Source organism: Pantherophis guttatus, chromosome 5, assembly GCF_059756535.1.
Source record: "Pantherophis guttatus breed Tessera chromosome 5, ASM5975653v1, whole genome shotgun sequence".
Taxonomy (NCBI): Eukaryota; Metazoa; Chordata; class Lepidosauria; order Squamata; family Colubridae; genus Pantherophis; species Pantherophis guttatus.
In genome coordinates, this window is record NC_142067.1 from 116,706,225 (window position 1) to 116,994,582 (window position 288,358).

Genomic DNA, 288,358 nt, shown 5'->3' on the forward strand with positions numbered 1-288,358 from the left:
GCGGAACCCCTCCTGCTCCCCATGCCCCACACATGCACACGTGACTCCCCTGTGCTCCCCCCATGCCCCATTTTGGGCCTAGTAGGCTCCCTGCACTTATAACCCATAATCAGTGGTGGGTTCCTCCCGGTTCGGTCTGGTTCGGCCGAGCCGGTAGCGGTGACGATATGACGCCACCGAACCAATTCTCCCCCCTCCCCGCCCTCCCACCCACCCACCCACCCACCCACCCACGTTATTCTTACCTTTTATTTGGCCCCATCCCCAATCTATTGCTGCCTCCTGAGTCCCAGCTGATGACTAGAGGGAAAAAAATTGTTTAAACTCTTGCCGTGGGGCTTCAAAGGGCCATCCTACAGCTGATCAGTGTTAAAAGCAAACTAATGAGTCAGGTCGTAAGTGCGAGGACTGGTCGTAAGTACGAGGACCTTCCAGAAATGACTGACCAGCTAGCCACGTCCACCTAGTCACATGACCTCCAAGCCACACTCACAAAATAAGCCACGCCCACAGAACCGGTAGTAAAAATATTTAGAACCCACCCCTGCCCATAATGTAATGCGCACGCGACCCACACACACACCCCGCCCACCCACACATGCACATGTGACCTCCCGTGCATGCACGGCAGAGACCCAAAAATCAGTTGGCAGGCAGAGGCGGGTGCCAGTGGTAGGTTGCCCCCGGTTCAGACCGGTTCGCAAGAACCGTTAGTAAAACTGGCAGGAGGCTCCGCCCACTGACCCCGATGTCATCAGGAAGCTTCTGTGCATGCGCGCACAGCTCCATTGCTAATTGGTAGTAAAGGTAAGTAAAACCCACCCCTGGCGCGCGCGCATGTATGGTGGAGCTGAGCTGGGCTGACGGCTCGCGTGCCCGCAGAGAGGACTTTGGGTGCCACCTGTGGCACACATGCCATAGGTTCGCCATCACGGCCTAGGATAACCTAGGACAAGCTAAAATGTGCCAGAGAAACTACATGAGTAAAGAATCCGAGTTCATCCTCTCCTCTTTGTAAGTTCAAATACAGCAGGAAATCAATGTTAAGAGCTTATAAGGATTTCTTTTCAAAGTTATTTTTTTTTTAAATGTTGGATCTAATGACACAAGAATTGGGTTTTTATGTGTAACCATTAAATAATCGTAATGCCCGGTTAATGGACTAATGAGTCAGTGACAAGCTATATAAGCTTCCAGTGAACCTCAGCTTTTCGGTGACTTCTCTAATGAAAGATCCATACGAGGTCCGTCTATTGCCACGAGAGAGATAGCAGGAAAGTCGCCTAATCAATTGTGATGGTAAATCAATTGATCTGTAACCCTGTTTTCATAGAGTGAAAAAGATACAGGAGGGAGGGTTTTACGACCATCTCATTTTTTTTTTCCAGCTGGGAAAAAAAATAAAATAAAACAATCCATGAATAAAAGAGACAGCACGGTATTCGGAACGGGGGAGAAAAAATGTTCCCTGTATTATTGTAATTCAAAAGATAACGGAGAATCCGATTATCCGCTTTATAGAAATGTCCGTTACTTTGATCATTTCCAAGAGATTTGAAGCCACAAAGGTTTAAAAATGTAAAACACACAAAGGAGCTGCAAGCAATTTGCTCTCACACCTGAATATATAGGATTACGATGAAAAACAGGTATGTCGCTGCCATCTGCAGTAGCTCATCGATGAAGGCTTGGAAAATAGTTCCAATATACTCCCTTAGGATAGAGGTGGGCAAATGTGGCCCTTTTACAACCTGTGGACTTCAACTCCCAGAATTCCTGAGACGGCTGTCTCAGGAATTCTGGGAGTTGAAGTCCACAGGTTGTAAAAGGGCCACATTTGCCCACCCCTGCCTTAGGAGAATAATGAACTCAAGATTATACAGGCAGTGCTTGAGTTACTACCACAACTGAGCCCAAATTTTCTATTTTGCGACATTTCTTGCCACCGTTGTTAAGGGAATCACTGCCACTTGATAAGTTAGTAACCTGGTTTTTAACTACCTTTTGCTTGTCAAAAGGTCACAGAAGGTGATCCCGTGACCTCGGGAAACAGCAGCGGTCATGAGTGTGAATCAGTTGCTGAGCGTGGGAATTTTGATCCTGCGATCATGGGAATGCTGCAAAGGTCGTGAAAAAACGGTCATAAGTCACTTTTTTTCCAGTGCCATTATAACTTTGAAGGGTCACTAAATGAATTGTTGTAAGTCTAGGACTACCTGTAGTGAAAGCTTCTCTTCCCCAAAGAGTGAGGAACCCATGCAGTGGTGAAATCTTCTCCAGTTTGCCACTGGTTCACTGCCCATGCATGCACAGTGTGTGCCAAACGCATGCTTTGCATGGAAAAGGGAGGTTTGGTAAGGTAAGTAGAACAGCGAGGAGGGAGGAACAGCTGTGCCACGTGATTTAGATTCACTACAAAGCAGGATTTCCTGCTTTCCAGTGATTTTAAATCGTGCAGGACAGCTGTCCGACTCCGCTGCCAGCTCCGCAGGCTGCTGGCAGACCATAACAGAGACAATATCAAAGACACACTACAACAGCATCAGATAACAATAGTTGAGGCCAGTGGTGGGATTCAACCAGTGTAACAACCGGTTCTCTGAACATGTGCTCCGCATGCACGCAGTGCGTTTGAATTCAGCTCTAAAATTTACCTTCTACTGCAGCCCCGGTGAGTAAAACAGCTGATGCACAGCAATCCTCTCTGCGGCACCGATCAGCTGGGCTTCAAACAAAGGAAATAAGGATAAATAAAGCGCAGGGGCAGGCGGGCGGGCCCAGCTGATCGTCGGAGCTACCGGTTCGCCCGAACCGGTAGAATCCCACCCTGGTTGAGGCTGCCCGAAGTGCAAGAACCAGAACTTTGTATCTCCCTTGACACCAAAAGAGGAGGAGGAGGAGGAGGGAGGAGGAGGAGGAAGAGGAGGAGATCCTTCTCATAATCTGCTCAAAAGTAAGTTCTGCACTGATAGGGTTTTTTTTCCTAACTTGAACACTGTATCCAGGCTTTTTTTAATGAGTTGTCAACACTGAATCAGGACTCTGTAAAAAGTAAAGTTTTGGGTAAAGTTTTCTCCCTTAGTTACAGAGGAAAATATCTTGAGCAGCAGCTCTGACAATGGGCCTTCCTTACCATCTTCCTTTCCTCCCTTTGAGTTTGCCTGCCCATGAGGTTCAAGAGAAAATGTTAATCTCATGCATGGGGGAATTGGGGGCTCATCAGTTATTGATGACCAAGCAGAACACAAAGATAGCCCGCTACCTCCCAACAGACCAAGTTGCAAGCAAATTGCCCTCTGATTTGTATTCTCAGCTTTGCAACCATTCTGGGGGAAATCAAAGAGAGAGAGAGAGTCTGCAGGCAGGTTCCCGACATCAGTCATAAGTTCTAAATCCAATCTAGTTTGTGTGCTGTAACTTTATGGGTGATCCAGAACCTAGGCAGAAGGAAACAGATTAAGGAAGTTTAATTCTGCTATAAATTACAGGGTGATAAATACAGTGTCCCACGGTGTGGGGTTGGGGGGAGAGAAAGCAGTGGCTTAATCAGGATGGCATCCCGAATGACCTCTGACAAGAGAAGTACAATGTATATACTATCCATGATTTTTTCTTTGCCATATCTGGTTCTCCTGCACAATCTTGGGGAAAGACATACCGTAAACATTTTGGGGGAGGGGGGCTGTTATGCCAGAAGGAAGAATAACAATATGAAGGTTTGCTCTAACAGTGAAGCTAAAAGTCTGTAGAGATTCTCAGTTATCCAGGTCATGGCATTATCCGGTTAACCTAATTTTGCGAAGCTTCTTCTCTGGTAACATTGTATTGCTAACTAGGGAATACAAAACCTTTGCCAGACCAGTTCTCGAATACAGCTCATCTGCCTGAAATCCACACTGTATATCGGACATTGATACGATTGAGCGGGTCCAGAGGTATTTCACGAGAAGAGGTATTCCACTCCTCTACTCACAATAGAATCCCTTATGCCACCAGGCTTGAAATTTTGGGCTTGGACAATCTGGAACTGTGCCACCTGTGGTCTGATCTAAGCATAGTATACACATTTGTCTGCAACAACGTCTTACCTGTCAATGACTTCTTCAGCTTCAACCCCAATAATACATGGACAAGTAATCTATACAAACTCAAGATAAACTGCTCCAAACTCAATTGCAGAAAATACGACTTCAGCAACAGAGTGGTCAATGCCTGGAATGCTCTACCCGACTCCATTATTACATTCTCAAACCCTCACAGCTTCAACCTTAAACTGTCTACTGTGGACCTCACCCCATTCCTAAGAGGTCCATAAAGAGGGTGTGCCAGTGGTGGGATTCAAATTTTTTTTACTACTGGTTATGTGTTCGTGGCTTGTTGGGCGTGGCATAGCTTGGTGGGAATGGCTTGTGGAAGTGGCAGGGGAAGGATACTGTAAAATCTCCATTCCCTCCCCACTCCAGGGGAAGGTTACTGCAAAATCCCCATTTCCTCCCGATCAGCTGGGACTCGGGAGTCAGAGAATAGATGGGGGTGGGGCCAGTCAGAGGTGGTATTTACCAGTTCTCCAAACTACTCAGAATTTCCGCTACCGGTTCTCCAGAACTGGTCAGAACCTGCTGAAACCCACCTCTGGGACGTGCCTACACCAGCGTGCCTACTGTCCCTGTCCTACTGTCCCCATTTATTTGTATTCATTTCCTTCATTCATGTCCATGTTCATTTTTATACCTGCTATCTTGTACATGTTTGACAAACTAATAAAATAAATACATAAATAAATGGTTGTCCCAAAGTTGCTTTTTCAGGAGACAACTGGATTTTCTTGTTTTTTCTTTGAAGACGGCTCGCTTCTCATTTCATTGAAGGAATGAAATTGTGGCCAAGGAGAGGTAGAATGTTGTACATTTAGAAGCCATTGGCAAGCAAGAGCTAGAGAAATGCCTTTCAACAGTCAAGACCAAAAATTCAACGAACTGCCTTGAAAGAAGCAGCCAGCTTTATGGACTCAGTTCAAGTTCAAATCTTATTGTCACCACAAACAGAAGAACGTATCAAATCTAGTCTCGTGGGCTGGTTAATTTTTCCCATCGCCCTTTTACTAACCTATACAAGTAGGGAATTTTTTTGAGACTTAAAAGTTGGTCAACAAAGAAGGATTACCACTCCCTTCCCTCTGTTTTTGTTTCTATTAATATTTTGACAATTAGACTGTATTTTTTTTATAATTGATGCAAAGTCTCTCTTGAGAATTATTATCACATGTTTCTCCCATTTTTACAATGCTTGTCCTTGATATCTTTGGGTATTTTGATTTCTTTTAATATGTTGCATAAACCTCTCCTTAAAAGCTCTCTTCTGGTGCGCCCATAATTTCTGGAGAGAAGCTGTTTCACTGACTAATGGTCCTCACTGTCTTAGTTCTAAAATAGCCTCATTCAGTCGATCAGAAAATGTAATAAGCCTTGACCAATTCAAGGGAAAAGTCTCATTTTTTTTAAAAAAAATGTTAATTGCTTTTCATATTGTAATTCATTCATTGAATAAAAGCCATTGGCCAAGTTCAATGAATTACATTTCTTCCTTTTCTGGTCAAGTTAATGTAGCTCTCCCATTAGTTTCAATGGGATCTACATCTGGTTAGCTCACTTTGATTTCTCTGTAATATAACTACCATTAAAACGATAACTTTCCTTTATTCTGAGTATCATCCAAAGGCAGTAGATGTATACAATCTCACACTTAGTTACCCATTATCTTGAAAGGAAGTGGGGTTGAATGAAGGGATTACAACAGATTAGGGATCAATGATGGAAACAATCGACTTCATAGCAGCATGTTTGTTTGTTTGTTTGCCATATCAATGTTGGATAGATAACACTGAGCAGAGTAGAAAGATTCTTACTCTAGAAGAAAGGAAGGAAGGAAGGAAGGAAGGAAGGAAGGAAGGAAGGAAGGAAGGAAGGAAGGAAGGAAGGATCGATTACATCCAGGTGTCATGCAGTGAACTCTGGATAGATGCTGAAAACAAAGCAGATACTACCTAGATACTAGTTTAGCTAGGCTATTTTAGACACACACACACATGTATATATACACATATTCACATACATAGACACACATACATATCGGGGTGGGTTGGGGTTTGAGGGTTTTTTATTGGCTTACAAGAAAGGTCCACCAGTGAGGTTTTAAATTATTCTTCCTACCCCAAAATAAGACATCCCCTGATAATAAACCCAATCGGGCTTTTGAGCATATGGCAATAAGGCCAAGCACTTATTTCAGGGTTCAAAAAAATATAAGACAGGGTCTTATTTTCGGGGAAACATGGTAATTCATAACACATTTCTTCCGAGGACTGACAGACGGAGAAAACAAACAAGGAACGGGCTCTAGCTTTTCTGGAAGATTGATTCTGGATCCCCCCCCCCCAAAAAGCACAATTTGTTTTAACTGGTTGTGTATCATGTGTGAATGCAACCATAATAATATTAGGGAATAATTTAAAGTATTTTAGAAGATATTCTTCTCTAAACATCTGAGACCAGTTTGCTGCATTATTTAAATCATGCAATTTTATTCACATGCGCAGATGAAGAATGTGTCTGAATCAGCTCTGTTACCTTAATATTCAGGATTTGTCCAATTGTATTTTTATGCTCCTATATTGAATTAAGCAGGAATTGACCACATATACATTATAAACAACCGTTCCTTTCAGAATTATTTGTAATTCTTCAGACAAGTGATGGGGTGGAATTCAAAACAAAGATGCTTGCTTATATTGGCTTTGATTAAAGAAAAAAAATACAAATACTTTTATTTCTACATGGAAACTGCTTTTAGACTTTGTGTCTGAGGTGGGGAAAAAAATGAAACTTTGATTTTGGGTTTCACCGATTAGATAGATTTGTTGCTATAGAAATGGCTAGTTTAAACTATTATGTAAAAGTAAAAAATTGAGGTTTTATATGAATGTCTTATTCTACTGCACTGAAGGGAGTTGGAAATCAATGCCTTTTCTTTCTTTCCCCCCTTTTCTTTCCCCCCCTTTTCTCTTCCCTTTTTCCTTCCTTATTTCCCCCCCACCATTATTTACTTTTGTATTTTCTTTGTATGCTATTCTACCGTTTCCCCTAAAATAAGACATCCCCTGATAATAAGCCCAATCAAGCTTTTGAGCACATGGCAATAAGGTCAAGTGCTTATTTCGGGGTTCAAAAAAATATAAGGGTCTTATTTTCGGGGAAACACGGTATAAACTAATCATATTGTAATTAAAAAAAGATGCTTGCTTAGATCAATATAAGTGCACAAGTAAGGCCTTAAAATGCTAACACTGGTCCAACATGAAAGAAATAACTTCTCAATTAACCTGGATAACAAGATTGTAAAATGTCAGACAGCGTTTCTTTTTATGATGAAGGCTAAATTGCTTTTTATCAAGACACGAGTAACTTGGTATCACCTGACTGGATGTGGAGAGAGGCAAGAATACGCTACTCAGATCATTTTGCCATACTCCCCTTCCAATGAGCAGTCAGTGAGGGATGGGTCTGTGAAGGAGGATTTCATAAAAGAGGCTATTCAGATTGCAGATACAAGCATCTTTGAAAACCAGCCAAAGGAGCTGCTGCTTGCTGGCTACAGGTAGTTAGGTACCAATATGTTTACCTTTGGATACTGCAGGTGGAGTTATTACCTCTGTTTGGAATTGCCATTGCTCACACTGTGTTTGTTGAAGGTGAATGACAACTACAAAGTGGGGACAATCCTGAGGGTCTCGGCTTGCTCATTTATTATAAGCCATGATGGAGGAGCTCACATTTCATTAAAGCTACGCAAAACACAATGTTCCAAAGCTTAATCTCTTATTAATACAAGTATTCCTTGTGTTTAAGATGACTGAACAGGCAATCATAATAGATGGGCTGTTTGATTGTAGCTGTTAAGTTGGTTGGCTCATATCCAACTTCTGGAGGCAGGACGCTTTATCCAGTGATGGGTTTCAAATTTTTTTACTACCGGTTCTGTGGGCGTGGCTTGGTGGGCATGGCTTGGTGGGCATGGTAGGGAAAGGATACTGTAAAATCTCCATTCCCTCTCCAATCCAGGGGAAGGTTACTGCAAAATCCCCATTTCCTCCTGATCAGCTGGGATTTGGGAGGCAGAGAATAGATGGGGGAGGGGCCAGTCAGAATTTTTACTACCGGTTCTCCGGACTACTCAAAATTTCCGCTACCGGTTTTCCAGAACTGGTCAGAACCTGCTGAAGCCCACCTCTGGCTTTATCCAAGTTGGGTATAAGGGTAAGAGAGAAGACAATAGACATGATTTGCTAGTTGTAGCTACAAATCTTACTGACGATTGTGCAGACAGAATCTGCTTCAGGGAAGTGAAGTACCAAGAGCCTTGGTAGTACAGTGGTTTAAAGCACCCTGTTATTAACACAGCTGCCTGCAATTATTGCAGGTTCGAATCTTACCAGGCTCAAGGTTGACTCAACCTTCCATCCTTTCTAAGGTAGGTGAAATGAGGACCCAGTTTGTGGGGGCAATAAGCTGACTTTGTATAAATATACAAAAGTATGAAGGCTATTGCTTAACGCATTGTAAGCCGCCCAGAGTCTCCGGAGAAGGGTGGCATATAAATCAAATTTTTTTTTAAAAAAGTCTCCAATTCTGAAGGATGGGTCTACCAACATTTGTCACCTATGAGACTGCTATATTCAGAAACAATTGATTTGAATTTCGGGTGCTGAGAACAAGCATCTTGGTTTGAGATTTGAGGAATTCTTACCTTCTTCAGATTTTTCTATGGCATCCGGTTGACCATCCATCCATGAAATTTCATGCTTGACTAATTGGTCTATCTAAGCCTAATTCTTATGATTGTAGATTTTATGACTCCTGCTGCCTGCTCTGGTACCCATTAGTTTTTAATCTGTAACTGGCAGTCTGTTTCAAACAAGGCAACATCAGAGGTATCCAGAGTTTATCCATGGAATCAACCTATTTATATTAGTCAGGAAACCACGGATTGTTAAGAAAATGCTTCAGCAACTCAAACTATAGGGCAATCATTCATTCAGTAGCTTTCTAAAAGAAATTGTTTCTGACGTGAGATGGGTGTTTTACTGTGCATCTGAGTACTCATTGGATAGTTATTACTGGGCTACATGCTGACTGGCTTAGGAAAGGAAAGGATGTGTGATGTGTGATGATCAGTTAGTGTTGGTGCAAACTTCACAGGTTTAACCCAACAGTCTTTTCCTTAAAATGATAGAGAGTTTGAGTACCATTTGGGATCATGTTTAATGATGCTTCTCTACTTGAAATTCCTGCCATTCCCAATGATTAAAGTGAGTGGGCTTTTCTAATGTGCATCTCTGTTAAATGAAATGCAATCCCATAAAATAGGTTTACCTGGCATATTGCTATTCTTCCAGTGCCAAACACACACACACACACACACACATACACACACACACACACACACACACACACATGAGCATTCCACCAGCAGCTCGTTTCTTTAGCAACACTTGTACAGATTTTTGTAGGCTGATATATCATTGGGTTGTAAGGTAAAGGTACAAGGGTCATCTCTGTTTCTTGGCCAAGGGAGTGAGCATCATCCAAAGACAATTTCTATGATCATGTGGTCAGCATGACTATATGCAGAGGTGCACGGAACGCTGTTACCTTCCCACCGAAGTGGTACCTATTAATCTACTCACATTTGCAGGCTTTCAAACTGCTAGGTGGGCTATTGGGTTTTATATTCATAGGAATCAAAGCACTTCATTGAATGTGGATTCTGTTGTAAATAATATAACCAATTATATGATCTTGTCCAATTGGTTTCTGCTTTTTAACTAAAAACTCAATAGCTCTCTAACCAACTGGATGAAGCTTCCTCAGCTTCTGGCCAGGTGATGACAGACGTTGATGTCCAACATATAAGTATATAACCAGACTGGGAAATCTAGTCTAAGATGCCTTCTCATTCCCCTCCAGCACCTCTTACCTTTTTGAGCCACCTTTCTTTATTATAGCTCCCCATCTCAATTATTTGTGTGTTGGCACAGGAAATAGTAATAACAATAGCACCTACATTTATTTACCGCTTCATAGTGCTTTACAGCACTCGCTGAGCAGTTTACAGAGTCAGCATATTGCCCCCAACAATCTGGGCCCTCATTTTACTGACCTCGGAAAGATGGAAGGCTGAGTCAACCTTGAGCCGGTCAGGATCGAACTCCTGGCAGTGGGCAGAATTAACCTGCAATGCTGCATTCTAACCACTGTGCCACCACACAGCCATCAATCTTCCAAACCTTGGGGTATATGAATACACTGGAGTAAATTAAGACGCCAGTAAATTTTCTTTGTAATAATTTCCGTTGCTGAAATCGTGGGATGACTTTGGATCACAGAAGTCACTCTCAATATTGCTCACAGTAGCTACTGTGTGAACAGAATGAAAGGAGTTATTGTATGCAGCCTCTTAATCTTCAAGAGGAAAGGCTGGAAGTTAATGAAAGAACAGAGCAAAAAATGAACAACATTTTCAGGTAATCAAAGAAGCTATTTCTGGATTTACTGGCCCTTTATTGGAATGAATATTGCTGACCATACTGTTCCATTTAAAAAACAAAACTCATCTTGAAATGGCCTTTTCACCTCTTGACATTCAAGGGTAACTTATTTCAGGAATCTTTATGACATAATATAACCTTTTTTTAAAAAAAAAAACCAATCAAACATGACTTGTTCAAGCTGAAATTTACATTATCTTAATTTGCAATAAGGTGCAATCGAGTTTTCATAATTTCTTGATACACTGTTTGATTTTAAACTAATGCACCTGCTCTGCCAAGAAAGACGGATATTTATGAAAATAAAGTTGCTTGCATAGCTTATTGGTATATTTCGGTTAAAAGGAGGATGACCCTAAAGTTTCTTATGGCCAAACGTTCACATAAAGTTCAGCTTCTCCAACCAATTTAACAATCAACTTCTCAGAAGGACCAAGACATATTTTCTAATTGAGGATTTGATCATTTCTGGGCAAACTTCCCAGAGAGAGCTTCAATGGCTTCTAGGACTTCATGGCTGCTAGGACTTCCGAACATCTGCAGAGAGATCAAATAACAAGTTTGAGGGAATTATTGTCAGCACCAGCTGGTATCTCTTTACTATACTCATCTGTTTTTAGGCAGCCGGCTGTAGTTTCTAAACCATTGCTTGATCCATCCTGCCATCTACTGACTATATTCTAGAAGGACAGGAGTTTTCTCCTTGGGTTACAAAGAAACAAAAACAAAGCAATAATATATATATGTATATTATAATATATATTATTTTCAACTTCTACCCTCAAAAAGACGCTATAGGGCACTGCACACCAAAACAACTAGACACAAGGACAGTTTTTTCCCAAATGCCATCACTCTGCTTAACAACTAATTCCCATAACACTGTCAAATAATTTACTAACACTGTATTGCTATTATTCTTCTCTTCCATACTGGTATGTATCTCTTCCCACTTATTACTATAACCATGTTGCTTGTATCTTTCAATTATATTGTTTTTATTTGTTTCCTAGTACGATTTGATAGCTTATTAGTAACCTTGACTATCACTAACTGTTGTATCTTTTTATTCTTGATGAATGTATTTTATTCTCCTTATGTACACTGAGAGCATATGCACCTAAGACAAATCCCTTGTGTTTCCAGTCACAATTGGTCAATAAAGAATTCTATTCTGTAAGTTTAAATACTATTAAATTATATTATTAAAAATAAATATATTTACTTTGATAAATCTCAAGCTACATATAATAGGCAGCCCTTCTTACCTAAAAGTAATCCATTTGCTGCTTTTTTTCTGGCAAACCCCTTCCTTTCTTCTGACTGCACCACTGCATTTTGATTAGCTACCAGTTTGATGTAGAAACCACATAAAGGTAGAATTAACTCTCTTAAAAAAAAATATCTATCTCCTCCAAAAACTGGGAGGGGGTGGGAGAGAAAAATATTGCTATCTCCACTATCATTCCTTGATTGTCCTCAAACCCAGATATTGCCTAAATAGGGAGAGACAAAATTAAAATGTTTCAATCAAGATTTGCAGGGAGCCAAATGTTTCTCCTCCTGGGATAATCTATGGAACTAATAAGTTCACAGACGTTTTACTAACAACAAAGGTATGCATTTTGAAGGCCAATCACAACATATATCTGTAAAAGCCAGATGATCAGGAAGACTGAAAGAAAGAAAAAATAATATATGAATTGTAGGGTTGGAATAGCTTGGCCAGTAAAATGAATTATTTTAATTTATTATTAGATGAAATAAAACCTGATCCTTATTCTAAATAGGGACGCGGTGGCTCAGTGACTAAGATGCTGAGCTTGTTGATCAAAAGGTCGGCAGTTCAGTGGTTCGAATCCCTAGTGCCGCGTAACAGGGTGAGCTCCCATTACTTGTCCCAGCTTCTGCCAACCTAGCAGTTTGAAAGCATGTAAAAAGTGCAAGTAGAAAAATAGGGACCACCTTTGGTGGGAAGGTAACAGCGTTCTGTGCGCCTATGGCGTTTAGTCATGCCAGCCACATGACCACGGAGACGTCTTCGGACAGCGCTGGCTCTTCAGTTTTGAAACAGAGATGAGCACTGCCCCCTAGAGTTGGGAATGACTAGCACATATGTGCGAGGGGAACCTTTACCTTTACCTATTTGAAATATTAATAATGAAACTAAAACTTAGGCGTTTGGGATACATACAATGATAAGTGTCATCAGGAAAAATCTTGATGTTTGGGAAAATCAAGAGCAAGAGAAAAAGAGGGCAAGAGGAAACAAGATGGCTTGATAATATGACAAAAGCATGTACTTTTGAGCCTTGGTGGTGCATATGAGCCTTGGTGGTGCAGTCGACTAAACTGCTGTTAAAGTAGCACTTAGCTACCAGTTGCCTGCAATTACTGCGAGTTCAAATCTCACCAGGCTCAAGGTTGACTCAACCTTCCATCCTTCCGAGGTAGGTAAAATGAGGACCCAGATTGTGGGGGCAATAAGCTGACTTTGTATTAAAAAGAACACCGCTTAGGGGTCCCACGAAAGCCCTACTAAGCAGGTATATACAAAAGTATGAAGGCTATTGCTTAACGCATTGTAAGCCACCCTGAGTCTCCGGAGAAGGGTGGCATATAAATCGAACCAATAAATAAAAAACTTGGTTGGTTGCCTTGAGGTTTATGCTTGGGATTGGGTCCTAAAATTGGTCTCCCTCCCTCTCTCCAGTTTTAGTTTAAAGATCTTCAAATAAGGCAAAGCCAGTTGGTTTCCAAAAATGTTCTTCATGGTTCTTGTAAGAGGTAGCCCCATCCCCTGCCAGAACCCAACCCCCCAATACAGGTATTGTAGACTGTACTCTAAGAATCCAAAGTTCTCTCCACAGCACAATCCCTTAAGCCAGTGGTTCAAATTAAGTTCTGTGTCAGTGTATGAAGAGTTAATAGCTGTAAGCTGATGAGAAGTTGTAAGCAGAGGCAACTGGAAGCTGGAATGAGGTAGCAGAGCTACTGCCACTTTAAGAAGGGGGGTAAGAAGCTGCCTATATAAGGGAAGCCATTAGTGGGTTTTTCCTCTCCTCATGCATTCTACTTCCTGTTCTCTCGTTATGTATTTCAATTGCTCTCTGTGTATCAGTAGCTGTATGATAAGGTATTTAACCACTTATAAGTCTGTAAATATTTAACTGTAGATAAAACCACTGTTATTTATATAAAAGGCTCTGTGTGCTGTGTACTGTGTTTTGCTCTTGGGTTTATCTCATACTACTAGTTATGCTGCCAAAACTCTTGACATTCTACATTCCCTCATTGGATGCCTACCTTTGATTGGGGGTACAGAGGAAACCACCAGCCGTGTCCCCATCTCTTTGGCTTTCAAGCCTAGCTGCTCATAAGTCTCTTGATATTGTTTTTCAGGCTCTCTGTCGTATTATTCGTCCCACTAAAAGAGAAGGCATAATATGTGGACTTTATTTTAGTAAGTCTCTCACTACGTCTTTGATCTTTGCTCCTGGGAAACAAGACAGCAAACCTCCTTAGATAAGATTGTCCAGTCTACAAATTGTTGGTACTTTCCCTGAGCAATAAGTATCCTATCACCAACATAGGCTGCTGTTGTTTTATTTCCTTGAGGAAGTCTGATCTACTTTTTTTTTCTTGCACTGGTACACTTGATGATATCACTTCTCCAGTTGTCTGCATGCTTTCTTCTTCCAAAGGGAGGTTATGAAATTGATTATTTAGCTCCAATGGGGCTGGACTGGACTGGGTTTTTTTTTCCTTCTATGAGTGACATGTCACCAAAGGTCCATTTTCTCAGTTATTTGTTCCTTGTTGTGTTAAGTTTGATTGCAGTTTGCTTCCCTTTAATTGGGGTTTCTTTTTTGTTGTTTTGAGTCTCAGAAACTTATCACTAGACTCTTAAGTTTTAATTCAGCTGTTTCAATTAGTTTACATTTGGTACAGATATCACTGGGCTCTTCCACAGAATGCATTCACAGCACCTACTCTGCACGATGTTTTAAAAAGTGTAATTAATTTTTGAAAACTATTTTCCTTTTTTTAAATGAAAAATGATAAAAATAGAAGTTAAAAATGATATAATTCAAAAACCTAACCTTTTTCATTTTAAAAATTTAAAATTAGGTGGTTTTTTTTTTAAAAAATGAAGATTTTATGAAAGGTTTCAATCTCTTGAGGTTAATGCTGAAATAATACTTATTACAGCGTCTCTTGTGGCTAGTGTTGAAATTCCTTTACTTCTCCCACGCTGCCACTATTCACTTACTTACTCTGGTAAGGTCTACAACAGGGGTCTCCAATCTTGGCAACTTTAAGCCTGGAGGACTTCAACTTCCAGAATTCCTCAGCCAGCAAAGCTGGCTAGGGAATTCTGGAAGTTGAAATCCACCAGGCTTAAAGTTGCCAAGGTTGGAGACCCCTGGTCTACAGTATATCAGCAAAAGATGTCACTCTGGAAAGAACACTAGTGGAGCAAAAATAATTAGAAGGAAAAGTGAGAATAAGGAACCGATTCAAAATTTTCCCCTGTCAGTACTTTCTTTAGGCCTTTAGGTCCTCCCTCTCCATTTTATTGGGGTTCTACATATATGTAGTGGATTGAGATCATGCAATTATTTAAGAAATTAGGATTTAAGTGACTTTAAAGTATCTCCCTTCCTCTCTGTATATATCAGCAAAGTATGTAATCCCCATGAATGCAGATGAGGAAATGAAAAGAAGGAAATGAAATGGCATTGGAAAAGAATGATAATTCTGCTCATTGAGAAAGGCAAAACATCTTTATTCTCATTCATTTATATCCCACCCTTATTATTTTTACAAATAATTCAAGGTAGCTAACATATCCAACACATCTGCCTCCTCTTTCTTCCCCCCCCCACCATCCTATGAGGTGGGTTGGGCTGAGAGAGAATGATTGGTCCAAATCACCCAGCTTGCTTTCATGGCTAAGGTAGGACTTGAACTCATGGCCCGTTTCTTTTCCAGTTTGGTGCCTTAACCACTAGACCAAACTGGCTCTAACACAGCGATTAGTTGGGTAATCTAACATCAAGCCAATGAGGCAGTGCAATACAGGTAGTCCTCAACTTACGACCACAACTGAACCCAACATTTCCACTGAGTTTTGCCCCATTTTGCAACCTTTCTTGCCACAGTTGTACAGTGAATCACGGCAGCTGATAAGTTAGCAACCTGGTTGTTAAGCGAATCTGGCTTCCCCGTCGACTTGGCTTGCTTGTCCGAAGGTCGCAAAAGGGGATCGCGTGACTTTGGGACATGGCATGGCAATGGTCATAAGTATGAACCATTTTGCCAAGTGGCTGAATTTTGATCACATGACCACAGGGATGCTTGCAAAGGTCGTAATTGTGAAAAAAGTCATAACTCTGAAAAAGCCGTAAGTCACTTTTTTCTGTGTGCCGTTGTAGCTTTGGATGGTCAACGAAACAAACTGTTGTGAGTCAAGGACACACACACACAAAACACACCCCAACTGCACAGGAAGGATCAACCTAGAGCTACCTAGTAGCAGTAGTAAATTTGGAATCATAGACTGACCTGCAGACTGGCCAGGCTCACAGCTTCTCTTAGTTATTCCATCACACCGAATGCCTCTGGTCTTTACGCGCTAACAAAGAGACTCAATCCTCGGTGGGTTTTGCTGGGCGAGTGTAATGGAGGACTACAGCCGCTCCAATAAAGATAAAACCGGGTTAGAGAAAAGTAGAGGTTCCCCGTGGTTTTCGCCCCTCCAGGAACCAAAGCCAAGCAGACTTCCTGGGGAGTTGTATAGCTCCAGCTCGGTGAAAGAGCTAGTAAGAATTAAGACCACCTGTTCAGTCCAAATCCAGAAATCTTCAAAAGAGCCTCCAGTGCGAAACCCCCTGGAAGAGAATCCCTCCGGATCGGGGGGAGGGGGTGGATCTCTTTGAAGGCAGGCCCTTCTTAAGAGTTGCCCCTCTCTCCTCCCTTTGGCAGAGAAGCCAATACACCACCTTCCTTTCTTCTCTCCTACTGTGCCTGGAAGCTGATTAAATACAGAAAAAGAAAAAGAAAAAAACTATCGGACAGAAATCAGAGTCAGCTCAAGTTGTATGCTTTCCATTAGAGAGAGGCGTGCTTTCTCATTCAGAGGTGCCTCTAACCGACAGAATGTATTCACATGAGTGTATAAGTGGAATTCTATGCAAACCGGAATGACTTAAACCACAAAAACACGGCAAAAGAAGGTTTCTCCTCTATACCTAGGAAAGCTTCGGTTAAATCAATCAGCTCTAACATTCTAATATGTTGGACTACAATCCCATCATCCCCAGGAAGCGTCCTCGGGCTGCAGATTGAATGCAATGGCCTCTACCACAGCTAAAGGTTATCAAGTCAGGGAAAGGCTGGATGACACAATCCATCTCTGCTCTGAAAAGAAGAGGGTGGTAATAATGTTCTGACTTAAGGCTGGGTGCACATCCGGTTGTTCTAGGTCTTATTGAACATGAGATACAAGTAGTTGGTCTATCTCAAGTTGTGATAGCAGCTTCCTCTTCACTATGCTGAAGTGCTGGGTAACTGCAGTAGCTGTCTGCAGGCTGGATGCTGATTTTCTGTTCATCCATAGTTCTCACATATGCTTCATATATCCCCTCTCATTAGCTCTGCTGTTGTAGTAGCATTCCATCAGTTCAAGGATCTCTTATTTTGTCCATTTTATCCATCCATCCACTATCATCTCTCTCTCTCTCTCTCTCTCTCTCTCTCTCTCTCTCTCTCTCATCTATCTATCCATCCATCATCCATCATCTATCTATCATCTATCTATCTATCTATCTATCTATCTATCTATCTATCTATCTATCTATCTATCTATCTATCTATCTATCTATCTATCTATCTTCTACTCTGTTTTCCCCAAAATAAGACATCCCCTGATAATAAGCCCAATTGGGCTTTTGAGCACATGGCAATAAGGCCAAGCGCTTATTTCAGGGTTCAAAAAAAATATAAAACAGGTGTTATTTTTGGGGAAACACGGTATCTATCTACCTATCTACCTACCTACCTACCCTACCCACCGACCCACCCATCATCAATCCATCCATCTTTCTTAGAGGTAATATATTATGTATATTTATAATATACAATATATATTTTACATTGGTCTATTTATTATTAATTTATACATACGCAAATATATATTACAATTGAATGTATATTTAATACAATATATATGTTATAAATACATTTAACCTCATTAAAGAAATAGCTATTTCTTTAAATTGTAAATCTATTGCATGTCAGCTCAAACAAAAATATTGTTAAATAAAATAAAAATTAAATAAAAACACGTTGGCCTCATCATATTTGGGAGAGGAGGAAATGACTGGGTGACAAGATACTTTAAATGGGATCTATTGAAATCTAATACAGAAACGCGCAATAGGATAATGTGCTGCCATACCCCCAAATCCCTGAATTCAGACGCTGGGGAAACATCATGAAGCCAACAGCTGCACTGAATCGCAGCCCTTGAAGTGACTCCTAACCCCGCTCCCTACCCTAACTCTGACCTGGATCCCAAAAACCCCTGAAGGTGCCCGCCCGCTTCCCGCCTGTAAGAGGAGCCCGAGAGCCTTTTTAGGACCGCCGAAGCCTGCCGAAAGAACCCTGAAGTGTATGATGCAGGCAAATAGAGTTTATCTCTACGTTCCCCCATTTGACTCGTCGTTTTCCTAAAGCTAGAATGCAAAGAGACCGGTCTCGCAACCTCGGGTGGCGCTGCTACCACCGGTTCGCAGCCGCATCCTTAAGAGAAACAATGAAAGGCCCAGAACATATGGGCGATGAGCAAATGAGTGGACGGGAAGGAACGGGGTGGGGAAAAGCGAGGCGGCTCCCTTGCTAACTAGGTAATTAAGGAAGAATGGTGCGTTTGTATCTACCGTAGACTTCAGGGATTACTTCCACCCAGGCTGCTCAGTCAGGAAATGAGGGGCTGGGCTGGCTCACCTGCCCCATTGCCAGGCTTCTTTTCCTCCTATTTGCCGCCGTGCTATTCGGACCATTGCGCGGAACTAATGTTAAGGAAGAATCTCCGAAGGGTAGAGGTGGAAAAGAGGGACGCCAAGAGGATCTTTTTCCAAAGGGAGTAAAGGGGGAGGGGGACTGCTGCAGAGAAAGGACAGGAAGTCGGCCATGTTGGGAAGGTCGTTGAAAGAGAGGTGTGGGGGGGAAGGGGACTGCCAAAGCGGACGGACAGGAAGTCGGCCATGCTGGGAAGGTCCACAGGCAAGGGATTGGATAGAAAGAAGCCAGTGGTCATGCAGAAAAGACTAAGGGAAGCCGCTCCCTCCTAAAAAGGAGCATAGAGTGCAGGTGGTTTTGCTGTTACTCTGTACAGGTAGTCCCCGACTTGCAACAGTTCGTTTAAGGACCGCTCAAAGTTACAAAGGCACTGAAAAAAGTGACTTACGGCCGTTTTTCACAGTTACGCCCTCCCGGCATTCCCATGATCATGTGATCAAAATTCCGACGCTTGGCCACTGGTTCATATTTATGACCGTCGCTGTGTGCCAAGGTCACGCGATCCCCCTTTTGTGTGATGATCTGACCAGCAAAGTCCATGGGGGAAAAGGCGGATTCACTGAGCAACCAGGGGACTAACTTATCAATGGCGGTGATTCACTTAACAACCGTGGCAAGAAAGGTTGTAAAATGGGGCAAAACTCACTTCACAAATGTCTTCACTTAACAACAGAAAGTTTGGGCTCAAGTGGGATCGTAAGTCAAGGACTACCTGTATTGCCACTCAGAATAACAAGATGAGTTTTGGCTGTTTCCATCTGCTAATTTTTTTTTTTGGAGGTGGGGCTGGAATTTCCTATCAAAATATGAACATACAAGCTGTCATAGTCCTGGAAAAAAAGAAAAAGCCCAGAGATAAAATCTTCTGTATTTTGACTAAAAGTAGTCAATTAGTGCTTTCTAGGGAATTTGGGCTATCACTGCTTAAGGTGTGTTTGCTTCCAACCTATCATCAGAAGGACCTGCATGGGTCTCCTGCAGCAGAGACTCCCACAAGCAACCTCTCTTCTTATCTAGGAAGGTTAAGTCAGGTTATTCCAGTGGTAATGAGGTTAGAAATTATGTACTTTGCCCTTTCACCTGGAACCCGCACTGCATATCAAGACATTAATATAATTGAACGAGTAGAGAGATATTTCATGAGAAGAGTCCTCCACTCCTCTGCTTGCAGCAAAATACCTTATAATACCAGACTTGAAATTTTGGGCTTAGACAATTTAGAACTTCGTCCTCTTCAGTCCAACCTAAGCGTAGGATATAAAATTATCTGTTACGTTGTCCTACCTGTCAATGACTACTTCAGCTTCAACCGCAATAATACATGAGCACACAATAGATACAAACTCAAGGTAAACCACTCCAAACTCAATTGCAGAAAATACTTCAGGAACAGAGTGGTCAATGCTTGGAATGCACTACCTAATTCTGTGATTTTTTCCTCAAACCCCCAAAACTTTAACCTTAGACCAGGGGTCAGCAACCTGCGGCTCTGGAGCCGCATGTGGCTCTTTCACCCCTCTGCTGTGGCTCCCTGTCACTCAAAATATGCATCACAACCGCCAATGTGTGACACCCGCCGGCACGCAATTCATTGAGCTTTTCAACCCCTGGTAGGCCAACTACGAATAAATCCAAGAAAAGAAAAGTTTCAGAAGAAAACAGAACGTTTAATTCAACTACATGTTAGTTTTGTGGCCACTCAAAAAATAGTCAGGCACAGAAAGGGTTTTGTGGCTCCCGGTGTTTTCTTTCCTGTGGGAAACAGGTCCAAATGGCTGTTTGGGTGTTTAAGGTTGCAGACCCCTGCCTTAGACTGTGTACTGTAGACCTCACCCCATTCCTAAGAGGTCTTTAAGGGGCGTGCATAAGCGCACCAGCATGCCTACCATCCCTGTCCGAATGTTCCCTTTTATTCGTATCCATTCCATGTAATCATAATCATGTTTATACTTGTGTCTGTTATCTAATACATGCTTGACGAAAATAAATAAATAAAATAAAAATAAAACATATGACACCATCATACCTGCACTCGTCATACTCACTGCCCCGATGAGGTCTGGCCGAAAAACCCCCAACATGACAGTTCAATTTGGAGGAGTGTCTTTATGCCTAGTGAACTTGTCTGCTTTTTAGTCTTTCTCCCTAGAAATCCTAGGCAAATTGCATGGAAGCCCCATTGAAAGTAGAAAAGTCATCCAGGGTTAGGGTTAGGGCCCCATGAGGTCTGCCATCATCACAGTTTCATTTTGAGATCCAATTTTAAAGAGCTCTAATTCTAACCCAGTGGTGAAATCCAATTTTTTTTACTACCGGTTCTGTGGGCGTGGCTTGGTGGGCGTGGCATGGCGTGGCTTGGTGGGCATGGCAGGGGAAGTATACTGCAAAGTCTCCATTCCCACCCCACTCCAGGGGAAGGATACTGCAAAATCCCCATTCCCTCCCCACTCTGGGACCAGCCAGAGGTAGTATTTGCCAGTTCTCCAAACTGCTCAAAATTTCCACTACCGATTCTTCAGAACCTGTCAGAACCTACTGGATTTCACCCCAGTTCTCTATATAGGGTGCCCCATGTGCTCTATATAGGGTGCCTTTGAAAATCACCCTAAAGTTATACAGGTCACCCTCGACTTACGACCGCAGCTGAGCCCAAAATTTCTGTTGCTAAGTGAGACATTTGATAAGTGAGTTCTGCCCCATTTCAAGACCTTTCTTTCAGAGTTGTTAATCACTGCAATTGCTAAATTACTAATCCGGTGGTTAAGCAAATCTGGCTTCCCCACTGACTGTGCTTGTCTGAAGATCGCAAAAGGGGATCACATGACCCACGGGCAGTGCAACCGTCATAAATGAACCAGTTGCCAACATCTGAATTTTGATCACGTGATCATGGGGGTACTGTAATGATTGTGTATGTGAAAAATGATCATAAATCATTTTATTACCACTGTAGTTACCACTGTATCTTCAAATGTTCACTTGACTGTGGTAAGTCCAGAATGCGGCATGCAAAAATGTTGGGTGTCACTCAGTTTGCCCACAGCCCCGTTGCACAAACTGCACAGGCTCATAATTTCTGAGTGCAATTTAAGGCACTGGTTATCACCTTCAAAGCCCTACATGGTAGGAGGTCAGATTATTTGCAGGATTGCCTCTCCGAACGGATCTGCCCCATCCATTGGATAGAATGGACAGAATAGACATGGTCCATACCCCTTCCTTGAAATATCTCTAGATGACATTTTCCGTGATGGCTCCTATTCTGTGGAACACTCTTTGTCTTCCGTGAGATCCGGCAGGCCCCCAGCCTTCCGGAATGCCCAAAATATGTGATTCTAGCTATATGCATTGTGTTAAGTGATGAGACCCTGAGGAAGGTTGCTGAAGCATTCCAGTAAAATGACTAGGCATTGGGTTGTTGTGGCTTTTATGGTTTTATTGTTGTGAGCTGCCCAGAGGTGTGCTCTACACCAGGGGTCTCCAACCTTGGCAACTTTAAGATTTGTGGACTTCAATTCCCAGAATCCCTCAGCCAGCTCAGAGGAATTCTGAGAGTTGAAGTCCACAAATCTTAAAGTTGCCAGGGTTGGAGACCTCTGCTCTAAACCACCTATACAAATATTTTAAATGAATAAACAATACACCCCAATCCTTCTTCAGTACTGGTCGATACTGGCCTTTGTCCCTCATTTCCCAAAACCATAAAGGGTGAGGGGCCAGATGCCTAATGTTGCACATCTTCGGGAAGGGAAGGTCCACAGGTTGTTTTTTGTTTTTATTGCTGTTATCTACTCCCCCTTTCTTTCCTTTAACCCCCAATTATCTGGAACACACAACACAGCTGGTTTGGTCTGAGATGCCTGTGGCAATTCAGTTTGCATTTTGCATTTTGGGTTTTGGATATGCATGGACAATATGGTTCTAGTGATCGATCCTGGAAATGAAGGAATATATAACAACACTGACCTATATTTAAAAAAAAGTTTCCCCAAAAGAACATATTCATTGCCTCTTGCTTTTATACTAAACACTTATTTTTAAGAAGCTAGCACAAAGAAATTTGACTGAAGAGATTTAGTTATTAATAAAATTATATTTTCTTCTCAGAAACACATTAAACAGATGCTGGGCTTAAATAAAGTATTTGACAAACAACCATAGGAATTCCAGTAGAGGAAAAATATTAAATTTACAGGGAATATTGCACTTAGAAAAAACCTGTGTAAGCAGCAGTTACTAAAATAGATCCCTCTCTCTAAAAATGGCTGGAAATGCACTAATAAGGCTGTATCACTTTCACCTATTTGAAATGCCACAATCCCAACAATTTTTATAATAGAATGAAACAAATTCTATAGATCTCCTTCCAACCTGGTCTTTTTCAATTAGAAAGTTAACTATTACTAAATTCGGATTCCCCAAAGTATACCAAACTCTAGATGCCAAATAATTGGTTCTGTGATCATTCAACATATCAGGTGAGGAGTAACTGTTATGTTGGATTACTGGTTTTAACAATAAATCTGACACCTTCACTCTCTAAAAATGGCTGGAAATGGCTGGACCACTTCTGCATATTTGCAATGCCATAATCCCAACCATTTTTATAATAGAATGAAACAAATTTTACAGCTCTCCTTTCCAACCTGGCCTTTTTCAATCAGAGTTAACTATTACTAAACTCATATTCCTTAAAAGTGCACCAAAGCGGCTTTAGGTTAACAGTATATATTACGTGTGATTATGGACTGTATGCCAAATAATCGGCTGTGTGATCATTCAACATGTCAGGTGAGGAGCAAGTGTTATGTCAGATCAAGACGCTGCTCTTAATAAAGCTGACACTTACCCTTCACTCTAAAAATGGCTGGGAATTCTGTAACAAGGCTGTACCACTTCTGCACATTTGCACTGCCATCATGCCAACCATTCTTATAATAGAATGGAACAAATTCTACAGTTCTCCTTCCAACCTGGCCTTTTTCAATCAGAGTTAACTATTACTAAACATTCTCCCAAAGGTGCACCAAACCGACTATGTCAAGATTATATATTATATGTGATTATTTCCAATACATGCCAAATAATTGGCTCTGTCATCATTCAACATGTCAGGTGAGGAGCAACTGTTATGTCACTGATCTTAAACAAAAAAGGTGAGAGTTACCTGTAACTGAGGGGCTTGTTTTGAGGAGGGGGAGGCAGTGGCAACATCATTTCCATGGCTCCAGGGCCAAGTATGGGGGAAAGGGCTGGTTAGGGCAGGGGGGGACCTCCATGTAATCAGGTTGCTCTTGAGCAGCTCTTCAACCCCATCTCTGTGGCTTCTGGAAGACACCAGAAGGGGTGGTGGCTGTTGCAGCCACAAGCAAAACGTACAGGTAAGTCCTCCACTTACAACACCCTGTTTAGTGACCATTCAAAGTTACAATGGCAGTGAAAAATGTGACTTACGACGGTTTTTCACACTTAAAAATCTGTTACAGCATCCCTGCGGTCAAGTGATCCAAATCCAGGCGTGTGGCCACCGACTCATGTTTACGACGGTTGCAGCGTCTGGGGGGGTCACCCAATCAGGGGTGAAATCCAGCAGGTTCTGACAGGTTCTGGAGAACCGGTAGCAGAAATTTTGAGCAGTTCGGAGAACCGGCAAATACCACCTCTGGCTGGCCCCCGAGTGGGGTGGGAATGGGAATTTTGCAAAATCCTTCCCCCAGGAGTGGAGTGGGAATGGAGGTTTTGCAGTATCCTTCTCCTGCCACGCCCACCAAGCCACGTCCACAGAACCGGTAGTCAAAAAATTTGGATTTTACCACTGCACTCAATCCTTTTTTCGCAACCAATCAAATCAAGCTGGGAAGAGCCAGATTCACTTAACAACCGTGCTAATAACTTATTAACCCCAGCTGTTCATTTTAGAAACATTTGAAATGTGGATTTACAGACGTGGCGGTTCCGTAGAAGCTGGGTTTAACAAAATCACAAATGAGGAGGTGATAGATAAGCTGCCTGGGAAAAAAACTGAAGGCAAATGAGGTCCAGACAGAAGAACATCGAGGCTTCAAAATCTTAGGGACTGTCAAAAGCTGCATTGGTCAAGACACCCACATCAAACATGAGAGGGCCCACAAGAGAAGAAATGCCAAATCCAACTTGGTGATCCACTTAACAGATTCATACAATCACACAAACGCTCAGTGTGTGGAAAAGTTTCTGTAGTTTTTCCGTGTTTCATAAACACACGAAAATCCATCGGTGAAGAATATCTTTAGACGGCCAGGGTTGGTCTTCAGAATGACGTAACGTGCAGTTTCAGAGGGACGATATTAGCAGACAAATCGAGAGTCGAACACAAAAGGGGCATTTGGTGGTTTTTAAAAAATAGGGACACATTAAAATGTTTTTAAAACGGGGAAAAAAAAGAAATCTTAAGGGACCCGCTTTGGATATAACTCAGCAGCACTTTTTCATGCGGCTGTTGACAAAAAATAGGATCGCCAACATGATCGCCAACGTCCGATGACGGATACGGCACAAGAAGTTCATTTAACCACCGTGGCAAGAAAGGTCGTAAAACGGGGCAACAAAAGAAATTCATTTAACCACCGTGGCAAGAAAGGTCGTAAAACGGGGCAAGAAAAGAAGTTCATTTAACCACCGTGGCAAGAAAGGTTGTAAAACGGGGCAACAAAAGAAATTCATTTAACCACCGTGGCAAGAAAGGTCGTAAAACGGGGCAAGAAAAGAAATTCATTTAACCACCGTGGCAAGAAAGGTCGTAAAACGGGGCAACAAAAGAAATTCATTTAACCACCGTGGCAAAAAAGGTTGTAAAACGGGGCAAGAAAAGAAATTCATTTAACCACCGTGGCAAGAAAGGTCGTAAAACTGGGCAACAAAAGAAGTTCATTTAACCACCGTGGCAAGAAAGGTCGTAAAACGGGGCAACAAAAGAAATTCATTTAACCACCGTGGCAAGAAAGGTCGTAAAACGGGGCAACAAAAGAAGTTCATTTAACCACCGTGGCAAGAAAGGTCGTAAAACTGGGCAACAAAAGAAATTCATTTAACCACCGTGGCAAGAAAGGTTGTAAAACTGGGCAACAAAAGAAATTCATTTAACCACCGTGGCAAGAAAGGTCGTAAAACTGGGCAACAAAAGAAATTCATTTAACCACCGTGGCAAGAAAGGTCGTAAAACTGGGCAACAAAAGAAGTTCATTTAACCACCGTGGCAAGAAAGGTTGTAAAACTGGGCAACAAAAGAAATTCATTTAACCACCGTGGCAAGAAAGGTCGTAAAACTGGGCAACAAAAGAAGTTCATTTAACCACCGTGGCAAGAAAGGTCGTAAAACTGGGCAACAAAAGAAATTCATTTAACCACCGTGGCAAGAAAGGTCGTAAAACTGGGCAACAAAAGAAGTTCATTTAACCACCGTGGCAAGAAAGGTTGTAAAACTGGGCAACAAAAGAAATTCATTTAACCACCGTGGCAAGAAAGGTCGTAAAACTGGGCAACAAAAGAAGTTCATTTAACCACCGTGGCAAGAAAGGTTGTAAAACGGGGCAACAAAAGAAATTAATTTAACCACCGTGGCAAGAAAGGTTGTAAAACGGGGCAAGAAAAGACGTTCATTTAACCACCGTGGCAAGAAAGGTCGTAAAACGGGGCAAAACCTTTTTAACACACGTCTCAACGACAGAAATTTTGGACCTCGTTGCGGTCGTAAATCGAGGATTACCCGATATTTTATTCTTTTTCCCCCCACCCCCGCCCTAAAATGCAACAGGAACCCCACCAGGCCTGGCTCGAAGGAGACCGGGCTGCTTAAGGAAAGACCTGCTCGACGGGGCTCAGTTCCCACCGGGGTTTTCCACGGCGGGCTCCGAGAGGCTCCGGACGGACCCAGGTCCGGCAGAAGAGCCGCTCGCCTCGTCTGCAACCCGGGGCCGGGCGTCGCGAAGAAGACGGGACTCCTTTTCTGCAAAGGGCCCCGAGACTCGCCCGGGAAAGAGAGAGAGAGAGAGAGAGAGAGAGAGAAGAGCCGGCGGGACCAAAGGCCTCTCACGGCCCTTACCGAAGCTCCGCGGCCTCGGCAGCCATGGCAACCGCCGCGCCCCGCCCACCGGAGGTCACGTGGTCGGGAAGGCGCCCTCCCCGCGCAGCCGCAGAGCCGCCGACTCCTCCCCCCGCTGACGGGCCGCGGCTGCCTGTCATCGCCGCCGGCGCGGGGCCTTCCGGGCGGTGGCCGAGCGAAGACGGGGGCCGGGCCGGGCCGGGCCGGGCGGAGCGCCTGAGCGAAAGCGGCCATGGGTCCCGGAGAAGGCGCGGCCGCTGCCGCTGCGGCGGCGGCGTCAGGGCCTCCGGGCCGCGAGCAACTGCTGCTGCTGTCGGGCGCGGCGCTGGCGGAACGCTACCGGCGCATCTACACCGCGGCGGCGCTGAGCGAGCGAGAGCAGGCCGCGCACCTGGCCGGCAGGTAAGGCTGAGGGTGGTCGGGACGGGAGAGAGAGGGAGAGGGAGAGGAGCCGGGCGAAGGAAGCGCCGTTGGGCTGCCCCGCCTCGCCTCGCCACCCGGTGGCTCCCAGGGTCCCGGTGCCAGCCGTGCAGCCCGAGAAGCGTCTGCCGGGGAAAGGGGTTCTTTTGGCCGGCACGCCCCATGGAGACGCTCCCCGAGGATGGCCGCCGCGGCTGAGGCTGAGGCCTCCCTGACCGGGCTGTTTTTTGCCTTCTACGGGGTCGCAGGTCTTCCACGTGGGGCCGAATTGCCCTGGGATAGAAAGGCCTCTGACGACCCCTCCCCCTCCACGTCCTCCCCCTCCTCTGCTTCTCCCCCCTCCTCCCCCCCTCCACCTTCTCCTCTTTCTCTTCCTCCCCTCCTTTCCTCTCCTCCCCTCTCCCTCTTTCTCGCCCTTCTCTCCTCCTCCCCTCCTTTCCTCCCCCTCTTCTTTCTCTTCCTCCCCCTCCCCTCCTTCTCCCCCTTCTCCTTTCCTCTCCTGCCCTCCTCCTCCCCTCCTGCCCTCCCCTCCTTTTCTCTCCTCCCCCTCCCCTCCTTTCCTCCCCCTCCTCTTTCTCTTCCTCCTTCTCCCCCTTCTCCTCTCCTCTCCTGCCCTCCTTCTCCCCTCCTGCCCTCCCCTCCTTTTCTCTCCTCCCCCTCCCCTCCTTTCCTCCCCCTCCTCTTTCTCTTCCTCCCCCTCCCCTCCTTCTCCCCCTTCTCCTCTCCTGTCCTCCCCTCCTTCTCTCCCTTCTGTCCTTCTCTCCTGATCCCCTCCCCTCCTTTCCTCTCCTCCCCCTCCCTCTCTTTTTCCCCCTTTTCCCCCTCCTGCCCTCCCCTTCTCCTCCCCTTCTTTCCTCTCCTCCCTCTCCCCCTCCTCCTCTTTCTCTTCCTCCCTTCCCCTCCTTCTCCCCCTTCTCCCTTTCTCCTCCTCTCCCCTCCACCTCCTCCTCCTCCTTACTCCCTCCAACCCCTCAGCCTCCCACCCCTTCTCTCCTCTCCCTACCGTCCCCTCCTTTCCTCTTCTCCCCCTCCCTCTCTTTTTACCCTTTTCTCCCCTCTTGACCTCCCTTCTTCCTCCCCTCCTTTCCTGTCCTCCCTCTCCCACTCCTCCTCCTTCTCTTCCTCCCCTTCCCCTCCTTCTCCTCCTCCTCCCTTTCTCCTCTCCCTCCACCTCCTCCTCCTCACCCCCTCCAACCCCTCAGCCTCCCACCCCTTCTCTCCTCTCCTCTCCCTCCCCTGTTTTCGGCCTCCTTCTTTTTCTTATGGGCATCCGGGGCAGAGAGGAGCATCCCTCAGTGGTGGTAGAGGTAGGAGAAGGCCAAGGGCAGCAAGTTGGCATCTCTATGAGCTTTTCTTGGCCCATCTGAGACTATCCTGCGAGAATTACGCAGCTGTCTCTTCACCTGCGCTGCTGCTGCTGCATCTCATTCCTATTCCCCTCCCTCCGTTGAGGTGCTGTTTGGGTATCCCAAGCTCTTGCCTTTCCTGGGTAGGTTTATAGTTTCTGTGGGGAACACCTTTGCTGTCCTATTTACCGACCACATTTTGAATTGGGATGGAAAGGCAGGTGGATAAATGTACGGGGACGTTCTTGTGAATTGCTCTGTAGCACTGATGAGGTTACCTAATTTGTGTAAGGAAACAGCTGCAAGAAAAAAACCAAGTTCAGAGAGCACCAAGGACCCCTAATTGCTCTTGCTCTCTCTACTATTACTTTACGATGTCCTCTTCTGCGGAATAGATGCGATAGCTGAGTTGTCGAAAGTAGTAAGCTTCGTTCTTTAAATTTTGACTGCTGCACAAAGAAAAGGTGATAGCGTCATCCTGATGCGATTTCTTTCTTTCTTTTTTTCCCCTCTGCTAGGAGCTTACTATTCAGACTCTTAGTAGCCATTTCGTGCTTATGATTTAAGCTTGGGGGAATAGCATTGCACCTTGACTTGTCTGTTTACATGATGAAGATATGCAAGAGAGGCATTATTTGTCTGGCTAAGTTGCATGCTCCCAAATTAGCTGTGTCATCATATTGAGGGGTTTAGTATGGCAAGTGGATTATGTTATGAATGATGATGATGAGTGGCAAGCCATCCAAATGGAATAAAATAAATAAATATATATCATAATCTAAAATTGCAAAACCATATAAAATGTATGCCTAAAGGATTAATATACCAGTTGTTTGTTAGTGCAGAAACGTGGGTGCTTTCTTAACTTGATTTTCTTTAGAATCATTTTGCATTTGTCAGCAATTACTTTTTATTATGTTTCAAAAGATGCTTACTTGAAAACGTTTTTACTTTGTTATTCGGTTGAAAAATTCTCCTACTATGATTTATCGATTAGTAAAAAGGCAGTGATGAATTTTTTTTTTCTTCAAATGTTGAAGACAGATATCTTCAGATGCTGGGACCAGCAACATATCATGGAGAATTAGCATATTTTAATCACAATTACTTTAGAGAGATCTTTAAAGTGGTTTTGAGTGGCTGTTTGATGATGGACTTCTGTATGCTATTGTGAATTTATGAGAGTTGATGACCTGTAAGGGCAACAAATAAATAATATGCATTGGCTGCTTGAAGTATATATGGTTGTAAATTCTGAGAGATTTGCTGATCAAAGTAATTCAAACCATTTGTAATTATGTTAATGGAGTCTTTTTTTTTGTAAGGATCTAAGCAATTAAAGTGTAAACATTTCTCGGAGGTGACTGTATTTTGTCTTCTGGGTTATCAATGACCTCACCCACATTGTAGAAAAGGGAGCAGGGCAGCATTTTAACTTGTAAGTGACATTGGGCGAAGTATTTTCTACTTGATATTTGATATCTTTCATTCAGAATTGATGTTCATCCTTCACATCCAATAATTTAGTCTCACAGTCTTGTTGAACAGATGTGTAGAAAAAAAGTAGGGAATCAGTATGGGATTTTGGAGACAGGATTTCTGTGCATTTTATATATATCTTGGTACTTCCTTTATCCATGAAAGTATTAAGGTAGGACATCTTTGATCTTCTTGGGGCCCCTTGCCACTCATGTCCCACTTCTAGAAGGAATATTCATGCAGATATTCTGGTCCTGTGATATTTTGTATTCTCTTTTCCTGGCTCTGAGAAGTCAATTACACTCAAGTTGACCCTATCTATTTCAAATAAAAGATATACTGGCCTTTCTTTACAGCAATTCTAAGCATAATTTATGCAAAGTGAGCCTCACTAAATTCAGGGATGTTCCCAAGTAAGAACACGAGGGGTTGCAGCATCTGATTGCAGATCTATTTCTATCAGATTTAGCTTTTTAAGAAGCATGCTTTGTAAATAATATACATGTATATTGCAGAATAATTTCAGGGACTAGTTTATGGCAGGCCCACCTGGGTTTACGCTTAGCATCAATTTCTCTTCCACAGGAACTGCTCTATTACAGGGGTGGGGGTGGGGGAATCTTCTAACATCTTAAAGTTATAATGAATGAATACAGGCATACAATTAATTTAAGAAACAATACGTATTCAATAATCCAGATTTTAAACTATCCAGATTTTACTCCCAATCCATTTTAAAAATGCTTCTGAAAGACTAGTTACACATATCTCAATGCAGTGAATTGTTTTATAAGGAAATATTGAACCTAAATATTACTAGTACTATAGATATTTCCATATGTTCTGGTTTCATTTGGGATGGCTGAGTCTATAAAGAGCTAACAAGTATAGTTATCTGGGCTTTAATCAACCCCCTCCCCCTCGATATATAATTTTGAAAATTACTTCTATAGACTTTATCGGTGTGTTCTTTGGAAGGAATTCTTTTTAGTAAAAATTTATGCAAGTAGAAGAATTTACAGAGGTGCTTTGTTTAAATATAGAACAGAGCATTTTAATGGTTTACATCATTGTGATTGCTAATAAGGGACAAACACTGTCATGTTAAATGACATGAAATGTACATTCTTCATCCCACACACAGTTAGAACCAGATAAGAAAAGAAGGAAATTGAATTGACACCTGAAATATTTCTCCGGGGAATAGTAAAGAGGAATTATGGAAAGAAAAAGATTTATTTAATTATACATATCACCACTGCTGCTAGACTGGCATACGCACAATACTGGAAAGAGAAAGATCTGCCAACAGAAGAACATATAATTAGGAAAATACTGGAGTGCGCAGAGATGAGCAAACTAACACATGAAATAAATGAGGATGAAAACTCAGATTACTATACTGTTTGGGGAAGGTGGTATGAATGGATGAACGATAATATAAAAAAAAGGAGAAAAAGATTTGCCTAATAAAAGGAATAAGTAGCTTAAGAAATACCAGGTGCATATCTTGTGTATATGTATATATGTATAAACACTGCACTTCCGATGTAAATAGAAATGATATTTAATGTATTTCATAAACTTAATAAAATATTTTTTTTAAAAAAAGAAGGAAAGAGAAATATCTTTTGCCTCATCTCTTGTTACCTTCTGTGAGTTAAGAAACTTCTGATTTGGGGAATGCTCCCTGCATAAATTAGCACTGAGAGATCTCTTCTTTATAGCTGTGAAAGAGAACTGGCTGTTTATCCATTTTTGAATATTTGTCTCCTGCCTTTCCTCTTAAGAGCCTGCAGAGACTGTCCTCCTTGCTTTCCCCTTGCTACTGTTTTAGCATCTCACTGGTGAGAAAGAGCTCTGGTAGTCCACCAGCTGAGCTCTATGGCTGGCTGTGGATTTGAGCAGAGTGGCTCTCTGGCCTGTACTCCCAAGGAAGTCACCAGGGCTTCTTCAATATCAGAAAGAAAGAATAAGAACAGTGGGTAGAAAAGGCAATGTTTTCCTGAATTGGAAATTGGAATGACAAAGTTCTAAAGGAATTGCTGAAATGCTTATTTATAATATGAATTGTGAAGATGGGGTGTGAACTCTCCTCTCCCATGGCACCTGCCTATTAAAGATGGGAAATGAATGTAAAGTATTTTCCCTGGCAAAGAGGGCTGTCCCTTCCTTTTGATTTCTAACAAGGTTCTGGTCCTTGAGGTTTCTGAGGAGACCTCTGGCGGCTTCAGAAGTTGTCAGGAGAATGAAATTCATGGAAAAGATGGCACAGGGAGTTTATTATTTATTAAATTTTTATCCCACTTTTAGAAATTCACCCAAGGCAGCAAACCTGCATAATATTCCTCCCTCCCCTCCTATTTTCTAACTTTCTATTTCCTGAATAGCTTTTAAACCTATTCAGGAAGTGTTTCTACAGTTTTAAGCAGAAGGCATCTCTATAGCATGAGCTAAGTGTGACTTAATCTCCAGGGTCTTTTGTGAGTTTTGCACAGAAGGGTGTTTTCTGCCACCCTAGCAGGCTCATAACAGAAGTGCCATTTAGCTCAGCTGTGGACCATGGATTCTCCCCCAGCCAGCATCAGGCTGTTTTGAAGATACTCTCTTAGAGGAATTTGCAACCCATCCTTCAGATTTATTTTTTTTTAAAAAAGAACAACTTCAGCTGCCTTCCGCCACTTCAGTTTCCCTCTTCCTTAATTCATCTGAAGGTTTGAAAAATCTGAAACGGTTTTTGTGATGTAAGAATGACCTTGAGGGACAGGAGAAGAGAGTTTAGTTTATTGTCATTGCACATGGTACAACGAAATTAAATGCCATCTTCAGGGTACATTATAACTATAAAAATAAAAACACAAACATGCATCCTTTACATTCTATATAATTGAAATTGAAAACCCGATATTGCACTATACCGTAGAATTCAATATGATTATGGCCCTGGGATAGAACTGTTTTTCAGCCTATTAATCTTTGTTTTTATTATCCTGTACCGTCTGCCAGATGGTAATAGTTCAAAAAAGGGTGCCCAGGATGAGATGGATCTTTAAGAATGTTTTGAACTTTCTTAAGGCAGCGGGAGCCATAAAGCTCTTCCAAAGAGGGGAGAGGACAACCAATGATCCTCTGGGCAATGATGTTGACCCTCTGCAGCACTTGTTGACCCTCTGGAGCGCTGTCCTGTCTGCCACTGTGCAACTGGCAAATCATACACAGGTGCAGTAAGTTAAAATACTCTCTGGTGCAGTGGTAGAAGGTCATCAGCAGTTTTTCATTCAGTTGTTTCCTGAGAAGTCTCAGGTAGTATAATCTCTGCTGGGCCCTTTTGACCAGTGCTGAAATGTGAGTGCCCCAGGTCAGGTCCTCTTTTAAGAGAAGAGAGGAAGTGATCAGACAAGGGGAGGAGGGGGGAACCCCCAGTACCTTAACAGTCGAAGGAAAGAAACCTAGGAAGGACTTGCCCTGATTGATCTTAAAAATGGCGGCAGAAAGTTTATACTTCCAGACTTGTGAAGATTCTGCTAATGAAGTAGATTTATCTCACCAAATTATTTGCATTTCTTGTCTGGTTTACCCAGGAAGGCTGACCAAATGGATGTGCAAATTGCACCTGGCCATTTAAGCTGTGTTTGTACCCTGTTTTCCCCAAAATAAGACATCCCCTGATAATAAGCCCAATCGGGCTTTTGAGCGCATGGCAATAAGGCCAAGTGCTTATTTCAGAGTTCAAAAAAAATATAAGACAGGGTCTTATTTTCAGGGAAACACGGTAAAAAAATATATATCGATAGAAACAGAGCCTTTGTTAAGAGCAGAGACTTTCAGTGGGCAACTTGGTGAATTATCCAGAGCATCCTTTTGTCGTCCCCACCCCCGCCCCTTTATACTTCCCAAAGGAAAGGGAATAACTAGATCCTGCCCTGAGAGGGGTAATCCTTAAAATACAATCTCTCTGCTTGTCCCACCCACCCACCCCACATCACGTTTTTAGCACGTCTGTAGAGCAAGAAGGAACCAGAGATTGTCCCAGCTCATCTTCTGGATGCCTTCTGCAAATAGCAGCAACGGCTCTCACTAGCATCTTCCTATACCCTCTGAAAGAAAGAACTGCTCCTGTTGCGTTGCCTTAAGGCAAGGTATCCTTTCAATCCTTTCACTTTTTTAAAAAAAAATGAAAACTGAATACTTGCCTCAGGCCCCCTCAGAATCACCTATATTTGCAAGAATGCTGGTTAGCCTGATTGGATTTTTTTTTTTTTTTATAATAAAAATGTGAATGGCTATAACTGAGTTAAAGTGGGTCTGGGTAAACAGGTATTGTGAAAGTGTTTCCCTTCATCTAACATTATCTAGCACAGGAAAAATCTCCTCTACCTGGTATGCATAATTGTTGTTGCTGCTCAGTAGCTACCCTGTTTTCCCCAAAATAAGACATCCCCTGATAATAAGCCCAATCAGGCTTTTGAGCTCATAGCAATAAGGCCAAGCGCTTATTTCAGGGTTGAAAAAAATATAAGACAGGGTCTTATTTTCGGGAAAACACGGTAAGTTGTGACTCTGACTCTTCACAGCCTTTTGTGGACCACAACATTCCAGGCCTTCCTGTCCTCTCCTGCCTCCCGGAGTTTGTCCAAATTCATGTCCATTGAGTTGATAACCCTCTCTAACCGTCCCATCCTCTGTCCTCCCCTTCTCCTTTTGCCTTCCATCTTTCCCAACCTCAGGCTCTTCTCCAGCGAGTCCTCTTTTGGTGGCCAAAGTATTTGAGCTTCGGCTTCAGTATCTCTCTTTCAGAGAACAGTTCAGGGTTGATTTCCTGTAGGATTGAGTATTATTTTTTTTCCTCATTTTTTCTTCTTCTTTCACCAACCATTTTTCCATCCATTTTCTTTTATATAATTCGCCGATTGGACTTTTATTTTTCCTCTCGCTTTGAAAATAGTCGACCTATTGACAACCCGGTAACACTAAGAGTTGAGGGTATTGTCTGTCTCGGCTGCCTTTGAGTGGTTATGCGCGTTTCCGTCAGTTCGGTGCAGACACTATTGTTGGAAAACTGGAAAATGGATTTAGTTGATGGTTGAAAGTCTCCTAATAACATGACAAAAGGCATGATGAAGCAAACAGTTAGAACAATTAATCAGAGGAACAACTTGCCTCCAGAAGTTGTGAATGCTCCAATACTGGAAGTTTTTAAGAAGATGTTGGATGACCATTTGTCTGAAGTGGTGTAGGGTTTCCTGCCTAAGCAGGGGGTTGGACTAGAAGACCTCCAAGGTCCCTTCCAACTCTGTTATTCTATTCTATTCTATTCTATTCTATTCTATTCTATTCTATTCTATTCTATTCTATTCTATTCTATTCTATTCTATTCTATTCTATTCTATTCTATTCTACTCTACTCTACTCTACTCTACTCTACTCTACTCTACTCTACTCTACTCTAACTCTATTCAAACAGAGCCTGACTAGGTAGCTCAGTGGCTAAGACACTGAGCTTGTCAATCAGAAAGGTCGGCAGTTCAGCGGTTCGAATCCCTAGTACAAGTCTCCTGCATGAGCAGAGGGTTGGACTAAATGACCTCCAAGGTACCTTCCAATTCTGTTACTGTTAGAGCCTCTCTGATGAAAGCAGTGGCCCTTGGGAGGGGAATTTCTTACCAGATAAGCTCCAGAAGGACAATCCCAAAGGTGCTTTTTCAAGAGGCAACTGGACTTTCTGGTTTTTCTTTGAAGACATTTCACTTCTCATCCATGAAGCTTCTTCAGCTCCGGATGACTGAGAATATCCATAGACCTCCAGAAGGACACTTGGTCCCTTCTTCTGAATTCATGAACTTGAAGTTAGTTTTCTGGAAGGTGAGGTTAAGTGAAAGCCAGCCTCTTTGGGAAGATGGACTGTTGGCTGTGCTCAATAAAACACCAATTCCATCTTGGCCTGGATCTAGACACAAAGATAACATTGTTGGGGGATAAACCCACCTTCCTAAGGATCCTTGGTGGCATTATAAAGCCAGACCTTGGTTTTTCATGGTTCTGCCTTCCTATAAATGGGCTCCAGAAGGGAAGTTCTTTGGGAAGAAGAAAACTGGATTCCATGTATTCAGGTTTCTCCGTATGGGGACAATTTAAGATAAGAGATGCTTTAAAGCAGGGATCCTCAAACTTTTTAAACAGGGTCGATTCAGATTACTGGAGGAGGAGCGGATTGGCTGAGTGGGCATGGCTAGGTAGTCATGTGACTGGGTGGGCGTAGCTAGGTGGTCAAATGACTGGGTGGTCGTGGCCAATTTAACAGTCCAGTTTTTTGCCTTCCTCCTTCCTAAGCTCCTGTTTAAATTGTTTTCAAAGACTTTTAATTTAAAGCAGTACTTTACAAGCCCAGAGCTGCTTTTCGAGGCTGCACCAGCGAGATCACCCCTCAGCTGGCCTTCCAGCTGGCTTGCTGGAAGATACGGCCCGCGGCAAGGGATGGGGCTTAATCACACCACTCCGCGGGCCGGATACTTTGCATTGGCAGGCCGTATCTGGCCCATGGGCCGTAGTTTGAGGATGCCTGCTTTAGAGACATTTTTGGGCCACAAACTAGGGATTTGAAATTCATTAACAAAATGCTTATGCTAAGCCAATACCATCTGTTAAGGCACAAACATAAAAAGGTACAAGGTGTTTTAGAGATGGGACATAACTCAGTATTCATGGTACATCAATTAGGAGAATCTATACCATTTCAGACAAATTCAATTTCAAAAAGTTGGCCAGACCAGGATAAAACTTGATGTTTGTACTATAGTGACTAATCAGAGTTAAGTGCGGTTTAATGATAGGAGTTAAAGAAGGAAGAAAAAACAATAAGAGATGAAGCACAGCAAATTGCAAACAAACAAACAAAACAAAAATGAATTTTTAAAAATACAAAAGTAAATTCAAGGTTATAAAAGTATAAAAATGCAGAGTTACCTAAATGATAAATAAATACAATTTATTCTTATAAAACAGCCAGCTAAGATTCCAAAATGCTGAATTTGTGGTTGTTAAAACACTGAGCTGGTTAAGACCTAATGTTAGAGGGAAACAGTAACATATAAGGGAATGAAGTGGCTATGATTCTGCTTATGAGGTCTCAACAGTGGGAAGTTGTATGCTACACTTACTGTACAGTTCTTGTGTCCATTGAAAGTGCAGTAGTTGTGAGCATTTCATGATATTTCTGGATGGGTTTAGGATCTGCTAAGAGGTGAAACACAAGTTTTCTAAAGTACAGTGGCAAAAGATCTTTGCACCATCTGAAAAAAAATATATTAGAGGAGACTGCACACTTCTTTAGACTTCCATCAACAAGCAAACAGAGATAAGCGCCTTTAAATCAGCATTCTGGGTTACCATCATTGTATGATTTCTCAAGGATGCCAAAAATGAAATCCTAAGAAACTTTCAACAAATGGATTTAATCTGCTGAAGGCCATCAACTTTCCAGAATGGTGACGTGAGGCAGAGGTAATTTTATTTTAGCGTACAGTACAATGTCAAGGCGATTATCTCTGGAGAAAAGGCCAAGGGCATAAGGGATCTAATCATACTCCCAGGGATATAGGGGAAAAAATGACTGTATCATAGAATCCTGGATCAGACTCCTTGCTTTGTTATGGAAGAATTAAGGTATATGTGAATTGGGCCCTGGATTTAGGAATCGGTTGGAGATGGAGAGCTTTAAATTTGGTTCGTGACAACAGTGGACTCTGGAGGCCATTAAATCCAATGTGTAAATCTTGTGTGATGCTTTTCAACTGAAATAATGTGTATTTACCTTTTTTTTTAACAGGTGTAAAAAACTTCTGAGCAAGAAAAAGCTAAAACGGAAGCAGAAAAGTAAATTGAAAATGAGAGCACGGAACAAGGTACATTCTTTTGTTTTCTCTTTGTTTTTTTCCTATTCATATTTCAGGAAGGAATTAAAAAGAATATTAATCATTTGACAAAATCCGAATTAACAGTATTTGCTACACTTCACGTTAGAATTATGTAATTCCTAATGTAGCAGTTCCCAATTTTTTCCTTTATGTGAATCATAAAGATTTATAGATAACATGTGATTCCTGAAAGGGTAACAGCCTCTTGCCTATGGCCTTTGTGCTCCCTGTGGATCTCCCCCTCTTTGGCATTTAAAACATCTGAAAGTGAAAATACAAGTTACATATTTAATAGCGGAGATATCGTAATCACAAATACACTTGAGAGGGAGTGGGCAGAGAGAAAAAAAGACTGAAACATCAAAGAAACACTGATCCTCACAAGAGTTTGAGGTCCCTACAGTACCTCACAGAATCTTGAGAGTTTTTAAAAATCTTTTTGAAAGTAGCAGTTTCTTGGGACCCTCACCAGCAATAGCACTTAGACTAATATAGATGGGATGGGATGGGATGGGATAAGATGGGATGGCATGGCATGGCATGGCATAGCATGGCATGGCATGGCATGGCATGGCATGACCTTTATTGTCATTTTTTACTGTGAGCACACAGACACACATTAAACATGAAATTCTGTTGCCTGCTTTCAAAAGAAAGTATATATCAACCCATATACATAAATAACACACATATACACATGCTGTAAACCTTTCCTTCCTTCCTTCCTTCCTTCCTTCCTTCCTTCCTTCCTTCCTTCCTTCCTTCCTTCCTTCCTTCCTATCTACCTACCTACCTACCTACCTACCTACCTACCTATCTACCTACCTATCACTACCCCCCCCACACACACATTAATCACTTTCCATAGAGAAAGAGGAAACTTGAGAGTTCACAAGTATACCGCTCCATAGTACTTTGCAGCCCCGTCTAAGTGGTCTACAGAGTCAGCTTTTGCCCCCAACAATCTTGAGTCCTCATTTTACCGACCTCGGAAGGATGGAAGGACGAGTCAATCTTGCGCCAGTCAGGATCGAACTCCAGTCTATGGACAGAGTTTGCCTGCAATACTGCCTTCTAACCACTGTGCCGCCAGAGCTCCTAAATGTGCTTAGAGGCCCCCCCTGAAGAATCTCCCACGCTTCTAATGTTCCAAGAGTTTCATCCTAGAATGTGTGATACAATCCACAAGGTCAAGGCAGGCTGATTCCAAGTGTTCTGGAACTGAGTCTGAATGTGATGAAGTCTGTTGGGGAGCAGGAGAAGAGTGGAGGTATTCTCCCTTTCAAGGAGTGGAGACATTAAATAATCCATTAAAAGGAGTGCTGTGTGGCCATTTATGCTCAGAAAGGGGTGAGGGTCCGAGTAGATAACCCCTGGGACAAGCTAGGATGACATTTACTAGGCTGAGAACGATAGTTGTTGCCTCCTGATTTAAATAAAAATACCCAAATGTGACTTTTTAAAAAAATCTTCTTTACTACATACAGTAGAATCTCTGGTCACGGCCATAATTCGTTCCATAACTTTGGTCGCAACCCGATTTGGTCATGACCCAAACCTAATTTCCCCATTGGGTTGTATGTAAATACGATCAATCTGTTCCAGACCCCTAAAATATTTTTTAAAAAGATTTTTAAGCACAAAAATAGTTAATTATGCCATAGAACTCACAGGGTAATATTAAAATCCTTTAATAACTCAGAGAAAACCTTGAACAACAGAGAAAACTGTTCAAAAATTTTGGGAATTTTTTGGTTAGAACCCGATTTGATCGTGGTCAGAAGCGTCCGTTCCATTTTTCAGAATGGTTTTTCCTTTTGCCAAGTACCTGGCCCAGGAGAGGGGAACCCCTTGTATCATTGATGATTCTGCCCTTTGTAGAATGGTGGACCGAATGACGCACAGTTGCTGGCACTTTCATTTGAGAGCTACTTGTGCTGATGGTTTAAGGGACTTCTCACAGAATCCCACCAGTGCTGGGATTCAAATATTTTTACTACCAGTTCTGTGGGCGTAGCTTGGTGGGCATGGCATGGCTTGGTGAGCGTGGATTGATGGGCGTGGCAGGGGAAGGATACTATAAAATCTCCATTCCCACTCCACTCTAGGGGAAGGTTACTGCAAAATCCCCATTTCCTCCCTATCAGCTGGGACGCGGGAGGCACAGAATAGATAGGGGCGGGGGCCGGTCAGAGGTGGTATTTACCGGTTCTCCGAGCTACTCAAAATTTCCGCTAACGGTTCTCCAGAATTGGTCAGAACCTGCTGAAAGCCACCTCTGGATCGCACCAAGAGCAATGCTGGATTTTAAAGAATTATTTTTGTGTTGAGAACATTTGTACTTTGAGCATTGCCACCCTGGGCATTGAAAATACTCCTGCTTTCTTGCTTTTCTTTGAATTGGAAAGGAAAATTGAGCCCAACTTATCCGTTATATTAATGTAGGGAGGAGAATAAGCTTTTGACAAATGCTTCTGTAATGGTAAGATGCAGATTTCTTTCCAGTTGATTGCAAGAAAAAAAAAAATCTCTTGTTTCATCAGAGTGAAAGTCTTGATAGTATGGTATCCATACCAGATATCAAACTTCACAGCAACCCTTCGGCTTTCAACGTGTACTGCAACGTGCGGCATTGTGTTTTGGAATGGCAAAAAAAGGAAACCTCCACGGCCTTGGCCTCCAAAAATACGGTGCAGAGCGGGGATTCGGACAGCGATGAGGAGGAAGAAGCCAAAGAGCCTCCTGTGAAGCTTCCAAAGGTAAGGGACCTCAGGCAGGTCCGAGGCGTTCTGGTCTTGGAAAACGTTCTGCAGGACAGAACTCCAAAGCGTTTCTGGCTAAGGGGAACTTCCTGCTTTCTGTTTTTAGATAATAGAAGTTGGATTATGTGAAGTGTTCGAACTGATTAAAGAGACAAGGTTTTCTCACCCGTCTCTCTGTCTGAGAAGTTTGCAGGCTCTTCTCAATGTCCTTCAAGGCCAGCAGCCAGAAGGTCTCCAGTCAGAACCTCCTGAAGTTCTAGGTAAGGTCTCCTACATTCGCTCAAGGTCAGTAAGATAAGGGAGTGACTAGCTAAGTCATGCCTAAAACCTATCTGGCTTTAGTACTGTATTCCTGTTTGAGGCCGGAGCTCCTCTCTCAAAGCCCCTTGCTGATACAAACCTGGCCTTTTGCTCTTTTGAGAATTCTGTCAAATTATTTGCAAGGATAAACACAGTTTGTGAACAGATACAGGTAATCCTCGACTTGTGACCACAATTGAGCCCAACATTTCTGTTGCTAAGCGAGACAGCTGTTAAGGGAGCTTTGCCCCATTTTGCAACTCAATTGTTAAGTGAATCACTGCAGTTGTTAAATTAGTAACACGGTTGTTTATTTTTTATTTTATTATTTTTTTTAATTTGATTTATATGCCGCCCTTCTCCGGAGACTCAGGGCGGCTCACAATGCGTTAAGCAATAGCCTTCATACTTTTGTATATTTTTATACAAAGTCAGCTTATTGCCCCCACAAACTGGGTCCTCATTTCACCTACCTTAGAAAGGATGGAAGGCTGAGTCAACCTTGAGCCTGGTGAGATTTGAACCAGCAGTAATTGCAGGCAGCTGTGTTAATAACAGGGTGCTTAGACCACTGTACCATCAAGGCTCTGTTTAGTTGAATCCAGCTTCCCCGTTAACTTTGCTTGTTGGAAGGTCTCAAAAGGGGATCACATGACCCCGGGACACCTGCAACCGTCCTAAGTACATGCCAGTTGCCAAGCGTCTGAATTTTGATCATGTGACTAATGGGGATGTTGGAATGGTCGTAAAGGTGAAAAACACTCATAGGTCATCCCAAATATGCTTTTTCAAGAGGCAACTGGACTTTCTGGTTTTTCCTTGAAGATGTTTTGCTTCTCATTCCAAGATGCTTCTTCAGCTCTGACTGAATGGAGGGGAATGGAAGGATTTATACTCCTTGCAGACAGCTGGCCATTTGCATTCTTTTCAGAGAGTCGTTGAAGCCAGTTGGAGGTTTGTCTGTGTCCCGCAAATAACCAGCTGTCTTCAAGGAGTATAAAATCCTTCCATTCTGCTCCATCCAGTCAGAGCTGAAGAGGCTTCTTGGATGAGAAGCGAAACGTCTTCAAAGAAAAAAAACAAGAAAGTCCAGTTGCCTCTTGAAAAAATCACCTTTGGGACAACCATGACTTGGAGGACTGAGAATCTCCATAGACATTTCGCTCATTTCACTTTTATCAGTGCCGTTTTAACTTTGAACGGGCACTAAATGAACTGTTGTAAGTCGAGGATTACCTGTATATAAAAGTTTTTCATGGGTTGCAGTTGCTACTTGACACAACCAAAAGAGCAAGCAACTGCAGTGCAGCCTGTGCTGTGAGGTGCTGGCTTATATGTGAGGTCAGCAATATCTCCTGCCTGTGATTGCCAATGGAGTATCATCTCTTTCTTAGTGGATGGTTTTCTAGATGGGACTGGAATGACTGAAGAATGGCCTCTAGTTGGAGCTTTTACTTATTATTATTATTATTATTATTATTATTATTATTATTATTATTATTATTATTATTATTATTATTTCAATTTATATACCGCCCTTCTCCTATTGGACTCAGGGTGGTGCACAGCCAAGGATAAAAAACATACCAATACAAAATTTAAAATCAATTAAAAGAATTATACAGCTTTGGCCCACAATTTAAAACAATCCAATTAAAACCCAATTTACACTTAAAAAGCTAAAAAACTAAAAAGAGCTAAAAAAAGGGGGGGGGTGTTTCACACCAGCCCCGCTTGATGGAAAAGAAAAGTTTTTAGGGCACGGCGAAAGGCCTGGAGATCCGATATCCTTCCTATCTCCGGGGGCAAATCGTTCCAGAGGGCAGGTGCTGCCACAGAGAAGGCCCTCCCCATGGGGGTCACCAGCCGACATTGCCTGGCTGACGGCACCCTGAGGAGTCCCTCTCTGTGGGAGCGTACTGGTCGGTGGGAGGTTATCGGCGGCCTATCTCCACGAGTAGCTTAATAATAATAATAATAATAATTTTATTTCTATACCGCCCTTCTCCCGAAGGACTCAGAGCGGTGTACAGCCAATTTAAAAACACAAGACACAACAATAATTAAAAATTAAAATAATTAAATAGATTTGGCCAATTTAAAACCCCAAAAATTAAAATACCCCAATTTAAAATTATTATATTGAAGTTATTATTTGTAAAAGGAACCTCAGTCCTTCCATCCGTTCACGGATATTAGGCCACAGCAACATTGGAGCATGCAAATCCCTTTCCTTGTGTTGCTGTGTGGCTGCATGCTTCTATCACCCCTACTGTGTGTGTGTGTGTAAGTGACCTTTTCTTCTGTCTGCAGAGTCCCTGTTCCAGCTCCTGCTAGAAATCACGGTTCGGAGCACTGGGATGAATGACAGCCCCGGCCAGTCGCTGACTGCCCTTTCCTGTGCTTGCCTCTTCAGTCTTGTGGCTGCCTGGGGAGAGACCGGACGGACGCTTCAGGCCATCTCCGCTATCCTGACCAACAACGGGAGTCATGCTTGTCAGACCATCCAGGTCTTGTATTCCGCCTCATTCATGTGCACGAATGTGTTTTCCAAGTCTAAAAATTCTGGAGGCGACAAGTAGTTTTCTAAAGATTGCATCAGAAATACAGAGAGGGAGGGAGAGAGGGAGGGAGGGAGGGAGAGAGAGAAGGAAAACAGCGACCTATTTGGATTTGCCATTTTCGTGAATTTGACTTCTTTTTTAAAATCTTGCTAACATCTCGTTTGTAAATAATTAGGAATAAAAAAACTCCAAAGTCTAAATCGGTGTTTAAGAAGTGTTACTAGTATTTTTGTGCTGAACTCTGCTAGTCTAAAGCCATAGGAAAATATAGCTAGTCCCAGGTGCTGAGGACAGCTCCTTTGTAACTAAGAACATTTGTAAAGCAATTTGGTGAAACTAGGAGATAAAAGGGGTGAGGTTGAGCAACCCTGAAGCAGGTTCCAAACCTGTGTTCCATTTGATTGTCATTGATCCCAAATTTCACCCAATTTAATCACACGAACTGGGAAGAAGAAATGTTTGGTATACAGATAGTCCTTATTTAGCAACTGCCTCAGTTCGTGATTGTTCACAAATGCAATTGTAGTAAACATTAGACTCTTGGCCGGTGTTTCTGCACAAAAGAATTTATCTGAATGAGAGGGCATTTTTTTCTCCTCCCACCCCCCCCCCTTTCTCTCTCTCAATCAAGTGGTTCATTTGGCCATCGCTCTGGAACGGATTGCAGTTGCTAAAGGAGGACTACCTGGAACATGTTTAGGAATGAATATATGAACTTAAAAACAAAAATTTGCGAAAGGAGGAAAAATCTAGGAACCCATCTAACGTTAATTCATTCCAAAGAAAAGGTTGTTGCAGTTATAGCAGATAGTTTTGAATGATCAGGTCACCATTTTTTTTTTCTTGTATTGATTGAGTCGCTTTGCAAGGAGATCTACTGATTTTTGATTTTTTTCTCGCCTCTTTCATATTTTTAGTTTATTTATGTATTAATACTATAAGAAACAAAAATGCAAAAGAAAATAGTAGGAAAGATAGGGGAGGGAAAAGGGAAAGGGAAAAGTGTAGGGAAAAGGGGAAAAAGAAAGAAAAGGAGAAACTCCCTTTGGTGCAGTAGAATAAAATAATAACATCAAATCTTAACTTTTTAAACTTTTACATAATAGCCATTTCTGTAACAGCAAACCTATCTAATTGGTAAAACCTCAAATCAAAGTTTCATTTTTTTCTCCACCTCAAGCATAAAGTCCAGAAGCGGTTTCCAAGTAGAAACAAAAGTAGTTATATTTTTGTCTTTAATCAAAGCAGTCAGTTTGGCCAGCTGTACTAACTCTATCAACTTCTGCAGCATTCATCCATTGTGGGAGATTCTTGAACGAGAATCAAAATCTGTTGTTACCTATTGCTTCTTCCCCCCAGCTGCCCTCCCCCACTGACCCATCCACTTTCCATTTTCACTTTTGGTGGTTTAAAGTTTCTAACGATAAGCAATAATTTGGGGTTATTGCTGTTTTTCTCCCTTAGGTGCCAGCTATCTTAAATTCCCTTCAGAGGAGCGTGCAGGCGGTTTTGGTCGGCAAAATACAGATCCAGGATTGGTTCAGCAGCGGAATTAAGAAAGCCGCCCTGATGCACAAATGGTCCTTGAAGGACATTTCAGTCGATGAAGATGATCCGACTCTCCTCCAGAGCGACGGCTACTTCTTGTATCTATTGTGCAAAGATGGATTGTACAAAATTGGCTCTGGATACAGTGGAACTGTCAGGGTAATGTATCCTCCGAGATAAAAGCTTACGTAAGATATTTTAAAATGCCTGAAGCTGAACCCTGAAGCTGGCCTGACTGAGGCCATTTTGAGACTTCAGCGCTGACAGAAAAGAGGATGTGATTTTATGAACAGCAAATCGGATGAGGTGGTAAAAAAAAATCATGGAAAGATTTCCAGTCAGTTTTTCTTGTATTTTACTTTTTTGGTTTTGAAAAAAAAAAAAAAGGCAATTTCAAGAAACTTACGATAGTTTTTACTGCGTTACAGGGCCATATATACAATTCTACATCTCGCATCAAAAACAGAAAAGAGAAGAAATCATGGTTGGGTTATGCTCAGGTAAGAAAAAGATTGAAAGTCTGTGGAGGTTTGTTCCTGTCGTGTTGGCCTGCCTGCTGCACAAAAACATCCCTGCCTAAGTTCTCCATCCCTAAATTGATGGTGGAACCCGAGTGCCGTTGAGTAAGGGATGGCTCAGGAGTTCAGGTCCAATGTGGTGACCATGGTTGTCGCCCGAGTTCAGTAGCTGAAACCTTAAACCATACCGAAGATCACCCACAAGATAAGATTTTGAATTTGGGGAAGTTGAAACGTGATCTGGGTGTGGAGGACACGCACAGAATGCTATCTGACTCCTTGCTGGCTTATCAGTGCTGTGCCCTCCCATAAGAAGTTAGATGGTTTTAGATCAGTCTTCTCAATGCGGCCAGTTGATCTAACAGATCTCAGAAGGAGCGTGGTGTTTTTCCAGAGGATCTGATGGGTGATTCAGCTGAAGCCTTGGACTCACGACAAAGTCTTTTAGACCAGATTGCTGTCACTAAGGATCAATCCCAGAGAAGGTCCTTGGTTGTCCGAATAACTTGAGGATATGAAATGCCAGAAAAGATGCCAGCGTACCATCAGAGGAAGTTGAAGGCTGAATCTGATCAAACATAAGTAGGAGCTCGGTTGGGGTTAAACTGGTAACACAAGCGACAGCATGGAGACATTTTTACCACACTTAACTGCTCCTGCTGCTGGCAGTCTTGCAGCCCCGATATCCTGTCAATCAGATGTCATTATGAAGTTCTCGTTGTACTCGTTGCTTTCAAGAGATTTGAGATTCTTGGCGATAATTTTAAAGTTTATGCTGTCATCCGTTAAATATGGCATGCAATTATGTTTGTCCCTTTTCCTCCTGTTGGCAAATGGAGCTGCAGAACAGAAAACTCCAGTCAAAGGTGAAAGGGCGTTTGGTCTGTCCCTCAGATTGTCATTCTGAAAGTTTGTGATTTGGTGTTTTTCAGGGCTATTTGTTATATCGGGATATAAACAATCACAGCAGGACGGCCATACGGATAAATCCTGAATCTTTGGAACAAGATGGAATAGTAACACTGCCAGGTATGCACAACAGTGTCTTGACTCTAACAATATTTTCTAACAAATCTATTTTCCAAAGCACCAGAGGATAGGACAAGAAGCAATGGATGGAAACTAACCAAGGAGAGAAGCAAGCTGGAAGTAAGGAGAAAGTTCCTAACAGTGAGGACAATTAACCAGTGGAACAACTTGCCTCCAGAAGTTGTGGGTGCTCCATCACTGGAGGTTTTTAAGAAGAGACTGGGCAGCCACTTGTCTGAAATGGTGTAGGGTCTCCTGCTTGACCAGGGGGCTGGACTAGAAGACCTTCAAGGTCCCTTCCAGCTTTAGTCTGAATGATTTGAAATATCTTTATCCTAAAGATTAACAAACGGCATCAGATACAATTTAGTAGAAATCACAGAGTCACAGGTTGTCCCTTCATCAAGGATTGGTTCAGTGTTTCAGAACCTTAGGTAAACACCAATTGATACATTCCAATAGCTGCCACCAGACCTCTCTTCTGAAAGTCTTCAATGTATTTTCCCCCAAATTTTGAATCCATCTCTGTTTGTTGAGCGTTGGAAAATGAAGTATTTTATATGAAATGACCTAGCAATTATTTTTTCTCTCTCCAGACTGTCAGATGGAAGGGCAAAACATCCTTTTTACTGATGGAGAATACATTAATCAGATTGCAGCTTCTAGAGATGTAAGTTAAAATTCCCTCTTGATTTTTTTTTTAAATTTTATTTTGGGGTTAAAGGGCTGGGCAGCAGATATTAAATATTCAGATAGCTAGCCTTAACCCTGTCTTTATTGTAGATATTCTTGCCAGCTTGAAAAATATATTTCCAGATTATTTCATGCAGAATAGCATAAATTAAATGATGTAGGACGGTGTTGCTATGTCAACTATAATTTACACCAAGCAATCAGTCAGAAAAAAAAACAGGGGCAGCATTAGCTTCCTTGCCATTGAGATTTATACAATATGGATATTTTTTCATCAGCTGAAATCATGTTAGCTTGGTTGCCTGTGGAATGTTAGAATGTTTTAAAAGTTGACATGCTTGGAAATTAGGCAGTGATGCCTACTACTAGTATACTGGTAATGATTTGAATCTAATTTTCAATTGTAGTTGCAAGTTACTTTAAAGAGCTGGTTCATGTGGCACCAAAATATCAACTCACATTTGACACACTTCGATTTAAACGTTGCTCCCTTTGTTCTCTGCTCCGTTGCTTTCTGCCTAATATGTAGGAGACGACCAGGTGGAGGCCGAAGGTGGGGTCAAATGTGTCAGCAGTTTAGAGCAGCGGTCCCCAATCTTTGCAGCTTTGTGGCCCGGCTTGGGGGGGCGCGGAGAGGGGAACCAGGCCACATGAGTGATGGGCTGGTACATGTGAGCGCATGCAGCTCCATTTACTCGAGAGAAGAGAAGCCTTTGGGGCACAGTTTTGCACTCCTTCAGGCTTCTGCACGCCAAAAGCCTTTGCAAAGGAACAGAAGGCCTGAAGCAGCACGAGACTGGTCTCCCGAAGCCAAAACACTCCTGAGCAGGCAGCCTCGCTGAATCAGCAAAGCTGAGCAGGGCACGCTCGTCCCACTCAGCCTTCGCTCTCACCGCTCCGCTTTCGGAGCAGCCCTGTGGCCTGCTTGGGTTGGGGAGAGGAATCGGGCTGCGCGAGCGGCAGGGCGACATGCACGTGTGTGCAGCTCCACTCTCACAACAGAGAAGAAAAGCCTTTGGGGTGTTGCTTGTGCGAGTGGAACTATGCGCGTGCATTGTCCCGCCTCTCAGACGGCTCAGTTCCAAATAGGCCTATGGCCTGGTAGTGGGTCATGGCCTGGGGGTTGGGGACCTCTGGTTTAGAGTGGCTATGTTCTGACCAAGGCTTCCTGAGACAGTAACAATCACATGCTTAGTCCCAAAACCCCTCTTTTTATTTCGACAGCTGTGAATTATGTTCATTCACAGGCCGTAATGAGTCCTAAGGAGTTTGTAAACAGTCCAACAGAAGTCTGCCACAGTCTTCGGGATAAGGCTTTTATCTCCCTTGAAACGCTGCCAAGTACCTAATTGCCAATTAGCTTTGCAAGGCCAAACGGAGCACAAAGTCAAAACAGAGCTTCGGTGTTTAAATCGACCAGAACGAACAAAATTGCTTCCTGCAAAGGCTCATGTCCCTTCGCTCCACCTTTATGTTTTATGGGAGGGGAGAATCATCTCCAAGCCCTACTCCCAAGTTGTCCCTTTTGTCGTAACTGTTCTTGCCTTCTGGCAGCTCTGCGCATGCATGCACTGGGAACAGGCTCCCTCTGTTCCTCTGCCTCACTGATGTCAGGCTCTAGAGGCTCCGGAGTCAGCACATAACTCCCAGATGGCCCTGGCCCCATCTGTGCCTCCGATGCAGAGCCCTTGTCCGAACCTTCCCCAGATTCCAGGACTGGCCCAGGTTCCTCCCCAGCCGCTTCACTGTCCGACTCTGCTGCCAGCTGTGCAGGCCGCTGGAGGACCAGAACAGGCTATGCTCCTATAAGAGACTAAATCTGGCCTCCCGGGAATTCTGTACACTCATATTTAGCGCCAATTTGACTTGACTGTAGCTCAGGCAGGGGTATTCCAATTGATTATTGGAAGTGCTGCTATATTTGCTACTCTGGTTACTTTCCCGAAAGTGAGGTGTTAATAAATACTGAAAACAGTGGAAACTGTTTTCACAAACAAAGAGTAACAGGGGTACACTATTGTTTCTCTGTACCTTTCAGTTTGGAATTTTTAACTCAAATATGCAAGCCGAACTATAACAATAGCAAGCTCTTTGCATAACATCAATACAGTGTGCACAGTATTTGTGAACTATAATTATTTTATCCCATGAACTTTAGGCATCGCGTTGCACTGAGTGTGTCTAAATTAATATGAAAATGATTCCTTTGAAGAGTGTTGGTTTTTTCCAAGTATTTACATGTTACTCCAAAGAATCATTGTCTTGCATAAGTCTTTTTAAGTGAGATACAGTGTGGAAGAAGGAGGACTATTGATCTGGTATATTATGTGTTGTAGGACGGCTTCGTAGTTCGGATATTTGCAACCAGTACAGAACCTGCCTTACAACAAGAACTTCAGCTAAAGCTTGCCAGAAAATGCTTACACGCGTGTGGGATCTCGTTGTTTGATCTGGAAAAAGATTTGCACATTATTAGTAAGGGAATGATTTTTCTGTACAATATTTTGCCTGTTTGTAGAGCATCCCTGAAAATCAAATGTAAGAAGTGAGCAAACTCAGCAGGTAATTTGCTCGGTAGATAGGGAAAAAAGGGAACAATTGATTGACCTTCTTGTTCCCAAGAAGAGCCTTCCGATTGGCACCACCAGTGAGCAGGGTTGGTGGCCTTAGGTAGCCAGAGTCTGATGTCATGCACCCCGATTGCCAGGGAATTAAAAATCTCTCTCTCTCTCTCTCCCTCTCTCTCCCTCCCTCCCTCCCTCCCTCCCTCCCTCCCTCCCTCCTCTCTCTCTCTCTTTATCCATCTATCTTGCCTGCCTATCATCTAACTCATCTATCATATATATATATATCTGTCATATATATATTTATATATATGCTTTCTTCTCTTATCATAGGTTTAAAAAGTATGTATTTTTCTTCAGCCAGGTATCTTCCTACGTAAATTTTTAGTATATATATAATCTGTCATCTCTCTCTTGTCTGTCTGTCTATATCTACCTACCTACCTACCTACCTACCATCTATTATCTCTCTCTGCCTGCCTGACTATCATCTAACTATCATCTGTCTGTCTGTCTGTCTGTCTGTCTGTCTGTCTGTCTGTCTGTCTGTCTATCTATCTATCTATCTATCTATCTATCTATCTATCTATCTATCTATCTATCTATCTATCATCTACCTACCTACCTACCTATCTACCTACCTACCTATATCAGAAACTATTAAAGTTCCAGAAGGAGATTATAACAAAATGGGGCAGTTCATACTTGCAGTAAACATTAGTTTCCTAAAATAGAAAACAAACCCAAGAGCTGCATATTTTAAAACACAGCAGTGCATTCAGCCCATTTTTGTCCTGGAGCATATGCACTTTATGTAAAAATGAAATAAAATGGGAAATGGACATGTTGCGATGCAAAAAACAGATCTTTAGAAATTGCACAGTTGTTAATGGTACTGATTTTTCCACTGTTTACCATCCATTGATTATTTTTATGGGCTTCTGTTTTCCTGGTAGAATGTAATTAATCTCATAAGGAAAGTGTAGTGAGCCATGTAAAAATCTTGCTGCTCATAGATTTTTCAGACTTTCTGCTGTGGCTTAATTAGAATTTACCATAATGTTACACTTGCAATATTGGCATCCTAAAATGTTAGTAATAGAAATTTTCTTTTTTTCCCCCCTCTAATTTTCAAGTTTAAGCCTTATAAATGTTTACTATTTACAATCATATCACATAAATATTGTTACACTAAATTCTGCCCTGAAATAGAGCAGTGTATCAAGATTTAGGAAGTTATAATAAAAGGGGAAAAATAATTTACTATCTTTGTGTTTAAATGCTTCCGGCATAGTATTGCATCTAAATTGGATGCTGAAATGACTTTAATTATTGATGTTTTTGTCCTAGGTACAGGGTTTGACGAAGAGTCAGCTGTTCTTGGCGCTGGAAGAGAATTTGCACTAATGAGAACTGCTAGTGGGAAGGTATTGAAAAACATTTTAGACAGAGAATTAGACATAATACTAGTACCGAACGGTTTCCTTTGGGTTGTGATTTGACATGAAATGTTCATTTCTGGTGCCACACTAAAGGGACAAAAATCAGACCAATAGGCAGGTAGTCCTTGACTTATGACCACAATTGGGCCCAACATTTTAGTTGCTAAGCAAGGTGGCGTTGAAGTGAGTTTTGATTCATTTTTATGACTTTTTTGCTACTGTTGAGTGAATTGTGGCCATTAAGTGCAGCTGGCTTCCCCCATTGACTCTGCTTGTCAGAAGCCAGCTGGACAGTCTTCGACTTAATAACCACAATTGAGCCCAGGATTTATGTTGCTAAGTGAGACATTTGTTAAGTGAGTTTTGTCTCATTTTACGACTTTTCTTGCCACATTTGTTAATTGAATCACTGCCGTTTTTAAGTTAGCAACCCGGTTGTGAAGTGAATCAGGCTTCCCCATTGATGTTGCTTCTCAGAAGGACAAAAAAAGGGATCACGTGACATTGCAACCATCATAAAAGTACATGCCAGTTGCCAGTTGTAAATAAAATATGCCTTTGTGAGAAATCTGTGTAATATATAAACTGGGAGGAAAAAAAAACTAAGGTAAACTGATTTGAGGATAAGGGTCAAAGGATTAAAATTAGATAAAATGTTGTTTTATAAAATATAATAAAAATGGAGTATTGAATTGAAACTAAGAATAAATGATGATAAAATTGTAAGGTGAACACTTAACAAGAGGTTAGAATATTGTAAAAATTATTTTGATATGACTTGTATAAGATATAAGGTAAAGAAGAATAAAGATATGTTTAGAATTGTTATGCAGATGTAAAAACGAGTGAAAGTGAATTTGAAACTAATTTTGGATACATATAATGGATTTATATAGATGAAAATAAAAAATTGAGGTAAAATTAGTTTTTTCTTAAGTTTTGAATTTCTTTTTTATCTTCTTTTTTTTCTTTTTTTGTTTGTTTATAAAAGATGTAATGGAAATTGTGAATTGAGCCTGTGAAAGGAATGTAAGCGTGGTAACCATCTATGACCGGATCGAGATTTTTGCTCTTGAAAGTTATGTTTTTATGTTTAAATTTGAAAAAATAAATAAAAAATATTTACAAAAAAAAAAAAAGTACATGCCAGTTGCCAAGCATCCAAATTTTTGATCATGGGAAGGCTGCAGTACAGTAGCCATGTTAGAGTTTGCAGCAATCCAACCAGCACACAAGTAAATACCGTGTTTCCCCAAAAATAAGACCCTGTCTTATTTTTTGAACCCTGAAATAAGCGCTTGGCCTTATTGCCATGTGCTCAAAAGCCTGATTGGGCTTATTATCAGGGGATGTCTTATTTTGGGGAAAACAGGTTAATTCAGCAGTGTTCATTTATATAAGACAGTTCTTTATATACAATACCCATGCAGCAGAAGCCAGAACCAGAACTCAGAAGACAGAAACACAGACACTATATAATACAGAGGCAATAATGCAAGGACAGACCAACTCTTTTATACATAACAGTCAAGCTAAGCCACGCCCAGGCTCCAAAGTGTCTGAGTCACCAAACAGTCCCCATTGGCTGACCAGTTGCCATGTCTAATCCAATTCATGACCTCTTATACACTGACAAGTCATAAGTGTGAAAAATGATCATAAACTCCCCCTTTTCAGCACTGTTTCAACTTGGAAACTAAACCAACCGAATGGTTGTAAATCAAGGACCCACCTGTAAATCAAAGCAAAGTCTGTTTTGAAAAACCGATCAGCCTCTCTGTATCCCAGTGTGATTCTTTGGTCTTCCCTCTCCCACCTCTTTCCCCAGATTTATTACACTGGCAAATACCAGAGCCTTGGAATCAAGCAAGGAGGACCTTCGGCAGGGAAATGGGTGGAGCTGCCCATCACCAAGTCTCCAAAGATTGTTCAGTTCTCAGTAGGGCACGACGGCTCCCATGCTTTACTTGTGGCTGAAGATGGCAGCGTATTTTTCACAGGCTCGGCTAGTAAAGGGGAAGATGGAGAATCAAGTACGTTGGAGGAGGGGTCCTCGTAGTGGGAATTGGGGCATGGTCTCTGTGTGAATTACTGTGCAAATGCTGCCTATTTTAAATGAAAATGAAGGTAGCAGAAATATATAGACATATATATATATATTTATATATATTATGTACATAAAGCATGAATAAAGGATGCTGTCAGACGCCAGTTACTTCTCCTGTGAATGTTTTTTTTTTCCTATCAACTCCCCCTCTAATTTTAAGAAAATTCTACTTGGCTCAAATGGACATGGAATGGAGTAATGCTAGATTGTGCAGGCATTTGTTTATTTGAATTTTGCACTAGTGATGAATGCACAAATTACTCATTCTGCAGTGCAGATAACGTACATATATTATAGGTTCTCCTGCTTGAACGGGGCTGGACTAGAAGACCTCCAAGGTCCCTTCCAGCTTCTATTCTATTCTATTCTATTCTATTCTATTCTATTCTATTCTATTCTATTCTATTCTATTCTATTCTATTCTATTCTACCCTACCCTACCCTACCCTACCCTACCCTACCCTACCCTACTCTAATTCTGTTCTATTCTATTCTATTCTATTCTATTCTATTCTATTCTATTCTATTCTATTCTATTCTATTCTATTCTATTCTATTCTATTCTAGCCTAGCCTAGCCTAGCCTAGCCTAGCCTACTCTACTCTACTCTACTCTACTCTACTCTATTCTATTCTACATTGCTATAGATCCATTTTCTTGTTTACATAAGCAAAGAGACAGGCTGTGCACAGCTTCCTTTAGTTTGGAACCTTTTCAACTGTCTTGATGTTTAATTGGGGTATCCTGATCAGATATCCCTGCTTTATGACTTTTTAAAAAAGGATCCATGTTGCTCAACCTCACTACTTCCATTCTTTTGATTTTGAACAAAAATGGACAGATATGCCAGTGAAAAAGGTGTCAGAGATATCTAGCACTTTGTTTATTTTTTACTTGTTCTGGCCATAGTGTTACTTAATACCTAGAAGCGGTCACAAGTTCAGATCCGCTGCTGTTGGATAAATGTGCTTATTTTTGTGATAAAACGTACCGGCTGTAATGTTGTTACTTTTCTCTTTAAAGCCAAAAGCAGGCGGCAATCTAAACCTTATAAGCCAAAAAAAATCATCAAAATGGAAGGAAAGATTGTAGTGTACACCGCGTGCAATAATGGAAGTAGTTCAGTCGTTTCCAAAGACGGAGAACTCTACATGTTTGGGAAAGATGCTATTTATTCCGATAATACAAGTAAGTTGGAATTTTTTGCTGTCTTAAAGCACGTACCAGTAATATGATGGACATGGCAAAAAGAAAACAGTCAACCTGTGACATTGGCCATTCAAGCAGATGTTCAGAAGTTGGGGTTGGAATGCTCTCTGCAGTTACTTTTCACTAGATACCCTGTAAGCGTTTGTACTGTTGCTTTTTACTTGCTTTGGTAACGAGAATAAATAATTACAGTGGTTAAAGAGACTGAGCTTGTCAGTTGGAATGGTGTTCAAGACCCAAGCGCTGCACAATGGGGTGAGCTCCCGTTCCTTGCCTCATCTCCTGCCCACCTAGCAGTTTGAAAACATACAGATGCGAGTAGATAAATAGGTACCACTTTGGTGGGAAGGTAACAGCGTTCTGTGCGCCTTGGCGTATAGTTATGCTGGCTATATGACCATGGAAATGTCTTTGGACAGTGCTGGCTCTCTTGGCTAAGAAATTGAGATAAGCACCTCCCCCTACTAGAGTTGGTCATGACAAGACAGGGGAAATCTTTATCTTTACTTTTATTCTGCTAAAATAATCCAAAACCAACACAGTGGAAATTTTCCTACTAGAACCATATAAAATGCTACAAAATGTGCTGTCCTCTTAAGGTAGCTTTTAATACTAGCACTTGTCAACTTTCTAATCTGTGATGTCAGTAACTTTACACCGTTAGGAACTATATATGTGGGTTCTGTAGAATAGAAATAGAAATAGAAATGGGAATGGGAATGGGAATGGGAATGGAATGGAATGGAATGGAATGGAATGGAATGGAATGGAATGGAATGGAATGGAATGGAATGGAATGGAATGGAATGGAATGGAATGGAATAGAATAGAAAACAGAGTTGGAAGGGACCTTGGAGGTCTTCTAGTCCAACCCCCCGCTTAGGCAGGAAACCCTACACCATTTCAGACAGATGGTTATCCAACATCTTCTTAAAAACTTCCAGTGTTGGAGCATTTACAACTTCTGGAGACAAGTTGTTCCACTGATTAATTGTTCTAACTGTCAGGAAATTTCTTCATAGTTCTAAAATGCTTCTTGATTAGTTTCCACCCATTGCTTATTGTTCTACCCTGAGGTGCTTTGGAGGATAGTTTGACTCCCTCTTCTTTGTGGCAACCCATGAGATATTGGAACACTGCTATCATGTCTCCCCTAATCCTTCTTTTCATGAAACTAGACATACCCAGGTCCTGCAACCGTTCTTCATATGTTTTAGCCTCCAGTCCCCTAATCATCTTTGTTGTTCTTCTCTGCACTCTTTCTAGAGTCTCAACATCTTTTTATATTGTGGGGACCAAAGCTGGATGCAATATTCCAAGTGTGGCCTTACCAAGGCATTATAAAGTTGCATTAACACTTCACGTGATCTTGATTCTGTCCCTCTGTTTATGCAGCCTAGAACTGTAGAATTAGGAAAAAATATTTTTGACTCTTCCAATGTGTGTATTCATTTTACAGGTTTAATAACTGACTTGAAAGGCCACTTCGCCACACAAGTCGCCATGGGCAAAGCTCACACATGCGTGCTAATGAAGAATGGAGAGGTTTGGACCTTTGGGGTGAATAACAAAGGCCAGTGTGGGCGAGACACCGGCGCCATGAGCCATGGGGGAAAAGGTCAGTGCTGCCTCCATTTTTCTTCTTCTCTGCCTTGTGGCGTTAATGGTAAAGAAGGATTGTGTCCCAAATTGTTTAATGATTTTGCTTTTTAACAGATCTCTAGTTAATGCATATCTATTTCCTTTTCTGTAGTGTACTTGCAGATATTAATGCAGTTGAGAATATAATGCAGAGCCCCTCCTGGAGATGCAGTGCCAAATTTCTGGTTTACTAGGATAGTATAGGGGAGGGGAGGGGAGGATAGGGGAGGGGAGGAGGAGATGGAGATGGAGAAGGAGAAGGAGAAGGAGAAGGAGAAGGAGGAGAGGATTAGGAATAATGGAAATAATAGAAATAGAATAGTGATTAGACACACAAGGAATTTGTCTCCTGTGCAGAAGTTCTCAATGTAATGTGATGTGCAAATCACACTCCCTGAGCCTGCTAAATCCAGAATGAGTCCTTTTATGACCTTGGTTTAGAAATGTACCAATTAGATAAATTGTATTTGTTGCAATTTGGGTTTAGATCAAGGTTTAACACAGTGAATTGTTGGAAGAAGCCACATTTTCCTACATTTTTACGTGAAAGGAGACTTATTTTGGTTGAACATGAAATCTCAGATGTTGAGGTTTTGGGCTCTGGGAGAAGATTGCTCCCTTTAGGTCTATTCCAGTGAGCATAGATGATTTTCTGCATCTGCTAAAATGGAATGCACTGTTTTTGAACAGTCTGGTTGGACGGAATCTAGTTGTGTCTTTCTTCTCTTGAGAAGGTTTTGGCGTTGAGAACATGGCCACAGCCATGGATGAAGACTTAGAAGAGGAGCTGGACGAGAAAGAGGAGAAATCCATGATGTGCCTGCCAGGAATGCACAAATGGAAATTGGAGCAGTGCATGGTGTGCACCGTGTGTGGGGACTGCACGGGCTACGGAGCCAGTTGTGTTAGCAGCGGCCGACCTGACCGGGTGCCAGGAGGGTAAGTAGAGGCAGAGGCGATTGCGACTACAGGGGCACCTTCTCTTTTTGGTCCTCCTCTTTGTGGCACCCATCAATCCCTTGAACAAATATTTGGAAGAGGTATCTGCCAAATAATTTCAGATGTTTTTATATGTCTATAGAGATTCTCAATCATCCAGGTCATGGTTGTTTTGAAGGTGCTTTTCCAAAAAGCAGTTGGACTTCCTTGGTTTTTTTTCTTTGAAAAAAAAATGTTTCATTCAGTTCTGAAGAAGCTTCTAATCCAGAACTGAAGAAGCTTCTTGGTTGAGAAGTGACATGTTTTTTTAAGGAAAACAAAACAAGAAAATCCAGTTGCCTTTTAGAAAAGCACCTTTTTGCTGGGGCTGCTGGCACTCCTAATAAAGGAATCATTGATTTAAATATAGAAGGTTTGTCGTGTTTGAGGAGCTGGGTCAGAACATGAGCCTATCTTGTGGTTGAAGAATATTTTATAAGTAATCTTTGAAATTTCTCCTATGTTACTTTATAACAATTCATAATTATTCTTGGTTATAAATGGCTCATTTAGTGGTTGTTTTCCTTTTCTACAACAGATGGAAGTTTACATGACGAACTGTCATGCATAGATGGATTAATCAAAATTAATGATCTTTCCCAGAGACAGGGCATGTGCCCAAAAGCTTTATGGACCCTACTTCAACTAAGTAGGGATGGATATTTTTAGAATAGGATATAATTAATTCAGGCAACCATTAATGTTCTTAATTGCAGAGTTATAAGCTCTTCCCAGAACCTGAGTGAGAAATCCATACTTGGATTCAAACGCAGCATCGATGTTCAGTGGTTTTGGAGCCTGTTCAGGAAAAAAACCAGACCTAGTAGATTAATTGAATATCCAGTGAAATGAAATAGAACTTCAAGGTGATTAACTCCAATGTGCTTTCCAAAATTAAGCCATCGGGAAAGGGGCACCATTCTACCGTGTGCTCAGCCTGTCCAGGAGGAGATTTATCTGACCTTGGGGTGCAGAAGATGGCACAGGAACATTAACTTAGAGAGTTAGGACTCTACAGAACATCAGCCATTTCTGAAGGCAACAGGGAAGCCTGGCAGAATTAGGCTAGTGACACATTGCTTTGGCAAGCTTTTGGGGCTTGGTTACATAATAAAGTAAAGAGCTTCAGCGTCTGAAGAAGCAATATTGTGAGGTTTGGGTTTTTTTGGTTGATGTTTTTTTGGGAGAGGCGCGGTGGTTCAGTGGCTTAAAAGACACTGGAGAAGGTTTGCACTTCAGCGGTTCGAGTCCATCACCCCTTGATGGAGTGAGCTCCCATCACTTGCCTCAGCTCCTTCCAACCTAGCTGTTCAAAGGCATGTCAATGCAAGTAGATAAATAGGTACCCCTTCGGTGGGAAGGTAACGGCAATCTGTGTTTTACTGCACCCTCTTTGCTGTGGTGTGTTGTCATGCTGGCCACATGGCCACGGGAAACCTCTTGGACAATACTTGCTCAGTGACCTAGAAGCAGAGATGAGCATACCCCCTAAATCAGTTATGACTAGTGGAGTAAAACGCACAAGGACTCCTTTACCTTCTTCACCTTTGTTCTTCTGGACCAGGCAATTCATAGATGTGACAAATTGTGCAGTTGGGGGGAGAGAGTTCTTCGAATGGATGCTTGATGGAGCTCAGATCCATTATGGCCATGATGGGGTTTTCTCCGATCCCCTAAGCTGCTGTTTTCCGCTTTCCTTTGATCTCTGCCCAGCTCATAGTAGAAACGAGGCCTTTTGCTCCTGCAGGATCTGTGGCTGTGGCTCGGGGGAGTCCGGCTGTGCTGTGTGTGGCTGTTGCAAAGCCTGTGCCAGAGAGCTGGATGGGCAGGAAGCCCGGCAACGGGGAATCCTCGATGCGGTCAAAGAGATGATCCCGCTGGACCTCTTGCTGGGTAAGCAAGCTCAACTGGGAAAACCATCCAAGCGGCGAAAAACTTTTGGTTGTTCCAAAAAGATTTTCCTAGGAAAAATGAAACCTTGCCTTCCTTACACCATTTACTTCATCAGTCAAAAAATTTTTATGTCATCCTCCCCCCGTTAGTAAAGTATAAAAATACAATGCTCCAAAATTATCTCTCATAAAAGATCTTTGGATTCTCTTGGGTTCCCTGTTTGGTAATCTTACTTTTACTCACTAAGATACCAGAGGAAGATGTTAAGAAATATGAAATATATATATAAATAAATTAAATCAATGGGACTTTCATCAATTCACTCTTTGGAGATCCCCTGGATGCCAAGATGAGGCCATCCCAATTTGACTGCAAAACAGCCGGATGCAATTTCCCTCAGCAATTGAGGGGAAAGAGAAAAATGGACGGGTGGATCCCTTCTACAGCATTTTGTTCTAAATGCTCCAAATATACTTTTCTTCAAGTAATAATTTCACATTTTTACTGTAAAGCAGTGTGATGCCTAACTAGGTAAAGGAAAAGCACCCCTTCAGATCTAGTCCTAGCTCACCCCTTTATTTGAACAGGCCCTGCCCCATCTTTTAGTTAGGGTTGAGTATTTTATATTCTTTATTGTGTATAGGTTTTATAATATTTTATCTTTTTAATACTGTAAACCGCCCAGAGTTACCTTGTAAGATGGGCAGTTAAAAAATGAAATGAAATGGTAAGGTAAGGTAAGATATTAAAAAAATTAAAATAATATATAAAAAATAAAATAATATAAAATAACATAATAAAAAATAATAAAATAAATAAATAAAATAAAATATAAAAAATAAAATAAAATAAAATAAAATAATAAAATAAAATAAAATAAAAAAATAATAAAATAATAATAAAATAAAATAAAATAAAATAAAATAAAATAAAATAAAATAATAAAATAAAATAAAATAAAATAAAATAAAATAAAATAATAAAATAAAATAAAATAAAATAAAATAAAATAAAATAAAATAAAATAATAAAATAAAATAATAAAATAAAATAAAATAATAAAATAAAATAAAATAAAATAAAATAAAATAATAAAATTAAAATAAAATAAAATAAAATAAAATAAAATAAAATAAAATATTAAACTGAGGGGCACCTACTGTGTTTCCCCGAAAATAAGACCTTGTCTTATATTTTTTGAACCCTGAAATAAGCGCTTGGCCTTATTTTTGGGGGAGGTCTTATTATTTTGGGGCGTGTGGAGCAAGACGGGGCTCCTCTTGCCGTCTTACCTGATTTCCAGCTTTGTATCCCTAACCCTAACCAGAGGAAATGGCGGGGACCGGTTGTGCATGCGTTTAAATATTTTCGGGGAGGGCTTAATTTCGGGGGAAGGCTTATTTTCGGGCGAGGGCTTATTTTCCGGGAAACACGATATGTGAGAAGGGGGAGGGTGCTACCATACACCGCACTGTTTCCCAAAAGTTTTCCTTCATGATCCAGATCCATCTATCAGAAAGCCGTTATTTAAATGTCCCCATGGTGATTGGGCAATAGGTCCCAGCGGTCTTTACCCAAAGAAAAATCCCTTTTACCTAATTTGGGGTAATTTAACCAGGTGTGGGAAACACAAGTATAGTGTACGTTATGGATTTCCCTTTTCCTGATGCAGCTGTTCCTGTGCCCGGCGTTAACCTTGAGGAACATCTCCAACTGAGACAAGAAGAGAAAAGGCAGCGCGTGAATAGAAGGCACAGACTGGAGGAAGGGAGAGGTTAGACATTGGGGTTCCTTTCCTTTCACTCCCTTACTCCACCCCAATTTTGTATTATTAGATTTTATGTGTATCCTTTGAGGAACAATGGGAAAGAACAGAAAGAATACGTTGATGAAATTTGCCCCAAAGATGATAATGGAATATTGATCCATTGAATTTTTGTTTCAACTGTATTCGGGTTTTAATTCACCCAGGCAACCTTTGAAATAAAATTGTGATTTTTTTAAAAAAAATCTTATTCTTTATCTTCATTTTTTTCTTGTTTTGAAATACCCTTTTTAAGAAAAATATGAATTACAAAAATAACACGGTCTGAAAAATAAATGGTGATGATTTTCCACAATTATTTGTAGTGCTCCTCAGTCCATTTTGTAGCAAATTTTAGAGCTTATTCTTGTCATTCGGGTAATCAAATAAATTTTTGAAGAAATGTCTTTACTGTTTTGTTAAAACAATGTCTTAAATTCTGCTAAAAACTTTTAAGCGTTGTTTACTTGAAGAGAAACCAGGACTTCTGTGATTTGTTATTGTTTGCATTGAGTATTATATATGTATACCTAATGTTAAAATATATTTGGCAGGGTAAAAAGGCTAGGATAAAATTGAAACTGTTGCAAGATGCTAGAATAAGAGGAGGTTTTGGTTTGCCTGATTGGGAATTATATTACCAAGCAACAAATTTGATGTGGATTAAAGAATGGATAATGTTAAGAAATACTAGATTGTTGATTTTAGAAGGACATAACTTGTTGTTGGGCTGGCACGCTTTTTTATGGTACAAGGGCACAAAAACACGGGGGTATTTTAGAAGACATATACGAGAGTTTTTGCTATTAAGTTGGGAGAAGATTAAAAGACAACATTATTTAAAAATTCCAGTCTGGGTATCTACTAAAACTCAAATTCATATTCTGATTTGTCATTGTAATCTGATAAATCCGAGGTGCAGTTATTTTTCATGTTTAACAATGACAGCATCCAAGTACTCTATTGCCTGTTTCTTCTAGTTAGGATATTAGGATTTGCCTCTTCTTACCATGTGATTTGATGCTACAGAGTGTGAAGCTCATTGAGAGACAAGAATGGGAGATTCTCATGTCTTACATTTGTAGATGGAAGCGGAGATAGGAGTGAGAAAGATGCCAGCAAAATCACCACCTACCCTCCAGGGACCGTCCACTTCGATTGCGATCTTCGAGCAATACAAGTTAGCTGTGGATTTCATCACTCGGGTACAGCCTTTCTATCGCATCGATTTAGGAATTTAATTTTTTTCCCCCTGTATTTTGTCATAGAAGAATTTGAAACCTGGTGGGGATCACACAAGTATGCAAGTCTTTGGGTCTACATGTGTGAAAAAAGGGTGTCTTGCATATGAGCCTAGAGTCGTGAGTAGCCCCAGAGTCCAAATGGCCAGAACCTGGGTATCACCTCCCATAGGAGACAATTTTATCCACTTGAGTATATTTATATATCAGGGACTCAGGCCACTCTTTGCAGTGATGAATTCATGATGTGAAGCTTGGTTAATGAGGATATTCATCGATTTCCCATTTTATTCCCTAGTTGTTCTAATGGAGAACGGAGATGTTTACACATTTGGATATGGTCAGCATGGTCAGCTTGGGCACGGAGATGTGAATTCTCGGTATGTCAGTCTTTCACTATACATATGGAAATTTTAATGGTGGGGGGAGGGGGGAATTGCATTGGTTTATTTTATTTGCAGAATAAGACCTTTAAGATTTCGGTGCTGTCTCATTGTTCTGTTTATGGATTGTCATTAAGACTCCCTTTTTACGATCCTGAAATCTCCTAATTCGGGATAGAGTTGGGGCGACTAGATGGAGCTGAGCATTTACTGGCTGGATGCCCTTCCTGACGCCTATAGGGAGTTTGTAGCAAATACTTTCTGCCATTGCCTGGGATTGAACTCTCAACCTCCCGAGTGGAAGGCGAGCGTGTTCACCTCTAGACCACTGTGCCACTCTGTTTCTGGATTATCATTACTTCCTATTAATTTGTTAGGAACGCACTGCTAGAATCTGATGGTCTGGTCATGATCTTTACAATATCATCTTCATCACTGTTATTACCACAGATATTTTACCTTTTATACAAGTTGCCAATTTAGAGCCACAATTGGGACTCAATTTCAGTTGCTAAGTGATGCCCTTAAGCGAGTCATTACGTTGACCAGATCATCCGTTTCCCATTTGGAAACCTGGTATTCCTAGTCATTCCCCATCCCAGCTCTTCAAGATCTGGTCCCACTTACCATTTTGGAGGTCAACTCAGATCCACCAGGAGTGGACACCTGCTTAATGGAGCAGATCAAGGAAAAACATTTAAGCTGTTCAAATATTGAATGTGGTCCATTCACTTTTTGCATAGTTTAAGTGCTTTCCTTGTCCTGCTCCCCAAATCCAAGAGGTCGTTAGTTATTCTAATTGTGTCATTTCAGATTTGACTAGTTTCCTGTTGTGCATTGGTACACAAGAATGGATGAATTTACAGTTGCTTTTTTTTTTTTTTTTTAATTAAGGGGGTGTCCCACTCTAGTGCAAGCATTACCAGGACCCTGCACCCAGGTCAGCGCAGGCAGCAACCACACAGCTGTTCTGTTGATGGATGGACAAGTTTTTACCTTTGGAAGTTTCTCTGTAAGCACTTTTCCTTAAAATGACTTTCCTTGTCCAAACCAGTCGCTTAATGCAGAATGTTTCTCTATCTTTTGAGAAACTTGTTGACACTGGGGTGGGACAATGTTAAATTTAAGGTTGTTGTTAATGTTTAAAATTGGAGGGATTCAAGACATAATTTTTCAATTAAAAATGAGTCCCCAACCCGTTATCGGCCAAATTCAGATTCATCGAATCTAATCAGTGGTGGATTTCAAAATTTTTTACTACCGGTTCTGTGGATGTGGCTTGGTGGGTGTGGCATGGCTTAGTGGGCGTGGCAGGGGAAGGATACAGTAAAATCTCCATTCTCACCCCACTCCAGGGGAAGGATACAGTAAAATCTTCATTCCCACCCCACTCCAGGGGAAGGATACAGTAAAATCTCTATTCCCACCCCACTCCAGGGGATGGTTACTGCAAAATCCCCATTTCCTCCCGATCAACTGGGACTCGAGAGGCAGAGAATAAATAGGGGCGAGACCAGTCAGAATTTTTACTACCGGTTCTTCGAACTACTCAAAATTTCCACGATTGGTTCTCCAGAACTGGTCAGAACCTGCTGAAACCCACCTCTGAGTCTAATCCTTAACAATCCCTAATCAATTCATATAAGCATGAATTGTGTTGTGGCCCGCCATCCGCCAGCGGAGCTGGTGGCAGACTTGGACGATGAGGAGGTTGGGGAAGAACTTGGGCCAGTTCTGGAGTCTGAGGAAGGTTCTGATGGATGCTCTGTGTCAGACGCAGCGATAGAGCCAGGGCTGTCCAACATTTCCCAGCCACCGGAGAGGCAGCTGCCTTTGGAGGCTGATATGAGTGAGGAGGAAGAACAGCTAGGGACTCTTCCAGATGCACATATGAGCAGAGCTGTTAGGAGGGGTGAACAACGGAGGACAAGGAGTCAACTCGGGAAGCAAAGTACACATGGATGCTGAATGGCCTCTCCCTGGTTGGGGAATAAATAGAAGGAAAGGAGAGTGGTTGCATAGGAGACAACAGTTCGTATTTCTAAAGATTTTGCTCATTGTGTTTCGTGTCACAAAGACTGCTTGCCAGAACTTAATTTGCAGCCTTTGGACTAGGAGCTCAAGGCCTTGCAATTATTGTAAGGAACTGATAAGGTTTGTTACTACAGTTAACTCCTTGAAGGACTCTTGCCTTGACTTTCGGTGGGTGAATGCCATTAACTCACAAGAAGTAAATAAAGAGGCTTCTTTGGGGACAAGGAGTCTGTTTCTTGCTTCTGCTAAGGCAGAAGCAAATTACAATTGAATACTAATAATTAATACTATAGGCTCTCAGGTTATTTGTCATAGGAGGTCCATTGATATTCATACTGCCGAAGCTAAAGCACATACGGTTAATGGAGGTTTTTAATGAAACATTTGCAAGGGCCACAGCTGACAAATCTGAGAATTGGTCTTCAACACTTGAGCGCCTTATAATGCTTAATTTTCTACTCTTTTTTTCCTTTCCAATTTGCCCTTTCAGAAAGGGCAGCTTGGCAGACCCATTCTGGACATTCCTTACTGGAACGCAAAGCCAGCAGCAGTGCCTAACGTGGGCTCCAAGTATGGACGCAAGGCAACCTGGGTTGGAGCCAGCGGGGATCAGACTTTCCTTCGGATTGACGAAGCTCTTATCAACTCTCACGTGCTTGCAACCTCGGAGATTTTTGCCAGCCGGCATATCATAGGCAAGAGGCTTGTTAGCTGCTGTAGCTCAGGGAAACCATTCATTTCTAGCTGATGCGTTGACTCCCTCAAAGCCAAGAAGAAGGGATTTCTTCTCTCAAATTGGGGAGCCTGGTGTGGTGGTGGTGGGGGGAGGAGTGATGCATGGGAAGGAAGGACCAGGGTTGCCTTGCAAAGCTGCAGCAGCACTTAAAAGTGAGCTGGGAGTGGGAAGTGCAGATGGACCTGGCAGAGGGGCCAATGAAAGGAGGAAATCTTTCGTTTGCTGCCCTCTCTTCAAGGTTATGGGGCACAGTCTTGTTGCCCTTGCCACATTGTCTGTGTGGGAGAGTCTATAGAGGTGATGGCTAACCTTTTTGTCATCATGTGCCAGGAGGGAGGGGACTGGGGGGGGTCGCACGCCTGCGTGCCCACACTCATAAGTCTATGCGCCCGCCCCTGCGCATGTGCGTGCAATCCCCCATTCCCGCCCACTCCTGGCACGTGATGGCTCAGTAGGTCCATTTTTCTCTCTCACTTGGCTCCAAAGCCTTTCTAGGAGTCTGGGGAGTGCAAAAACGGCCTTCCCCACCCACCCGGAGGTCCTCCAGAGGACAGAAATGGCCTGTTTGCCAACTTCCGGTGGGACCGGAAGGCCTGTTTTTTGCTGTCCCCAGCCTCCAGAACCTCTCTAGGAATCTGGGGAGGGCGAAAACCGTCTTCCCCATCCTCCCTGGAGGCCAAAAACGGCCTGTTTGCCAACTTCCTAGAGAGGCTCTGGAGGCTGGGGACAGCAAAAAACGGGCCTTCCCCACCCCCCAAGGCCCTCCAGTGTCAGGAAACAGCCTATTTCGCACCTGAGCTGAGCTTGCGTGCCCACTGATACGGCTACGCGTGCCACAGGTTCGCCATCACAGGTTTATAGCAATGACTCCTCATGCAGATAGATGGATATTTCTGTAAAATGGGAGTTTCAATAGATGGAGATCTCCATCACAAAAATTTGACTATCTGTGGAGAAGGGAGAGGAAAGGGGGGGAGAGGAGGGGAGGGGAGAGGAGAGGAGAGAGAGAGGAGGGGAGAGGAGAAGGGAGAGATGAGAGGAGAAGGGAGAGGGGAGGGGAGAAGAGAGGAGAAGGGAGAGAAGAGAGGAGAGGCACACACTGAATTTATATTAGGCAGGCCTAACTTTTGACGTGCAATAATTTTAATCAGGGTAACCAGTTGATGTAATGGTCAGAGGCACTAGGAAATCAGGACCATGAGTTCCAATCTTTCTTTAGAAACAAAGCCAGCTGGGTGACCTTGGCTGGTCCTTCTGGCTCAGTCCAAGAAGGAGGCCAGAACAAGCCGCTTCTGAAAAACGTTGCAAAGAAAATTACAGGGTCTGGTCCAGGCAGTTAATTCAAAGGCCGCACATACACACTCTTAACACACAAAACCCCTAATTAATTAAGATTGCTACTTATGGAGGGTAGTGGGGGTGTTAGCCTTGTCTTTTGTTGGAATGTGGTTTGTGTCAGTGTGTGCAGGCTGAGTGGCCAAGAGGAGAATATAAGAATATGTGTGTGTGCCTATCGTAACCTTTTTTCCCCTCTTTTAATTATCTTTGGGATGGGGGAAGCTTCTTAAATTCAGCTCAGGTAAATGCAGTGAATATTATTCTTAATATGACTTGGTCATTTAAGAGACCAAGGAATAAACGGCTAAATATCTGACTTTCACTTATGTGTTTCTTAGGCTTGATTCCAGCTTCCATATCGGAGCCCCCTCCATTCAAGTGTCTTTTGATAAACAAAGTTGACGGAAGTTGTAAGACGTTTAATGATTCTGAACAGGAGGACCTTCAGGGCTTTGGCGTGTGTCTAGATCCTGTTTATGATGTCATTTGGCGGTAAGTATTGGCAGGGGTGAGGGACACGGTGGCTTAGTGGCTAAGACGCTGAGCTTGTTGAAAGGTCAGCAGTTCAGCGGTTCGAATCCCTAGTGCTGCGTAACGGGGTGAACTCCCATTACTTGTCCCAGCTTCTGCCAACCTAGCAGTTCGAAAGCATGTAAAAAATGCAAGTAGAAAAATAGGGAGCACCTTTGGTGGGAAGGTAACAGCGTTCCGTACGCCTTTGGCGTTTAGTCATGCAGGCCACATGACCATGTCTCCATGACTAAACGCCAAAGGCGTACGGAACACTGTTACCTTCCCACCAAAGGTGCTCCCTATTTTTCTACTTGCATTTTTGGCGCTGGCTCTTCGGCTTTGAAACGGAAATGAGCACCGCCCCCTAGAGTCAAGAACGACTAGCACATATGTGTGAGGGGAACCTTTACCTTTACCTATTGGCAGGGGTAGAAATAAAATACTACAGGGCAGGAGAAGAACTTTTCAAAAGCGAGTTTAGTGAATCTGAGACCAATGCATCCTGCTTTGGAATAATGAATCTTTCCTTTCCTTTTTTTTTTTTATTAACAGCAATCCTTAACCAGCATTTATAAGGAGATAACATCAGCGTATTTGACCTTGAAATGTTTCTTGCTTAAAGAAAAGGGAATATGGATGAGCTCATAGGGTAACAAGAAAGGGTGCATGATGAAGGAGAAAAGTGCAGAAAGGCACGGAGAATGAGAAAAATTGGAAAAACGAAGGGGGAAGGGAGAATCCTTCACTAAGGGTGTTGTGGTCTGCCAGCAGCCTGCGGATCTGGCAGTGGAGTCAGACAGTGAGGAGGTTGGGGAGGAACCTGGGCCAGTCCTGGAGTCTGGGGAAGGCCCGGACGAGGGCTCTGCGTCGGAGGCAGAGATGGGGCCAGGGCCATCTGGGAGTTATGCGCGGACTCCGGAGCCTCCAGAGTCGGAAATCAGGGAGGCAGAGCAACAGGAGGAGCTGTTCCTAGTGCACGCACGCACAGAGCTGCCAGAAAGCAAGAACAGTTAAAACTAAAGGGACGACTCGGGAGTAAAGCCTGGAGATGATTGGCTCCTCCCATAAGGCTTAAAAGAGGAGCAAAGGCACATGGGCACTTTGCAGGAAAGCAACGTTGTTAATTCTGTTCCCAGTCGGCATCACTGTTTGATTCTAGATTCTGTGTGGCTTTGCCAAGTAGGTCTTTGGCAGAGTGCCAAGGGAGATAAAGGTTGGTGATTATCCCGAAGGACTTCTTCTGAAGGACTTTTTGCAACTAATTGGAATGTAATTCACAGCTGTTGCAATAAAAGAGGTTTTTGGGACTACTTGTGTGTTTTAATCACCCAGGAAGCCTAGGTCACAACAAAGGGGGATAACAAACCAGAACTGTAATTGTGTAACTGTAGTTGTGGGTAGAAAGCCTGCTCTGTATATGTGAATGTGAAAAGTTAAAAGGAGGTTGTCTATGCTAGAAGAGGTGGCATTTGAAAATCATGCCTCTCATGCCATGAAAATCATGCCATGAAAAAAGAGGTGGCAAATCACGGGAGAATTTAGAATTTTAGCTGTTCTGTTGGCCTTGTTCTATTCATTCCTGCTGCAGATATTCCCTAGCAATATTCTCTCCCTAAATCTAGAAGATGCACAAATGGGGGTAGGGCTCATCTGTAGTTTGCACAATAGCCTCACTCCTTCTCGTTCTTTTGCCAGTAAATCACGTTTACAGGTAGTCCTCAACTTACAACCACAATTGAGCTCAACATTTTTGTTGCTAAGCGAGACATTTGTTAAGTGAGCGCGTGGCCCCATTTTACAACCTTTCTTACCACAGTTGTTAAAGGGAATCACTGCAGTAGCTAAATCAGTAACGTGGTTGTTAAGTGAATCTGGTTTTCCCATTGACGTTGCTTGTCAGAAGGCTTGCAAAAGAGGATCATGTGATCCCAGGACTGTCATTAATGTGAGTCAATTGCCAAGCATCTGAATTTTAATGGTGTGACCAGAGGGATGCTGCAATGGTTTTAGGTGTGAAAAACGGCCGTGTCCCTTTTTTCAGTGTCGTAACTTCGAACGGTCACTAAATGAACTGTTGTAAGTCAAGGACTCACCTGTATTTCTTTGTTAGGTTTATATCCTGCCTTTCGTGCAGGATCTTGAGTTCAGTAGGGTTTATTTTCTGATACACACACTTCAGATGGCAGCCTTTATGTTGAGATGGAGCCAGTGCCAGCTGGAGGGTATGTGGCACCCCTAGGACACAATGACTGATGATGCCTCTTCCTGCCAATGCAAAGATTTGCATTTTTAGAATGATTTGGAAGGAAGGGCGACATTGCTGCCCCCTCAGCTTTGGCACCCCTAGGGCACTGCCTACTCAGCCTTAATCTAAAGCCAGCCTTCCTGAAGTTACCCATTTTTTTTAATATAACTTTTTATTATTTCTTATAAAAACAAATAAACATTTAGCACATCTGTCGCCCCCTCCCTGTGACATCTTGGTATTATCTTCGGTCATTCTTGTTCCAAAAAAGGAAATTTCTTCTATCTTGAGCTTAGTAATATCTCCTTACTAAAACAAAATTCTGCCTATTGAATTTTTAAATATAATCATAAAACTTTTATCTTTTATATCTCTTTTCCAACCAATGATAAAAACAGTTCCATATCCTATAATACTCTATCTTGTCCCTATCTTTAATCATCAAAGTCAATCTATTCATTTCTGCACAATCCGTAATTTTTTTTATCACCTCCTCTTCCAAAGGTGTTTTCTCTGCTTTCCAGTTTTGAGCATAAACAATTCTTGCAGCTGTTATTACATGTATAATCAAAAAGGTATTTTCCTTACTAATCTTTTCTGGAAGAATACCCAATAGGAACAGCTCTGGTTTAAATTCAATACGTCACTGTATCATCTCTTCCAACCATGTTTTAATTTTATTCCAATAATTTTTTGCTTCTGGACATGTCCACCACATATGATAATAAGATCCTGGTAGCTGATGACATTGTCAACATTTAGCTGATTTGTCTTTGAACATTTTTGCTAACCTCTCTGGCGGCATATGCCATCTATAAAACATTTTATATTGGTTTTCCATGTATGCAGTGGACATCGTTAATTTATAGTTCCTTTCCCACATTTGTTGTAAAGTAAGTCTTTGAAGTTATACATTTTATACATTTAGTAGAATTTGTATTGTTGGAGAGATAGAATGCTTGTCTTCATTTTCTCGTAATTTTCTAGAATAAGACCCATTCTGCCTGTCCATTGCAGGATGAGGAACATGAAGTTGCAACCTCTAATCTGAAATTCATTTCTTTGAGTTTATCAAGCCGCGGTAATAGTAACATCTTGAAAAGTATTGAATCTTATTATTTTTATCAGGTTTCGACCAAATACAAGAGAATTGTGGAGTTACAACTCCGTTGTGGCCGATTCCAGACTTCCCTCCGCTCCGGACACACAGTCCCGTTGCAGCATTCTCAGTCCAGAACTGGCTCTTCCAACAGGATCCAAAGCTCTTACCACAAGATCACACGCAGCTTTGCACATGCTCGGTATGAATGATCCACCTCAAATAACTAGCAAAATAGCAAACATTGCGAGAATAGCTTTATTAACTGTAAGAACGATACAGATAGCCCTCTTTTAGTGACCACAATTGGAACCATCGACTCTGTTGCTAAACGGTGTGGTTGCTAACGCTATCTGGTAAAATCACATGATTGGACCTGTGCTTCTGATTTTACTTCAGCTGTCTTGTTCCCCCAGCCTTTGGCATGCCATTTCCTCTGCTGCTTTAATTAGCAATTTAATGTTTGTATTTATGTTTTATTTTTATTGCAAAGGAAATGATTATAAGAAAGTAAGCAGGGACACAGTGGGAATGCACATCGAAAGAATGTGCTGACACCTGTTTGTGTAGCTTGCTATCACATTTCTTTTGATGGCTATTCCCTATATGGTATGCTTGCTTACTCTCTTGTAATCCCTTCCTCTCCAATCTCTCTGCTTTGCAAGGGACACAGGAGGGATTGTCAAAAGAGCTACGGTAGCTTGTTTAAACTCTCCACTCAGCAAGTCAGGGGAAAACGAAAGAAAAAGTGTCAGGTACAGGACAACACATACTAATCGACTGTAATGCCAAACACATGACTCAGAGAGACAGATGCTGTGAAAGTTATAAATGCACACCTTAGTTGCAAAGTTATTTTTTTCAGCACCATCATAATTGTCACTGCACAAGATAGTCAGTGTGGTCAACTTTTTTTTTTTTTTTTTTATGCTTTTAGAGTTGAAGTCTTGGTACATACATTCAAGGGCTGTGCTGTCAGATAGATATTAAATGTCTTAATAAATATAAGTCACCCAAGCATGTTGACCTGGAGAAATTCTAATCCCACAGTTATAGCTGTACAGTTTTATACAGCACAAATAATTTGAAAAGTGTTTTATTCCTTTTGGTATTTTTTTAAATAGCCAGATTTACTGCCTTGCATGCCAGGTGCTCCCCAACTCACGTCTGAACGATTACGCTTTGTTAACCTGTTCACGCTGCTCCATTTGGATGGATGTGATCTAACTGTATTCACTCTTTTCCTTTATGTCTAAAGGTTGCCTTGACACTTTGGCAGCCATGCAGGACTTAAAAATGGGCGTGATGAACACAGAAGAGGAGAGTCACGCGGTAATGAAAGTCTACTCCAAGGAAGACTACAGTATCGTCAACAGATTTGAAAGTAACCCTCGCTTTCTCAGCTGCTGATCCTTTCCCCTCCTTCCCTCTTGCCAGGATGTCCCTGTGGATGGTTGAGTGACCACTTGCTTTTCTTTCTTTCTTAGGTCATGGAGGAGGGTGGGGTTACTCAGCCCACTCCGTGGAAGCCATTCGCTTTTGCGCGGATACTGATCTTTTGCTTGGTGGCCTGGGCCTTTTTGGTGGCAGGGGAGAGTACACCGCTAAGATAAAGGTAGGCAAAGGAGCTTTGTTCAAATCTGAATTTGGAACATAGCATGGCTTTGATCAGGCAGGCCTTGAAATACCAGGGGAGAATGAAGGTTGCTTTCGTGCAAATAATATGAAAATAAATGTGTAACTAATAAGAAACATGCAATTCACATTTGATTTTTCTCAGATATTCTTCTCCTCTGTTCCTTCAAATATATATAAATATATATATATATATATATATATATATATATATATATATATATATATATATATATATATATATATATATATATATATATATATATATATATATATATATATATATATATATTACTATACCTTGTCATAGTATCTACAATATTATTTACATAATTAATGTCTTTGGATATTTGCAACTTATAATATCTATGAGTTGTAAATATGTACAAACCCCTTTCATCCTGGAAATAAACTGGATATAGGATATTGCTATAGGATATTGCATGCCAAAACAGCTAGACATTTTTTTTCCCTGCGTGCTATCGTTCTGATGAACATAAAATTCCCACAGACTGTTTTATAGCTAGGGATATTTACCCACATAGTATAGTTACTATTATCTTTTCTATTATCTTCTCTTACTGTATCATTATGATTATTATTATTCTGTTGTTTTATATGTACACTGAGAGCTTCTGCACAGGAGACAAATTCCTTGTGTGTCTTATCATACTTGGCCAATAAAGAATTCTGTTCTGTTCTACTCCGTTCCATTCCATTTTCAATTCCATTCCATTGTAATGGTGGCCTTTATTATTCTTATAAAACATGTAGTGTTATCTAAAATTGGGGGTGTTAAAATAACTGAACCAATATAAACCCCTAAATTTTTATTGGTTAAAATAATTTTTTAGTTTCTAAAATCATCACAGTGAATTTTTGGCAAGGCTAGCATATCAGGCTTCAACAAAACTGTAAACCCTGTAGATATTGCAGTGATGAAGATAAACTGAACAGTGTGCCATTTATTTCATCCAACGCTCTCAAAACTTTGAATTTTGTATTGCATAATAAATACTCAGGCTGCATATCCTCCCCATTGTGTTATGTGCTAATTGTCTGGATCTGTTGAAAAGAGTTGCACAAGAATATTTGTCCTGAACTCAATGAAAACTCTAGGAACAATAGAGTTTGGGGTGTGCTGACTTTAGAAAATACCAAACAGGGTGTTTGATTTGAAGTTTCAGAGTGGCTAAATTTAGTTCCGAAATTGGAACATATTCCCAGAAGACATGAGTGTATTTGATGCTTATAAGATTGAAAGTGACCGTTTTATTTACCTCTCAGCCTTTACCTACCCGAAGTTGCCTTGGGCTTCTGAAGTGGTAGCCGTTGCCTTCAGTAATAGCCCATCCTCACTTGCTCAGTGTCTCTGAGAAAAGTTCTGCGTCGGGTTCCGATGAGGAACTGTTTGCGGCGCATAGCCAGGCATTCCAGCTGAGGTATTACGGTGAATAACGACAGGGCCTCAGAGGGACCCCGGCTGGCGTTACCGCACAGCCAGGGCCGAGCCTCCGGGCTCCACCTCCTTGCGGTAACGAGACGGTAGCCGAGAAATTGAAGGAGCGAGGGTGGTTGGCGACGCCTGGATTATCACCCACGCTGCCCGAGGTTACCTCGGGGGTGTGTGTTGATGATGGGCTGGGCGCCCCCCCCCCATCTATCTGTGGCCTCTCTTGGGGATTGGACCCCTCAAGACACCGTCAGGCTCCTCCTCCAAAAGGGCCCTTGTCCAAAATGGCATCACTGACCTCTTTCAGGGTCGGCGAGGGTATCCGTCTGCCATAGGGGGAAACCCCGGAGGAGCCCAGGTGGGCACCCTGTATTCAGCATGGGGCGGATACCCTAAAAAAATTTAAAAAAAATAAATAAAAAGAAAAGTTCTGAGTCAGGGCTTTTATTCTCAGGCTGCTTCCTTGGCACCTGCTGAATCCTGCCCAATTAGATGTTGCCCAACATCTCTGCTCTCACCAGGGTGAGAGGGTAAGAAGAGAGCGACCTCCCAGTCCAGCCAGAAGATAAAACTGTTGAAGGTTTCTCTGTTTTTTTTAGCTCTTTGAGTTGGGGCCAGACGGAGGTGACCATGAGACGGATGGGGACCTCCTTGCTGAAACGGATGTCCTGGCGTACGATTGTGCCGCGAGGTGAGTAGAATTTTCAAAAATGAATCTCTTCTCTTAACCAGAGTACCAGAAATAATAACACATATATCTTAACAAATAAACCAGTTTATATTCCTTTTCTTTAAATGTCACTTCCAGAGTCATGTCTCAGGAGATGGGCAGCTATATAAACTTGATAAATTAAAAAAGCCCTGCAGCCCAGAGCAACAATCAAATGAAGTTGAATTAAATAGATGCCTTGTAGGCCTTTGCTATATCAGATGCCAATTTTGCTTGACGTTTTCTCAGGGAAAAGTACGCCATGATGTTTGACGAACCTGTCCTCCTGCAAGCCAGCTGGTGGTATGTCGCCTGGGCACGGGTTTCTGGCCCCAGCAGCGACTGCGGCTCCCATGGACAAGCCTCCATTACTACGGATGATGGGTAAGTCACCTTCCCTGTCCCCTTGGCGCCTCTGAAACGGAGGGAGCATCCCCGGCCTCTAAATCTGTTTTCCTCTTGCAGGATTGTCTTCCAGTTTAAAAGTTCAAAGAAATCAAATAATGGCACAGACGTGAATGCAGGACAGATCCCTCAACTCTTGTACAGGTAATGCTATATATATATATATTCCTTCTTTAAGACCTTTGAACCGAAAGCGTAATGTAACATTCAACAATGTGGGTTGTATGTTTTTGTAGCAACACTTTCGTATTTTAATTGGAGTTTTCTGGATCTATAAATTGTTCTCCATAATGAATATATACAGTAATTATTAGCCAATATAATTTTGTTCTTTTATGGCTATAGGCAGCTGCTGCTGCTGCTGCTGCTGCTGCTGCTGCTGCTGCTGCTGCTGCTGCTGCTCCTCCTCCTCCTCCTCCTCCTCCTCCTCCTCCTCCTCCTCCTCCTCCTCCTCCTCCTCCTCCTCCTCCTCCTCCTCCTCCTCCTCCTCCTCCTCCTCCTCCTCCTCCTCCTCCTCTTCTTCTTCTTCTTCTTCTTCTTCTTCTTCTTCTTCTTCTTCTTCTTCTTCTTCTTCTTCTTCTTCTTCTTCTTCTTCTTCTTCTTCTTCTTCTTCTTCTTCTTCTTCTTCTTCTTCTTCTTCTTCTTCTTCCTCCTCCTCCTCCTTCCTCCTTCCTCCTTCCTCCTTCCTCCTCTCTCCTCCTCCCTGTCCTTCTTCAAGGCAATCAGGGTGTTTGAACAGATACATTTTTCTCTTGCAATTTTTGAGCTGCTACTTCTGAGAAACAACAGCTGGCCATGCATCCTTGGGGACCTAAATGCAGCTCATTGATCAGAAACCATGTCCTGCAACAACCAATGTGGACCATGAGGTTGTATATCCCTCATACCTGCTTGTCAACGTTATTTCTTCTTTTTGCTTTCCCTTCTAGGCTGCCAACGAGTGACGGAAGCGCATCCAAAGGCAAACAGCAAACTAGCGAGCCGGTGCATATTTTAAAGCGATCGTTTGCAAGAACCGTTTCTGTGGTGAGTTGGCTAGTAAAGAATAGTCTGCTGCAAGGGTGAAATGCTCCCAGTTTGGACTGGATCACCCAATCCGGTAGCGATGGAGGCGGGTGGTTCGGAGAACCGGTAGCAAAAATCACTGCCCCCCCCCATTGCCCAGCTGAGCCGCGCAATCATCAGAGGCTTTTTTTTAATTTTTAAAAGCATTTTTTCTACAACCTCTTCAGCCGAATACACACACACACACACACACACACACACACACACACACACACACACACACACCCCTGGCCTTTTTGTAAAGAAGAAATGTGTATTCATTCTTAAGGAACCTTATTTATGTCCATGGCATTTTATCCCTGCAGTGACTGAAGAAACACAGCAGGTGAACATGGAATTTATTATCCTTTATCTTGCATATAAATTTGCTCATGATACCTAGAAGGCAGGAGTTTAGGAGGGTTTTGGCCACAGTTTCTGTGCCGTGATTATTCTGCAGCATTAATTCCCTTTGTCCAAAGAGAGCAATGGCATATTTCTCATCGTCTTCTCATTTTGACCTTCTGGGGAAACATTTTATGGCTCCCTCGTTCCTAGGCACCCTGGTAACCCTCAGGATTAGGCAAATCCTTTTTAGAAAAACAATGAGAGGTGAAATTCTGGAAAGCTAAATTCCGCACGCATATCCATTTTCTAAGTTGTATCAGTTTAGCAAGGAAAATCAATGATGGAGGAGGAAGAGGCGGAGGCGGCATCTGCCATTCTGGTGTTTCTTCAAAGCTGGGTTAAAAGCACTCCTGAATTTGTTATGGTTGGACTGAAGTCCAACGTAAAAATATTTTCATGAGGGCGAGGGGGTAAGGAAGAAGCTTCCTGACCATCACCTTCAGCCTTTCCAAAGAATGTGTCAGCTTTTCTGTCCCATCCTCCGGTTCCTAAACGGGTGTTTAGTTGAAGGAATTGAAGATGGGCAACAGCAGTTGGGTTTTATCATCTTTTAAGGTTTTGTTGCCCAGAAAGCATATGTTCTCTGGAACGTTACTATATGCCGTACTTTTTGGAATATAAGACGCACTTCCACCCCCCTTAAAAGAGGGTGGAAATGTTGGTGTTATGCACCGAATACAGCCATTTTTGGCCTCCTGAAACCCTACCCCGCATGTCCCATTTTCGCCAAAAACAGGCCCGTTTTTTGCAAAAATGGGGCCTGCAGAGGGTTTGGGAGGCCTGCAGAGTGCTCCTGGTGGCTGGGGAGAGCAAAAACGCTAAGCATGGGGGGTTTGGGAAACCAAAAATGGGCCCGCTTTTCACAAAAATGGGGATATTTTTGCCCGCCCCAGACCCCAGGAGCACTCTGCAGGCCTCCCAAACCCTCTGCAGGCTCCGTTTTTGCAAAAAACGAGATGTGCAGACGGTTTGGGATGCCTGCAGAGTGCTCCTAGGGGCCGGGAAGGGCAAAAACTTTTTTTTTCTTGTTTACCTCTTTGAAATCTTGGTGCGTCTTATACTCTGGTACCTCTTATAGTCCAAAAAATATGGTATTTCTTTCCTCGGGATCTTGTATTGCCCAGTTTGAGAGCCTCAGGTGAATGAATATTCCTTGTTGAGTCCTGTTTGCTATCCTTATGTTTCCTTTGGAACAGGAGTGCTTTGAGTCGCTGCTGAGCATTCTTCACTGGAGCTGGACAACCTTAGTTTTAGGAGTGGAGGAACTTCGAGGTCTGAAGGGGTTCCAGTACACAGCCACCCTTCTGGATTTGGAAAGGCTGCGATTCGTCGGCACTTGCTGCTTGAGGTTACTGCGTGTCTACACCTGTGAAATTTACCCCGTTTCAGGTAAGATGCTTTTTTTTTTTTTTTACCTATTTCAAGTGCACTTGCTGCCTAATGATACAGGGATCTCTCTCTTTTTTTTTTTTTTTAGTAAAACCGAGTTCATGGTGGAATAATTCTACTTCACCTTAGCCAGCCAGGAGGTGAAAAGGGCTACCGTGTTTCCCCAAAAATAAGACCCTGTCTTATATGTGTTTGAACCCTAAAATAAGCGCTTGGCCTTATTGCCATGTGCTCCAAAGCCCGATTGGGCTTATTATCAGGGTCTTGTCTTATTTTAGGAGAAACAGAGTACTAGCATAGTCTACACATAGTCTTTCCTCTCCTTCATTTGTGGCAAAGGCAAAGAAACCAGGACATTCTCTATGAAATAAATATGGCTGTTGGTTTTGTACTGTGGCGAATAAGCCAGGACAGGGGTGTCAAACTGGATTTCTTCGAGGGCTGGATCAGCATTCTAGTTCTCCTCCATGGACCGGCCAGACGGGGGATGGGGGCGAGACGGGACAGACGCCTCCTGCAGCACCTACCAGCCAAAGCGGGGCCAGTCCTTTGCTATTTCCAGGCCAGCCCCTTGGACGAGATTTAAGCATCCCATGGGCCTTGAGTTGGACACCCCAAGCTAGGATATTGAACCTAGCTTAGAAGTTGATTTAATGCATAGTCTTACTATGTTTGGCTTCCTTTTTTGGAGAAAGGGGAAAGCTTTGATTAATAGAAGGTAATTGTCTCTTTGAGGTCCTCGAAGAGGACACACGGCCCAAAAGACTCATTGTCCTTCTGGGTTAGTTACCTTCAGGTGTATCCTTGTCCAGACAATTTTATTTTTCATATGAGTTATCACTAAACCTTTTGACTACCAATAAAAGAGAATGTTTGTAGCTCAGGGTTGAAATGAGGGGTCCTTCGTGCTCTCTGAGCTTGGTTGGTATCTTGCAGATGTTTCATTACCCAAACTAGTGGACCGAAGGGTTTGACGTCCATATGTAGTGACTAATAAAGGAGAATATTTGTAGCTCAAGGTTGAAAGCACTGATAACGTTACCTAGTTTGGGTCATGAAATGTCGGAAAGAAAACAGCCAAGCTCGGAGAGCACCAAGGACCCCTCAAACCTCTTGACTGCATTCCTAGTGTCACTTTTGCTACCGCTCTTTGCAGCCACCACTAAAGCTGTCGTTGAAGAAAGCAGCAGGCTCGCAGACTGCATTGGGAAGACGAGAACCCTGCTGAGAAAAATCTTGTCGGAAGGAGTTGACCATTGCATGATCAAGCTGGACAATGACCCTCAAGGCTACCTCACTCAGCCCCTGAGCCTGCTGGAAGCTGCTCTCCAGGAATGCCATAATACCTTCACGGCCTGCTTTCACTCTTTCTATCCCACTCCGGCCTTGCAGTGGGCTTGCCTCTGTGATTTACTCAACTGCTTGGATCAGGTACTAAAAATCCCTTCTTTTAGCTTTTGAAGAGATGCTCTGGAAAGCTCTACCTATTTTCCAAAACCTCTGAATAGCATTCTTTCATTAAATTGGCCCCAAATAGGCAGATTTCTCCAGTTGATGCCTTCTCTGTGCAGGGCAGGGCATTGACTGAAACAGAAGACGTTGCTGTTCTCAGTTCCTGTTGCTCCTTCATTCTTCAAAGGGCCGAGTTTCCATTTTTACAAAGGTCAATAACTCTTAATGAGGCAGAAGGGACAGAGAAAGAAAAGGAGTCTCTCTCCACCTCCTTTTCCTCCAATGGTGCTTTCTTCTTAGTGTTTCTTCTCCGTTGCTTCTCCTAGCACCATTTGTGTTCCAGTGCCACCTTCAGCTTGCCTCTTGTCCCTCTTATTCATCCCTTCTTCTTCTTACCATCCCTCCCTGGACAAAATAACAAATTAACAGAGCTGGGATGGACCTTGGAGGTCTCCTGGTCCAACCCTCTGCTCAAGCAGGGAATGCTATTCCATTTCAGACAAGTGGCTATCCAGTCTCTTCTTAAAAACCTCCAGTGTTGGAGCTCCCACGACTTCTGGAGGAAAGCCATTCCACCAATTAATTGTTCTCACTGTCAGAACATGTTGCTTTCTCCATTTTGCCACGAGCTTTCCTAAGTTGTGTTGACACAGCTGTGCGAGAGACCGCAGAGCAGAATTCCTCCTGTCTGCAGCCAGAAACCCCTCATTTTGTTCCAACCTGCTCCTTTTCCAGGATATCCAGGAAGCCAACTTCAAGACTTCAAGCAGCAGGCTGCTGGCAGCTGTGATGTCAGCGCTGTGCCACACTTCTGTGAAGCTCACCTCTATCTTCCCTATTGCTTACGATGGAGAAGCCTTGCTGTGTTCGGGAATAAAACAAGCCAGTACTGAGAATGACTCCGCGCTGGCCCATCGTTTTCCTCTTCTGGTGGCGCACATGGAAAAACTAAGTCAGGTATGTCTCTGCTACAGAAATGCTTTGGCAGGGCCAACACAAGTCACAGTAAATCCTCACAATTGTTAACAGCATTAGTGTGTAGGAGATGAGGCTGAGCCCGAGGGAGGGGTCAAATGCGTCATCAGTCTGGAGTCCTTTCATGGCCGCAACAGATCTCAGTCCATCCCGTCTTGAATTCCATTGACTCTTAACCAGTGGTGAAATCCAAATTTTTTTGCTACCGGTTCTGTGGGCATGGCTTGGTGGGCGTGGTGTGGCTTGGTGGCAAGGGAAGGATACTGTAAGAGCTCCATTCCCACCCCACTCCAGGGGAAGGATACTGCAAAATCTCCATTCCCTCCCCACTACTGGGGGAAGGATATTGCAAAATCTCCATTCCCTCCCCACTCTGGGGCCAGCCAGAGGTGGTATTTGCCAGTTCTCCAAACTGCTCAAAATGTCCGCTACCGGTTCTCCAGAACCTGTCAGAACCTGCTGGATTTTACACCTGCTTTTAACTACCGCCAATTTGTTTTTGACTGTTAGATTCTTGTTGCGAGAGCTAGCATGCAACAAACCAGTATTCATTTGAACTGGCTTGACTTCCTGATTTTCCTATGCTTGACATTTAGCTAATTTTTTTTTTTTTCATAAAAGGGAAGAACTCTTTAACTGTAATTAATGTTTTCCCTCAAGAATAGTTGGGCCTTTGTTTTCATTGATTCAGAGCACAACAGCAGTGGGGAAGGAGTGCTGTATATCCATTCATGCTTTATGTCCTGCACAAATGCTGCATTAATAAAAATATTAATTCATTGATATCAATTTTCCTCTGGAGTTTGACAGATAATTTTCTGACCTGTTCATCGTAGCAACTAGGGCACCTGTTAGACTCTACAGAAACTCTGACCAAGCCAAGCAGCGAAATCCAGAACAAATGTTCCAGTTTACCTGTGTCCTAAAACCTCACAGTTTAGAGTTTGACGTCTGAATTCAGTCCAGAATTGTGTTACATTATGGATCATTTTAGCAGAAATGCTGGAAGGGACTTTGGAGGTCTTCTAGTCCAACCCCCTGGGATAACCCAGGCTGCTGCAGAAATTATGTCTTCAGCTAACGGTTGAAAATTGTCTTCTTTCCTTTTCCTCAACCAGCAATATACCAGCAAAGTCAAAAGAAAGAAGCTGCTTTCACCATTTTGCTGATTGAAATACATCTTCTTCAGCAAGGATCTAGTAATCAATCTGGAGAGGACTATACTTTCTGAGGCATTTTATCATCTTACAAGCCCATTTACCAAGTTACAAGCATTTTATCAGGTTACAAGCCCAGGTTACAGGTCCATCACAACAGAGACCTACTGACACCAGAAATAACAGCTTAAAATTCAGTAACAGTATAACAGAGTTGGAAGGGACTTGGAGGTCTTCTCGTCCAACCCGCTGCTCAAGCAGGAAATCCTATAGCCGTGATGGCGAACCTATGGCACGCGTGGCCATATCGGTGGGCACGCGAGCTCAGCTCAAGCGCGCATGCGTGCGCCAGCCACTTGATTTTCCGGACTTTTGTGCCCATTGGAAGTTGGCAAACAGGCCATTTCCAGTCTCCAGAGGACCAGTGGGGGGTGGGGAAGGCCATTTTCATCCTCCCCAGGCTCCTAGAAAGGCTCTGGAGTCTGGGGAGAGCAAAAAAAGGGCCTTTTGGTCCCACCGGAAGTTGGCAAATGGGCCATTTCCAGACTCCGGACGGCCTCTGGGGGGGGGGAATGCTGTTTTTGCCCTCCCCAGGCTCCAAGAAAGGCTCTGGAGCCTGGGGAGAGAGAAAAACGGGCCTACCGGGCCATCACGTGCCTGAAGCGGGGGGAGGGGGACGAATGCGCAGCGCGGGGTGCATAGAATTATGGGTGTAGGCATGTATGCGCGTGACTCCCCCTTCCCCCCGCTTCCTGGCACGCGATGGCAAAAAGGTTAGCCATCACTGCCCTATAGCATTTCAAACAAATGGTTGTCCAGTCCCTTCTTAAAAGCCTCCAGTGTTGGAACACCCACATGATGTGGAGGGAAGCCATTCCACTGATTGATCCTTTTAACTGTCAGGAAATTTCTCCTTAGTTCTTGGTTGCTTTTCTCCTTGATTAGTTTTTAAGTGCGCATCTTTGGTTCTGCAGAGTGAGGAGAACATCTCTGGAATGACAAGTTTTCGCGAGGTCCTTGAGAAGATGTTGGTGATTGTAGTTTTACCTGTGAGAAATAGCCTGAGACGTGAAAATGAGCTGTTCTCTGCACATCTGGTTTCCAATACCTGTGGATTGCTTGCGAGTATTGTGAGCGAGCTCACAGCTTCTGCACTGGGATCTGAGGTAATAAGAGTCACCAACTCTAACCTAAACTTTTTGTTCACTTTTAGTCATTTATTTGTGAAATTTATTTGCTGCCTATCTCATTGTGGGGCTAATGTAGGCTTACAACAATAAAAACAGAAAAATGAAACAAAATGTAAACATGAGAGTAGTGAAGTAATGGAACAATAGAATAAACAATGAATTATTTTCTCCTTGGTTACATTAAAAGGAAATAAATTCCATGCTCTTCCCCCTCTGTTGTTCATGAAATTTATTGAGAGGATGGCTACAAACACTTGTAAGCCTAATTCCAGCGTACTGTTTTTCCTCATGGTCTGCTAAAAGGACTTCAGGGAAACCCTATATTCCTACATTCAGTTCAGATAATCATTTTCCGATGATGATTTTACTATGGTTTATTTTATTCCAGAAATAAAACGCTTCAGCTTTGGCTGCATTTTGCCAGGGCATTTTAAATTGAGGGATTATCAGTTTCTAAGGATATTTTTGCAGAGAGGTTTAATCAGGTGGTTCACAGATGAACAGACTAGGAAAAAAAAATGTCTGTGTAACTTCTTTCATTGTCATGTCAGAAGCCTAAACTTACCTCAAATCCTTTGTAGTCAAATTTCGTCTTAATGTTGACTTTCTTCTCTCCAGGCCGATGGACTCGGCTCCCTGCATTCTGTCAAGTCCAGCCCAAATCGATTTACAAAAACCAGTCAGGGCAGGAGCTGGAACACTGGAAACGGCTCTCCGGACGCCATCTGTTTCTCCGTGGACAAACCGGGAGTCATTGTGGTCGGGTTTTCGGTTTACGGAGGAGGAGGGATCCATGAATACGAACTGGAAGTCCTAGTGGACGATGTACGTATGAACCACACAGAGAGAAACAATCCAACCTTTTTCTGTGAAAACCTCATTCAGTACCAGCTTGATGTTGCTTTTGCTCTTCAAACACATATACACAGTCATTCCTTCATTCTTTCTCTGGAATCACAATTTGTACGTCTCCTTATATGTGGAGACGTGCACTCTGCACTTCTTAGTGTGCAGAGGTATGCTAGCCTGACATGTTTATACTTGGACGCTATGGGGTACATTGGGTGAGGAACAAAACTAGACTTGATGAGTGTCTATGGAGATTCTCAGTCATCCAGGTCATGGTTGTCCTGAAGGTGCTTTTTTTCAAGAGGCAACTGGACTTTCTGGTTTTTCTTCGAAGGCATTTTGCTTCTCATCCAAGAAGCTTCTTCAGCTCTGACTGGATGATGGGGAATGGAAGGATTTATGCTCCTTGCAGACAGCTGGTCATTTGCATCCTTTTAGAGGGTTGTTAAAGTCACCTGGAGGTTTATCTGTGTCATCAGGGTCACCTGAGTGATGCAAATGGGTGTGGAGCCTCACCGACATCATCTGTCTCCAGTCTACAACACGGTCCTTTCAGCAGTTCCAAGAAGGCTCCACACCCATTTGCATTATTGTGAAGGCACAGACAAACCTCCAAGTGGCTTCAACGGCCCTCTAAAAGAATGCAAATGACCAGCTGTCTGCAAGGAGTATAAATCCTTCTATTCCCCACCATCCAGTCAGAGCTGAAGAAGCTTCTTGGATGAGAAGCGAAACATCTTCAAAGAAAAACCAGAAACCAAGAGGCAGTTGCCTCTTGAAAAAAGCACCTTTGGGATAGACTTGATGAGTTTTCAGTAAGATGAAAAGGTTAAGACTTTAGACAGTGTTTAGAATTCGGGCATGCTTTTTCTTCCCTCTAGTGTTCTTTGCTGGGAATCAGGGCCATCTTCCTTCCATATAAACAGGATAAAGAAAGGATGCCTTTCTGTGTGCACAGGTGTGTGTGCAGGAAGGAGAGGAAAAAAATCGTTCATCCCTAGGAGTGTTTTTAACACCTGCATTGAATTTATTCTGTCGTGGATTTGTGTGGGAGCCATGACACTTTAAGCTAGGTTTTTTTTAAAAAAAATAGCTTGTAGGATAGAAGTTCTGACTTTTATACTGTTAATTTTTATTATTGTTATTAACGCTATAGCTGCATTAAAATGATCTTTTAAATTTAGAGTGATCATACAGGAGATTCAACTCATTCCCATAGATGGACATCTCTAGAATTAGTTAAAGGAACATACACCACAGACGATTCTCCGAGCGAGATGGCGGAAATTAAACTTGACAAAGTCGTTCCTCTGAAGGTAAATGCAGTAATATATTTTCCTGTAGAAAATCCAAAATCTCTTGAAAACCAACACTTCTAACAACCTAGCAAGTTAATTCCTGGCTTTACTTCTGATCAGCCAAGGCAGCTGTGGGAAACTTCATTCCTTTAGGGCAGTACTGTTCTTTCTTTAAGTTGTTTAGGGTGTGGGGAATGTGATAACCCAGGGCACGGCACAGAGATAACACAAACAGCTGGCAGTTCAAACCGCCTCTTTATTGCTCCAAAGCTCCCCAAACGCTCCCACGTTTCTGGCAAGTCCCAGAGCAGATTGAGAACAAACCCCCACACAAACCTCAAGCAGCCTCTGGCTGCAATTAGTCCATCCCTGCCCTGTCTGCACCAAGGCTTTACGGCAATAAATCCCAAATGTATTTGGCAAAACAAGAGCCAAGCAAGGAATTCAGGGAGCAAAAGATCCAGATAATTAGTCCAGAATGCCAACAAAGAATGCAAGGACTCTTGGAAGGTTCAAACGTTGGCACACAACACTTCAGGAACTCAATGTTTGTTCCCGACAAATGCCCCTCCACACAGCCTCTCCTTAAGTCTCATTCCCCAGGTGTGCCCGGTGAAACTGAGTGGGACACTCTCCTCACACGTGGCCTCCTCCGTTTGCACTGATCACGCCTTCTCTGCACTCTCTGAGCCCTTGCATCAGGAGGGGGTGGTTCTTGCTCCTCCTCTGAGCTTTGTGTGTCCTCCCTGCCTGCAGACCTTGCTAATTCTGAACAGTCTTGCCTGGACTGACTCTGCCCTTCCCCAGTTTCCTCCAAGGCCAATGAAGCTGCCCTCTCACTTGCTGTCAGTTCTTGTTCCAGCTCATCTTCCTCCGCAAATTCAGATGCAGACGGGGGCATGACAGGGAATGTGGCTGGCAGCATAAGGAGGAAATGGATACAGTGGGCCAAAATTAATGCTCCACCTTTTGGTTTAGAGAATTATGCAAAATAGATGTGTTAAATGTCCCAGGGATTTGTCTACCTATTTTAAGCATTATATAGTTTCAGACAACTCTACAAGTCTTCATGACCGAAAATCCTCCCCATGCTTTGCTTTGCTTTGCTTTGCTTTGCTTTGCTTTGCTTTGCTTTGCTTTGCTTTGCTTTGCTTTGCTTCGCTTCGCTTCGCTTCGCTTCGCTTCGCTTCCCTTCCCTTCCCTTCCCTTCCCTTCCCTTCCGTTTCCTTCCCTTCCCCTTCCCTTCCGTTTCCTTCCCTTCCCCTCCCCTTCTTTCTTTCCCTTCCCTTCCGTCCCCTCCCCTCCCCTCCCCTTCCCTTCCATTTCCTTCCCTTCCCCTCCCCTTCTTTCTTTCCCTTCCGTCCCCTCCCCTCCCCTCCCCTTCCCTTCCATTTCCTTCCCTTCCCCTCCCCTTCTTTCTTTCCCTTCCCTTCCCTTCCCTTCCGTTTCCTTTCATTCCCTTCCGTTTCCGTTTATATAGCGCCCCAAGTACAGGAGCGAGGCCAGATTTTTAAAGCATTATAGAAGGCTAACAGGGTTGGGCCCATTCTAATCTCCGAAAGGAGGATGTTCCACAGAACGGGGGCCACTGCAGAAAAAGCTCTCTACATAACTTTATTCCAATAGAATAGCAGAAAACATGTAATTCAAAGATTAGTATGACTCATGATATATCGATTAATAAGGGTGTTTCAGCAAGAATACTACTGTAACGACTGACATTTAAAAACAGCCCCTTTTCATATTTTAAAAATGTGAATGCTATCTTTAAAACTCAGCTGTGCTAAAATAGATGAAAAAGGTTACCTCAGTTCACTCTGGCTTAATGTTTGAAGGAGAACGTGAAGTACGCTGTCCGTCTGAGAAATTATGGGAGTCGCACAGCAAACGGAGATGGAGGCATGACCACTGTCCAGTGTCCGGATGGCGTGACGTTCACTTTCAGCACTTGCAGTTTGAGCAGCAACGGCACCAATCAGACCCGGGGCCAAATTCCACAGATCCTTTATTATAGGTACCCATGAAAAATGAGTTTTGCTGGGTGTTATCTTTAAACACAACGAAGATGCATGTGTTTAAATGAATGTGGTGTTGCGCTAGTCATTTGTAGGAAAGTATACTTTATTTACTTATTCGATTTTGAAGCCACCGGACTCCCAAAAGGCTATGGGTAACATTTAAAAGAATGCATAGTAAGTAGAGTCACATGAAGATTTGAAGCCAAAAAAAAAAAAAAAAATCTTGAAAAAAGGGAAATACATCAGCATATTCTTTTTTTTTTTAATTTTATTTTACATATACAATATTTCACCCTGTGCTATACATAAGAAAGGAAGATTTGGTTCTTCGGATATATCCTCATGATCGCCAAAATCCACGTTCTCGGGGTACAGGTGCCAAAGCATCCAATTTTCCCAGCGCATAGTCCACGAATGGTTTCCAAATTTTCCAGAAAATATCTTCTTTATAGTCACCATTTCTAATTTTAATATCACATGTCATTTTATTGTTTAAAGCTAATTTCCACATTTCACAATACCATTCTTCTATTCTCATCAGCATATTCTTTTGTACTGCCTGCGGTGGTGCAGTGGCCTAGAGGTGAAGACACTTGCCTCCCATTTGGAAGGTTGAGAGTTCAATCCTAGGCAACAGCAGATGTTTCTCTCTCTAGGCGCAAAGAGAAAATATCTGCTGTGAACTCCGGGTAGGCATCAGGAAGGGCATCCAGACAATAAATGCTCAGCTCCATTCAGTTACCCCGACTCCACCTTGAAGCAAGGGATTACATGGTCATTAAAAGAAAAATATATATATATTGCGCTGTCTAAACCATGTTTTGATGAGGGTTGTGTGCCTACACCTACGTCTATTACGGTACTGGTTTTGTTTTAAGACTTCTCTGACTGACTTTTTTCCATTTTCCAGAAGCGAGTATGATGGAGATTTGCAATCGCAGCTCTTAAATAAGGCCAACGAAGAAGATAAGAATTGTAGCCGAGCACTTTCTGTTGTGAGCGCGGTGGTCCGAGCGGCGAAAGATCTCTTGCACAGAGCTCTTGCTGTAGATGGTAAGATGTTTTAAATTCCCTAATGAATTTGTTCAGTCCCTTAATCTGCTTCCACCATCTAGGCAGCAAAAAACAAAAAAAAGAGCAGCCACAGCAAGAGGCATTTCCCTTGACTTCCTTTGTAGTAGAGTGGGTCAGAGTTTTTTGCTTGGATGTTTTCCATGTGGAGATCTACAAAACAATAGGAGCTTAGCTTTGTCATCGCCAACGATCAGTTAATGATCTCTGAAATAGTCAGGGAAACAAGAGGCACCGAGTGTATATTTTGTCTGAAGGTGGAGAAAGGAAACAGATGGAAATAACCAGAGTTGTAAAGGTCTTTGGAGATTCTCAGTCATCCGGGTCATGATTGTCCCAAAGGTGCTTTTTCAAAAGGCAACTGGACTTCCTTTGTTTTGCTTGAAGACAATTCGCTTCTCATCCAAGAAGCATCTTCAGTTCAGTTCAATTCAATTCAGAATTGAAGTTCAGAACTGAAGACGCTTCTTGGATGGGAAGCGAAATGTCTTCAAGGAAAAAGGAAGTCCAGGTGAAAAAGCACCCTTGGGGCAACCATGACCTGGACCCAGACAGCCAGTATTGGACTGCCCCAGCAACCAGGCTGCAGCTGTTGCTTCGGTGGGGCATGGTGGACTCAGTGGGCAAGTGCAGGGAATGAGAAGCCGGATAATCTCTGTATTAACGAAGCTCCAATAAAGGGGAATATTTGTAGCTCAGGGTTGAAATGAGGGATCCTTGGTGCTCTCTAAGCTTGGTGGTTTTCTTGCAGACGTTTCATTACCCAAACTAGGTCACTCATTAGTTCTAGTGTATCATCAGAGCATCATCGGTGATAATGAAACATCTGCAAGAAAATAACCAAGCTCAGAGAGCATGAAGGATCCCGCATTATTGAAGGTGAAGGTAAAGTTTCAATGAGACAGTGCAGGGCAGTGGTGAAATCTAAAATTTGTTACTACCGGTTCTGTGGGTGTGGCTTGGTGGTGGTGGGTGTAATGTGACTGGGTGGGCGTGGCCATTTTTTTTTTTTTAACTTTTAAAACCATTTTTTTTCTACAACCTCTTCGGCGAAGAGGTTGTAAAAAAATGCTTTCAAAAGGCTCTGACGATCCCAGCTGAGTTGCCTGATCGGCAGAGGGTTTTTTAAAAACTCAGCTGGGATCGTCAGAGGCATTTAAAAGAAAAAAAAAGGGGGGGGTTCTTTTAAAAGCCTTTGATGATCCCAGCTAAGCTGCGCAGTCATCAGAGGCTTTTTTTTTTTAACTTTTAAAAGCAATTTTTCGGCCGAAGAGGTTGTAGAAAAAATGCTTTTAAAAGTAAAAAAAAGCCTCAGATGATTGTGCGGCTCAGCTGGGCGTGGGGGGGGGGCGGCAGGCAGGGATTTTTGCTACCGGTTCTCCGAACCACCCGCCACCCTCCCTACCAGATCAGGTGATCCGGTCCGAACCGGGAGCATTTCACCCCTGGTGCAGGGTCTTAACTATTTCAGGGGGTTATGTGTTCCTTAATACTTGAACCACTTTTTTATTTGTAGCTGAGGACATCCCTGAGCTGCTAAGTTCTTCCAGCCTCTTTTCTATGCTCCTTCCTCTGATGATAGCCCACATAGAACCTGTCGCAGCAGCTATTCCCAAGGTACGTTCGAACAATTCGTAGGCCTTTTAAAGACCATGGGATGAACCTAGGTTATGACATTATGTTTACTTAGCAGATATCTGTTTTTCACATTCCAGAAAATCAGAAATTGCTCATCCCTTAAATACTTAGCAGATACCTGGTTTTCACATTCCAGAAAGTCAGAAATTGCTCATCCCTTAAATACTTAGCAGATACCTGGTTTTCACATTCCAGAAAGTCAGAAATTGCTCATTCCTTAAATTCAAGAATATCTGTCATGATTTTTGTCCCTTCACAAGTCCTTGCCTTTATATTACAATTATACTTGAAAGCTTCCAAACTACAACCCAGTCGATGCCTCTGTTTAAGTGGCTACAAGCTTGGAGCCATAAAACTGGCATTGTTAACTTTTTAAATGGATTGTTAGACTTTCAATATCAAGAATCAAGGCTTTCCATGTTTCAACACAAACTCTTAGATTCAGCCTAACCTGAGAACCTATTTTTTAGGTCCAGGACTCAAATCTATGATCTATAATAATACTATAATCTACATTTACAATCGTATGAATCTGTAATAATAACAATCAGGAAAAGAAATTGGATCTTTCAAAATATGTTGGTGTTGATGCCACCTGACTTAAAAATTGCTTTCCTTATTTACAGTGAGCCTTTAAGTAGATCGAGCTAAATGAGAATACTGGACTGACATCTTTCAAAGAAGATTGAGTTTTTTTCAGTTTTTTATTTATAGCAATAAGCATTTAGATTTATGTACATTTATTAGATATATGTACATTTAGATTTATGTACATAGATTTAGGACGCAGTGGCTCAGTGGCTAAGATGCTGAGCTTGTTGATCGAAAGGTCGGCAGTTCAGTGGTTTGAACCCCTAGTGCCGCGTAATGGGGTGAGCTCCCGTTACTTGTCCCAGCTTCTGCCAACCTAGCAGTTCGAAAGCAGAAAAAATGCAAGTAGAAAAATAGGGGCCACCTTTGGTGGGAAGGTAACAGCGTTCCATGTGCCTTTGGCATTTAGTCATCCCAGCCACATGACCACGAAGACGTCTTTGGACAGCACTGGCTCTTCGGCTTTGAAACGAAAATGAGCACCGTCCCCTAGAGTCGGGAACGACTAGTACATATGTCCGAGGGGAACCTTTACCTTTACAGCCCCATAGTGCTTTACAGCACCCTGTGGGCAGTTTACAATGTCGTCATTGTTTGCCTATTGCCCCCAACAATCTGGGTCTTCATTTTACTGACCTCGGAAGGATAGAAGGCTGAGTCAACCTTAAACCCCATCAGGATTGAACTCTAGGCTGTGAGCAGAGTTTGCCTGCAATCCTGCACTTTAACCATTGTACCACCAGGGGTGCAGCTATTTACGGTTCCTGTTTGATAATCCTAGGTGACTCCCAACAAGACCAATAAAAGAAACCTATCCTTGGTGCAAAGGAGCATCCCTCTTCCTGCCATGGTGCCATAACTTTACTCAGCTCACATGCCTCCATCTGCCTTTTGTCACCCCACAGGTAGCCGTGGAGGTTTTTGGCCTGGTTCAGCAGCTGCTTCCATCCGTCGCGGTGCTGAACCAGAAGTACACCCCTCTGGCCTTCAATCCCAATCAGTCCACTGACAGCACCACTGGCAACCAGCCTGAGCAAGGACTTTCTGCATGTACGACCTCTAACCACTATGCTGTCATTGAGAGCGAACATCCGTACAAGCCAGCGTGCGTCACCCACTACAAGGTGAGCTTCTCGTAATCCCCATCATTGGGGCATTGGGTGGTTTTCCTGGGTCTTTTAATTTGCTGGGTAAGTCAGTTCAGGTCATGGAGGCCTGGAGCAGTTCAAGAAAACGTCGACGGCAGGCAGCCTAACAGCATAACTCAGTACACTAAGCAAGGGCAACGTAGATCTGCATGAGGAATCGTGCTCTGAATGCATGTATCGTCCAGCCAGTTGTCATTTATTTATTTTATTATTTTGTTTTTCAAATTTGTATACCGCCCTTCTCCTTTCGGACTCAGGGCGGTGAACAGCCAAAATAAAAACATTTGTACACAAAAGTTAAAATAATTATTAAAACTAATTAAATGAAATTTGGCCCATAATTTAAAACATATCAATAAAAATCAGTATCAGACGTTAAAACCAACATTTACACTGGCATCCTTGGTTTACCTGGGAAATTGAAATGAAATAATAGAAAGGATGGTTAGAGCAGAAGAGCAGGAACATATAAGAAGAGCCTGCAACATGATGATATGGGCAACATAGTTTTTTTTTTTTTTAAATCTATATTTAGATTTAAAAAAGGTTAAAATACACCAGATTTAAAAAATGAACAAACAGAAAGGTAAGAAACAACAAACAAAACATTAAAAAGTAAAAGGTGCGTTAAAGAAAAAGGCTAACACATATACACATATTGTCCACTCTAGTTGAATGCTGATTAATATATTACAATAGTATTAAGTTCCCACCCCATGCGAAACAGGAATTTGAAACTACTAACTCTGTTTACAAGTTGTTAACCTGCCATATACTATATTAATAACAAATTAGTTAACAGGAAAAACAAGACAAGATTAAAATTCCAAATCCCTCTGTTAACAAACTGTTATTATAATCAACTCGTAGAAAATTTACAACGGCTTCTTAACTATTTCAAACCATCCGCAAAATTAATCTTGATTGATCGTGGATCAAATATCCATGTTTCTTTCTTAATACCGTCTGTTATCAATTGTTATCTGATTAACCATAAACCATATATCTAAAGTCAATTTTCTTACTCCTGACTGGAGCAAGATATGGATAGATTGAGACAATGTTTAGGGTGAACTGGTCCCTTTGTGCATCGGTGAGCAGCAAAAGCTTCTCTTCAGCTAGCTTTAATTATTTGAGTTGATATCATTCTTCTGACCAAACCACTCAAATTCTGTAAGGGCAGGATTAATGGGATGTTTGGAGTACAGAAAATCCTCGAGTTATGACCACAATTGAGCACAAAATTTATGTTATTAAGTGAGACATTTATTAAGTGAGTTTTATGACCTTTCTAGCCACAGTTGTTAAGTGAATCATTGCAGTTGGAACACGTTAAGTTAGCAACACCTTTGTTAAGTGAATTTGGCTTCCCCATTGCCTTTGCTTGTTAGAAGGTTGCAAGAGCTGGAGATGTGATTGCCTAGATGCCACATATTATCATATGTGGTGGACTTGTAAGAAAGTGAAGGCTTTTTGGATAAAAATTTGGTGGGTTATGCAAAATGTTCTGAAGAAAAAAATTCAGTTCTCTCCACAATTGTTTCTATTGGGTATTGTTAAGGGTTTTACATTGGGTGAAGTAAAGTTGATATTGTATATGATAACAGCAGCGAGATTACTGATAGGTCAATATTGGAAAAATGATGCTATGCCCACTATTGAAGAATGGACTTTGAAGATGGCTGGTTTTGCAGAGATGGCGAAGATTTCAGCATATCTAAAAGATCGGACACAAGAGACTTTTGTATGGGAGTGGAAAAAGTGGATAGATTATGTGCAGAATAAATATCAAACTAGGAAATATCAGATAGCTTTTAATTGAATGTATTATATAGTGATAGAATTATTGGATTGTGAAAATGAGAAGAATATATAGTGGGTGGAGGGGTTCAAGTTTCATAAAACATGTTTATGATTTGGATTATACTCTGTGGAAGTCCGGAGGGGGAGGGGAGGGTTAGGGGGGGTTAGGGAGGGTTAGGGGGGTGAAATTGGGGAGAAAATGTATTTGTAAAACTTTTTCAATTAAAAAAAAAAAGAAGGTTGCAAGAGCTGTTCACATGACTTCAGGATACTGCAACTGTCATAAATATGAACCAGTTGCCAAGCATCCGAATTTTGATCACGTGACCACAAGGATGCTGCCATGGTGTGAAAAATGGTCATAAGTCACTTTTTCCAGTGCTATTGTAACTTTGAATGATCACGAAACAAACTGTTGTTAAGTCGAAAACCACCTGTAGTGTTTTGGTGTCTAGAGTTTAGGTAACAATGGCTTTGCATTGGTTCAGCCAAAGCGCTACCAACGATTGGATGGCTATCAACAGCTCCTTGGGCAAAAGCAACTTGCGAAAACAATTTGCTTGATTATATAGAAATCATTCTGTGTCATGAGATTAAAATAGGGAAAAACATATCTTTATATTACTCATCCAGATGTTTTAAATTAGAGCCGGGCCAGACCAGGGCAGTAAACATAACTGATGGCTGTGAACATAAACATGGAGGACTCTGATTTTCTCCATAGTGGGTCTGTCTGCATGACTCACAGATTCAATGTCCCCAAAGAGTCCAACATGTTGTGATGGATGTGCCGTGCCCAACAGGGCATGGCACAGAGATAACACAAACAGTTGGCAGTTCAAACTGCCCCTTTATTGCTCCAAATTTCCCCAAACGCTCCCCCGTTTCTGGCAAGTCCCAGAGCAGAGTGATAACAAACCCCCACACAAACCTCAAGCAGCCTCTGGCTGCAATTAGTCCAGCCCAGCACTGTCTGCACCAAGGATGCACAGCAATAAATCCAAATTCATTTGGCAAATCAAGGAGTTCAGGAAGCAAAAGATCCAGGTAATTAGTCCAGAACGCCAGAAGGAATGCAAGGACTCTTGGAAAGTTCAAACGTCAGCACGCAACACTTCAGGAACTCGGCGTTTGTTCCCAACAAATTCCCCTCCCCACAGCGTCTCATTCCCCAGGTGTGCCTTGTGAAGATGGGTGGGGCACTCTTCTCCTGAGTAGCCTGCTCAGTCTGCACTGTTCACACCTTCTCTCCACTCTCCGAGTCCTTGGATCAGGAGGGGGTGGTCCTTGCTCCTCGCCTGAGTGCCGTCTCTCATATTCATCCTGCCTCTGTTCCTCCCTCGCTACAATCTGTCCTAATTCTGAAAGTCCCTGGCCTTCCCCATTTTCTTCCGAAGACAATGAAGCCGCCTGCAGATTCAGGCTCTGATGGGGGCATGACACATGTATTTGGGCCAGGACTCCTAGGATGTGATAATCAGGCATGCAACCTGAGGCTGGTTAAGCAGATTTCAATTTCATCAGTCGTGGTGGCAGCAGAAAAGTTCTTTGTACTTCCCTCTTTTGTTTTGTTTTGTTTATAGGTGACTTTTCCCGAATGTGTCAGGTGGATCTCGATAGAGTTTGATGGCCAGTGTGGAACGGCTCAGTCGGAAGATGTTCTTCGTTTGCTCATTCCTGCGCGAGTCATCCAGTTTTCAGGATTTGGACCCAAGCAGGCATCTGTCCATGAAAACCTTAACTCATGGATAGAACTGAAGAAGTTTTCTGGCTCGTCAGGTTGGCCCACAATGGTGTTAGTGCTACCAGGTAATTCTCATTTTTAAACGTGTAGTTAAGAATGGCTGGGGGGGGGAGGAGGAGGGGAAAGTCACATAGACGAATTTGAGAAAGTTCTTTTTGATTTCAGCCAGATGAAAAGAACAACTTTATTAATGTGAAGAAGTTTTAGTGTGTTGGGTGCTATTAAATTATTTTTTTTGCGGTTTTTTTTTTCATTTGGACATTTTTAAATCTAGGTCTTACAAATCAGCCGGTCTATTCTTCTGTTAATGGCTCAGTAGAGCCTACAACCTACAAGTGAGTGGTGTGGCCTAGAGGTGGAGCTCTCGCCTCACAGTCAGGAGGCTGTGAGTTCGATCCTACCCTGTTTCCCCCAAAATAAGACATCCCCTGATAATAAGCCCAATCGGGCTTTTGAGCGCATGGCAATAAGGCCAAGCGCTTATTTCAGGGTTCAAAAAAATATAAGACAGGATCTTATTTTCAGGGAAACGTAGGTAGGTAGATAGGTAGGCAGGCAGGCAGACAGACAGACCGATAGATGATAGGTAGGTAGGTGAAACACAGTAGGTAGTGGCAGATATTTCTCTCTCTGGGCACAATGAGAATTTATCTGCTGAACAAAACTCCACATTGGCAACAGGGAGGGTATCCGGCCCCATGCTCCACCCCGCAAAGGATTATGGGGTCGTTAAAAGAAGATGATGATATTGGTGACCTACAAATGAATTTTGGGGAAAAAAAAAAAAGACTCACACTTGCAAGCTTAATTCTGAGCATTAATCACAAACTCTTTTCCATTCAGTTGTAAGCAGCTTAGTTGCTCAGTTTTATTTTGTTGCTAAATATGCTGTTTCCCTTCTAGGCAATGAAGCCCTCTTCTCACTGGAAACTGCATCGGATTACGTAAAGGATGAAAAGTCTTCTTTTTATGGCTTCAAGTGTTTTGCCATAGGATATGAATTTAGTCCTGGACCTGAGGAAGTAAGTACTGACGTTGTTAGAAAACGGGCAGGGGGGGGAAAGGCTTCTGGAGACGGGAGCTCCAAGAGAGACTACAGATGGTGCTTTAGTAACTTGGGGACACATCCTTTCAGAGGTTTGCAAGTCAGTGCCAGCATTTTGAAAGAAAACAGAGGCCTACTGTACGAAAGAGGACCAACCATCCTGGCCGTCTTTTGTGTGAGTTACAGGCTTTCACCAAGAGTTATTACCTGTCTCTTTTATTTGTTTCAAGGGTATCGTTCAGCTTGAGAAAGAACTGGCCAATCTAGGAGGCGCCTGCGCTGCAGCTCTAATGAAAAAGGACCTGGCCCTTCCTATTGGTAGGTGATCTGTTAGGGAACTGTTGGGGGGATTTGGCACAGTGCTTGGGGAGTAAGTAAGGCTAGAGCTGGGCCAGGATTTTAATGGAGCCCCATGTCCCTAAAGTTGCTATGTGGGTGAGGAGATTTTGCAGGGATCTTGACCAGGGATGGGCTTCAAAAATTTTAGCAAGTGGTTCTCTGCCCAGTTGCTCGGGGGGGCGTGACCATGGTGGGCGTGGCCTAGTTGGCCTCCTGCTCCATGGGGAGGGGGCATTTTTTCCCTCACAGGGCTCCGGAGGGTTTTCTTGAGCCTCCAGGAGGGGGAAAAATGACGTCCCCAGGCTCTGGAGGCCCTTCTGGCCTTCCCGAACTTCCGGTAGGCCTGTTTTTCGCCCTCCCCGAGCCTCCGTGTGTGCCCTGAGCTTACCTGAATCCAAAACGGGCCGTTTGGGGACTCCTGGGAGGGGAGGGGCAGGGTGGGAGGGGCCAGCCAGGAATGGGATTTAGGGGTTCTCCGAACTGCAAAGAATCATAGCCAGAGATTCTCCCGAACCCCTGCGAACCCCCAGCAGCCCACCCCTGGTCTTAACTTGCTTCTTTTAATTGATTTTGATTGATGGGTTCATCCTGGTTTGCTGCCCAGAATTCCATCAGTGAGATGAGCAACCATATAAATTGATTAAACAATAAATTCTAAAAAAAAAAATTATTAGGAGCTTAGGGAAAGAGTCTGTATCCTTTTGGAATATATCTTGATTGTGTGCCATTATTTTCTATTTATGAATAGGCAATGAATTGGAGGAAGATCTTGAGATGCTGGAAGAGGCGGCCCTGCAGGTAGACCAGATTGGCCTTTCCCCCTTGGGTCGTGGGACTTCTGGTGTCTATTTATCTTTCCAGACACCATTCATACAAACAATTGTCTGTTCCTTTTAGATTCAGCCTTGTATTTTTCTGTTATGCACACAAAGAGAATTTCTGGATACTGTGAAGTGATTGACCCTACCAGGGTTTGTGAGGGTGGCTGCATGAAGGTTATGGTCGCTTCTTTGTGGAAGATCTCAAGGATGTAGCAACAGCAATAGGGCTTAGACTTATATACCGCTTCACGGTTTGCAGACTCAGCCTATCTCCCCCACTCCCAAACAATCTGGGTCCTCGTTTGACCGACCTCGGAAGGATGGACGTCTGAGTCAACTTTGAGCCTAGTCAGGATCGAACTGCCGGCAGTTGGCAGAATCAGCCTGCAATATAGCAATAGCACTTAGACTTATATACCACTTTACAGTGCTTTACAGCTCTCTCTAAGCGGTTTACAGAGTCAGCATATTGCCCCCAACAATCTGGCTCCTCATTTTACCCACTTTGGAAGGAAACCTTGAGCCGGTGAGATTTGAACTGCCAAATGGCAGTCAGACGGCAGTCAGCAGAAGTAGCCTGCAGTACTGCACTCTAACTACTGCGCCCCCATGGCTCATTCTGACCACTGCACCGCGCCCCCCCCCAACCTCCCCTCCCCACAAACACCCCTTCTGCTCCCTTCACATCGTTTTGGAGGCCCTTTAAGGCCATTTCCAGACATCAGTAAAGGATTTTAGAGTGCTTCCCCATGAAGAGTTGGCGTTAAAATCATGCCCGTGGTGAAGTCGGTGCAGTAGATTTCGTAACATTTATTTATTTTTTAAAGTATGACACCACTCTCAATAATTGCAGCAGCTTGGTTTCTTAAGAAGTAAAATACGGGGGATCTCACCAATAGTTCTATTTACTGTTGAAGTAATCTTGTTATCAGCGTTCCAGAACAACCCAACTCCAATCAAAAACTCCAAGACAGGCATTATCTCAAAACTTCCCTTTATTAGAGTAGGTATACTGGCACATCTGGGAAAATCTGAGAGTTCTGGGTTTTCTCCTCAGTAAATCAAAACCCCAAATCTAACCCCTGCACCGCTCAGTCCATCACCTGGCCCAATCGCCATCCGTCCCAATTCGAGCCACCACCGCAACCGGTGCTGCGGTGCTCCTGCATCTGCTTCTCATCCAGATGCAGGAGCACCATGACCTTGACCGAAGGGAAGAATGCTATTATGCTATCCATGCTTAGGGCCAGGGTACTTATGGGACCGCCTTCTGCCACCAATAGCCTCCCACCGGCCGGTTCGCTCCCACAGAGAGGGCCTCCTCAGGGTGCCGTCGGCCAGACAATGCCGGCTGGCGACCCCCAGGAGGAGAGCCTTCTCTGTGGTGGCACCTACCCTATGGAACAATCTACCCCCAGAGATACGAGTGATCTCCGACCTCCGGATCTTTCGTCGGGCCCTAAAAACTTATTTTTTTCAGTTAGCCGGTCTGTCTTGATTTTAGGGTTAGTTTAAATTTTAATATTGATTTTAATTGACAAGTTTTAAATTATGGGCCAAATTTATAAATTATTTTAACTTTATTTTAAACTGTGATGTTTGTATAGATGTTTTTATCTTGACTGTTCACTGCCCTGAGTCCGAAAGGAGAAGGGCGGTATAGAAATTTGAATAATATGTCTTAACTACAATCCCTCCACTAAATCCCCCCCTCCTACTTTCCCAAGCGCAAGAAGTGGCAGCGTGGAAGCTTCCGTGTTAATAAGGCTTCCAAAGCTGACACTTGTTAAGAAAGGCAAGGGTGGAAGGCTGCTTTCAGTAGGTAACATGGCTTTTTTTTGTCTCTGCCAGGTTTGTAAATCTCACTCGGGCATCCTGGGCAAAGGGCTAGCCTTGTCTCACTCCCCGACTATCTTGGAAGCGCTTGAAGGAACTCTGCCCTTGCAAGTTCAGAGCAACGAGCAATCCTTTCTGGAGGACTTTATCTCCTGTGTGCCAGGCTCCAGCGGTGGGAGACTTGCCAGGTACTGCAAGAGCTCGGTTATATTCACAGCCATCCCTCTCTTACGATGCCTTTATGTTGAATTAAGGTGAACCCTCTAGAGGGTGGGAGGGTCTCTCCTTCCTAGTCTCGGAATAAACAGAGCTGGAAGGGACCTTAGAGGTCTTCTAGTCCAACCCCATTGCTCCGGCGGGAAACCCTATAAACCATTGCAGACAAATGGTTGTCCGATCTCTTCTTAAAAACTTCCAATGTTGGAGCATTCAACAACGTCCAATTAATGGAACACCCACAACTTCTGGAGAATAGCCTGACTCCCTCTTCTTTGTGGCAGCCCCTGAGATATCGGAACGCTGCTATCATGTCACCCCTAGTCCTTCTTTTCATTAAACTAGGTCAGGGGTCAGCAACCCGCGACTCTGAAGCGGCATGTGGCTCTTTTATCCCTCTGCTGTGGTTCCCTGTCACTGGTCGGCTCCACAATTGAGAGGGTTTTCGGTTAGGACAGGTAGAGGAAAAAGAATGCCGCACTAAGGAGGAGACTCTATGGTGGGGGAACCGACTTCCAGTCAGCAGAAAAAAAAGGATTCCATGCTAGGAAGAGACTCTATGGTAGGGGAACCAGACTTCTGGTCGGCAGAGAAAAAAAGATGCCAAGCTAGGAGGAGACTCTATGGTGTGGGAACCGGACTTCCGGTTGGCTCCAGAATTGAATGGGGGCTTCCGGTTAGGACCTTTGTGGCTCTTTGAGTGTTTAAGGTTGCCAACCCCTAAACTAGACCTACTCGATTCCATCAACCCAGTAGTGGGTTTCAAACCCCATTGCTACTGGTTCGCTCGTGGCTGCATGCATGCTCGCGTGTGCCGCTTCTTCGCATGCTCCGAAACATCTGGGCGGGTAGGCGGAGCCTCCCGCAACTACCAGTTCGCCCAATCCGCGGCGAACCAGTAGCAACCCACCACGGCATCAACCGTTCTTTATATGTGTTAGCCTCCAGTCTCCCCTAATCAACTCATGCCTTAGCTGTGTGGATTGGGTGTGGCCTAAGACTTAAGTATGTTGGAAGCTTTTAAGAAATGGAGATCAGAACCAGTGATTTGGAAAGAAATTACTGTTTAAAATGGCAGAAACACTGACTAAAACAGCAAAGGTCTGCAACAAACCGTTTTACTGCAAAAGAAAAAAAAAGTTACTGTATCTTGCTGAGCTAGAAATTATGTGTTCTTTGTGACGAAGGGGTTTGATTTCCATTTTGTAATGGGCCATTTCAAAAAAAAAGAAAAGAAGAAGTGCATGGTGTGGCTCAGTAGTTAAGATGCTGGGCTTGTCGGCTGGAAAGCTGACAGCCGAGGTTCGAGACCTGAGTGCCACGCAACTGGCGAGCTCCCAACCCTCGCTCCAGCTCCTGCCAACCTAGCAGTTCGAAAGCATGCAAATGCGAGTAGATAAATAGGTACCACTTCGGAGGGAAGGTAGCAGCATTACATGAGCCTCGGCATATAGTCTTGTTGACCACATAACTGTAGAAGCGTCTTCAGACAACGCTGGCTCAATGGCCTTGAAAAGGAGATGAGCAACACCCCTTAGAGTTAATAACAACTAACAGAGTAAAATCCATAAGGATCCCTTTTACTGTGTCGTTGTACTCTTCCTCTTTGGAGTCTGCGGAGACAGGAATTTGAAAGGAATGCTAAACGGTCTTCTCCTTAGGTGGCTGCAACCAGATTCCTATGCAGATCCCCAGAAAACATCCTTGATCCTCAACAAAGACGACATCCGCTGTGGCTGGCCAACAATTGTCACTGTGCAAACCAAGGACCAATACGGCGAAGTGGTTCATGTGCCTAACATGAAGGTAGTTGGCTTATACAAACGACAAAGGGACTTTCCAGCTTAAGGCCCTCTCAGGAACGCAGCTGACAAATCTCTCCTGCAGGGAAACGGGATTACATCTATAATTTTGTAAAACAGTTGCTAGTTTGAGACTGGCCTCCCTGTTTCAGAACTTGGAGCATTGCTGGGATTTAGAAGCAGTTAATATTTCAGCTGCATGATTCACAGCCATTTAGGGGTAATCTAGAGTGCTTAAGAAGCTCAGGATTTGTGGCTTACTTAGAATAACTTTATTGTCACTTTGAATGTGCACTAATCGGCATACTGTATTTTTCGGAATATAAGACGCACCGGAGTATAAGACTTACCTTAGTTTTTGGGGAGGAAAATAAGAAAAAAGCTGATTGGTGGGTGGATCGGCCTCCCGGAATATCCCCAATCAGCTGTTCCCAGGGGTGAATTTTAGCAACAGGTTTGTTGGTTGTGAGCTCTGTGCCTTGCTTTTTTTTCTGCCTCTGAAAGCCTCTGAAACAGAGCTTCAGCAAAAAACCTCTGAAGCTCTGTTTGGGGGCTTTTTTTCTGAAGCTTGCTTTCTGATGCTTTTTTCAGCCTCTGAAACCTCTGTTTGAGAAGCTGGGTGGGGCTACATTCGGAGTATAAGACGCACCCAGATTTTCACCCTCTTTTTTGGGGGGAAAAGGTGCGTCTTATACTCCGAAAAATACCATACATTAAAATGAAATTTTGTTGCATACAGCTCTCAAAGGGTCACCACCTCCAATATACACTACATAATATACACTACATACATTAAGGAAACACTTCATTGCCCATGCCCCTATAAATGGGAAAAAACGATTTAAGCCCCCTGTGGATTTAAGCCCCATGGCATGGGGTCCATGCTTTTCAGAGATTTTCTGCATTCACTTTCCTGCCACTGGCTTTTCTTTCTGACAGGTCATCCTAGAAAGTCGAAGCTGTGAAAAGTCTGGCTCAAACAAAGGCTTTTTAGCCTTGGCTACAAACAGAGAACAACAATTAGCGCATTTTTTTTCGAGTATAAGACACACCTTTCCCCCCCTTAAAAGAGGTTGAAAATTTGAGACCGTCTTATACACCGAATGTAGCCCCGCCCAGCCTCTGAAACGGAGGTTTCAGAGGCTGAAAAAAAGCCTCTTAAAGGGAGATTTCAGAGGCTGAAAAAAAAGCCTCTTAAAAAGGGAGGTTTCAGAGGCTGAAAAAAAGCTTCTTAAAGGGAGGTTTCAGAGGTTGAAAAAAAAAAGCAAGGCACAGAGCTCACAACCACCGAACCTGTTGCTAAAATTCACCTCTGGGAACAACTGATTGGGGGTATTCCAGGAGGCCGATCCACCCGCCAATCAGCTTTTTTTCTTATTTTCCTCCCCAAAAACTAAGGTGCGTCTTATACTCCGGTGCGTCTTATACTCCGAAAAATACAGTACATTTGTAAACATTTTAGGGTGATTTGAAAAGGTAGCTTGAAGACCAGAATGTATTTGTACAATCCCTTATCTGGAGTTTAGAATTACTTGCTGTTTTTATGGTGGCCGCCATCTCTCTTTTCATAATGAAATTTCCAGGTGGAAGTCAAAGCAATCCCAGTTTCCCAGAAGAAAACTTCTCTGCAACAGGAGCAGGCTAAGAAAACCCAGAGGGCCCCAGGCAGTCCTGCGGGGGCCACTGCTTCTGGACCGGAACTGACCTTTGGGGGACTCCCTTCCCCCAAGCTGGAAGCATCCTATGAGCCTATGATTGTCAAAGAAGCACGCTACATTTCTATAACAATGATGAAGGTAGGCAGCACCGTTTAGGCCACAATAATTTGAAATACAGAAAGGGGGACTTCCAGAGGTGTACAGGTAGTCCTTGACTTATGACTTCGATTGAGCCCCATATTTCCGTTGCTAAATAAGAGACAGACGTTAAGTGAGTTTTGCCCTGTTTTATGAACATTTTTTTTTTGGCCACAGTTGCTAAGTGAATCACCACAGTTGTTTAGTGAGTAACATCGTTAAGTGAATCCGGCTTCCCCATAGACCTTGCTTGTCAGAAGGTCTCCAAACAGGATCACCTGACTCCAGGAGACTGCAACCGTCATAAATATGAGTCAGTTGCCAAATGTCCGAATTTTGATCATGTGACAGTGGGGATGATGCAACGGTTATAAATGTGAAAAACGGTCATAAGTCACTTTTTTGAGTGCTGTTGTAACTTCAGTCACGAAGCAAACTGTACATCAACATGATTCTGTCCCTCCCTCCCTCCCTCTCTCCCTACCTCTCCCTCTCTCTCTCTCTTTCTGTCCCTGTCTCTCTCCCTCCCTCTCTCTCCCTCCCTCCCTCTCTCTTTCTCTCCCTCCCTCTCCCTTTCTCTCTCTCCCTCTCTCTCTCTCTTTCTCTCTTTCCCTACCTCTCCCCCTCTCTCTGTGTCTCTCTCTCTCCCTCCCTCTTTCCCTCCCTCTCTCTCCCTCTTTCTCTCTTGTCTTTCTGTCTAAGTGCTTATATAAAAATCAGCCTAGATTCAAAATTATGCTGCTGACTTACTAGTCCTCTTTGAGCAAGTGCATGTAAAATTGAATTCTTTGCTTCCATCCATCCATCCTCTACTGCTTTCCACGTCTTTTAGTTTAGGCCGTTTCTTGAGCCTCTTCAGTGGTTGATAAGGGGTACGAGAAAGACTTGCCCCCTCACAAACAGATTAGTACAAATGTACAGGCTAAATACAGGCAGCTGTCTCCCTATGGGAAGAGAGCAAGTTGAGATTGCCTCGTAGGGGGTCATACCAGTTTGGGGGAGGTCTAAGAAGCCAAAGTGGCTGTTATTCCAAGTTACTAACACCACAGTAGAAGTTTGACCCGCTTGTTTCCTTTTTAGGTATATGAAAATTATTCTTTTGAGGAGTTACGTTTTGCTTCACCAACACCTAAGAGGTAACAGTTTTGTATGATATTTAAACCTAAAGAAAGTTGTGTGTTATCCATTATCTACTGTATTTTTCGGAGTATAAGACACTCCGGACTATAAGACGCACCTACCTTTTTTGGGGAGGAAAGCAAGATATCCTCTAGTGCAAGAATATGGTAAATAGTATGAAATTTTACCAGTTTGGAACTGTTTTTTTCTTTGCATAGATTGGTATTGTAATCAGAATCAGTAAGTTATTCAGCAAGCAATCTGTGAGATGTAAAGCTTTTTTCCCCTCTCTTTATTTTCCTCCAGGTAACATTTTAAATAAGTTAGTGAAATGCTTTTTAAATTCCAGCTAATTGTTGATTCTAGACAGAAATTTTACAACAAAAGGACACAAAGAAGAAAATAAGACTTATAAAACACTCAAAATAACTCTGCCTCTGCCTCCCAGCAAAGCAAACAGTCTGCTTTAGTTTCGTTTTCAGCACAGCTTGATTAGCACAAGAAAAAAAAAAAATTGCCTGCTTGCAGGAGGCCCGGGCAGCAATAGGCAATGGCAAATCCCTGCAGCCTGAGACAGCTGAGGGTCGGGACGCCGATCCAACAATCAACTGCTTGTGCTAATCAAGCTGTGCTGAAGCTGAAACGGGCTGTTTGCTGTAAGGAGGTAAATTGCTGGGAGGCAGAGGCCAAAGGGTGGGGGGCGGCAGGTGGGCAGGGTTACATTCTGTGTATAAGACACACCCAAATTTTCACCCTCTTTTAGGGGGGGGAAAGTGGATCTTATACTCTGAAAAATACGGTAGTTATCAGAATTGTTTTCATATTTCTACATTATCCTTGTCAGAGGATGTTAGTAACTATTCTACCTAAAAGATCTCCAGGTAACAGTTCCAGGGAAAGTAGAATGAATGAATGAATGAATGAATGAATGAATGAATGAATGAATGAATGAATGAATGAATGAAAGAATGAAAGAATGAATTCAAGCAAGCAAGTAAGAGGAAAAAAGAAATAAAACATAGCTACCCTTTAATGTATGGGAAATATATATTTAAGGTGTTCAGTCTCTGGGTTTCTCTATATGAATTGTTAAGTTTGTGTGACTGTTTGCAGTGATTCTAGTTCAATGATTCTGTATATAAAACAGTGTTTTATCAGACTATGTGGTGCCTTACCTTGAATAAGGATTCACCTATCGGATTAGTTTACGTTTACTCCTACAGATTAGTAGCCATTAGACTTCCCCATTGTGTGTAGATTTCCCCCAGCTAACAAAACCCTGGCTGAGAATTTTAGGAAGAAAGTACACACCTGGAGGATATCCAGATGTGGGAAGGCAAAGAAAGATGGGAGCAAGTTGAGATACACAAAATGTTCGGATGATGTTGACAAGTGAAATAATGAGGATAAAGAAGGCTCTGTTTAATTACTCTTAATTTTTGATTCCTGAAAAATAATGAAATTGTGCTGGATTTTCTTAGCACTCACAAGACCTGAATTAGTGAAGGTGAAATTTTGATGATGTGTCGTGATTCCCATATTCTTTCTTTTTTTCCTAGACCAAGTGAGAACATGTTGATAAGAGTGAACAACGATGGTACTTACTGTGCTAACTGGACGCCAGGAGCAGTTGGTCTGTACACCATACATGTTACCATTGATGGCATTGAAATAGGTATATTTGAATAGAAATTTGTCCTCTTTATAACATCCTAGTATTATTCGATTATAGCTGCATGCCAAAACTTGGATAGAGAAACTCTTGTTTTCGTAAACATGAGAGAGGGCCAAGCTTTGGAGAAAAGCCTATGCTGAGTTTCTGAACTTTCTGTCTCAAATAGAAAAGCAAACAGAATTGCTGAGAAGCAGGCATAGCAACTACAGTGGTACCTTAGTAGTCATCGTTAATTGGTTACGGGAAGTGTGATGAGTACCAAAAAAAAATTTCCCATAAGAAAAAATGTAGCATGTCACAAGGCAGCTGTCACCAACAAGTTCTACCTTGTGAATTGAGTGCCGAACAAATGATTATGAGTACTGGGTCAAAAATTTTCATGTCAAAATGCACTGAGTACCAGATTTGATGAGTTTTATAGCAGCTGAGTACCGAGGTACCACTGTAGTTGCCCTGATTATGAGGAAGACATATTGACCAAGTCCCTTCCTTTACCGGAGTGAATTTCCTCAGCCCCACCCAGGTGGTCTGTCTCTGTATGTTCAGAGGGCAGCTCAGACTTCTGTAGGTTCATAGCCAAACTGCTAACACCAAAGTTGTTTGCTTCAAATGACGACTAAGCTGGTGGTTCAGCTTTGCATGTTTCCCCTGACCGGTTTTGAGAATTTGTGGTTATCAATCAGCCTCTGAAATTCTGGGTCAGGAAAATGAAGACATTCTTCCATGTTGTATTCTGCTGCACAGAATGACTCCTGAAAAGAAACTGAGGCACCTTGTAAAAGTCGTAAAGTTCACCATTTCCTGAACTCATTTGCAGCAGGTTCTGTGATGGAGAGTGCAGTCTCAAGAAGACAAATGTTTTCAAATATCGATTTCTTAAGAAAATGGAGTGAATCTAGAGCCAGGTGTCACATGATTCTTTCATACTCAAATCATTTTTCCAGGGTTTCCGCCCCCCGCCCCTGTATTTACACGAGCAGCAATTTTCATTTGCCCACGCTAGAGTCGTTTCAGTGTAATTCTGTGTGGCCCAGCATGGGAAGGTAAAATTACTCACTACAGTTTGCTTTTCTATCCTTCTTACATCACAGTGATTTCCTTCACTTGCAGATGCTGGTTTAGAAGTTAAAGTCAAAGATCCTCCAAAAGGGATGATCCCACCAGGAACCCAGCTGATAAAACCAAAAGCTGAACCTTTGCCAAACAAGGTATATGAAGGACAACGATTTGACACCTTCTACCCCCAATTCCCTCTTTAAAGGATGCCTGTTCAGTGGTCAGAATGCCAAGTAGAAGAGCCTTAGTCCCATCCTGTGGGTTTTGAAGGCTGTCCATCCTCAAGTGCCCTGCCCAAAGAGCCACAACCCTTCAAGCAATTGCAGTACCAGCTACATGGATCCTTGGTTGACTTCCAAGGCACTTCTGTCCTATGCCTGCAAGCTGAAGAAAAGCTATTCAAGAAGAACAGAAGAAAATGAAGTATCTTCCAGACCTGTGGGATGATGTCTAGGCATTTGGTGTTTTTGCTTTGTGCCCATGTGCTTTGATCTGATCTGAAGGGTCCTTGGTGCTCTCTGAGCTGGGTTGTTTTCTTGCAGATGTTTCATTAATCAAACTAGGTCTGATTAGGTCACATTATCATCATATGATCCCTTGGGAGACAGGAAGGCACATTTTTACTTCTGCAGTTTGTACAAATGTTGAAACAGCCTTTATATCTTGGTCGTGAGTTTTAATATGGTGCTACAATTTTCCCATAATATCTTACGGGGTATCAGCCATCTCTGATCTTTCCACTCACTCCAGGCAAATACATTTTCCTAGTTCTTCATCAGAATAAATGCACACTCATTGGTTACTTAGGGAATCTATGCCTGCTCTAGATAGGCTCCTCCATAAAGGAGCCCATTGAAATTGGTCTTTGAATGTCCCGTTCGTTATTTCTCTGTTATCTTTGTGGTCCACACATATTGAACAATGCCCTCTGACAGACTCCATGCTGGAATCTTCTAAAGTAATTTCTAGGGAAGTTTCAAGCAGGGATCACAACTCTGCTGTGCGTAAGCCAGAAGTCTTCAACATATTCCATTTTAAAGAGGGATTTAACCCCTGACCCAATGTAGGAGCCGCCACTCCTCTCCTCTCCTCTCCTCTCCTCTCCTCTCCTCTCCTCTCCTCTCCTCTCCTCTCCTCTCCTCTCCTCTCCTCTCCTCTCCTCTCTCTCCTCTCTCCTCTCTAATCATTAGAACTACAAATTATAAGTTCATTTTTTTTCCTGTTTTGCACAAAAAGTCCACATGGGGGTTTCCAATCAATGAATGTAAATGTCCTGAAGATGCTTTTTTCAAGAGGCAACTGGGCTTTCTTGTTTTTCTTTGAAGACGTTTCGCTTCTGATCAAGAAGCTTCAAGGATGAGAAGCAAAATGTTTTCAAAGAAAAACCAGAAAGTCCAGTTGCCTCTTGAAAAAGCTCCTTTGGGACAACCATGACCTGGATGACTGAGAATCTCCATAAGACAATGAATGTAGATACTGTCTTTTCTCTGATCAAAGAAGTCACTTCGGCCATCTCAGCAAGTTCCATCATCTTCACCCATTCCTCTATTCGTGGATAAAGTCAAACCTTTCCATCTTTGTGTATAGAATAATCTTGCAGCAGTTATCACATACAAAAACCAATGATTTTCAAAATTCACCCAATTCAAATTTAAGTATAATTTATAATAGCAAAGAAGGGTACTATATACTTTAGCTTCACTCTCACCAGTGTTTATATAGAATAAACATTTATACTTAATTAATTTTGCTTGCATATTTACAACAGGTATTTTTAATTAGATCTCTATTCTCTGTGGTATCCAAAAAGAGACAAATTGATTGGACATTCTTAGTGGACATTTTGAGCAGCTATTAAGAGAAATAGTTGTTGAACTATGCAGTTTTTACCCCCCGAAATCGGTTCTGTGTTACATGGCTGGTGTCAAGAGCTGTGTTTGTTTAGGTTTCAGGGCCCTTATTCTCCCTGTGCTTTTTCCAGGTTCGCAAATTTGTGGCCAAGGACAGTGCTGGCTTGCGAATCCGTAGCCACCCGTCTCTTCAGAGTGAACAGATTGGCTTAGTTAAAGTCAATGGATCCATTACTTTTATTGATGAGGTAACCTCTAAGATCCTTTGAAGATGACTGTAATGAAGGCTGGTTGCCTTTGGCATCCATGGCCATCATCCCAAATCTCCTTTGAGTAATCCTACCCCCAAGTACTAAGATCTGGATGGATGGCCCTCAAAGTGTTCTGACCTAGACTTCCTGAGACAGTAAAAAGCATACAATTAGTCCCAAAAAACCTATTTTTATTTCAACGGCTATGAATTCTGTTCATTCACAGCCCGTAATGAGTCACAAATATTTTGTAGAGTCCGACAGAAGTCTGCCACAGTCCTTTGGGATAAGGCTGATTAAGCAGCCACCTTTATCTCCCTTGACACGCGCCAAAGACCTAATTGGCAATTAGCTTTGCAAAGCCACACGGAGCACAGAATCAAAACGGAGCTTCAGAATTTAAACCAACCAGCATGAACAAAGTTGCTTCCTGCAAAGGCTCACCTGCCTTTGCTCCTCCTTTATGTCTTGTGGGAGGGGCAATCATCTCCAAGCCCTACTCCCAAGTTGTCCCTTTTGTTTTAACTGTTCTTGCCTTCTGGCAGCTCTAGGCATGCGCGCACTGGGAACAGGCTCCCCCTGTTCCTCTGCCTCGCTGACGTCTGACTCTGGAGGCTCCAGAGGCAGCACATAACTCCCAGATGGCCCTGTCCCCATCTCTGCCTCTGACGCAGAGCCCTTGTCTGAGCCTTCCCCAGACTCCAGGACTGGCCCATGTTCCTCCCCAGACTCCTCACTATCCGACTCTGCTACCAGCTCCGCAGGCTGACGGCGGATCACAACACAAAGCCATCCAAGACTTTTGATTTTGCCACAGATCATACAGCAAAATACAGCAACATCTTGGAGATGCTTGAACATAAATAACTCAGGCTGTGTTATTATTTTTTTTATTTTTTATTTATTTATTTTTATATGCCGCCCTTCTCCGGAGACTCAGGCGGCTTACAATGCGTTAAGCAATAGCCTTCATACTTTTGTATATTTTATACAAAGTCAGCTTATTGCCCCCACAGACCGGGTCCTCATTTTACTTACCTTAGAAAGGATGGAAGGCTGAGTCAACCTTGAGCCTGCCACACACAAATTAACCAGCCACATTGCTTTAAATTCTTCTGAGGCACTACTTATTTATTTATTTATTTATTTTTGGAACAAACTAAGGTAGAGATTTTTGTTTAACTAAATGTGATGTTCCAAAGTTTCTATTAATCATTCAAACATACTCAGTTCTGCTTTGTGTCAGCTACAGTTTTGGGAGGAAAAAATACACAGTAAATTTGAAAGATTAATAGCTAATTTTGTACAGCCAACTTTTCCCTTTAAAATGCATACTCCTTTTAAATAATTTCTTCTAAGACTGGGCTAGATCTGGTTTCCAGTATCTCTTTTAATCTTGAAGTTTCCAGTCATCCTTGCATGGTGAATACTGATTTTAACCTCTCATTAGTGTAATTCAGACATTTGGTGGCAATGCATTACTGTTTTCAAAAATAGGAAATATGCTGATCTGTGACAGAATAAAGATTTGTTTGATTGATTGATTCATTGAAATGGAAAAGTACCTGCTATTTCAAAACAAGGTTTCATATCATAATTGCTACGTAATAATTTAGATTTCAAACATTTTTATTGCATCCGGAAATTTAACCTCTTTCCTGAATGTTTTAAAAACTTGTTTGGATTTAAAAAAAAAAAAAAGTTCAAAGCTGAGCTCTTGGGTGTTACGATATTTTTATTTCTGTACCAAATTTATATGGCTGCCCATCTCATGAAAAGTGTCGCCCAAGAGTCGATTAAAACAATAAATACATAAAAATAATAATTGCAAAAATGTAATATATACTTATTTCTTCAGCCATATTCTTAAAACTTAAAATTTTGATCCATTTTTTTTTTAATACAAGTCTTTTATCTTGGGTTCTTCTTCACAGATCCACAATGACGATGGAGTGTGGTTACGACTGAACGAGGAGACGATAAGGAAATACGTTCCAAATCTGAATGGTTATAGCGAAGCCTGGTGCCTTTCTTTTAATCAGCATCTTGGCAAGAGTCTGTTGGTTCCCGTTGATGTAAGTAAATAGCATCCCTGAAGAAACCGTAATGCCTAGGGTCCCCCCTATCAATTGGCACCTTCCATCCATTTCATATGAAAAGTAATTAAGACTTAGAACAGTTGAATATAGAAAAAAAATAAAGAGTTCCTGCAATTAATTCTGCATCACTCTAAGGATGCAGGAGCTAGCGATAAATTTTTGCCTTGTGTTCATTAGGGCTACGGTGTGATCTGCATCATACATTTGATCAACCCAATTCTGCTTAGCTGGGCAGGGAGATGGGTTCCAAGAGAGTGGACAGCATTGAAAATAGTTATTGCTTTTCTTAGTTGACTGCTAGACTCAAGTTTTCTTTAAAGCAATGAGGTATTGTGAGCCTTGGTGGCTCAGTGGTTAAAGTGCAGTACTGCAGGCTACTTCTGCTGACTGCCAGCTTGCCTGCAATTTGGCAGTTCGAATCTCACCAGGCTCAAGGTTGACTCAGCCTTCCATCCTTCTGAGGTGGGTCAAATGAGGACCTAGATTGTTGGGAGTAATATGCTGGCTCTATAAACCGTTTAGAGGGGGCTGTAAAGCACTGTGAAGCAGTATATAAGTCTATGTGCTATTGCTATTTTAATTTAATAAGCAGAAGTGAGAAACATAGGGGATATCTCCAGATCCCTTAGGGTTTTTTTCCCCAGAATTTAAAAGAATGTGGTGCTGAGACCAATGGACTGATGTACAAGGTAGCTGGATGCCTCTAAGGCCGAAGGGCTTGCAATTAATATAAAGCTAGTTAGAGATTTTTGTGTTGTAGCCTGGTAGGGCTTGCTTGAAGCATCCAAACAGGGCGTGGAGAAGTTGTTTGCCGGAGCTTGATTGGAGGGACGGAGCACGAATTTTAATACTGCAAATGCACCCACAAGGAATGAAAAAGAGTTGGTTTTTCAGGACTGTTCTCCCCTATATTGAATAGAGAGAAGCAGGACTCCTTTTCGGGAGAAAGGGGGGCAGATGATAAGACCGATGGGAACAAGGCTCCAGAAATGCACATTGCTTAATCGGATTCATTTTCAGAATCAGGTTTTCAGTTATTTTGGTCCTCCTTTTTTTCCCCATTTGTATTTTATCATTTTTGTGGACCTCTTAAAACAGGAAGTTCCCTTCAGGTGGTGGGAAATGCCAGGTTTCCAAGGTTTTTTTTTTGGGGGGGGGGGAGAAAGGTGTTAAAGGCCCCAAGAAAGGAATCGGGCACAAAGAGGGCTTCCTTCTTATTTTTAACTCAGAAAACCTGGTACGGGGTTGACTTTGAAACCGGTGATTGAATCGAGAAAATATATGCATTCTGCAGCTGGGTTTTGTAAAAGTATATAAAATACTTATTTTTTATATATATATATTTATAATTAAGGTACGCATGGGTTTGTTTGATTTTTGTTTGGTTTTGGTTTTTTTTTAGCAAATAAGTTCTAATGAATGCTATGATAACTTAGAAGGTGTGATTCTGCAGGTTGGCAGTTTTGAAGACTAATATGATTAAAAGCTCATTTCTGAGATGCTAAGAGAATGTGCAACTGAAAAGTTATAAAATTCTAGAGTTTGGTCGACACTTGGATTCTGTTTTGTTTTCGTTATTTTTTTTCCCCCATGAAAATTAAAAATGGCAGGCAAATATTTAAAAAGGCTGAGTGTTCTGACCTGGGAGCCCTGCTTAGAAAAGTTGCTATGCTAATATTGAGCAAACAGACACATTCATTTTGAATATTCAATTGCCTGGCTGACACGCTAGGCACTTCCTCACTTAATATACCATTTTCATCTTTTTCTGTGCAAAATCCATCGATCACGAATATTCGTTTAAATCTGCAGTGCAACCTCTTATTCAGTTTAAATAATCTGTTTGTTTTTTTTTTGGTTTTTTAAAATGTAGACAATTTTTTTTCTAATAAGTCCGTTTTTGATGTGGACCAACGTAGCTTCCCTCCGTTTCACTGTCCCCTCCGAGCAAAGACGGACTTTGAAACCTCTGTGACCTCTTTGCCTTGTTTTCACTTTGGTGTCATTGGAAAACATTTCTGCAGCTCTGTGTTTTCCTACAGTGTGGCAAACAGCATAAAAAAATAGTTTTATTCCCTTCAAAATACAGCAGATAATATCATCAAAATCGGCAAGCATATGCATCATCAGGCAGTAAAATGCATAAAAAAAACCTCATCTTGGGTGGGTTTTATCTATCTCATCCCCTTCATTTGAAAACAGACATTTCCCGTTACAAATCGGTGGCTGAATCTCCACTTCCAGTTTTTAATCCCAGGCCTCGTGCAATAAACTATTCACAAAGTGGCAGACTGACTTTTCATATCACTTTCATCTGATCTGTCATAAATCTGGTCCTCTCCTTCAACAAGGGGAAGTCCTCCTGCACCAAAAGCAGGCAGCTGCCTGAAGGGCTTTTCCTGTTCGGTGAATGGCATGACACACTACGTTAGCCTTTAGGAGAGCGGGCAGCCTAAACCGTTAGTTTTACCAGAGGTTTTCCTCCTGCGGGGTACATTGAGGAAAGTACTTGGCTAACAAAAGTTCCATTTTTTGAAAAACAAACGAAGAAAGAGCATGGTTATAAAGATGCAGAAATAGAGAAACAAAAACAAAAACAAAAAAACCAAAACAGGAAATTGTATTTGTCTCTTGATTTCTTGTGCTGTTGTTGAACGTTGTTGAATTGATACCTGTCTGTCTTAAACTTTACATAGAGTATCTTTAATGCTAGCCAAGGAGACAGGGATTTGGACTTGTATCCGTGGACTTCTAAACCTTTTCCCCCTCAGGTGAGCCTTCTGAAACTTTCTGAACTTCTGTCTTCCACTGTAATTGAGGCAAAGAATGAGACATCTATCTGCGGGATGTCAAACTCTTTTGTCCTTAGGAATCCCCTTCGGTTGGACAACTGCTGAGGACAGAATCACGCGGTGCATGCTTACGCTTAGCTTAGCTTGGTTAGGTTCTTGTACCTTTGTCCTGAAGGAATTGAGATGCACCCCAGAACATTGGGTTGGATTTCTGGATGGGCCTTCAAAGATCAAAAGTAAAGAACAGCGTTACACTTCTTCTTTTAGTAACCAAGTCAGCTCCCGTTGGAATTCTGTAGGAGGTCCTTGTTTGGTGCCAGATTCCCAGCTATTGCCTGCACCACCCATAGCTCCCCTGTCCTTTCCAGATTCTGCATCATAGAGTTGTGTTTTTAGCCTTCTGCTAGTCTGTTTTTTTTTTCAGAATGATGGATGAGTGTTTGCTTTATTCATAGCAGATGTTTCGGCACTGAAGTAATTCAGGAAAAACGGCCGGTTCATGTCCTGTTTGATAAGGAATCACAAAGATGTGGGCTTTTTTTTCCCCAAGAGGCAGCTGGACTTTCTTGATTCTCTTTGAAAACATTTTGCTTCTCATCCTAGAAGCTTCTTGATGAGGAGCTAAACGTCTTCAAAGAAAAACCAGAAAGTCCAGTTGCCTCTTGGGGAAAAAAAAAGCATCTTTGGGGCAACCGTGACCTGGATGACTGAGAACCTCCATAGACGTTTGATAAGGAAATTAACACGTGTGATCGTCTTTTAGAGTGGACCTTAGTTGCGGCAGCTTATAAGAGAGTAGAGCTGAAAACTACAAGGGCATTATTAACAGGTTGTTCTGGTTTTTTTTTGTTTTTTGTTTTGTTGTGTTCCAAAATTTTCAGGAGTCTAGATCTAATGCAGAGGACTTTTTCAAAGACCCCAACTCACCCTGTCCTCAGGAAGCAGTCATGCAGGAGCCCGATGCGCCATTCCTTCGTGGTGGGCCTGGACTGTATAAGGTAGTGAAGACTGGTCCATCAGGTCACAACGTCCGAAGCTGTCCCAACCTTAGAGGTATCCCCATTGGAATGTTAGTTCTGGGAAACAGAGTCAAGGCAGTGGGCGAGGTAGGACTCCTGGAACTTCCCTTCTTACCTTCATAGATACTGGCTTGCAAATCAGCAAAAACTGCTCTCCTTCTCGGGCTTTGCTTTTCCTCCTTGGGTTGCCAAGGGTTAACTTTTGTAGATTGTTGTCTACAATTAATTCATCTGCTGTTTTTCTCATGTATTTCTTTTTTTTAGAATAGAGTTAATTCATAAAAACAAACGAAACAGCAAGTTGTTCTCTTGCAAAACTTCGCTAATGAATTACTGTTGGGGGTGCCACAACAATTATCTGACTTCTTGGAATCAATGCCCACTTTTGCATGCTTAGGTCTTCTTCTCTTGCAACGGGTGTGAGGATGTAGTGTGTCATGCTATTTTTCCCCCTCAAAGAGCATCCAGGACGTATAATAGCACTTTGGGACTGTGGAATACCTAGGGATCTCTTTTCAGGCTTTCTCTGTTTCGAGCTTTCAAAAAAATGAAATGAAATGAAATCAGAACTGCCACAGAACTTTCTAAATTACCCGATTCTTCTTATTTTTCTTCTTCTGAACCTACTTCAGTGTAATTTGTTCAAAATACTAATCTCAAGCTTTCTGTAGATGCATGCCATTTTTTTAAAATTATTCTTTATTCTTTGGAAATTAACTGGGAAAACATGCCTGTGTGTTGCTTTTTTCTGACTGGAAAAGAAGGCTCTTTTTTCATGCGTGGAATCATGTTGCTGCCTCTCATGACCCAGAGCAAGAAGCGAAATTAAATCCTGACCTCCTTCCTATGTCTGTGCACGCCAGGTGACCAATTCGGAAGGGACCTGGGTGCGGATGGACAAGAACAGCATGGTCGAATTCTGTGAAAGCGACGAAGGGGAAGCCTGGTCTTTGGCTAGAGACAGAGGCGGAAACCAGTATCTGCGTCACGAAGATGGCAAGTGCCACCATTTTTTTTCCAAAGCTGTCTCCTTCATGGGCTTTAGAGCTAAGCACACAACACCAAGAGGAGACCAGATTCTGTCTGTCTGTCTGTCTGTCTATATTTGTTTGTTTGTTTATTTATTGAATTTATATTGCTGTCTATTCGCACATGGCGATTCAAGGCGGCTTACAGAATATAAAATCCCATATAAAAACAATAACATTAATAAAAGAAGAGTCATATAATAAATTAATATATTAACAACTATTTTATTACAACAAGGCTCTGTGTGTGTGTGTGTCTCTCTGTGTGTTTGTGGGTGGCATACACACATGCACGTGTCTAACATTACAGGTAGTCCTCAACTTAACCCAGAGGTCTTCAAACTTGGTAGCTTTAAGACTTGTGGACTTCAACTCCCAGAATTCTCCAGCCAGCATAGCTGCCAAGTTTGAAGACCTTTGACTTAACCATTCATTTAATGACTGTTCAAATTACAAGGGCACTGAGAAAAGTGACCTAGGACTGTTTTTCACAGTTACAAACATTACAGCCATCCCCATGGTCACATGATGAAAATTCAGATGCTTGGCAACTAGTTCATATTGATGACAGTTGCAATTTCCTTTTAGCGACCTTATGCCAAGCAAAGTCAATTGGGAAGCCAGGTTCACTTTATATCCGTGTTACTCATTTCACAACTGCAAGGATTGACTTAACAACGGGGGCAAGGAAGGTCATAATCATAAAACAGGACAAAACTCACTCAACAGCTGTCTCGCTTAGCAACAGAAACTTCAGGCTCAGTTGTGAGTCGTACGCTGGGGACTACCTGTACTGAAATGGTTTCAGAGTGTGCTGCTACGCCTTCAGTTAGGAGGAGCAAGATTCCACCCCTTTTGGTTTTTGGGGGGAACAGCCAACAAAAGAGGACTTGAATTTAGTTCTGAATGGCAGCTCAGTTTGAAAGAAAAAAGGAAGGAAGGAAGGAAGGAAGAGAGAGAGAGAGAGAGAGAAAGAAAGAAGAAAAAGAAAGAAAGAAAAGAAAAAGAAAGGAGAGAAGAAAGGAAGGAAGGAAAAGATAGATAGATAGATAGATAGATAGATAGATAGATAGATAGATAGATAGATAGATAGATAGATAGATAGATAGATAGATAGATAGATAGATGGATGGGAGCTGAAGTCCACAAGTCTTAAAGTTGCCAAGGTTGGAGACCCCTGGCATAAAGTATTATTATAAGTTTGATGCTAGCATTCCCTGCTGACACACATGATCAGTTCGTTCTAAACCAGGCTTGGGATATTATTATTATTATTATTATTATTATTATTATTATTATTATTATTATTATTATTATTATTTTCTTTCGGGTTTTTGGCTTATTTCTTTGTTTAAACAGAGCAAGTTCTTGTCGATCAGAATGGCCAAACTCCCCCACCAAGTCCTTTCTCGCTGCAAACTTTCCACAGAGGGACAGCCTGCAGTAATGACCAAGGATTTGACTACGGACTTGGAAACCACAAAGGTAAAAACCCTGCCCCAGGATATTTCCTTTGCGCCTACTTTCGATTAGCGAGCGGTCTTTCTTGCGGGCTTGTGGCTGCATTAATGCACCCTCTGCGTTTTTAAAATAAGAGAAGAAATTTGTGAGGATGATGACGATGAATAGGTCACACCTCTAGCTGGCCACGGTTGATCCTGAAAGATGAGCAACAACACTGGAACTGGTTAGTATTCAGATGGAAGGCTATTATGAGAAGTCAGGGCTGTAGATTAGAACTAGAAATAAGCCCCTTCTAGAACATTGCGCTGAATCCCACCTGAAGGTGTCCCATGAGTTAGTAGGAACTGAGCTTGACCGTAAGAAGAGTTTTAGCCTTCTTTGAAAAACATGTTTATTCAGATGGATCTATAGTTGTAAAATAATGGACCATAATTCAAATCTGCCCTCAACTATAGAGTAATTCTGGGCTGGTTTCTTTGTCACCTCAACCCATTGCACAGGATTATTGTAATAGGGAAAACCTACAGGAGGAAGTATTTTGTGTTCTGCCTCAGCTTCTTTAGGAAAGATCAAATATTGATTTAAGCAATGTGAAAATAAATAAATAGCCTTGACTCCAATGGTTCAGTCAAAATAAAAGACCACTCTTTACTCTTTCTTGGAGTGGCATCAACAAGAAAGTCATATAAAACATTAAGCATTTATCTGTTCCCCTTCCTTCCTTCCTTCCTTCCTTCCTTCCTTCCTTCCTTCCTTCCTTCCTTCCTTCCTTCCTTCCTTCCTTCCTTCCTTCCTTTCTTTTTTTTTTCTTTCTTTCTTTCTTTCTTTCTTTCTTTCTTTCTTTCTTCTGTCATCTGCCTGCCTGCCCCTCTCCCTCCTTCTCTCTCTCTCTCTCTCCCTCCCTCCCTCCCTCTCGATTCCCTGCCACATTAATTCATAATATCTTTTTTTAAAAAAATTATTGGACCGATCCAGGGTATTTTTGCACTGGGTGTCCATTAATGTTATATATCTTCTTGATTCATTTTGTTTTCTTGCCTAGTTGGGGTTCTGTATAGCACCAAAACATGAAAATCCTTTCAGTAGTTGTGTTCTTGGTCTTATTGCACCTAAATATACTGAAAAATGGATGTGGTTACATACCATTTGAAAGGGATGATCCTCATCCCATCATTATAGTGACCCAAGAAATTCTTGGAAGAAGAACTGGCACATTGCATTGAAAAAGCAGTTTATATCCTTCCCTGGCCTTTCCTTACAGACAAAATAATTTTGCAAATCTGCTTGAAATCTGTTTCTGATTCCTCACAATGCAAACATTCAGCCCTCTTCTTATCTCCTTTAGTCCAGCAGAAAGATGAGGCTTAGAATATGCACTCCATTTTTGGAACTTGCAGACCCAGGACCATGGGTGGGCTGCTGGGGGCTCGCAGGGGTTTGGGAGAACCTCTAGCTAAGATTCTGTGCAGTCAGCCACTCCTGGCTGGCCCCGCCCATCTCACCCCACCCCTCCCAGGAGTCCCTATGTGGCCCGTTTTGGATGCAGGTAAGTGCAGGGTGTGCGCAGATGCTCGCGGAGGGCGAAAAATGGGCCTAGGTCTTCAGAGGGCCTCTGGAGCCTGGGGAGGCCGTTTTCGCTCTCCTGAAGGCTCGAGGAAAGCCTCTGGAGCCCGGGAAGGACAAAAATGCCCCCCCACCCACCATGGTGCAAGAGGCCGACTAGGCCATGCCCATCATGGCCACCCCCACCCAGCAACCAGGCAGAGAACCTTGCTAAAATTTTTGAAGCTCACCCCTGCCCAAGATCGCTGCTTTAGATGATCAAAAAGATACAGATGTCCAGGCCTAAAAGAAGTGAAAGAAGACAAGAAGATAGATTTCTTAGAACCTTTTCAGAGATCAAACCAGCTCTCTTGATTTCACTCATTTTCTCCTCCCTATCTCACCAGCATCGGGAGAGGGTTCGGATAGGTTAGGGAGACTCCTGGCTGAGGTCTTCCCAAATTACTCATTTCTGTTTTGAGGCAAAACTAGCACACCTGTTTTCCTTGTTTTCAGTGTTAGGACAAGAACATTTCTCTCCACATGAATGAGCTTCTGAAGACAGCAGCATTGCATGACTCCCCTGTTTCTAGTTTTAGATAGTGAATTGAGTATCTGTTGCTAAAGCAGACTTTCCCTTGTTGGGGTCCTTGGTGTGCTCTCTGAGCTTGATTGTTTTCTTGCAAACGTTTCCTTACCAAACGAAGTAACATCATCAGTGCCTTTGGCTAAAATTCCACCTTGGCAATGTTCAGAATTGCAATGAAGGACGGGTAGCTTTCGCAGGGATAATCATTAATCATTCTTATCATGGATTAAGTTCCTTCTATCTAGATCACATCAAATGATAGTGGTAACTTGTTCTCCAAATTTATCCATTCAAGTGAGATTTCAAACTCATACTAATTGGATTAATTAAGGGTTCTCATTTTTTTTCTAGCCATTAAGATTCTCCTTATGTCTTTTAGGCATTCATCTCTTGAAAGTAGCTGAGTTAATCCACCTAATAATTCAGATAGCATTTCTTCAGCCTACACAAGGAAGTGTCATTTCACAAATAGGCTGCTGGGCACTGATTTTGGCACCTTCTTATAATTGATCTTCTAAGAAGGAGATAATTTTTCATTAGGCAATTTTTTTTACATGTTGATAGGAGATCTCCTGGAGAAGTTTATTGAATTTGCAAGATTATTGCTTGGCTATCATTCCAAGGGGAAGGTGATTTTGATGTATTGCAATGTTATTGGAAGTCTCTTTATCCACTGGATTAAATGTTTGGACATATTATTTTCTTTAGTGTACATTTAAGTATTTTTAGAGAAGGTGAATGGGACCTATCAGGAATCTCCCGATGATGAAGTAAGATTTGAATAAGAATTAAGATTTACCAAGATGAAGGCAATTTGCATACCTCCAGAAACCCTTTTTAAACCCAATTTACGTCGGATTGAAAATTAAGAAACAAAAAGGATTCTTAACAGAAATATGCCAAATGCCAAATCGGCATTAAAGTAATTAAAATTTCTTCCAGTAATAAAATAATTTAGTATAATTGGTGAAGTCACCCATAGGTGCATAGAAAATTATCTTGCCCCAGCCTTCTGCAACAAGAAGATTCTACCTCCTTGGTGGAAAAGGGTTACCTTGTGGTCACTTTTGGAAATTTGAATGAGGTGATATTAAAATTATCTTTGAAATATGCAGTTCCAGGATAGGCTGGCTGCATGTGAGACCCTGAAGGTCTGCAGTGGGAAAGTTGAAAAATTCAGAGGACTTACTGCAGGTGAACAGATTCCTTCTTGCTTGACATTCAATTCTGATTGCAGATTTTATCCATGGAATTTGTCCCAAAGGTGTTTTTTCTCCAAAAGGCAATTAGACTTTCTTGGTATTTTCTTTGAAAATGTTTAGCTTTGCATCCAAAAAGCTTCTTCAGTTCTTCAGCCGTCTCTTGCACTTCAGTTCTTCAGAACTAAAGCAGCTTCTTAGATGAGAAGTGAAACATTTTCAAAGGAAGCACCAAGAAAGTTGCCTTTTTTTAGAGGGGAAAAAAACCATTATCGGGACAACTGTGACCTGGATGATTGAAAATCTCCATAGACATATATTCATGGAATTGTTACCAAAAATTGGTACTGTTTATTTTAAAAAAAACGTTAGTTGATATTAGCAAACGTAGAGCACTCTCAATGAGTCCATTTAGGCAAGTTCAAAATATTTAAAATCAAATGGGGCAGATTTTTAAGATGCTTTGCCCTCAGAATGATCAATAGTCTTCAGAAATCTTAATTTCTGAGGAGAAACTCATGAAAGTTATAGAAAAAATATCCTGCTAATAATACATTTGAAACTGATCACAGCTGTTCAGGATCCTCAGCTGCACAAAAGGGTGGCACTCTCAGTCATTTGCATATCTCAGGATCTGCCTGAAATGTGAGTATTAAACCATGATTGCCATACCATAACACTCATGGCAGTAGCATAGGAGGTTCATACCACCCTCCTCCTCCTCCTCCAGATATTCTCCAGGGACAACCTAGGAGCCATCAGGAGAGTAGGCAGCAGCCTGATGAGATGGAGCAGGGTGGAATGGAGTAGGTTGGGGTATTCTTCAGAATAGGAACTACCATTGTCTCTGCTTAATGTATTCTAAATAAATTTATGTTTGTTTTTTCTTCCTCCCATTGGCTATTTGTTTTTTGATTTCCAAAGTCTTTGTTCAAATACTCGTAGGATTTGGGCTCATTTCCAGGTCAGGCTGCAATCTTGTTCTTAACTTATAAAAGGAAGACTATTGGAAAAAAAATGTTTGATGGAACACGCTTCTAATAATCTCTGTATGCTTTGGTTTTTTGCAAATATATTTGGTCAAAACTGCTCGCAATTCCACCAAATATTTGTTAACCACTGCGTCATCTTGTACTATATGCCTTGTGAGCAGAATAGTTCTTAATTACAAGATGGCGGGTCGGACCAGGCCTCACTGGTCTCAAATGAACGCTTTATTTTTGCCCTTTTTGAAGGTAACAGGTTGTAGTTCTAACTGTTTTGCCCACTGCAGGTGACCAACTGAGCGCCCTATTGAATTCCATTCAGTCACGGCCTAGTCTCCCAGCTCCTTCCATCTTTGATCAAGCTGCAAATCCTCCCTCTTCCCTAATCCACAGCCCATTTGTGTTTGGACAGTCCCTTCCCTTCCAGCAGCCTCAGCCACAGCTTCAGAGTAAGTCTGTCAGCCTTTCCTGCCTCATCTGTCCGTTTCGAAGCTGCACCATTGCTATCACCACCTCAGTTGCCTCTCTGCTGCTTATCACCTTCACCTTTCTTTTACCGCTATGTCGACTTTCCATCCCATGGAACCAAATGTGAGGTTTACCTATAATTAGTAGCGATTGTCGCCCTGGCCTTTTTTTAATGATCTTTGGTATGGATAGTACACTTACAGGAGTATTTGTAAAAAGAAAATATCTGAGTTTAATTCAGTGAAAGAATTCTCAAATTATATAATATTTGCAAGAATTGAAATTTCTCGTAAGTATTGTTACATCTTGAACTTTGTTGTACGGGTTTGTTGCAGTTATTACCAAGCTGTGGTTTTAAACGGAAGCATTGATGAATGAAGGCAATACTTTGATATCAAAGCATTGATTTCAGAGATGATGACTAATTGATTTTTTTCCCTTACTTTCTTCATAATTTTGTGGGAGTTTCACTAAATTCTGTAAGATCTTTTCTTCATATAAGTTGAAAATTGATATTATTTTTGTTTTCCAGTCTGTTCCGTAATAGAATTCCATAAAAGTTGTTTGTTAAGCTTATTGGGATTAATGCTGATAAATTGAGTTAATGCTCAAGCTGTCTGTTCCACTCATTTTTCTATATGAATAGAAAGGAATTCAGTCCTGATCCTTCAGGGTAAGACTACTGTACATTAAAACTTTGATTTTTGCCTGTTTTCAAAGAGTTCTTAATCTTCTCTGTAAACAGAACATGTGGTATAATTCTTGATGCTTTTTCATCTTTAATTGGGAGCACCAGAAATTTGACAGTTCTGGCCAATCCTTAAACAAGATAGCCTTCTTCCACTGAAGGTGACAAACAAAAAGCTTCAGAATAAGAAATGCTTAAGTAAACATTTAAACTTACCAATTGGGTTCAGCCTTGAGAACAGCACGGCCGTTTTTAAATAGTCCACAAGGAATCTATGTACATTCTTCCTTCCAAATTTTTTCTCGTGTCGGTTTCTAATGTTGTGCCTAAAGAAAACCACAGATGACATCCCTTTGAAGATCAAGCACCTGCAGATATCAATAGAAGTGCTATTGGGTTTGCTGTTGAGACCAAGTAGTTAGAATTCTCCTCTTCTTGACTCATAAAGATTCCCAAGTCTATTGCTTATTACCCATTATTTCTAGAGACTTTGGCCAGCTCCACTGGGTGGAAATAAACCTCAGGAAGCATTTTCAAAGTGATAACACAGGAGAGAGAATCCACAGGTAAGAGAAAGTAGAGGATAATGTTTGGCTATGTGGATCCTTTCTGTCCACTTTGGCTTCATCAGAGAGGGATGACTCCTGTCACATCAGGGATGTGACAGGAGTCTTTAGGTTTAGGTCTTTAGATTCCTCAGTAGATAATTCAAAAACAATCCTCAGCCAAAAAAATAATAATAGTGCATTTGCAATTAATAAGCCAGCTAACATTTGGGGGAATCAAGGACCCTCTACTGACTATCTTGATATAGATTAGACTTTGTTGTTGACAAGTGCATGGATCAGTCGACTTGAAATCTTAATTAATGCCCAGAGCAGAATGTTATTTTTTTTCCCCCCTCTTCTCTTCAAAAGCTCTATTTGGAAAGGATAGTTGTTCCTCTTCTTGAAATACAACACAGAGACACTGCAGTGGATTTTAATTATTGTGTATCTGAAATCTTGCACAAGTAGATATCAAGTAGAAACTTTAAATATCTTCAAATCTGCGCTCAATTTTCTTTTATTAGAGTTATAGGTGGAAATGAAAGTGAATTGTGATGATAGAGTTTTGTGAGCATTTCTGACAAGACGATACAGCTTTAGAAGAGAAAGGAAATAGAAAGGAAAGGAAAACATTTCAGCTTAAGAGATCTTGCTCCCTATTTCTTATTTCCTCTTCTTTACTTTTGGCCCTCAAACTTATATAACTTATATAAACTTATATAGCTTTTGTGAACTGTTGCATTGATGGGAATACCCAATCCGAGTGATGGATAGCTCATGTAATAGCCAAATTATTGATCACATTGCAAGAAACAGTCGTAGTTTGGTAGAGGCCTAGTGAGCACATAAAAAATGCAAGTAGAAAAATAGGGACCACCTTTGGTGGGAAGGTTACACTATTCCGCGCGCCTTTGGCATTTAGTCCTGCCGACCACATGACCACGGAGACGTCTTCGGACAGCGCTGGCTCTTCGGCTTTGAAACGGAGATGAGCACCGCCCCCTAGAGTCAGGAACGACTAGCACATATGTGCGAGGGGAACCTTTACCTTTACCTTACTTTTTTAGTCCTTTTTCCCTGTATTCTTGCACAGCCAAAAGCTAAGTTATAAGATACGTTAAATATGTCTTTGCATGTGGTTCTGTAAAAAAGATATGGGTTTTAGAAACGTAGCTGAAAATGAATGGGATCAGGGGAAGCACAGAAATCCTTTTCTGTCTAAGAAAATTTTTCCACTGTCACTTTAAGTGGGAGAAAATGCAACACCAGCTCTTAAATTGCTGGCTGGCTCTGCCCCTTACCGCCCCGTCCCTTCCAGGAGTCCCCATGCACCCCATTTTGGCTCACAGGTAGGTTCTGTGGGCGTGGCTTATTTTGTGGGTGTGGCTTGGAGGTCATGTGACTAGGTGGGCGTGGCTAGCTGGTCAGTCATTTCTGGAAGGTCCTCGCACTTATGACCAGTCCTCGCACTTACGATCCGACTCATTTGTTTGCTTTTAACACTGATCAGCTGTAGGACGGCCCTTTGAAGCCCCGCGGCAAGAGTTTAAACAGTTTTTTTCCCTCTAGTCATCAGCTGGGACTCAGGAGGCAGCAATAGATTGGGGGTGGGACCAAATAAAAGGTAAGAAGAACGTGGGTGGGTGGGAGGGCGGGAGGGCAGGGGTGGGAGAACCGGTTCGGTGACGTCATATTGTCACCGCTACCGGCTTGGCTGAACCGGACCGAACCGGGAGGAACCCACCACTGCCTCCTAGGCTCAAAATGGGGCACAGGGGGGGGGCGCATCACCCTGCGGCCTGTTTTTGCTCCCAGAGGGATGCAGGAGGCTGAATGCTGCCTGTCACATCCCTTGGCCACACCCACCATGGCCACGCCCATCCAGCCGGTCTTTAGGGCATAGAACCAGTTGTTAAATTATTTGAATCCCACCACTTCCTGAATCTCTTGTGGAAACCCAAAGTCTTAGTTCCCTTGCCTGTTCTGTTTCTGTTCCATTAGCAGAGATGAGCTGTTTTCTTTCTGGAGGTCCTCTTTCTCTTTGCCCAGGTTCAAAAGAGCAGATGATTGTCATACAATTAATGTTTTGCATGTTTAATTGGTTTTTCTTACTCTGTAAGACAACAGCGTTCCTACCTAAAGACAAGACAGAAAATATTCAGAATAATGCTGGGCTATATGGTCTTTCCCAGAGTTGACCAATAAAAGGACGCAGGGAAAGTAGTGTAAAAGTCTGCATTATGTACGCAGCCATTGCTAAAGACTCCTGAAATATTTGCTGCTCTTCTAAGAATCCAGCTTGGTTTTCCATAATGCCCTGTTGAGATCAAAGATCACCACAATGTAAAAAAAGATGTGGAGGCTCTAGAAAGAGTGTAGAAAAGAACCACAGAGATGATTAGGGGACTGGAAGCTAAAATATATAAAGAATGGTTGCTGGAATTGGGTATGTCTAGTTTGATGAAAAGAAGGACTAGGGCAGTATTCCGATATGTCAGGGGCTGTCACAAAGAAGAGGGAGTCAAGCTATTCTCCAAAGCACCTGAGGGTAGGACAAGAAGCAATGGGGGAAAACTAATCAAGGAGAGAAGCAACCTAGAACTAAGGAAACATTTCCTGACAGATCAGTTAACCAGTGGAACAACTTGCCTCCAGAAGTTGTGAATGCTCTTAACGCTGGAAGTTTTTAAGAAGAGATTGGACAACCGTTTTTCTGAAATGGTATAGCGTTTCCTGTCTGAGCAGGGGGTTGGACTAGAAGACCTCCAAGGTCCCTTCCAACTCTGTTATTCTAAATTCTAAATTTATTACTTGAGACTTCTAGAACAGTGAATGAAAGTGTGTTGGATTTTGGTCCCAGAAAAAAAAAAAAATGTCCGGCTCTGGTTTTGCTGTGCTTTGCTTTGCTTTGCTGGTTTTATCTTGGCTTTTCTTTTCCCCGTTCAATCTGTGCTCCTTCTGTGCCACTGTCTTCCCCTCTAGAAACTCCACCCCGCGGCCTTGCTTGTCGTGAGCGCATTGACCAAAGTAGCGATGCTCCCGTGCCTGCCTCCGCTCTCTCATCTCTTTCATACAAGCTCCAGGGTGGGTATGCATGCTGCTGGAGACGCTTGCGCAGAAGGGCTGCTCTGTCCTGGGATGCGAGGGTCTCTCCTGCCAGTCCATCTCATTCCATTCAGCTCCAAAAGGTTTCTGGGTCAGCTCAGGGTTGGCTTGGCTGACATGTCAGACTGTGGCTTCTGCTGTAAAGGAGAGGTTTTCCAACTAGCAGCAGCACGCGCCTCTACGATTTTAACGCCCAAACACAATAGGCAGCACACCTGTGCAAGCTCAAAGGATGTGAAGAAACACTTCTTGTTTAGTTTTGTCCCAAAGGTGATTTTTTAAAGAGGCAACTGGACTTTCTTGTTTTTCTTTGAAGACGTTTTACTTCTCATCCAAGAAGCTTCTTCAGCTCTGACTGGATGGAGGGGAATGGAAGGGTTTATACTCCTTGCAGACAGCTGGTCATTTGCAGGACACAGACGAACCTCCAAGTGGCCTCAACGACTCTCTAAAAAGAATGCAAATGACCAGCTGTCTGCAAGGAGTATAAATCCTTCCGTTCCCCTCCATCCAGTCAGAGCTGAAGAAGCTCCTTGGATGAGAAGCGAAACGTCTTCAAAGAAAAATAGGAAAGTCCAGTTGCCTCTTGAAAAAAGCACCTTTGGGACAACCATGACCTGGATGACTGAGAATCTCCATAGACGTTTCTTGTCTAGTTGTGTCCCACCTTGAATGGACATGATAACATTCCAAATGGTTTGCGATGCCCTCTTAGCCTTCGCTCCAAATGGATCCAGGCACTCTCTCTTTCCAGTCTGATTTAATTGCTCAGTACAGCTGCTTAACAGGGCGGGGTTAAAAAGAGAACCGTCTTTCCCTACTTGATAACATGCTTCCTTTAATTTTGAATGGTACAATGTCCTTTTTCAAATCATTTTGAATGTGGATGACTGGCAACGAAGTCATCGTTTAATAAGTTAAGAAACGCTTCATAATATCGGCACCGAATAGCGTAACTCTTGTAAATCTTTTGGGCAATTCCTGCTTTGATATATTATGTAGGTCACTACTGAATGAAAAAAAAAAAAAACCTTGAAATAACTGTTTTTATCTTTTCAGCATCTTGTTTTTCTTACGTTTATTAAAATATGCATAGAGACATCTTTTAGCTATGCTTCCCAAAGGTGCCTTTATTTTAAAAAGCAACTGGACTTTCTGATTTATCTTTTAAGATGTTTTACTTCTCATCAGTGGTGAAGTGTAAAATTTGTTACTACCGGTTCTGTGGCGTGGCTTGGGGGGGTGGTGGGGGTGGTAATATGACTGAGTGGGCGTGGCCAACTTTTTTTTTTTTTTTTAACTTTTAAAACCATTTTTTCTACAACCTCTTCGGCTGAAGAGGTTGTAAAAAAATGCTTTTAAAGCCTGATGATCCCAGCTGACTTGCCTGATCGGCAGAGGCTTTCTTTTTTTTTTTAAAAGCCTCTGACGATCCCAGCTGAGCCGTGCAATCATCAGAGATTTTTTTTTTAACTTTTAAAAGCATTTTTTCGGCCAAAGAGGTTGTAGAAAAAAATGCTCTTTAAAAAAAAAAAAAAAAGCATCTGATGATTGCGCGGCTCAGCTGGGCATGGGGGGGGGCAGGGATTTTTGCTACCGGTTGTCTGAACCACCCGCCTCCATCGCTACCGGATCAGGCGATCCGGTCCGAACCGGGAGCATTTCACCCCTGCTTCTCATCCAAGAAGCTAGAACTGAAGAAGTTTCTTGGATGAGAAGCAAAATGTCTTAAAGAAAAATCAGAAAGTCCACTTGCCTTTAAAATAAAAGCCCCTTAGGAACAACCACGACTTGGATGAATGAGAAGTTCCATAGACTTTTAACTTTTTCCTGAACATTGTGGAATGTTTTTTATCTGATGCCTAAAAAAGTGATCTTGCATTGGATTCCAAAGTAAGCTGAAAGATCCGTGGAGCTTCCAGTTGAGCTATTTTCTTACCCCCCCCCCTTTTTTTTTTTTTTCCTCAATAGTTCTGCAAGTCTTCTCAATTCTTTGGGTCAGATTCTCTGAAACAGCAAGTCAAGGGGACCCAAGAGAATCCATGTCAGGATCTAAAGCCTAGTTCCAGACAGACATCCTTCCTCTCCTCTCAATATGCACAGTGGTGTCCCTGCTATAAGAAACCACCCCCAATTCTTAACCATAACTGGGTTCATCCTGGCTTTTAGAGAAGGACACTTCCCTTTCCTGCCCTGGAGTGGGTAGCCGGTGTTGTTAAGATGTGAGCAAGCTGGTCATCAGAGGTTTCCTAGATCCAGATGAGTCTCTTGCAAATACCATAGAAAGGGACTTCCGATCCCCTCTTGATCTCCCAATCCTATTGCTATGATCTCTTCTGCCACCATGTAATTCTAGAACAGTTACTGGTACTAAGAAGCAGTTTTTGAGGGACAGAAGCTCAAAATTTGCACAACTGAGTTTCACTCTGGGCTCTGACCGTAAAACTATGTTTTAGTCAACACTTTTCTCTCTTCCCTATAGTACTGGAAACTTCTCTGTAGCAGTTGTGTTGGTTTTCTGGTGGCAGCGAGAACACTGAGAAATGAATTTCTATGACGGGTCAATGTGGTAAGGTTTGTCTCACTAATCTTTCCTTTTTAACCCAATTATAACATTTTATTGTACAGGTGACAGGCTGAATTTCACTGCAGCTGCTAGATCAGTTTCTCCGGCAGGGAAAGCGGACGTGGCCTTAAAATACCGGGGGGAAAGCAGGACCCCTAAATCGGATGGGCGTTGGAGCCACACCGTGGCCGACCAGAAGAAGCCTAGGAACACAGAGAGCCTATCGGCCAGCGAGTCTCTAATGCTGAAATCGGATACTGCCAAGCTGAGGTCCGATTCCCACAGCAGATCATTGTCCCCAAATCACAACACGCTTCAGACCTTAAGATCTGAGGGGAGGACGGCGCCTTCCCTTCGGGCAGAGTCCCCGGGCCCAGGAACTCGGGCCCCTTCTCCAAAGACAGCCCCATCGGGGAAATCCTGCACATCTGGTGCTGGTTCTCGGCGGTCGTCCTCTCCTCATGAGAAGCCCCTTCCTCAGAAACCCTCAACCCCAGTGAAGACGAAGCTCGACCCTCCTCGGGAGAGGTCTAAATCGGATTCTTACACACTGGACCCGGATACTCTTCGTAAAAAGAAGGTGCCTCTCACCGAACCCATACGGGGAAGATCCACTTCGCCGAAGCCCAAAATTGCGCCCAAGGAAGGGAGATCAGGGAGCGACACAGAAAACAGAGCCCCTTCCCCTCACGTGGTGCAAGAAAACCTTCACAGCGAAGTCGTTGAGGTCTGCACATCCAGCACGCTGAAAACGAGCAGCGTGACCAACACCTTATGCGAGGACAGCAACTCTGACTGTAGCAGCCTGGAGGAAGGCTTGAACAAAGTTCATTTCAGCATAGGGAAGGCCCCTCTGAGAGAGGAGCAGGACACGAGGGCATCTCCCAAAGCGGGCCGGAAGTGCGCCAACCGGCATGCCAGGCCCAAAAAGGAGAGGTCAGTCTGCCTATTTAAAGGGGAAGGAGCCCGGTCGGTAGAGCCAGCCAAACCAGCTATGTCTCCTTCAGTCGCCGAATGTGCCAGGACCGTCTTTGCATCCTTCCTGTGGCACGAAGGCATCGTCCACGACGCGATGGCCTGCTCCTCGTTTCTGAAGTTCAACCCCGAGCTTTCCAAAGAGCACGCGCCCATCCGGAGCAATCTCAGCCAAGCGCCAGCCGAAGAGAAAGAAACCAAGCTGAAGAACCGTCACTCGCTGGAAATATCCTCCGCCCTCAACATGTTCAACATATCTCCTCACGGGCCTGACATCTCCAAAATGGGGAGCATCAATAAGAACAAGGTCTTGTCGATGCTGAAAGAGCCGCCTCTTCACGAACGCTGCGAGGATGGGAAGTCGGAAGCGGCCCCCTTCGATAGCTCCGGCCACCCGCCGTTAAAGACCAAGTCGCCTCTGCCATTAACGCTGCAGCACCTGGTCGCTTTTTGGGAAGACATTTCTCTGGCAACCATCAAGGCGGCTTCCCAGAACATGATCTTCCCAAGCCCTGGATCCTGTGCGGTGTTGAAGAAAAAAGAAAGCGAGAAAGAGAACAAGAAATCCAAAAAGGAGAAGAAGAAGAAAGAGAAGGCGGAGGCCAGACCCAGGGGAAATCTCTTTGGGGAAATGGCTCAGCTTGCTGGGGAGCGTCCGGAGAAAGACACCATATGTGAATTGTGTGGGGAGTCCCACCCGTATCCGGTGACTTATCACATGAGACAAGCACATCCAGGTAAGAGGGCCTCCAGGCAAAAACGAGGGAGGCAGTCAGATTTTTCTCACATTTTCTCACGCCTGCTATGGTCATGTATAAGGTAGTCCTCAACTTGCAACCACAATTGAGCTCAACGAGACAGTTGTTGAGTGAGTTTTGCCCACATTTTAGGTCCTTTCTTGCCCCAATTCACTTGATCAAGTGAATCGATGCAGTTGTTAAGTTAGTAACGTGGCTGATAAGTAAATCTGACTTCCCCCGTTGACTTTGCTTACCAGAAGTTCGTAAAAAGGGGATTGCATGACTCTGGGATGCTCCAACCATCATAAATACGAGTCAGTGGCCAAGCCTCTGAATTTCTGACCATGTAACCATTGGAGATGCTGCAATGGTCGTAAATGTGAAAAATGGTCATAGGTCACATTTTTCAGTGCCCTTGTAACTTCAAATGGTCACTAAATGGACCGTTGTAAGTCGAGGACTACCTGTATAGAGTAGGGAAGGGGGTGCCCACGGTTGTGTTGTCAGTTCACCATAAAGCCTTGCCTTGCCTTGCCTTGCCTTGCCTTGAGCCATCCCTGGCCTTTTCCTCTTGCATTAGACCCAGGCTGAAGAGAGAGCAGACATCAACCCAAAGGGATTTTGTGGTTTTTTTCTTTTTTTTAAAATTTGATTTATATGCCGCCCTTCTCCGAAGACTCAGGGCGGCTTACAATGCGTTAAGCAATAGCCTTCATCCTTTTGTATATTTATACAAAGTCAGCTTATTGCCCCTACAAACTGGGTCCTCAATTTACCTACCTTAGAAAGGATGGAAGGCTGAGTCAACCTTGAGCCTGGTGAGGTTCGAATTTACAGTAATTGCAGACAGCTGGTGTTAATCACAATGCTATCAGTCTGCTGAGCCACCAGTTTTGATTGTACCCTTGCTTTGCTTCGTCATTCAACAAATCTATCATTGTCGCCAAGACAGAAATTGGCCGATTTGTGTCGATTGAATCCCTTACATACCTCATCTTGGATCAGAAATGAAAATATTCGCTAGATAGGACAATTGATTAATGGTTTCGCTTTCTTCTGGATCCAGAATGCACCCAATTATAGTACTGGAAGTTTTAATGGGGTTGAAACATCACCCTTCACTCCCTTTGTTAAGAAAGGGACATCTGTTTCAGGGATAGTTCTTGGAGAATGGTTCAATCCAGCTTTCTTGCACCGAGGTGACTGAGCACCAGAGAGTATCATCTTGTGAATGCTTGATTGAGGAATGGCTTTGTTAAGATCTTTCTCTCTACGTCTAAGGTGACCTTCTGTGCTTTCAGGTTGTGGCCGGTACGCAGACGGACAAGGCTACAACAGCATCGGACACTTTTGCGGAGGATGGGCCGGGAACTGTGGCGATGGTGGCGTAGGAGGAAGCACGTGGTACCTTGTCTGTGATCGGTGCCGGGAAAAATACCTCCGTGAAAAGCAGGCAGCAGCGAGAGAAAAGGTAGATAGATCTCCTCTGTTTCTTCCAAGCCAGTTGGGTCCTGCTGGGAGATCTTCTAAGGATTGTGGCTCAAATCCAGAATTCCCCCCACCCCAATCCCTGGAGGCCCAGGTCCTTAGAAAGAGGACCTTTGGCCAAGAACCACTTTCACAGGGTCACAAGACAAGCAGATCCCTTGTCTTCCTTTCCCAGAGAGGGAAGATCTCAGCACACAAGACATGTAGACTATTACTTTTGAGCACTGAAGGTGTTCTGACCTAGACTTCCCCAGCCGCACGAAGCCGAGTCCTCATCCCGATAAACCCTTTTTATTTAATTTACAGTGAATTCCTCTCCAGCAAAGTCTTTCCTCTCCCACAATCTTTCAAGATAGTTCACAATTACTGACCTTTATCAGGCTTGGAGAGTGGCCAGGCCGGTATCTTTCAGACGCTGCAATACTTGGCAAGAATGCAGGAATGAACTAATTGAATGAACTCCTGCGAACACCTCTCCCCTTTCGCTTCTCTTTTATTCCCTATGGGAGGGGACCTTCATCGTCCACCTGTGGCCTTACTCCCAAGTCGACCCTTGTTCCTTAGCTGTTTCCTTCATCTGGCAACTCTGCGCATGTGCACCCTGGGAACAGGATCCAGCTGTTTGTCTGCCTCACTGATGTCTGACTCCGAAGGCAGCTGATACCGGTCATACGGCCCTGGCTCACTCTCTGCCTCCAACGCAGAGCTCTCATCAGAGCCTTCCCCAGACTCCAGGAATGGCCCATGTTTCTCCCCAACCTCCTCACTGACCGAATCTGCTGCCAGCTCCGCTGGCCACTGGCGGGCCACAACAGAAGGCCTGCTTTGGGCTCTGATCTCAGATCAGCCAGTCTCAACTTATTTCTTTATAGGTCAAACAGTCGAGGAGGAAGCCGACCCAGGTGAAGACCCCCCGTGCCTTGCCCACCATGGAAGCCCACCAAGTGATCAAAGGGAACGCCCTGTTCTTGCTGGCCTTGAGCAGCGCCGCTGAACCCTCGATTTTGTGCTACCACCCATCCAAGCCGTTCCAGTCCCAGCTTCCCAGCGTCAAGGAAGGCATTTCTGAGGATTTTCCTGTGAAAATGCCTTGCCTCTATCTTCAGACATTAGCCAGGTAAGAGCAATGGAGCCTGTTTTTTATGTCCATGTTTATGAGACTCACTAAATCTGATTGGAAAGACGTTCCCCCTTGAGCTGATCTCGACTCCGGGTGCTACATGTACACAGCCATGCGGTTTATGGATACCACTCTAGGATGACCTTCCCATACTCTCATCAACACCTCTGTCTCACAGGAAGGTTTTGCATTCCCAATGTTCTGACCCAGCTCCCCAAACATGACAAACCCTCTGTAGTTGAAGCAATAATTCTTTTATTAGGAGCGCCAGCAGCCCCAGCAAAAAGTTTCTCTTTCACCGCCGGTTACCAAGTTTGTCTGGCAAGGGAGATGAATAGTTGTCTTCCACATCTATTCATTTCTGCCCCCTGCCTTTTATCCCCAGAGTTAGGGTGGGGCTTCGCTAACAGCGGTGGCTCTTCTGTGCCAAGGATCCACCCACGGATTTCCACTGCTCTCCTCTCCTCTGCCTTCTGCGCATCTGCGCGTCAGGCACTGGACCCAGCTGTTCCTCCTCTTCCTCATCAGCCACCTCTAGATCTGGGTGCTGTTGACTCTCCATTTGAGGGCTGACGGATGGCCGGGGTACTGTCTCTATCTCTGAAAGCTCCATTCCCTCTCCCCCCTCGGAGCTCTCAGGTTGCCTTGATGCTGACCCTGACTCCCATGTCACCTCATTTGATTCGGCTGCTGGAGGGGTCAGCAGCTGAGAGGCCACAACACCCAATGGCTATAATCACTTTGATTTTACCAATGTGCATTATTATTATTTTTTGGGGTCAGGCATCATCACGAAAACTTTGTGGGCTATCAAGACGACAACCTCTTTCAAGATGAGATGAGGTATTTGCGTTCAACTTCAGTGCCTGCACCTTATATATCTGTTACTCCGGATGCCAGTCCTAATGTATTTGAGGAGCCAGAAAGCAACATGAAATCCATGCCACCAAGGTAATCCATTCTGATATTAATGTATGCTGATCTACTACTAAGAGCCGTGGTGGCGTGGTGATTAGAATGCAGTACTGCAGGCTAACTCTGCCAACTGCCAGCAGTTCGATGCTGACCAGCTGAAGGCTGACTCGGCCTTCCGAAGTTGGTAAAATAAGGACGCAGATTATTGGGGGCAGTATGCTGACTCTGTAAAACCGCTTAGAGAGGGCTGTAAAGCATTGTGAAGTGATATATAAGTCTAAGTGCTATTGCTATTGCTAAATGCCGCCATATTTATTTGAAAGGAAGGCAAACTGAGCTGAACAGGATTCAGGCTTGAGTTTGTGCACTAATTGTCATCGTGCCAATTTTCAACCAGAATATTTTATTAAAAGAGTAATAATTCAGTGCCTGATCGTGGAAAAGGACTCATGTAATCCTAAATAAAGCCTTTGGTTGTGTCCATCTGGATGACTTTTAAGTTCTGCTTTAAAATACTCAAATGCACACTAGGCGAGCAAAACCCAACGCAGTACTTTTCTAAAGGAAGAGACTGGACATTGATTGTGGGAATATGGATGCCTAATTATCCACTGGAATATGAATATGAATGAATATGAATCTGTTGTGGCCCGCCAGCGGCCAGCAGAGCTGGCTGCAGATTCAGACAGTGAGGAGGTTGGGGAGGAATGTGGGCCAGTTCTGGAGTCTGGGGAAGGCTCGGACGATGGCTCTGAGTCAGAGGCAGAGAGGGGGCCAAGGCCATCTGGTAGTTCTTTGCTGCCTCCGGAGTCTCCGGAGTATGACATCAGTGAGGCAGAAGAACAGCGTGAGCCTGTTCCCAGTGTGTGCATGCGCAGAGCTGCCAGGAGACAGGAACAATTAAGGAAACAGGGTCGACTTGGGAGTAAGGCTTGGAGATGATTGGCCCCTCCCATAAGACATAAAAGAGAAGCGAACGGGATGTGAGCTTTTGCAGGAAGCAATTAGTTCATCTGGCTGATTCAAGATTTAAAAATTCTGTTTGTGAGTCTGTGCCAAGTTTGGCCTTGCCCTGGGTCTGGAAATTAGCTCTCTGGCAGCGTTCCACGTGAGATAAGTGGGTGTTGATAACCTTCCTCTGAAAGACTGTTTATCAAGCCCTGTGGACTATAAATGAAAGTAATTTACAGCTGTATGAATTAAAGAGATTTGCCGGGACTAAGTTTGTGTTGTTTAATTTTTAAGGAAGCCTAAGTCAGAACAGAATCCATTGGAATATGAATTTTCCATCCATAATGGATGGAAAATTATCTGCCTAATTACCTAATGGTTATTACCTAATTCTTCCTTCTAAGTATCTGATTGTAGTTTGTCATTATAATTACATATTCTCTGAGAACAGAGAACATTCCTAAGGAACATCTGAAAGCAGCTCTTGTATATGTATACTGTACATGTTTGTGTGTATATGGAGTGCCAAAGTGGCTTGAAAATTAAAATCGCTTCTGCTCTTCTTCCAGTTTAGAGACCAGTCCTATTACAGATACAGACCTTGCAAAGCGTACCGTTTTCCAAAGATCCTATTCCGTCGTTGCATCAGAATACGACAAGCCTCACTCCATTCTGCCTGCCCGGGTCAAGGCCATCCCCAGAAGGAGAGTTAACAGCGGAGATGCAGGTGAGGAAGTAAACATCTTTCCCTTGGGGAATTGGTGTGGAACACTTGAGCTGTGTTCATCTCCATCTCAGTCTTGGAACGGGCCCACACTGCTGTGCTTCCATACCCAGAACAGTTCATACCCACAAAGCAGGGGTGAAATGCTCCCGGTTTGGACCGGATCGCCTAATCCAGTAGCGATGGCAGCGGGTGGTTCGGAGAACCAGTAGCAAAAATCCCTGCCCCCCCGCCCCATGCCCAGCTGAGCTGCGCGATCATCAGAGGTTTTTTTTTACTTTTAAAAGCAATGCTTTTTTAAAAAAAGATTGCATGCCAAAGCTGATCACACACACACCCCTCGTGCGCTGTTCTACTTACCGCATGCCTCCTTTTGGCATATACTGCATGTGCGCACCTTGCATTTGGTGCGTGGTGCGCACTGCGTATGCGTAGCCAGCGAACCGGTAGTAAACCGGTTCAGATTTCACCACTGCCACAAAGTTCCAGATGTGCCCTTAGGGATAGCCTCCCACACACACAGCCCTGTAGAGGATGAACTGATTCCTTCTCCTCCTCTCCATGTTTTGCACTCCTCACTTCTTCCCTTACCTGCGAGCAGGCAGCAGTGCCAGGGAGGGGTTTCATTAGTCCCTAGGAAGAAGGCGAGAATATCCCAAGTGATCCCAAGGAAGTAGAACGCTGCTTTTCATGGCAGCGGCCATCGGTGCTGCTACACAGCCTCTGTGCTACAGATGTTGTGGGTGTTCTGCTTTCCACCTTGGAGGCATTCGCACAACTGTGGGAGCCGATAGGCAGGCTGCAGCCAGATCAGAGGCAGCCTTTCCCCCAAAACCCCTTCAGAGAAGAGCCAGAAACCCTGAGAATCTGCAAAGAATCTTCCTCTCAGAGTCCGGATCCAGTGCCTTATATGAGTACCCATTAAGGCCAGTTTCCCCAAAGCAATTTATATATGGCTGGTACCTTGCAAATCATTCAGTGTTTGGCATGATTCACATGCAGCGTAATACCCAACGTGAGAAACGGGTCAGTGTTAATAGCATCTGAGTTCTTAAGCACTGAAAACCAAGACATTGGTTTGATTATAGAGGCAGCCATTGGCATTCCCAAGAGGCAGAGAACCAGGGGTGGGCCTCAGATCCTTTAGCAACGAGTTCGCTGCCCTATTGTCGGGTGTGTGTGGCCATGTTGTGCGTAGCCTAGTTGGCCGCCTGGACCACAGCGGGGTGGGTGTGTTTTTGCCCTCCCCAGGCTCTGGAGGCTTTCCTTGAGCCTCCTGGAAGGCAAAAACGGCCTCCCCCAGGCTCTGGAGGCCCTCTGAAGGCCAGAAATGGGCCCGTTTCTGGACTTCCGTTACTTCCGGTAGGCCCGTTTTTCACCCTCCCCAGGCTCTGGAGGCTTTCCTCGAGCCTCCGGGAGGGCAAAAATATATTCCCCCAGGCTCCGGAAGCCGGAAACAGGCCTGTTTCTGGACTTCCAGATAGGCCTGTTTTTTGCCCTCCCAGACCCTCTGCGCGGCCCCTGCACTTACCTAGAATGATGAACAGGCTGCATGGAGACTCCTGAGAGGGGTGGGGTGGGCGTAGCCAGCCAAGGGTGGCACTTGGGGGTTCTCCGAACCCCAGTGATCCTTGGCTGGAGGATCGCCCGAACCCTGCCGAACCCCCAGGAGCCCACCCTTGCAGAGAACAGTGTGACAGATAACATGGGCAATGTTTCTATTTTGATACTAGTTTGATGCTGACCATCCGAAAGCTATTCCTCTAATGTTTCCGTCTGTTTCTGCCTTCAAATAGAAGTGGGCTCCTCTCTCCTGAGACATCCATCTCCTGAACTCTCTCGGTTAATCTCCGCCCACAGCTCTCTTTCCAGAGGAGAGAGAAACTTCCAGTGGCCCGTTCTGGCATTTGTAATTCAGCATCATGATTTGGAAGGACTCGAAATAGCCATGAAACAAGCTTTAAGGAAATCAGCTTGCCGGGTGTTTGCTATGGAGGTAAATTAATACGAATCGCCTTGCTGGTAAATGATGCACCAACAGGACTTCTGCTTATAAAAAGCATGAGCTGTTTTACTGCTCGTGGTTCACCCCAAAAGCATTGGGGAAATTTGTTCCCTTTTTAGCTTGTTGATTCTCTCTTTGAGGGTCCTCATATTTGGTAGGCGCTTGTCTTGCTCTAATGAATTGAACAGGGTTTATTTTCCAGAAGTCTGGCATTTTCTCTTCTTGTTTTCCTAGGCTTTTAACTGGCTTCTCTGCAACGTCATACAAACCACGTCCCTCCATGACATTCTTTGGCATTTTGTGGCCTCTCTTACTCCAGCCCCGGTAGAGGTTGAGGAAGAAGAAGATGAGGAAAACAAAGCCAACAAAGAAACCATTGAACAAGTAAATCAAAGGGATTGCATCAGTGGCGAAATCCAAATTATTTTACTACCAGTTCTGTGGGTATGGCGTGGTGGGCGTGGTGTGGCTTGGAGGGTGTGGCAGGGGGAGGATACTGCAAAATCTCCATTCCCACCACACTCCAGGGGAAGGATACTGCAAAATCCCCATTCCCTTCCCACTTCTGAGGGAAGGATATTGCAAAATCTCCATTCCCACCCCACTCTGGGGCCAGCCAGAGGTGGTATTTGCCGGTTCTCCGAACTGCTCAAAAATTCCACGGCCGGTTCTCCAGAACCTGTCAGAACCTGCTGGATTTCACCCCTGGATTGCATGGAATAGTTGTATCAAGGTAGGGGTGAAAAAATACCTTGTTTGGTGTTTTTTTTTTTTTTATAGTAATCTATGGATCACACACAGTTCCTTTGTGGTGACTATTTCAGAGGCTAGTTTGTAACACAAAGAGAAAGTGTGCTGTGTGGGTGCATAGACACAGCAGCTTTGCCAGGGTGCAAATATGCCAGTCAACGTTCCTTACTCTCTTTGTGAGAAATTAGATTTTTCTCTTAAATCAGGGCTTCTGTCGCTTCTTTGACAGATGGCGGCCTTTTTCAGGCCAGAGAGGATTCCAGAGAGAACCTTTTTGAGTTTATTTCAGAAATAGAGGTCCCATTTACAATGGCTTAAATGAGTCATTGCATAAAATAGCTAGGAAAATGGACTGGCACATTGCCACATTTTTTTTAAAAAAGAGGTGGTAGGTTTAGCAAGATGGCTGTATTGAAACAGTAACGAAGGCATGTCTTGAGAGAAATCGTGAAATGCAATGTTTTTCCCTCAGGTTTTTTAAAAAAGGATGGATCTTTTTGAGAATGGTGACTCAGAATCATCATTATAGATTCTTAGCTTTTCTTCAGCCTGTTTCCGTTACGCTAGAAAACCTTTAAAGTAGGTCCTTCATTTAAACAATTAAGGTTTGAATTGTTTTTGCTCCGCATGCTGCTTTTGTAGGTTATTTAAGGTTTGGATTTGTCTTATTTAGCTTGCTATTCTTTGATACGGATCTTACTGCTTTATGACAGCTGTGTGTGTGTGAGAGAGAAGACTTCTTGGGAAAACCGCACTGTGGAACAGCGTGAAATAACTAACTCAATGCTACTTGTGTTTGATGCGCAGGAAAAGGACACGCGGGTTTGCGAGCATCCGTTGTCGGATATTGTGATCGCTGGAGAAGCCGCACATCCGCTCCCTCACACTTTTCACCGTCTGCTCCAGACCATCTCTGACCTGATGATGTTGCTGCCAAGTGGAAGTTCATTACAGCAGATGGCTCTGAGGTGAGCTGACCCGGGTGCAGGCAGGCTCCAGGGACTCTAGAAAACACTTTTAGGGCAGAGGCAAAATTTCACCAGGAAAACATGGCTGCGGTGATGATGGTAGCCGGGCTTTTGACTGTGGGTCTCCCTGGTCTTTTGTGTGCTGGCTCTCACATCTCTCAAAGTTGGCCTTGGTGACACGGCAGGCTGGGGATGGGTTACTTTGGAAGGCTCCTTCTGGGGCCCAGCCCTCATTTGGAGAACACATAAGTATTCTGACAGCACTGCCTGGTCGTTCCGTTTGACCCCTTTGGAATCCATTGCTGGAAGTTTACTGGTGGGAAGAGGGTCCGAGAGCTGCTTGGAAGAGCATCTCTACCCCCCCTTCTACCTTCTACAAATTCTCCCAGGTGTGCTATCAGAATTTGTTATCCCTTTGGCTGAATTTCAGCAGTGCTCTTCCAGACTTACTATTTTATTTTACTTTACTTTACTTTACTTTACTTTACTTTACTTTACTTTACTTTACTTTACTTTACTTTACTTTACTTTACTTTACTTTACTTTACTTTACTTTACTTTACTTTACTTTTACTTTTACTTTTACTTTTACTTTTACTTTTACTTTTACTTTTACTTTTTTATTTTACTTCTTTATTTTACTTTACTTTATTTTATTTTTTATTTTATTTTATTTTATTATTATTATTATTATTTTACTTTATTTTATCTATTTTCCTTTGCTTTACTGTATTGGTAGTCCTCGACTTACGGCCACAATTGAGCCCAAAATTTATGTCGCTAAGTGAAACATTTGTTAAGTGAGTTTGCCCCATATTACCACCTTTTTTGCCACCAGTTGTTAAGTGAATCACTGCGTTTGTTCAATTAATCAAACTGTTGTTAGGTGAATCTGGCTCCCCCCACCCATTGACTTTCCTTGTCAAAAGGTCACAAAAGGTGATCACGTGATCCCAGGACACTGCAACTGTCATAAATATGAGTCAATTGCCAAGTATCTGAACATTGACCACAGGATCACGGGGATGTTACAACGTCCGTAAGTGTGATCGCTGGTCATAAGTCTCTTTTTCACAGTGCCATTGTAACTTCGAATGCTCACTAAACGAACTGTTGTAAGTCAAGAACTACCTGTATTTTAATTAATTATAATTTTATTTTATTTATCATTTTATTTATTTGGACCCCGTGTCACTTTTGGGGACAATTTGGTTAGCAGCTGAACAGTTTGCTCCCAACAGGCCACCTTATTTTATTCCCACTCGTTAGAAGAGGGAAAACATTGGGGAAAAAACTGAGGATTTTGCTACTCACACGTCTACTTGCAATCTGAACAGAATATGGGCAACTCAGGGTTGAATTCTTCTTGGGTGCTTGGCAGTCTCTTAACTCACTTTTCTTCCTGCAGACATTTCAGTGTGGAGGGGTTAGTATAAGAATGGGTTCTCTGTTAAGGATATTGTTGTGTTAACCAACCAGCAGAGTAAGTGCACAGAGAAACGGTACTGAGAGCAATGAATACAATACATACAAACTGGTTTAACAAAGCTTTTACTTTGTAGCGAAAAACAATTGCATAGTCTTTTACTCAATCCAAGTCTTTAGCCATTCAAATCAGTCTGAAGTTACAGATATCTTCTTACCAAACAGCAGTAGGTAATAAACAGCAATTCAATGCTGGTAACAAATCACGATGGTAGCATATCCATCCATGTCTTGCAGCAAATCAAGCAATGATGAGAGCAGGTCCAACAATGACTATAGCTCGGCTTCCTTCTTATATACAGTTTACACTAGTAATTATCCACTTAAGATAAGTGAAGTCAGCAATGCAATGACTCAACAGTACAATTATGATTATTGCAGTCAGCATTCAGTCAGCAGTCATTAGTCATTACAATGACTCAGCAGTACAATTACTCAGCATTACATTTAAATTTATAGAACACATATTGCTTGGACAACTGTTAGACTTACACCATATCCTAACATCCTTAGATGTAAAACGTGTAGGATCATGTGAGTTTAACATGCAACACCATAGAGTTTGCTCCTAGCAGAGGCCTCTTTGCCCTTTCCAAATGATTTTGGAGGCTGCCATTGATAGACAGTGTGGGTAGTTCAAGGTTGAATACTTGGGTGCTTAGTGATCTCTGAACTCACTTCTCTTCCTGCAGATGTTTCATTATGGACAGGTTAGTATAAGAGTATGTTCTCCTTATGTGTAGAAGCACGTGAACTTAACAAGCAGCACCATAGAGTTTGCTCCTAGCAGAGGCCTCTTTGGCTTTTCCAAATGTTCTTGAGAGGCTGCCATGGTGAGCTCAGGGTTGAATTCTTGGGTGCCAGGTGGTCACTGAACTCACTTCTCTTCCTGCAGACGTTTCAGTGCCAGGTAAGCTCATCAGTGCAAGGTGGATAGGTGGGAGCTAATCTACCAATCTGGATGTTGGTATTGGCTCTTCTTTGATTGCTCTTGTATAACTGGTGCTGGTTTCTGATGATTTGGGCTCTGTTTAATTGCTATGCGATGAGGAAGGCTGGTTCTTTGGAAGCTTTGAAATGGAAAAAGTCATAATCATGGTCTTCTTGTTCAGATGCTGGAGCCTCAAATTCAAGCAATCCGACCATCAGTTTTTGCATCAGAGCAACGTCTTTCATCACATCAACAACATTCTCTCCAAATCTGATGACGGAGACAGCGAGGAGAGCTTTAGCATCAGCATCCAGTCTGGCTTCGAAGCTTTGAATCAGGCGAGTTGATTTTCCGGGTTACTGTGACAGCAGCCAATGAGAATCCATGGCTGCCAGTGAACACCTGATCAAAATTGGTTTCTTCAAATGGGTGATTTCTGGTATAAAGAACGATTGGGAAAATGTTTATTTGGCTCCAACTGGGTACACCTAGCAACACTTGAGCAGAAAAAAGTTTGCCCAAGACTGATTTAAAGGAGTAAATGAAAGAGGTGGAGGGACCAGGGCATAATCAGTAATGTTGATTATAAGATTTTACATTAAATACGTTAATTAAATTAATTTAAGCCATAGTAGTGTATTTAACTGTGAAATTTATATGTTTTGATAGGAATCATGTATAGTAGTCTGCCTGAAGGACTTAACTAACATTGTTGATATAAAAACTTCAAGCCGGCCAGCCATGATTGGTAGTTTGACAGATGGGTCAACGGAAACCTTCTGGGAATCGGGCGATGAAGACAAGAATAAAACTAAAAACATTACAATTAATTGCATGAAAGGAATTAATGCTCGCTATGTGTCTGTTCATGTTGACAATTCAAGAGACCTCGGGGTAAGCGCTAATTTCAATTAAAAGAAGAGTAACATCGACATGTCCATTTGGATGTTAGAGGGTGAATTAATGATAAGGCTATAGAGCTAGAAAAGCAAGGCAGATCAAGATTTTGTTATAAATCCATATATAAGCCAGGTGGCAAGAATATAATGGAGCAAAGTGAGTGTGTGATAAAAATACTTTTTAAAATCCTTTTTTGTATGGGGTTTATGGGGCTGTCTTTAAGTCCATATTGATTCCTATTGATTGTCTGAACAGTTTTCTTGGCAAGATTTCAGAAGTGATTTGCCACTGCATGTCTATGGAGATTCTCAGTCATCCAGGTCATGGTTGTCCCAAAGGTGCTTTTTCAAGAGGCAACTGAACTTTCTGTTGTTGTTTTTTAAAAACGTTTTGTCTGAAGAAGCTTCTTGGATGAGAAGCGAAATGTCTTCAAAGAAAAACCAGAAAGTCCAGTTGCCTCTTGAAAAAGCTACTTTTAGGTTTGCCATTGCATGTTTCCCAGGGCTGAGAAAGATGGACTGGCCCAATTGGCTGCTTAACTAAGATGGGACTAGAGCTCATAGCCTGCCAGTTTCTAGCCTGGTGTCTGAATTGCTACACCAAATTAAGTCTATTCTCTCTGCCTCCCTTTTATTTTAAATTGTTGATATTAAAATCAATTTAGAAACTTAACATGCTTGGTTTTTATTTTTTGTTTCATATTGTCATATCTAGAACAAAGTGACTTCAATGACTTTTTTGACCGGAAAAGCAGTAGAAGATCTTTGCAGAATAAAACAGGTAGCTTACCTATGCCATTATGAGTAATAACAAAGCATCTTAATGTTTAAAATCCATGTATTTTAACATTCTGTTTAATGAAATTTTCTTAATTAAAAACTTGGACATCTTTTCATTATTCTTTATTCTGACATTGCAAGAAAGAAAAGAAACAAGATCTCTCCCCTTGTATTTATTAATCTGTGTTCCATCTGTCCTTGTACTAAAAAGTTAGCTGCATAAGTAATGTACTGTTTTAGTCTTAAATGTCCAGCTCTGTGTAGTTGGAGGAAAGAATAATATTGTTTTGATTTAGTGCTGATTTTCCTGTGTATTTTTCCACTGTTTACTCTCAAGCAAATGCTTCAAATGAAGTGCAATTCTCACATTTGTTAACCTAAACTCATCCTTTAGCCAGTCACCTGTGACTTAACTTCAAATCTGGGCTGCAGAAATTGGGGCGGCCACTAGATGGTAACAAAGAGATAGAAAAATTCTAAGTATGTGTGGCCATCTAATGGCCATACATATTTTTCCAAGTCAGATCTTGCAGCCTTACCCTTAATTTTTATTTTTGAACCATTCTGCTGGAAAGTTTTGCAATTATGTTTCTATTGCTTACACCAACTTGCTTTTCTATTCCTGTGTTTTAGGTTGACTTGGACTCTAGACATATTGGCTGGGTAACTAGTGAACTTCCTGGTGGAGACAATCACATCCTCAAAATTGAGTTAAAGGGGCCAGAAAATACCCTCCGAGTTCGGCAGGTGAAAGTGCTCGGTTGGAAAGATGGCGAAAGCATCAAAATAGCTGGCCAGATCTCGGCAAGTGTTGCTCAACAAAGAAGCTGTGAGGCTGAGACGCTGCGAGTTTTCAGGCTTATCACATCACAGGTGAGGCGGTGTGAAGAGCACAACGCAATTCTCAAGCCTCCATAAAAAGGCACAGTTATCACTCCGTAGATAGAAATGGCGTGGGAATCCTATCTTTCTTTTTCACATTTCTTTTGCCCCTTCCTAAAGAATATAGAGAATAGAGTAGAATTCTTTATTGGCCACGTGTGATTGGACACACAAGGAATTTGTCTTAGGTGTATATGCTCTCAGTATACATAAGGAGAATTTATTTATTTATTTATTTATTGGTTTGATTTATATGCCACCCTTCTCTGGAGACTCAGGGCGGCTTACAATGTGTTAAGCAATAGCCTTCATACTTTTGTATATACCTGCTTAGTAGGACTTTCGCCCCCCCCCCCAAGGGGTGTTCTTTTTTATACAAAGTCAGCTTATTGCCCCCACAATCCGGGTCCTCATTTTACCTACCTCGAAAGGATGGAAGGCTGAGTCAACCTTGAGCCTGGTGAGATTTGAACTTACAGTAATTGCAGGCAGCTGGTGCTATTTAACAGCACTTTAGTCTGCTGCGCCACCAAGGCTCTTGGTGAATATAAAAGAATGAAATACATTCATCAAGAATAAAAAGATACAACACTTAGTGATAGTCAAGGTTACTAATAAGCTATCAAATCGTAGTAGGAAACAAAAACAATATAATTGAAAGACACAAGCAACATGATTATATAATAAGTGGGAAGAGATAGATACTAGTAAGGAAGAGAAGAATAATAATAATAGAGTCTTAGTAAATTATTTGACTGTTGAGGGAATTATTTGTTTAGCAAAGTGATGGCATTTGGGAAAAAACTGTCCTTGTGTCTAATTGTTCTGGTGTGCAGTGCTCTATAGCGTCGTTTTGAGAGTAGGAGTTGAAACAATTTATATCCAGGATGTGAGGGGTCCGTAGATATTTTCACAGCCCTCTTTTTGACTCGTGCAGTATACAGGTCCTCAATGAAAGGCAGGTTGATAGCAATTGTTTTTTCTGCACTTCTAATTATCCATTGTAGAAAAATCCACCAGTTAAAATAACACCCCAAAAACGACAGGTTTTGGTTTGGTTTGGTTTTGGTGGAATTTAGTTTAGAGGAGTTCTGTTTCAGCATGCAGATGTCATTCTGAATTCCTTACAAAAAAATGGATCCCTACACTTGATTCCGCTGCTTCCTGGTTTACTTAGATCTTTAAAATGGTTTCTACTTTGGATGTCTGTTCCCCAATTCATTCCTCACCATTTTCCATCTTCATCTTGGCTAGGTAATGTGTGATATCTCTTCTCAACTTTAAACAAACTGCACAAGAGTAGAATGTGTATGTTTTTATGCAAGGCCTGCACTAGGCAGCATCTAATAAAAAGAATCTGGAAATAGCATTAGCACTTAGACCAGCGATGGTTAACCTTTTTGGTGCTGAGTGCCCAAAGCGCGCGTGAATTCACGCGCACCTGCCCGAACCCCCAAAATGCAATGCGAGGCTCCCTTGCGCCCCGTTTTGGGGCCTGGAAAGCCGCCTACACCAACCCGCATCCCCTGCGCATGCACACACGCGTCCCCCGCATGCACCCTGCCCCCCGCGCATGCACGGCAGAGACCCAAAGACCACCTGGCCGGCGGGAGGCACACACGCATGTGTGGTGGAGCTGGGCTGGGGCAACAGCTGGTGTCACCTCAGAGAGGGCTCTGTGAGCTACGTGTGGCACATGTGCCATAGGTTCGCCGTCACGGACTTAGACTTATATACCACTTCACAGTGCCTTACAGCCCTCTTTAAGTGATTTACAGAGTCAGCATATTGCCCCCAAATAATCTGGGTCCTTATCGTGGTATTTATTTCAGATTAGTCATTCTCAGTACTGTCTTGTTGACAACAAACATCACCATGATGTAATTCGTTTCAAAGCTTATTTTCAGGCCAGGTTCTGTTCTTTGTGAATGCAGGCAGTAAAGAAATATTTTGAAAATTGCTGACATTGCCGCATGAAAAAAAAAGAAGAAAGAAAGAAATAGCATGTCCATCTTATTCTGGTATTTTGTTTCTCCTCTGAAACAGGTCTTTGGCAAACTCATATCTGGAGATGCTGAGCCGACACCAGAACAGGAAGAAAAGGCTTTGCTTTCTTCACCCGAAGGAGAAGAAAAAGTACACAATGTATTTATTTGTGTTCTACAATTACCAAGATTTTGTTTTTATCTCCTAATGCAAGTTGGTTCAGATCTTGAATTGGGACTGCGTTCCCTTGAGCCGACAGTCGGGATCATTCAGAAACAAAGCTTTTAGCCTTTCGTCATGTTGAATGAAGGCTTAACTGCTGGCACTCCTCTTATTGATTGGAATCCCTTAAATAGCAATAGCACTTATATTTATATACAGCTTTACAGCCCTCTCTTAAGTGGTTTACAGAGTCAGCATATTGCCCTAAACCATTTGGGTCCTCATTTTACCCACCTCGGAAGATGGAAGGGCTGAGTCAATCTTGAGCCTGGTGAGATTTGAACCGCCAAATTGCAGGCAGCCGGCAGTCAGTAGAAGTAGCCTGCAGTACTGCACTCTAACCACTGAGCCACCATGGCTCATAAACGGTACCCTGCTTAGAGGGAAACTTAGCCCTGGCGTGTTGTTGCAGCCACACTGCTTGGTTCTTGAGAGACCAAGAGGTCACAGCAGGATATTGTTCATGATGAACGGCTAAGTCTCCATGGTGGGATGGCATCTTCACATGAGCCAAAGGCTTTTAATGCTTTGTGTATTCAGTGCTGCTTCAGTTATAGGAACTCCCCCTGAATCAGCTCTGCAGAAAGCTATGGATATGGGTGTACAGGTAGTCCTCGGATTACGATAGTTTGTTTAGTGACCATTTGAAGTTAGAATGGCACTGGAAAAAGGTGACTTACAACAGGTTTTCACACTTATAACCAACGCAGCATCCCCATGGTTACATAATCAAAATTTAGACTGCTTAGCAACTGACTCATATTTATGACGGTTGCAGTGTCCTGGGGTCACTTGATTCCCTTTTGCGACCTTCCGACAAGCAAAGTCAATGGAGAAACCAGATTCACTGAACAGCTGTGATACTAACTTAACAACTGCAGTGATTCACTAGTAGCAAGAAAGATTGTAAAATGGGGCAAAGCTCACTTAACAACTGTGTCACTTAACAACAGAAAGTTTTGGGCCCAATTTTGGTTGTAAGTTGAGGACTGCCCATATTGTCGCTTAGAATAAGAAGATCAATTTTTCTATTTCCATTTGCCAAAAAAACCCTTTTTTTCCTTGAACTTCCTATCAAAATACGAAAGAAAAATCCCAGAGATTAAACCTTCTGTATAGTTCTAAAAGTAATCAATATAGTGCTTTCTAGGAAATTTGGGCTACCATTGCTTAAGGGGTGTTTGCTTCCAATCTATCATCGGAAGGACCAGGGTGTGTCTCCTGCAGCAGACTCCCACAACCAACCTCTCTTCTTATCTAGGAAGGTTTAAGTTATGAGATTCCAATGGTAATCATGATAGAAATTATTCTTTCCATATTCTGGTTTCTCTGCTGATTCCTGGGGGGAGGGGGAACCACTACGTAAACTTTCTCTTAATTTGGAAAAATCTCACCTCCAGGTGAGATTCAACCAGGTCTCACCTGCCTATGGGTAAGGAATCCATCATACTACAGCTGGAAGACCAGTATTGTCTGCAAATCAAGTGTTTGAAAAGGCCTTAGGAGATTTAAGGCTTATATTCTCTTTGAAAATAAGTTTATCTCCTAATTTTATTTACATTGGCTAGATCAGGAGTCTGCAACCCACAGCTCTGGAGCCGCATGTGGCTCTTTCACCCCTCTCTGCCCCTGTCACTCAAAATATGTGTCACAACCGCCAATGTGCAATACCCGCCGGCACGCAATTTATTGAGCTGTTCAAACCCGATAGGCCAACCACGGATAAATCCAAGAAAAGAAAAGTTTCAGAAGAAAACAGAATGTTTAATTCAACTATACAGATGCTAGTTTTGTGGCCACTCGGGAAATAGTCAGGCATGGGAAGGGTTTTGTGGCTCCCGGTGTTTTCTTTTCTGTGGGAAAGGGGTCCAAATGGCTCTTTGAGTGTTTAAGGTTGCCGACCCCTGGGCTAGATGCTTTACATCACTTAATACCAAAACTTGCATTGGAAACCAAAACAAAACTGTCTTAATTTTTTTAGTCAGAACCTGAAATGTATGATCATACTAAACAATATTGTGTTCCTTTTCAAGGCAACTTCAGATGCAGACCTGAAAGAACACATGGTTGGAATCATATTTAGCAGGAGTAAACTCACGAATTTGCAAAAGCAGGTTTGTTCAACTAGAACGTTTTGTAAGCTGGTTTTCTTCCATTACCTTCTGCATGTGATCTGCAGATGAAGGACAAAAGATTCCATATGCTAAGAAATCAAGTCACTGGGGAAAGGAGGGGGGACCCTGTCAGTTAGGAGCTTGTCAGTGCCCCCAAACCTATAAAATGATGTACTTACAACTCTACAGGCAAGGGAAGATAAAGTGCTTGATTTCCAATGCAGAGATTAAAATTGATCCATCTGTCCAATCATTAATTTCCACAGTGAACATCTGTAAGCATGCAAGTGGTCATGTGCACAGAATGTAGACTGGTATGCCCAAAATGTTCACTTAACAGGAGACACAATGTACATGTATGTATTTGTGCGTTGAGAAGCATCTAGGACAGGAATTGGGAAGGTTAGAATCCATATGATAAGCAGGAACAAAATCTACCTTCTCATACAGTGTGCAGAACATTTGAATCATCCCAGGTCCACATGGTCCCAAAGATGCTTTTCCAAAACCCAGCAGGACTTTCTTGTTGTTGTTTTCCAATAACCAGATGACCCCAAAGAATATAAATCCTTCCATTTCCCAGCATTCAGTTAGAACCAAAGAAGCTTCTTGGATGAGAAGCAAATCTTTTTCAAGGAAAAAAACCCAAGAAAGTCCAGTTTTGAAAAAAACACATTTGGGACAACATTTGAAGTTTACAGGTTTTTTTTAATTAGCTTATAATATAAAATACAAAAATACAAAAGTAAATAGTAGGAAAAATAAGGGAGCGAAAGGGAGACGTGTAGAAAAGAAAAAAAAAGAGATTGACTTCTGACTCCCTCTGGTGCAGTAGAATAAGACAATAACATTAAACCTCAATTTTTTACTTTTCCATAATAATATAAACTAGTCATTTCTATAACAATCAATCTATCTACATTCGGGACAACATTTGAATGGCTTTATCTTGGCAGCAACTCCCTGCGTAGTGACGTGCAATCCATCCATTTTGTGAGGATGATTTGAGCAAGGTGTATTATTCATCTTACAAGAAGAGCTAGTCCTATTTATATTTGTCCTAAGGGTTTCAGGTTTACCGCTTGTAGTTATGGGCATACATTTAAGCATTCTGTGAAGTAGACTTAAGCCTCAATTCAGCCTTGTATTTCCTCGAACTTTATTTATTTATTTATTTATTTATTAAATTTATATCCCGCCCTTCTCCCCGAAGGGACTCAGGGCGGTGAACAGCCGAGAATTAAAATAACATACAATATAAAAGTTAAAATAATTAAAAATAAATTAAATTAAACGGCCGCCCCAATGTAAAACCCCTAGCAATACAATTAAAAAAAAAACCCTAAAACCTATTCAGGCCAGGCCGGCTTGATGAAATAAAAACGTCTTTAGGGCCTACAGAAATGGAGTCTGTATTAAACGTCAGTGTTATTGAAAAGACCTGCAATCTAGGTCAGGGCTCCCCAATCCCTGGGCTGTAGACCGGCACTGGGCCATGGCATGCCAGAAACCGGGCTACGCAAACAAGCAAAACCCCAATCCACGGGATGCAGGCAGCATGTGAAACCACACCGCCTCCGGTCTGCAGAAAAACCTCTCTCCACGGAACCGGTCCCTGGTGCCCAAAAGATTAGGGGCTGCTGGTCTAGGTGATTAAACTGACAGGGACGAGCTACAGTTTAATTTCCCCCGATGCCTGTCTTTGTAATTAGGTCTGCACTCATATCGTGCAAGCCATCCGCATGGAAGCCACGCGGGTCCGAGAGGAATGGGAGCACGCCATTTCTAGCAAGGAGAACGCCAACTCCCAGCCCAATGATGAGGATGCTTCGTCTGATGCCTACTGCTTTGAGCTGCTGTCCATGGTGCTGGCCCTGAGCGGCTCCAACGTCGGGCGCCAGTACTTGGCTCAACAGCTAACCTTGCTGCAGGATCTCTTCTCCCTGCTCCACACGGCTTCTCCCAGAGTACAGAGGCAGGTCGGTATTGAAAGGTGGCTCCTTTTTCCTGGTCTCAAGATGATTGGCTCCCCCAACCAGGGTCGGCTAACTTCTTTGGTTGGTCCTTTCAGGTCACCTCCTTACTGAGACGGGTCCTGCCCGAAGTCACTCCCAACCGCTTGGCCAGCGTCATAGGGGTCAAAGCCCTGCCTCCAGCTGATATCAGTGATATCATTCACTCCACGGAGAAGGGAGACTGGAACAAGCTGGGCATTTTGGACATGTTCTTGGGCTGCATTGCCAAAGCACTCACCGTTCAGCTCAAGGCCAAAGGCACCACCATAACGGGCACGGCTGGCACGGCAGCCGGCAAAGGCGTTACTACTGTCACTTTGCCAATGATTTTCAATTCCAGGTTAGTAACAGTTACGCAGCTGTTGTCTTGACTCAGTTTCCTATAGTCCTCGGGACTTTTTTCTTTTTTTTTTTGTGTGTTGTAAGATTTGTGCCGCCTCCCCTTTGAGATGGTGTTCCTGGAAGTTGCTCCAAAAGTGCTGTCAATTCTTTCAATACTTTTTAATATGGGAATTGTTGTATTTAGGGGTTAGAAATAAGAGGCAGAAAGTAGAAATTGGGAAAACACTACCAAGTATACTGCTATAAGATATAATACGTTATAATTACAATGTACAGTAGTGGCCAAAATTGTAGAAACCTTTTGGGAAAAGTTTATTTTTGAGGTTTGATGGCTAATAACACCACTTTTTTTGGAGTTTCAAGATAATCATATTCCACTGCTGGAATGGCCTGGGAATAGCCCAGACCTTAACCCAATTGAAAATCTATGGAACCGACTAAAGAAACTTGTTAGTCAGAAACAGACCCAGCAATAAAACCCAGTTAATAGAAGCCATCCTTCAATCTTGGTTTCACATTAGAACAGCTGCAGAACTAAAAGGCTTGGTTCACTCCTTGGGAAGTGAACGTTGTAAGGCCGTATTCATGCTAAAGGTTACCCAGCTAAGTATTAACTGACACGGTGATAATTTTTGTATATCTCGTTTTTTCTACATGTTTCACTTTTCTTCTTTATACTGTAACTGCTATTCTAATAGCAAATCCTTCATAAAAGTTATTGCATTACATTCTTGATTAAATTATCTTTCCATTGATGTATAATTTTATGGTACTACTCCCAAAGAAAGTGGTGTTATTAGCTAGTTTTAGAAAATACACTTTTCCCAAAAGGTTTCCACAATTTTGGCCACTATATGTAAATCTTAGAAGCAGGGGAAAAAAAGACTATCATTATGTATATCTAACAATACTATTGTTACCAGTATTTTGTATAGAGCAAATTGATACAGACAATGTACTGTTCCCTAAATATGTTGAAAGGAGGGGAGAGGGGGAACCATAAATAAAATTACAAACAAAAAAAATTTCAATTTTTTGTTTTCCTTTCTTCAGTTACCTCAGACGAGGTGAAAGCCATTGGTGGATGAAGGGCTCAACTCCAACGCAGATTTCAGAGATCATTATTAAGCTCATAAAAGACATGGCAGCTGTAAGCTTTCATTATCTTCGTATACCTCTTCTGCCTCTGTCATTCACACACAAAGCAGTCTTGTTCAACTAGACTTTAGGGATTGTTGTTTTTCCCCCTCTTTGCCTGAAACGTTACATTCATACTCATGACCTAAACTCCTTCCCTTGTGCAGGGTCACTTGTCTGAGGCTTGGTCCCGTGTGACGAAAAATGCCATTGCTGAAACAATCATTGCTTTGACCAAAATGGAAGAAGAATTCAGATCCCCTGTGCGCTGCATTGCCACAACTCGTGTAAGAAAGTTGGCTTACCTGTTATCTCTGGCGGTGTCTTGTCAGTTTGGTCCTTTACTAATAATGCTTCTTATTAAATAAAGAGCAGTGATGGCGCAGTGGTTGGAATGCAGTATGGCAGGCTGAGTCTGCCGACTGCCAGCAGTTCGATTCTCACTGGCTTAAGGTTGACTCAGCCTTCTGTCCTTCCATGGTCGGTAAAATGAGGTCTCAGATGATTGTTGGGGGCAATAGGCTGACTCTGTAAACCGCTTAGAGTAGGCTGTAAAGCACTCAAGTGATGTGTGTGTGTGTGTGTGTGTGTGTGTATTTCCTAAGTACTATCTGTTAACCACTTAGAGCTATAAAGCGCTATGAAGCAGTTATAGATAGATAGATAGATAGATAGATAGATAGATAGATAGATAGATAGATAGATAGATAGATAGATAGATAGAGATAGAGATAGATATATAGATATGTGATATTTTTGTAATCAGGGTTTTTCCTATGTTGATAAAAGATGTTAAATGGCCATGGTGGGATAAAATATGGGTGTGTCTGGCTGAAGAGGTTCAAAAAAACCGAAATAGTGCTATCCCAGTCTCCCATAAGTCTCAGAATAAACAACATAAAATGTCTGACAGGCCTGAAAGTGATAATTGGAGATTTCATCCCACTATGGCCATTTAACATCTTTTATCAACATAGGAAAAACCCTGATTACAAAAATATCACACATTTATACCTATGAATTAAAAGGAATAAATATATAGATATATAGATATAGATATAGATATAGATATAGATATAGATAAAGATATATTCTCAATCTTACACGGGAAAGAGAGAGAGAGAGAGATGGATGGGTAGATAGATATATGTCTTAAGTGCTATTGCTATTAATTTTATAATATAAAATAATATTATTAATAAGACTATAAACCACCAAGATCTACACCCAAGCCCCAGCAAATAGACAAATAAGCAATTGCTCCGTGTCTTGCTAACGCCCTGATTTTGCTGAACGAGCCTGTCCTCCTACTTGCAGCTGTGGCTGGCCTTGGCCTCTCTCTGTGTCCTTGACCAAGATCACGTTGACCGCCTCTCTTCTGGAAGATGGATGGGCAAAGATGGACAACAGAAACAGATGGTGAGGAATGGGTGAAAAGAAAGCAGTTGCTGCTGTTTGCTGCTCACTGGGTATCTTTCGGATTTAATCCCCACCATCTTTTGAGATACATTGAGATGGATGTTACTGGATACTGGAACATGTATTCTGTGCTTCCATGTTACATTTCAGAATATAAATGCATCTTGTGCTTTGAAAAGCACAGGTACCTATTAGCTTGAGCCCACTAACTGAGAATCTTCCCAAGCTTGAGTTAGAGTTGGACCTGGTTAGCTCTTAGGTGGGACACCAGGGGAGCAGCTGGAGGTGTAGAAGGCTGAGAAAGAAATGGGAGGAATGCCAACTAAAAAACAATCCACAGATAGGAAATGAGTTTGTTTGTAGTTTATATCAACAGCTCATAAAGGTTGGGAAGGAGAAATGTAAAATGCTCAAAATCTTTGTTTCTTATTTAAATATTTATCACGTGTTTTCCATCACCGATAAGTGAGGGATGAATATTCCTACCAGAGTTTCCAAAGTTCTCAACCTTTCCCACAATTCTGACATGAAAAGTCCTTCTCAAGGTGCCAGTTTCTCAGGAAATGGAGAAGAAAATCCTAGAAGGATGCAACTACGAACCATTTACTGCATTGTGCTTAGAAAAAAGGTCAACTCTAAGACTTCATTAACCTTCCATTGACCTTTTTAAAAAATCTTTCAGCCAATGTGCGATAACCATGATGATGGAGAAACTGCGGCCATTATCTTATGCAACGTCTGTGGGAACCTCTGCACAGACTGTGATCGATTCCTCCATCTCCATCGACGAACAAAGTCACATCAGCGACAGGTGACGTATGACTCACGCTTCCCAATTCTCAGGGGTGGGGGGGAGAATCATATTTAAAATTCCTGTTTGTTTTTTTAAGATGGCATCCAAGTTCACAATTAGTCATCTCCTAGACCTGGTCACATGAGAAAAGGTTAGGGTAGGTTGATAGTAGGGATTTGCATTTGTCAATCAGGGGTTATATGTCATCACCCCAGATATGCAGGGAATCCTGAACCCAGGATCATGGCTTGGATGGAGAACAGAGGTTGAATTAAACCCTATGAAATGGAATTGCATAATTAACATTTTGTTTTTATTTTATTTTATTTTTTTATTTTATTTTTTATTTTATTTTATTACTTTATTTTATTTATATTTTATTTTATTTTTTATTTTTTATTATTTTATTTCATTTTACTTTTTTATTTTATAGTTGATTTCATTACTTTATATTTTATTACTTTACTTAATTTTATATTTTATATTTATATTATTTTTTATTTTATTTATCTTTTTTTTTTTTTGTTGCCGGTTTGGTCCAGTGATTAAAGCATCAGGCTAGAAAGCGGGAGACTCTGAGTTCAAGTCCTGCCTTAGCCATGAAAGCCAGCTTGGTGACTTTGGGTCAGCCACTTTCCTTCAGCCCAACTCACCTTACAGGGTTGTTGTTGTTGTTGTGGGAAAAATGAGAAGGAAAGTGTGTTGGATATATTCACTGCCTTGAGTCATTTGTAAAATACTAAAGGTGGGATATAAATAAATTTTATTTCACTTTAAACTTTTACATAGCCACCCATGTAACTCTGGGCAGCTCCCAATCACAGCTGATGCACCAGTTACAGTCCTACTTTTGACTACGATAATCTCGTGACTCATGTCCTGATCACTGCTTGCTTAGATTACTTTGTGAGTTTGCCTTTGAAGACAACTCAGAAATTGCAAGGGGTCCAGAATGGGGTGGCTCGGCTGCTGCTGGTAGGTTAATGCCACCAGTGCTGAATAGGTTGCTGCAATGTCTCCCAGTCTAATTGCTCGCAATCTAGATAATTGCATCTCCTTTAATAGCCTCCCAGAGTCAGGTTGTGTCAGGCAGTTCCAACCATCCAAAAAGGGCTTTCCTGGGCATCACCATAGCCTAGAGGTACATGGGGTCACCCAAGCATGAGACCGTCTCTGTCATAGACTTCATGTGTTACACACACTTCGCCCAGATGCATGCTTGGCCCCGTATTTTGCGAGGCAGTTAAAACCAAATTTGCGAGGCAGTTTAAAACCAAAAACCCCCCCAAAAAAACCAATATCAAGATGACTTGAAGTGATTGATAGCAGGGCTTCATCTTCTGAATATGCAGTATTGCTCTGTTATTTTGTTGATTATTTTGTTGATTGTGGCCATATTTTCCTTTGTTTTTTGCCACCCAGAGTCATAATTCAGTGGGACAACTTAACAAAAGTCAAATAAGAGGGAGAAATAACTCAAACATACAAAATCCATATTTCAAAAGTCCAGGGAGTCCCTTTCTGAGGGAGATGGATGGTTCAAAAGATGGATGGGTGGACGGACAGACAGACAGACAGATATTAAATGTGTATTTTTATCATCTAGGTTCCCTAGTTACAAATCTTAATATGTGTTTGATAAACCCAACAGGTGTTCAAAGAAGAAGAAGAAGCTATCAAGGTGGATCTTCATGAAGGCTGTGGTAGGACTAAACTCTTCTGGTTGATGGCACTAGCCGATTCTAAAACCATGAAGGCTATGGTGGAATTCAGAGAACATACAGGTAAGATTTGTTTTTAATTAAAATTTTATTTTTATCACTTGAATGGTGGCAGTGTAAAATACATCCAGCATGTAAAATACATCCAGTGTGTCTCATACAATGTTCGCTCAATCATTCCTTCCTTCCTTCCTTCCTTCCTTCCTTCCTTCCTTCCTTCCTTCCTTCCTTCCTTCCTTCCTTCATATGTGTTTATGTATAAGTATTTTGAGCACCCAGCTCAGTGAGATATCTGATGATTTCCATCTCTTAGTTCTGGAGATGGAGGAAACAGTATATTGGCTTGCAAAAGTCTCTAGATGGAAATCCTGACGTGCATAGAATAACATAAGCATGGTTGGAGAAAAACCACTTTGGTTCAGGCACGCTGGTCAAAATGGGTCTTTGCACATACATCATGATCTTGACTAAGATTGGAATCTAGTTTGTAGCTTCTCTTTCTCCCCTAACTTGTCTCTCCTAACCTCTGCCTGGTAGATTCAATCCTGCGGGGTTGACACACTCTCAGGTCTTTCAGTTAAACCATGTCCTCTCTTGGCACCCTGAAAGTGCTCATTCTCTATAACAGCACCTGACCCTCAAGATCTGTTCCCACTGTTTTTTAGCAGAGCTATTGAGACCTGGCTCTTCACCCAGGCCTTTAGCAAGCGAGAGTAGCACTCTGGCTTCATCGTGTCTGTCATTTTTTAAAATCATTGTTTTACTGATTGGATTCTTTGATTGTTGTGAGTTTCCCAGAGTCATTGAGAATTGGGTGGCATACAAGTTCAAATAATAATTATACTACATCGGTGCAGAAATGATGCCTGATGGATGACTTTGCCCAGTGCCTCATGTGCTGTATGTATTAAAAGTAAATCACAAAAGTACAGTGTGTAAATTCCCTTCTTGCAGGATTTTCCCAGGGAGTCCTGTTTGATGCACAGACCTTTTCAGGATTTGTCTCTGACACCTCTGGTTCCAGAGGACCTGGCAAGTAGATCTGTGTCTGTACCAAAAACCCCGTAAAGCTGCCGCCATTAGGCCAAGCAAAAAAAATAAATAAATCTGCTAGATGCTTCAGTTTTCCAGGGCCTGTCTTGTCTTGGTACTGCAAAGCCATGGCTGTTGGGTAGATCCTTTGCTCATGGTAGAATGGTAGAATATTTGCCTGATTGATAATATGAAAGTATCTTTTTTCTTTCCTTTCTGGTTTGGATCTAGGCAAACCCACCACAAGCAGCTGCGAAGTATGTCGTTTCTGTGGCTGCCGAAATGGAACAGAATTATCGGCTGTCGGCAGTGTCTGTTCAGATGCCGATTGCCAGGTCTGTACACCCAAACTCTGAGCAAGGCTGAGAATGTCTGATACGAACTACTTGGAACTCAAGAATGTCACTCCTGAGTGGCATCTCTAGGAGGATAGCTTAGCTGGGCCAGTTCTGAGTGAAGGAATGGGCAGAGCAGGGCCAGGGCAGGACAGCTGTCCTCTGAGGGTTCCCCTATAGATATTAGCCAAAGATAACCAAAGCAGGCAAGACCCCTCGGCACTCATGCTGCTCTTCATCCTCCTGCCCATTCAAATGCCAATTCAAAGAAGAAAGATGCTTCCTTATGCGTATTCAGATTTATGACCACAATTGAGCCCAAAATTTAGTTATCGGGAAGTGAGAGAAATGTGTAGGGAACTATTCGTTTAACAGACATCAGCTTAAGCAGCTTTGGGTACAATGGACAAAGGTTGTTCTCATTCCGTGAACTAATGTCTGCTGAAAATAGAGATTGTATTGCCTGTTTATGTAATTCTGCAAATGATGTCAGGGGCACGATGGCTCAGCGGTTAAAGATGCTGAGCTTTTCAGCTGGAACTTCATGTCAAACTATCTGAGTTCCCGCGACGTCAACCGGAACCCAGAACAGTCTGGGTTTGAAACCTGAGCGCCCTTCAACAGGGTTAGCTCCTGTCCCTTGCCCTAGCTCCTGCTCATCTAGCAGTTCAAAAGCATGCAAATGTGAGTAGATAAATAGATACCACTTTGGTGGGAAGGTAACAGCTTCTGTGTTCCTTTAGCAAACAGCCATGATGGCCAGATGACCATGGAAATTGTCTACAGACAATACTGGCTCCCTCAGCCAAGAAATAGAGTTGAGCACTGCCCCCTAGATTTGGACACAACTGGACAGAGAAACCTTTACCTACAAACGATGTAAATTTAGATTTTGCAGACCTTCCCCTCACAGTTTTATTATACATAGGTGGCTGCTTCTGTCTTGTCATCCGATGAAGCTGTTAGATGCACACTCCCTTTCCTGTTCAAAATACTTGTTTCTGACTGAGGGAGTGCTCCTCAGTGAGCACTTCAGTAGCCAGAAAACAGTTCTACTATTTCTGCCCATGACGTTCATTCCAAGATTTCCACACTTTTTTTTTTTTTTGCTCCTCTGCAAAGAATATTTTCTTTTTGTAAAAGTTTTTTTTTTTTTTTATACAAACAAGCAAACAAACAATGCATTTTTTCTGAACAGAGTATTGGCCGAGTCACAGATTTGTACAGCTTTTAGTTATCTCCAACACAATTTGTATATTTCACTTTTTGCCATACTATTCTTTCTGTCTAGTTTTTATTTTATTTTCCTTGTTTCTTCTGGTATATGACCAATATTACCATTCGCCCTAATCTCTAATCTTAATCAATCCCCCCCCCTTTCTTTCTCCACATTAAAACCCTTTAATTTGAAATCCATCGTTTTTCTCTGGAAAGAATATTAATGGATTGTGATGGTGGCAAATAGCTATAGCTCAGGTGGAGGATGAGGGTGGAGGTTCATTCTCCAAGCTTGTGGGTTGGTTTCCGAATGTTTCATTACTAGGCTGGGTAACATCTTCAGTGGAGTTTAGGGGATGTCTGTATCTGTGTTCCTCTGCTTACAAAGGCTTTGTGTGGTCAGTAAGTCTTGTGATGGGTCAAGTGAGGGTTGTGTAATGGATCTCGTGATGGGGAAGGTCATGTCAAGTGAGGGTCACTGGAGGTGAAGTTCTGGTTGAGGGGGTTGTGTGGGTTGGTTGAGGGTCGGTGGTATCTCTGGTTGGTGGTGTGGTGGATTTGAATTCTGAGGGGTTCATAGGCTGCTTGTAGGTCCATGTGTCTGTTGATGGAATCGCTTGTGGAGCGCCAGGCTTCGATGAACTGACGAGCATGGTGGGTTTTGATAGCGTGGCCGATGATTCTGGTATTGCTCCAATCAAATGGATGCTGTTTGGGGTCAGTGTGCGTAGAGATTAGGGATTTGGGATCGTGGCGTTTGACTGCCAGCTGATGTTCATGCATTCTGGTTTTGAATCGACCTGATCTTTGCATTGATGGAGTCGGTGCTGATCCTTTCCTAGGAATATGCTAAACTCGCCTGCAGCAAAACCCACCCTTGTGGCCATCCTTGCGGAGGAGTCAGGAATGAGGACCTGTGCTTGCCCTGCCTGCATGGCTGCGACAAGAGCACCCCCACCATCCTGAAGCAAGACGCCGACGACATGTGCATGATTTGCTTCACGGAAGCACTTTCAGCAGCGCCCGCAATTCAGGTGGGCTGGTCTCTTAAACACCAACCCCCGAGTCCCAGCAAGTCTGGGCTGAGAGGTTCATCTTTCTTATTTCTTCTGGTAGTATTGATGACATTCATATGCTTCTATGTATCAGAACTATTGGCTGCCTTAATGTGGTTTAACTAGACTCTGGCACGAGTGATGTTCAGTATTTAAAATGAATATTCTGTTTGGCATGAAGAATAAGCATTTAAAACATTTAAAATAAGTGCCAAGGGACCTTAAATTAGAACTGAGGATCTCTGGGGATACGATGACTTTGCAACATCACCTTTTCGACAAGAACTGAGTTTGCCAAACATCATGTAAATGTGAGCGCTGATTACCAGCAGCACGTTGCTCAGAAAGCAGGCAATAGCTTTGCAAACAGGCTAATGGGAATCTAAAGAAATGTGTTCACTTCTCAGAACCAAAATTATCCTGGGTGGCTGAGAGGATCACATGCTGGAACCACCATTTGGGGACCCAGTGGTTTCATGGCAGGACTCTGCAGGAGGTACCAGGGACCCCAGGCCTGGCTGGGACTTGAAGGTCCCTTCCCAGGGCTCCTTATAGGGAAGAAAGAATTGCCACCTCCTCCAGAGGCATCTGGGGTTGGAAAATGACGAGAGGAGAAGAAATTGAGAGACAAATATCACTAGCTTTGGGTCAAATGTGCCAAATTGGTGCTCAGCCATCAGAGCTAGGAAGTTACCTGCTAGGGGAAAAAAACCAAACCAAAAATAAGACAAACCATTGCTAAACTGGTTTTTGTGAGCAGAAATCCATTGAAGACTGACCATAAATTACAGCTAAGCTCTGCCTAGCAGGGACCACCTGAACGGATTTGATGGAAAGGAGAAGGCAGTTTTCCTCTGATCCTCCGGCCAAGCCCTCTCTTGATTCACTACGAGGGTGGGAGGGCATTGATTTATCCTCTTGATTCACTCTAAGGGTGGTGAAGCCACTGCCAACTGCAGACATGGTGCAGCAGCTCAAGCCAAGTTCCATTAAATCAGAGGCGATACACGCACCACTGTGCTGATCAGCTTCCAAGCCTGGTTTAATAGGGTCCATTGCTTTTCCCTCCAGGATCATGTTAACCTGGTCTCCTGATTTTTTCCCCATCATATTTCAATATTCCACTTCAATAATTTTAATCAGGGGTGAAATGCTCCCGGTTTGGACCGGATTGCCCGATCCGGTAGCGATGGCGGCAGGTGGTTCAGAGAACTGGTAGGAAAAATCCCTGCGCCCACCCCCCTCATGCCCAGCTGAGCCACGCGATCATCAGAGGCTGTTTTTTTTTACTTTTAAAAGCATTTTTTCTACAACCTCTTCAGCCGAAAAAATACTTTTAAAAGTAAAAAAAAAAAAAAAAGCCTCTGATGATTGCATGGCTCAGCTGGGATCGTCAGAGGCTTTTCAAAGCATTTTTTTCTGCAACCTCTTCGGCCGAAGAAGTTTAGGAAAAAGAAATGCCTTTAAAAGCCTCTGGCGATCCCAGCTGACTTGCCTGATCATCAGAGGCTCCTAAAAGCATTTTTTTCTGCAACCTCTTAAGGTTGTAGAAAAAAAATGCTTTTAAAAGTAAAAAAAAAAGTTGGCCACGCTTACCCAGTCTCATTACCCCACCACCACCAAGCCACGCCCACAGAACCGGTAGTAACAAATTTTAGATTTCACCTCTGGTTTTAAACCTGAATTAGGTGTAAAAAAGCAATATGAAAATAAAGCTTGAAGTGGGATTAAGGGAACTACCACTTTCATTGGGAAGTGAGAAAAGTACCTATAGGGACTGCACCGTGTACCTCTTCAAGGACCAGATTTTAGACAAAATATGGTTTTACCGGATTAAAGTCAAAAATAACGATTAGCATCCACCTTGGTTAAACATAGCATTTGTAGTGAACTACTGAGGAGTGTGCCAGAGCACACAAGCACCTCATTTTCCTTTTTTCCCCGATTCTACTCATACCACTTTTCTTATCACAAGCTCAAGTTCACTGTGCTTAAATTGTCCAACATGCTGGTTCAGGATGGTTATTTCAGGGGACTCAAATAATTGGGGTCTGATATGACACTAAACCTGTTATCATGAATTCCAAATCAGGGTTGATGTAACGTGGAAATCAGACCCCTTTGATATTTCAACAAATCATAGCTGTTAGAGACCAGACAGTTGTGAAAAACCTTGCAGTTAGGAAAAGTTAAGGGAATGTTGAGCTTTGGTGGATCTATCAAGAAATATCAGTACAAATTTATTCATACTTCTTACTTTCTGCAGCTGGACTGTAGCCATATATTCCACCTGCAATGCTGCTGCCGGGTTCTAGAAAACCGATGGCTTGGCCCCCGCATTACTTTTGGGTTCATGTCCTGCCCCATTTGCAAGGTAAGTTACAGAGCCAAGAGTTTCTTTTATGCATCCCATAATTTACATTAAAGGAATCACTTCTGTCATCATTGATTATCGATTGATAATGAATTAGAAGTCTGAGTTTTGGAAGAGGAAAATTGCATGTTTTCCATTGGTTTTCAATAGTGATCAATTACCTCCAAATGTTTTCCTTATGTTTAACTAAAATATTTACTTTACTTGTATTCCATATTTTGGATGTTTGGCAACTGGCTCATATTTATGATTGGTTGCATGTCCCATAGTCACGTGACTGCAATTTGTGACATTTTTTGCCAGTTTCTAGGGGGAGAATGCCCATTAGGGAGTTTGCACCAAAGACCATGTGGTTTGCTTAACAATGGTCATAATTGGGTCCTATTACATGAGTGCCACAATTGATGACAACCAAAATTCCGGCCCTAATTGCTTTGGCCTGTGTTGTCTTTCCTTTTTTTTTTTTTTTTTTTGCTCAGTAAACTCTGATTTGTGGCTTACTGCTTCTTTCTTTTTACCCCAAAGAACAAAATAAACCATGCGGTATTAAAGGACTTACTTGATCCAATCAAGGAACTTTATGAGGATGTGAAGAGGAAAGCCCTAATGAGGCTGGAATATGAAGGGCTGCACAAGAGTGAAGCCATCACGACACCCGGAGTTCGATTTTATAATGACCCTGCTGGCTTTGCCATGAACAGATACGCATATTATGTTTGCTACAAATGCAAGAAGGTATGATCCTGGTTCAGATGGTGGACATGAGATGTGTGTTTCAGCATGATTGATAAATAGAAACATGCCATTTCATGACTATTTACTGAGCCATATATTTTTAGATGATAACACTATGATGGCTCTCTATCCAAGCAAATTATTCTTGACCATAAGTATATTTTTAAAAAATCACAATTGTGTTATTGTATTTTTATACCAAATGTATTTTTTCAATCCAGCTATCTCACAAAAATTGAAGGAGAATTGAACTGTTAGTGTTTTAGTAGTGACATTCAATTTAGCACCAAAGTGGGGTGACTTATTTCTCAACTTTCAGTTTACAAACTCTTGTTTTCAAGAACCTCTTTTTTCTTTCCTTTTTCTTTTCTAAATTTTCTTGCATTGTGTTAAAAATGGCCTTTCTTAACCTCTTCCTTTATTCAATATCTTTTCAGTTCCTAAGGCCTTTTGCTTTGCTTTTCTCCAGATGTTTTCAGCAGCCCTAGTAGCTTAGCCCACCCAAGGCCCTCTTTTAGCAGACTTTAAGGTGGTTCATCCAGTTACTCCCAGAGGCTTTGCTGCCACAGAATCACACATACTTGGAGGACATTTTTTCAAATGGATACATCCTAATGCCCTTTCTATTATTTGATTCACATTTCACATGTAATAGGTATAACTTTCCATTACTACCAATATGAAAGTATTTGCTTCAAAAGCATGACATCTTTATAGTTCATTACTGGCCCAATTTCATAAGAGATCCTTAAAAACAGAGTTTTGAAACAAAAAAATGTTTTCGTATCAGATCCTAATGAAAGCCCTTCATTCATACTGCCCTTGCTTTGCTTTTCTTCCCTAAAGCGGAGAAAAGCTAGAAACACAAAACGATGTAATTAAGACATCACAGGAGGCCTGTTACTGTTTCACTGATGTTTCTGGAAGTTGGTGTGATGGCGCTCAGCATTTCTTCTTGGTTTTTCTTCCTCCAGGCTTACTTTGGTGGAGAAGCCCGTTGTGATGCTGAAGCTGGACAAGGAGATGATTACGACCCCCGGGAACTCATTTGCGGCGCCTGTTCTGATGTATCAAGAGCTCAGGTAGTGAAGCATTTTCCTTCTGCCATTTTGGGGACTTGTCCAATAGGTCAGGGGTCTCCCAACTTTGGCAACTTGTGGACTTCAACTCCCAGAATTCCCCAGCCAGCATTGCATGCATCTTCATAGATCTTAAATCAGTGTCACTGTTCATTCTCTCCAGCTTAAGCTGTGCTTTTTTTTTTCCTCCCCCCCCCCAGATGTGTCCCAAACATGGTACAGATTTTCTAGAGTACAAATGCCGCTACTGTTGTTCGGTGGCTGTTTTCTTTTGCTTCGGGACCACCCATTTTTGCAACGCTTGTCACGATGATTTCCAGAGAATGACAAGTATTCCAAAAGAGGAGCTTCCTCATTGCCCTGCAGGTAATGTTTTAAAGTGCCATTGAATTATATTTCTGGGTAGTTGGTAAGTTGTCTTTGATCACTTTCAGTTACAGTGGTGGTCTTCCAGATGAAGATTTAGAAGCTTCAAAAGGAACTTAATGTTGCCCAAGAATTTCATGGTAGATCAGTTAGGACATGTGAAAGTTCATTCATTGTGAGAAGAAAAAATATTAATAGGCTTATGAAACAAAGTCAGTTGCAGTTGTCTAGTTGTTCCATGGCATTAGAGGGCCCGTTTTGTAGTCTGCGTGGTATAAGTACACCAGGCTATGCAGAATTTGGGAGAAATGTGATTAAATCCCAGCAAACATATATATAGTTAGTGTTCTGTCCCCGTCTCACACACGCACACAAACAGTCAGCCAGGAGTTAAATAAAACTTGCAGACAATAAATTCCTTCGATAACAGGATTGGCAGCAACCCAGTAGCTGCTTGCCAAGAACATTACTCACAGAGAATCAAAACAAATACACAGAATTGTCAAGTCCAGTCCGTATTAAATCCAAGGCAGGCAGATAACGTAGTTTCAGAGATACAATGCAACTCGCTAGTTGTTTAGTTTTGTCCGTCACAGAGCCTGAATGGCCACCATACCCTCTTTTATCTCCTGTGGGGTGTGGTCCAGTGACTCAGCTTAATCTCTGGCACGCCTCCTTTTCTGCTGCGTGCGCTTGTCTCTCCGACGCTGGCGTGGATCCAGCCAAGACTTATCTTCGTCACTGTCCGATTGCGACTGCTCGGCGATACCTGGCTCCTGGCCAATCTCTTCTCCTTCGGGAGACACCTGAGGCATTGCCAGAGAGGAGGGTCCTGGAGAGGGAGGCCTTGCCAACTCCTCCCCTTCACTTTCAGAGCCTTCTCCCTCCAATAAGACGGGCTCGGGGGTCGGAGTCACAACAGGTAGCCCTCCACATACGACCACAAATTCTGTTGCAAAGTGAGACATTCGTTGAATTATGCCCCATTTTATAACCTTTCTTGTCACAGTTAAGTGAATCACTGTCCAGTTGTTTAGTAACAAGGTTGTTAACTGAATCTGGCTTCCCCATTAACTTTGCTTAACAGAAGGTTGCAAAAAATGATCCCAGGACATGGCAACCGTCATAAATATGAGTCAGTTGCCAAGCAAATGAATTTCGATCATGTGATCGGCGGGAACCCGGGGCTTAATGGCCGGCCTTGGCTTCTCTTGCAGGTCCCAAGAGCAAGCAGCTGGAAGGGGCCGAGTGTCCGCTCCACGTCGTCCACCCTCCGACGGGCGAGGAATTCGCGCTGGGCTGCGGCGTCTGCAGAAACGCGCACACTTTCTAGCCGCCACTGAGCCGAAACGTCGAAACCCAGGCCGGGGACCATTTGGCCAGCACGGCGCCGGGGCCGAGCCCGCCTCAGGCGCTTTGCATGTGGCCTCGCTGCGCATCCGCCCCACCCCCACCCCCCTCGAGCCTCGACGAGCAGGGACTCCGGAGGCTGCTGACTTCGCCTCTTCTTCTTCATCCTCCTCCTCCTCTTCTTCCTCCTCCTGAATGACGGACTGTGGCTGCCGCGGGCAGGGCAGGGCGGGAGGCCGATCAAACAGCGGCGGGGCGTCCTCGATGTAACCAGTCTTGAAGGCGTTGTATAGATTTATATATATATATATATTATCTATATATATATATATATAGTCGTGTCTATGTCTGTCCCGCCTCAAAAGTCCTGGATTGTATAATGGCGGCTTCCTTCCTCCCAATTTTTTTTTTTGTGTGTGTGTGTGTGGGGCTCCGGGGGCGCCGTCTGGCCGAAGTGCACTTCCGTAAAGGCGCCTCCCCCCGCCCAGCAAGCGCCGCCGAAGGGAATGTAGCCTCAATAAAGCCACGCGGGGCCTTTTCCTACCGGAGACTCCTGAGGAGAAATTTTTGTCGGGCTGGGTGAGGGGTGACGGGGTGTGGAGAAGAGAAAAAAAATGAGGGATGGAAGGGGCTGCGCATGCGCCGCGCCGCCTCCCGCCATCTTGACCGGGCGCGAAGTAAACAAGGCGGTGAAACGCCGTCGAGAGGCGTTTGGGAGGGAGACGCTCGCGGCGGCCTGGTTGAGAGAAACGCGGGCCTCCATCCCCCACTCCATGGGACGCGGGAAGAGGAGGAGGCAGCTGAGGCCGCGACGTCCGGGCCCGGGTTAAGGCCGTCGCTTGGGGGATGAGGAGGGGGGGCGTTGCCATGGCGACTAGGCAAAGGGGCTGCGGCGCTCGAGGCCTTTCCAAGGGTCGCCGTCGCCGAGGCTACCCGGGCAGCATGAAGCGGGAGGCGGTAGCAGAGCCAACGGGCGAACCCGAAGACGAAAGCCAACGACGGGATCTTCCCGGCCCGGATTGGGCTTCCCTGCTGCCGGAGGTGCTGCTTCGCGTCTTCCAGCACCTGCCGTTGCTGGACCGCGCGCGGGCCTCGCAGGTCTGCCGGGGCTGGCAACGGGTTTTCCACCTGCCGGAACTGTGGCGCCGCTTCGAGTTCGAGCTGGGCCAACCCGGAGCCAGAGCCACCCACCCGGAGCTCATCAAGCAGATCCTCAAGCGGCACGCCGGGCACCTGCAGTACGTCAGCTTCAAGGTGAGCGACAGCCAGGTTGGCCGGGCTTCTTCTTCTTCCTGACCCGGCGGGCCCAGGGATTCAGGTGGCCTGAATGTCTAGTCTATAGAAAAGAAGACGTGATAGCTGTATTCCCAATATTTGAGGGGCTGCCACAAAGAAGAGAAATGGAATTATAGGGCTGGAAGGAACCTCAGAGGTCTTCTAGTCCAATCCCTTGCTCAAGGCAGGAGACTTTATGCCATCCCAGACAAACAGTTGTCTAATCTCTTCTTAAAAATTTCCGTTGTTGGAGGACATCGTTCCACTGATGAATTGTTCTCCCTGTTAGGAAATTCCATCTAATTTCTAGATACTCCATGTTGCTGCCTTAAAATCAGCAAAGTATTAAGAAAGAATCCTACGGGAGGGGGAGGGGGGATCAGCCTATATTCCAAATTACCTGAAGTCAAGACAAGAAACAGTGGATGAAAACTAACCAAGGAGAGAGGCAACCTAGAACTAAGGAGAAATGTCCTAATAATGAGGACAATTAACCTACGGAACTACTTGCCTCCAGAAGTTGTGGGTGCTTCATCACTGGAGGTTTTTAAGAAGAGGCTGGGGCAGCCACCTTGTCTCAAATGGTACAGGTTCTCCTGCTCGAGCAGGGGGGGTTGGACTAGAAGACCTCCGAGGTCCCTTCCAGCTCTTGTTATTCTGATGTATCCTGCTGTAATCAGTAGGGATGATGTCCTCTGAAAGCCTATCGTTTCTGCGCTCCCCTCTCTGACCAATTCGGAGCGGTTTCCACATTTCCCCACTGTGCTCTGTGGATGAATTGTTTTCCTCTCTGAATCTGAGAGCTGCCCTGGTTGAACTGCTGTGCCATTGTATTGAACAATACACATCTTCCAAATCCAGTTCAGTCAGAATCTGGGTTGATTTTCAGAGATCGGTGTCCGATGGATACAGAGCCTGAGTTCCGACAACAGAGGGCAGAAAATGTCAGCAGATGGAAAAGGGGATTTAACTCACTGGAGGCAATAGATAGTTCCTGCTGAACGGGAGTCCCTGAGGGAAGGAGGGTGCTTCTCAGCCTGTAGTCAGCATCTCTTTTCTGCATTGAAAATGGGATAGCACCCCGAGGTTTTTGCCCTAGATACCAGCCACACACACAGCCCTCCCTTTCTCAGTTGGAGTTGGGAACCCAGCTGGCTAGCTTTTCCCCAACTCCCTTCAGCGGGTGACAGAGGACACAGGTAGAGAGAGAGGGTTGAAGGAGAATTGCAGGAGCTGGACCAAGGTGGTTAGAAGGCAGGTGAAAGAAATAGCAGAATGGGAAGAAGTGGAAGGAATTACTGGTGGACAAAGAGCGGATGAATTCAACCTTGGTGGAGTAAATATTAAAAACTTGATCACAGACCTGGAGAAGAGACAGCCCCTCACTAAGTATTTATCTTCAGATAAAAACAGGAGATACCTGTTTTTAGGAATGATGCTAACCACAGTACTGAAACTTTAAATTCTTGGGCAATTGAAGACCGACTGAAATAAACATAGATTGATAGCAGGTGAAATTGGTGCTCCTGAGGTGTTTTGAAAAATACAAATAGTGACCAGGAGTAAGAATGGTAGTTTCTGAGGAGGAATTGACAGATTGAACAAAATCTGCAAAATAAGATGCAGGCAAAAGGGGATAGAGGGAACTTCCAAGCAACAGAGCAGTGAGAGGCAAAACATGGGGAGAGTGTTCTACAGAGTGTAGTTGCGGAGAAAAGAATCAGTCAGTGGGACCGTGCAACCAGGTTAACCAGGGTTAAAAGGCTTTGCCTGCTTAGCCACTCATTCCCATGAAGCTGAATAGTCCATGGTGATGCAGACATCTGTCAATAAGATTATTATTTGCACAATCTTAATAAGATTCATGAAAGGCTTAATGAGGCTGTGGCTTGTTAGCTAAAAGCAGAAGTTCACCTGAGATTTAGCAAAGTTCAAACCTGGACTTGCAATATTCTGATTTTCAGGAAAATAGATTTGAAAATCTGACAAACTTTTGATTCTAGCTTCTGCCAATCAGGAAGGATAGTTATATTGCACTTGGATGGCATAGAATAATATCAGGCCTCCAACTCAGATAAATAAAGAACCTCCTGGTAGGGAGAAAATACTTTTGCTAAACCTTTCCACAGCAGAGTATGCCATGCCAACAATATCTTTTCCTAGAAAACCTGGTCTAATCAGCCCCTTTTGTTGAGGAAGCCACTCTCTTCCTTTGGTGGTTAAGGGAGCAGACACAGAAAAATGGCAGCAAGCAAGAGAGGGCCAGGGCCATTTTTGTGGTTAACGCAAAAATAGCTGACACCAATTGAATGTTTTATTAGTCCCACCCACACACTGATCATGTGTGATTTACCTTGGGAGTCCTTACACAAACTTTGTGTTAAGGGATGTGAAGTGTTGTGCTTGACTAATAATAGCTGTTACAAATTTTTTGACACATGATGGATTATCATTGAACTCAGTGAATTGTGTACATGTCCATTGTTTTATTTGAGTTTATTTAAGTTGCATTTGTATTGATTTTTTTAATGGATAATATGCTAAAATCTGAAAAATGCCTTATTTTCCGGGATATTTTGACCCTGACATGAAAACATTTTAAATCCAAAAGCTGGAACTTAGAAAAATAAAATGTTCAATGCTGTGATGCTGTTGTGCTGCTCCATGGTTTGGGCACATCTGGAATAGTTTCCCAGTAGCATCCACCTTGGGGTAGCCTAGGGCTCAACATATACTCTCTCATGGGACATTTGGAACAGCTTGCTGAGAAGGGAGCAGAACCACCTCTAAATATATTGGACCTTCCCTCATGGAATTAGAATTAGACTAGCTGATTGTGAAATTAATCAACTGATGAATTCAGGAGTTCAACCATTTAATCTGAGATGGAGAGGGATGCTTTGAAATTCTGAGGTTTCAACTTGATCCCTCAGTTTTATGGAGAAACACTGAAGCCTACTTGATCATGTTTTGAGACACCAAAAGAGGGGGAGGGGAGTTTTTGATTGGCTAAGAATGCCCAGCTCCAACTTTAAAATTTCCCAGCAGCTCCAAGGAAGAGGCTTGAAATCATGCTGGCAAAATATTTTATCTTTGCGGGTTGATTTCAGCAGGATGATCTGTGGGCTACATGTAGAAAGAAAATTCCCCAGCCCTGGTTTGTGAGTTGATGCATATGTTTATAATCCAATAAAGATTCGTGTAAGAAAGAATACGGAAGGGAAGGGTGGGGAAGGATATGGCAGGAAAGGATAGATTAAGGAAGGATGAGATGGATAAGAAAGAAATAGAATAAGGGAATGGAATGGAATAATATTTTGTTTGGTTGCAAGTTATTTTTAAGTTCTAATTATATCTTAGGCATCTGTATTTGGGTGTTCGGTGGGGTATGTTAACTACTTTATTTAAAACAAAATGATTACTCAAACTTTTAATTTTTTTATAATCTTAATTATATGTTGTGAGTCATAATTTCAAAAAAGGAACTGATAGAGAGGAGACCAAGAGCACAACAGGTAGTTATTAAATTATTTTTACATTTATGCTGAACTTGAGGAGGGATATTGAATATTTGCTCAATGGATATTTCTTCTGGATGTTTTCCAGGACAATAGAGAATCCTGGAGACATGTTTTTACCCCATCTAATTCCAATTCCTTCCAGTTTCTATCATGGTAAAGGCTTAAGGAGCTAAAACAACTATAGAGCTGCTCATAAGTCTAGTTTAAAAAAAATGAAAACAGGACAAAGGACCTCAGAACCTTAAACAAAAATGCCATTCCCCTCTCTCCCAAAAAATATATTTTCCAGAGGATGGATGCTTCCTTCTAGTCAAACAGGAAGATGTCTTCTGGTGTTTCTTTTCTGGTTGGGGCAGTATAGTTGGTTGTACCAAATTCAGTAATTACATGAGGTCATTCCAGTTGAAGTACATGTATGCCAGATGGCATGTGGAGAAACCACCAGCTGTGAAATTTCTGAGGAAAGCCTCAGCAAACACCTAAGAATCCATCTTCTAACACCTTTTAATAGCAGAAGGTTTTTGCAAGACGGGCAGTAGTCAGAAGATTGATGTAATAAGCCAGACAGCTGTTAAAATTCATAAAACAGAAAGTAGCAGGCTCTCAGCCAGCATACTAGAGTAGAATTAGACACCTTAGGCCCTAAGGAGGTTGGGTGAAAAGTGACAAAAATTCTAAATAGAAATGTGAAGCGCCTTATGGATAGCCAGTCTGTGCCATGAGTTTTTCAGGAAGGTTTCGGACAGTAAAAGGAAGGAATGATTTGTATTCCACATGAAAAGTTTAGTTTAGTTTGTGAATGAGATCTAATAAAAGACCACAGTCAGCTTGTTAGGTAGTTTCCACCTGAGAAGAAAGGGGTTGATGCCACCAAAAAAACAAACCCAACCCTTCCTGGTAGTAATGTTGAGGAGATTAAATATGAAGATTTTGATGGAGGCTTTTGAGACCATTTGTAGACTCCAGATAAGGAGCCAGTGAATAGCAGCATTATTTGACAGGATTCCCCCTCAGACACATATATGGAGATGAAATATACTTTTTCCCATTCTAATCAGATCTGAGAATATGGCTTCAAGACATGTTAGGCCTCTAACCCATCCTCCTATCGTTATGCTTTATTGTTTCATCAGCTTGATATGTAGATTACTTCCCAGACAAAGGATTGTTGAAATGGCAATCTTGATACTCTAGTGATATGTAAATCTCCTGTTTGGAAGCTAGATGGATCCAAGCGTGGGATTGAAAGTGTAAGAACAGATTTGGAATGATTGGTAGGAAGGTTGCTTTTTGAATAACTGGAATTTCCAGATCTAGTAAGAAATCAAGATCTGGTTGCATTTTGAATTAACTCCTGGAATGTTCTGATGCCCTGATATGAGTAAATTTTCAGCTAAAGAAGGGAAGCTCCCAAATGCCCTATTAGAGTTTTCAAACCTATCAAATTGCAAGTTGCTCTTATGAGCCTTTTCTTCCTGTAGACCACACAACTTGGACAGGATGAGATTCCAGAAGGCAAGAGCTGCTGAGATGGTTGGATCTGCTTTCCCACCTGCTTTGATTTTGGTGTAGACAATCCTGCAGTTGTTTTATGTTTTAAATAATGACCTGCTGATATAAAAGAAGAGCTACGGGGATGAATGTGTAAACTTGGTGAAGGTTAATGCCCATTGAGGCGAGCACCCAACAGGAAGGAAGGGAACATATTTTCTTCCTAGGCAGTTGCTTGCTGAGTGAAACTGCTGGTGCCTCAGTCTGATGGATAACAATCGATCAGGCTTAGACAGTGCTCACATGCAAAACACACTTAACCTTTAAAATGTCTGAAGTTTCTGAGTGAGGGAAAACCCTGAAACCCCAAGGATCTTGCAGATCCCCCCCCCCCCAAAAAAAACAGCAGTACAGAAGTTCAATCCTTCTCTGCATGAAGGCATAGAAGAGAGTCAGGGATTCTCAGTCATCCAGATCATCTTTCTATCCCCCACTATCCTGTCAGAGCTGAAAGAAGCTTCTTGGAGGAGAAGCAAAATGTCTTCAAAGAAAAAACAAGAAAATCCAGTTGCCTCCTGAAAAAGCATCTTTGGGACACTCAGTGAGAAAATAAGATAAAGTGAGGAGTCCTAGGTGCTCTCTAAGCTTGCTTGTTTTCATTACCCAAACTAGGTAACATCATCAGTGTTACCTAGTTTGGGTAATGAAATGTCGGCAAGAAAACAAGCAAGCTCAGGGAGTACCAAGGACCCCTCATTTTAATCCTGAGCTACAAATATTTCCCTTTATTAAAAAGATAAAAAGTGCTGGTATGTGTGTTTTCTACTTCCCTCGCAATAGAGACATTTCCCGTTTGTGTCAAATGAATGCTTATCGGTTTATCTAGTTTTTTTGTTCTTCGACAAGTGTGCCCGTTTTTGGAGAACATAACTGTCTTTCACATTGAAGTTCAAATCAGGATTGCCAACAGGGAATTAAACTTGTTCACTGTTTGAGCTTTGAGAAACCCCCCCACCCCCCCACCCCCCCACACACAAATCATAGCTTGCCAATCAGAGGTGGTATTCAGCAGGTTCTGACCAGTTCTGGAGAACCGGTAGCAGAAATTTTGAGTAGTTCGGAGAACCGGTAAATACCACTTCTGCCCCCTGCCCCCATCTATTCTCTGCCTCCCGAATCCCAGCTGATTGGTAGGAAATGGGGGTTTTACAGTATCCTTCCCCTGGAGTGGGAAGGGAATGGAGATTTTACAGTATCCTTCCCCTGCCATGCCCACCAAGCCATGCTACACCCACCAAGCCACGCCCACAGAACCAGCAGTAAAAAATTTTGATTCCCACCACTGTCGCCAATGTAACACTGAATAACCGAAGAAGGCAAGTGAAAGGAAAGATGAGAGGCACAATCTTGATTAATGATTTATGATGGCGTATAAACCAAGTTCCTGTTTTGTTTCCCATTGAGCTGGTTGTTGTCCTGTACAACAAGTAACATTTTGACCTGAAAGCATTGATAGCCAGCTCCACGTTTAGTTCTTGAGAGCTCAATATGTGAGTTATATTATTAATGCGTTCTTCTGAATTATTCACCATGCACATGGGTACACACATAACACCACAACAATTCAGAGAGGACTTGGCATACTTAGGAACAGAGATGGTTGAATAACAAACCAAAATACAGCATAATAGAGAATGCCTGCTTCAAGTGAGTTACTGCCTGGAAGGATGGCTGAAAGGATGGCACTTTTTTGTTTGTTTGCTTGTTATAAATAGGAAGACACTCTGTGGCATTTTGTTGCAGATTCTGCTCCTGGTGATAAGTAATGCAACATCCTTTGTCCGAATGTTTCACATTTAGTATGACCAGAGGTGGGCAGCACATGAATTAACAACCAGTTCGCCGCAGCACTGAAAATATGAGCGCATACGCAAGTGAAGTGAAGCGAGCATATGTGTGGCCTTCTGTGCTTGCACGCATGCGCACGACTTAAAAAATGTGGCGCATGGCTTAAAAAACAACTACCGGTTCGTCTGAACCAGTCCAAACTGGCAGCAGCCCACCACTGAGTATAACCTAAAATAGGGGTTTTCTCATCCAGTGGCTCATAGCAGGAACAACATCAGCATGATACTTTTTAGTATATTTTTGGAATTGAAATACTTTTCAGTCAACAGCAAAGTACAAGTAAGCCTCGACTTACAATGGTTCATTTAGTGACCATTCAAAGTTACAACTGTACTGAAAAAAGGGACTTATGACCGTTTTTCACACATGACCATTGCGGCATCCCTGTGATCACATGATCAAAATTTAGTTGTTTGGAAACTGACTTGTATGCATGACGGTTGCAGTGTCCCGGGGTCATGTGATCCCTTTTTGTGACCTTCCCACAAGCAAAGTCAGTGGGGGAGCCAGGTTCACTTAACAACTGTGTCACTAACCTAACAACTGTGGTGATTCGAATTAACAGCCGTGGCAAGAAAGGACGTAAAATTGGGCAAAATTCACTTAACAAATGTCTCCTTTAGCAACCAAAATATTGGGCTCAATTGTGGTCGTAAGTCAAGGATTACCTGTATATAGTATTTGAAGGGACTGTTTACCCACTGACTCCTGTTGGTTTTTTTTTTTTTTCCTTCAGGTGGATAGCAGCAAGGAATCGGCTGAGGCTGCCTGTGATATTTTATCCCAGCTTGTCAATTGTTCTTTAAAGACCCTCGGACTGATTTCCACTGCTCGACCGAGTTTCATGGATTTACCAAAGGTACTAAGCAGATTTATTTTATTTTATTTTATTGAAAAAGTTTTCAATTACAAATTTTCCCCCTTTTCCCCCCCTCCTCCCTAACCCCCCCTCACCACCCCATCCCCCCTGTGACTTCTTCAAAATAAAAACCTAATACATAACAGATTATATAATATTTACCATCCCCTTACTCCCGCCTCCAAATACTGACCCTTGCTTCTAATGATATTATTAATATTATTACTTCCCCCTCTTACCATGCACTTCAAAATAACATTCTACTATAACACTGTATAATAACTTCTGATTTAACACAGTAATATTATTATGACTCCCAATTTAGCAATAATCTGCCCTTTTTTCTCCTCCCCCATACTTATGTCTATATATTAATATAACATTTCAAAACAACCTTCCACTTTAAAACTATATAATAAATCCTACTTTAACATTTAATCTTTTGTGTATATTAATATAACATTTCAAAGCAGCCTTCCCCATAAATTCTAATTTTACATTTGTTCTGCTCTATCCATTTCCTCCACTCCCATAAATATATCTCTTAAGCATCCCTTTTCTTAATCTATACAATCAATACACTAGCCTGTCTCCACCCACTTTCCTACAAAATTACCATACACAACAATTCTTAATATCTTTGTTCTTCTGCCCACCATACTAAAAAATATTCCCTTATGTAGATGAAATCAATGACTTTAAATTTATAATCCATATAATATCTTCTTTGATGTCTTTCCACTGGATTGCTGACTCCATCATCCATATTAGGGTAACATAACATCCCAATTGCAACAGAATATTCAAAATCCTCAAGTACTAAGCAGATTTTTAATCCGGTGTGGTTGGTTACCAGCAAATCTGGAACAACAAATTGTGGCCATGTTGTGATCAAGCTTTCTCTTCCAGGCACACAGAGAAGGAGGGAGAGCCACGTTAATCCACGCTGGCAAATATATATATATATCAGAAGATGTCTGGTAGTCCCTTTTCCAACTAACACATCCTTCACTTTGTATCAAAAGTCAGTGCTATCAGTTCCAACAGAAGCTCTGATTCCACCATTGCTAGTGAAACGTAAAGAGATCTTGCCGGAACAAAACTTGAGAATGCAACAAATCTATTCGTCTTGAAGATTGGATTTATAACCTGCCCTTTAAAAAAAAAAGAGGACTCTTAAGGCAGTTTATAATAATAATAAAAAAAAAAGACAAGAATGTAGAAGTCACAAAATGAATACAATTCAAATTGAAACCCCCCATAAAACCACTTGTTAATGAACCATCAAGGCCTGTGAAAGGATGTTGAGTTTTTAACTACCGTATTTTTCAGAATATAAAACACACCTTTTTCCCCACTAAAAGGGGATGAAAATTTAGGTGCATCTTATACACCGAATGTAGCCCCGCTCACCTACTGGCCCCCACCCTTTGGCCTCTGCCTCCTAGCAATTTACCTCCTTGCAGCAAGTAGCAAGAAGAAAGAGCCCATTTCAGCTTCAGTACAGCCTAATTAGCACAAGTTGATTGTCCCTTGGATTGGCCTCCCAACTCAGCTGTTTTGCGCGGGCCCCCGCTGCTTGCTGCAAGGAGGTAAATTGCTGGGAGCAGATTTCTTTTCTTCTCGTGCTAATCAAGCTATGCTGAAAACGAAAATGAAAATAAAGCAGACTATTTTCTGTTTGCTGCAACAAGGCAAAATTGCTGGGAGGCAGAGGCAGATTTCTTGTTTTCCTCACCAAAAAAGGTAGATGCGTCTTATAGTCCAGAGCGTTTTATAATCCGAAAAATACGGTACCTTCTAAACACTGTGAGAGGAAGAGACAGACGTGTGATTTGAAATCTGGAAGCCATGCAGGAAAAGGCTGTTTTCCATTTACCTGGGAATTGAGCTCCAAGCTGCAGAGGCATCTTCAGAAGGGTGTTTCCTGCCAAGCAGGGTTATTGTGTGGGATCATAGCGGGAGGGGCAGTCTCATTCCGAGTCATTTAGGGCATTTAAGGTCAACACTAAAACCAAGTTGTGTTCAGCAGACATTTTTAGAACCTTCAATACAGTTAGACCTTGACTTACAACCACAATGAACCCCCAAAATTCTGTCGCTGAGTGAGACATTTGTCAAATAAGCTGACTTTGTATAAATATACAAAAGTATGAAGGCTATTGCTTAATGCATTGTAAGCCACCCTGAGTCTCTGGAGAAGGGCAGCATATAAATTAAAGCAAAATATATATTTATAGTTTTTGCCCCGTTTTATGACCTTTCTGGCCACAATTGTTGAATCAATCACTGCAGTTGTTAGGTTAATAACACAATTGTTAAGTAAATCTGCTTTTCCATTGATTCTGCTTGTCAGCAGGTCACAAAAGGTGTTCATGTGACTCCGGGACACTGAAACCATCATAAATACATGCAGTTGCTCAGCATCTGAATTTTGATCCCGGACCATGGAAAGGTGAAAAAGTCACCTTTTTCAGTGCACGTTGTAACTTTGAATGGTCACTAAACAAACTGTTGTAAGTCAAGGACTACCTGTACAGTCAGAGAATAGCCAAGTTGCAGCATTTTTCTGATCCTTTTCAACTAAAGAGCACTGCAGTAGTCGACAGAGGCTGTAACTAAGGCCTGCAAAACTATTGCTCAGGAACGATCAAGTGGGCAATGCCATAAGTGTTGCCGGTCCTCACTGCTGCCACCTGACAATGCTGTGCCAACTGGGAATCCTGCTCCTCCTCAGGTGGTCAGCCCTATCCAGGGAAGCTTCCTCTTTGTCCCATGTCTCTCCTTCTCCACAGCACTTCTGTTTGTCTAGATTTAATTTCAATGGGTTCTCCCTCATCCATTATTAAAATAATTGGGCAGGGCTCCCTTAAAGATGAAAGATGGGGAGTGAAGTTGTCCTCCTTTTCCCAAGCTCTGAATGGTTTCACATGGATGTCAGCCAGCAGAAGAGGCCAGCTCTGAGCTACAGCCTAAATATAGAACCGTGGTTTCATGGCACCACCTTCTGGCCACACCCTGACAGGAAAAAAAATAGCATATTGACTTCTGACTCCTTTTGCTGCAGTAGAATAGGATAATAACATGAAGCCTCAATTTATTTTTATATAATAGTATGTACTAGTCATTTTTATAACACCATACCAATATAATCAGCAAACCCAGAATTTTTTTTAATTCACAATATAATATATTGAGAAGCTGAAAAATATGTGGGTACTTTGAGTCTTTTGGAGTTTGCTCTCATTTTCTGTGAATAAACTTCATTTTAGAATGGGATTATTGTTTTGTTTCTTGATTTCAATGTTTTCTCCTTTTTTACAGTCACACTTCGTTTCAGCCCTAACTGTGGTATTTGTAAACTCCAAATCCCTTTCTTCACTCAAGATAGACGATACGCCAGTAGATGATCCATCTCTCAAGGTGTTGGTGGCTAACAACAGTGATACCCTAAAACTCTTAAAAATGAGCAGTTGTCCCCATGTTTCTCCAGCAGGTAAGTTTGTTTTGGGAATATTTTTTGTACGATGAATATTTTGAATTAGCATTTATACCCAGCTTATATTGGAAATTTCCAAAAATTCAGGATGATCTGCACAAGTTTATTGTTGGGAGAAAAAGGAGGAAAGAGTATTAGATGTGTTCACCACCTTGAGTTATTTTTAAAAAACTAAAGGCAGGCAATAAATACATGCATACATGCATACATACATACATAGATAACCTCACCAGTAGTTCTTTTGAAATGGGATAAAACAGTCAAATCTTTGTTGTGTTCTTTCTTTTTTTAATCAGTTGCCAAAATGCATATCTTGTGTGGTTTGTTTCATCATATCTGCCAGGCCTCTCCCTGCTTTAGTCACTTCCACAACACGTGATTCCTGCCACTGGCAAAACATTTTCCTGAATAACGTGCCGCATTTTTAAAAAATGACCTAATAGCTTTTGGCAAAGGAGGAATGGTTATTTTATTATTCTAGAAGTAGATGGAGGTTCTTTAATTATGGGTAGTCCTAAATTTACAACAATTGAGGCAACATTTCTGTTGCTAAGCAAGACAGTTGTTAAGTGAGTTTTGTCCCATTTTATGACCTTTCTTGCCACAGTTGTTAAGTGAATTATTGCAATTGTTAAACTAATGCTATGGTGGTTAGGTGAATCTGGCTTCCCCAGTGACTCTGCTTGTCAGAAGATCTCAAAAGGGGATCACATGATCCAAGGATACCCCAACAAGTCATAAATACATGCCAGATGCCAAGTGACAACATTTTGATCATGTGACCACAGGGATGCTGCAACAGTCATAAGTGTAAAACATGGTGATAAGTCACTTTTTCCAGTGCCGTTACCTTTGAAAAGTCACATAACAAATGGTTGCAAGTCGAGGACTACCTATAATGAATGATAGGAAAGTATATTTAACTTGAAGAATTTTTTCTGTATGAATAAAATCTAGATCTATTAGCAGGTTTAATTTCCAGATTAAAATTCCAGGTGAGCTTTGTTATCACAAGTGAGGAAATGCTTTAGTCCTCATCCCCATTCTTATTTCTAAACTATTCAGAGTTGTTAGTTTTTGCATTTAGTGTAGTGTAGGTGTTTCTATTCTATGACAGGCCGAAGGTGAATTCATATTGTGTTTTCTTTCCTTAGGAATCCTTTGTGTAGCTGACCAGTGCCACGGCTTACGAGAGCTGGCCTTGAACTACCACTTGTTAAGCGACGAGCTCCTTCTCGCTCTATCATCTGAAAAACATGTCCGATTGGAACATTTGCGCATTGATGTCGTCAGTGAGAACCCAGGACAAACGCAGTTCCACACTCTGGAGAAAAGCAGTTGGGACGCTTTCATCAGACATTCCCCTAAAGTGAATTTGGTTATGTACTTTTTCTTGTACGAAGAAGAATTTGATCCATTTTTCCGATACGAAACTCCGGTCACCCATCTTTATTTTGGGAGATCGGTCAGCAAAGAGGTCCTTGGACGAGTCGGAATGACATGTCCGCGACTGGTTGAACTGGTGGTGTGCGCCAACGGACTACGGCCCCTGGATGAAGAGTTGATCCGGATTGCCGAGCGTTGTAAGAATCTGTCGGCCATTGGCCTCGGAGAATGTGAGGTTTCCTGCAGTGCCTTTGTTGAGTTTGTGAAAATGTGTGGCGGCCGCTTGTCTCAGCTGTCGATAATGGAAGAGGTCTTGATCCCTGACCAGAAGTATAGCTTGGAACAGATTCATTGGGAAGTGTCCAAGCATCTTGGAAGAGTTTGGTTTCCAGACATGATGCCCACCTGGTAGAGCTATTGGGGGCAAGCCCATAGCTTGGGCCAGCCTGGTGGAAGCTTCATCATAATAAGCTTCTTCGTGATCTTGAGATGTTGAGTCTCTAGAAAGAGTGCAGAGAAGAGCAACAAAGATAATTAGGAAACTGGAGGCTAAAGCATATGAAGAACGGTTGCAGGAACTGAGTATGTCTAGTTTAATGAAAAGAAGAATTAGGGGAGATATGATAGCAGTCTTCCAATATCTCCGGGGCTGCCACAAAGAAGAGGGAGTCAAGCTATTCTAGTAGTACAAGAAGCAGTGGGTGGAAACTAATCAAGGAGAGAAGCAACTTAGAACTAAGGAGAAATTTCCTGACAGAACAATTAATCAGTGGAACAACTTGCCTCCAGAAGTTGTAAATGTTCCAATACTGGAAGTTTTTAAGAATATGTTGAATAACCATTTGTCTGAAGTGGTGTAGGGTTTCCTGCCTAAGCAGGGGGTTGGACTAGAAGACCTCCAAGGTCTCTTCCAACTGTTATTCTAAATTCTAAATCTTAGGATCTCTCAAGCACTATAAAAAATCAGTCTAGTCCTTAGTGCTGGTTTCTAAAATCTGGGTTAAAAAAGTGACCAGGGAGGAACAAAATGTTTTCACGTGACTTTTTTTATCACTGGCTATTTTTTGTCCCAACATGACGGATGCCAATGTATGTAGACATTGACATGTGTTTACATATTAAGAGGCTGCAGTTCCAAATCTGATAAATTACAGTATTTTAGCCTGGAAATATTACTGCAATTGACTTTGTAAAGAGCATATATCACTTCAATGACGTAATCTGGGAAACTGCATTAACCCAGGTTTTATAACAATGAATTGCTTCAAGTTCAAATGTATAATTCCAAATCCCAAATCATAACTGTGGGTCGTTTGGTGTTTCTGTAATGTTATATAGACCCGTGGGACACAGTAGCTGGGGTATATTTGTGTGTGAAAAATGTAAGTATCTGCTGCTTATTAAACTTCTCCAGAAAATCTAGTGGTCTGTAAATTATTAGCGGTGTATTTTCTTTTCTTTTTTTTCCCCTCTAGTTTTTTAAAATGAAAATGTAACAATCATAGGGCAATAACATCTATAATAAACATGTTTTAAAATATTGCTGAAGCCCAATAAGCGAAAATATTAATGGGAGCCATAGCCTATATTTTGGGCTTTTTAAAAAATTGCATGCTAATTGCATGCTTTTAAAAATGTGCTATACAAGTTTTCTAAGAATGAAGCCATTTGTGAAGGTCTTTTAGAGTACATCCTATGACTTCCAGAGGTTGAATGGCAACTAAAATACGAGAAATTGCTAGTGATCAGCTTGGGCCCTCCGTGATCATAATAGCCCGTTTAAGGGGAAATGAGACCCCAGCACACACTCATAATCGTGTCTGATTTCAGGCACTGACTCTTCTGCCAGTCAACCTCAGGTCAATTTGGAGGTGTTGCAACAACAACCACAAAAAGAGTGGCTTTTCGTGTGCAAACACATCCCTATACCTTAAAACCCATTTTAAAAAATCTGACATTAACAAACCAGCTTTTTAACTTTCACCAAAATGAATTTATTTTTTAAAAAATTGCAAGTTAATGATGTTCCTTCCCACCACACCTTTCATTTGTAGCCTGTATCTGAAAGAAATTTCATAGCAGTCACCTTCATGATGAGGGAGAGAAGCAACAGGCTGAGCAAGTGAAGGGTGTTTAGCAGGTTTTTTTACCCTTCTGTATTAAGCAACTTGGTTTAAATGGTTAGGATTCAAACTGAGCAGGATGACTTGTTTCTCTGCAGCTGAAGAATATTTTTGGCAGCTGTTTCTATATAGGTATTGCAAAAAAGACCAGCTTTCCCAATTATTCATTTTGTATTTTAATCCTCTGGTAATTAAAAAAGCAACCATTCATTGTTATTCTGTGAAATGTGTAGATACTTAACTGCAAATGTCTCATTCTAACGCGACTTGGTTGAATGGCTTGAGCATATAACATGTAAGCACAATTTTGTCAAGATATGTGAATGATGTCCATTTAGGAGCTAAATTTGATTGGAATTTAATGTGTTCCAGGTCTTTCTGATCTGACCACATACTTAGTTCTGGTTGGATGGTTGTTTTTAAAAAAGACAAAAAGAAGTTTGCTTGTTTCCATAGCTTCACATGATTTTTTTTTTTATTGAAAAGTTTTTAAAAAATTTACACATATTTTCCCCTCCCCCCTCCTGTCCCAACCCTCCCCCCCACTTCCCAGAGCAAATAGCATTTGCTATAGACAGCATTTAACAAACATTAAAAAAAACATACACTATCTATCTAGATTTATCTCCCTCTTGCACTTTAACTCCCCTTGTTCATATCTAAATATAACTATTTAAATCAATTATTGCTTGAAAGTAATCAATCCAACTTCATTGTCCGTTCTTCAATAATAAGCAAGTCTGTCTTCCAGTGTTACACAATCAGAGCCCCGTTACAATTAACCATCACATCTCCAACCCTTACATATATTAACATATTAACAAAATATTTTAACCAATCTCAAATAAAATATATTGTAAAAACCTTATTTTTACTTTTTACCCCATAAACTTATATTGACCTGGAAACATTCCTTCCTTAATAGCTTTGCATAAACTTATTTATCTTATTCTCTGATGATTCTTCTTTTTGCCTGTCCTTTACATATTTTGACAGCTCAAGATGAGCACGAAAAACTGTTGGGGGAAGGCTTAAACTGTGAATTGCCTCACACCCCGCAAAATATTTTCTGGGAAGCTAATACCCTTCAACGCTATTTGCATTGATGCAGAGTTTATTGGCAACTGCCATTGCTTACCTTTGTAAACATGAGAAGGCTGAAAGTTTGTTTCCTATTGTTCCTCTTGGGAGCAAGCATCCAAGAAAGGGTAGGGTTTATTTAGCATTACGGAACGGGGCTCAAGATGAGGGATGTGAGTGGACTTGAGAACTGCTTAGAAATTGGTAGGACAATCTCTGCTTGAAGCAGTTCTCTTCAAGGAAAGTTGGCCGAGTAGCTGATCCCACGGGTTCTTGGGGAGGGGAGCGGGTTGTATTGTTTTTCACCTGCACAAAAATTACAAAATGAGAAGTTTCCCAGCAAAGACCATGCATTTAGGTCAGTTTGTAAACATGATTATGATACTTTAGAGTTTTGTTGTCATTCGGGTATTTTTGGCTCACCAGAAGATTCTCCGGCTAGAAATTCTACAGCGCTGAAACTGAGGAAAAGGCAATCTATGAATGCAAGAGGAAGTTACCGAAACACTTATTTCCTAATTATATAGGAAAGTGTTTTCTCTTTCCAATGCAAACAGACTAAGAAAACAGAATAAAACCCTTTAGAAGAGGGGGTCTTAAAAAGAACCACGGTGATGCAGTGATTAGAATGCAGTATATTGCAGGTTACCTCTGCCCACAGTCAGGAGTTCGATCCTGACCGGCTCAAGATTGACTCAGCCTTCCATCCTTCCGAGGTGGGTAAAATGAGGACCCAGATTGTTGGGGACAATATGCTGGCTCGGTAAACCGCTTAGAGAGGGCTGTAAAGCACTACGAAGCAGTATATAAGTCTTAAGTGCTATTGCTATTAAAATGGAATCTCCTAATGGGTAAAACTGTTTTAGTTCATTTTGTCTAGCTTAAGAGGGAAAAATGGGATTGTTAGCCAAAACAAGAACAGAAAGCCACTCCCAGGCACTATAAAGCTGCCCAAATTTGCAGCATCAGTGAGATGAACAGCATAGAAATTTTATAAATAATTTGTGCATCTCCTTTCTAACCAGACTAGAATCTGATTTGGGCGGGGGGGGGGGGGGGGGTTATTTATTTATTTATTTATTTTATTTTATTTGTATACCGCCCTTCTCCAACAGGACTCAGGGCGGTGAACAGCCATGGTAAAACATAACATAAAATTTAAAAGCAATTTAAAAAACGTTAAATAATTTCGGCTATCCATTTAAAACAACCCGGATTAAAACCAATTACAAATTAAAACCGAAGGGATGGGATCAAGCCAGCCCGGCTTGGTGAAAAAGATGTGTTTTGAAATAACTTCCAATTATTTTTTAACTCCTGAACACATTTAGCAGTGGCTTTTGTAATCATAAACACCAGTATATCAAAGACAGGAATCCAAAAGTATCTTGAAGCCATTTATTTTTCACGATCAAAGAACGATTTAATCTGTGTCGGCTACCAGCCTGTACAAAATAGTCCTTGCTTTAGCGACAGCCTTGTTTAGCGACCATTTGTAATTATGATGATGATGAAAAAGTAACTCTACAACCAGTCCTCACATTTATAATTTTCTTGGGCCTCTAAAGGAAAGCTGAAGATCAGCAGAGTTATTTCACTTAGCGACTGTTTCACTTAACGACTAAGTTGAGAAGTCCAGTTGCTAAATGAGGGCTTCCCATGTTTCCAATAACAAATAATAGTTCCTGGTTCTGAGCAGTAGAGAGAGGGTACTCTCAGTTTCCATCTGATGTGAAGGAAAGGCTGCGCTCAACAGTCTTCTTCTGGAACAGCTATCAAAAAAAATAAGCTTTGAAATCTGGAATGATGCTTAATACAAAAGTATTGTGAAAAATATTCCCAAAGAACATTGGAATGATGTTCTTCCAAAGAACGATTGTTTTTTGCAATCATTTTCCCACAAAAATAGACTTCACATCTGTCCAGTTTGAAAAAGGAGTCCCACAGATCCCTTGGCTCTTATCAGAAAAAAAGTTAAAAGACTTGGCAAAGCTTGGAAATGTAGCCCTTGTGCCCAGTGGCATCTGGCAAGCAGTTAAGGCACCCAGGTTTCTTCATGGCCATCAGATTCACCACAGCTGGGATGTATTTGTGGTTGTCAGAACCGGACAGGAAAATTCTGAACGGGGATGGAGGCACTAAATCTAATTCAGCTTTTTCTTCTTCATCGCCCAAGACATACTGCAGAAACTGCACATTTTCCAAGGGCTCAGGATTGCTGTGCTGGGCTTGCTAAAGTTTGGATCTCAGGTTCAAGAAGAGATTGGACTGCCATCTGTCACAAATGTTGTAGTAGGGGGGAAGCGCGGGGGGGGTTGCGCGTGTGCCCACACCCATAATTCAATGCGCCACACATGCACGCGTGACTTCCTGCGCTCCCCCCACTTTTGGCACGCAATGGCACAGTGGGCCCGGTAGGCCCGTTTTTTGCCCTCCCCAGGCTCCAGAGGTTTCTAGGAGCCTGGGGAGGGCGAAAACTGCCTTCCCCACCTCCCCGAAGGCCCCCTAGAGGCTGGAAACAGCCCATTTCCTGACTTCTGGTGGACCCAGAAAGGCAGAAAATCATGCGTGCTGGAGCTGAGCTAGGGCAACGCTCGCGTGCCCACAGATACACCTCCGCGTGCCACCTGTGGCATGCGTGCCATAGGTTCACCATCATGGGACTAGATGACCTATAAGATCCCTTCCAACTCTGTTATTCTGTTCTGTTCTTAGGATGTGGGAGGAGGAACACTGAATGCAGTTATTAATCCGTACCAAATACTGATGTATGGCTACACATACATCAAAGTTTACAATCCTCTGTGTACCCATCTAGGGAAACAGATAACTGCTGATCAACTGAGTATCAAGTGTGGAAGGCCTGTGTACCATTCTCTATATTCCTAAATACCACATGCAGTTATTCAGGCATAGGATCAATCTTCCAGTCTTCTCCTGCAGGGGTTTACTAGCTTACTTTCTGTGGGGTCCTCAGTGCTCTCTGGCCTTAGTGGTTTTCTTACAGACGTTTCATTACCAAACTAGGTAACATCATCAGTGCTTGCTTACTTTTGTCGGACAAATTGCTTACAGGTTCAAGGCACCTTTGTTTTTGATCCATCCAGCGTTCTATAAACGTGCCATTCAAGACATTCATCGAGAAATGCACAATTATAGCAACTTAATCTGATGTTCCCCAACCTCTATTAGATTACAGTTCCAATCATCCACAGCCATTCACCCTTGTGATCCTACCGCACTGCTATCCATCAAAGCTTGAGTCCACTGAAACAGACTGTAATACGGGTAAATTAAAGACCCAGTTAAAACCATCCTGTTCCTTACGCCGCACAAAACCAGAATTTGGCGAGACGGGTCCCATCTTACAAAGGGACTCAGCCCACCAAGAGTGGCTTAAAACAGGCAAGAATTACACATCGAATTTAGTAGCATTTGAGTTAGGCAAGGGGATTTCTTCATATGCTATTTTCATGTAAGGGTATTTCATGGGCAAAAACCAATATTCCAGATTATAAAACAAGTAAAACCGATGATCCAGAACTACCTCCTCAAGTATCTTCAATAGGTTAAGGAAGAACTCCTTCACCGAGTGATACGGTTTGAAGGGCAAGTAGAAATTCCTAATAGCCAACGCCAAGGATTTGTTTCCCAGCGGTCCAAAGAGCGTCGTCTCATTGCCCAGGCAAGCAGGCTCTCCGCTGAAGAGAGTAATGGTTGTGTAATTTGTTTGCATCTTCTTGAAAACGGCGCCCAGCTCAGCCAGCTTCTGGTAAGTCCGTAGTACGAATTTGGAGCATTCATAAGCTTCAAACCAGACACGGGAATTTTTTTCTGGGCTGCTTTTGACCATCCAGGTTTCATAGTAAATGCCAGTTTTGTTGTCGTAGTCCACCCATTTTGCCATTTGATTGAATACAGCTCCTAAAAAAAAAGGGGGGGGGGACATTGTTGTATTTTAGAAACTTACTTGCACAACTCTGCAATTTTGTAATTCTACAAAATAATCCAAATTTAGGAGGTGGTGGAAAAATTTACAATTTTTGCTATTTTGCAGCATCAGGTTTTTTTTGGAGATGGGGGAATAATTCACCGGGCATCATCGGGAAAGCCTTACATGTTTATTTATGAAGTCCAGAACCTCATGATTTACAGGCAGTCCTCGACTTACAACAGTTTGTTTAGTGACCGTTCAAAGTTACGACGGCACTGAATAATGTGACTTGATTACCGTTTTTCAGAGTTACAAACTTTGCAGCATCCCCATGATCACGGGGATCAAAATTCAAATGCTTGGCAACTGGCTCATATTTATGATAGTTATTGTGATCATGTGATCTCCTTTTGCGACCATCTGACAAGCAATGGGGAAGCCAGATTCACTTAACAATCCTGTTACTAGCTTAATAGCTGCAGTGATTCACTTAACATTTATGGCAAGAAAGGGAAAATTGGGCAAAACTCACTTGTCTCACTTAGCAACAGGAATTTTGGGCTCAATCGAGATTCTAAACCAAGGATTACCTGTATACTACCCAGATTCGCTGGCAGAAATGGGCAAGGATGGATAGGTAGGTAGGTAGATACCAGTAGTTGGGTATAATAGGATAGGATGGGATGGGATGGGATGGGATGGGATGGGATGGGATGGGATGAGTGGTGGGTTCCTCCCGGTTCGGCCGAGCCAGTAGAGGTGACGATAGGACGTCGCCAAACTGGTTCTCTTTGTCCGGGAGCTGGGCCCTCCCGCCCCTGCGTTATTCCTACCTTTTATTTCTTCTTTTTTAGCCCAGCTGATAGGTGTGGCAGAGTGGATTGCCGTACCTCAGCTGGGCAAATTCCTAACGCGCTTGCACGGAGTGCAAGGTTGGCAGAGATCGCGCACAAAGAGAACTGTTAGTAAAGCCGGTTAGAACCCACCACTGGATGGAGTGGGATGGGATGGGGTGGGATGGGATGGGATTGGATGGGATGGGATGGAGAGCAGAGCAGAGCAGAGCAGAGCAGAGCAGAGCAGAGCAGAGCATAGAGACAGGCAGATGCTTAATGTTTTATATGCTTTTCTTGTTGATGCTACTCCAGGAAAGAATAGAATGGTGTTCTGTTTTAATTTAGCCATTGGAGTCAAGGCTATTTATGATGGATGGATGGATGGATGGATGGATGGACGGACGGATGGACGGATGGAGTTTAGAACATGGGCAGCAGCTAACAACTCGTATATCTACAGTGAGTTACACCTGATTACCTGAAATTGTAGTCACCTGGACCAGGGTGCCATTTTCCTTCCAATGGGCATCATCAATCCCTTCATAGAAACAGGCCGCACCCTGGTTGCACCAGAAGGGGGCGGGGTTCTCAGGCCGCAGGTGTGGGAAGGTACAGTTGCCAAGCTGGAACAGCTCGTACCACTCCATTGTATAGTTCTTCCCAGTCAAGGAGCTTCGGAAGCCCACGGCATCGTGCATAATTTTCTGGGAAAGGAAACAAACAATGGGCTAGAGAGGTGGAGCAGTAAATTAAGATTCCACCCCTCCCCGCTAAACTCAAGAGAAAAACAAAACAGGCAAATATTTCATCAGGGCCTTTCAAAGCTGCAAGGTTCCCACCAACCCAATTTAGCACAACTACTCTACTCATTTCCAACCACACATGGCCAATAAAGCTACTCTAACTAACTCTCTCGGGGCTCCTTCGATAAGCTTTGGTTTCTAAGAAAAAAAATCAGTTTTCCAAATCTTTGGTTCCTCTCACCCCCGATATCCATTTGGCCTGAGAGGATGTTGGACGTGAGGACACAACTGGCACCAATTCGTAGCTTATTAAAGCAGAGTTTGGGTGCCAATAAAGGAGAATATTTGTAGCTCAGGGTGGAAATGAGTGGTTCCTTGATGCTCTCTGAGCTTGGTTGTCTTCTTGTAGACGTTGCATGATCCAAATTAGGTAACATAATCAGTGCAGAATTTGGATGATGGGCCACATTTGGCCAACTCACAGAGTTTACTAAGGCATAAACAGATGACTTAGTCCAAGTGATCTAACCCTCCTTACGGCTTTCTAGAACAGGGGTCCCCAATCTATGGTCCGTGGAATGGCACCGGGCATGCCAGAACCCGGGCCGCGCAAACAAGTGAAGCCCCTTCCATGGGATGTAGGCTGCACACCAAACCATGACTCCTCCGGTCCGCGGAAATCCTCTCTCTCTCCACGGAACCATCTGGTACCCAAAAAGTCGATGTGAACAAAAGGATGATGTGAACAAAGCCAGTCCATGGCAGAGGCACTAACTTGCCTTCCGCTGGATCCAACCCAAGAGCAATCCCCAGAAAAGAGCCTTGCTGAAGGGCTAAACATATCGTGTTTGTTTCGTGTCTGTTGAGAGAGGGCTGGCCACCATCCAGTCAGAACTGAAGAAGCTTCTTGGATGAGAAGCGAAATGTCTTCAATGAAAAAAACCAAAAAGTCCAGTTGCCTCTTGGAAAAAAAAGCACCTTTGGGACAACTATGACCTGGATGACTTGAGAATCTCCATAGACACTAAACATGGACCTTCTCCAGATAAATAGAGTGAGTGTCTGGCCTGCTTTCCTTCCCTCCCCACTCATTGCTGTGGAAGCCCGAGACCCCCCAGAAGAAGCAGGAGGCCTCAAAAGAACTGTACTGTGGGTGCAAGTGGCTCATCACCCAAAAACCCCTTTGCTTAACCAGAAGTCCTTCCAAATTGCTCCAATAGACTCCAAAGAAAAGGCTGGCTGCGAAGGGCAGGTTGGAGACCACCCAAGGAGAAATCCCACCCAACAGAGAGAGGGGCTGATTTTTGTCCAATTAACCTGCCAATTCTTTAGCAATGAAAACAACTTGACTTCCCAGGAGACGATACGATGAATCAACACCAGGATTTAATAACCGATACTAGACAGGGGTAGCCAGCTTGGCCTACTGCAGAACTCTCCAAACTTGGCAACTTTAAGACTTGGAGACTTCAACTCCCAGAATTCCCCAGCCGCCAATATTATTTAGTCTAGTTTCTTCTGCAAAAACATCCGAGCTTCCTAAAGTGAATCAGGGAAGTAAAACCTGATTTGTTTTCTACCGCAGGTTAACTGTTGGCAGGGGAATTCTGGGAGTTGAAGTCCACAAGTTTTTAAATTGCAAAGTTTGGAGACTGCCGGTATAGTGGTTAAAGGCATCGGGCTAGAAAAGCAGGAGACCCTGAGTTCAAATCCCACCTTTAGCCATGAAAGCCAGCTGGATGACTTTGGGCCAGTCTCTCTCTCTCTCTCTCTCTCTCTCTCTCTCTCTCTCTCTCTCTCTCTCTCTCTCTCTCTCTCCCCCCTCTCCCTCCCTCCCTCTCTCTCTCAGCCCAACCCACCTCACAGGATTGTTGTTGTTGTTGTTGTTATGGAGAAGAAGAGGAGGAAGGGAGGTATGTTGGATATGTTAATCGCCTTGAGTTATTTCTAAAGAAATACAGGCGGGATACATATTTATTAGGTAAATAAATAAATCATTGTTTGTTTGAATACATTTGTTTTCGACCTTTCAGATGTTGGTTTGAAAATTGCTTTTTTTCAAAGAAATTAGAACTTTCCCAACTTCTGCAAGGAGAAATTTTCTGACAGTGGAACGACTTGCCTCCAGAAGTTGTGAGTGCTCCAATCCTGGAAGTTTTTAAGAAGCGATTGGACACCATTTGTCTGAATTGGGATAGGGTTTCCTGCCTGAGCAGGGGATTGGAGTAGAAGACCTCCAAAGTCCCTTCCTACTCTACCTCTACCTCTACCTCTACCTCCACCTCTACCTGTTTCCAATCACACATGGCCAGCCTAAGCAGGGGGTTGGACTAGAAGACCTCCAAGGTCCCTTACTCTACTCTAACTCTAACTAACTCTAACTCACTCTACTCGTTTCCAACCACACATGGCCAGCCTAAGCAGGGGGTTGGACTAGAAGACCTCCAAGGTCCCTTCCAACTTACTCTACTCTAACTCTAACTAACTCTAACTCTAACTCTACTCGTTTCCAACCACACATGGCCAGCCTAAGCAGGGGGTTGGACTAGAAGACCTCCAAGATCCCTTCCAACTCACTCTACTCTAACTCTAACTAACTCTAACTAACTCTAATTCTACTCGTTTCCAACCACACATGGCCAGCCTAAGCAGGGGGTTGGACTAGAAGACCTCCAAGATCCCTTCCAACTCACTCTACTCTAACTCTAACTAACTCTAACTAACTCTAATTCTACTCGTTTCCAACCACACATGGCCAGCCTAAGCAGGGGGTTGGACTAGAAGACCTCCAAGGTCCCTTCCAACTCACTCTACTCATTTCCAACCACACATGGCCCTAATAAAGCTACTCTAACTCTAAGCCTCTCGGGGCTCCTTCGAAAGCAACCGGGCACAGCCTCCGTGGAAGTCCTGGGCTTCCCGGGGAAACGTGGGAACTCCCAACCCAATCAACCTCGGCATTTTTACTCCGGGGTGAGCGGGGGGGGGGGCAAGAGGGGACTCCAAACCGGTCCTACCAGGTGGCCCAGAAGCCCTCCGTACTTGAACTCCCAAACGGGAGCCTGCAAGCGATACACGGCCAGGACGTCCGTCTCCCGCATCTCCGGAAGGGCAGAGCCGCTGGGGCAGAAGGTGTACCGAGCCTGGCAAAAGGGATCCGGCCGGGGACGGCGATCGAAGCGCCTGCGGGACGAGAGAGAGAGAGAGAGAGAGGCGTCACCGGAGAGCGCAAACTCTCCCAGTCCGGCCGGCCGAGCGAAGGGCTTTCCCGGCTCTGCCTCCCACCAACCGAGCCCTGCACCGCTTCCGCCCCTAGACTCGCCTGTAGGGAACCGGCCAACGGCCCTCGCCCTCGCACACCGTCGCCCGGCCGGCCGGCGGCAGCAAAAGCAGCAGCAGCGGCGGCAGCAACCCAGGCATCGTCCGCTGCTCCATCCCTGGCGCGCAGGAGACTGAAACCTGTCCGGGTTGCGCAGCAGCTCCAGAGCTTTGCGCGCTCCCGCTCGTCAGCTGAGCCGGGCCCCGGGGAGGCACGTGACAGGGGAGTGGGCGGGGACGAGCCTCCCAGTCCCGGAGATCAGCTGGGTGGGGGTGGTTTCTCTGCAGGATGCAGCAGCTGGGACTAGAGGCTAAAACGTATGGAAGAATGGAATGGAATGGGAATAGATAGTGGAGTGGAGTAGGAGTAGAGTAGCTTTATTGGCCATGTGTGATTGGAAATGAGTAGAGTAGAGTAGAAGTAGAGCTTTATTGGTGACGTGTGATTGGAAATGAGTAGAGTAGTAGAGTAGCTTTATTGGCCATGTGTGATTGGAAATGAATAGAGTAGCTTTATTGGCCATGTGTGATTGGAAATGAGTAGAGTAGAGTAGCTTTATTGGCCATGTGTGATTGGAAATGAGTAGAGTAGTAGAGTAGCTTTATTGGCCATGTGTGATTGGAAATGAGTAGAGTAGTAGAGTAGCTTTATTGGCCATGTGTGATTGGAAATGAGTAGAGTAGAAGTAGAGCCTTATTGGCGACGTGTGATTGGAAATGAATAGAGTAGTAGAGTAGCTTTATTGGCCATGTGTGATTGGAAATGAGTAGAGTAGCTTTATTGGCCATGTGTGATTGGAAATGAGTAGAGTAGAAGTAGAGCCTTATTGGCGACGTGTGATTGGAAATGAATAGAGTAGTAGAGTAGCTTTATTGGCCATGTGTGATTGGAAATGAGTAGAGTAGCTTTATTGGCCATGTGTGATTGGAAATGAGTAGAGTAGAGTAGCTTTATTGGCCATGTGTGATTGGAAATGAGTAGAGTAGTAGAGTAGCTTTATTGGCCATGTGTGATTGGAAATGAGTAGAGTAGCTTTATTGGCCATGTGTGATTGGAAATGAGTAGAGTAGAGTAGAAGTAGAGCTTTATTGGCCATGTGTGATTGGAAATGAGTAGAGTAGAGTAGCTTTATTAGCCATGTGTGATTGGAAATGAGTAGAGTAGTAGAGTAGCTTTATTGGCCATGTGTGATTGGAAATGAGTAGAGTAGCTTTATTGGCCATGTGTGATTGGAAATGAGTAGAGTAGAGTAGAAGTAGAGCTTTATTGGCCATGTGTGATTGGAAATGAGTAGGGTAGCCTTATTGGCCATGTGTGATTGGAAATGAGTAGAGTAGAGTAGAAGTAGAGCTTTATTGGCCATGTGTGATTGGAAATGAGTAGAGTAGAAGTAGAGCCTTATTGGCGACATGTGATTGGAAATGAGTAGAGTAGTAGAGTAGCTTTATTGGCCATGTGTGATTGGAAATGAGTAGAGTAGCTTTATTGGCCATGTGTGATTGGAAATGAGTAGAGTAGAGTAGAAGTAGAGCTTTATTGGCCATGTGTGATTGGAAATGAGTAGGGTAGCCTTATTGGCCATGTGTGATTGGAAATGAGTAGAGTAGAGTAGGAGTAGAGCTTTATTGGCCATGTGTGATTGGAAATGAGTAGAGTAGAAGTAGAGCCTTATTGGCGACATGTGATTGGAAATGAGTAGAGTAGTAGAGTAGCTTTATTGGCCATGTGTGATTGGAAATGAGTAGAGTAGCTTTATTGGCCATGTGTGATTGGAAATGAGTAGAGTAGAGTAGAAGTAGAGCTTTATTGGCCATGTGTGATTGGAAATGAGTAGAGTAGCTTTATTGGCCATGTGTGATTGGAAATGAGTAGAGTAGAGTAGAAGTAGAGCTTTATTGGCCATGTGTGATTGGAAATGAGTAGAGTAGAGTAGAAGTAGAGCTTTATTGGCCATGTGTGATTGGAAATGAGTAGGGTAGCCTTATTGGCCATGTGTGATTGGAAATGAATAGAGTAGAGTAGGAGTATAGCTTTATTGACCATGTGTGATTGGAAATGATTGGAACAGAGTAAGAGTAGAGTAGCTTTATTGGCCATGTGTGATTGGAAATGAATACAATGGAGTGGAATGGAATGGAGTGGGAATAAAAATAGAATAACAGAGTTGGAAGGGACCTTGGAGGTCTTCTAGTCCAACCCCCTGCTCAGGCAGGAAACCCTACACCATTTCAGACACATGGTTGTCCAATCTCTTCTTGAAAACTTCCAGTGCTGGGCCATTCACAACTTCTGGAGGAAACATATTCCACTGATTAATTGTTCTCACTGTCAGGATATTTTTCCTCAGTTCTAGGTTGCAGGAATTGGGTATGGCCAGTCTAGTGAAAAGAAGGACTAAGGGTGACAAGATAGCCATGTTCCAATATTTGAGGTTCTTCCAGAAAGAAGAAGGGGTCCACCTATTCTCCAAAGCACCAGAAGGCAGGACAAGAAGCAATGGATGGAAACTAATCAAGGAGAGAAAGAACCTAGAACTAAGGAGAAATTTCCTGACAGCTAGAACAATCAGTGGAATGATTTGCCTCCAGAACAGTGGTGGGTTCCTCCCGGTTCGGTCCAGTTCGGCCGAGCCGGTAGCAGTGACAATATGACGTCACCGAACCTGTTCCCCCCCTCCCGCCCTCCCACCCACCCCCACGTTATTCTTACCTTTTATTTGGTCCCACCCCCAATCTATTGCTGCCTCCTGAGTCCCAGCTGATGACTAGAGGGAAAAAAAACTGTTTAAACTCTTGCCGCGGGGCTTCAAAGGGCCGTCCTACAGCTGATCAGTGTTAAAAGCAAACAAATGAGTCGGGTCGTAAGTGCGAGGACAGGTCATAAGTGCGAGGACCTTCCAGAAATGACTCTGACCAGCTAGCCACGCCCACCTAGTCACATGACCTCCAACCCACACCCACAAAATAAGCCACGCCCACTGAACCGATAGTAAAAAAATTTAGAACCCACCCCTGCACCAGAAGCTTTAGGTACTCCATCACTGGAAGCTTTTAAGAAGAGATCAGAATGTAGCTGGAAGAGACCTTGGAGATCTTTTAGTCCAAGAGCAATCAAAGAAGAGCCAATACCAACATCCAGATTGGTAGACCAGCTCCCACCTATAACAGCTCCTCTCCACCTTGCAATCAGCCAATCAAAAACAAAGCTGGAAGGGATCTTGGAGGTCTTCTAGTCCAACCTCCTGATCAAGCAGGAGACCTTGTAACATTTTGGACAGGTGGCTGTCCAGTCTCTTCTTAGAAAACCTCCGGTGATGAAGCACCCACAATTTCTAAGGGCAAGCTGTTCCACTGGTTAAATTGTCCTCGCTGTTAGGAAGTTTCTCCTCAATTCCAGGTTGCTTCTCTCCTTGATTAGGTTCCAGCCATTGTTTCTTGTCCTGCCTTCAGGTGCTTTGGAAAATGAGTTGACTCTTCTTTGTGGCAGTCCCTCAAATACCGGAGAGATTGGAGAACACTTTGTGTGAAATGGTATAGGGCAGTGATGGCTAACCTTTTTGCCATCACGTGCCAAAAGCAGTGGGGGTTGCGCCCGTACGCATGCCCACACCCATAATTCTATGTGCCCCACCCTCCCGCGCATGCGTGCATAATCCCCCGCTCTCCCCACCTTTGGCATGCAATGGCACAGTGTGACCGTTTTTCACCCTCCCCAGGCTCCAGAGCCTTTCTAGGAGCCTGGGGAGGGTGAAAACAGCCTTCCCCACCCCTGGAGGCTGGAAACGACCCATTTGCCAACTTCTGGTGGGACCAGAAGGCCTGTTTTTTGCTCTCCCCAGGCTCCAGAGCCTTTCTAGGAGTCTGGGGAGGGTGAAAACAGCCTTCCCCACCCCCCGGAGGCTGGAAACGGCCCATTTGCCAACTTCTGGTGGGACCGGAAGACCTGTTTTTTGCTCTCCCCAGGCTCCAGAGCCTTTCTAGGAGTCTGGGAAGGGCAAAAACGGCCTTCCCCAGCCCCAACCCCCCGAGGCCCTCTGGAGGCTGGAAACAGCCTGTTTCCCTACTTCTGGTAGTCCCAGAAGGCCTGAAAATGGAGCTGAGCTCGCGTGCCCACCAATATGACTCCATGTGCCACCTGTGGCACGGGTGCCATAGGTTTGCCGTCACGGGTATAGGGTCTTCTGCTTGAGCAGCAGGTTGGACTAGAAGACCTCCAAGGTCCCTTCTAACTCTGTTATTCTGTTATTCCTGCCCACCAGCTGACTTTCGTGGCTAAGGCAGAACTTGAACTCAGGGTCTGTTACTTTCTATCCTTGTGCCTTAGAAAGAGTTCCGAAATCAATGAGAAGAATCTAAACAAAAGTGATTCATATTACAGGGTATTTATAAGAAAAGCCACCATTCATACACAAGCAGGCTGACCTCTGTCACAGTTTGTTGCAGCACATCCAACCAGACACACAATTAAATAATTCTGCAGGATTCATCTACATAAGAAAATGTCTTTATATACAATACCATGCAGGAGAATTCAGCATACAATATCAGGAACAGAGAAGCAATATTCATAGAAACAAGTCAATACAGAGTAGAGAGATACAAAGGCAAATATATTGTACAGAAGCTCCCATTATAGAGGCCAAACCAACTCATATATAAAATTCAGCAAGGCTAAGCCACGCCCAGCCTCCAAACTGTCTCTTATGGCCCCATACAAACAAATACTATGTTTCAGTTTCCAAACAGTCCCCATTGGTTGACCTGTTACCATGTCTATCCAAACCGTCTTATCTTAGTACAGGTAGTCCTTGACTTACGATTGAGCTAACATTTTTGGTGCTAGGCAAGACAGTTAAGTGAGTTTTGCCCCATGTTATGACCTGTTTTTCCACAGTTGTTAAGCGAATCACCGCAGGTGTTCGGTCAGTAGCACTGTTGTTAAGTGAATCAGGCTTCCCCACCGATTCTGCTTGTCAGAAGGTCGCAAAAGGGGATCACATGATGTCCAAATTTTGATCACGTGACCACAGGGATGCTGCAATGGTCGTTAAGTGTGAAAAATGGCCGTAAGTCACTTTTTCCAGTGCTGTTGTAATTTTGAATGTTCACTAAACGAACTGTTGTAAATGGAGGACTAACTATACTAAGGTTAGACAGGAATCAACGAAGCTCAGATAATGCTAGGTCAGTGATGGCTAACCTTTTTGTCAACGTGTGCCAAAAGTAGGGAGAGTGTGGGGGGAGGTCACGTGTGTGTGTGCCCACACCCATAATTCTATGCACCCCACCACCCTGCGCAGGCGTGTGCGACCCCCCGCGCTGCCCCCGCTTTTGGCACACAATGGCATGGTGGGCCTGATAGGCCCGTTTTTCACTCTCCCCAGGCTCCAGAGTCTTTCTAGGAGCCTGGGGAGGGCAAAAACAGCCTTCCTCAACCCCCCTGGAGGCTCTCTGGAGGCCAGAAACAGCCCATTTCCCGACTTCCGGTGGGCCCAGAAGGCCCAAAAATCAGCTGGCTGGCATGCACATGCTGAGCTAGGGCAACGCTCGCGTGCCCACAGATATGGCTCCGTGTGCCAACTGTGGCACGCGTGCCATAGGTTCGCCATCACGGTGCTAGGTCGTAACTGACCATGTAGGCCAGGCCTGGAAGGTCCTTCTGGGACCAGGTAGGTCTCACAAAGTTTCCCTCTTACGTTGCCGCAAATCTTTTGTCAGCTCAGCTCCTCGAAGAAGTGAGAATAGCTCCCCGCAATCATCCAGGGATTCAAGCTTATCAACTGCTTCTACAATGCTTTCGGCCACTTCTGGGGAGACTGCAGAAATGGCATTGTTGTGGAACTTCTTCACCAAATCCCCGCGGCTCAAGGGCTTCCTCCAGTGCCCGTAGAAGGTTTCGCAACGCTCTGCCCAGGTGTCTCCATCCTGGAGGATGATTTTGACCCCGCAGTAAAGGCTGTTGAAGCTGGGGAGATTGTCCGGAAAATGCTCCAGGCTGGTTTTTCGGAGGAGGTCATTCAACTCTGGCCTGGACAGTCTCTGCGGTGTGAAGGATTCAGCCGAGATGAAGCCATCCAGCAGCGCTGAGCAGGCGGCAAACTGGAAGGAGTGCCTGGCTTCGTGTTCGGAAGAAGGAAACGGCCGATTAACATATCTAATGTTGGGGACATCAAGCACGATGGCCTTGATGCAGTTAGTGGGCAGAGACTCCCCATTCCGGGCAAGGTGCTTCCTTACTGCCAGGGCAGCTTCGGCCATCCAGTGTGTCCCCAGATGCGCCGGGAAGCTCTTGAAGGCCACGTCTTGTTGGTCCAGCAACCAAGAGTAGGACTGCAGGCTGGGCAGTGTCTGGGGCAGGTAATCCATGTAAAAGGCCCCAAATCCTGACTCGAGGTCCAGAATCAGCTTGCTGGCTTGCAGGCCCAGAGAAGCCAAGAGAGCCGCTTCCGCGCCGTGCCGGCTGGCGTTGCCCATGTGAAGTGGTTTGGTCTGTGTGGCTGCGTTGGCCAGTGGGGCACCGGCATAAGAAGCGGCTACAGCCAGGGCTTCCTTACACTTGAGTTGGTTGAGGCCCAGGAGTTTTGCAGTGGCTGCAGCACTTCCCATGGTGCCGAGAATGGAGGGTGGGTGGAACCTGGAAGAATCAAAATGCCGTTATAACTCTGAATGGCCACTAAACACACTGTCGTAAGTCAAGGACTGCTTGTACATGGCATAAGTACGAAGAGAACAATAGCTTGCATCATTGGTGAAATGTAAATTTTGTTACTACCAGTTCTGTGGGCGTGGCTTGGTAGTGGTGGTGTAATATGACTGAGTGGGCGTGGCCAACTTTTTTTTTTTTAATTTTAAAACCATTTTTTCTACCATTGAAGAGGTTGTAAAAAATATGCTTTTAAAGCCTCTGACGATCCCAGCTGACTTGCCTGATCGGCAGAGGCTTTCTTTTTTAAAAAAAAAGCCTCTGATGATCCCAGCTGAGCCGCGCAATCATCAGAGGCTTTTTTTTTTTACTTTTAAAAGCATTTTTTTGGCCAAAGAAGTTGTAGAAAAAATGCTTTTAGAAATAAAATTAAAAAAAGCCCCTGATGATTGCGCGGCTCAGCTGGGCAATGGGGGGGGTGGGGCCGGGATTTTTGCTACCGGTTCTCCGAACCACCCGCCGCCATCTCTACTGGATCAGGCGATCCGGCCCGAACCGGGAGCATTTCACCCCTGGCTTGCATCCAGTCAAGGGGTGCCAATAAATGATCTGCTCTGCCACATCGGAAAGCCCGTTCAGGATCTGGTCCTCAAGTAATGACCATCTAACAAAGAAGCCCACTCAGTTTAGATAGGAATAAATGAAGCTCAGATGATGCTAGGTAGAGTCGTGGCTGACCATTAAGCCCATGCCAGGAGAGTCCTTCTGGGGCTTATTTTAGAACAAGTTAAAAAAGCAAACACAGACCTTTTAGGAAGATTGCTGGCCTCCTTGGAGAAGCTCATCAGTCTGCCTTGCACCTCGATCCCAACGTTGAAAGCCAAAAGCAAGTCGCAGCCAGAAATCCTTTGTTTTTCGGACACACCTTCGGCGACAGCCATGAGGGCTGACAACACTGGCCCCGACGGATGGGTGGTCGGATGCCACGTATCATCAAAATCCATGGAGTGTATCTGTGAAGGGGGAGGCAGAGAAAGGGAGAAAAAATTTTGAGGTGGGTGAGTTGCTAGGCCCTAGCGACTTTCTCCCAGCAAAAAACAGGTGGAATCAGAGGGTGGTAGGGAGTACCAAGAGATTCTTACCGCCACACCGTTCACCAACGCTGCGTAGAGCGGAGGCAGCTTGAGCGTTGAGCATCCCCAGACAGAACTGGATGAATCCGAGCTGTAAATCTGGAAAAAAAAAAAAGAAAAAAATCCCAATTCTGCTTAGGAGGAACTTTTACATGTGAAGCCAAGCAACCGCTTCTCTTTATTCTCTCCTAGGCTCATTCCACCAAGAGCATCGAATGCAAGGAATCAGGAGCCAGAACAGAGTTCAAAAGTTCTACAAGTTTATTCCAAGCAACCCTATACACAAGAATCTGATCTACTAAAGGTCAAGGCAAATTGGTGCACAAGCAATGAGCAGATGCTCCAAAATCCAACAATGTATCCGTCAGGTCCAAGACCAGGCTAAAGTAAACCAGGATAAAGTTTGAAAGTACTTGTAAGTTTATTCCAAGCAACCCTATACACAAGAATCTGATCTACTAACGGTCAAGGCAAATTGGTGCACAAGCAATGAGCAAATGCTCCAAAATCCAACAATCTATCCATCAGGTTGAAGACCAGGATAAAGTAAACCAGGATAAAGTTCGAAAGTACTCTAAGTTTATTCCATGCAATCTATACACAAGAATCTGATCTACTAAAGGTCAAGGCAAATTGGTGCACAAGCAATGAGCAGATGCTCCAAAATCCAACAATGTATCCGTCAGGTCCAAGACCAGGCTAAAGTAAACCAGGATAAAGTTCGAAAGTACTCGTAAGTTTATTCCAAGCAACCCTATACACAAGAATCTGATCTACTAAAGGTCAAGGCAAATTGGTGCACAAGCAATGAGCAAATGCTCCAAAATCCAACAATCTATCTGTCAGGTTGAAGACCAGGATAAAGTAAACCAGGATAAAGTTCGAAAGTACTCTAAGTTTATTCTATGCAATCTATACACAAGAAACTGATCTACTAACGGTCAAGGCAAATTAGCGCCGGATAAGAGTCAATGGACTTCAAGGGGGGCTGGACTTAGGTCTCTTATAGCAGCATAGTGACTCCAAACTGATGGTGCACTTGACCCCACTCTCTGGCTTAGCTTGGTTATCTCCTATAAAAAGGCAAGAGCAAGAGGACCTACTCCTTCTTATGCAAAACTCACGTGCACAGATCTCCATCATGGGCAGGTTAGATGCTAACCAAAGGCAGCAGTCTGATAATGGACTCCATGGTTGCTATCATTTGGGGGGTGGGGTGGCCCTCAGGCTATCTGGAACAGAGTCCTCGGGTGGAAAAGGGCCCCCTTTGCTGGAGGAAGGGGCTGGAGCATTACCCCATCTACCCCATGCCAGCCCAACCAGGAAGAAGAATCCTCAGGTGGAGAATTGATATACCCCTTTAGGTGAACAGAGGTGGGAGGGCTTCAGGAAAAGGCCACCTTGTGCTAACCTCCATAGTGGAAAGAAATAACAATAAGGATAACCTGTGGCAAAATACAAGGCTGTTATCTTAAAACAGGAATGTGGAACTTTGGCCCTTTGATGACTTGTGGACAACTCCCAGAATTCTTGAGCCAGCAATGCTGCCCACCTGTGCCTTAAAAGATCAATAACTGCCTAGCCCAAAAGTTATCAATCAAGATCACGTGAGGTACTAATACTACTCTATAAAGCCTTGGTAAGACCACACCTAGAATACTGCATCCAGTTTTGGTTACCACCCTATAAAAAGATGTTGAGACTCTAGAAAGACTGCAGAGAAGAGCAACCATTAGGGTGATTAGGGGACTGGAGACTAAAACATATGAAGAACAGTTACAGGAACTGGGCATGGCTAGTCTAGTGAAGAGAAGGACCAGGGAAGACATGAGAGCAATGTTCCAATATTTGAGGGGCTGCCACAGAGGGGGAGGGGGCGCAAGCTATTTTCGAAGGCACCTGAAGGCCAGACAAGGAATAATGGATAGAAATTGGTCAAGGAGAGATTCAACCTGGAAATAAGGATAACTTTTCTGACAGTGAGAGCAATCAACCCATGGAAGAGAAGTTGCCTTCTGAAGTTGTGGGAGCTTCGTCACTGGAGGCTTTCAAGAAGAGCTTGGACTGTCATTTGTCAGAAATGGTGTAGGGTCTCCTGCTTGGGCAGGGGGTTGGACTAGATGATGTACAAGGTGCCTTCCAACTCTGTTAATCTGATTTGAGGTGAGAATTAAGACAACAGATCCTCTTACCTTGCTGTACTGGATGAGCTTCTGGAAGACGTCGGTTCTGGTGCCCACCAGCCCGACTCCCAAAGTATCCAAAATCATCCGTTTGCTCCTCTGAACAACTCGGTCGGTCAGATGGCTCGGATTCAACCCATGGATCACATTAGCAAAGTTCCCCGTAATATTCTGGCAAAGAGAAACCAAACCGTGTCAGCCACGTTTCCTCCTCCCCTGCCATTTTCTCCAGACCCCAACCTGCTTGGATTTATCTTCACAGAAGCAAATCACAGGTCGTCCTTGACCTACAACCGTTCATTTAGTGACCAAAGTTACAACAGCACTGAAAAGAGAGACTTATGATGGTTTTTCACACTTAGGACCAGGGGTGAAATGCTCCCGGTTCGGACCGGATCACCTGATCCGGTAGCGATGGAGGTGGGTGATTCAGAGAATCAGCAGCAAAAAATCCCTGCCCCCCCCCCGCCATTGCCCAGCTGAGCAGCGCAATCATCAGAGGCTTTTTTTAAAATTTTTAAAAGCATTTTTTCTACAACCTCTTCGGCCGAAAAAATGCTTTTAAAAGTAAAAAAATAAATAAAAGCCTTTGATGATCATGCGGCTCAGCTGGGATCATCAGAGGCTTTTAAAAAAAAAAGCTTCTGCCAATCAGGCAAGTCAGCTGGGATCGTCAGAGGCTTTTAAAAGCATTTTTTTTTACAACCTCTTCAGCCGAAAAAATGGTTTTAAAAGTAAAAAAAAAAAAAAGTTGGCCACGCCCACTCAGTCATATTACCCCACCACCACCAAGCCACACCCACAGATCCAGTAGTAACAAATTTTACATTTCACCACTGCTTAGGACCATTGCAGCCTCTCCGTGGTCGTGTGATCAAAATTCAGACTCTTGGCAACTGGCATGTACTTATGACGGTTGTGGTTTCCCAGGGTCATGGGAACCCCTTTTGGGACTTTCTGACAAGGAAAGTCAATTGGGAAGCCCAGATTCACTTAACAACCGGGTTACTAATTTAATAACTGCAACGAGTCGCTTAACAGCTGTGGCAAGAAAAGTCATAAAACGGGGCGGGGGACTGCTTAACAACTGTCTCATTTAGCAACACAGAAATGTTGGGCTCAATTGTGGTCGTAGGTCAAGAACCACCTGTAATACCCTGTGCATTTCCTAACCCTGCTGACCAGCTACCCTCATGGAGCAGAAACACAATTTTATCAGAAAATGAAAAATCCTTTGGTTCTGATAACTTCATTTCCGCAGCCCCCCTGGCTCTATCTGACAACGTAGAGCAGTGGGACTGAAGGAAGTGCCAAATTTCGACCCACAACCTGCTCTTGCCCAGTTTTTGCAAGTTGAGGATGGATGGTCTCTACCTCACCTCGCTTCAAGGACCTGGTAGCCTTGCCAACAACAGCAGAAAAAGCAGAAAAATTTTGGGGGAAAATAAAAAAAATGGCTTAATGAGATTTTAATGCGAAAGATTGAATGGCGACCAGAGACATGCCTGCTCGGTTCTAAACTGGAAAATATCAAAAGAGATTCATGGTATCTTGCATTACACATTATCACAGCGGCGAGATTGGCGTACGCTCAATTTTGGAAAAATCAAAATATCCCAACAGAGGAGACAATTATAAAGAAGATCTTCGAATGTGCGGAAGCAGATAATTGACCAATAAAAGACAAAGACCAAACACAAATATGTCTATCTTGGGAAAAATTTTATAAATGGTTAGAGAAGAGGAAATTATAACCCACACTAGATGAGGAATTGTATATATTGAGAAACTTATATTGTACAAGTAAAGTGAGGTCGGATAGACCTAATTGATGTATAAAGGTATATAAGTTATTCTGTCTTCTCCGGAACATAATATGGAAACATACTACCGAATATTAGGTTATTAAGGTACTACATAGAAGTATGCCTTTCTTTTTCTTCTTCTTCTTTGTTTTGTGTTGTATTGTCTTGTGTGTTATTTATATGATGTGTTGTTTGTTCTTTTTAATGGAAAATGTAAATAAAGATTATTTAAAAAAAAAACATTGGCCATGGCAACAGCTCACACATACATCCCATAATGTTAACCTTGGGCCTACAGGCGCTGTCCGGAGCAGAGGAAGCTGCTTCCAATTTCTGGCTCAGCTCAACCAGTCTGTGCTGGTCTCTCAGACCTCAAGGACAATTTCCTCCATCTCTGTTGCTTGACTCTACTCGAAAGTCAACATGGATTAGGTCTGCTGTCTCCTGTAGACAAAGCCACACGTCCCTCCCTGCCTAAGCCCTCTGCCTCCTCCACTTTCAGCCCAAGCTTCCATGCCTCCCCCTGGGAACAAGACACGGAAAAACTTACCTTGGCCCACATGATGCCACGGAGTGATGTCCTGTGCCTGCAAAGACCACGCTGGGGAGGACTGAACCTCTTCCTTTTATACATGTTCAAGGAGGAGCGAGGGCCTTTCAACATCTCCAATTTTCCCCGCTCTCCATGGCCCATTAGACGCTGCTGCCCGGTATTGCAACAGGCTCTGCGTTGACAGCAAATCACGTGTTGAGTCAAACAAGATGGTTTGGGACTTCCAAAAAAACACTTGTGAGTGACGCAGCGGTAGGCCCCACCTATCCCCGGTGGCGTTTGTGTGTTGTGAAAGGACACAGCTGGAGGAGAGTCCCCAAACCTCTTTCACAAGTGAGGCTTCTTGACTAAGGAAGCAACGGATATTTACAGGGATTCCCACAGTAGAAGAAACACTGCTACTCTAGTTCTTGTCAGCCTGACACTGATAGATGGCAGAAACCCAGCTACTGCAGACAGTCCTTGATCAGGGCCGGATTTAGATGAAAAGAGGCCCTAGGCTATTCCACTTATGAGGCCCTTTCACCTATAGTGAAAGTGTAATTTTAATTTTGCTAACAATTTGAATGTAGGCCCCTCTTGATCTTGAGGCCCTAGGCTGAAGCCTAGTTAGCCTATAGGAAAATCCGGCCCTGTCCTTGATTTATAGCCGCAATTCAGCCCAACGTTTTTTTGTGGCTAAGCGAGATGGTTGTGAAGCGGCTTTCGCCCTCTTGAACAGCCTTGCTTGCAACCGGCGTAAAGTGAATCCCTGCGGTTGTTCAGTTAGTAACACGGTTGTTAAACGGATCTGGCTTTCCCATCGTCTCTGCGGGTCAGAAGGTTGCAAAAACGGGTTCTCACTCGAAAAATGCAGTCATGGATCATTCTTGCCTAGGGTTCAAGTTGAGGCAGGACTGACACGCTGATTCTTGGGTATTGGCAGCATGAAATGAACTGGCAGTACTTTTGAACTCTATCCTGCTTCCTGACTTCTCGCATTTGACAAGTGTATACTGCTATAGCCTCTTTTTTTTTTTTTTATTTGATTTATATGCCACCCTTCTCCGGAGACTCAGAGCGGCTTACAATGCGCTAAGCAATAGCCTTCATCCTTTTGTATATGTATACAAAGTCAGCTTATTGCCCCCACAAACCAGGTCCTCATTTTACCTACCTTAGAAAGGATGGAAGGCTGAGTCAACCTTGAGCCTGGCTAGATTTGAACCTGCAGTAATTGCAGGTTCTTGGCTAGGTTTTGTGCAAATCCAGGAAGCAGGCAAATTTAGAAAACTAGCACATATGTGGTAGTCGTTCCCGACTCTAGGGGGCGGTGCTCATCTCCGTTTCAAAGCCGAAGAGCCAGCGCTGTCCGAAGACGTCTCCGTGGTCATGTGGCCAGCATGACTAAATGCCAAAGGCGCACAGAACGCTATTACCTTCCTACCAAAGGTGATCCCTATTTTTCTACTTGCATTTTTTACATGCTTTCGAACTGCTAGGTTGGCAGAAGCTGGGACAAGTAATGGGAGCTCACCCCATTACGCGGCACTAGGGATTCGAACCGCTGAACTGCCGACCTTTCGATCGACAAGCTCAGCATCTTAGCCACTGAGCCAACTGCATCCCTATTCAGAAATTTACTTTCTGTCAATTATGATAGCGGAGACATTGTTGTCTCAAGCAGGAGATCCAAAATCTCCCTTGCTCCCAGCTCATAAACCCAACCCAACCCAACCCAACCCAACCCAACCCAACTCAATCCAATCCAATCCAATCCAATCCAATCCCATCCCTTATTATGGTCATGAACCAGCACAATTCAGTGTGGAGAATGGGACCCACCTCAAACTTGTCTGTTCTTCTCATTTCCCACAACCCATCCTATTTCTTCTTCTCTTTCCTTTCAGACCGTCTCCTGCGTAAGGCTGTATTTCTCGTGCAAACACAAGGTTTCCTGTAAAAGTTTGATCTTGTGAAACTCCATTGAACACGAAAAGGATGACTTTCATCCCTCCAGTTTATCCGTTTCACTTTCAGGTTGCATAAGGTTATGCCGCCCCAACTTCTCCTTTTTATGCCCTCCAAAATAAATGGTTCATAGGCCAGAAATCCCATTGCAAGATAGGAATCTCACCCTTTCATCTACAAAAAGAAAACCTGAAACCTTCCCTGAAATGAAATGTCAGGGTTGTTAGGAACCGTGTGTGTGTGTGTGTGTGTGTGTGTGTGTGTGTGTGTGTGTGTGTGTGTGTGAATCTCTCTCCTTAGACATCTAGGATCCAGATTAACCAACATTTTAAACAGAACTCCTGAGAGATAAGAGGGTTTTCTAAGCATAAGAAATTCTGGTTTTACTCATTGAAAAGGGACATGTCAGTTTTTGTTTTTGTTTTTGTTTTTTAATTTGATTTATATGCCGCCCTTCTCCAGAGACTCAGGGCGGCTTACAGTGCATTAAGCAATAACCTTCATACTTTTGTATATTTATACAAAGTCAGCTTTTTGCCCCCACGAACTGGGTCCTCAATTTACCTACCTTAGAAAGGATGGAAGGCTGAGTCAACCTTGAGCCTGGTGAGATTTGAACTTACAGTAATTGCAGACAGCTGGTGTTAATCACAATGCTATCAGTCTGCTGAGCCACCAGGCCCAGCAGACCTGAGCAGTGAGACCTTCACAGTTCGAATTTTGTGAATATGTCTTATTTTTACATACAAATGAACCAGAAGCAGAGGGGCCTACTAACTCTCCTCCTAAGTTGGGCTGCAAATCTACCGGAGTCACAAACTTAAGATCAGATGACAACCTGGGCTCACCTTGGATGTTAAAAGGTAAAGGTAAAGGTTCCCCTCACACATATGTGCTAGTCGTTCCCGACTCTAGGGGACGGTGCTCATCTCCATTTCAAAGCTGAAGAGCCAGCGCTGTCCGAAGACGTCTCTGTGGTCATGTGGCCGGCATGACTAAATGCCAAAGGCGCACAGAATGCTGTTACCTTCCCACCAAAGGTGGTCCCTATTTTTCTACTTGCATTTTTTATGTGCTTTCAAACTGCTAGTTTGACAGAAACTGGGACAAGTAATGGGAGCTCACGCCATTATGCAACACTAGGGATTCGAACCACTGAACTGCCGACCTTTCGATCAAAAGGCTCAGTGTCTTAGCCACTGAGCTACCATTGTTACCATTTCCTTAAAATGTTATCCCTGTAGCCAACAGGATGGAGGAGGAGGAGGAGGAGGAGGAGGAGGAGGAGGAGGAGGAGGAGGAGGAGGAGGAGGAGGAGGAGGAGGAGGTCGAGGAAGAGGGGGAGAGAGAAATATGCAATTTGATTTTTCATGTAAGAAACATTTCTATTTATTTCAACCACTGGTCCAACAGGATGAAATCCCCACAGCAAGCAACATCAAGCAACATCAAGTGAGGTAGACTAATACCACTCTATAAAGCCCTAGTAAGACCACACCTAGAATACTTCATCCAGTTTTGGTCACCACACTATAAAAAAGATGTTGAGACTCTAGAAAAAGTGCAGAGAAGAGCAACCAGGATGATTAGGGGACTGGAGACTAAAACATATGAAGAACGTTTTCAGGAAGTGGGCATGGCTAGTCTAGTGAAGAGAAGGACATCATAGGGGAGGACATCATAGAAGTGTTCCAATATTTGAAGGGCTGCCACAGAGAGGAAGGGGTCAAGCTAGTTTCCAAAGCACCTGAAGGCCAGACAAGGAATAATGGATGGAAACTGACCAAGGAGAGATTCAACCTAGACATGTGGAGGAACTTTCTGACAGTGAGAACAATCAACCCATGGAACAGAAGTTGCCTTCAGAAGTTGTAGGAGCTTCATCATCACTTGAGACTTTCAAGAAAAGATTGGACTGCCATTTGTCAGAAATGGTATAGGGTTTCCTGCTTGAGTGGGGGGTTGGACTAGATGACCTATAAGGTCCCTTCCAACTCTGTTAATCTGTTAATCTTCTATGCTTACAGGTCCTCCCATTAGTTTTCCTTGTTTCTCAAGGTTCAGATTCAAAAGAGTCTGGCTCTCATAGGATCATTCTACAGGCTGGATGGCATATTTTGTGACATCCGCAGAGTCTTCTATGCACATTAAATCTAGACTTGAACAAGCAGCTTTCTGTGCCACTTAGTGGGAATTAGGACCATGAGTTCCCCTACTAACCATGGTTCTTCAGGATCTCAAAGAAGGGTTTTCCCACCCAGCCAGGCAGCCGAGTCCCAGACTTGAGGGTCTGGTCACTATAGAGCTGCTTTGTTGAAGGAAGAGAATATTGCTGGGGAGAGAATTTGGTGAAGGTTTAAACAGATAATATATCTTGAGACATCTAAAGCCCCATAACAGGATGACGGAGGCTAAAGATAGACATTCACTTTCAATATTATAGCAGAAGCATTTAAAGGAATTTGTGGGCTACGCTTTGCAGAAGAAGAAGCAGCCTCAGGAACAGGGTTTTTTGCTGTCCTTAGCAGAACGGAAATACAGCAGATTAATAACACGTGGCAGAAACATCTATTTCAAGCACATCCATTGAGAGCGGCTGGTCCAAAGGCCGAGTCACCTCCGGCTTCACCATTCAGAAATGGGAGATGTGGAGGCCGGGCCGAGAGCTCCTCTTCTGGTTTCTAACTTGTGCACCTGGGTTGCAGCCTCCCAGGCTCATTATACTTGCAAACAATAAATATGGTGTAGGGTCTCCTGCTTTGGCAGCGGAGTTGGACTAGATGACCTACAAGGTCCCTTCCAACTCTGTTCATCTGTTAAAAACAGATCTTGGTTTGCCTAAATTAAAATCCATAACAAATTCAGATCAATCGTGGCATCCCCAGAACATTTCCTCACCTGTCTCCTTGCCTGTCCCTGGAAAGTCCCCCTCCCATATTTTCCTAGCAGGGTCCAGCCAGGCACCTGCGCTGCCCACGGAAGGGTCTCCTCCCCAGCTCATTCCTGGGTGGGCTTGAGGGTGAGAGAGATAGAGAGAATGAGAGAAAGCGAAAGATTGGGAGAGAGAATGGAGGATAGAGGGAATGAGAGAATGAAAGAGAGAGAGAATGAAGAGAATCTGAAAGAGAGAATGAGAAAGAGAATGAAAGAGAGAGAGAATGAAATAGAGAAAAAATGGAGAATGAGAAAGAATGAAAGAGAAAATGAGGACCCAGTTTGTGGGGGCAATAAACTGACTTTGTATAAATATACAAAAGTATGAAGGCTATTGCTTAATGCACTGTAAGCCACCCTGAGTCTCCGGAGAAGGGCGGCATATAAATCAAATAAAAAAGAAAGAAAGAAAAGAATGGAGAATGAGAAAGAATGAAAAAGAAAGAATGAGAGAATGAAAGAGAGAGAATGAGAGAGAAAGAATGAAAGGGAGAGAGTGAGAAGAGAGAGAATGAGAGCGAGCGAATGAGAGAGAGAGGATGAAAGAGAAAATGAGAGAAAACGAAAGAGAGAGAATAAAGGGAGCATGAGAGTCTGAAAGAGAGAAAGAGAGTGAGAGAGAATGAAAGAAAGAGAGAAAATAAATGGAGAAAGAGAGAGAGAGGCATATCCTTAGTTCTCACTTCCAATTAATAGAGGAGGCAGACCTGCCCATTTATAGGTAGTACATTAAACGATCATCCTTAGTTGTACTTTGGATCTCTGAATGGCCCCCAAATCTGTTTCTATCATCCCTCCTTTCATTCATGTCATCCACACTGTGCGATTTTTTTCACGTATTGTTGTTTACCTTCTGGATACCATAACCGTTATTACCTGAACTCAAGAGATACACCGACCATAATCCTCCTTCATCCGGGGCTGTACTTGTCAAATACACCAATAACTAGAGACTGACCCCGATTGTGAAACCTAGATACGTGTGGAAAGAATGATGTTGGCGATGTGTTTGTGTGCCTGCGGTTTGGTAAAAGGAAAAGAGCAGAGAATTGGTCTGTTTCTTGCAGGCTTTTCACCAGCAGAGAGCAGCAGCTACCCGCAGTTAACAAAACACTGACTAATTTGGGAGCAAAGCCAGACAGGCCCTGGTTAATTCTCCCTTGGGGGATGGCCTGGGAACCCCAGGACTGGAGACTTGTCTTCTAGAAGAGAGCAATGGCCAATGGTTCAGCAGCCCTTCCTTGTTTCTACCATGAAGGGCAGAATGCTGTGATCTCCAGCAACTGAAGTCAACTCGAAGGTCTCTTAGCTTTTCTGATGTTGCTAGTTATTTATTCCTAAAGGCCAACTTTTGGGGGGGGGAAGAGAGACACCATCTCTTCCTTCTGAGAGTCCAGTTTGCCTGCTTGGACCCTGAAGAGGATCTCCTGGGGAAGGGGAGACCTGATGGAATGCCTTCCCAACAACGGGCTCTGCCAACTTCCTTTGACACCATCCTCCATCAAAAGACTGCAAGAGATGCTGTCATGATCTCAGGGCAGAAGGATGTTCAGTGGTGGCTTTCTAGGTGCTGGGATCCCTGTAGCCAGGTGCCTTGGCTGCTTCGGCTTTCCATGTTCAGAAGAAGCTGAGGAGCCCCCAGTTCCTTCCTGTCCTGGAGCTGCATCATTCTAGCTTGAGGCTCTGTGGTCACCGAACTTCTGTTCTTATCTCTTTTTCCTGGGGTGGGCTTTCTTTTCTTTTTCTTGTTTTCTTTTTCTTTTCTTTCTTTCTTTCTTTCTTTCTTTCTTTCTTTCTTTCTTTCTTTCTTTCTTTCTTTCTTTCTTTCTTTCTTTCTTTCTTTCCCTTCCTTCCTTCCTTCCTTCTTTCTTTGTTTCTTTCTCTTCCTCCCTTCCTCCCTCCCTCCCTTTTTCTTTCCTTCTTTCTTTTCCTTCTTTCTTTCTCTTTCTTTCTCTCTTTCTCTCTTTTTTTTTTTTTTATATATGCCACCCTTCTCCGGAGACTCAGGGCGGCTTACAATGCGTTAAGCAATAGCCTTCATACTTTTGTATGTTTTATACAAAGTCAGCATATTGCCCCCACAAACCAGGTCCTCATTTTACCCACCTTAGAAAGGATGGAAGGCTGAGTCGACCTTGAGCCTGGTGAGAATTGAACTCGCAGTAATTGCAGGCAGCTGGATGTTAAATGCTGCTTTAGTAGGAGACATTAGCCTCCTATGCCACTCAGGCTCTTTCTTTCTCTCTCTCTCTCTCTCTTTCTTTTTCTTTCTCTCTCTCTTTTCTCTCTCTCTCTCTCTCTCTTTCTTTCTCTCTCTCTCTCTTCCTTCCTTCCTTCCTTCCTTTCTTGATATTTCCTTACATGCATCCTTTAGTCAACCTGCCTGAGAGGTCTGGCTGCAGAGGTCCAAGATAAGAAGCTCAAGGAATACAAGTTCGTGTAGGAGATGACCAAGGGAGGGGTCAAACATGTCATCAGTCTCAAGCCCCTTCACACCCACCAGAGACCTAAGTCCAGCCCACCTTGAATTCCGTTGAGTCTTATCTATCACCAATTTGCTTTGAACATTAATAGTTCCAATCCTTGTAGAAGGTGCATTAAACCTGTATTTGTTCAAACCTCCTTGGCTGCTGATTTCTTGACAGTTCACCTCCACTCCAAAAAAGCATGTGGGGAAATTCCTTTCTTGAAGAGGGGGTTGATTCCACTGCTGTTTGCTTGTTCTTTTCAACTGCAGCCATTTTAATTGTTTTAAACAGATATTAGCCTTTAATCAGTTGTACGGCTTTCTGAGGCATTAGCAATTTCACTCACCCAGTCCAAATATGGAAAAACTGAACTATTATCTAAGCAGGCAACCCCTCCTCCCATTTATGGCAGTTACTGACAAAGAAGAGGGTGTAGCTTTAAACTCTCCCCTCCTTCCCCTCCTTCTTACCAGGACACAGCTGCATTTCTCCTTTATTTTACCTGCATTCAGGCTATAATACAGCAAGCCACCTGTATCTGTAGTAGAGAAAGCTGTGAGTTTTTGCAGCTTCACCCAGAATATTGCGACCTTCTCCCCCCCCCCCCACCAACTCTAGCAGACCCAGGAAATTAATAAAGGAGAATATTTGTAGCTCAGGATTGACATGAGGGGGGTCCTTGGTGCTCTCTGAGCTTGGTTGTTTTCTTGCAGATGTTTCATTACCTAAACTAGGTAGCATCATCAGTGTTAGTAACTAACACTGAAGATGTTACCTAGTTTGGGTACTGAAACAGCCACGATGGCGCAGTGGTTAGAGTGCAGTACTGCAGGCTACTTTCAAGTTGTTCCAAGTTTCCATCTGGAGATCTGCAACAAAGGAATCTTTCCCCTACATCTGTTCCCTCAAAGACAACCACACCTTTCTAAAGGGAGAATGGGGATGTGGCTTAATGATGCTGGAACTGTTGGCTAGAAATACTGTACCATGAGCCTTGGTGGCGCAGTGGTTAGAGTGCAGTACTGCAGGCTACTTCTGCTGACTGCCGGCTGCCTGCAATTTGGCAGTTCAAATCTCACCAGGCTCAAGGTTGACTCAGCCTTCCATCCTTCGTAAAATGACGACCCAGTTTGTTGGGGGCAATATGCTATTCTGTAAACTGCTTAGAGAGGGCTGTAAAGCACTGTAAAGCGGTATATAAGTCTAAGGGCTATTGCTATCTGCACGGAAACAAGCAAACTCAGAGAGCACCAAGTACCCCTCAGAGTCAGGAAGATACGATATAGAATTCCATTTAGACCCCTCCGGTCATTTGGATAATGAAAGCATACTGTGATGTTGCTGGACAGAGAGTCCCCACTTCTGAAATTTTGAGCGTGTGAGTGGAGGTGGCTCAGAAGGAGCCGATCTCCCCTTCTGCATCCCTGAGGCAGCGGTAGTCTAGTGGGTGGCACCTGCCTGGCTGAGGCTCACAGGAGCTGGACTTGGCTCAGGGCAAAGCCACTCAGCCTCCTTGGAGTTTTTCTGGCTCAGGTTTTGAGGTGGGTTTGCCTGACAGCCTCAGGTACCGTTGCTGCTGTAGGGACTTCTGCTCCACATGGATAGCCTCTAACGAAAAGGACTAGGGGTGACATTTATTAGTTCGATTTATATATGCCGCCCTTCTCCGGAGACTCAGGGCGGCTTACAATGCATTAAGCAATAGCCTTCATACTTTTGTATATACCTGCTTAGTAGGGCTTTTTGGCCCCCCTGAGTGGTGTTCTATTTTATACAAAGTCAGCTTATTGCCCCCACAATCCAGATCCTCAATTTACCTACCTCGAAAGGATGGAAGGCTGAGTCAACCTTGAGCCTAGTGAGAATTGAACTCACAGTAATTGCAGGCAGCTGACAGCTAAGTACTACTTTAACAGCAATAGTTTAGTCCACTGCGCCACCCAGGCTCTATATATCATATCACCCAGACATGATAGCAGTGTTCTAATATCTAGTCCTGGTGGCAGAGTGGTTAGAATGCAGCATTGCAGGCAAACTCTGCCCTCTGCCAACAGTTCGATCCTGACTGGCTCAAGGTTGACTCAGTCTTCCATCCTTCCGAGTTCAGTAAAATGAGGACCCAGATTGTTGTGGGCAATATGGTGACTCTGTAAACAGCTTAGGGAGGGTCTGTAAAGCAATGTGAAGTGGTATATAAGTCTAAGCGCTATTGCTAAGTGCTATCGAAGGGGTTGCCCCAAAGAAGCAGGAGTCAACCTATTCTCCAAAGCACCTGAAGGCAGAACGAGAAGCAACAGATGGAAACTAATCAAGGAGAGAAGCCACCTAGAACTAAGGAGAAATTTCCTGACAGTTAGAACAATTAACCAGTGAAACAACTTGCCTCCAGAAGTTGTAAATGCTCCAACACTGGAAGTTTTTAAGAAGAGATTGGACAACCATTTGTCTGAAATGCTATAGGGTTTCCTGCCTGAGCAGGGGGTTGGACTAGAAGACCTCCGAGGTCCCTTCCAACTCTATTATTCTATATTCTACTTTCGCCTGACCAGCCACCTTTTAAGTAAGTTTATAAAAATGTTGTGGGAATAACACCCCTTTTCTTGCAAAGGCAACTGAATGGTGATAATTCATTCGGGCACATCTTTTTGCAATTCATAAAATTTATCGCCCTATCCGCTGGCTCTTAGGAACCTTATAAAATCTGGTCCATTCAGAGCATTGGTACTGTCCGTACTATTACCGCCACTATTACCTATTGCATGAGGGTTTATGCCATAAACACAATAAGGATCTGGGGGGTACCGGAGGAGGGTGCAGAGAGTCTGGATGGCAAACTTTCCAGAATCTAGAAATGGAAAAATAGCTGCTGGAATTAGCGGAAGGGCCAGCAAAGGGGGTAGACAAAGCAGAATAACAAAATAACAGAGTTGGAAGGGACTTGGAGGTCTTCTAGTCCAACCCCCTGCTCAAGTGAGAAACCCTGCAACAATCCAGACAAATCATTGTCCAATCTCTTCTTAAAAGCCTCCCGTGTTGCAGCACCCACAATTTAACAAGTTAACAGAGTTGGAAGGGACCTTGTAGGTCATCTAGTCCAATCCCCCACGCAAGCAGGAGACCCTACACCATTTAAGACATTTAATGGCAGTCCAATCTCTTCTTGAAAGCCTCCAGTGATGAAGCTCCCACAACTTCCGAAGGCAACTTCTGTTCCACTGATTGATCGTTCTCACTGTCAGAAAGTTCCTCCTCATTTCTAGGTTGAATCTCTCCTTGATCAGTTTCCATCCATTATTCCTTGTCTGGCCTTCGGGTGCTTTGGAAAATAGGTTGACCCCCTCCTCTCTTTGGCAGCCCCTCAAATATTGGAACACTTCTATGATGTCTCCCCTGGTCCTTCTCTTCACTAGACCAGACATACCCAGTTCCTGAAACTGTTCTTCCTATGTTTTAGTCTCCAGTCCCCTAATCATCCTGGTTGCTCTTTTCTGCACTCTTTCTAGGGTCGTCAACATATTTTTTATAATGTGGTAACCAAAACTGGATGTAGTACTCTAGGTATGGGCTTACTAAGATTTTATAGAGTGGTATTAGTCTACCTCACTTGATGTCGCTTGATGTTGCTTGCTGTGGGGATTTCACCCTGTTGGACCAGTGGTTGAAATAAATAGGAATGTTTCTTACATGAAAAAACAAATTGCATACTTCTCTCTCCCCCTCTTCCTCGACCTCCTCCTCCTCGACCTCCTCCTCCTCCTCCTCCTCCATCTTTCTGGAGGCAAGTCGTTCCACTGGTCGGAGCATCACCAGAGAAACCTCAAGGACCGAACACGGACACGTTGTGGTGTGAATCGGTTTAGAAAGTAAAAGCGGAGCGCCGACTCTACTCTTATTCTAGGAACGGAGAGGAAGGGACCCCGGGAGGGAGAATGGGGGCGGAGGAAGCGCTTCTAGAAACCAGGAGCGGAGACCCCGATTTTCTCCTCTGTCTGGCAGTCCGTCACCCCGCGGGGAGTGGATCTTTCCCACCCTCTTTCGCTCCACGTTCCCGCGCGACGGCCCCGGCCAATATCCGCCTCTGCCAACCCAACCAAGCCAGGCTCCTCCCCAGGAGGGTCGCGGCAGTCCACGGGAGACACGCGGGGCAGGACGCCACCGCAGCCCGCGCTCCTCCCGGGTCTCGCGTGGGAGTCACGGGGGGGGGGGTCCGGAAAGCGGCTGCAGCGTCCTTGTGCAAGCGCCGCTGCCCGGCATCCTCCAAAGCAGAGGCGCGCGGCCAGGGTGGGCGCTCGGGCTTGGCGACCGCGGTTCCGCGCAAGAGAAGAGGCAGCGCGCAGGGAAGCGCCCGAGCGACGTCAGCCTCCGGCCGCCTCCGGCTCCTCCGTTCGCTCCTCCCGCCGGTGGCAGCGCGGCGGAGCTACATAAAGCCAAGCCCCCGCCGCCCGTGCTTTGGCTCGCCGGCAGTGCCCGGAGGCCGCAGCCCAGCGGAGCCACGCGCAAAAATTAAAAAAGAACGCAGAGCCGTCGGGGTCTGCGGAACAGCAGCTCGTTTCAAAGCGGACGGTCGCAGAGCTCGGGGAGCCTCCTCGCCCGGGACCACCGGCATGGCTTTAGCCGACAGCGCCCGGGGGCTCCCCAACGGCGGAGGAGGAGGCGGCGGGGGAGCCCGGAGCGGCGTCCCTCGAGCTCCAACGGCCTCTGAGCCGGCCTCGTCCCCGTCGTCGGGTCCCATCCCGGAGATCGTGGAGCTGAACGTGGGCGGACAGGTGTACGTGACCCGGAGAGGGACGGTGCTGTCGGTTCGCGGCTCCCTGCTGTGGCGCCTCTTCTCGCAGCAAGAAGCCACCGACCTGCCCCGCGACGCCAAAGGCCGCTTCTTTCTGGATCGCGACGGCTTCCTCTTCCGTTACATCCTGGACTACCTGCGCGATCAGGAGCTGGTCCTGCCGGAGGGTTTCCCGGAGCGCAACCGTCTGCGCCGCGAAGCCGAATACTTCCAGCTGCCCGAGCTGGTGCGCCGTCTGGCGGCCTCGGGATCCTCTCCGGCCCTGCCGCCGCCGTCGTCTCGCTTCGCCGGGATGCTGCGCGACTCTTCGGTGTGCGGGGACGACCCGTCGGGAGGGCTGGGCTACTTAGAAGCGGACTTCACCGAGACCCCGGCCTCGGCTGCCTCGCCAACTTCGGGCCGGAGCCCGTCGGGGCCGCCTCCGATGTTGGCGACTTCTCTCTCTCTGGATGCCGGCGGGGGCGTCGCGGGCGGGCGCCGCTCGGGGTACATCACCATCGGCTACCGGGGCTCCTACACCATCGGTCGGGACGCGCAAGCCGATGCCAAGTTCCGTCGGGTGGCGCGCATCACGGTCTGCGGCAAGACGGCGCTGGCTAAAGAAGTCTTCGGGGAGACGTTGAACGAGAGCCGAGACCCGGACCGGCCCCCCGAGCGTTACACCGCCCGCTACTACCTCAAGTTCAACTTCTTGGAGCAGGCCTTCGACCGGCTGAGCGAGGCCGGCTTCCGCATGGCCGCCTGCTCCTCCACCGGGACCTGCGCCTTCGGGCCCGAGCAAGGCGGCCCCGCCGAAGACAAGATCTGGACCAGCTACACCGAGTACGTCTTCTGCCGCGAGTAAGCCCGATGCCCGTCCCTGGACGGTGGGGAGGGGGTGGAGGGGAGAGAAGAGGGCCGTCGGCGGGGCTGTTGCGGGAGAGACAGGTCCGGTCCTCGCCGGAGAACCCCGCTTTGCCCTTTCCCACCGGCGCCCCTTCCCTCCCTCCTTCTCTTGTCGGTGCCCTCCCCGTCCAGCAAAGCGGCTCTTTCAGGCGGCCTTTGGACCAGAACTGCGGACCTCCATCAGAGGGTCCTTGGGTCAAAGTGGTGCCCCCTGCCCCAGTTTAAAACAGCCCCCTCCGAACAAGATTCCGTCCCCACGTGGCGAGGGGAGCCCACCCCCCCCTCTGTTCCCAGACGGGGCCCGCTGCTCCTGGGGAGGCTGGCGGGCGATGGAGACTTTAAGCTGGCCTCCTCTGCTCAACGTTGCCCGAGCTCGGTTGCTGGCTTCCCCTCTTGACTCAGAGGCCGACGGCTTTGCTGCTGCTGCTGCACCCAGCTCCCCCTCTCCCTCCTCGAAAAAATCCGCTACCCCCCGGTTGCTTCTTAGCTTTGGGCCCTGGAGAACGAGAAAGCCAGCCAGCGAGCGGAGTGGGGGGACTCCGTTCCACCGGCATCCGAGCGTCTCGGCATCTTGAAGCAGCATCTCCCGTCGGACGCCGCTTGGGAACTCGGAGGGTGGCCCAGCTCTCCTCCCTTCCTCGGTAACCAGAAGGCGAGCTTTGCGCACTGCATCGGCAGACTGGGGGGGGGGGCTGAGGTGGGGTGGGGGCGCGGGGTCCCCGATCCGGGCTGGAAAAAGCAGACCTCCGTTGGAGCGATCGCGTCCCCCCTTCCTCCACGCAGGATTCCGGGGATTGAACCCCCAGGCCTGCAGCCCGTTCCTCTTAGGGTTTTGAAAGAACCTGCGGATGGGTCGTCGAGGGAGGTGGAGGGGGCAGGTTGCTGAAATGGGGTGCTTTCAGAGCGAGGCTGGGGAGGGGGGTCGCCTCCCCAAAGGCATCCCGGACACGAGGCTGAAATCCCCCCTCCCCTCCTCATCCTCTTCCTCAGTGTAGAAATAGGAGTCTGTGCATGCTTGAGGAGCTGGCTGATGGTGCTACATCTAAAGAACCCCCCCAAAAAGTATTTTTCCCCCCAGATCAGGATGCAGAATTTTAACTAAAGGCAAGCACAACAGCAGGACACCTCCCTCCCTCCTCCCCTCCCTCCCTCCTCCTTTGATTTCATCTTTTTGGCAATTTAAGCACCAAGGCCACCGGTCTAAATCAGATCTTTCTTGCCTGATTCCCAAATAGGGGATGTGGTGCAATTTAATCTCCTAGTAATCCTTCAAAATTAGGTTTAACACATAACAGTGTTTTGATTCCTGCATTGGAGTTAACAGACTCGGATGAGTTATTCTAACCAAAGAATTCTCCCGTGTTTTAATTTTTTTTCTCCCCTTCCCTTTTGCTTGAGGTTAATGCTTTTTATTTTTTAAGAGCGTGAGATGATTTTAATCCAGGGTTTGCCTATTAGAGATTTTTTTTTTAAAAAAAAGGATCCTCGGGTTTTAGTCTATATGCATAAAAAGAAAAAGGAAAAATAATTGAGATTCAAGTAGGTCTCATTCATTCCTGATATTTTTGTTTCTTAAGGAACCAGGAATGCTGGCTTAACTGGCTTGCTTACTAAACCAGAATCTTTGTAAAAACCTCAATTCCTGGTTTGTTTGCAACAGCAAGCCTGTTTTGTTTCTCTTTCTAGTTCAGGAAGAGACCGGAGGATTCTTATTTGCTGGACCACATAATCCTTTAGAGTGCATCTCCCTTCATGAGTGGGAACCTGCTTAGTGATTTAAAAAAAACCCTGAAACTTTTAGGAGTCAGGCTGAACAAAAGCTGCTTTTCAAACAACAACTGGATTTTCTTTGGGGTTTTTTTTTCCTTTGAAAATGTCTTGCTTCTCATCCAAGAAGTTCTGAACTGAAGAAGCTTCTTGGATGAGAAGCGAAATGTTTTCAAGGAAAAAAACAAACAAACCCAAGTCAGTCTAGTTGCCTTTTGCGGGAAAAAAAAAAAAAACAACTTTGGGACAAACATGACCTGAAGGATTGAGAATCTCCATAGACAAATTCTAGCTGAAGTTTTATATATATATATATAAAAAAACCAGTCACATTTACCCAAATGCTGAAACATTTGAGTCTGGTAGCTTTATTTAGTGGGAATGGTCTGTAAATTGGGAATTGGGGTTATTTTTTGGAAGGCAGCAAGGGAGAGTGAGTGAGTATGGTGTAGGGTCTCCTGCTTGAGGGGGTGGAATGGGGGGTTGGACTAGATGATCTATAAGGTCCCTTCCAACTCTGTGAATCTGGAGAGAGAGAGAGAGAGAGGGAGGGAGGGAGGGAGGGAGGGAGAGAGAGGGAGAGAGGAGACAATTTTTTTAAAAGGACAAGCAATAAGCTACTGCATCGTGGAGAGCTTCCAGAAAAGAGATCTATCCCTCTTACTCTAAGCCTTACTCTAAAACCATCCCATTTGTGCATACTTCAGCTCTGTTGCAATGGAGAAGATATTGGTTGAAATTCAATGTTACGACGTCATCCCCAAAAGGCGGTTGTAAGACTTTTCTAATACATGTGGAGTATTTCTCTCTCTGAACTATATTTTCTAAATTTTTGTAAACAATCCAGATTTCAGTAAGTGCTTAAATTAGTTCTAAGCTTTCTTTTTTTTTTTCCTGTTTTGTTTTGTTTTTAAATAAATCTTGTACTGTAGCTTATTAAGTCTGTCCCGGTTGTCATGAACGGAGGTGTTTTGAACTGAATTTTGTGACTCGGTGTGTGTACATAAAGTGTATAAACATTTTACACGAATCATTTAGTTTTTTATTCATTTATTAGTGCTATATCTAAAAAAAAAACTTTCATATGCTGTAAACTGTACCTGGGCATAATGCTTTAATATGAAACTGTGTTCCTGTATCGATTTATATGGGGAAGACTTCAGTATGAATATAAATGGAATTATGAAAATATTGTCTGTCTACAATTATTTGCTTGAAGTTGAATCAACAGCTAAATTCGTTGTGAAGCTAAAACGCATCCCTTCGTTTTGCAAAATGCCTACAGGAAGACACTTGCATTTTGATCAATGAATGTGTGTTTTCTAGCAAACTAATTCTAAAGCTCCTATTATTATTATTTTTTTAAATAAAACAGATATAATAAAATAACCGGAGGTTTCTAATGGTTGTGCTCTGGGTAACGAACACTGCATGAGCTAAATACTTAGCAACAGCGTTTGAGGTCCCTCAGACCATCTGGAGAACGTAGAGGCTGTGAGAAGACTTAAGAAGAAGCGATTTGGACAATGTGAAAAACCAGCCCGTTTCTGCTACTCATTAAAGCAGCCAGTTAAGCTTTCCAACATGTTATCCATCAATTGCCCCAACTACTTCCTCTGAGAATCTTTATAGATTCTCAGTCATACATGTTGTCCAGGGGTGGGTTCTAAATTTTTTTACTACCGGTTCTGTGGGCATGGCTTATTTTGTGGGTGTGGCTTGGAGGTCGTGTGACTAGGTGGGCATGGCTAGCTGGTCAGAGTCATTTCTGGAAGGTCCTCGCACTTATGACCAGTCCTCGCACTTACGACCCGACTCATTTGTTTGCTTTTAACACTGATCAGCTGTAGGACGGCCCTTTGAAGCCCCGCGGCAAGAGTTTAAACAGTTTTTTTTCCCTCTAGTCATCAGCTGGGACTCAGGAGGCAGCAATAGATTGGGGGTGGGACCAAATAAAAGGTAAGAAGAACGTGGGGGGTGGGTGGGAGGGGGGGAGAACCGGTTCGGTGATGTCATATCATCACCGGCTTGGCCTAACCGGACCGAACTGGGAGGAACCCACCACTGATGTTGTCCCAAAGGTGCTTTTTTCAAGAGACAACTGGACTTTCTTGTTTTTTTCTTTTGAAGACGTTTCGCTTCTCATCCAAGAAGCTTCTTCAGCTCTGACGGGATAGTGGGGAATAGAAGGATTTATATTCCTTGCAGTCAGTTGGCCCTTTGCATCCTTTTAGAAGGTTGTTGAGGCCACTTGGAGGTTTATCTGTGTCCTCAGGGCCACCTGAATAGTGCAAATGGTTCCTTTAGTCTGCATTTTCTTTCTCTGGAAATCCATTCCTACTTCCACCCCATTCAAAGGGTGTTTATCCCAAATTGCATAGCTAAAAGTCTGTAGAGCTTCTCAGTCATCGAGGTCATGGTTGTCCCAAAGGTGCTTTTTCAGGAGGCAACAGGACTATCTTGTTTTTTCCTTTGAAGACGTTTCGCTTCTCATCCAAGAAGCTTCTTCAGCTCTGACAGGACAGTGGGGAATGGAAAGATTTATATTCCTTGCAGACAGCTGGTCATTTGCATCCTTTTAGAGACGTGATGGAGAACCTATGGCACGCCTGCTAGAGGTGGCATGCAGCACCCTCTCTGATGGCATACAAGCTGTCACCCTAGTTCAGCGCCACCACGCATGTGCGCCTCCCGCTAGCCAGCTGGTCTTCAGGTGTCTGCCACGCATGTGGGTGGGCATGTGGGGGGGGGCTGGGCATGCACGCATGGGGGGCAGGGCTGGGCAGGTGTAAGGGGGTATGTGCATGCATAGGGTGCACACACATTGCATTTTTTTTTAATTTGATTTATATGCTGCCCTTCTCCCGAGACTCAGGGCTGCTTACAATGTGCTCAGCAATAGCCTTCATCCTTTTGTATATTTATACAAAGTCAGCTTATTGCCCCCACAACTGGGTCCTCAATTTACCTACCTTAGAAAGGATGGAAGGCTGAATCAACCTTGAGCCTTGGCGAGATTCGAACCTGCAGAAATTGCAGGCAGCTGGTCTTAATAACCAGCTTAATAACAGGGTGCCTTAGACCACTGTACTACCAAGGCTCTTTTTGGGGGTTTGCGTGCGCATGCATACGCTTTGGGCATTCAGTCTGGAAAGGGTTAGCCGTCACTGTTTTAGAGGGTCGTTGAAGCACTTGGAGGTTCCTCGGAGAGCAGCTGTGGCCAACGTTTAGGGTTGAGGATGTTCGTGCCCTGGGCATCTTGAGTGACTTCTGTAGCTGCTTCCTGATTTTCAGTGGTGAAGATTTGATTGCTGCAGGATCTTTTGAACCGTTTCTTTCAGGTTCCTCCTTAGGGCCTCTCTTGATGCAGAATTTTCAGGATTCCCCCTAACTATAGTTCCATTTCAGTATGTTCTAGGGATCCAAACACACCTGTTGGAAGGCCCTAGTTGCCTGCCCACTCCTGGGAGGGTTTTAAGGCACAACCAGGGATGGGTTCTAAATTTTTTTACTACCGGTTCTGTGGGCATGGCTTATTTTGTGGGCGTGGCTTGATGGTCATGTGACAATTATTTAGGATTTAGCAGAGGTACTAGTCTACCAGGCTTTTAACTGCTTGCAGAGCTGTACCGATCTACCTATTTATTTTTTGCAGGCACTGATCTACTCATGTATTTTTGCAAGCATTGGTCTACCCATTTATTTTTGCAAGCATTGGTCTACCCATTTATTTTTGCAGGCACTGATCTACTCATGTATTTTTGCAGGCACTGATCTACTCATGTATGTTTGCAGGCACCGGTCTACTCATTTGTTTTCTTTTAACACTGATGAGCTGTAGGGCGGCCCTTTGAAGCCCCGCAGCAAGAGTTTAAACAGTTTTTTTCCCTCTAGTCATCAGCTGGGACTCAGGAGGCAGCAATAGATTGGGGGTGGGGCCAAATTAAAATTAAGAATAACGCGGGGGTGGGGGGTGGGCGCGGGGGGGGGGTGCGGGAGGCAGAACCGGTTTGGTGACATCATATCGTCACTGCTTCCGGCTCGGAAGAACCAGGTCGAACCGGGAGGAACCCACCACTGGGCACAACCTCTAAGGTTAAAAATAAAAACCCCTCTCCAGGTGTGGACCTGTCAAGGAAGAGCTTCAGGAAGGCCTGCTTCGTGTTGGGAAGGAGACGTGATGGAGGAGATGGGGGGAGATTCTGCCCCAAGGCAGCCTGACTTTGGAGTACCTGGCTCCATTCTTCCTTGGGTCATGCGTGCAGCCAGCCTTGCCCTACGATCCTTGTGATAAACCAAATTTTCCTTCTGTGGGGTAACGTTCATTTGCTCTTTTACCTTTTAAGGCAGGGGTGAAATCTACTTACCTTCCTTACCAGTTCGGAAGTGCACACATGTGCGCGCATCAAGTGCACCAGAGGTGGGTTGCAGCAGGTTCTGACCAGTTCGGGAGAACCGATAGCGGAAATTTTGAGTAGTTCGGAGAACCGGTAGTAAAAATTCTGACTGGCCCCGCCCCCATCTATTTTCTGCCTCCCGAGTCCCAGCTGATCGGGAGGAAATGGGGATTTTGCAGTAACCTTCCCCTGGATTGGGGAGGGAATGGAGATTTTACAGTATCCTTCCCCTGCCACGCCCACCAAGCCACGCCCACAGAACCGGGAATAAAAAAATTTGAAACCCACCACTGATGTGCATGTGCACATCTTCTACGCATGCACAGAAGGTAAAAAAAAACATTACTTCCTGGTTAGAACCAGGAAGTAATGACACTCGGGTGTTGATCGCTACCGGATCACTGAATCATAGGGAAAAATTGCTACCAGATCAGGTGATCCGGTCCAATCCAGAAGCATTTCACCCCTGTTTTAAGCTATTTCTAACTTTATTATTTATTAAGTTGATGTTTTGCTTGCATTTTCTTTTCTCACCACAGTCCTTTTCACTTGATCATTCCATTTTTGTGTGTCCTATTCCTCATTCAGAATAATGCATAATTCCCCCTCTGGCTCTTACACTGTCATCATAGGCAGAAAGGTAATATGCAACAATCACCAATGTATTCTTTGATTCACATCCACGACAATCTTGATGATACCAATTTGTACCAGGTGGTCCCTTTGTGCAAAAATTAAAGCTACATTTTCTCTTCTGTAGGCATCAGTTTTGCTCCAGAAGATCAAGTCCCTTTCAGCTAACTTTTTATTTATTCTTAATGTTACAGACACAAATCCTTTTCTTTTTTCTTTTTGGTAGAAAAAGCAGTCGTTCATGCCATATACATAATTTCTTGCTAAGGATAAAGCCAGCGAGAGTCACATTGATCTTATTTGATCATCACTGAGTTTGGTGATTGGCGAACCACTTCTCTGAAATGGTATAGGGCCATGATGGTGAACTTATGGCACGCATGCCCAAGGTGGCACACACAGCCATATTTCCAGGCATTCAAGCTGTCGCCCAACTGACCTGCAGCTGCGCATGTACATGCATGCCCCAGCTGGTATTCAGGCCTCCGATGCGCATGCGTGCAATTCAGGGGACTCAGCTACTCTGGAGAGTACTTCCGCACAGCGCATGCATGCGTAGATGGAGTTTGTGCATATGCATTGTGCTATCTGTGCATGCATGGAGGTTTAATGTGGCTCCCCCATGCGCTGCATGGACAATCGTTCCACTGTGCATGCGTGCGATTTTCATTGCATGCATGAAAATCGCATGCATGCACAGTGGAACGATTGTGCATGCAGCGCATGGGGGAGCCACATTAAACCTCCATGCATGCACAGATAGCACAATTGCTCATGCAGCACACGGGGGGAGCCACGTGCAGTCGCAGATGGTGCGGTTGTGTGCACAGCACAAGCGGGAGTAGCTGCACATTAGCGCGGATACCATGCATATGCGCAAAACGCACACCTGTTTAGCACTCGGTGAGTAAAAGGTTCGCCACACTGGTATAGAGTCTCCTGCTTAAGCTCAGGGTTGGACTAGAAGACTTCCTAGATCCCTTCCCACTCTGTTATTTTGGTCCCAAGAATAACAATAAACCAGTTTTAACCCCCAACTCATCACACTATTCTGAGCAAGCTGAAAATGATGAGGCTGCCGGTGTAGAAGGCACGGTAGAAGTGGAATAAAGGGAAATACACATGTTCATTGTTTCTAGAAAAGCTTTAACACTCTGCTTGTGTTTTGTGTGTGTGAGCTGACTGCATCAGTGCCTGATGCTCGGAAGAAGGAAATCGTCACTCACCTGGATGAGTGGAAAGATTGCAGGTTTGTGGAGAGATGCCAGGAGCTTGCCTTGTGTGGTGGGGCTGGGAAGGGCTTTTGCAGAGGGTCTATGACAACCCGGCACAGCCAACTCACTGCGGGACAAGAGTTACACTACTATCAAAGAAATGGTGGCATAGATTCATTAGAGAAAGGTTTCAAAAGGAGGGACAGAACCAGTGGTGAAATCCAATTTTTTTACTACCGGTTCTGTGGGCGTGGCTTGGTGGGCGTGGCATGGCTTGGTGGGCGTGGCATGGCTTGGTGGGCATGGCTTGGTGGGCGTGGCAGGGGAAGGATATTGCAAAATCTCCATTCCCTCCCCACTCCAGGGAAAGGATACTGCAAAATCTTCATTCCCTCCCCACTCCTGGGGGAAGAATATTGCAAAATCCCCATTCCCTCCCCACTCTGGGGCCAGCCAGAGGTGGTATTTTCGGGTTCTCTGAACTACTCAAAATTTCCACTACCGGTTCTCCAAACTGCTCAAAATTTCAGCTACCAGTTATCCAGAACCTGTCAGAACCTGCTGGATTTCACCCCTGGACAGAACGAAATGTGAATGACAAAAATTTAAATACTGTTTTCGCAAAAAAACGGGCCTGGTTTTGGCCTCCCAAACCCCCCACGGATCCTGTTTTTGCCCTCCCCAGCCCCCAGGAACACTCTGCAGGCCTCCCAAACCCTCTGCGCGTCCCGTTTTTGTGAAAAAAAGGCCCGTTTTGGGCAAAAACAGGATGCGCGGGGCGGGGTTTCGGGAGGCCAAAAATGGCCGTATTCGGTGTATAAGATGCACCAACATTTCCACCCTCTTTTAGGGTGGAAAAAGTGCATCTTATACTCCGAAAAGTACGGTAATTTTCTATATACAATATTTTAAACAATTCCATTGAATTGTTAAATTGTCCTGCAGCTTGGCGTCCCATGGTGAACTGGCCATGACCAGTTGTTCTGCGGTAAGTTAGCCGTGCTGAGTTGGCCACGGTGAGTAGGCTGTGGTGAATTGTCCCATTCCGCTTTGCAGAATCTTCACCTGAAAAGGGAGGAGCAGTGAGAAAAGACCACAGCCTGCGAACACCTGGAGGGTTTCACAGTCTCACACAGGTTGTGCACGGAAGAGGTTTTTGCTGTTCCTCAGATCATGGAGAAGCGTGGGAGGATGTGTTGTGTGTTTGCTGATTTAGAGACGGTGTAAAGTAAATAACGGAATTGCAGACTGCTTTCCGTAACGAATGGAAAGTTGGTATCTGAATGCAGCGGAAATGAGATAGGGTACCATAAAACAAGACCAGTGGTGGTGGGGGACGAGAGGGGATGTTTCCGCAACAAGTGGCCAGCAAATGTATGCACTGGCAGGCAGCTCTATTTGCACAAACGGCATCCATGCATGCCTGCCACTCACATAAATGGAGCATGGGCTCATGCGCTTGGCCGCTGCTCACACCCTCACCCTAACCCACAAAGAAGAGGGAGTCAAGCTATTCTCCAAAGCACCTGAATGCAGGGTAAGAAGCAATGGGTGGAAACTAATCAAAGAGAGAAGCAACTTAGAACTAAGGATAAATTTCCTGACAGTTAGAACAATTTTAATTTAATTAATTTTAATTTAATTAATTAAATTTATATGCAGCCCCTCTCTGAAGACTCAGGGTGGCTCACAATATATTTTAAAAAATAATTATAAAAAAACATTGAAAAATTAAAAACATTAAAAACTCATTCACGCCATTCATGGCCGGATCTTGCCAGATCGCAAAAACGAGATCAACGGCCCTAGGCCTACCGGAAAAGCTAAGTCTTCACCGCTTTTTGGAAGACCAATAGGGTGGGGATGGTTCGGACCTCAGGAGGTAACTGGTTCCAGAGAGCTGGGGCAGCCACAGAGAAGGCCCTCCCCTGCGGGCCCGCCAGCCAGCATTGTTTAGCTGATGGGACCTGGAGGAGACCAACTCTGTGGGATCTTATGGGTCGCTGGGAGCTATGCGGCAGAAGGCGGTCTAATCAGTGGAATAACTTGCCTCCAGAAGTAGTGAATGCTCCAACACTATAACCATTTGTTTTTAAGAAGATTTATGGGTAACCATTTGTCTGAAATGCTATAGGGTTTTCTGCCTAAGCAGGGGGTTGGACTAGAAGACCTCCAAGGTCCCTTCCAACTTCTATTCTATTCTATTCTATTCTATTCTATTCTATTCTATTCTATTCTATTCCATTCCATTCCATTCCATTCCACTCCACTCCACTCCACTCCACTCCACTCCACTCCACTCCTATGTCATGTCATGTCTAGTCCAGTCACATGCCCATGTGTACACTCACCATCCATTTATGCCAGGGGTACCCAACCTCTGGTCTACAGACTGGCACCGGTCCGCAGCATGCCAGCAACCAGTCTGCAAAAACAAGCAAAGCCCCACTGAAGCAGTATATAAGTCTAAGTGCTATTGCTTGGGAAGGAAGGAAGGAAGGAAGGAAGGAAGGAAGGAAGGAAGGAAGGAAGGAAGGAAGGAAGGAAGGAAGGAAGGAAGGAAGCCATAGTGGCACAGTGCTTAGAATACAGTATTGCAGGCTGATTCTGCCAACTGCCAGGAATTTGATCCTGACTGGCTCAAGGTTGACTCAGCCTTCTGTCCTTCGTGGTTGGTAAATGAGGACCCAGATTGTTGGGAGCCATAGGCTGACTCTGTAAACGGCTCAGAGAGGCTGTAAAGCCCTGTGAAGAGGTATATAAGTCTAAGTGCTATTATTGCTATGACATAACACTGTCCCAAAGGTGCTTTTCTACCAAAAGAAAACTGGGATTCCTTGGTTTTAGTTTTTTTTTTTTTTTTTGGAAAACGTTTTACTTCTCAAACAAGAAAGTCCAGTTGCCTTTTTTAGGGGGGGAAAGAAAAGCACCTTTGGGGCAACTATGACCTGGATGATTTAAGAATTTCCCTAGATATTTGTATAGCACTGCTAACCCAGAAAGGAAGCGATATGGGTTTTCCTCGCCTTCCTTACAACAGTTCACTTTTCAAAGTGACAACAGCACTGAAAATTGTGACTTAGGACCATTTTTCACATGTACGATCATGTTCTGCCCCAGCTACGGACCCCAAAGAACGCAGCATACACAAAGTCCGTTCAAACCTTAGTTTACTAAATAAACCAGTCTTTTACAACAACGGCTGTTAATTAACTGCATTAACAGCCGCCAAAAATTCAAAGAATAATAACTGAAAGCTTACTATGGTTGGCAGAATGCCCAGAAGCAATTTGCAGGAAGCTGATAAGATAAGCAAGACAAGACACGAAGGAATGTGAACTAAGTTGTTCCCTGCAAATTGCTTCAGTCGGCGTTCCTCCTTAAATAGGCTAAGGGAGTGGCCCAAGCCTTACTCTCGAGGAGACCTCCTCCTGAGGAGCCACTCCTGCCTTTTGGCAACCCTGCGCACCCGTGCATTGAGAAGAAGCTCCTCCTCTTCATCCTCTTCACTTAAGGGAGCTTCTGGAGGTTCTGAAGGCCCTGGCTAAGTCCCTGCCTCTGGCACCACATCTTCTCCAGCCTCCTCATTGTCTGACTCGAGTGCCAGCTGCACAGGCTGCTGGCGCAGTACCACACCAGCCTCCTTTCTGTCGGAATCAGCTACTAGCTGCACAGGCTGCTGATGGGCCACAATACCTATCTACCTACCTACCTTCCTTCCTTCCTTCCTTCCTTCCTTCCTTCCTTCCTTCCTTCCTTCCTTCCTTCCTTCCTTCCTTCCTTCCTTCCTTCCAAAGTTGTCATTTTGTAAACTGCCTTGAGTCCCTAGGGAGAAAGGCGGCATATAAATCGCAATAAATAAATAAATAAATAAATAAATAAATAAATAAATAAATAAATAAATAAATAAATAAATAAATAAATAAATAAATAAATAAATAAATAAATAAATGAGCTTCTGGAGGTTCTGAAGGCCCTGGCTGAATCCATGCCTCTGGCACCACATCTTCTCCAGCCTCCTCATTGTCCAACTCGGGTGCCAGCTGCACAGGCTGCTGGCACAGCACCACACCAGCCTCCTCGCTGTCGGAATCAGCTACTAGCTGCACAAGCCACGTACAGATCATTACAGCATCCCCGTGATCATGTGATTTACATTCAGATGCTTGGCAGCCAGTAGTGATATTCAGCTGGTAGTGGCAACCTGCGCTACACTGACCTATTTAGTCATGTTTTCTAAGCTGCGTGCATGCGCATGCAAAGCGCATGTGTGGAAGGCCGCACACATGCATTTTCAGTGCACGACAAACCGGTGGTAAAAATTATGTGAAACCCACCTTTGTTGGCAGCTGTCTCACATTTATGATGGTTGCAGTGTCCCGTGTGTGTGTCTGTGTCATGTCATCCCCTTCTGCGACCTTCTGACAAGCAAAAGTCAGTAGCAAAGCCAGATTCGCTTAACAACCATGTTACTAACTTAATGACAGCAATGATTTCCTTAACAGCTGTGGCAAGAAAGGTCGTAAAACAGGGCAAAACTCACTTAACAAACGTCTCCCTTAGCAACAGAAATTTTGGCCTTTCAATTGCGGTTGTACGTGGACTACCCATGCAATTTTCACGTCTGTGTAAATAGCATTGCATTGTTTTATCTTTGCGTTTTAAGGTGGAAGGCAGTTGGTGAGGGGAATTATATATCTGTTCATAAAAATAATATTATTGAAAGCGGGACCTCGAAAATAATTCTCAGTCAAAAAAAAGACAGCCTGTCTCGCTTGGAAATTAAGAAAAAGAGCCCATTTCTGTGATCGTTCACAGAACTTGCTAAATAGTCGCTTACAAGTTTTGTTTTTTTGAAGATGTACAGTAGTGGCCAAAATTGTGGAAACCTTTTGGGAAAAGTGCATTTTCTAAAATTAGCTAATAACACCACTTTTTTTGGGGGGGGGAGTAGTACCATAAAAGTATATATCAATGGAAAGATAATTTAATCAAGAACGTCATGCAATAACTTTCATGAAGGATTTGCTATTAGAATAGCAGTTCCAGTATAAAGAAAAGTGAAACAGATAAAAAAAAACGAGATATACAAAAATGATCACCATAGAAAAAATAAGATATACAAACATTATCACCATATCAGTTAATACTTAACTGGGTAACCTTTAGCATGAATTATGGCCTTACAATGTCTTCTCATGGAGTGAACCAAGACTTTTAGTTCTGCAGCTGTTATAAGTGAAACTAAGTTTGAATGATGGCTTCTTCTTTTTTTTTTTAATTTGATTTTTATTATAACATATAGTGATACATTTGGTACATTTTCGGTTCATTGGTGCAATTATATACATATATACATCTACATACATTATTACTTGTCTTTTATTTTATTTTATTTGATATTGTTTCTTAAAGCTAGATTTTTACCACCTCAAGAACATGTTATTGGAAAAATTTGGAGTGCGCCGAAATGAACAAATTGACTTCAGAAATTAATGACAGAGAAGATTCGGAATTTTATAGCATGTGGGACATGTGGTACGAATGGATGGGGAAAAGAAATAAAGAAGGAAATAGAGATTGAATATTAATTAATTAACAAAATCCATATGAATAGTATTACATTTAGTCTTAGTGATTTGAGCACTATTATCTTTAAGTGAATGATGGCTTCTATTAACTGAGTTTTATTGCTGGGTCGCTTCTGACTAACAAGTTTCTTTAGTCGGCTCCATAGATTTTCAATTGGGTTAAGAAAGTCTGGGCTATTCCCAGGCCATTATAGCAGTGGAATAGGAGTATCTTGAAACTCCCCCCAAAAAAGTGGTGTGATTAGCCTCTTATTAGATCAAACCACAAAAATACACTTTCCCCAAAGGGTTTCCACAATTTTGGCCACTACTCTACCAGGAATTGTTTCAGGAATCATAGCGTGCTGAAACCCAAACTCTTAATTTATTGATTGATGACACCAGCTCAGCTCAGTTATCTGCAGCTTCTCTGCCAGAGGGCACTTGAGACTGATGTTCAGAGTATGCTCCTAAATCTTTCTGAAGTTTGTATCAACAGAGATGGTATAAATGAGACCACGGAATTAGAGCAACCTTAATTAACTACGTTTAAAAAAAAAAAAAACAGAAATGAATTTAGTAAAGCCTCACGTTTGTATTCAAGGGCAGACAAATGAACCACATTATTTTTAGTGGCTTAGACATTTTTCAGGAAATGACCAGCCTAGATCTTCATTTTTTTCCCCCCTTGCTTGCTGAAAATCCCCAAGAGGAAGCAGACATTTAAATTAAAGGCTGAGCTTGCATGAAGTTACTGCTGAAAACGGTATGTTTGAAATATTTCTAGCTGATGGAAGGTTTTTCTTCTGATTGGAGATGGCCCCTGAGATAATCTGGGCCAGGGTCACATAGAGCTTTGTAGGTTAAAGCGTTCGTAGTTTGACATAATACTTTCCTGGTAAAAATGGTCCTGGGCTATTCTATGACAATTTGATGTAACGTGTGTGTCCAACTGGAATTTTTCTCGACATTATCTGGGTCTCCGTCCTTCAAACAGGTGCCGCTGAGGAGTCTATGACAACTCGCCACAGCCAACTTGCTGCATCCAATTCGCCAGGGGACAATTCACCATGGTAAACTTGCCATGGGACAACATGCCATGGAACAAGAGTTACACTAATATCAAATAAATAGTGGAATGGAATGGAGTGGAATGGAGTGGAGTAGAGTACAGAAGAGAACAGTAGAGTAGAATAAGAAATAGAGTAGAGTAGAGTAGGAGTAGAGTATCTTTATTGTCTGTGTGTGATGGGAAATGAGTAGAATAGAGTAGAGTAGAGTAGAGTAGAGTAGAGTAGAGTAGAGTAGAATAGAATAGAATAGAATAGAATAGAATAGAATAGGAAATAGAGTAGAGTAGGGTAGAGTAGAGTAGAGTACAGTAGAGTAGAGTAGATAGAGTAGAGTAGAGTACAGTATCTTTATTGTCTGTGTGTGATGGGAAATGAATAGAATAGAATAGAATAGAATAGAATAGAATAGAATAGAATAGAATAGAATAGAATAGAATAGAATAGAATAGAATAAGAAATAGAGTAGAATAGAGTAGAGTAGCTTTATTGGCTGCGTGTGATGGAAAATGAGTAGAGTAGAGTAGAGTAGAGTAGAATAGAATAGAATAGAATAGAATAGAATAGAATAGAATAAGAAATAGAGTAGAGTAGAGTAGAGTAGCTTTATTGGCTGTGTGTGATGGGAAATGAGTAGAGTAGAATAGAGTAAGAAATAGAGTAGAGTAGAGTAGAGTAGAGTAGAGTAGAGTAGAGTAGAGTAGAGTAGAGTAGAATAGAATAGAATAGAATAGAATAGAATAGAATAGAATCACACACAGCCAATAAAGCTACTCTACTCTACTCTACTCTTTATTCTATTCTGTTCTGTTCTATTTCTGAATCCTATCAATTTCAAGTGAAACTGACTACAAGTTCCAAGGTTAGGATTGGACTTGACTAGAAAAGTAAAGGGAGGAAAAAATACGAAGGGTACCGTTCATGCTGATTTAAAAAGCAAGCTGGCTACTATTTCTTGTTGAACTCTCAAGTTTAGTCAATTTTCTCTGCACTCAACCGGTTCCCCAAAGAGAGCTGAAAGGTTTCACAATGCCACACAAAAAGGGAAGTGTCGTCCATGAAGAGCCTCGAAAGTGTGCAGGGTGGTGGCGTGGGGGATAAACCTATGTGCCCAGCTCCAGAGCTGATACGGAGAACAGGAAGTGTGGTGTGAAGAGCACATTGAGGAAGCACGAAACCACAAAGTATGGATAATTAGTGGCAGCTCAGCTTTTGCTCACAGCGGAAAAGCTCCCTGTGCGATCTGCCTCTACACAAAACCCGTATTTGGGTATTTGGGGTTGGTGCTTTGGAAAGGGCAGCACAAATGGGAGTTGTGAGGGGTCTCAAACAGTTCTAAGACATAAATGGGGGTCGTAGCATAAAATTGACACACATAAAAGTACAGTTTGGACAAGTGGTAGCTGAGCACATCATCAATGATTTGGACAAGAGGATAGATGGGGAACTCATCAAATTTGCAGATGACACCAAGCTGGCAGGATTAGCAAACACTCCAGAAGATAGGTTTAAGATGCAGAAGGATCTTGACAGATTTGAACATGGGGCGCTATCTAACAAAATGAAATTCAATGGTGAAAAAAGTAAAGTTCTACATTTAGGCAAGAAAAACAAAATGCACAGGTACAGTATATGTGGTACCTTGCTCACCGCCAACTGTGAGTGGGATCTTGGAGTCCTAGTGGACAATAATTTAGATATGAGCCAGCCGTGTGCAGCACCTGCCAAAAAAGCCAACACAGTTCTAGGTTGCATAAACAGAGGGATAGAATCAAGATCACATGAAGTGTTAAGACCACTTTATAAGGCCTTGGTAAGGCCACACTTGGAATACTGCATCCAGTTTTGGTCACCACGATGTAAAAAAGATGTCGAGACTCTAGAAAGAGTGCAGAGAAGAGCAACAAAGATGATTAGGGGACTGGAGGCTAAAACATATGAAGAACGGTTACAGGAACTGGGTATGTCTAGTTTAATGAAAAGAAGGACTAGGGGAGACATGATAGGAGTGTTCCAATATCTCAGGGGCCACAAAGAAGAAGCTATTCTCCAAAGCACCTGAGGGTAGGGCAAGAAGCAATGGGTGGAAACTAATCAAGGAGAGAAGTAACTGAGAACTAAGGAGAAATTTCCTGACAGAACAATTAATCAGTGGAACAACTTGCCACGAGAAGTTGTGAATGCTCCAACACTGGAAGTGTTTAAGAAGATGTTGGATAACCATTTGTCTGAAGTGGTGTATGGGTTTCCTGCCTAAGCAGGGGGTTAGACTAGAAGACCTCCAATGTCCCTTCCAACTCTGTTATTCTAAATGATAAAGAGATAGAAGTTGCACCCTCCCAATGCTCATCAGCAGTGATGATGTAGGACAGGGGTCCCCAACCCCCAGTATGTGGACTGGTATTAGTCTGTGGCATGCCAGCAACTGGACTGCACAGACAAGTGAAGCCCCATCCATGGGATGCAGGCAGCACATGAAACCACACCCCCTCCTGCCCACGGAAAAACCTCTCTCCATGGAGCCGGTCCCTGGTACCCAAAACGTTGAGGGATGCTGATGTAGGAGATGATCAGGCTGAACCCAAGAGTGGGTTCAAGTGCCTTGATCACTCTTGAGTCAGTTCCTGCCCATAAGAGATCTAAGTCCAAGTCACCTTGAATTCCAATCCACCGCCAAATTGCTTTGACTGTTAGTAGTACAGATTCTTGTAGAGAATGTTAGCAGGCAATAAACCTGGAGTCTTGGCTTTTGATTTCCTGTGCTTGACATGAAGGAGGTGCTTGCATGGCTGTTTGGTAGTGGCTGGAGGGTGACAGGGTTACCAGCCCAGAAGTTCAAGTAAGGATAATAAGCTATTGCAAGACTCCCAAATTTATTGATGGGAGAGAAGAATTCGTAGACACACAGGAAAATGTGAATCTTCCAATAGAAGAGAATATAGCTCAGATTTAAACTGTGGAGTCCTTGCTGCTTTCTGGCCTTGAGCTCCACAAATGACAATGTCTTATAGGTAGATGTCTCAGCATACCCACACATCTGTGGATGAGCCCCCTGCCCGCTTATTTCTGTGCTTCAAGTGCTTTAATTGGTTGTCTCCAGTTGCGTTCTGCACCGCAATCCATGCCAATCAAAGTTTGTCAGGTTTTCCAAAAATTCTTCCACCTTGAAGCTCCAGTTGTGTCTCAGCAACAGTTTGTGGGTTAATAGCAGCTGGTTTGTGTTAATTGTCATTTACATATGGGTGCAGTTGCAGGTCAAATCAAAGCTGCTCTGGAAGACTCTATCAATTTAGCTTTGTTGATAAAATTTGGCTCTGGAGAACTGCCGTGACAAACTGCTTCCCCCTTTTTAGCATACCAGCGTCATCTTATCCTCTTTGTCCACAGACTTTTTGCAAACTATCAGCCTGTGTGCTGGAGCTTTGAATGTTTGAATTTGGGCCCTTCACTTCTAATGCATGGGAACAATACATCTAGTGGACACAAAATCAGATGGAGAAGAATTATCCGCAAGATTGTCTGGGACCTTACATGTCCTCTTCATGACTTGTTTTCCTTGTTACCTTCTGGGAGGAGGCATCATGGTATCTGAAGCAGAACATGCAGATGAAATGCTTCTGGTTTGCTCCGGTTCACTTGAACCGGTAGTAAGAAAGGCTACTGGTTCGCTGAACTGGTAGTAAGAAAGGCTACTGGTTCGCTGAACTGGTAGTAAAAAATGTAAAAAAAAAAAGGTTCCGATGATCAGGTGAGCGAAGTGCAATAGTCAGAACTTTAAAAAAACTTTTTAAGCATTTTTTTACTACTGGTTCTCTGGAATCGGTAGTAAAAATGCTTTAAAAAAGTAAAAAAAAAAAAGGCTCCGACGATCACAGCTGTGGCACGCGATCGTCAGAGCCTTTTTTTTTTAACTTTTAAAAGTTTTTTTTAACAACCTATTCGGCCGAATTGGTTGTAAAAAAATGCTTTTAAAAGGTAAAAAAGAGGCTCCAATGATCACAGTTGTGGCATGCCAGCGTTTCCTTGTGCATTCAAAAGAAGCCTTTTGAGTTCCCCCATCCCATCCTACCCCCTCATCAACCACAGAAGCACACAAGACATCTCAGCCAACCACTGGTCACAGATCCTCTTGTCTGTCCTGATGTAGGTTGTTTTCTCTAGGGCAGGAACTGTGCTGAAATCCCTCCGACCACACTTGCCTAACTTGTGGTTGTGCAGTGAGCCCCAACAGCATTTCTAGGGAGACTTCTGGGAACTGACAACAACTTATTTACTGCTCCTGTTCCTTCCTCTTCTGATTTGGGCAGTTTCTTCACCCACGTTGTCTTGAGGAGGTGATGTTTCAATGAAGTGAAATCCACTTACCTTCACTACGTGTTTGGGAACAAGAGCACACAGGACATTAACCATAACACTAGCCCTAGCCCTAGCCCTAGCCCTAGCCCTAGCCCTAGCCCTAGCCCTAGCCCTAGCCCTAGCCCTAGCCCTAGCCCTAGCCCAACCCTAACCCTAAGCCTAAATCTAAGCCTAAGATTAAACCTAAGCCTAAACCTAAGACTAACCGTAACCTAACCCTAGCCCTAGCCCTAGCCCTAGCCCTAGCCCTAGCCCTAGCCCTAGCCCTAGCCCTAGCCCTAGCCCTAGCCCTAGCCCTAGCTCTAGCCCTACCATAACCCTAGCCCTAGCCCTAGCCCTAGCCCTAGCCCTAGCCCTAGCCCTAGCCCTAGCCCTAGCCCTAGCCCTAGCTCTACCCCTACCCCTACCATAACCCTAGCCCTAGCCCTAGCTCTAGCCCTACCATAACCCTAGCCCTAGCCCTAGCCCTAGCTCTAGCCCTACCATAACCCTAAGCCTAAATCTAAGCCTAAGATTAAACCTAAGCCTAAACCTAAGACTAACCGTAACCTAGCCCTAGCCCTAGCCCTAGCCCTAGCCCTAGCCCTAGCCCTAGCCCTAGCCCTAGCCCTAGCCCTAGCCCTAGCCCTAGCTCTAGCCCTACCATAACCCTAGCCCTAGCCCTAGCCCTAGCCCTAGCCCTAGCCCTAGCTCTACCCCTACCCCTACCATAACCCTAGCCCTAGCCCTAGCTCTACCCCTACCCCTACCATAACCCTAGCCCTAGCCCTAGCTCTAGCCCTACCATAACCCTAGCCCTAGCCCTAGCCCTAGCCCTAGCCCAACCCTAACCCTAAGCCTAAATCTAAGCCTAAGATTAAACCTAAGCCTAAACCTAAGACTAACCGTAACCTAGCCCTAGCCCTAGCCCTAGCCCTAGCCCTAGCCCTAGCCCTAGCCCTAGCCCTAGCCCTAGCCCTAGCCCTAGCCCTAGCCCTAGCCCTAGCCCTAGCCCTAGCCCTAGCCCTAGCCCTAGCCCTAGCCCAACCCTAACCCTAAGCCTAAATCTAAGCCTAAGATTAAACCTAAGCCTAAACCTAAGACTAACCGTAACCTAACCCTAGCCCTAGCCCTAGCCCTAGCCCTAGCCCTAGCCCTAGCCCTAGCCCTAGCCCTAGCCCTAGCCCTAGCCCTAGCCCTAGCCCTAGCCCTAGCCCTAGCCCTAGCCCTAGCCCTAGCCCTAGCCCAACCCTAACCCTAACCCTAAATCTAAGCCTAAGATTAACCCTAACCCTAACCGTAACCTAACCCTAACCCTAACCCTAACCCTAACCCTAACCCTAACCCTAACCCTAACCCTAACCCTAACCCTAACCCTAACCCTAACCCTAACCCTAACCCTAACCCTAACCCTAACCCTAACCGTAACCGTAACCCTTTTCTGTGCATGCAGAGCCGCAACTGATTCGTGCAAGCCAGATAGATCCGGCCCGATTTCACCGCTGCTTCAAATCATGTTTGCAAGCAGGAGAAGCTTTCTCGAAATTTTAGTTAGGTCTTTTTTGCTCGTTTCCTTCTGAACGGGTGGAGGCGGTTTGGCAAACAAATCCTGCTCCACTGATCTTCACCCCCTTCACCACCTACTGAAAAATGTCAAAGAGAAGTTTGATTAATTACTCCTCCTCTTCTTCCTCCACAATTATTGTTGAATAAATTTTACCGAGTCTGCAGTCCTTGCCTTTGGCTTTTCATGGGTTTTTTTTTTCTTTTGTCACTTTTCGTTTTATACTTCATGGAGTGCTCCCTGCAACTGTCAGACATTTCCAAGCGTCGGCCTTCTGTGCCAGGCTGAATTTTCTTTCTCTTCCCAGACTCAACTCGTAATAGCAACAGCAACGCTTTCAACCGAAATTTAAAAGAGAAAACTGAACAAAAACAGAGCTCAAAGCACGAAGAAAGAGCCATATTCTTCTTCTCTGGAGGCTGAGTCTTTCTTTTAAGCCAGACAGATTTTGTAGTTTCCTGAAGCTCTAAAAACCATATTTGACAAAAGAACAGAGCCACAGACACAGCCAAACCTTAAAGAAAAACTAGAAGTTTTCTCAGGCCCGCTTCCTGCAGATGTCCGTTATTGGGCTGGTGGAATCATATGAACCTATTAGCTGTGTTATGAAAGACCTTTGCATGCTCACTTCTACAATCTAACACAGGGGTCACCAATCTTTCAGGGACTGCTAAATTCATAATTTTAAATCCCACGGACCATTAATATCATCTGCCTGATGACTGGCTGGGTGGGCGTGGCTAGGTGGTCATGTGACTGGGTCGGTATGGTCAACTCGATGTCACTCACATCGAAGGGCACCTCACTGGCCTCTACTCGCCCCTGCCCTGCCAGCCACTCCTCGCCTCCCTACCCGGGCTCCTTAGAGCCCTAACAGGAAGTAGTTGTTGGAGCTAAGCACCCACCACCAGAAAGAGTTGGCAAAACAGCTGGCTCAGTTCAAATTGGATCTGACCGAGAAGGAGGCTCAGCAGAAGCACCTCACTGGGGACTACGAGCATAGGCTTTCCAAGCAGAGGGAAGACCTGTGGGAGTGCAAGGCCAGGTACCGGCGCCTGGAGGCTCAGCTGGCTGAGATGGTCAGCCAGTTCCTGGCCATGATGCAGTCCCACTGGAACGAGGCCCTCCAGCTCTTCGTCACCAGCAGCACTTTCCTCCAGCCTTCGCCCAAAGCCCTGAACCAGGAGGCTGAAGCAGACCCCAAGTTGGAATTTCTTCTCCCCTCTGACCCCCATAAGAAGACCCCGAAGGGGGAGACTCTCTGCAGCAACACAAATGTTCATTGCATGTATTTAGCCCAGGGGCCGTAGTTTGAGGACCCCTGATTTAGTGCAATATAAAAAATGCAAATAATTTTTCTGCGGACCACCAAAATTTTCTCGTGGACCACCAGTGGTCCATGGACCACTAGTTGGTGACCGTTGATCTAACAGATTTAATATTCAGGTAAAACCCCAGGATTTGCAAATGCCCTTAAGATACATTTTAATGTATGCCAATTAGTGTACATTCAATAAAGTCAGGGATGGGGTTCAAAAATTTTAGCAAGGGGTTCTCTGCCCGGTTGCTGGGTGGGCGTGGCCATGGTGGGTGTGGCCTAGTTGGCCTCCTGCATCATGGTAGTGGGGGCGTTTTTTCCGACCCCGTGCTCTGGAGGCTTTCCTCAAGCCTCTGGGAGGGTGAAAATGGCCTCCCCAGGCTCCAGAGGCCCTCTGGAGGCTGGAAACAGGTCCATTTCAGACCTTCCCGAACTTCTGGTAGGCCCATTTTTTGCCCTCCCTGAGCCTCCACGTGCGCCCTGCACTTACCTGAATCCAAAACAGGCCGCATGGGGACTCCTGGGAGGGGCGTGACATGGCCAGCCAGGAGTGGAATTTGGGGGTTCTCCGAACTGCACAGAATATTAGCTAGAGGTTCTCCCGAAACCCTGCGAACCCCCAGCAGTCCACCCCTGAATAAAGTTATTGTAAGTCTAAGTTATTTGTTGCTCTGACAGAATAACAACGTTGGAAGGGACCTTGGAGGTCTTCGAGTCCAGCCTTCTGCTCAGGCAGGAAACTCTATACCATTTCAAACAAATGATTGTCCAAACATTATTGGCTTAAATTGGCTTAAATTCTTAAAATCCCCAGCCAGTAAAGCAGAAGAGATGGATCCAAATGCCCTTGCATATGTCTTTGCTCAGTGCCATTCAGGGAATCAAGGAAATAATGGGGGTGAATGACCTGAATCTCCCACATAGAGGGGGACCTATTCAAAAATATAATTTATTACTTGTCATGGTCAGATGGGTTGGCAGTTTTCATTCCCAGCAACAAAACTAGTTATTTCAGACACCAATCTAGTTGTTGATCTCAATTCATAAAAACAGTGCAGAAATCAGAGGTAAGGAGTGTCAGGTGATTGTTCTGGCTCTGAGTTCTTCTGGCCCACTCTCCCTGAGCCACTCTGTGGCTCATTTAGTCCTTTCTAGCAGGTATTGCTCTGATTGGGGTTGTAAAACCAGAGATAAAGGCTAGAGAGCAGTAATGAGCCAATGGTTTTGTTGTCTCTCTGCTGCCACCTGGTGTTTCTCTGCACTGTGGCAGTCCTGATCTGATGATGGGGAAATTCTCTCATAGATTTGATTCTAAGAAGACCCAAAGAGACAATCTCCACTGTGTTTCTGCTCTGTCTCAAATGTTTGCCCATGTCTATTGTTTTGAGCCAAAGATAGTCCTCACCAGGATTTTGCAATCAGAGGTGGCTGCACTAACAGGAAGTTGAGCCACAGCTTCTGTTTTTGCATCTGACTTACAGTGAAATGGTGATTATAAATTATGCAGACAGAAACTCTCAGTAACTCTCTTCCTTTTTTTTTTTTATCAAGAATGCAAAATCTTCAGGCTGATAGACTTCCACTGCTCATCAGCCCTTTCCTTTTTTCCTTGTATACACGTGACTGCACCCCATGGCATAACACCAATGCAATTATTAAATTTATGACACGACAGTGGTGGGGTTCATTAATAAGAACAATGAGTCTGTTTATAGAAAGGAAGTACAAGGGCTGACATGATGGTGTAAAGAAAATAATCTTACGCTTAACACCAAAAAAACTAAAGAACTTATAATTGACTTCAGGAGGAAGAAAGATGTACATCTACCATTGTACATAAATGGCGAGGAGGTGGAGAGGGTTGGTAGCTCTAAATTTCTGGGCATTTATATCTCAAAGGACCTCTCATGGACTATGAATGTTAACATGTTTGTGAAGAAGGCACAGAAGAGGCTGTACTTCCTGAGAATGCTCAGGAAGATAAATCTATCTCAGCATCTACTTCTGTCCTACTATCGCAGCACCATTGAGAGTGTCCTGACATACGGCATTCTTGCATGGTATGGGAGCAGCTCTGCAGCAGACAAAAAAAGCTCTACAGAGAATTATTAAAACTGCCCAGAATATCATCGGGCTCCAGCTTCCAGCCCTGGACGACATCTTCCAATCTCGCTGTTTGAGGAAGTTGCATAACATTCTGAGACTCTTCCCATCCTGCTTACAATCTTTTTGGACTGTTGCCTTCTGCAGAAGATACAGAACAATTAAAACTCGGACCACACATTTTCTGAATAGTTTCTATCCCAGAGCTATAATTGCACTCAATGAACTAAAGAGCCACCATCAGTGAGCTGTTGGACAGCATTACTTGGTCTGCTGTGTGGATGTTTGGGTGGTTTAGGGGAGGGGAATTTGTGGTGGGTGGGGGTGTGTTTGGGGATTGTTATGTGTGTTGGGCCTGGTCTTTGGGTGCTATGTGAATTTATTTGTATGGGTGTACTGTGTATATACTGTATGTACAATGACAATAAAGTTATATTTATCAGGGGTTTGGCAGCCCAGATCTGGTAGCCCCTGTGACATCAGCAGCAGAGACTGTCTTCTAATTAGCGCTCTGGTTTCAGAGCCATAAAACCGATCATATTTCGTTCATTGTGGACACTTTTAAATTAGATTGTGCAGTTGCCAAGGGCCTCGGCCCAATGGAAAGTTAGTTTGTGGCAGGGGTGAAATCCAGCAGGTTCTGACAGGTTCTGGAGAACCGGTAGCGGAAATTTTGAGCAGTTCAGAGAACCGGTAAATACCACCTCTGGCTGGCCCCAGAGTAGGGTGGGAATGGAGATTTTGCAATATCCTTCCTCTGGAGTGGGGTGGGAATGGAGATTTTGCAATATCCTTCCCCTGGAGTGGGGTGGGAATGGGGATTTTGCAGTATCCTTCCCCTGCCATGCCCAGCAAGCCACGCCCACCAAGCAACACCATGCCCACCAAGCCACGCCCACAGAACTGGTAGTAAAATAAATTGGATTTCACCACTGGTTTGAGATACCGTGTTTCCCCTAAAATAAGACCCTGTCTTATATTTTTTTAACCCCAAAATAAGCGCTTTGCCTTATTTTCGGGGAGGTCTTATTATTTTGGGGCGCGTGGAGCAAGATGGAGTTCCTCTTGCCATCTTACCTGATTTCCAGCTCTGCGTTTAAATATTTTTGGGGAGGGCTTATTTTAGCGCATGCACTCAAAAGCCCGATTGGGCTTATTATCAGGGGATTCTTATTTTCGGTGAAACAGAGTATAAAAATAAGAAATAAATGCTGGGAGACATTCAATAATAACTTTGTTCTAATCAAACTGTCCATGACTTAATAAAGAAGATGACTGCAAGTATGCCTACAACAAAATTAACGTGACTAAACCTACCAGGACCAATTCTGATGAATGTTATATCTGCTGATAGGAACAACACTCAGCAACTAATGCCACACTTGGGTGGGAAAGTAAAGAGTTATTATCCCAAAACATCTTGAGGACTTCAATTTGGGGATGGCTTGATTCAATCCACTTTCCAATATTTTCTGCATTGGGGTTCTCTGCTCCAGTTGGAATTAGCTATAAGAAGGAACCCCAGGGATCGTTTCTCAAACTTAGTTAGTGCTGAAGCTGCAGTAACATGAGGTTCCCTCTATGCAGAAAAAAGAAGTTCAATATACAATAAAAGCTCCCCTTTTACGATCCTATAATCCCTTAATTCAGGATAGTGTTGGGACAACTGGATGGAGCTGAGCATTTGCTGGCTGGATGCCCTTCCTGATGCCATGTGGAGCTCACAGCAAATATATATATATATAGACAGATAGATAGATAGATAGATATAGATATAGATAGATAGATAGATAGATAGATAGATAGATAGATAGATAGATATAGATATATAGATATAGATAGATATAGATAGATATAGATAGATATAGATATATATATATTAAGAATTGTCCTAAAGATGCGAGTTCCAGGTATAGTTATAGAAGAGGCGATAGACATCACAATGTCTATCGCCTCATATATATATATGTATATATATATATATATATGTATACATGTGTGTGTGTGTGTGTGTGTGTGTGTGTAGGTCTTTGGTTATTCAGGTTTTCTCCCGCGTAAAATTGGAAGTGTCTTGGCAACGTTTCGACGAAGTCTCATTCGTCATCTTCAGGCTGGTGTTTTCAGCTTCGTGCTTCTAGGAGCAAATTTGCTCCTAGAAGTACGAAGCACGAAGCTGAAAACACCAGCTTGAAGATGACGAATGAGACTTCGTCGAAACGTCGCCAAGACACTTCCAATTTTACGTGGGAAAAAACCCGAATAACCAAAGACCTACATACAAATAACCTCAGAAAACATATATATATGTATGTATGTATCTATGTATGTATGTATGTTTTTCTTTCTTTTTCGTAGGTTTTATGTGTATTTCTCTTTAGCTGGCTTGCTGTCTGAAGAAGCCTAGGATAGTGGATGTGATTTCACTGAGCTATGGCTGCAATTTGAAAAACTTGGTTTACGTAGGAAAATACCCGGCTCTGCCGCTACCTAGGATTGAAGTCTCAACCTTCTGACTGGGAGTTGAAGATTTTCCCCAATAGGCCAACACACTGCTCAAATCCAAAATACAATCTACTGCATTTAACTGCAAATAGAAAAATAAGAACATTATAAATAGAGAATGTTAACAGTCCAAACTTTGCAACCTAATTCCCTAACTAATCTGTATCTCATTCCTGTGCTTTTCCAGCTGGCTTTTTGGAGAACAGGTTGTGTGATGCTGTAATGGAAGCTTCATCTCCAGAGACAACCCCCTGCGAGAACAGTCTCCAGACTGGATTAACATTATTGCTAATCACATCATGGTCGTGGAGAAGCTCAGAATGCCTTCCAGTTGGTATCCGAAGTTCTCAGGTTCTTGAGAAGCCCTTGCTGTAATGAAAGGAGAAGGAGAAAGAACATTCTTAGGGCTTTATTTTTTTTTCATCGTTGTCTCTGGGTGATACTTTTAGAATTGCCCTTCAAGAAAACAGCAACTGTGTATATGTAGCATTTGGTTCCTGCCCACCCATCTGCCTTCCAAAAGAATAAATATTTTTACTCGCAGCTCCATGGAGAGATTGTACCTTCTGTATTCATAAAAGATGGTACTTTCATTACATTTTTAAATTTGGTTGAAAATATGTTCTGGTATTCTAACACGGTGGCATTAGTAAAGGTGGTTTAAATTAGTATACTCTGCAGAAGACAATGCAAGACAATGTCTTCTGCAGGTTCCCAGGCAGGGCAAGGCACTTGAAATTCAACTCATGATACATAGATCAGGTCTCATTATGGAACCTGAAGGAAGAATCTTCTTAGGCCAAGAGCAGATACTAAAGAGCCCATATCAGTTTTCCTAGTTGTAGCCTTCTTATTAAGATGATGTGGGAGATGGTTCGGGGTACAGTGGCCAGTAGTTAAGGACTTGACTATTCAAGACCCAAGTACTGAGTGATGGGGTGAGCTCCTGTTCTTGGCCCAGCTCCTGCCAACCTTGCTGTTCAAAAGCATGCAAATGCGAGTAGATAAACAGGTACCACCTATTTATTTATAGGTACCACGATGGGAAGGTAACAGAATGTGCACCTTGGCATATGGTCATGCTACCACATGACCATGGTAGGGTCTTTGGACAATGCTGGCTCCCTTGACTAGGAAATGTGAGCTCCTGTTCTTGGTCCAGCCCCTGCCAACCTTGCTGTTCAAAAGCATGCAAATGCAAGTAGATAAATAGGTACCACCAGGGGTGAAATGCTCCGAAGTCTGCTACAGGTTCGCTTCACTACCGGTTCACTGCGTGTATGCATGTGTGGTACACACCAAATGTGTGCTTTGTGTGCTTGCGCACCACAGGTACTACCGTACAATGCTGAAAAAGGAGGATTAAGAAGCCTTTTCTAAGGTAAGTAGAACAGCGAGGGGGAGAACAACTGTGCCATGCGATTTAGATTCGCTAGGAAGCAGGATTTCCTGCTTTCTAGTGAATATAAATCGTGCGGCACAGCTGATTGTCGGAAATACTGGTTTGTCTGAACCAATAGCATTCTTTTAATAGCCTTTATTACTACTGGTTCGGGGAAACTGGTCCGAACCGGTAGCATTTCACCCCAAGTACCACCTATTTCAGGGCTGGGTTCTACCTACCTTTACTACCGGTTTGTAGCAAAGTCATGCACGCATGGTCTTCTGCACATGCGCAGAAGCATTCTGATGATGTTGGGGTCGGTGGGCAGAGCCTCCCGTCAGTTTTACTACTGGTTCTATAGAACTGGTGCGAACCGGGGGGCAACCCACCACTGACCTATTTATTTATAGGTACCATGTCTCAGCTCTCACGCCTTCACCCGCAGTCGGAAATAAACCACGCTGCAATCGATTGGTTTTGGAAGCAGGAAACGGTTTATTCAGCGTCCAAAGGTGGTGCATAAACTTGCTGAGTTCAAGTGAAGATAATACAAAGGCGGCGCTGCCACCGTCGAGTTTTGGGATCTCGACACCATGATGGGAAGGTAGCAGAATGTGCAACTTGGCATATAGTCATGCCACTACATGACCATGGTAGGGTCTTTGGACAACACTGACTAGGAAATGTAGATGAGCACCGGCTGTTAGAGTCTTTTGGGGGGATGGTTGCCTTGAAATTGTAGCAAATTTCTGTCCTTCTGTTTCATCCCTGCTTCTGCTTGCCCTCTTCGGACTGTAAGGCAGCGAGGTCAGAAATTCAAAAGCTTGTTACCATTTGTGGCAAGGGATTCACTTGTCAGTTATTTATCCCCAAACATTGGTGCCACTCAAAGGAATCACTAGGACAGAATCTGGAGACTTAAAATAGCAATTTCATTCAATTTAGGGAGAAACTTTTTTTTTTCATCTGTCAACATTGAGCTTCTCTTAAAATGTGATAAGTTTATTTCTGCAGAACATATGTTTCACTGAGCTCAGAAATAATTGCTATCCTGAATTTATTTATCTATGACATTTGTATTCCCAGTGACTCTTAAATAATGACTTGTTGGAATCTAAACAGTTGAATCTTATCCCCTAAAATTAGTGGTGTCCGTTGTTTCCTAGTCCTCTTGTCATTCACCTCCTGGATCCGAAGAAGAAGACAAATTCTGAATTTGTCTTGGGAGGTGCAGCTAAGCCTCACTCGTCTTTGGAGAGTTGGTTTTCTCCAAGCTGAGTAATGGAGATCCTGGCAGGAATGATCCTGATCCAAAACTGGGAAGTCCAGCAGAAATACCAGTCTAATCAAGCACAAGCTGCCTAGTGGTGGAATGCTGCCGGCTTAACAACCAGTTCGGTGAGCGTGCGCTTTGTGTGCACACGCACACTTTGTATGTGTGGGTGCCTAAGGCACTCGCGCGCAGCGCTAAAAATGGGAGCATTTAGAAACTCAGCTGCTTACCTTCCAAGTCAGCAACGGTAAGTAGAACAGCAAGGGGGGAAAATCAGCTGTGCTGCACGATTGAGATGAGCTACAAAGCAGGAAATAAAGGATAGAGCAGGGGTGGGTGGGCAGGACCAATTGATCGTCGGCGCTACCAGTTCGCCTGAACTGGTCCGAACCGGCTGAATTCCACCTCGGAAGCTGTCCATATCTTCTTTTTTAAAAAGTTTTATTAATTTTCTATTGTTTACATTTTGTTAGTGCTTAATAAACATCCTGTTATATGGGTTATTTTATTTGCTTAGCAGTACACATTGCATTCTTATTCTCTACCCCTTTTTTTCCCAACCACTGGTAGGATAAGTTCCATGTTTGATAATATTCTGTATCTTCAGATCTTCAATGTAAGTCTGTCCATCTGGTTTTCTCCAAGCTGGAGTAATGGAGATCCTGGCAGGAACCCCTTATCCAAAACTGGGCAAGTCGGGCAGAAGCACCAGCCCAATCAAGCACCAGCTCTCCATATCTTGAAGCTTCCCCTTCACTCTGTGGTTTCATTGCACAAAACTGCTGTGTAGCGAATTATGGAACTGTTGGTTCTGTGTCTTCATTTTAGATAAATCGACCTTTTTGGCAACCTGACCTTATACAGTTGACTTGAAGGAAATGCCAGAGATCATTGAGGAATTTACTTCCATGTCTTCTGTTTAAGGTAAAGGCAAGAGGCCAGGAATACTAGTCAGGCTGATTAATGTCTACAGCCAGTTCTCATTTTAAAGTTAGGATCTTTAGGTGACACTGTTTGTTTAATCAAGATAAATTGATATCCTTTTTACATTAAGCAGATAAATTTAGAAATGAGTGTATGCTAAATAACCAAACGCAGATTGATTATAGATAGTTGATAGTCCCTTTGTTTAAATGCTTTAAAACATCAGCGCTTATTAAATCGTAAACATTCTTGTCCTTAAATGCACCAATGTAGGGATAACAAAGCACTTACTTGGATCCTTGCTTCTTCTCTATTTCTTTTTTCCTAGTTTTTCTTACTGCGGAATTGCATGCCTACGCGACACTGAGATGCTATTTATCATAGCATTGCCGCGACGAAGATGTCTTTGCAGTAGGAGATGGTGTTAATACCCAACCTCACAATTCCCCCCAAATAGATCTGGATAATTTAATGCTGCCATGATGTCATTCATATGTTTGTTTCTTGATCTGTTTCAATAATTGGCTGTGGTTGGCTGGGGTGAATGAAAACTGCCGTGAACCCTGCAGCTGACCTGAGCGAGGCCATTTTGAGGCTTCAGTGTTGCCACACTGGAGCTGAGGGATAGGGAGGGAGGAATGGAGCTAGCTGGGGTTTGTAGTCAAAAGAAAATACTTTCTCCTGGGAACCAAGGACATTTCCACAGGTGGTCAGAGAGAGGAGGAGTGAAGTTACCAGGCAACCGGATGGTACTTTGATTGGACCATGTGAATGATAGGTTGGGGAAGGGGAAAAACTTTACTTTCAATTACCGTATTTTTCAGCGTATAAGACACACCTTTTTCCCCCCTAAAAGGGGGTGAAAATTTAGGTGCATCTTATATACTGAATGTAGCCCCGCCCACCCACTGGCCCCCACCCTTTGGCCTCTGCCTCCCAACAATTTACCTCCTTGCAGCAAGAAGAAACAGCTTGTTTCAGCTTCAGCACAGCCTAATTAGCACAAGTTGATTGGATCGGCCACCCAACTCTTAGCTGTTTTGCTCTCAGCTGTTTTGTGCGGGCCTCTGCTGCTTGCTGCAAGGAGGTAAATTGTTGGGAGCAGATTTTTTTTTTCTTGTGCTGATCAAGCTATGCTGAAAATGAAAATGAAAGTAAAGCAGGCTGTTTGCTGTTTGCTGCAAAATTTTACCAAAATTTACCAAACTCCATTAACTTGTTCATTTTGAATGCTTGGAATTTCAATAAAACAGAAAGAAAGGGCACCTGAATAAGCTACCATCTAGGCTTCGTTGCCCAGATGCCAGGGGTGAAATCCAGCAGGTTCTGACAGGTTCTGGAGAACCGGTAGCGGATATTTTGAGTAGTTCGGAGAACCTGTAGCAGAAATTTTGAGTAGTTCAGAGAACTGGCAAATGCCACTCTGGCCCCAGAGTGGGGTGGGAATGGAGATTTTGCAATATCCTTCCTCCAGGAGTGGGGAGGGAATAGGGATTTTGCAGTATCCTTCCCCTGGAGTGGGGTGGGAATGGAGATTTTGCAGTATCCTTCCCTTGCCGCACCCACCAAGCCACGTCCACCAAGTCACACCACGCCCACCAAGCCACGCCCACAGAACCGGTAGTAAAAAAAATTGGATTTCACCACTGCCGGATGCCCCTCCCAATCCAAACAAGCCATACCTACTTCAGCCTCTTGTCCAATGGGAAGGCAACTAGTGAGGTTGGGAAGCATTACCAATCACCATCTAGCACAAGGGCCTGGGAGATTTCCTGGTGGTGGGGAATTCTGATTTCACAAGAGGTGATTTCTGGTCTTGTTGGTGTCATTGGGGGTCAACAGAGCCCTGATTATAGGACTTGGTGTCTTGCCTGGGTTACATGTTGTTGTATGAACATGTCAAGGTTTAGTATTGTAATACAGCAGGTGAAGTACTTGTGTTCATGCTGAGAAGTTCTGCCACTTAAGAGAGCAGTTCAGACCCAAGGTCCATTAGAGTAGGTCCACAAGAGAAAACAAACAGAAACACTGATGCTTTAAAGTAGGGGTGAAATGCTCCCGGTTCGGACCGGATTGGCCGATCCAGTACCGATGGTGGCGGGTGGTTCGGAGAACCGGTAGCAAAAATCCCTGGTCCCCCGCCCATGCCCACCCAATCGCCCGGACTCCACTAGGCTGCTTGGCCGCTTGCTGCTTCTTTCCGGCTTGATTGCTTTTCCGACTTTGCTTCACCTGCTGCAATCCCTGCAATCGATTGCATCAGCTAGCAACTGAATCTGCTTGCCTGCAATCAATCTCATCGGTGAGCAACTGAATCTGCCTGCCTTGTGCCATCAATTGGGTAAGTAACTGGGTTTTTTTGGGGGGGGGAGCTTTAAAAAAATAGTTACTTGGGATTTTTTTTAGGAGTTTTATTTTTTTTTTAGACATAGCAATTTAAAGTTAAGGAAGTTTTAAAAATTAGCTGCTTTTATCTAAAAATATAACTAAAATAAAAGAATAAAATAAAATACTTGTGCAGCTTTCTGAGATTTGGTGTGTCTCTGTAGTGTTTCACTCTAACTACACAAACACACAAAATCTCACAAAGCTGTATGTGGCATTTTGTGTGGAAAAAGTGTGAAAGTTGGTTTTTGAGCTTTTTGTGGCTGTGTGAGGTTCCTGCTTGTTGCAGGGGCCATTTTGGGTCAAGTGCAGCTGCTTTACATTGTGTCAGTCAATTGTGTTGTGTTATGTTGTGTGTGTGTAAAGTGTGAAAGTTGGTTTTTGAGCTTTTTGTCACTGTGTGAGGTTCCTGCTTGTTGCAGGAGCCATTTTGGGTCAAGTGCAACTGCGTTTACATTGTGTGTGAGTCAGTTGTGTTGTGTTGTGTGTGTGTAAAGTGTGAAAGTTAGTTTTTGAGCGTTTTGTGCCTCCGTGAGGGTCCTGTTTGTTGCAGGGGCCATTTTGGGTCAAGTACAGCTGCTTTTCCATTGTGTGTGAGTCAGTTGTGTTGTGTTATGTTGTGTGTGTGTAAAGTGTGAAAGTTGGTTTTTGAGCTTTTTGTGGCTGTGTGAGGTTCCTGCTTGTTGCAGGGGCCATTTTGGGTCAAGTGCAGCTGCTTTTACATTGTGCGTGAGTCAGTTGTGTTGTGTGTGTGTAAAGTGTGAAAGTTGGTTTTTGGTACCTCTTATTGTTTGTGTACTTTGTTTATTATTTTTATTATTTATTATTATTGGCCACGCCCACCCGGTCACCTGACCACCAAGCCATACCCACCAATTAAGCCACGGCCACAGAACCAGTAGGGAAAATTTTTAGATTTCACCCCTGCTTTACAGAAGTTCCTACAGTATGTACTGTATATTTGAACGTGGAGACCACAGAATGTGAATTTTGCTCTGATATGGCCAGAACAGGGGATTTTGGGGTGGGGGAATGGCAAATCAGCACATCTCCTAATGAGTGAAGATGATGACCATAGCAAAAAACCCAAAGAACCAACAAAGTGCCATGGAACCTCTCCGGATAAGGAGAGAATGGGAGATTACCTACATATGCCGGATGGCTGCTTTTCAAAAGGAAACCACAGGACAGCTGTTTTCCATGGCTTTGAGTACTGGGAGATGAAGAGAAGACTCCGTGCTCTCAGCCTTGGTGGAGCCATTTAAAAGACACTGGGTTTGCTAACTTCTTTTAAAAAGTAAAGATAAAGGTTCCTCCTGCACATATGTACTAGTCGTTCCTGACTCTAGGGGGCGGTGCTCATCTCCGTTTCAAAGCCGAAGAGCCAGCGCTGTCCGAAGACGTCTCCGTGGTCATGTGGCCGGCATGACTAAACACCAAAGGCGCACCGAACTCTGTTACCTTCCCACCAAAGATGGTCCCAATTTTTCTACTTGCATTTTTTACATGCTTTCGAACTGCTAGGTTGGCAGAAGCTGGGGCAAGTAACGAAAGCTCACCCCGTTACGCGGCACTAGGGATTCGAACCTCTGAACTGCCAACCTTTCGATTGACAAGCTAAGCGTTTTAGGCACTGAGCCACTGCGTATAACTTCTCTTAAAGGTTAGTAAATAAAAATAAAGTATGTATCCTATGAAACTAGACAAATCACTAGAAGCCAATATCATAAATACGTCTGATTTACTTTTGTCATGTCATGCATGCAAATTCATTGGAGAAGGCAATGCTGATAGGAATGGTTAGTGGAACAAGAAGAATGGCAAGCAAAGAACATGCTGGCTTGATAACATCAAATCTGATGCAACGTTGGACATCCAACAATTGAAAGAAGCTGTGCTTGACAGGGGAACATGGACAGCACCTGCCCATAAAATCTCCAAAAGTCAGACATGACTGAATGGTTAAAATACCCTGTTTCCCCAAAATTAAGACATCCCCTGATAATAAGTCCAATCAGGCTTTTGAGCACATACACTAAATAAGCCTCCTCCCCGAAAATAAGCCCTCCCCAAAAATATTTAAAAGCAGAGCTGAAAATCAGATAACATGGCAAGAGGAACCCCATCTTACTTCACGTGCCCCAAAATAATAAGACCTCCCCGAAAATAAGGCCAAGCACTTATTTTGGGGTTCAAAAAAAATATAAGACAGGGTCTTATTTTTGGGGAAACAAGTAATAACAACAAAAATAAATTTAAGAACATAAAGAATTGGAAGTAAAAGTCAATAAGACTTTAACCCAAGCAAGTTATATAAAAAAATTAAGGGGACAAAAATTTGGAATGTTAGGGCTTTTACTGAAAGATTTTGGAAACGGTTTACACTTTTAAAGGCCTTGTCATTCAAGAGACGATAAGACTCCTTTTGGTATTAAAGTAGATTTCAATAACCTTCATCGGAAGCCAGAATGGTAAAAGTTAGCTACTCATCCTTGATCCAAACAGATTGTTGATTAAAAAAGGAAAGATTTCTCTAAGTAGGGCTTCTAGAGATAGCTTCCAAAGCTCTGAGTTGGGTTTTTTTTTTGTGGCCTTTACTCTTATTTTTATGAGTTATTTTTCTTATCTATCCTGAACACTCCAGAAGTTCTCTGTGTAATGCAAACACTTGCAAGCTATAGGCATTTTTAGGAAGCAAACAGCTTCCTTGGCACTTTAATTTGTTCGTAATGGACAAAGTTATCATTAGGATAACTTTGAATATTTTGCTGCTTTGGGAAGGCAGCCCAATATAACATAATATAAACCAGTGCTGTTCAGGAGAAGTGAATGACATCTGTTTGGTTTCTCAGCTTCTATTTCTGTTTGCAGGAGATCATTTTTGACTCAGACAGCGTAATAGTGTTGCTTTGACACAAATCATTCCTTTCCATTTTCCCCATCACTCTTGACACCCACATTATATTGTAAAGTTTCTTATATTCTTTCTTCCCAATTGTTGAATGAACAGCCTTTTCGGCAAATAGTTCATTTAATTGCTCTATTAATTAAAGATAGGTTTGAATGGACTTTATTTAAGCTCTTTAGTGTAGTGCAAGTCTAATTTCAGACAGCTGGGCTCTTAGTAACTTGTTGGATTTAGAAGTCATAAATTATTATGATTATGATTCTAATTTTTGCTAAATATTTCAGAGCTGGTTAATTATTAAAATTATCGTTTTGTACCTTACAAAAGAACTCACCTCCTGTGTGGATAAGTAGCTATTCTTGCTCAGTGGTTACTTTTCATTAAGATAGTGAGATGTTAATTAGAAGCTGCCTCTAATGCAGCAATGGACAGAGATCCAGGCTGGCTAAACCTCATTTGCAACCTGGATATATTGTTCCAAGTTTCCATCTGAAGATCTGCAACAAAGGAATCTTTCCCCTACATCTGTTCCCTCAAAGGCAACCCACACCTTTCTGAAGGGAGAATGGGGACATGGCTTAAAGATGCTGGAACTGTTGGCTAGAAATACTGTACCATGAGCCTTGGTGGCGCAGTGGTTAGAGTGCAGTACTGCAGGCTATTTCCGCTGCCTGCTGCCTGCCTGCAATTTGGCAGTTCAAATCTCACCAGGCTCAAGGTTGACTCAGCCTTCCATCCTTCCGAGGTGGGTAAAATGAGGACCCAGATTGTTGGGGGCAATATGCTGACTCTGTAAACTGCTTACACAGGGCTGTAAAGCACTGTAAAGTGGTATATAAGTAAGTGCTATTGCTATTGCTACTCCAGCGGTTCGAGCCCGGCTCTGTAAAAACTCCTGTCGCTCAATCCCTAACTCTGCTCACACAGGCGTTCAAAAGCATGCAATATTGCTAGTAGATAAATGGGTACCACTTCGGTAGGAAAAATCTGGCTGTGTTCATGTGTGCAAGGCATCGTGGCACAAGGCGAGGTGAGGAGACACCGGCGGAGGAGCCAGGAAGGACCAGCAACCCGAGCACCGCTAGCTGATTGGTGTAAACATAGTTTTCCCCTCGCAGTGCATCAAGGAGATTCACACAAATGCTGGACACAATGAACTAGCAATCCAGGCTCTCAGGTCTGCATTGTGTGCCTAGCATGTATAGATTTCCCTGACATTGTATGCCATACTCTAAATAAATAAATAAATGAGGGAGAAGCTGGTTTGTTTCAATTCAGCTGCACACTTCTATCAAAAACCATAAGTGGGAGAGCCATCTAATGTACACCACGGACTGTTAACATCAACAGCAGCATGAGTTGTCAACTTTTTTTCTACTTAATTTGCATTAATAAAGTGTCACTTAAAAAAAAAACCTCTGTGGCATACAGTATAACAATGATTATATTGGGGTTCATACAATAACTTCATCCCACTGTTTTCCTGCTCTCAGCTGGTGTCATTCTTCCTTCATTCCTGTGTCGTCCAGAAACACTTGGCCTGTGGCACCCATCAATCTGCCTATACACGAGAAAAGTTGTATTGTTATTTCATCTACAGTTGATTTGCTATCAAAGAATTCTGACCAGTTTTCCTAAATTTGGACATAAATAGCTGGCCAGGCTGAGAAATGGTTGATATCGTAAGAAGGAGACCATTGATTTTACAAAAAGCATTTATTTGAGATGTGAACGGGTAGTTTATTTATTTATTTTTTTGTATGAAAAATATAAGCAATGACCAGGACAATCGGAGTTGCTAAATTTTGGGCTTTCCCATTTTTCCCTTAAAAACTACTCAGATTATGCTTACTATTTTCTTTATTGTCAACAGGATTTACTATGGATAGAAGCCTCAAAGGTAGCAGGAGCTGAAATCCCCTAGATCTCCTTGGCTTCAGAAATGATCTAACACTTGCAAAGAACCTCACATGGATTTGAAGTTCCAACCAGAGTGATGGAAATCAATAGCCTGGGTCGCTGTACTAAAATATCATGATCTCGTGGGTGTTCCGGACAGCTAGTAGACTCAAGCTACACAAGAATAGGAGGTTCTCCAGTGCAAGCTTCATAAAAAAAATTGAAGCAACTGTGCAGCGAGTTCACTGAAATTATTCACTAGAATGTTTCCTGCTGGCGTTCCAGATCAGGCTCATGTTCTATCAGTGGGAAGGGTTTCCTAGTCTCCCGCCACCCTCATTTCATACATCTTTTAATATGAAACTGGGACCTTCTGAAACTGGTGTCCATATCTCATCCTTAACTATTTGCATGCACCAAGGATGATTCTCCTTCTCCTTCTCCTTCTCCTTCTCCTTCTCCTTCTCCTTCTCCTTCTCCTTCTCCTTCTCCTTCTCCTTCTCCTCCCCCTCCTCCTCCTCCTCCTCCTCCTCCTCCTCCTCCTCCTCCTCCTCCTCCTCCTCCTCCTCCTCCTCCTCCTCCTCCTCCTCCTTCTTCTTCTTCTTCTTCTTCTTCTTCTTCTTCTTCTTCTTCTTCTTCTTCTTCTTCTTCTTCTTCTTCTTCTTCTTCTTCTTCTCCTCCTCCCCCTCCCCCTCCTCCTCCTCCTCCTCCTCCTCCTCCTCCCCCACTTCCTCCTCCTCTTCCTTTTCTTCAGATTGCTACCAAATGAAACAGGAAACTCTTTCCCAATGCATATGACCAACGTTTATCAAGAGCTGTTTTAAACCATGTGCTTGAAGTAGATGTTTCTGCCACATGTTATTAATCTGCTGTATTTCCGTTCTGCTAAGGACAGCAAAAAACCCTGTTCCTGAAGCTGCTTCTTCTTCTGCAAAGCGTAGCCCACAAATTCCTTTAAATGCTTCTGCTATAATATTGAAAGTGAATGACTATCTTTAGCCTCCATCATCCTATTATGGGGCTTTAGATGACTCAAGATATGTTATCTGTTTAAACCTTCACCAAGTTCTCTCCCCAGCAATATTCCTTTCCTTCAACAAAGCAGCTCTGTAGTGACCAGACCCTCACGTCTGGGACTCGGCTGCCTGGCTGGGTGGGAAAACCCTTCTTTGAGATCCTGAAGAGCCATGGTTAGTAGGGGAACTCATGGTCCTAATTCCCACTAAGTGGCACAGAAAGCTGCTCGTTCAAGTCTAGATTTAATGTGCATAGAAGACTCTGCGGATGTCACAAAATATGCCATCCAGCCTATAGAATGATCCTATGAGCCACAGTGGTACAGTATTTAGAGTGCAGTACTGCAGGCTACTTTTGCTACTGCTGGCTGCCTGCAATTTGGCAGTTCAAATCTTACCAGGCTCACCTTCCATCCTTCCGAGGTAAAATGAGGACTCAAATTGTTGGGGGCAATATGCCGACTCTGTAAACCGCTTAGAGAAAGCTGTAAAGCACTGTAAAGCAGCATATAAATCTAAGTGCTATTATAGCTGAGAGCCAGACCATGGGTGAAATCCAGCAGGTTCTGACAGGTTCTGTAGAACCGGTAGCAGAAATTTTGAGTAGTTCAGAGAACCGGCAAATGCCACCTCTGGCTGGTCCCAGAGTGGAATGAGAATGCAGATTTTGAAATATCCTTCCCCCACAAGTGGGGAAGGAATGGGGATTTTGCAGTATCCTTCCCCTGGAGTGGGGTGGAAATGGAGATTTTGCAGAATCCTTCCCCTGCCACGCCCACCAAGCCACACCACACCCACCAAGCCACACCCATACAACCGGTAGTAAAAAAATTTGAATTTCACCACTGAGCCAGACCCGTTTGAATCTGAATATGGGACTCAGGCTTGAGATACAACGAAAACTAATGGGAGGACCCGTAGGCTTAGAAGATGTCACTTGCTGTGGGGATTTCACCCTGTTGGACCTGCAGTTAACATAAATATGAATGTTTCTGAAATGAAAAAGCAAATCGAAGAATTTGATCTACCATTCTACTTGAATCTATTCACCAGAAATCTTAAGAACACTAAATCTCCTTAAACATCTAGCTGGAGACCTATCTATCGTGGCTTTGATTTCAATCCTTCTTGGTCTTTACGGTCACAAAAGCAAATCTCCTCGATAAACAATAAACTTCATGCATTTCTCCCAGGGCTGGAGAAAATAAAAAAGGAAAGAAATTTGGTCGGAGAGACCATCGAATCATCAGTAATCATGCAGGCTGTATGTTGAGGAACATTTGGTGAAGAGATCAAAGAGTTTTTGGGGCTGTATCTATGCTTAATTAATTAATTAATTAATTAATTAATTAATCAAATTTCTATGCCGCCCAACTCCCAAGGGACTCTGGGCGGTTTACAGCAAAAAATAATACAACAAAGAACATAGGAAAATTATTAAAAAACATTATAAAAACATTTTAAAAACATTAAAAGTTCATGCACACCATTCATGGCCGGATCTCGCCAGATCGCAACAGCAAGATCAACGGCCCCAGGCCTGCTGGAAAAGCAGGTCTTCACCACTTTTCGGAAGGCCAATAGGGTGGGGATGGTCCGGACCTCAGGAGGTAACTGGTTCCAGAGAGCTGGGGCAGCCACAGAGAAGGCCCTCCCCCACGGCCCGCCAGCCGGCATTGTTTAGCTGACGGGACCCAGAGGAGACTAACTCTGTGGGATCTTACTGGTCGCTGGGAGCTATGCGGTAGAAGGCGGTCTCGAAGATAGCCTGGCCCTGAGCCATGTAGGGCTTTAAAGGTAATAACCAACACCTTGAATTGTGCCCGGAGACCAATAGGAAGCCAGTGCAGCTCGCGGAGAATTGGTGTAATGTGGGTGTATCTAGGGGCACCCACAACAGCTTGCGCAGCTGCATTCTGGACCAACTGTAGTCTCCGAACACTCTTCAAGGGTAGCCCCATGTAGAGCGTGTTGCAATAATCTAACCGTGAGGTGATAAGGGCATGAGGGTCGCAATTGGTGCACCAGGTGAACCTGTGCAAAGGTCCCCTTAGCTACAGCTGCCAGATGTTGCTCTAATCTTAACTGTGAGTCTAGGAGGACACCCAAATTGCGAGCCCATTCTGAGGGGGACAATTTCTCCCCCCCCCCAGAACCAAGGATGGACAGTCGACATAGTCTTTAGGAGGCAATACCCACAACCACTCCGTCTTGTCTGGGTTAATCTTCTTTTCTGCAGAAGGTCTAGCAGATCGGCATATGTGTGTGTGTTTTTCCAGAAGCCTGTTTTTGAGTTGTTCTCTGTATTTCCTATCTAAGCTAACTTTAATGATTGCATAGGTACAACCGAGCTCCTTGAAGCATACCCAATTAAACACAAGCACAGTCAGAGAGCATGTCCCCCCCCCTTTCTTTGGTTTTACATAAAGTACAGTTATTTTAGAAGAACAGATTGTGCCAGATTCTGAGTTGACTGATAGGCATCCGGTGGCTTTTAATAATACCTCTCCTAGGATTCGTGATCACGGTGATATTTATCCAGCAAATTTTTCATGCGGATTTTAAGAAAGATACTGAATAGTAGATTGATTGGAGTCTAAAATGTTGGGTGAAGAAATATTTTAGAAACAAAATCAAAACAGCAACATAAGTTATTTTCACCGTGGCAGGCATTCTATCCCTGTGAGACACTTAAAAATATCATTCCTCTTCAGTTTAATTACGTTCAGGCATTAAAAAATTGTGTGGGATACGAAGAAGAAGAATTGTCCTTCTGTGGATCTTAGAAGTTGCTTCCATTTTTTTTTAAATTTCCTGCAATTAGATTGCTCTGCTCCCTATTCTGCTATATTAAGAATATCAATTTGTAGTCCTGGTTTTATCCAGAGTTTAAGCTAATTTACTTCATGATTAGCAAAACATCTTGTTAAAAAGATCTACAATTTTGAATATCAGGTATATCTAAAAAAAAAAAGATTATAAAACATGCTATTTCCTTTGATCAGTAACTGGCAGTGTTTGCTTAAATCTCCATTTTATTTCTAGCTCTAACATTTTTACTTACAAAAATTCTCACATATGCGATTAAGACTTCATACAGTAACACATTTTTATTTTTATTTTTGTCAACCGTATCGATCTCCAGCATTATTCCTGGTTCTTTTTAATAAACATTCAAAGTAACCTGCAACATATTCAAGGTGCAAAATGTTCTTTTGAAGAAAGGAGTAGTAATCAAGATGGTAATCCAGGGTTTGTTTTTTTTTTTTTTTAAAGAAAACAAAACACAAAGAAAAAAAAATCCTTAAGGTACATGAGGTACTAGTGAAAAGTGTTTATTCAGGTTAAAATAAACAGGAACCTAAATGTAAATAAATGTAGAGGCTGTTGCAAAAACTGAGATATTAAACACTGTAAAACAAAGAAATAAATTTATGGAATTAAAAACAACCATGCCCATTGTGATTTGACCACTAAGTAATTGTCAGAAGCGTTCTCAGTGATGCAAGCTATGTAAGATAGATAGGCTGACGATAAAAAGGCCAATGCAAAGTAAGTGGAAATTGTAATTTATGTATTACTCCCTATTCTTAAAAAACCAACATGTCTAATGTTGATCTGTTGTTCCAGGGGAGACAGAGAACAAGAAAATACTCTGTTTCAAGGGATAGCAGGAGACTGAAGCAGTGGTAGGTTTCAAATTTTTTTACTACCGGTTCTGTGGGTGTGGCTTGGGCATGGCATGGCTTGGTGGGCGTGGCTTGGTGGGTGTGGCAGGGGAAGGATACTGTAAAATCACCATTTCCTCCCGATCAGCTGGGACTTGGGAGGCAGAGAATAGATGAGGGTGGGGCCAGTCAGAATTTTTACTACCGGTTCTCCAAACTACTCAAAATTTCTGCTACAGGTTCTTCAGAACTGGTCAGAACCTGCTGAAACCCACCTCTGGACTGAAGCCCAGAGATGGAAAGGAAAACCTTGATTGGAGACAGGAGTTCCAAGGAGAGAGAAATTGGACATTGATTAGGGGACTGGAGCAGGGGTGAAATTTAAATTTTTTTGCTACCAATTCTGTGGGCGTGACTTGGTGTGGCATGGCTTGGTGGTCATGTGACTGGGTGGGCGTGGCCAGTTTGACATCAATCACATCACTCTGCTGTGCATGGGGCACTTGGAGAGAAAGCGAACAAGACAGCTTTCCAACCTCTGTTTGTGTATGTGTGTGTGTGTGTGTGTGTGTGTGTGTGTGTGTGTGAGGGAGGGAGCGATCTGAAGCCAAGGCACCCAAACTCCTGGCAGCGTCGGGGGCAGCTTCTGAGCAGCCAGCTCCACCTGACCTACTCCGTTAGTCTCGCCGTTCTTCTCGCCCCCACCCCGACCCCACTCAAGCAGCGGCTTCCCTGCTCAGCCCCAACAAGCTATGCATCCATGGTGCCCGCACCAGCATCCCAAGAGAAGCAGAGAAGATCATCGCTTGCAAGCAGACAAGCAGAGGTAGCAAGCGTACGCCGTGCTATGGGGAAAATGAGAGGTCCTGTTGTCCTGCAGAGCCTGCCGCTGCTTGAGTGGGGTGGGGAGGCAAGGAGAATGGCGAGACTCAGGGAGTAGGTCAGGTGGAGCTGGCTGACTCAGGGCTACTCAGAAGCCACCTGCGCCGCTGCCAGAAGTTTGGGTGCCTCAGCTTCAGATTGCTCCCTCCCTCCCTCCCTCCCACACACACACACATACAAGCAGAGGTTGGAGAGCTCTCTTGCTTGATCGCTCTCCAAGCGTCCCATGCACAGCCCATTTGAGGAAAGGGCATGCATGGTTGGGCGCATTTGGCTGCAGGAGCAGCACAATGGGGTTGTTTTGTTCACTGAGATGGTACTTCGGGTGGGCAATGGACGTCTGCAACTGACAACTATAATGAATATGTCCACCTGCCCTCCTGAAGCACCACTGTGGTGAACAAAACAATCCCATTGCTATGGATGCATAGCTTGTCGGGGCTGAGCAGGGAAGCCGCTGCTTGAGGAGGGGGCAGTAAGCTGCTAGCTCCTTCCCCGCAGCCCTGCCATGCTTGCCTGCCTTCCATGTGGACTTCTGTTTGCCTGCCTTCGCAAGCTGGCCACCAGGATGCCAAGTAGGCAGCATGGAAGGCAGGCAAGCATGGCAGGACTGCGGGCCGTGGACCGGTTCGGGGGCATGGCCAGCCAGTCATTGCTCCTGGTTTGGCGAACTAGCCTCAATCTCCGCTACCTACTCACCCGAGCTGGTCCGAACTGGGAGCATTTCACCCCTGGACTGGAGGTTAAAATTTATAAAGTACGGTTGCTGGAATTGGTTATGTTTAGTCTGATGAAAAGGAGGACTAGGGGTGACATGATAGCAGTGTTCTAATATCTCAGAAGTTGCCAAAAAGAAGAGGGAGTCACGCTATTCTCCAAAGCACTTGAGGGCAGGACAAGAAGCACTGGGTGGAAACTAACCAAGGAGAGAAGCAACCTAGAACTACGGAGAAATTTCCTGACAGTTGGAACAATTAATCAGTGGAACAACTTGCTTCCAGCAGTTGTGAATGTTCCAACACTGGAAATTTTTAAGAAGAGATAGGATAGCCATTTGTCTGAAGTGATATAGGGTTTCCTGCCTGAGCATGGGTTGGACTAGAAGATCTTCAAAGTCCCTTCCAACTATTCTATTCTATTCTGTTCTGTTCTGTTCTGTTCTGTTCTGTTCTGTTCTACTCTACTCTACTCTACTCTACTCTACTCTACTCTACTCTACTCTACTCTACTCTACTCTACTCTACTCTACTCTACTCTATTCTTTCCACAAGGAATCTAGTCTATACCATTTTTGTAGACTGTATAAATCTCTCGCTGCAATACCACTAAGCTCCAAAACCTGGACAACTCTTAAAAAGCTGTGGTGGCACATTGGTTAGAATGCAGTATTGCAGGCTAACTCTGCCAACTACTGGCAATTCAAACCTGATCGGCTCAAGGTTGATTCAGCCTTCTGTTTTTCCGAGATCCATAAAATGAGTACCCAGATTATTGAGACCAATATGCTGATTCTATAAACTGCTTAGAGAGGCCTGTAAAAGTGCTATGAAGCAGTCTATAAGTGCTATTGCTAAGTACTATTAGTAAAGGGAATGTACTGTCTGTAGTCATCTAACTGTGTGAAGGTCTGGAAATTTAATCCCCAATAGAGAGCTTGAACCCAAAGAATAACATCTGGCTGAATATAGCCATAGGAATGAAAAATGCAGCTTTTATGCAGAATTTGAGTCAGATAAAAATTGTTAGAAATTCTGTTTATATAAAGCAAACAAAGAGTACAGTCACCATGTGCTTTACTGCTCAACTATATAACTGTAACAGGAAACGAAACTCTACTCACAACAAAAGAGCATAGATCCAGTCTTGTAAATACTGCCATCTATTGGCTGAAAGTAGTTGTTGCATAGAAATGCATTCCAACAATGAATTCCAACAAAAACCATGTTCAGGACTGAGAGCAACTCCACAAAGAATACACAGGATATTGGACCCAACTGAAAAGCGCAGCTGATCTGAGTCAGCTCGGAAAATATATCTGAAGGTATTGCAGAGAAATCAATCCTTATTTTAGTTCCTGCCATTGTGATTGAAACGGATGTGAGTGCTTAGCTGGGACAATTGCTGATGTGAGTCCCAGATGTGTTAAGAAAGGTCACCAGGGTCACAATCTTTGTTAACTTTCCTTGTTAAGAAGGTGAGATCGATGTTCCTCTTCACTGCTTCCTAACAGGTAGCTCTCAACTTATGACCACGATTGAGCCAAAATTTCTGTTGCTAAGCAAGATAATAGTTAAATGAATTGTGCCCTGCTTTGTGACCTTCCTTGCCACACTTGTTAAGTGAATCACTTCAGTTGTTAAGTTAGTAACATGGTTGTTAAGTGACTCTTCACTCCATTTACTTTGCTTGTCTGAAGTTCACAAAGGGTGATTGCATGACCTGGAGACACTACAACCATTGTAAATGTACTGTGTGCCAAACATCCCAAATAATTTGATCATGTGACAATAGGGAGATTGCAACAGTCGTAATTTCCCTTTTTTCCAGTGCTATTGTAACTTGGACTGGTCACTAAATGAACTGTTGTAAGACAAAGACAACCTGTAATCCTCTTTATTTTATTTATTAGTCAGATTTCTATGCCGCCCACTCTCCGAGGACTCTGGGCGGCTTACACCAAAGACAGTATACTAAATAGCATATTGCCCCTAACAATCTGGGTCCTCATTTTACCCACCTCGGAAGGATGGAAGGCTGAATCAACCTTGAGCCGGTGAGATTTGATCTGCTGATCTGCTGAACTAGCAGTCAGCTGAAGTAGCTGCAGTACTGCACTCTAACTACTGCGCTACCTCGGCTCTTCCATCATTCAAGCTACCTGGCTATGCTCATAACAAAATAACAAACACTTTAAGTTCAAGAACAAGAAAATTTACTGCAGAAAGCCCCTTAAATCAGAAGTTGAGCCGGCTTTTCATCAGCGATAACCCCAGTGAGATTATTGTCAAGGACTGATATGTTCAAGAAACTTCAATAGAGAAACATTCTGAAATAAAACAGTGTTCCTATACTAAAGCTTGACTGCAATTGATTTTTTTAAAAAAACCCTTCTGTTCTAAGACTTGTATAGACCTTCTTCCTTTAAAAAAAGGCCTCTTATCCAACGTAATTGTTGACCTAAGGCCAGAAGAGAGGTTAAATCTATGTCTCCCAGCTTTATGGTTCTTATTGGGCATGCTTGCCCATTATTCTTTTTGCAAAAGGAACTTTTTTTGTGTGGACCCGTTGAACTTTTAAGTACAATATTGTCTTCCTTCTGATTTATTATGGAATTTACTTTTGGTTATATAAGATAACAAATCTTGGTGGAGGAAGCCATCCTTGAGCCATTCTCACCAGCTCAAGATTGATTCAGCCTTCCATCCTTCGGAGGTGGGTAAAATGAGGACCCAGATTGTTGGGGCAATATGCTGACTCTGTAAAACTACTTAGAGAGGGCTGTAAAGGACTTTGAAGTGGTATATAAGTCTAAGTGTGATTGCTTGGGGAGGGAGGGAGGGAGGGAGGGAGGGAGGGAGGGAGGAAGGAAGGAAGGAAGGAAGGAAGGAAGGAAGGAAGGAAGGAAGGAAGGAAGGAAGGAAGCCGTAGTGGCACAGTGGTTAGAATACATTATTGCAGGCTGACTCTGCCCACAGCCAGGAGTTCGATCCTGAGCAGTTAAAGGTTGACTCGGTCTTCCTTCCTTCTGAGGTAAGTAAAATGAGGACCCAGATTGTTGGGGGCCATAGGCTGACTCTGCAAACCCCTTAGAGAGTGCTGTAAAGAACTGTGTATATAAGTCTAAATTCTATTGCTATAAGTGCTATCCTAAGCTCTACTAAAGGGGTGCAGTGGTTAAAGACACTGAGCTTGTACAGCTGACAGCCCAAGTTTGGGCCCTGAGCTCTATGCATTGGGGGAACTCCTGTTCCTGCCCAACTCCTGCCCATCTAGCAGTTCAAAAGCCCGCAAATGCAAGAAGATTAATATTATTATTAATAGATTAATAAGTACCACTTTGGTAGCAAAGTAACAGCGTTCTGTGTCTGTCGGCTTATAGCCATGCTTGGCCACATGACCATGGAAGTGTCTTCGGGCAACATTGGCTCCCTCAGTGAAGAAACGGAGATGAGCACCTCCCCCTAGATTGGAGACGATTACCTTTACTTTAAGCGCTACTAAAAAAAAATCACAAAACTGCAATTCAATTATTTTGGTGATGTCATCTGGGGAAATTCACTTGAGAAAGCAGTTCTGTAAGTCTGAACTACTATTAATCTTCTCATCGTTCCCATCGCCCATCTCCTTCCACTTATGACTGTATGACTGTAACTTTGTTGCTTGTATCCTTACGATTTATATTGATATTGTTTCCTGATTGCTTATTTGTACCCTATGACTATCATTAAGTGTTGTACCTTATGATTCTTGATGAATGTATCTTTTCTTTTATGTACACTCAAAGCGTATGCAGCAAGACAAATTCCTTGTGTGTCCAATCACACTTGGCCAATAAAAAATTCTATTCTATTCTATTCTATTCTATTCTATTCTATTCTATTCTATTCTATTCTATTCTATTCTATTCTATTCTATTCTATTCTATTCTATTCTATTCTATTCTACTGTACCCTACCCTACCCTACCCTACCCTACCCTACCCTACCCTACCCTACCCTACCCTACCCTACCCTACCCTACCCTACCCTATTCTATTCTATTCTATTCTATTCTATTCTATTCTATTCGATTCTATTCTATTCTATTCTATTCTATTCTATTCTAAAAGGAAACCGGGCTATCAAAGAACATGGTGAATGGACACCATCAAAGGTGACACCAGCCAGAGCATAGAAAGACTCAAAGAAGATACTGCACAACCCTGGTCTTTTGTCTTGTAGGAAGTTAGCACCTACCCTTCTCCTAGAAGAATGAAATATTCTAGGAAATATTAAAAAGGCAGAATATTATATTTCCCTGGATGAGAAAAGGAGAAACATGTTTTTTAGGCAGGAAGCAGACTCACTCTTATAGCCCCCACCCTCCTCAATAGCCCACAGCCGATGTCAGCACTTAAGAGATAAAGAGATAGCTAGGTCTATTCATAAGCAAATGCCCTCACCCAAGATCTAACAAAGATAGGATTAGCCCTCTACCAGTGGTGAAATTCAATTTTTTTAAACTACCGGTTCTGTGGGTGTGGCTTGATTTGGTGTGGTGTGGCTTGGTGGGCTTGGCTTGGTGGGCATGGCAGGGGAAGGATACTGCAAAATCTCCATTCCCACCCCACTCTGGGGCCAGCCAGAGGTGGTATTTGCCGGTTCTCCAAACTACTCAAAATTTCCGCTACTGGTTCTCTAGAACCTGTCAGAACCTGCTGGATTTCACCCCTGCCCTCTACCCATCTAGCAACAGAACTCACCACATGGCACCTGGGGAGATTGCATCACCCAGCAAAATTCAACCAAGCTTGGAACTCAAAAGACAACCTACAAAGTTACCCCTGCATGGCCCCATGGGAGTCTGACAACCAATCAGAATAGAAGCTCAAATTCAAAGACCAGCCGAGGGTATAAACCTCTATCTCTCACCCATGTGCTTTTTTTGCCCAGGACCTCAAAACCATGTGGTCCTGTCCACCATTAAACCATCTTTCCAGATGGATATTTATGAGACCACCTTTTGGGGGCCGCCTTCTGCCACCGATAGCCTCCCACCAACCAGTACGCTCCCACAGAGAGGGGCTCCTCAGGGTGCCGTCAGTCAAACAATGTCAACTAGCGCCCCCCAGGGGGAGAGCCTTCTCTGTGGGGGCACCTACTCTCTGGAATGAGCTGTCCCCGGAGATACGGCGGATCCCGGATCTTCGCACCTTTCACTGTTCCCTAAAGACGTTTTTATTCCAGCAAGCTGAGCTGGCCTAACTCTTTTAAATTGTTTTAATTCTTAAATTGTTAATTATCGGTCTTAATATAGGGGTGTTTTAATTGTGGGCCAAATTAATTTAATTGGATTTTAATACTGTTTTTAAATTTTGTATTTCTTGTGTTTTATCTGTTGGCTGTTCACCGCCCCGAGTCCTTCGGGAGAAGGGCGGTATATAAATATAAACAAATAAATAAAATAAATAAAAATATTTTGTCCAACAGTTTCTTTCTAGAAAGTGGCAGAATATGAAGAGGGCCCTGCTATCAAAGATATCTCAGGGCGAATGTAGAAAGACCTTTATGCCGCCTCTTGGTTTCTTTTGTTGTGGAAAATGTTTTAAAAATAATTATTCTCAGAAGTACAATTTATCAGGAGAACAATCTGCTCTTTATTTCGTTGGCATAGGCCATCTGCCTTTAAAAATACAAAAAAACCCCAAACGCATAAAGAAATAGCAATCAAAGTTTCAAAACCCGTGACTAGGAGATAAAAGCAAAATTCATTCTGCCCTCCCTAGATTCTCTACAGATTCCAGCTTGGACCTCAAATGTCTTTCAGAAAAGCAGATCCTTTCTCTTGAATTGGCATTTTCTCCAGCTCCAAGAAAACTTTTGGGAATTCTCCCTGGAGTGATTTAATATTTTTTTCTCAGAAACTCTATCCAAGAAATAATGATGGAATCCTAATCAAGGAGAGAACCAACCTAGAACTAACGAGAAATTTCCTGACAGGGAGAACAATTAACCAGTGGAACAGCTTGCTACCAGAAGTTGTGGAGGTTCCATCACTGGAGCCTTTTAAGAAGAGACTGGACAAGCATTTGCCCTTAATGGTATAAGGTCTCCTGTTTGATCAGGAGGCTAGACTAGAATTCTAGTCCTTTCCATTATTCTGTTATCCAGTTTTGGGGAAATAATTTTATTCCAATCCCCCATCAAACACCTGCTTTCTCTGAGAAACCCATTAGTCTTACCATAAATCCTTTCTAGAATAATACTTTACTGGGGCATAAATTCCCAGTAGCAAATTGACTTCCATCTCCATAAATCTACCGTCTTCATCAAGCAATACAAATTTCAGTTTCAGCTGGGGATTTATATACAAAACCATTCCGTTTCATTCTTTTTGCGCCTGTTGAAATAAATCCTTCACATATTCACCTCTTTTGGGCAAAAAGCTGTAAGTGATTTTGCAAGAAACGATTAGTCTTTTCAGCTTCGTTTCATACTAAATATTTTATCATCACTGTTCAGTAATGATATTGTTTGGCAATTTTTGGTCTTGACCTTTTTTTTTATGAATTAATGCCATATTTACTCCTGTCCATCTTTCTAGTATCCTTCCCTTTTTCAAAATGGAATTCGTCATTTTTTTGAAGAGATTATAACAGTTTGTCTTCAAAATATTTCTAATAGGAGGCTGGTAATCCATCTGGACCTGGAGCTTTCCCTATTTCAGCTTTTTTTATAGCCTCACAGGCTTCCCTTATAGTTATAGGTCCATTCACCATCTGCCTTTGTTTATCTGTTATCTTCTGCAAATGTAGTTTCTTTACATATTCATCTACATTTGCTAGGGAAATTTCTTCTCTTTTATCATGCTTTGTTTAATAGTGATGGAATATTGGCTGCATATTTACATCATGTAGTAGCATAGTATTCTCGTTTTGTAACTTTAATATTATTTTCCCCCTTACTTTCAGTTTATACAGTATGTTAACGATTTCCTCAGCTTATTTGTTAACTGATAGTTCTTCTCTTCTGCAAAATTCATCTTGGGTTTCCATCTCTTTGGCTGTCCACTTGGAAGCTGGCATTGTAGAAGTTTAATTTGCCTGAAAATGTTTGTCTTTCCTGGGAACCTTTTCAATTTATCCTCTTTCATTTTTATCTCCATTAAAATCTTTGGTGTCTTCTCCTCCATTTTTCTTCTCAAAATACCATTCTGGAGTAGAGATTGTCCTCTCATACAGGCTTCAGTGCATCCCATACTATCCTTACATTGTGCCTTTATTTAAATTAAATCCAAATAATACCTTCAACTTCTTTTTTACAATCCTCAATTACTCATTCTTTTTTAATTGCAGAATATCATTTAGCCTCCATCTGTAAATTCAACTTTTCTTTTGACATGTTAAAGTTACTGGGTTATAATTTGAAATATATTCTATCTCTATCTCTATCTCTATCTCTACTGTTTCCCCAAAAATAAGACATCCCCTGATAATAAGCCCAATCTGGCTTTTGAGTGCATGACAATAAGGCCAAGCGCTTCTTTCAGGGATTAAAAAAATATAAGACAGGGTCTTATTTTCGGGGAAACATGGTATATCTATATCTTTATCTGTTTTCTGAGGCCAAGACACTTCCAATTTTATGTGGGAGAAAACCCGAATAACCAAAGACCTATATCTCTATCTCTATCTCTATCTCTATCTCTATCTCTATCTCTATCTCTATCTCTATCTATCTATCTATCTATCTATCTATCTATCTATCTATCTATCTATCTATCTATCTATCTATCTATCTATTGCAAAATCTCCACTACGTTAATCCACGTAGCAAGTTTCTTAGAAATCCCAAAAAATATCAATTCTTGAGAAAATCAGGTAGTCCTTGATTTATGACCACAATTGAGCCCAAAATTTCTGTTGCTAAGGCGAGATAGCTTTTAGGTAAGTTTTGCCCCGTTTTGCGAACTTTCTTGCCACAGTTGTTAAGTGAATCACCCTAGATGTTAAGTTACTAACACTGTTGTTAAGGGACTCTCGCTTCTCCATTGCTTGTCAGGTGATCGCAAAAGATGATCACATGACCACAGGATACTGAAACGGTCATAAATATGAGCCAGTTGCTAAGCTTCTGAATTTTGATCACATGACCATAGGTATAGTAGTGGCCAAAATTGTGGAAACCTTTTGGGAAAAGTGTATTTTTGAGGTTTGATGGATAATAACACCACTTTTTTTTTGGAATTTCAAGATAATAATATTCCACTGCTGGAATGGCCTGGGAATAGCCCAGACTTTCTTAACCCAATTGAAAATCTATGGAGCCGACAAAAGAAACTTGTTAGTCGGAAGCGACCCAGCAAGAAAACCCAGTTAATAGAAGCAATCATTCAATCTTGGTTTCACATTATAACAGCTGCAGAACTAAAAGACATGGTTCACTCCATGGGAAGACATTGTAAGGCCGTAATTCATGCTAAAGGTTACCCAACTAAGCATTAACTGACAAGGTGATAATTTTTGTATATCTCGTTTTTTCTATGGTGATAATCTTCGCGTATCTCATTTTTTCTACCTGTTTCACTTTTCTTTTTTATACTGTAACTTCTATTCTAATAGCAAATCCTTCATAAAAGTGATTGCATTACATTCTTGATTAAATTATCTTTCCATTGATGTATAATTTTATGGTACTACTCCTAAAAAACGTGGTGTTATTAGCTAAGTTTTAGAAAATACACTTTTCCCAAAAGGTTTCCACAATTTTGGCCACTACTGTCTGTTGCAGGATTGTAAGTGTGAGAAATAGTTCTAAATCATTTTTCTCAGTGCCGGTGTAATGTCAAATGGTCATTAAATGTCCTTCCCTACGTCTTCCATCTTCAGCTGTCTTCTCTAAAGCAAATTCTCAAAACTGCAGTGAAGGGAGGAAAAAAATAATTAGGAATGCACGGGGTGCCTCAAATCTTGGGGGGAAAAGCACACACACAAAGAAAGGACTCTTTCTTTCTCCAACCATAGCAAATGGCTATTTCTACAAGTTATCTGTCATTCGTTAAAAAATAAGTATAGGGTAGAACAGGCCCAGGAGACAGAGGAAAACCAAATCCGGAGACAGGAAGGCTCAGAGAAGAGAGCGCCAGGGGGAGATTGGAGGAAAAATAATTCCTGGGCTAGAAAAGAAGCCGCAAAGCCCGAGCTGAAGGCAGAGAAAATGCAAACCATGTTATCATATGTGGTTCCTGGTTGGGTTAATGCAATGCTTGGCCAGTAATGGATGACCAAGTTGGCAGAAGCCAATTCATTAAACTCTACAATTGCAAGCTACAATTCAGGCAGTATTGTAGGAAGTTAGCACCCACCCCTCTCCTAGAAGAATTAAATATTTTAGGAAATGTTAAAAAGTCAGAATATATTTCCCTGGATGAGAAATGGAGAAACATGTTTTAAAGACAAAGCAGCTTCCTGCCTCCACCCCCCTTGTCAATGGACCATCATCTGCAACACAATAGGACCCATCTAGCAACAGAAACTCACCACATGGCACCTGGGAAGATTACATCAGCCAGCAAGGCTAGCTAAGACTCCCCATCCCCTGGGAATCTGACAACCAATCAGGATACTCTTCCTGTGCCCCAGGAAGTTCAAAGCTCAGAGAGGACATAAAACCAAGGCACGCTCAGCATCTCGCCCCCTTTTTCTGCTCAGGAACTCAAACCATGTGATCCTGTCCACGATTAAACCATCTTTCCAAGCAATCTCCATGTTTCCAGTGTCTTTTTTCCCACTTGGAACTGAACCCAGATGGATATTTCTTCCAACAGTATTAACTTGCATGACCTAACTCCCACTTAAGTCTCGGCCAGTGCAATTTCTCTGCATAAAAAACATCCATTTCTCTTTGTTCAAACATTACAAGGAGATATACGTTTTGTTTTTGTTCTGTTTCTTTAAAAATAGTCTTCAGACTATTTTATCACAGGAGCCAGTTTGGTCTAGTGGTTAAAGCACCACTAAAGGCTAGTGCTGGAAGAAATATCCATCTGGTTCAGTTCCAAGCTGGTGAGAAAGACACAGGAAACATGGAGGCTGATTGGAAAGATGGTTTAATGGCGAAGCAGAACAAACCAAGCACATGGTTCTCTGGTGCAGCTGAACACATGGAGTTGAGAGTGAGGGGTATTTATACCTTCTCTTGGGCTTTGCACTTGAGCTTCCTGTTCCTGTGCAAGAACATGTATTCTATTGGCTGTTTGTACATGGGGCTATGTACAAATCCTAGGACTGTGTCGGAGCTAAGCTTGGTTGAAGTTTGGATGATGCAATGAAGGGGCTTGTTGGGCAATTCCTATTGGGGCTGAAGGCTAACCCTACCTTTGTTCAGAGCCAGACCTTGCTGCAGGCAGTAATGGATTACCAAATCTGCATTTCTACAGCTGCCCCAGCTCAGTATCTGCTTGCGGGGTGCGGGGGGGGGGCAGGGAGCTGAGGCTCTGAGTTTCTGTCTCCCTGAAGATTTTTATTTCTCTTTTAGGGGAAATATTTTATCCTGCCTTTTTTAAAAATATTTCTCAAAACATTTCATTCCTCTAGGAGGGGGGGGTTGGCTTCCCACACTAGAAAGCTTGTGATCGTGAGTTCAAGTCCCGCCTCAGCCCAGCTGGGTGATCTTGGGCCATGCGTTTTCCCTCAGCCCCAACTCCCCTCACAGAGTTGTTGTGGTTTAAAACAGGAGAAGGAAGGTGTGTTGAAGATGTTTGCTGCCTTGAGTTATTTGCAAATAAATGCATAAAAATAAATTCAGTTTTCAAAAGCACTCTCAGGATGGGGCCCTTTAGCTTCATCTTGAGCTTGGACCAGCTGCCTTCCTTTGAAGCTTCCTCCCTCAAAATAGCAATTGTACTTAGACTTATATACTGTTTCATCCAGGGGTGGGTTCTACTTACCTTTACTACCAGTTTGCAACGGGAGCGCGCACGCACTTCTGCGCGTGCACAGATCGTCAATTATGATATCCGGGCGACTGGGTGGAGCCTCCCCCCCAGTAATTTAATAATTACTGTAATCAAGTAATTTAACAACCGGTTCTCTGCCCTAATGATTTCTTCCAACAACCAATTTGCCAAACTGCTCAGAAAGTTAACAACCGGTTTTCCCGAAGTGGTGCGAACTGGCTGAATCCCACCAGTGCTCCCGCCTCTTTTACTACCGGTTCTAAAGAACCGAACAGAACCGGGAGCAACCCACCACTGGTTTCATCGTGCTTTTACAGCACTCTTTAAGCGGTTTACAAATGTCATCATATTGCCCCCAACCATCTGGGTCCTCATTTTACCCATCTCGGAAGGATAGAAATTGACCTTGAGCGGATCAGGGTTGAACTCCTGACAGTGAGCAGAGTTAGAGAGAAAATGCAAAATCGGAATTTGCCTTGTTTAAGGGAAGAACAGGGAGAAGGGAAGGGGAGTTGCTGAGGAACATTTTAAAGCTGTGTGTCTTGAAGGTTGTTTTTTTTAAAATTATTATTCCAAACATGCATAGATGTTATGAGTTCACTTCTATTTCTGCTTTTTTTAAAAAAAGTTTAAAATTCTTCAAAGAAGCCACATGGCTGTTTAATCAGCCCCATCAACGACTTTAAATACCCAACTATCTCTGAAGAAATTCTGTGCTTTGCCTTTAGTCCTCCTTAAGGAATTGCAGCTTGGTTGGTCTCTCGTTTTCAAAACAAGATGTTCCATTTGCAGAAAGGCGACTAAAGCGGGAAGAGACGGGAAGGGACCTCGCAAGTAGGCCAAATCGGAGCAAATCAGCCAAGAATGAGGTTGGGATTGGAGCGATCTCCATATTCATTCGCTTGTGTTCCACTTTCCAACTGCTGCATTCTGCAAAGTCCTTTAAGAGAAAGCAGCAGCTCTCTATCTGTTATGTTTATTTATTTTATTTATTTGTCAAGCGTATATAAGATAACAGGTAAAAGTATAAACATAATTTGAATACATGAAAAGAGTAAGAGTAAAAAGGAATATTAGGACAGGGACAGTGCTCTTATGCACGCCCCTGGCAGACCTCTTAGGACTAGGGTGAGGTCAACAGTAGACAGCTTTAGGTTAAGGTTTTGGGAGTTTTGGGATGAGACCACAGAGTCAGGTAGTGCATTCCAGGCATTAACAACTCTGTTACTGAAGTCATATTTTCTGCAATCAAGTTTGGAGCAGTTCACTTTAAGTTTGTATCTATTGTGTGCGCGTGTATTGTTATGGTTGAAGCTGAAGTAGTCATTGACAGGTAGGATATTGTAGCAGATGATTTTATGAGCTATGCTTAGATCATACTGAAGGCGGTGTAGTTCTGAATTTTCTAAACTCAGAATTTCAAGTCTGGTGGCATAGGGTATTTTGTTACGAGCAGAGGAGTAGAGGACTCTTCTTGTGAAATATTTCTGGACACGTTCAATTGTATTAATGTCCGATATGCAGTGCAGTCTAGGTGTGGTCTTACTAAGATTTTATAAAGTGGTATTAATACTTATAATTCCAGATTGCTTCTTTCCTTGATTACCCGTATTTTTCAGAGTATAAGACACAGTTTTTCCCCCCCTAAAAGAGGCTGAAAATTTGGGTGCGTCTTATACTCCGAAGGTAGCTTTTTCGAATCTTTTTTTCAGCCCTAAGGAGGCACTAGCGAGTGAAGCTATATGCTTTGCCTGCTCCCTCCGACTCTCAGCTGTGAAGTTTTTTTTCAGCCCTAAAGAGGCACTAGTGAGTGAAGCGATCTCTGTGGTTTGCCTGCTTTTCTCATTGCTTCTCTCTCCAAAGATCAGTTGTGCTTTAGAAGCTGTTTTTCATCACCAAGCAGGAGATAAAAACCAGCAAACTAATGTGATGAAGCTGACCAGACTAAGGACGCTAGCCAGAGGAATACCTGGTAGGCAGATTTCCCCCCCCCCATTTTCCTCCCCAAAAACTAAGCTGCGTCTTATACTCTGGTGCGTCTTATGCTCTGAAAAATACGGTAGTTTCCATCCTTTATTTCTTGTCTTGCCTTCTGGTGTTTTGGTAAATAAGTTGGCCCCAGTGGTGAAATCTAAAATTTGTTACTACCGGTTCTGTGGGCGTGGCTTGGTGGGGGGGGGTAATGTGACTGGGTGGGCGTGGCCAATTTTTTTTATTTTTAAAACCATTTTTTACATGTAAAACCATGTAAAAAAATGCTTTCAAAAGGCTCTGACGATCCCAGCTGAGTTACCTGATCGGCAGAGGGTTTTTTAAAAAACCCTCTGCCGATCAGGCAACTCAGCTGGGATCGTCAGAGCTTGGATCGTCAGAGCCATTTAAAAGAAAAAAAAGTCTCTGATGATCGCGTGGCTCAGCTGGGCATGGGGGGCGGGGGCAGGGATTTTTGCTACCAGTTCTCCGAACTGCCCGTCGCCATCTCTACCTACTCGCCCGAGCGGTCCGAATCGGGAGCATTTCACCCCTGTTTGGCCCCCTCCTCTTTGTGGCAGCCCCTCAAATACTGGAAAACTGCTTTCCTGTCCCTCCTAGTCCTTTTTTTCTCTAGACTAGCCATACCCAGTTCCTGCAACTGTTCGTCATATGTTTTAGTCTCCAGGGGCCTTTCATCCTCTTAGTTGCTCTTCTTCTCTGACTTTTTTCCCCCCTCCAAAGTCCCAACATCTTTTTTATAACATGGTGACCAAAACTGAATGCAGTATTTTTTAACAGACTGTACGTACCCACTGCAAGATCCTTTGCAGTGGCTGATTATACAGAATCCATGAAATAGAGAACATTCTGCTAGCAATGCAGCAGTTCTGGGGGAAAAAAAAAAACTGGTTTAAGCAACAAAAAGCCCATTCATGTGGGCTGGCATTTATTTAAAAGCGGCATCTGGGTTCATGACTCAGTTTTCATATCTGATGAAGTTTTTTTTATTACTTTCCACGCAAATCTCAGGCCTTTTTTTCGAATGAAAGACAGGGAGTCTATCTGTTACTTACAGCACTTTTGTTTGGAGAAACGACATTATGCCATGTTTGGCTGTCACGAATTCACTAATCCAGGCATTAAAAAAAAAAGTTACATCGGGCGGTGACTTCCCAGGCATTTTAATTACATGCTGCTTAACCGTTCCTTAGAGGCATCACAATATAATGAATGATGTCCTTTCACTCTCCAAAAATAATGAGGATTTTTTCATTCCTCTCCCCCCCGCCCCCCGGTACCTTCTAAAAGTAATAAAAAAAAAGTTCCTACAGGCAATTTGCTTTAAAGCTGTCTACGAAACTACATCTCTGCAAATCACCCCAGATTCTTGATTGAACTGGATTTGAAAGATGCATTGTTCAATTCAGTGGCAAGGCAATTCAATCAGAGCTGCTCTGAGATCCAGAGAGGAAAACAATACATCTCACAGAGCACGGTGGGGGAAATGTGGAAACCCTTCTGAATTGGTCAAACGGGACTTGCAGAAATGAGACCACTTTCAGAGGACCTTCTTCCTAGAGATTATAGCAGGATGCTTCAGAATAACAGAGATTGGAAAGGACCTTGGAGGTCTTCTAGTCCAACCTCCTACTGAAGCAGGAGACCCATTTCAGACAAATGGCTGTCCAGTCTCTTCTTAAAAACTTCCAGTGATGGAGCACCCACAACTTCTGGAGGCAAGCTGTTCCGCTGATTAACTGTTTTCACTGTCGGTAAATTTCTCCTATTTCTAGGTTGGTTCTCTCCTTGATTAGTTTCCATCCATTGCTTTTTGTTCTGCCTTCTGGTGCTTTGGAGAACAGACTGGCCACTCATCTTTGTGGCAGCCTCTTAAACATTGCAACACTGTTATCATGTCACCCCTAGTCCTCCTTTTCCTTAGATTAGACATACTCAATTCTTGCAACCATATATTTTAGCCTCCAGCCCTTTAATCACCTTTGTTGCTCTTCTCTGCACTCTGTCCAGAGTCTCAACACTTTTTTCAAGGGTCCGTACCACATTCCCACCCCCCTTCTTAAAATCCATGTGGGTTGGCTTCTGAAAGGTGGGCAGACTCCTAACCAACTATCTCACAAACCAGCATCATCAAGGCAAGGCAAGGCAAGGCAAGGCAAGGCAAGGCAAGGCAAGGCAAGGCAAGGCAAGGCAAGATAAGATACAAGATAAGATAAGACATAAACTAAGCTAAACTAAACTAGGATAAGATAGTATAGGATAGGATGCAGAGGTGAAATCCAGCAGATTCTGGAGAACCAGTAAGCGGAAATTTTGAGTAGTTTGGAGAACCGGCAAATATCACCTTTGGCTGGTCCCAGAGTGGGGAGGAAATGGAGATTTTGCAGTATCCTTTTCCTGCCACACCCACCAAGCCACGCCCACCAAGCCACACCATGCCCACAGAACCGGTAGTAAAAAAAAATTGAATTTCACCACTGATAGGATGGGATGGGATGGGATAGGATAAGATACAAGATAAGATAAGATATAAGATAAGAAACAAGATAAGATACAAGCCAAACTAAGCTAAGCTAAACTAGGCTAGGCTAGGCTAGGATACAAGAAAAGACAAGGGATAGGATAGGATAGGATAGGATAGGATAGGATAGGATAGGATAAGATAAGATAAGATAAGATAAGATAAGATAAGATAAGATAAAATAAGATAAGATAAGATAAGATTAGTTTCACTGTCATTTACCTGTATACACAATGGCACACATTAAAATGAAATTCTGAAGCCCAGCTCTCAAGAGAAGGAACTCCACCCACTGAACAATGTCACCAATGGTGGGTTCTAACCGGCTTTATTACCGGTTCTCTTCGTGCACGTGCTTCGTCTGCGATCACCTCTTTGTGCACGTCCTTCATGCGCGATCGCTGTGTGCATGCTTGCTTCACTCACATGCGCGCCAAACTTGCGCTCTGCGCAAGCAAGTTATGAATTTGCCCAGCTGAGGTGTGGCAATCCATTCTGCCGCACCTATCAGCTGGGCTAAAAAAGAAGAAATAAAAGGTAGGAATAACGTGGGGGCGGGCGGGAGGGCCCAGCTCCTGGACAAAGAGAACCGGTTTGGTGACGTCATATCGTCACCGCTACCGGCTCGGCCGAACCAGGCCGAACTGGGAGGAACCCACCACTGAATGTCACCATCCCAAGGATAACAATAATCATATAATAATAACAGCAGAAGAAGAGGAGGGCTGCCATGGCTCTCTCACATCTGGTATCTTGACTGTTTTGACCTTACTCTGAGGTCCTCCCTCCCTCCTTTTTTTTTTTGGTTTTTCTATGCCTGCTCACCTCCTTTCCTCGGAGGCTGACTATATACAAGCATTACTCAAGAACGGTTTCTTGTTCTGGAGTTGTTTTTCCAATCATGCGTAAGAGCAACAGAGGGGAAAAAAACAAAATTTCATTAGACATCTGCCCTGAAGTCTGTATTTCAAGAAGAAAATTGACTTTATGTGACCACCTGTTTGAGAGCAGGAGGATGAATAAAAATAGCTCTGTAATAAGAAGGCAGAGTGCACAGAAAGGCAGGAGGAGGAGAGGGAAGAAGAGGGGGAGAGAGGGAGGAGGAGAGGAGGAGGGGTAGGGGTGAGTGGAAGGGGGTAGGGGGAGGTGAAGGAGGAGGAGGGAGAGGAAAAAGGGGAGGAGAGGAGGAGGCGGAGAAGGTTGAGGAGATGGAGAGAGGGGAAGGAGGAGAGGAGGAGGAGGGGGAGGGAGGATGAGGGGAGGAAAAAGGGGAGGAGGGGGAGGAAAAAGGAGAGGGAAGGAGGAGAGGAGGAGGAGAGAGAGGAGGTGGAGGGGGAAGAGGTCAAGGAGGAGGAGGAGAGGGAGGAGGAGGGGAAGAGGAGGGGGAAGTAAAAGAGGAGAAGGAGAGGAGGAGGAGGAGGTTGAGGAAGAGATGGAGAGAGGGAGAGGAAAAAGGGAAGGAGGGGAGGAGAGGAGGAGGTGGAGGAGGATGGGGAGAGAGGAGGAGGAGGGGAAGGGGGAGGAGAGGAAGAGAGGAAGAGAGGAGGAGGGGAGGAGGGGAGGGGAAATGGAGATGGAGGAGGAGGGGGCAGTAAAAAAGAGAGGAGGGGGAGGAGGGGAAGAGGAGGAGGAGGAAGAGAGGAGGAGGAAGAATGGGAGGTGGTGGTGGAGGAGGAGGACAGGGAAGGAAAAGGAGAGGAGGGGGAGGAGGGGATGAGAAGGAGGGCAGTGGAGGAGATGAAGTCAACTGGTATCCAAAGTCCCTCTGAAGATGCTGCCTCTAGATTGCCTCATCTCGATTCCATGCAAAAAAGAAAAGTCAGGGCTTTGATTTGCATGGCCCTGGCCTCCATTTTGACTCCTTTTTTTGCCCTTGCAGAAATTCTTATTGGTAGAAGACTTGACTGAGGCAGTTAGGAGACCGTCCCAGCCAAAGGACCCTGTTGATTTTTAGGACTTAACAAAATCCAACCTTTGGTTCACCTGCAGTTTCTGAATTACTTTACCACATCCTGTTTTACTTTTGTGGCACTTTGCTGATTCCTACGCTTTGTTTCTATTTATCCAAATGGCATAGTGAGGCTAAACACGCCTCTGTTCATGATGGAACAGGATAACAGGTCCCTCACCCTTGATACTGTTCTGAGCCATTGATTTTCTTTATCCACATGAAGAATAACAGAATAAGAGGGTCGGAAGGTACCTTGGAGGTCTTCTACTCCAACCCCCTGCTCAAGCAGGAGACCCTATACTATGTCAGACAAGTGAATGTCTGGAAAGAATAATCAACAAAACTTCCTAACTAATATTTATTATTTTTATTATAGGCATTGCAAACCCTCCTGAGTCCTGAACAAATGAGATCTTCTATTCATAGCTGTTTAAATCAGGGGTGGGCTGCTGAGGGTTCGGGAGAACCTCTAGCTAATATCCTGTGCAGTTTGGAGAACCCCCAAATCCCACTCCTGGCTGGCCACGCCCACCCCGCCCCACCACTCCCAGGAGTCCCCACAAGACCTGTTTTGGATTCAGGTAAGTGCAGGGCATGTGCAGAAGCTTGGGGAGGGCGAAAAACGGGCCTACCGGAAGTTTGGGAAGGCCAGTTTTCTGGCCTCCAGAGGGCCTCCGGAGCCTGGGGAGGCCGTTTTTGCCCTCCTGGAGGCTCGAGGAAAGGGCAAAAATGCCCGGGGACGGCAAAAGCGCCCTCCCCGCCATGGTGCAGAAGGCCGATTAGGCCACGCCCACCATGGCTATGCCCACCCAGCAACCGAGCAGAGAACCCCTTGCTAAAATTTTTGAAGCCCACCCCTAGTTTAAATGAATGAATACGTAAAACAAATTTGCAGCCAAATACGTTGAGAACTTGTAGGGTGAGAGAACATACAGGACTGAACCGCCACAAGAAATCCTGGGGATACAGACGCCATCTAGTGGCCAGGGATAAGTTGCACAACACTCTTCCCTTGACAAAAAGTAAAACAACCAAGTAAATTTGAAAGGAAACCTATACTCCTATATGCTTAGAAAGAGCAGGCCTATTGAAAATGGGCTCTGCTCCAAATTCTCACTAATTCTAGCTGCTCAGGACTCTGTAACATTGGATAAACCATGACAATGTGGCCCTGAGGTTTGGCTCTCTTAACCCTGATAGTTTAACAACCAATAGTTTACAATGCCAACAGTTTGCAATAGCAATAGTACTTAGACTTATATACCGCTTTACAGTGCTTTATACCTCTCCAAGCAGTTTACAGGGTCAGCCTATTGCCCCCAACAATTTGGGTCCTAATTTTACCCACCTCGGAAGGATGGAAGGCTGAATCAACCTTGAGGCTGGTGAAATTTGAACTGGCAAATTGCAGGCAGCCGGCAGTCAACAGAAATAGCCTGCAGTACTGCACTCTAACCACTGCACCGCTGCGGCTCAAGACTTTTAATTTTTTAATTGCATATAGACATATAGAACCCCACATACAGATATACTGTAGAACCCCACATAGATCACTCTTTTAACCGTGACAGTTTAACAACAACAACAACGACACAATTACAACTTTCAAGCTATCTTTAATATTTTTTTTTCATTGCATATTAGTACACATACAGGATCCCAAATAGATTAAAAAACAAAACTGAGTGCCGTTCTTGAACTCAGCAGTTAAAATCTACCACTGATGCAAACTGTCTTGCATGTAGTCTTTAACAGTATCAGAGTTGGAAGGGACCTTGGAGGTCATCTAGTCCAACCCCCTGCTCACGCAGGTGACCTGTACTAGGGATTCGAACCGCCGAACTGCTGACCTTTCTGATCGACAAACTCAGTGTCTTAGCCACTGAGCCACCTAGCCCGGCTTCTGCAAAACAAAATCCTATCCATTTCAATCAGTGGTGGGTTGTTCCTGGTTCACCCCGGTTCGGGCAAACCAGTAGTGGTGGCGGCGGGAGGCTCCACTCACCTGCCCAGATGTCATCAAAAACACTCTGTGTATGCGCAGAAGCACCGTGTGCTACCGACAGCGAACTGGTAGCACCGGGATTTGAATCCCACTACTGATTTCAATGGGATTTTCTGTCCATCTTCTGATTATAAGACTGCAACCCTAATCTAATAATTACAGCCTTTGCAAGCCGATTTTCACTCAAAGCATCTCTTGTGACAGAAATAGAAATAGAATAACAGAGTTGGAAGGGACCTTGGAGGTCTTCTAGTCCAACCCCCTGCCCAGGCAGGAAACCCTACACCACTTCAGAGAAATGGTTATGCAACATCTTCTTAAAAATTTCCAGTGTTGGAGCATTCACAACTTCTGGAGGCAAGTTGTTCCACTGGTTAATTGTTCTAACTGTCAGGAAATTTCTCCTTAGTTCTAAGTTGCTTCTTTTCTTGATTAGTTTCCACCCATTGCTTCTTGTTCTACCCTCAGGTACTTTGGAGAATAGCTTGACTCCCTCTTCTTTGTGGCAGCCCCTGAGATATTGGAACACAGCTATCATGTCTCCCCTAGTCCTTCTTTTCATCAAACTAAACAAACCCAATTCCAGCAACCGTTCTTCATATGTTTTAGCCTCCAGTCCCCTAATCATCTTTGTTGCTCTTCTCTGCACTCTTTCTAGAGTCTCAACTTCTTTTTTACATTGTAAAAAAGTCTGCTATATTTTAAAATTCATAATAGATCTCCCTTAACTGCTTTCGATCAATAGTTGAAAATATCCAAAGATATTTCTACAAATATAATGAGAAACAGGCCGTTTCAATCATAATTTTTTTTTATGACTGAAGTGATTTTATTTTGGTGCAGTCATGTAAATTTGAATGATACTGGACTCATAAAGAGCATAAATAAAACTACGCATCAAAGATATATTTCCTTAAAAAGACTCCTTCACTTATCACTCTAATCGGCGGTTTAAAGTACATGTGTGAATAAATATTTGGGGAAATTGTTCCAGCTAAATTCTAGCCTGCACTTTCATACCATTTCTTGCCAGTCTTCAATTCCCTTCCCTCCCAAGTCCAGCTGTTCATGACAAAATCAAATAAACCATTTTTGAGATGGAACATGCTGTGAGTTTGTTTATTATTCAAGATGACTTTAAAAGTTAAATTAATTTGAAAGAGATTCATGATGTAACGCTTCGGGATGGCTCATAAAGCGAATTTGGACCATCGTGGGGGTGTGAGGTTTATATATTACAGATTTATTCATGGGCTCTGAAATAAATTGGAAGCTGATTGAGATTTCTTAGTGCATCTGTTAGGTGCTCCCAGAAGCTCACTGAGTTTCCACACTTCAGTTGCCGTTGCCACAAGAACATGTTTTAAGACATTTCAATAATACAGCAGTACCTAGCCAAATGGCTCTACCCACAGATTTTATAACTTGATTAAAATTAACAGATGGAAAATTACTACTAGGGCCCCCTTATTCACTCTTTGCTCTGGCCTTGCCTGCTTACTCGCTTTTGCAGTTCCCATTTTTTTTAGGGTGCCCCCAACATACCATAAAAAAAACTCAACACAATTCTTGGCCCTGAAAAATGATTCAACTGGGATTTGGGGGAAGATAATCCTACTGGTGGTGGAGGGGAGGAGGCATGTATATTTCTAGTTCAACTGGAATTTCCACGGCTGATATTTCCATCTTCCATGGAGAAGAGTTTTTATTTTCCCCACCTTCTTACATAATATCAGAGACCCCAAAACATATTCAGGCCTTTTGCTGCCTTGTGGGACATGATTTAAAAAAAAAAAAGCTGGGGGAGATCTGGGGATGGAGAGGGTCAGATTAATGGCAATTTCCAAATGTGCTCCTAAAATGGATGGATTTCCAGGGCTCTTAGTCTGAAGCACTGTGGATCTACCCCACCTTGGGGGTTTGCTTTTCTGATGTGACGAAAGGAGGAGGAGGAGGAAGAGGAGGAGGAGGAGGAGGAGAAGGAAAAGAGGAGGAGGAGGAAAAGGAAAAGAAGGAGGAGGATGAAGAGGAGGAGGAGAAGGAAAGGAGGAGGAGGAAGAGGAGGAAGAGAAGGTAAAGGAGGAAGAGGAGGAGGAGGAAAGGAGGAGGAAAAGGAAAAGGAGGAGGATGAAGAGGAGGAGGAAAAGGAGAGGAAAAGGAGAAGGAGAAAAAGGAGAAGGCAAAGGAAAGGAGGAGAAGGAAGAGGAAGAAGAGGAAGAGAAGGAAAAGGAAGAAGAAGAGAAGAAGAAGGAGAAGGAAAGGAGGGGGAAGAGGGGAAAGAGAAAGAGAAGGAGAAAGAGAAAACGAAAAAGAAAAAGAAAAAGAAGGAGGAGGCGGAGGATGAAGAGGAGGAGGAGAAGGAGAAGAGGAGACAAAACTCAAGAAGGATAGAAAGGGAACACTATGTTGTCTGAACTTTTATAAAATTCTATAAATTGTGCATAAAGCCGGTCAATGTCTGAGAAGTTTAGAAGTCTAATATAGATTTTAGAAAGTATTTGGAGTTCATCACTCCCTCAGGATTTACTCAAAAGATTAAATCTCTCTTTTAAAACTCAACTTCACTGTAGAGCTAGCAGTAGGAGACCTGGGGTGAAGACAGCGATAGAAAAGTTGTTTTCTTTATCGTAGACCCAAGAACCTTTAAAAATGAAAACCAGCCTTTGCAGAGCTTTTTCTACAGATCCCCATATAGAATAGACACCAATTTAAAGCTGGTGTCCCTTTCTCCTGCCTTCAGGTAAGGGACTTCACAACGATTGTTTCTCAGCCTTGGGTGGGAAGATCACCTACTCCCTGTTGGGACTGTGGTCCTTTCTGGATTCTTGTTTCTAGTCATGGCAACTGCAGCATCCCATCAACAACATGAAATCTTCTGGCATCTCACACGATGGTTATAATCACCCTGCTTTGCGTCTGTCAGGTCAAGGCTGAGACCACGACATCTCTGGCTTTCAAGAAGGATCAAGGTCAGAGAGATCAGAAAGGTCTGGTTGATCCATCACTCCATCTTTTCAGGCATGGGTTCATCAAGGATCTGTGCCCTGAATCCACACTGTATATCGGACATTAATACAATCGAGCGGGTCCAGAGGTATTTCACGAGAAGAGTCCTCTACTCCTCTGTTCACAATAGAATACCTTATGGCACCAGGTTTGAAATTTTGGGCTTGGACAACCTTGAACTATGCCACCTACGGTCTGACCTAAGCATAGTACACATAGTACGACGTCCTACCTACTTCAGCTTCAACCACAATAATACACGGACAAACAATAGATACAAACTTAAGGTAAACCTCTCCAAACTCGATTGCAGAAAATACGACTTCAGCAATAGAGTGGTCAATGCTTGGAATGCTCTACCCAGCTCCATTGTTACATCCTCAAACCCCCATAGCTTTAACCTTAAATTGTCTACTGTGGACCTCACACCATTCCTTAGAGGTCCATAAAGGGGGCGTGCGTAAGCGCACCAGTGTCTACCGTCTACCGTCCCTGTCCTACTGTCCCCATTTATTTGTACTCATTTCATGTGCTCATGTCCATGTTTATACTTATACCTGTTATCTCGTACATGTTTGACAAACTAAATAAATTTTTTAAAAATAAAAATAAGATCAAGTCCCTTGCAGACTCTGGGCATTATGGGTTTCTGAATATCGCTATGCTTCCCGTAGCCCCACATTGCTTGCCATTGCACTGATATCTCATAAATGGCCGCCTCAAATTTTGAAGCCCTCCTGAGATTTTATAGTAAGAGTCAGAGCAACCAATGAACAGAACAGGTCTCTCTCCCTCTCCGTCTTCTCTGCTGACCAATCCGAATAATTTATTTAGATTATTTATAGATCATAGTTTTATCCTGTCATCCCAGGGGGGCTGTCACCATTTATAGATAGACCTTATTTTCCTATTCTGAGCCCAATAAAAATTCCTCCACATCTTGAGGAAAAGAGGCCAGCTTGAAAAAAATATTTTGAGTTTCTTGATTTAAAAACTGTTTTTGGTAGTGTTGGAAGAAATGTCCATCTGGATTCAGTTCCAAATGGGGAAGAAAAGACACTGGAAACATGGAGACTGCTTGGAAATATGGTTTTTTAATGGTGGACAGGTCCACATTGTTTGAGGTCCTGAGGGAAAAATGGGCAGAGATGCTGAGAGTGCCCCGGTTTTATGCCCTCCCTGGGCTTTTGAATTTGAGCTTGTATTCTGATTGGTTGTCAGACTCCCATGGGGCCATGCAGGGGCAACTCTGTAAACTGTCCTGAATCCCAGGCTTGGTTGACTCTTGCTGGGTGATGATGTAATGAAAGGGCTTTGGGATGCCTATTATGGCTCTGACTGACTGAAGTAGATCTTTGTTATGTTGAATAGACTAGCCCAGGCCGTAATGGCCCATTGACAAAGGTGGAAAATATTCTGCCCTTTTAATATTTCCTAAAATATCTCATTTTCCTAGGAGAGGGGTGGGTGCTAACTTCCTACAATCTCCCCCTTTTTTCCAAAACATGTGGTCCTGTCCACTATTAAAAACCATCTTTCCAAGCAGTCTCCATGTTTCTGGCGTCTTTCTTCCCCACTTGGAACTGAACCCAGACGGACATTTCGTCCAACAGTAGGCATGGTTATCTTTCAAGTACCTACTGTATTATTACGGGGTTGTACCCCGGACCTCAGTGTTTTCTGAGGCAAGAAATTTCTCACTCTCTCTCCCCTATGTGGAAATGTCAGAGCATTTATTTTTATTTAACTCTCTAGTGAAACGTTGGATGTTTGGAGGTAGACAAAAAGAATTCTTGTTAGTCAATGATGGAGCGTCTCTAGGAAGCCATTTCTTTCTGGGAAAACCAAAGGGAACAAGCAGCTGTGACCAGTGGTAAAATCCAATTTTTTTTACTACCGGTTCTGTGGCTGTGGCTTGGTGGGTGTGGTGTGGTTTGGTGGGCGTGGCAGGGGAAGGATACTGCAAAATCTCCATTCCCACGCCACTCCAGGGGAAGGATACTGCAAAATCTCCATTCCCATCTCACTCCAGGGGAAGGATACTGCAAAATCTCCATTCCCACCCCACTCCAGGTGAAGGATACTTCAAAATCCTCATTCCCTCCCCACTCCTGTGGGAAGGATATTGCAAAATCTCTATTCCCACCCCACTCCAGGGGAAGGATACTTCAAAATCCTCATTCCCTCCCCACTCCTGTGGGAAGGATATTGCAAACTCTCCATTCCCACCCCACTCCAGGGGAAGGATACTGCAAAATCTTCATTCCCACCCTACTCCAGGGGAATTATATTGCAAAACCTCCATTCCCACCCCACTCCTGGGAGAAGGATATTGCAAAACCTCCATTCCCACCCCACTCTGGGGCCAGCCAGAGGTGGTATTTGCCAGTTCTCCGAACTACTCAAAATTTCCACTACCGGTTCTCCAGAACCTCCCAGAACCTGCTGGATTTCATCCCTGGCTGTGACCCTGGTTGTCTTCCAATGCATGGTTTCTTTAAATAAATGGGTATTGGCAAAGTATAACTCATCTTAAATATTTTTTTTCTTGATGAAAATGGAATAAAAGCGTCTCTCCCTTCTAACGATTTCCCCTGGTACCTTATCTGTTGTTCTGGAAACAGAAATTAATACTCCAAAATCCCTTTTCTCATCTCCTTCGCTCCCATAACTGACTGGAGAAGAACAAGAGGATGTTTTTCCACCCTGAAGAAATAAGCTTTGGATTCTTTGTTTTGTTGCAGAGGTGCGGAAATGAGGCATATTAATCCAGTGCCTCTCTTGACTTCTCGCAGTACTGTAATGAATGTTATGTTCTTTGATTAAATCCCTGGCTTAAAAGAACATAGGTGTGCATGGTTTCTCTAGAGCTTAATACAGGAGCTGCCCCTGGACCTGGCACCCCAACTTCCCCTTTGCCTTTGAGATGTCACACAAGCCAAAGATCCCTGGTTTGTCTCCAAAGGTCAGAATGGTTATGCTTTCATGAACGATACTTAGAGTTTGAGTCTAAAAGACGTACCACTTTATAATGCCTTGGTAAGCCTACACTTGGAATATTGCACCCAGTTTTGGTTGCCACAATATAAAAAAGAAGATGAGACTCTGGAAAGAGTGCAGAGAAGAGCAACAAAGATGATCAGGGGACTGAAGGCTAAAACATACGAAGAACGGTTGCAAGAATCGGGTAGGTCTAGTTTAATAAAAAAAAAAAGGAGAAGAAGAAGGACTAGGGGTGACAGGATAGCAGCATACCGATATTTGAGGGTGTTGGAAGGAATATCCATCTGGTTCAGTTCCAAGCTGGGAGAAAGACGCTGGAAACAACATGGAGGCTGATTGGAAAGAAAGTTTATTGATGAACACAATCACTCACAAAGACAGTGTGCAGTTCTGTGTCAGCTGACCAAATGGTTGAATAGGTGGATGGATCTTTATAGTTTTTGTAACTTAGAAGTTCGGGATTTGTGCAATATGTGCAATAGCACATCGGTTGATATGCATAGACGAAGAAAGGCCTTTGAGTTCAGATGCTTATTTATTTTAATTCTGGTAGAAAAAGACACTTAGCAGTTTTGTCAAGAATAGATTCAGTAATTATTATGTTAATTTCAGCATTAAAAAGAAAAAAGTTGCTTACATGTCTGGAGATGCATGTACATATGAAAAGATGGGCTGAAAAGGTATTGCTTTCCTCACAAATATTTTAGAATCTTCTGCTAACTGAATGATGTTCAACTTCGATGCAAATTTCCCTTAAAACCCAGTTTTTTCAAGGAACACAGTTTTCCGTTACAACTGATGACTTACAAATGAAAATAATTACCATGTTTCCTCGAAAATAAGATCCTCTCTTATATTTTTTTGAACCCTGAAATAAGCGCTTGGCCTTATTGCCATGTGCTCAAAAGCCCGATTGGGCTTATTATCAGGGAATGTTTTATTTTGGGGAAAACAGAGTATGTATTGTTATAGTACCCATGGAGATGAAGATAGTTGTGTGTGTGTGTGTGTGTGTGTGTGAAAAATATTCCTTACAGCTGCAAGATATGACAGGCCTGCCTCCATGTTTCTCTTCCTGTCACTTCCTGCTTCATGAAGGCCATGCCCCTCATTCATGATACCTCCCAGAAATTGTTTGGAGGCAATCAGCAAAGGATGTTCATCCTGCTTCTTCTTCTGGGAGATCCTTGTGTCATGAGGTCCAGCAGCCAGAATGTGTAGACTGTTTAGCTGTGACAAAGTCATGTTGCCCAGATATACCACGAGGTGGTTGGTCTACATTGCATCTCAGTGGGGATTGGTTGATAATTCTGACTGTGACTGTGGGAAAGTCTCACAAACTTTACATCACATTGAGATGGAATGCCTCCTCCTGGTGGTCTTCCGGGTGTGCTTCAAGGTTTTGGTTACCACCTTTAGAGCGCTCCATGGCTTAGGGCCTGGTTATTTACGGGACCGCCTGCTGCCTCAAACGGCCTCCCACCGGCCGTACGCTCTCACAGAGAGGGACTCCTCCGGGTGCCGTCGGCCAAACAATGTCAGCTGGTGGCCCCCAGGGGGAGTGCCTTCTCTGTGGGGGCACCTACTATCTGGAACGAGCTCCCCCTGGAGATATGGATGATCCTGGATCTACGCACCTTCCGCCGCGCTCTCAAGACCTTTTTATTTCACCAGGCTGGTCTGGCCTAACCTCTCCCATTCTCTTTTTAATGTAAATTTTAATGTAAATTTTAATTTGTTCTTAACCTGAGGTTTTAAATTTGTCTTGGGCTAAATTGATTTAATTCGATTTTACTTCTGCTCTTAAATTTTTGTATTCTATGTGTTATATCTTGTGCCTGTTCACCGCCCTGAGTCCTTCGGGAGTAGGGCGGTATATAAATCAAATGAAATGAAATGAAATGAAAAATGGATCCCTGCATGAAATATATCACCTCAAAGGCCTCCACTGCTGTCCAATGGCTAAATATTCTAGTGAAAAGAAGAACCAGGGGAGACATCATAGAAGTGTTCCAATATTTGAGGGGCTGCCACAGAGAGGAGGGGGTCAAGCTATTTTCCAAAGCACCTGAAGGCCAGACAAGGAATAATGGATGGAAACTGACCAAGGAGAGATTCAACCTAGAAATAAGAAGAAATTTCCTGACAGTGAGAACGATCAATCAGTGTAACAGAAGTTGCCTTTGGAAGTTGTGGGAGCTTCATCACTGGAAGATTTCAAGAAGAGATTGGACTGCCATTTGTCAAAAATGATGTAGGGTCTCCTGCTTGGGGGGGGGTGTTGTGGCTCCGTTACCTGAGCCTGTGTCATTGGCAGGAGAGGACTCCGAGAGTGAAGGAGAGGAGTTGGCAAGGCCTCCCTCTCCAGGACCCTCCTCTCTGGCAATGCCTTTGGTGTCCGCCGATGGGCAAGAGATAGGGCCGGGGCCAAGCACGTCCACGCAGCCACAGGTGGACAGTGATGAGGGAAATGAGTCTTGGCTGGATCCTCGGCAGCGTCGCGGAGATAAGCGTGCGCAACAGAAGAAAAGGCGTGCCAGAGATTAAGCTGAGTCACTGGACCACACCCCACAGGGTATAAAAGGGGGTGAGGTGGCCATTCAGACTCTGTGATGGACAAAACTAACTACTATCAAGTCACATTGCATCTTTGGAAACAACATTATCGGCCTTGGATATATTTTACGAACTGGACAATTCTTGACTGTGTGTATTTTGTTTAATGAGTAAAGTTCTTGGCAAGCAGCTACT

General features: G+C 43.4%; 5 protein-coding genes and 2 long non-coding RNA genes across 24 annotated transcripts; 3 read left to right on the forward strand and 4 right to left on the reverse strand.

Annotated features, from left to right (window-relative positions):
• Positions 1–10,595: 10,595 nt before the first annotated feature.
• Positions 10,596–26,769, reverse strand: LOC117665326 (uncharacterized). Its single transcript, XR_015734590.1, has 4 exons — positions 26,531–26,769; positions 13,910–14,030; positions 11,872–12,099; positions 10,596–11,140 (listed from the first exon to the last, which is right to left on the reverse strand). It is a non-coding gene; the product is annotated as an uncharacterized LOC117665326 (long non-coding RNA).
• Positions 26,770–26,852: 83 nt separating this feature from the next.
• On the forward strand, positions 26,853–165,892 carry MYCBP2 (MYC binding protein 2). 18 transcript variants are annotated; one of them, XM_060686538.2, is made up of 85 exons: positions 26,853–27,170; positions 37,839–37,914; positions 40,470–40,685; positions 40,795–40,948; positions 43,302–43,498; positions 45,017–45,259; positions 45,529–45,600; positions 46,551–46,647; positions 47,244–47,317; positions 49,677–49,815; positions 51,255–51,331; positions 53,175–53,379; positions 54,477–54,641; positions 56,122–56,280; positions 57,038–57,242; positions 59,029–59,174; positions 60,847–60,948; positions 62,064–62,183; positions 62,518–62,599; positions 63,497–63,614; positions 65,127–65,331; positions 67,049–67,202; positions 70,597–70,769; positions 71,826–71,951; positions 72,055–72,182; positions 74,255–74,346; positions 74,614–74,748; positions 74,830–74,913; positions 75,699–75,795; positions 77,418–77,610; positions 78,767–79,041; positions 79,798–80,019; positions 82,169–82,360; positions 83,003–83,209; positions 84,418–84,549; positions 86,367–86,545; positions 87,460–87,602; positions 89,137–89,237; positions 90,755–90,973; positions 94,384–94,609; positions 95,448–95,566; positions 95,820–95,907; positions 96,677–96,726; positions 98,601–98,773; positions 100,463–100,607; positions 102,187–102,399; positions 103,480–103,535; positions 105,078–105,193; positions 106,304–106,401; positions 108,231–108,347; positions 110,285–110,425; positions 113,146–113,220; positions 114,123–114,347; positions 115,124–115,256; positions 116,648–116,773; positions 121,356–121,517; positions 125,755–125,856; positions 128,506–130,155; positions 131,460–131,629; positions 132,519–132,763; positions 133,550–133,717; positions 135,202–135,359; positions 137,153–137,352; positions 137,596–137,745; positions 138,919–139,079; positions 141,677–141,833; positions 142,165–142,389; positions 143,110–143,175; positions 143,808–144,047; positions 146,103–146,192; positions 148,298–148,378; positions 150,091–150,357; positions 150,450–150,733; positions 151,789–151,885; positions 152,040–152,159; positions 153,190–153,291; positions 153,974–154,102; positions 155,736–155,868; positions 157,069–157,172; positions 159,233–159,424; positions 161,712–161,819; positions 162,345–162,554; positions 163,529–163,636; positions 163,834–163,999; positions 165,217–165,892. In XM_060686538.2, exons 1-85 carry the CDS (start codon positions 27,001–27,003, stop codon positions 165,330–165,332), a joined length of 14,136 nt encoding a protein of 4,711 aa, XP_060542521.2. In that variant the 5' UTR covers positions 26,853–27,000; the 3' UTR covers positions 165,333–165,892. The 18 variants fall into 18 exon arrangements, with proteins under 18 accessions (XP_060542521.2, XP_060542519.2, XP_060542528.2 ...); XM_060686536.2 differs by having other exon boundaries at positions 146,103–146,201; positions 165,217–165,481; XM_060686545.2 differs by lacking the exon at positions 125,755–125,856.
• LOC117665323 (uncharacterized) lies at positions 37,219–39,023 on the reverse strand. Its single transcript, XR_004591312.3, has 3 exons — positions 38,914–39,023; positions 37,824–37,866; positions 37,219–37,302 (listed from the first exon to the last, which is right to left on the reverse strand). It is a non-coding gene; the product is annotated as an uncharacterized LOC117665323 (long non-coding RNA).
• On the forward strand, positions 165,849–180,706 carry FBXL3 (F-box and leucine rich repeat protein 3). The gene is made up of 4 exons (XM_034417050.3): positions 165,849–166,603; positions 174,281–174,403; positions 177,728–177,899; positions 179,057–180,706. The coding sequence occupies exons 1-4, from the start codon at positions 166,196–166,198 to the stop codon at positions 179,698–179,700; spliced, it is 1,347 nt and encodes a 448-aa protein (XP_034272941.1). The 5' UTR covers positions 165,849–166,195; the 3' UTR covers positions 179,701–180,706.
• Positions 180,707–183,875: 3,169 nt separating this feature from the next.
• On the reverse strand, positions 183,876–191,540 carry CLN5 (CLN5 lysosomal BMP synthase). The gene is made up of 4 exons (XM_034417062.3): positions 191,327–191,540; positions 191,022–191,187; positions 187,740–187,965; positions 183,876–186,415 (listed from the first exon to the last, which is right to left on the reverse strand). Exons 1-4 carry the CDS (start codon positions 191,437–191,439, stop codon positions 185,904–185,906), a joined length of 1,017 nt encoding a protein of 338 aa, XP_034272953.2. The 5' UTR covers positions 191,440–191,540; the 3' UTR covers positions 183,876–185,903.
• A 4,270-nt stretch (positions 191,541–195,810) lies between these two features.
• Positions 195,811–205,111, reverse strand: ACOD1 (aconitate decarboxylase 1). The gene is made up of 5 exons (XM_034417036.3): positions 203,637–205,111; positions 201,291–201,452; positions 199,108–199,197; positions 198,773–198,978; positions 195,811–197,956 (listed from the first exon to the last, which is right to left on the reverse strand). Exons 1-5 carry the CDS (start codon positions 203,778–203,780, stop codon positions 196,999–197,001), a joined length of 1,560 nt encoding a protein of 519 aa, XP_034272927.2. The 5' UTR covers positions 203,781–205,111; the 3' UTR covers positions 195,811–196,998.
• A 9,982-nt stretch (positions 205,112–215,093) lies between these two features.
• On the forward strand, positions 215,094–219,618 carry KCTD12 (potassium channel tetramerization domain containing 12). The gene has a single exon (XM_034417000.3). It carries the CDS (start codon positions 215,596–215,598, stop codon positions 216,619–216,621), a length of 1,026 nt encoding a protein of 341 aa, XP_034272891.1. The 5' UTR covers positions 215,094–215,595; the 3' UTR covers positions 216,622–219,618.
• Positions 219,619–288,358: the final 68,740 nt, after the last annotated feature.

What these genes read in the sequence shown, in the direction of transcription:
- KCTD12 (XM_034417000.3), top strand. Translation starts at nt 215,596, where the DNA reads ATGGCTTTAGCCGACAGCGCCCGGGGGCTCCCCAACGGCGGAGGAGGA.
- ACOD1 (XM_034417036.3), bottom strand. Translation starts at nt 203,780, where the DNA reads ATGGGCCATGGAGAGCGGGGAAAATTGGAGATGTTGAAAGGCCCTCGC. An exon ending in GTGGCATCATGTGGGCCAAG is followed by an intron (nt 201,453 to 203,636) that starts GTAAGTTTTTCC and finishes TCTCTTTGCCAG; the next exon opens with AATATTACGGGGAACTTTGC. An exon ending in CGTTGGTGAACGGTGTGGCG is followed by an intron (nt 198,979 to 199,107) that starts GTAAGAATCTCT and finishes CCCCCTTCACAG; the next exon opens with ATACACTCCATGGATTTTGA.
- FBXL3 (XM_034417050.3), top strand. Translation starts at nt 166,196, where the DNA reads ATGAGGAGGGGGGGCGTTGCCATGGCGACTAGGCAAAGGGGCTGCGGC. An exon ending in GTTTCATGGATTTACCAAAG is followed by an intron (nt 174,404 to 177,727) that starts GTACTAAGCAGA and finishes CCTTTTTTACAG; the next exon opens with TCACACTTCGTTTCAGCCCT. An exon ending in TCCCCATGTTTCTCCAGCAG is followed by an intron (nt 177,900 to 179,056) that starts GTAAGTTTGTTT and finishes TTCTTTCCTTAG; the next exon opens with GAATCCTTTGTGTAGCTGAC.
- CLN5 (XM_034417062.3), bottom strand. Translation starts at nt 191,439, where the DNA reads ATGGAGCAGCGGACGATGCCTGGGTTGCTGCCGCCGCTGCTGCTGCTT. An exon ending in GAGGGCTTCTGGGCCACCTG is followed by an intron (nt 187,966 to 191,021) that starts GTAGGACCGGTT and finishes TTCCTTTCCCAG; the next exon opens with AAAATTATGCACGATGCCGT. An exon ending in CCAGGTGACTACAATTTCAG is followed by an intron (nt 186,416 to 187,739) that starts GTAATCAGGTGT and finishes CTTTTTTTTTAG; the next exon opens with GAGCTGTATTCAATCAAATG.
- MYCBP2 (XM_060686536.2), top strand. Translation starts at nt 27,001, where the DNA reads ATGGGTCCCGGAGAAGGCGCGGCCGCTGCCGCTGCGGCGGCGGCGTCA. An exon ending in CTAAACCTTTTCCCCCTCAG is followed by an intron (nt 113,221 to 114,122) that starts GTGAGCCTTCTG and finishes CAAAATTTTCAG; the next exon opens with GAGTCTAGATCTAATGCAGA. An exon ending in TCACGAATTTGCAAAAGCAG is followed by an intron (nt 148,379 to 150,090) that starts GTTTGTTCAACT and finishes CTTTGTAATTAG; the next exon opens with GTCTGCACTCATATCGTGCA.